A 288,358-nucleotide genomic window follows, 5' to 3' on the forward strand; every position below is an offset into this window, starting at 1 on the left:
CATCTACATCTAAATGCATATAATTACCTTTTTCCCTGCAGGAATAGAATTTTTAAAGGGGAGCTGATTCAGATAATGTTTTAAGATCTCTTTAAAATGGAAATGCCTCTTTGGAAATGTTCCACACATTTGGCATCAGAAGTTTCCTGTGTTCGAGCTGCACTAATTAGAGGCATGCACAGGGAGGTTGGGATGTAAAGTGAAGGGAGAGGAACATTAATGACCCAGGCTGTGATATCATGTGTGAGAACTTCTTACCACCGATCTGACACCCACTGAAGTTCAGCTTTCGATTCTGTCTTTGAAGCCCAGATCAAGCAGTACCACAGACATGTGTCTTTTATGTTACACACTGATGTTTTTTCCCTAAATTGCTATGGACTACTTGTGAAAGAAGGCATCCACTCCAATGCTGACAGTGGACACCATTTCCAACCACTTTTCCGTTTGACATAAAGTCTACTGTGGCAACTTGTGTGTCTTTTTAGTAGCTGTGGACAAGGCCACATCATAAGAGGAAAATATTGCGTTGCAAATGATAAACTAGAATATTCATTGTTATCCAACCTTCCTTTCCTCCCCAGACTCATGGTCTGCTTTGGAATCTCCTAATACATCTGCCCAAGATTGGTAGGCTCTGCTCAGCAACCTGTAGGATTCTGATGCAACAGGTCATTAGAAAATTTCTTTGGGACATTAAGCTATTGCTTTTCCTTTCACTACAGAAAAAAAAGGCATTGGTCAGTCTTAGAAAAACAAGTGTTGGTCACTGGCAATGCCCTGCCTTCTTGGTTGTCATCATTTTTCTCCATTTCAACATCCACCTGATGCCCAGACCTCCTTTACAGCCCACGTTGCCTGTTCCTATTTACTTCAGTAAATGACTTTTGATGTAGAGCAGACATTCCCAAACTCCACAGATAAGAGCTTACAAATAACATTGCCTGGGCATCAGTCTTTTTAAAAGATGTCTCCAGGGGATTCTAATGTCCAAAGAAAATTTAAGAACCATTGGAATCTTGCTACTCAAAGTATAGCCCGCAGACCCAAACACTAACATGAGAGCTTGTTAGAAATGCAGAGTGTTGGACAGCTCCCAGACCTACTGAATCTGAGTCTTCATTTTCACAAGAAGTACTGCTCTAGAGCAAAGGAGCTTATTAACTAAGTTACAAGCAAGACTTCAAAGAAACCTGTGATCAGAATATTATGTTTGTATTCTTCATGTCCAGTGGTTTTCACAATATTCTTCAAAGGCTCTGTGACCCAAATAAAGTAGGAAAAAACCATCCCAGAGCCTAAACCAAGAATAAACTCAAGTACTTACAGGAGACAGCCAAAAGGACTAAGAGGGAAGTGGGTGGGGAATTGTCAAATAAATATGTAGAAATATTTGGCACAAAAACACCATGCTTTTTCTAGTTTTTTTAAATACATTGTCCTTTCTCGCCATCTTTAATTTTACCACTTTTGGTAGAAACATGAGTTCAAAACAATAACTTTCTACTCTAAGGCAGAAAACGCACCTGTGTGGTGGTACATGGTAATTGACACAAACTTGGAAGGAAACAGGACAAGATGAGATTGTGGAGACCAGAAGAGCACATGCCTGGCATGAGTGGAGGCAGCACAACTGCTCCAGCCAACTGCTGGAATGGAGCGAGGTGTTGGATCTTATGACTTTTAACATGTTGATCACCAGGTCACTCAAATCAGGGTGACAGCTGTGTTTCCTCAGGGGCACCTGATCCACAGTGGACAATCTATGGACTGTCTACAGACAGTCCAGAACTCCAGGTTCTTATAGGAAATGAAACCTTTCAATGGTGCCTCAGTATTTTTTGATGCTGAGACTCACTTAAGTATATCTAGATAGTTAACCTTCACTGATACAGACCCATCTCTTATCTGTTACTTCCAAGGAAACATCTTTCTAGAGCACATTCCAGCTAGAATCAAAATGCTATCAATGAGATCCTGCAACCCCATCGTCTCACTTTCAGAATGAGAAGCCAGACAGTGCAGGTGTCTTGACAAAGGTCATAGGGAATTCATCTTGGTTAATTGACTCTGTCAGCTTCAGAGTAGCAGTGAGAATTTGGTCAGGAAATCCTAAAGTAATTGAGAGTTTTCAAGAAAGGAAAGATTTAATACAGGGAAATGAGTGATGAAAAGAGTGAAACAGTGAGTATCTGGAGAAACTTCTTCCAGTTCTCAGGTTGCTGCTAGTTTTCAGAATTAGGGAACTGCAAGAAACTTTAGTCATCCATCCATACCCACAGGGCATACATTCCAGGATCCCCACAGATATAAAAACCCATGGATGCTCAAGTTCCTTAAATAAATTGTTGTCTTACAGTCTGCTTTCCCTATCCATGGATGCAGAACCAGGGATGCAGGACCTAAGGTTACAGAACCCAAGGATATGGGACCCAAGGATACGGAGGGCCAATTATCCTAGCAAGAGTTAACTTCCTGCAGCAATACAGTAAGCAATTCATAGGGAAATGTCCACAGGCATTTTCTGAATCCTACTTGCCAGTCCTCTGCCACCTAAGGAGCAATGGGATATTTTCTGCCTCTCTCCCACCTTTAAAAATCTTTCACTAGAGTCTCATTTGCAAAATCTAACCCAGAACCCTATGGGCAAGGGTTTCTGAAAAATATTAATTCACTGGCTTTCAAGGCTGGCCATGGAGAGTAGAGCACAAAAGAGGAACAGAGATAGTGCTGAGTTGACAACTAATAACCGAGCACAGCTAACTAATCTGATTTTTAGTCTGTATTGATGTCTAACTGGCTACAAATTCATTGCAATATAGGTCTTTTAGAGAAAAAAGCTCTGGTCATATTCATGGGAGGATAAACAAATCTATCATCCAGAATAAACTTTATTCTACTGGCTGGATGGTTCAGAAAGCAAATAAAAACTTTGTTCTATTGGAAAGGTATCTGGAGATTTAAGAAATAGGATGGGTCAATTGAGAAATAGATGGCAAAAATAAAATTTATCTATATGAGAAAAATCTAAGAATGCATAATCATCTCCATCTTAATTTTAACCTCGTTACTAAGCTGCACCTTACTGACAGCATGTATTTTATGTCAAGGGAATAAACATAGATGCATATTAATGTCAAGGAGATACAAGTAAGAGCACAAGTGAAGTAGATACAATGAGTAGATACAAGTCAAGCTCAAGACAGTCAAAATACAGAGCAGAATGTGTATTTAATGAGTTTTCTCTCTCTTTATAACTTATATCCCTTATATTACACACACACACACACACAAATTGCATTCCTACACAAAAGTGAAAAAATAGTTTTGATTGATTGATTAAGTAAAATGGATATATTATTAACTCTCCCAAAAGATGTTCAACCTGATTATATTGAAAAGCACCAAAAATAACAGGAAAAGAGGAAGGGTGAAGATTGCCATCCCTTTAAGGCCAACATGCTGAAAAGATGTCTGAACTCCAAGTCAAAGTTCTTTTCCCACTTCTGGCACCAATTCACTTTGTGTATCAAACTTCAGTTCCCCTCAGGGAAAATGGGCACTTACCACAGCCTGGTTATGGAATTATTGTAAAAACTGCCTGGATAATGAAGAGATAACAGGAATAGAGACATTCATAAGAGTCCCAGTGGGCAGAAGCCAGTAGTAAAATAACTGAAATCAATGCTGTCGGGAGAGGTGCATTTTGTCTTATGCCAAATAAGAGCTTTGCTGAGCTGTACACATTTGGGAGAAGGCAACACAGTGACTGCTTCAGAAAGGCAATGTGGTACGTAAATGACTTCTCAGTCTTCTGGTAGATTTGGCCCTTTTCTACTGAAGAAGGAGACAAAGAGTGATAAAGGGTATCTGACCCCAAATCAAGTAGGCATAGGATAATTGTGCCATTGAATAACAGTAGCTAACAATTTTCTGCTGATTACCAAGTTCTAGGCATTGTCCATTTACGTATTAATTCATTTAAACTTCACTCACACACACTTATGAAGGAGAGTCTATTATGACTTCCATTTTATAGCTGAAGGCACTAAGGCATCAAAAGGTTAAGTAAACTTCCCAAGTGACACAGCAAGACAGTGACAGAGCCAGATTTTGAACCAAATCTATGTGTGTTCTTGACCACTCAGCCATTCTGTCACTGAATATAGCTCTCAATGGAGTTGTACTAGTGTGATCATTAGTGCAATTTTCCCGAAGGTTTTGGCAATTGTAAATCTTAGTTCTTAATTTGGATTCTAATGGTCTGTATAGCTACTTTAATAGAAATTTTAGAAAAATCACTAGCCAGGAACCATTTTAAACAAGAAACTAATATTGAAACATCATACATTTTATTCTAGGCCAAACCTCTAGCATCCCCTGAGTTTCTAACTTCCATCCAGGGATTGTGACACCCTTATAACCATGAATATCTTACAAAGACTAATAGCTGCTGATTCAATCAAACATGGAATGAAATATGTAAAAGATAATTCTTAGGAATTTTACTAGGTCCCCACTCTCCAGATGCAAATGTCTCTTTGTTTGCAGAAACAAAGAATTAGTTGTCATACAAATCCCAGCAGAAGAACATAATGAACAATTTGGGAGCCTATGTTCCATCGTCAGTACAGAAGACAAAAGAATGCACAGAAAAAATGAAAACATGCACATGATTGGAAATACCACTGGAAACATCAATTCCGAGTATATAGATCAACTTAACCGCAAACATTTTCAAGGGGGGGAAGATAAGGGCTCTCGACTATTTTTCAATCTCTTTCTGAGGTAAAGTCATCCTGATTTTCAGACTGTGCTACAAACATGAAAATGCTTTAAATCAAAGTTCTTCATCAGAGATATTTGACTACTTGCTCACTCAAAATTAATTTTTAGAATAATATATGTGTATACATATATATGTTAACAGTATATTTTGAAGGTATTGAGCATGCATTTTAAAGGAAATGCATTTATTCATATAGAAGAAAATTCAGCATTCTGAACTTCAGAAGATTGCTGCTTTCAACCATCGCTTTCAGGCACTGCATGTGTTTTCCAAAAGCTTTAGCTGAGGTTTTCAAGAATCTCTGGTGCTCACAGCAAACCACTCTTTTGGTCTATGAAGTGGGAATATTTTAAATCAGGGGTAAATCACAAATAAGAGATGCAGTTTCTACCCACACGCCATCTATGTTCCAGAAAACTCTTTACCGGGTCAACTGTTATCTGCGTGACCCCTCTGATCAGCACACAATTCACATTCAGAGGAAGAAAGAGAATTGTGTTTGAAAGACACTCTACCCCAAATCACACAAGGAGAAAGCCACTTCAATCTTTTCACTTGCTTTCAAATCCTTCTTGCTAAAAGTCATTAGGAAAGGCTAAGAGATAACATAACACAAAATCAACATTTCCAGTTGAAAGAGCCCTACTTTTAGGAACAATATTTTCGGTTTGAGCTTCCAAGATCAGTAATTCAAAGAACAGAGAAACTGGTCCTGAGCGAAAAAGACTGAATTTAAATTATAAAGTTTAAAATACACTAAACCTTGTGGATATCAGCCCTGATCATACTGAAAGCAAACAGAAAAGCAGTTATATAAAGACTATTTTGGTAATATTGCTGCCAAAGAATTTACTATTTTAACTTTCATAAGTTGAAGTAAGAGATTATTTTTATTTAGTAAAAAAAAGTATAGAACACCTCCAAATTATATAAATGAATGGGTAACAAAATAACCATAATTTCAAAAGAGGAGTTTTCCAATGATATAGTTCTAAGGGAAACATATTTTAAAGAGAAAAATTAGTAAACATTTATTAAATAATCTCAAATAATAAACATTTTAAAAATGAGATTTTCCTACCATTCTGATTTTGAATGATTTTTTGTAAACATTTTAAGAATTCAATACCTATTTTCAACTTATCAGGGTAATCTAGATAGCCCTTTTTGTAAAAAAAAAAAAAGGGGGGGGTGGAGATATAGAAATTTCATTTTCCTTAAACTACTGTATAAATGGTAATTTAAGGGAAATAATGTTACCAAACCAAGGGTGTATTCACTTACACAGGCACAGTAAAGCCAATCTACTGACACCAGGCTGTTGTGAAGAAAAGTGCAGTGTTTATCATAAAGGTGCCAATTCAAGGAGAATGGGTGGCTCATTCTCTAAAACCCTGAACTCCACCAAGGGTTTCAGCAAAGAATTTTTAATGGCCAGGTTGGGGGAGGGAGGCATGCAGGACACATGATCACCTAATGCACAATTCTCTGACTGACTGATGGTGAGGCAACATGGTGGTGTCACAGGGGTTAATATTATCAGTCCTTAGGCTCCAGAAGGCCTGGGGGCTCTGTGCTCCTGTCATCAAGTAGTCAACATCTTCCATTCGGTAGGGGTTTTGGCATCTGTAAAACAACTCAGGAAATGTGCATCAGATACTACTATCCAAGTACTTCAGAGAGGAGTGAAATCAGAGGATATGGGGGAGGTCTGCCCTGGGAAGGCCCCGTAGGTTCCTCCTCCGTTACATTAAAAGCAAAGCAAACAAAACAAAAATCTGTTTGCCTAAACCATCCCCCATCTCTAACACTGCATCTTTGTCATCCAGAGAAAAGGAGAAGTTTGTTAGCCACCTAATTTATTTAAGCTATGTTAACAGCCCAACCAAAAATTTCAGTTACAAAACTAAACACCCCTCAAAATTTATTTGGAGCAGAATTATTTGGGATTCGCTATCAAATAACAAAATGACTAAACCTCATCATCACATTCTATTTGCAAAACGTGCTAGAGGAGAGGAATTCATTGGGAAAAAAAAAATCTGAGAAACTCAATTTGACACACTACAAATTTAAAACTCTACTTTTGTGCTTGCAAAAGCATAGAGATAAAAGTGTTATATTCTCCAGGGAAAACCACAGCCAACTCTGTAGCCATGAAGTGAATCGTCAATCTGGCCACTCTCTAGGGCAATGCCAAAAATATGATGTTGCTCTCCATAACCGATTTTGGGGAGAACCAAGATTTTTTTACCTCATTTTTCTGGATCAGTATCTAAAACTTCTGCTCTGGTCTGCCTTTGTAGACCTCAAATTTGGGGTGGTGGAGCAGGGAGACAGCCTTAAAGTCACATAAAACTATTCTGCTGGAATGTGTTATGTTTGAAGGTGGCTGAACTTGTTGGCAAAGGGCTCTATTCTTCTGGAGAGTTAGAAAATGTTTATTTTTCTTGTTTTTATGTCTCAGCTCTAGTTGAAAAAATAGGAAAAATAGCTTATTGATCAATTGTTAATGATATTCATCATAGGCTGAACATACCAGCAGAATGATTAAAATCCTACTCTCTATTTGGTTCTGATTCCTTTGTTTAGACCTACTCTTTTGATTAGATCTACTGGCTTCTTCCTGAAAGCAGTTTTTGTTTTGTTTTGTTTTTGTTTTGTTTTGTTTTGTTTTAAGAGAGAGAGAGAAACATGCCCTGTATTCTTCTGGGGAAGGTTTACATATTTACATAGTGGTCTGTTCTATTACCCACAATGTAATGTCTCAAATGTATCACCAAAGCATCCATTTATTTCCAAACTGTAGCCATTCATTGACACACAATTCCAAGCCTGGTTGCCTCCCAATATTATTTGAATGATTTCTATTGCTCCCAACAACACAAAATTAATCCCATAAAAAAGGATTTCACAAATAATGAAAAACCGTCTTCTCCATTGCCTCAGCCTCAAGGTTGCTACCTGTATAAAGATGCCCTAGCTGCCCAGGCAAGCCCAAAACAATGCTCATTACATCCTGTTAGCCGGGAAACACCTTGTTCTCATCACTGCTTTCCAGGGAGGGGGATTTTTCCCAAGATATCTGCCCTTTTTATTCTCTTCACCAATGGTGGAGATAGAAGGACCCACGTGTTAAATCCAGGAGAAATCACAGGCTTGCTCAGCTGGTTTCCACATTCTTCCTCTGGGGGGCTTCAAACTTAGAGGGAGCAGACTTCCACAGCCCCTCCAGAGGCTCCATCCTATCAGAGCAGGGAGCTGCCCTGGGCCAGTGTGCTGTGACTGGATGGCTGAGTCCACCTGACTCCATTCACTAACTCATTTGGCAAACAGACCTAGAGCCACATCCTCTAGCTTCTACCAACAGTAGAGTGATATTTTAGCTCCTACCTGCCACTCCTAGAGTTACGGCTCCATTTGTTCATGGGGAGATGAAGGTTCTACTTTGTCAGAGCCCCTCTGAAGAACTCTCCCGACACCATGCCTACAGCTGGTAGTTGCTCTTCCTACATCTGGAGCACGCAGAGCACGTGGGCACCTCTCACGTGTGGTACTGCCTGACTCCTGCATTGCATCACAAGCACCGCCTCACAGTGGTTTATAAACTCAGGCTCTGGGGCCAGCCTGCTGTCCTCTCATGCTCCCTTGCAAATTGGACATGTTCCACTTTCCATAAGTCTGTTTCCTTCTGTATAAAATAAGGAACATAATTTCTTATTCACTGCTATTATGTAGGTTAAATAAATTAATCTATACAAAACACTTAGCACCAGGCCCAATACACGGGAAGCCTTAAATATTTATTATAATCATTGCTATGGTCTGAACTGTGCCCCGCCCCCAAATTCATATGTTGAAGCCTCAACCTCCAATGTGACTGTATTTGGAGACTTTAAAGAGGCAATTCAGGTTAAATGAGATCACAAGGGTGGGGCCCTAATCCAATAGGACTGGTGTCCTTATAAGAAGAATAGGAGACATCAGGGAGTAGGGCACAGAAAGAAGGCCATGTGAAGACATAGCAAGAAGGGGGCCAATTACAAGCCAGGAAGAGAGGCCTCAGGAAAAGCAAACCTGCCAGTACTTTGATCCTGGACTTCCACCTCCAGAACTGTGAGAAATCAATTTCTGTTGTTTAAGCCATACAGTCTGTGCTATTTTGTTATGCAGCCCTAGCAGACTAATACACTCAATGTTGGCCATTGCTATTAATATAACTCTGCATTCACCATCAAAACAACCAGGCAAAATACAGTTAAACTAATTCTTTCATTCAAATCATCCAGATTACTTCTGTGAACACGGTCAATATCTAAAGTTTCATGAAGAAGATCAACTTTACTATCAAATGAAAACATAGTAATTTCAGGGTCCTTAAATAGTTAATATAATTCTATTCTACTTAATTCTACCCTTTCTACCTTTTCTCCCACTTACAGATCCTGATGGATGAAACTTTTACAATGCAGAGGCAATGAGTTGCCAGGACTTCAATTTTTCCTGTCATTCATAGTAATAGAACCACTGTTTTTTTGTTAGACATATGGTCACCTGTATCAGTGTTTTAGTCTCTCAATGTGTTGTAGCAGAATATGGCCGTGTAACTGAGTTCTGGCTGATGAGATTTAGATGGAAATATTTTGTTTTATTTTCAGACTATCTCCTTAAAAGAGAAAGACAGGCCTTCTTTGTCCCTTCTTAAATTCTACCACCTGGGATATGGAGACGATTACTGAAGATTTAGCAGTCATTTTGGATTTTTGAAGATGATCCCACCTTAGAGATGGCAAAACAGTGAACTGAGAAGAACCTGGATATCTGAGGATTGTGAAGAGTCTGAAATAAGTCCTGGACTGTCTGCTTCTGGACTTCTTTTATGTGAAAGAAGTAGACCTCAGCTCTTTCAAAACAATGTTATTTTCTAGCTCACTGTAGCCAATACCTTTGGTGCCCTCCCCCATATTCTCAAGTGAATTCTCTGAGTTCACCTACAGCCTTGGTAGATAGTTTCCCACCTAAAACCCTGTGTCTCTGTTTCTCTTTCTACGGTCTTTCTCTGGCCCCATGGAAACCTGCTCAGCTGGCCATAGGTACAATTCAGTACTTGTGAGGCCGTTAGCACCCCACTAATAAGGAACATTAGTGTCTCCTTCCAGGGGAAAATTTAGAGACTGTTCCTTTTGGTTTCTTGAAGGTCTCTAGGGGACTTGAGTTCTAGCTGTCCAAAGAGGTAACCCACTCTTTAACATATCCTTTATTGGCTTTTCTGTCTTCCCTGTCTTATTCTCTTTACCACTTCATTTATGCTTCTCAGAATCACTAAAGACTTGATCCTGGGAACTACTCTTGGAGCGAACTAGCTGACGCACTATGACTTGTCTTCTAACCAAATTCTAACTGATACAACTTGGCCAAGAATAGCCCAGATATGGCTGTACACATACAGACCTAACTTGGTAGAATGTAAGCATCCCAGCTAAGGAATAATTAGAAATAAATGCAAATGTTTGGTTATTAAAGGCTTAGTCTAAGAGCCAAAGGGAATAGATGATGTGTATGGGAGACAAACATCACCCTTGATTAAATTTGATCTTGGTCCCTGGCTACTTCTTGATAATATATAACCAAGGAAGAAGGCTCCTCTTCTGTGGGAACTATCACATCTCCTCAAATGGATTCAATTCATTCTCACCCAGACAACATGGCCAAGAACAACATTTTTATTTGCCCACCAAGCAGAAATGGGACTATGACTCTCAGGAAGTCCTAAAGAGATATTCTACACAAGGGGAACTATTCAGACAGAAACTGAGGACAATTATACAGCTTTTCCAAACAAAGGAAACTTAATTAAATGATTTTATGGTGAAGCATTGTGATGCATTTCAATAATCAAACTCCCATTCTCAGTAATAAATTTTCCTTAACAATAAGACTCACTTTTTTATATCCTGGCTGATAGTTTTTACGTAGGCAAGAGGTTTTCAGAGAAAAATGCCATTATGAATCCAGTGATTCATTGGAACATCATTCAAAGAATTCATTCTTTCAAAATTGGGTCTTTCAAGGAAATGTATGTTTTCAAAATAATTGTCCTTGGATCACTAAATCTGGGTATGTAACATCCTCCCTGCCACAAGGCTGAGAGATTTTAATGTTGTGGAAGGAACTGGTGACAGCGGTAAAGTTAACAGGGTCCGACTCGAGAAATAACTGGACATTTCTCTTGTTTTATGAGGCCATAATTTTACTCCTTAGTGAATAAAGACTGGAAAAAAATTGAATCACTGCCAAAAATATAACCTACACTATATCAAATAGCGCCATTACATTTCTCTTAACTGCCTCCTGGAGGTCATATGGTTGCTTACAGGGGAAGCTCTTCTGATAACTTTTTCTGAAAATCACATTAAACAAATACCAGCCTAACAATGCAAAGATGTCCTTCTCCATCTTCCACAGATGACTTATGTAGCTGACTTTCCAGCTTCCAAAATTTATTGCCTTTTTTACTGCACCACTGTATCACTGCCTCATATGTAAATAATCCAGGAAGCATTTAAGTCATTTATACCAGTGTTTGTAAACAGCAACAGAGGAAATCAGCAGGGGAGTCTCTGGATTTCTGGCCTGAAAAGGGAGATGCCTCAGTTGAAAGAAGGGGATTACTGTACATTTGTTTTGTGTTACTCAAAATAAATAGGCATGAAAAGAAGTATTTCAAAAGACAATGAAACAAGCGTATTAGCAAATACTTTTCCCACCCAAATGCAAAATCTAAGAGAATCCTTCTAGGAAATCAGCTATTGGATTGGTTTGTATTTATCTAATTTAAACATTAACCTGTTCACATTTTTTTAAAAAAAAAAGTTGATAATAAAGAAACAGGCTTTTAAAAGTATATAATAAAGCCCATGGCCAAGTCAGTCCCCAGAAGAGTGTTTTTTGCAATCTCCCTTAATAAGTTGTACCTATAAGACCTTGTCCCCAAGTCACTCCCAACTTTTCTGATTTGATTTGTTGACTATGACCTTAGGAAGATCATTACCAAGTTTCTAAAGTAGCAGAAAATTCCATCAGTAAAGGAAGTTTACCTTATATGTAAGTAACCCATCTTACTCAGAATAGATAAATCAACTCATTTGAACCAGGCTATATCTGGGATGAAAATAACTGCTAAAAATGTTCAATATGCATTAATTTTGCCCACAAGGATATTCTACGAGTAATCATGAGTTTCTAATATATATTATATTCAGAGCTTTGCTTTGAATTTGCTGACTGACATAAATTTAAAACCATATCACAGTTTTAACTCATTTGCCCTATTAAGTAGGTTGGGGGTTGATATTATTACCCTCCTACATGTCTAAATACTAAGTGCAATTGAAAGGTTAAGTAACTTCCCCACCAACTCTTTTGTTTCATTCAAGCCCATTCTCCTTCCGCACCTGGAGAATAAATTTCACTCTCTTCCACGTAGCAACTGTGTCTCCAATGCCCACCCTCAGTCTGGTCTCAGAGAGAACCTTGGGCCCTGCGCATATGACTATACTGAAGAAAAATACAGGCCTTTCTTGGGCCAATTTGTAGCAGGAAAGTCCTCAAACACTGTGCATTGAGACAGCCCAGCCTTTTTCTGCTCTCCCTCCCACTCACCATTTCCATTACTACTATAAACTCACATAGACACCTAGCGTGAGGCCAAAGGTTATGGCATCATCTTTGGGATGCTCTTACTTCTTCTGCTGCCCCTACTTCACCCAAGCAACATAAAACCTCCTTTTCTTTCTCTTACTCAAAAAGGCACCCTATTCTGTTCCCAAAACTTCTTGCTGTCTATGTTTATTAAATGGATTTAGTGAGCTCCCAAAACTGAGATGGGTGGGAACAGATCCCTGGGTTCCTAAAGGAGCCCTGTTCTCTTTTGCATGCAGGAAAGGAGGAACATGAAAGGAAGGTATGATGGTTAATTTCACGTGTCAACTTGGCAAGGCTGTGGTGCTCACCTATTTGGTCAAACACTAGTCTAGATGTTACTGTAAGTTATTTGGTAGATGTGATTAACATCCCAAATCAGTTGACTGTCAGTAAAAAGGGATTACCTTGAATGATATGGTTGAGCCTCATCTAATTAGCTGAAGACCTTATGGACAAAAACTAGGTGTCCTGGTGGAGAAGGAATTCTGCCTCAAGACTGTAACCCAGAAATCCTGTCTGAGTTTCCATCTAATGCCTGCCCTACAGATTTTGGACTCAGGAGTGTAACATCAACTGACTTGAGTTTCTAGCCTGGTGACCTGTCCCAAACTTGCTAGCCCCAACAATCCTAAGCCAGTTCCCAGTTCTTTAAAATACGTCTCTTTACATTTATGTGTGTGTGTGGAGTGGGGCGGGGAGGGGGGTATCCACTTGGTTCTATTTTTCTAGACAACTCTGATTCACAGAGAATACAACTAATATTTTGGGGAGTATCTAGTATGTGTCAGGAACTGTGTTCATCAAGTTATGTATATTAACTCACTTGTGGAGGCAAAAAGTTCTACAACAACCAAGCAAAAGAACCAGATATATATTTCTTTCAATTGCCACTCACAACGGATTATTCCAAACATCCCCCAGTCACCTCCCAGCCCTCCTCACTGAAGGCTCCATGAGGTGATGACCAATCAGAAATGCTGCTTCGGCTGCAGGGGAAGAGTTCAAATGCAGCAGCGGGCAGATGAGTAAACACAAGCCCACCATAAAAGGCCTACTATAAAAATGAAAAAGGAAACCCCATGATAGTCTTCTATAAAACACAATATTCAGGCATGAAACATAAAAAGTAAACACTATGTACTGCTAAATATTTAAAAAGATAAAAAATCTGCTACACAGATTCCATTTTAGGAAGTGTCATTTTGTACTTTCTAGAGGGAAAGCAAGGAATCACGTAAAATGCTAGATTGAAAAAGGAGGCACTTTGCAATTTATGTATTCTCTGAGGTCAATTCCCATCATTTCCAAGAAAAGAAACAGCCTCAGTGCCTAGTTTGAGAAGAAACTAAAGACGAGGAGTGGTTTGCATGCCGTTATATATGTGCCTGAGGCATAAATCACATTTGACTTTATTCCAGGGAGAAAAGAGCCTGGTGGAAGGATGCAGATGAAAGACTGTAAAATCAACAGCATAATTGGGATATGTTTTGGTGAATTTTTCCCAGTGAAATAGAGGCATTTTTCCTAGCACGGGCTATTTGACCCCAGGCAGCATTCCCTTTATAATCTTTTCCTAAGTCTAAGACATCTAGCAGCAGACACAATAATACCAAGGACCACAAGAAAACAGGGACAATATCAGTAATAATAACAACACCTACCGTGTATTAAGGGATTGTTTTGTGGGCTCTATTTCATTGTCTTAAAATGTCTACAAAACAGTAAAATATAAACTCCAATAAAAAAGTAGGGAAAGGATGTTAAAAATGTATAAAGAAAATACAATTGCCAATAAAATTAGGGGAAAAAAAGCTCAGCCTTGCTAATGAACAAAGTAATGTCAGTTAAGACAAGACTCCATTTCCACTGTATTTGTTAATGAAAATATCCATTGTGGATGAGGGTGCAGGAAATAGGCGGTTTCATCCGTGACTGAGGATTGGAAACTGGTAAGACCTCTCTAGGGGACCCTTTGGCAACTGAGATTACGCCGTTCAATAATGTGTACATCCCTTGATCCAGAAATCCCTTTTCTTGAAACTGATCCTAAGGAGTGATAAATATGTGCACAAAGATTTATGTGTAAGGATACTTATCACAGGATTTATAGAAGTGAATATAAGAATATAAATTAATGCACCAAATAGATATTCAGTTTAATTAGGGCACATCCATATGATGGAATACTCTACAGGCTGAAACAATGTGCTTCAGCAAAATACTTGGCAAAACAGAAAAATATTAAAACATATTCGATCAATAGATTTTAAAAGCTAAGTTATTCCAATGAGTACAGCTTTGCACAGCACACTTAATGTTCTCTGGGCCTCTATTTCATTACCTTTGCTATAAAAAAGTTGAATGGAATGGTAATTGGATCTCTTTTCTAATGTGATAACTGGATCTGTAATACTAAGATTCAAAATTTTTCCATTTTGACATGGAAAGTTTTTCCCTGTATTATGAGATAGCCAATAGTTTTTGGCACTTTCAGCTCTAAATCAGATGTATGGTTACTCCAATGAGTCCATCAATAGATGCCACTAATTCTAATTGTGCAAATTTCACTCCAGGTGAGAGTCAGTTTGAACAGGCGGTGTTAGGCAGCACCATCTTTGAGCTACACCATGAAGGCAAAGTTAAGTTACTCTTCAAAAATGGGAACCCTTGTACACTGTTGACAGGAATGTAAACTGGCACACCCACTTTGGAAAACAGTATGGAGGTTCCTCAAGAAACTAAAAGTAAAACTGTCCTATAATCTATCAATCTCACATCTGTGTATACATTCAAAAGAAATCAAATCATATCTCAAAGGGAGATCTGTACTCCCAAGTTCATAACTGCATTATTCACAATAGCCAAAGTGTGAAAACAATGTAAATGTCTTTCAATGGATGAATGGATAAAGAAAATAGGTAAAGAAAATGTAAATGGATAAAGTATAATGAAACATTATGCAGCCTTAAAAAAAAAAAAGAAAAAGGAAATCCTGTCATTTGCTGCAACGACAAAAGGAAATTTTGCCAAGTGAATTAAGCCAGACAGAGAAAGACAAATACCATATGATCTTACTTGCTGTGGAATCTAATGGGGAAAAGGGCTAACTCATAGAAACAAAGACTAGAAAAGTGGTTTCCAGGGCCTGGAGGTGGGGGAAATAGGAAGAGGTGGCAAAAGGGTCCACACTTCCATATATAAGACTAATAATTCCGAGTGTCTAATGTATAACATGGTGACTATAGCTGATGACAGTTTGGTACAATTGAAATTTGCTAAGACAGTAGAACTTAAATGTTCTCACCAAAAAGAAGAAAGAAATCAGAAACATTTTCTTTGATCCACCTAAATATTATGTTAAATCTCCACTCTTCCCAAATCATGAGAGATAAACACCAAAATAGTGTAAAGTATCATTGGCAACATTTGAAATATAAAGTAGAAGATAAGGAAATGAGAAAAGAAGAAAAATAGTTATTTCTTGTGGTATAAGTTTCCCATCACATATCCTGAAAACTTTATGCTGAATAAATTAATAAATGAAAATACAAAACTAAAACTCTTTGTTATAAAGAATTCCATGCCCAATAGAAGCAAAAGCAGATGTTCACATAAAAAAAAAAATACAACCTGGATGATTTTCCAGAAATTTAAATTAATTTAACAATGAGATACATTGATAAAGAGATATCAAAAGAGATAGATTTTCTCAACTGGAAATGAAACATTAACAGAGAAGATTCCCAGTTAATAAACATGGCCACTCAGAAAGGAGAACACATTCAGGTGATCAATTTAATGATGAAATAGAAATCATGGAACCTACTTTCTTGAGATGTTACTAGCATAACTTGCCTTGCAAATGATTATTAGTATTATTTCAGCCCGCTCACTTCTTTGGACCTCAGAATTTGCATTGATTGGTCTTGCTCTTATTGACATGACAAGAATATAGCATCTTCTTACAATAACTATTGAGTCCCTCCCGTGAACAGTTTCCTGGTGGACAGACTGTGTTGGGCCTTCTAAGCTCATGCCCATCTCTCATTAGGTCCATTCTAAATAACTTAGATGCTGGACTCAAGGTTTACTTGCACGGGTAATTTGGGATATACCTTCACATATTAGGTGTTTTCAAACTGAATTGTATTGAGAAGGTTTCTCATCACTCCTTTTTAATTTTTATTCATTTAAAGACAAGGGTAATGTCTTGTTTTAATTTTTTTTTTAATAGAGGTATTGTGGATTGAACCCATGACCTCATGTATGATAAGCAGGTGCTCTATCACTGAGCTATAACCCCTCCTCTGACAAGGGTAATGTCTAACACGATTTAAAGTAGACTGTGAGTTGCAGTGACTAAGTGACCAATTAATAGACTGTCACATAAAGCTTTTCCTTCAATGGAGCAAAAGCTCCCTAGAATAAAACTATTTCTCCCCATTGCCCCTGGCAATATAGATGGGAAAAGTGACGTAGTGGATACACGAAACATTTAGTTGATTGATGCTCTGATGAAGGTTATCAACTTGTCTGCAAAAACTAGGGGGATCCCATGCCCTCAAGGCAAGCTTATTCTTTCATATAGACACAAATTCTTCCCTTCACGACTTTACCTCTGTCTGACATATAAACTCACCCAAGCTCTCCCCGGACCCCATTTCCCACTCTTTCCATCACTGGATGTTGCTCCACTTCAAACAAATACTTACTTTATTTGTAGGACATCTTAATATAGTGCCACAAACACCCAAAAGATGGAACCATAGTTCAGGTCAGTTAGGATCTCAGCTTTGCCTGGATGTACTTCAAATGTGTGTTTCTAATGCATCCTCCTCTGCAACTGCAAGTATACAAATATTCTACAGACTTTTTCTTCTCCTCATTATGTCTATTTCTTCACAAGTGCCAAATAACAAGCACACTTTTCCTAAAGTTTCCCCACTTAGCTCCGTGTATTTCTACCAGCAGTGTCTGATCATTCCCACTCACCCATCACGACAGCTTTCCTTGTTTCATCCATATCGACAGTCACTGCTTGCAAACATAGCAATTAATACACTAGTTCCCAAATAAAATACCATTCTGGAAATGTTAACATGTGTTCTGGGGGAGGGAGGGAAGGCTCGATTTTGCAGAAGTTTACAAAGTGCTGGGTTAAAGACTTTTTAAATGTCTTTATTGCAGGTCTTTTCAGTTTTTAAGCTGTAATGTGCACTGTAAAATCCTTAAAGTGGGAGAGAGAATCTGTAATTCCAGATACAATATGACCTGGTTCCTCTCCCTAACTTGGTTCACCATCACAGAAGCACCGCATATAGCAAACAGAGTACTAAGTTTAGCAGATTAATTCAGGATTACTAAGTAACACTTCCTAAAATAACTTCATTAATGACCTGCGTGACAGCTTTTTGCTATAGTTACTGTATTTTTTCACTATGCCTTCTACTAAAAGAGATTTATTATGACTTCAAAAATACTTTAAAATACCATACAATATAAATTAAGTGAAAAGAGAGATACCAGCATGAAAAAATAATGGGAAGGATGCTAAATAAAGCCAGAGTAAAATGGCGGGTCTCAAACCCAGCTACATATTAATAATCAGCTGGGAAGATTTGTAAAATACATCTTCCTAGTCCCCACCACAAAGTTACTGAATTAGTAGTTTGTTTTGTTTTTAGAGGAGATACTGGGGATTGAACTGAGGACCTCATGCGTGCTAAGCATGTGCCCTACTGCTGAACTATTACCCTCTCCCCGAATTAATGTTTTTAATAAGGTCCCTAGGAGATTCTTCAGCCAATCTGGAAGATCAGAAATCAGAAATTCCTGTTTTGATAAGCAATATCCTTAACAATGTTCTTGTTAAAGTTATTTGAGCAGCTGCTTTAGCTCAAGATTTCTCCTTCACAGGGAAATAGATACCTGGTCAATTACTTAAAGATATTTCCTTAATGTATTTCAGTTGTCTCCCTATTCAATGACAGAGGAATTCCTATAAATAAATATTATATTCGTGCCCCACGTCTCTGAAAGCCTGTGATTCTATTACCCAATTGAAGTGTTCAGTGAAGTCAGCGAAAATTCATTTGGAAAACACTCAGCTACAATAAAACACAACTTAAAAACAAAAACTTTCATTTATAAGCCTACTCTCTTCTCTCTAACTCAAACCATCAACATTAATTGGCGACAGAATTCTCCACTTCTGAAAGCTATATAAACAAACACAGATGTCAAACAAGAAACACATTGATAGGATACACAAAATTATCTCAGTTGCCTTACAAGGTGACACTGAATATATTAAACAAAAGTTGGAAAGAAAATTTAATTTACAAATCTCACAGGAATATTGGTTTCATATGATAACAGTTAGTTCTTATACTATGAATTTTCCCTCAAGGAGGGAACACCAGTGGAGAGTAATCTTTAGAAATTTTCACACTCTAGTACAACACAATAAAACAGATCAGAAATTATCTAATCAATGTTGGAAGAGATGTCAAAATAAAAGTACAGATTTGCATTCCTTCTGGGGTTGCTTACCATTGCTTAGTTTTGTAAGAGGAAGAGTTGAGGTTTTTTAAGCATGTGCTTGACTGACAGGAGTAAGATAAGGATGGCTTCAGAGAATGACAGGGGCTCTATCAGCTTGGGGTCAGGAGGGCTAGTCATCACAATTTGCTGATGTTTATTGAAAATGCTAAGGACCACAAGGACACTGTTTTTCTCAGTCATCTTGGGTCCAAAAAGAGAAAGGCAAGGAAAAAACAACAATGGTAAAAGGGACAGGAAAATAAAATGTGGCTCAGTGAAAGGAAGAACTCTAAGACAATTAGAGGCAAAAGTGAATTACTTAACGGCAGATCAGTACAGAAAGAAGGCATCAGATCATTAGACTGTATCGACTGAAAACCTAAAAGCTGAAAATTCTGTTTTATTTGGTGTACTTACTGAGAATTTAATCCCGAGGTACAGCCTCCCAGATATCTCTGATGGACTCAAAGAGGTAAGGGAGGGGCCAGGATAGATAGGAATTTTTACAAAAACTAAAAAGCAGGTAGTCGAACATCAAAAAATTACTGCTAACTAAAGAAAATTAAACACCTCAAGTTAGTGAATTTAGCACTTTTCTATCTATGGGAAGATGCAAGAGTCTGGGCTTACAGAAATTATTCCTTCGATGTGCACCTTAACTATCTAGGGCCAGTATCCTATTTTTCTCCATCCTCAGGGTGTACCCTTGGGGGTGGCTGCAGTGGCTGATGGCTTGAATGACCACAACACCCTTTGTTTACTGAAATGGCAGGTGACATTCTTTGTCCATGACTGGCATATTGTAGAGCAGTGGATCTCAAACTCTAGGGTATATTCAAATCCCCAAGAAGTCTTAATGTAAGTCTGCTGGGCCTTAGCTCCTGAGTTTCTGATTCATTAGGTCTGGAATGAGGCCCTAAAATTTACATTTCTAACAAATTCCCAAGTGATGCAAATTCAGCCCATCCTGGGCCACACTTTGAGAGTCTCCGTTGTAGAATATGGGTGACAAATTCACTTGCCTATAAGATCTAGATAAGATTATTCAGTTGGAGATGATTGCTATCCTGAGGGTACACAAGTTAAGTATTTTGGTTTCTCAATCTAAATAAGAATGTTAAATTTTGATAAGAAATCTCTTTATTTTTAAATATTGGCAATTGATTTTTTAAAATTTTTTTCTGATAATTAAGTGAGTTAAACAACAGGTGTCCATGGACCTGATGAAGCCTGTGTACTTAGAGTTTGAAGTCTGTTGTAGAGGGATTCCTGCAGCAGATAAGAAATTTTGTTTAAAAAACATACAGATTTAGAATGACTCTTCAGAACTAAAAGTGAAAAACTCAAAAGACTCAAGTTGTCTAAGATAAGAAAAATAAGAAAGAGTCAAATATTTTCAAAAAATACACCAATAATAACCTTACAATTTTTCAGTGTATTGTGTACTTTTATGTATTACCTCATTTTATCCTTAAATTTATAAAAGAAGTGAGGAATTTATTGTTGTCTCCATTTTTCCAGGTTGAGAACCTGAGACTCAGAGAGGTTGAATATCTGTATTATGAAACACTTGTACTATTTTCTTATAGCAATAGCTTGATGCTTTAAAAAGTTATTCACAGCCATGCCTACTTACAGCTTTTGGGGAAACAACTCTTTTAAAAAATCTACAAATGTAGATTGGAATTGGGATCCGTGTTGGCCCAAGAGCAGGTAGGATGGGCAACCACCAAGGTGATCATCATCAACAAGATGTAATTATGAAGTAGGACTACATTTAAAGTATTGTGTTTATGAAAATAAAATCTGTGGTACATATAGAAAACATAAATGCCCAGTCCCTAGTCCTAAGGACTCTGTTTTAGAATGTCAGAGGTCATTGAGAAGGAATGATTTTCCATTATCATTTTCCATTTAGTGCTTAATTGTTCCCAAAGAGGCTGGATTTTAACTGAAAATTTTTTACCCCACTCTTTTTTTTTTATTAAAAAAAAAAATGTGACCATAAACAGGAAAACTAATTCACTATAAGGCCATTCATGGAATAAAGTACTAAATTGTTCCAATGAGTGAAAATCTATTTTCTTCTTCAAGATAGCCAGAGAAAAAGGTGATCTAGTTCTTTTGATAAGACATTTTATGTCCAATAACTTTCAGTTCAGGAACTTATTTTTACCTGGCTTAAGTCCTCAGTCTGGAGTATCTGTCATCTCTGTGTTTTTAGCTCATGACCAATGTCACACTGTCCTTTGTCAAGACACTTTCTGTAATAGATCACATACCATAACCCAAGGTCTATGTGATTAGTGAAGTTTCTTAAGTATGATTTTTAAGAAAATAGAAAAGGAGGAATGGCCATATTTTTCCAAATAAAGCATCAGGACAGAAATAAAAGACTTCCAAGTACTTAAAGTTAAAACCACCCCAGAAGTGCATAGTCATCTGGTTATTTGATATAAATATGAACACCCTATGTATAAATCTAGTAATAAAACTTATCAGTCCAGCTTCCATTCTTTCCAGTCTGAGATCTCAGTGAACTACAGTAGTCACCCTTTATCTGTGGTTTCACTTTCCAGTTTCAATCGCCTGAGGTCAAGTGCAGTCCAATAATATTAAATGAAAAATTCCAGAAATAAACAATCCATAAGTTTGAAATTTCATGTGGTTCTGAGTAACGTGATGAAATCTCTTGCCCTCCTGCTCTACCCCACCAGGATCATGAATCAATCCACATATCCATACACGACCCTCCTGTTAGAACAGGAAGAACACAGGATAGATAGGACTCAGTACTATCCACAGTTTCAGGCATCCACTGTGGGTCTTGGGACGTGTTCCTGCGGATAAGGGGGAACTATTGTAATTACCTCCCTGCTCCTAATGAGGGGAAAGAGGAAAATCATGGGCTTTAGAACCATATTTGGGGAGTCGAGTGACTTAATGCATATCATATAACTTCTGTAGATCTTAGAGTCCTCCTTTGACAGAAGAAAAAAATAAAAGCAAGAACAATTATACTTATTTACTGGCAGTTTTAGGAGGAGTCAGTGAAAGAGATGACGTACATGAAGAGGGATATGGGGCCTGAGGTAATTCCCCAATTTATTTTTATTTCCCTCCTGTCTTCTCTTCGACATCACCCACCTTCATCAGTGGCTTCTGAGTCTGGTTAGTGTAAATCAGGCCCTCTTGACCTCAGCACCAATGACCTTGGGACCCAGATGATTCTTTACTGTGGGAACCATACCGTACACTGTAAGCTGTTAAGTAACCTCTCCATTCTCCACCAGCGAGGTGCCAGTAACAGCCCCCGCACACACTGTGACAACCAAAAACGTCACCAGACACCACCAAAGACCCTTCGAGAGTCAGAGGGAATTGGGCCCAGATGAGAATCGCTGGTGTCCGCAAGGAACAGCTGTAAGAAATAGACTCGACTTTTGCTTGCCCTTCTGACCACGCCTCTGAGAGGGAAGAAAGAAGTGAGCAGCCTTAAATCTACCTTTAAGCTTTAGCGTGAGAGGATACAAAGTGGCATCATCAAAGTGATAGATGGCTTCTTCACTGGGGCAGTGTGCAAGCAAGCAAGATAAAGACAGAAACGAAAGAGCAAATCTCATCTCTGAAACGCCTCTGTCTTTTGGCAGACTTTTACATTGTAACCCCATTAAAAAGTAATCTCTCTCTCTCTCTTTCTCTCTTTCTCCCTCTGCCCCCATCGCTACCTTCCTGCCCCTCAACTACAAGTTTGGCCTCAATAAATTAGTGTAATACAAACAATACTAAAATATATAGTATTATTGAGGATATTTCCAAGGTATAGGATTGGAGAGAGAGTATCTTGAGTAAGTAGACTGTCATTTTAAACTGAATTCACAGTACTATTAAGTTTTCAACTTCACAGTCTGGAGAGGAGCATTTCCAAGATAAACTATCTTGATATTTTCATTTCAGAAAAAGGTAATAAGTGGAATACAACCATTTCCAGAGTCTTCCAGACAGGCAGAATCTACTTTATGCAACCCGTCACCATGCTGAGATTTCTCAAAGAGGTTTACTTTATAGGCAGTCGGAGAAGCGGCACTGCTCACGTGGTCACGATGGATTACGTGATGAATAAATTCAGAGAGAAGGGGATCAGAGGGAAGGACAGAGTGAGGCTCAGAACTAAAATAAAAAAAATAAGACAGGTGAGGTAAAACACAGCCAAGGGAGGAGAGAAGAGGGGGAAAAAGCAGATAGAATGCTCCCTTTTCCTGTACTGAATACTTGGATACATTGTATCTCTAAGAAAATGTGATGGTGGAAAGATAAAATATTTGCTTCTACCCAGAATATATTCCTCCTCCCTCTCATATCTTATTTTATAGGTAACAAATGTCCTCAAAGATATACTACCCTGATCTCCTGACTACCGTTTATGAGACTCACGCCTTTTCCGAGCCAGCAAGAGGAAGTGTCTCCTGTGCCAGGGGAGCCCGATGTAATAGGAAGGGAGAAAATTGTTTCTATCACTCCTGTATGAATAAGAAAATTGAAGATTAAGCAGGGTACTGCTTGTGCTCTGAAACTTGTGGTTAATTTAATCAGACACCCTTGTGGTTCAGGGTCTTAATAACAAAAAAGCAGTTTCCCTTGATAACTGATCTTCCTTTTTTTTTTTTTTTAAGTTAGAGAATTGACGGCTGGAAAAAATGCAGAAGAAAATGCACCTCGCAGGGGAAAAGAATGCTATGTGAAAGGTAGCAGCAGCACCTGGAGATTAGATAAGAGCTTCAGAGCGTTGATGAAAATTGTGCAGCATCTTGGGTTGGAAAACATGCACGCAGAGCTCTGGCGTGGAGGACTGCGGGACAAGGACAAGAGGGACTGGGGGGGGGGCTCTTCCTAGCACTGGCCTTTGAGACAGAAAAAGTCCCTTGCACCCAGTGCTCCTCTGTGATTTAGAAAAGGAGCAGTCAATGAGACAGTGTGTGGATTCACGGACCTTGAGGTCTAGGGCTTGAGCACAGAGATAAGGGAAGTGAGTCAGCAGCACTGGGGCTGCCCCTGTCCGGGCAGCAGCTCCCTCTTGCAGTGTGTTTCTGTCTCCCCTGTAGACCCTGTCAATCAAGCCCTCTCCATCACTGACCCCTCACCTCTTGTCATGTACACAAGTGAGAGCATCTAAGTTCAAGTACAGTCTGAGGTGCAAAGAGCAAGTGTCTCAATCACAGCTCTGTGCTCCTGCAAAACCCGCAGGGCTCCTGACCACTGTTCCCATCTGGGACTCTCACTGCCCTTGACCCTCCAGTTAGGCCTTATGGAAAAGTACTGTTAGCAACCAAGTTCACCAGTGCAACACCTTCATGACCACAAAAAAAAAAAAAAAAAAAATCACAGATTTGATATTTGAAACAAATCAAGGCACCTAAAGTTAAGTCTCTTGAATGAGTGCCCTTTGCTTAGCTTCCTGGTCTCTCTGTTTCTTTGCTGAGGCATAAAATGCAGATTCCTGCTGCCCTGACACTCCCCCCTCGACAAGCCAGGGTGGGCAGATCTGCCTTGCCTTGCTGGGTACTGAAGCCCACAGCAAAGACAGGTTTTCCTTAAATCACTAATCAACTTAGAGATTGAAAACCCCCTCTGTATCTTCAACTACAGATTACACGATGTAATTGTCCTTTCCAAAATGATGGTTTCTCAAACTTCCTCTATGGAAGTTACCATTTACTTCCTGCCTTAGAAATGAAGGCATGAGGCATTGAGACAGAGGAGAGTAAAATGTGAAATGCCAAGAAGTAGCCAAAGGAGTTACAGCCTAAACAAGTATCTCCTGAATACCTGTTCCAGTGGCTGAGCAAGGCAGGAAGACGTTGCCCCATCAAATCGTAGCTCCTGAGACTCTGAAGAGTCTTACCAGAAGTCTGCTCTAACTCCCATCCTATTTCTTATAAAATATATGGAATAACAGACCCACAGTGAACAGGTGCATTGGCCAAGATCACGCAAGTTGTGTTGTGTTTATCTTCTCATTAGCAAGGACTTTGAAGAAGCTGAGATTTTTACCCTACTTGCGAGCTCACAGGTTAGCCTGTCCCTGTGTCATGGATGCTGGCAGAAGACACGAGACTCCCGGTTCAGAGACAAAGGTCTTCATTACTCACAGCAGTAACAGCATCCAGAGTATCAGCATTTCCTTGCGCCAGTTCCCCGAGCCCTGGGTCCAGTGGGGAGATTTGAAGAAGACAAGATGGCAGCTGCATGTGCAGGAGAGAAACCCTGAGCTTAGGGAATCGAATTCTTTTATAATGGACAATAGGCACGACTCCCCTTTGCTCCAGGGAGATAGTTGTGATGTTCAGGAAACTATAGTCAAGATAAGTCAGAACAAAGGCTGTCAGTACCTCTGCTTACAGGTTGTGCAGAAATGTCAAAGACTCATAGAGTTAATTCCAACATCATCCTTTCTACATTATTTTGGCTTTTGGCAAATTTTTCCAAGTACATCACTCAGTCAGTCACTCTGATCAATCTAACCAATGGAGACTGGGATCAAATCTGTCAGTTTGCCTCCTACAGCATCGTATGAAGGCTATTATCAACAGGACTGTAAGCAGTAGGATGAGGCCAACCTGCAGTGTTGCCCTCAGCCATGCCTCCTCACCTCCAGGCCCAAGACTAACCAACTGAACAAACCTCACAAACCATCAGGATCTCCCTTAGGAAGCAAGGTTGATTACTCCTTATGTTTTGCTATGACCGTCCTTTTGGTCCAAGGTATTCGTTCAGGGATAGCACAATGTATTAGTGAGTGCACACACTCCACCTTGGTCCACGAGGAGGAAATCTAAGGCAATTTTATTATCCGTAGTAATCCAGGCCAGAGGGTGGAGGCTGACCTGCAAGTTTTCCAGGGTAAAGGGCTAAAGATAACCACTACTATGAGTGACTTCCATTGTAAGGGTAACTGCCCATAGAGTGTGCTTAAAGAACAAGTCAGTTAGCCCTCTCGGAAGAGTGGAAATGGTTTGTGCCAATTCCAACCTAGAGCTTTCAGAAGGGAGTGAATGTGCCTTCCCCATGTTTTCCCACTTCCCCCAGCTGCCTGCATCCGTTCAGAGCCCAGAGGGTTCTGGCTACACAGTTGGGAGGAGGTTGAGTCCCTGAGTTCCTTCACAGAGGAGAACATCCACTGACAGAAGCACCTACTCTGGGCTGTTCTAGGAGCCAGAAATGATCTCCTATCCTGCATTTCTTTTTCTTTTCTTTTTTTTTTTTTTTTTTTTTTTTTTTTTTTTTTTTTTTTTGCAGGGGGAAGTAGGTTTATTTATTTATTTGGTTTTTCAATGGAGGTACTGGAGATTGAACCCAGGACCTTGTGCATGCTAAGCATGCACTCTACCACTTGAGCTATACCCTCTCTGCCAATCTCCTATCTTGGAGTTATCACAAACCTGTTGACCTTCAGCAGCAAACACTGAATCATGATGTAACAACTCCACTTTGAGGCATTCTCCCCAAAGAAGCGTGCACATGTGCCAAAGGAACCTTGGTGATAAGAAAACAAATGGAAAGAGCCTAAATAAACCATGACTGACTCAGACAATGAAATACTATACAGCAATTCAAGGGAGTATACTAGATTTAGACACATCATGATAGTCTCAAAAACATGATGGCTGACTGCAAAAGCAAGGTGACATACACTTTTGTGACTTATGCAAAATCATACACCACTTAAATCACAGCATGTTTGTTTCTCAATATCTATGTAGATGTTAAAAATAGAAGTATTCATGGAAAGGATACAGTTCAATTTCAGAATAGCAATTACTTCTGGAGACAGGAAGGAGGAAGGGATGCAGGGGGAAGGATCAGTTGTATTGATAATTATTTTCATTAAAAGGAAAGCAATAGCTGAAGAAAAAAGTATGGTAAAATGTTAACATCTGTTAAATCTAGGTAAAGGGTGCATGGACTTTATTAGATTATTTTCTATGCTTTTCTGCATGTTTGAAATATTCCCTAATTAAGAATCATCTTTAAAGCAATATAGGAATATTTCTGTATCCCCAGAGGTCTGTCACTATGAACTCCTACAGTTTATCTAATCTATCTGCATATGAGAATCTTTGGGGAGAAAGAGGCATAATTTGACTAAAAGCAGTATGTTATAGAATTCTTCCTCTTTAGGGAAATAAGCAACGCACAGTAGCTGCTTTAGATGCACATTCAACAGGGAGTCATCCAATTTAACTCTTCTTTGGCAAATGCAAAGAATCAAATGCAAAATTTAACAGTCTGGGGTAGTGTTGTGAAGCCATGGCATTCCCCAGAGGTCTTCAGGTACATGAAATAATTAATGGGCTATGCTCTCCCATAACTAATTTTTTTTTAATCTCTAAAAGACTTTATGGGAAATTGCCTTCACGTAATAACTAATTGGGGGGAAGTGAATAGCTCAGTGGTAGAGCACATGCTTTGCATGCACGAGGTCCTGGGTTCTATCCCCAGTACCTCCATTAAAAATAAATAAATAAATAAATCTAACTACCTCCCCACTTCCGAAAAAAAAAGTTAAGAAAACTTTAAATAAACCTAATTACCTCCCCTTCTCAAAAATTTTTTTAAGTTAAGAAATAACTAATCAGAGTATATCTCAGTACAAATAAAAATATTTCTGATGTTTTTTTAACAAGCTCAGATCACTGTTCAAACCATAGTTTAAATGGATTGAAATGGTTTAAGGTGAAGGCACGGGAGTGAACGGGTAGATATCATGTCAACCTGGCCACGTTCTACCACGTCCTTCACAGGCATTCCCTGATCAGTCAAGTCCATAGACAGCTCCCCTCTTCCATGCTCCTAAATACCACGTTATGTTTCTACGTATATGATTAATGAACATTTACTGCACTTTTTTTCATTGAATTGTATATGCTTTGTTTGATGTCTGTATCCTCCACAGCACCTAGTACTAAACTTCATATGAATTAGATGGGAAAAATGCTTATTGATGAGCTGAGGGCTGCAATGCACAGCCCAAGTTTGACTTTAAGATCCAATTACATGTCCCTTGGATTGAACCTGACGATCCCTCCTCACCTTGTCTTCCACCACCTAGCATATGGTAGATGGCAAAGGTTTTCCTCTCTATAAACCAATCAAATGAATCAATAAATAAATCCAAACGTTCTACACAGTACAGAGTGAGGAGACATATCCCTTCTAATTTCAAATGATGAGGCTAGAGGTAGAAATCGATCATTTTCGGATTTAATCTCTTCTTCCTTTTCCCTCTGCTGCTTCTACAGTGAAAACAGATTGACCATCTGTAACCATGCTCTAGAACAAAGGGACTGTCCCTGAGCTGTACACTTAATGTGACAAAAGACTGTGCAAAGTCTTGCCTGGAAGAGCAAATTAAGAGTTAACAGAATGTGTTCCATTCTTTACCTCAGGGGAAAAAAAAATGTAGTCAAAGACCAGAACTTCCTAACAAGCTTCGGCTTCACAAGAAAGGTGTATATCATCTCAAAAATTATGTCACTATATTCTCCGGCAGGTAATCATTTCTTAGGCAGTTGAGATATATTTACTCTGACACATCCATTATTATCCAATGACAAAATAACAAAACGCTTATAAAAGAAACTGAAGAACTAACACCTCGGGACTAATGAGCACGGCGTCCCCAGGGAACATCTAACCAGGCATCAGTCAGGATCTGTACTTCATCTCAGCCTCACATCCACAAGTTAACTTTTTTTTTTTTTTTTTTTTTTGTCCATGGTAATTGAGAACAAGAACAATGTGGATAATGGACTCTAACATACAAATAATTATAATGGCGACCTTTAACCGAAGACTGACACTTCCTTCTCTCCTTCTACAAATGACCTGCCAAAATTACCACATTTGTTAATTTCTGGTTGAAAACCCCCCTTAGAAGTCATTGGTGGTTTCCTACGACCTAGGACTAAGGTTCATACTTCTTAGCAAGACATTAAAAGTCCCTCATGTTCAGATCCCAATTTATATTCAGAGGACTGTATCCTACTACAGGGCTCCATTCCCTCTGTGATTAGACACGCCAGTCTATTCACCAACCTAATACCAGGAATAGACCACATCTTTCTACTTGGTGTCTCTGCATAAGCAATACCTTGAGGTTGGAAAGCTTCTCCCGTTTCTTACTCGCACATACCAAGTTTGGCACATTCTCTAAGACCCAATTCTGACGTTGCCTCTTCTGGGAAGCCTTCCCTGATTCTCCCCTGGCAAACTAAATATTCTTCTGTGGAACCACAGCACATTTCTTGCACTTTGATTTAAATCTATTAACAATGTGTTTTGTGTAGAAAAAGCTATATGTCTTTATCCCTTCCTGTATTGCACATCCCCCATGGTCAGGGTCCATGTCCTAGGGTCATAGTGCTTAGCACTCTGCTTTGCACTTGATGGGCCAATGAATATCTGGTCCATGAATAAATGAACAGATGAAGATGTACAGCTGTTTTTAACTTACGATTTCATAATGCAGAGCATCCAATAAGCTATAAAATCATTATAACCAAAGGGAGGAGTCAGATGAGTAATCTACAGAGGAGAATTTAAAGAGGGCAGAAGAGTAGAACCAGAGGTTAGAGCCAAACTTCAGTGCAAAATCATGCTTAACTCATCTCAGTCCACTTTCTCATCTATATAATGGAAGCAGAAATCTCTACCTGCCAGTGCTATTGTGAGGATCAAATGAGATAATGTGTGGGTACTAGGGGGCAGGGGAAAGACTATTATGAGATCTTAACCCATGATTTTTCCCTATAGTCACTGCAAACCGTTGTCCACTGGATGTTCATTGCCTCAAGGAAGGCATGAGACAGCAGAGCAAGAGTAAAGAGATGTCAGCACTTGGGTTTTGAGTTTCAGGAGCCTAAAGTTCAGCAGGAAAGGAAAAGAAGTCGTGTGTATCTGTCATCAATGTAGAAAAATATGTGATGAGTAGGAGAAAACTCCTTTTTCTCACCCCCAGAACTCAACTCCTGATTAGACAAAATTCTTCAGGTTGGACCATGATGGACAGGGAGGAAGGGATCACAGATGGCTGGATGTTTCAGTTCTCGGAAAGGAGAAGCTGCCCTGGGGACCCACCCCAGGCTGAACTCAGTGGAGACATTTATGGGATTGGAGACCAATGGAGGCCTGAGTTCCATTTCTCAAGAAGCAACAAGATGTCTGCAGAGAAATGGCTGAGAATGGTGCAGAAAGGGCCTTGCTCAGCTTCACGGAGCTCCTGTGACTCCAAGTGGCAAAGAAGCATCACATGTACCTACAGTGACGTGGAGGCATGGAAAGCTCCCACAGTCTCTCAGAGGTCCTGTAACCCCAGCACCAGGTAAGAGATTGATCCCATTTTCTGTAAATCCCAGAGCACCAGAGAAGATGCAAAGAAAGGTGTATCCAAAGGGACCTCCAGAATGGGAAAAAGAAACAATTGTAACAACTTTGTAAGTGAGTGACAATTACCTGGCAGGAGTGAGGTTGATGTTGGGGACCAAATGCAGTTCAGCCCACTCCACATCTTGGCCCTCCTCACTTCACCCCACCCAGTGCACAGATAAAAGTCCCAGGGAAGGAAGGGGAGAAGACTGAATTGACTGAGATTAAGTTTCTGGTGTCCAAAGGATGGGATTTCATAACAAAAATTACATTAAGTTTTAGACAAAAGGAGGGAAGTTATATGTCCTCCTCCCCTGGGTTTATAGTCCTGGTTTTTCCGTGCACAAAGTGCTTAGCCCACAGTTTGCATGAGATGCTCAACAAATGAACAAATGTTAGTTCTTTCCTCTCCTCCTCTTGCCTTCTAGGGCAACATAATTGGATTATGTTTTTTTTACATATACTGCATTACAATTTTGAATGGATGTTTTGCATTTTCTACTAGACACAGGAATTGGAAAACTTTTTTCTGAAGGACAGGTAGTAAATGTATTATGCGTTGTAGGCCATCCTGTCTGTTGCAACTACTCTACTCTGCCCTTGTAACATAAAATCAGCCCCGGACAGTACATAAATAGATGACTTCAGCTAGGTTTCAATAAATCTTTATTTATAAAAACAGGCAATGGCCCAGATTTGGTCTGCAGGCCATAGTTTGCTGATCCTGGGACTAGAAGAAAGGGAAAGTGACTTAAAGAGCTGTTGAAATAATTATGAGAGAGTAGAGGGACGCATGAGTGAAGAGGAGGCAAGAAGCCACAGAAGGAGGGCAAGGGGAACAATTCAAAATGGTCTCTACCTACATAGACAGAAAGAATGAGGTGTTACTGATGAAAATGGAGCCACTGGAAAAAGTTTGGAACCTAAAAAGAGAGGAGAATATAAATGCCTCCCTCATCACAAAGGGTCTTGATGCCTCCACATGTAAAATTCAAAGAAAGAGCATAGAAAAATGAAAGTTCAAGGTTCAAGCTTCAACATCTCGATAGTCACAAAGGTGGAATATAATATTTCGTAAGTGCTGTCTTGACTCAGTGTTAAATTCATGGCTAAAATTCTCAATGTCTTTTTTTTTTTTTTTTTAATAGTTTGCCAAGTCCCACTCCAACCACTTCCATTATGGAACTCCCCTTCTCCAGGACCACTAGGCCTACACCTCAACCTCCCCAAGGGCCAAGTGTACCAAATAGCTAGGGACAGCATGTGTGTCCCAGGCTCAGCAGAATATTCAAACTGGCCAGGAATCCCGGAAAACCCAGCTACGTCCTCACCACCTGCTGTACATAAACCACCTCTTACATTTCCAACTTGCTGTGACCATGTCCACAGGTGCAACCCCTCGTGCGGTAGACTCCTTTCCTCCGGAGCTTAGATACCAGAGTTCTGCTCTTCACTGATGACTGTCAGTGTGCTGTATCCCACCATGAAAAGAATCTGTACATCTTATAAAGCAGATAGTTACCTTCAAATTTTGATGTGAATAGTGGTAAGAGGAGAAAACTTCAAATCTGATTTGCCTCCAAGTCCTATTTCAGACAAACAGTGGGTACCCAACCCTGCACGCATGACACAGTGCCTGCCCAAACATTTCCAAATGGCTCTCCAAAGCAGACACAAACATTTGGAGAGAAAATTGAGAAGAGGAATTTGCCATGAGATTATCACAGTACATCTGTTTTTTTCCAAAGTCATTGCCACAGTGTTCCTATCAGGAGGCTGGTGTGCTTCCCCTAAAATGCAATCAGCAAATCATGCCAAACGAGTTAGCTCTCCTTGCTGGAAACTGGAGGGAACTTTGTTAGCGGGTACTTTCTGCCTGTGACTGTCACATGTAAATCACTGATGAGGGTTGCAAAGTCCCCTGGAAGTAAATTTGAGTGCTGTCCCCGCAGGATGTCCATTCCACAGGCATTTGTGATTTGCTCTCTGTAAAACTTCTTGCCATCTGTTCTGAATTTGTCACCCTTAGTTTACATTACCTAAAACTGTAAGCTAGATTGACATTAAGCATGCAATTTAAGATTTTACTTCCATCAATAAATTCCCTCGTAACCACCAATCTAGACTTTATGTAGCTTCCGCCTGCCCTCCATCATTGGTCTCCTTAAATAACAGCGTCTGGAGTCGTTTACTTCTTATTCCATAAGCATTTCTTGAAATCTTCTTCATACACTGTTCTGTCCTGTTCCCATGAACATGCTGCTGTCCTCTGTTTCTCTGGCCTTTACTTCCGGTTCGTTTTCTGACCTTTTCCTTGACTGCCGCCATCTTGGTATTTTTTTCCTTCCATATTGAATATATTCAAATGCACATCTCATTGTTTAATCTCTTCACTAAAATCACTCCTCAAATGCTCAGACCTGGGGCCTCCTCACATCCTAGTGGTTCTCTAAAAATGGAAGGTATTATCTTAAGAACTAACAGAAAGAGCATGAACATTAACCCTATTCTTTATCAGCTTAATAGCCTTGGCCAAGTCACTCTAATGCTCTAAGACTCAGTTTCCTCATCTATAAAATGGGAATAAGAAACATTACCTACTATATAAGATTAATGAAAGGAGTAAGTGAGATGTAAAGCAACTAACATAATGTCAGATGCATAATTACTGCCCAATTAATGTTATTTATTGTTTCAATAATTATTTATAATCTAACCTATGTTCTAATTTAGTTTAAATTATAACTTACTTATCATCTACAGAAATGATCCTCAATACTATTATTTTTTCCAAAGAATTATTTTATTATTCCACCATATTATTTTATATCCACATGTGTGTTTTGAATGTATGTTGAGAATCATTGTAACTATAAGGCTAGGGGTAGAAAAAAAGAAGCAGGATCTTTACTGCGAAGAGACCACCCACAAGTTGGACCACAAATGGGGGTCTTTATTTTAGGAACCACCAGTTGAAAGCTAATTTGGAAATCTTGATAAATTATATCGTACTATGACTCTCCTTGGAGAACTTCAGTCTGAGCTCAGAAGCTTCTGATTTAGCTGTAGTGAACGTATTAATTTACATTCAGTTTGGAGAGTAGAAAAGACCTCCATCTTTGGGATTGTTTGTGTTATATGAAGCCATGTGGACTCAATACTGTTTAATCTGGATTAGTTCATTCCTTTTGCCCTTTCCCTATAGTATGATCTCAAGGCACTGCCCCAGATGGGAGGAGCCATCACTAAGGACCCACAGGTGGCTACAGCCAGGGCTGCCTTGCCCTTCACCCAAGACAGCCTGCTCACAGCCTGTGAAAGTGATCCATGAGTCTTGGGACCCAGCAGGAGAAAATTTATTTCTTTCTGTCCCAAGGCCTATAGACTGCCTAGGTTCACTCAGGACTGAAGCTTTGATTTAAAAAAAAAAAAAAATCACAGTCATTTGCTTTTAAAAAAATCTATATCTTACAACACCAAGATTTAACCCTAAACCCCAATGTAAACTAGGGACTTTGAGTGATAGTGATGTGCCAACAAAGTTTATCAATTTTACCAAATGTACCACTCTAGTGGGAGATACTGATAAGGAAGAAGCCTCCATGAGTGGGTTCAGGGGTATAGAGGAAACCTCTGTACCTTCCACCCAGTTTTCCTGTGAACCTAAAACTGCTCTAAAAAGTAAATATCAGTCCATAGCAGAGCCCTAATGCAATAACTGATTCAGGTAAGGACCCTCAACAAATCAGCATCACTGAATGAAAGGTTGTTAAGAAAGCAGCTATTCGCACAATCTCAAAAGATTCTCTACAAATGGCTTAACATTTACAAAACAGAAAACATCTCTTCATAATAAAGAAATTTGTCGATCGTTACCTGCACTACGTGATTAAACTGAGCACCACCAATTGTGAGAAGCCTGATACCATGTCATGTGAAAAGGAATCAGAAAGGAGCGGCCACAGCAAGATGGCAGAGCAGACAGCCTCCAGCCTTTCTCCCTCTGACAAGGCAAGATTTAAGAATACCTGGATCAATTTCCTTCGTGAGAAATCCGGAAACCACGTAAGAGGCTCCTACACCCTAGGCAAGCGTGGACAGCTACATCAGAGCCGACAGGAAAATCACAGCGTAGTTACCTGGTCTCTCCCGCCAGTACAGCTGGTGCAATCCAAGAAAGCGTCCAGCTTCTCCCCAGGGAAAGAAAGAAAAGACTGAAACATATGTCCAATGTTCAGACTTTTCAGGGGGCTTCCAAGGGACTGGTTTCTTTCTTGCCTGAATCTAAGTGCTAACAGTAAAGGGTTCCAGGTTGGGTGCCACTGAGAACCAAGGCAACGCTGTGGACTAACACACAGTGACTCAGCATGGCCCTCCCTTTGGCTCATTATGGAACAAGCTGATAAAAATTCCCAACACTTGGCTGCTCCCTGGTGAGGGAAAGAGTGGGAGCTTGCATCCAACATTCTGACTTTTTGGCCGGGCTGCCCAAAGGTCTTTTTTCTGTCTCACTAGTCTCAGGATGCTGATGAAACCCAGCACACTCTACAACCTGGGGGCCATGGAGAATAAAAGAGAACTGAAGATCTTGCTCCAGCTCCAAAGGCTGCAACAGAGCAGACAGACCTACACAGCTCTCCATGGGGAGAAAGAGAAAGAAATGTGGTCCTTGTGCCTAATGTTCCGGCTTTTCACGGGGCTGTCCAAGGGACAAGTTTCTGTCTCAATGGGCTTAGAGTACTGACATGATCTGGCTTACTGTCGAAGCCCGGGGGCCCCTGAGAACAGGAGAGAACTGGGCAGCTTATAGCAGCTCCAGAAAACCTGCAGTATCATATCACAGAGAGACACCAGAAGGAGGCAAGAGATGACCAACTCCTACAAAAGAAATAATGGCAAAATCCTCTCTAACTGGTTTATAGCAGTAAATAATTGCTTTTAAAAAGAAGAAACAATCTCAAATAACTTAATTTTATACCTCAAAGAACTATAAACAGAGTATCATACTAAGCCGAAGGTCATGACAGGAAAGGAAATAATAAAGACTGGAACAGAAATAAGTAGAAAATAAAAAATAGAAATAATTGATGGAATGAAGAGTTTATGTTTTGAAAAGATCAATAACATTGTCCAACTAGACTAACTAGGAAAAAAGAGAGGACTCAAATAAATAAAATCAGAAATGGAGGAATCGACATCACAACTGATGCCACCAAAGTAAAAAGGATAAGAGACTACAATGAAAAATTACACACCGATAAATCAAATAATCCAGAAGAAATGGATAAACTCTTAGAAACATAACCTACTGAGACTGGCTCGTGAAGAAATAGAAAATATGGGAACAGACCTATAACTAGTAAGAAAATGGAATCAGTAATTAAAAACCTGTCAACAGAGAAAAGCCCAGGACCATATGTCTCCAAGAGTGAATTCTACTAAACATTTAAAGAAGAATTGTTGCCAATTCTTCTCAAACTCTTCCCCAAATTTGAAAAATAAGGAACAGTTTCAAACTTAGTGTATGAGTCCAGCATTACCCTGATACCAAAGCCAGACAAGAAAACTACAGACCAATATACCCAATGAATATAGATGCAAAATTCTTTAACAAAATACTAGCAACTTGAATTCAGCGGTATACTAAAAGGATCATATATCATGACCAAATAAGATCTATTCCTGGGATAGTTCAACACACAAAAATCAATGTGATACATCACATCAATGGCGTGAAGGATAAAAATCACATGATCATCTCAATAGATGCATAAAAAGCATTTTAATAATTCAACACACTTTCATGATAAATACATTCAACAAACTAAGAATAGAAGGAAATTACTTCAACATGATAAAGGCCATATGTGAAAACCCCATAGCTAACATCAAACTCAATGGTTAAAAAAAAAAAACTGAAAGCTTTCCATCTAAGATCAGGAGTCTAAGATTAGGAACAAGGCAAGGATACCCATTCTTACCACTTCTATTCATCATTGCACTGGGAGTCCTAGCTAGGAGCAATTAGACAAGATAGAGAAAAAAAAAAAAAGGCATCCAACTCGGAAAGTTAAATTATTTCTAGTCACATGATCTCATATGTAGAAAACCTAAAGATTGTGCACACAAACACACACAAACTGCTAGAACTAATAAATAAATTCATCAAAGTTACAGGATACAAATTAACACACAAAAATCAGTTTGTGTTTCTATACACTAACAATGAACAATTCAAAAAGGAAATTAAGAAAGCAATCCCATTACAGTAGCATCAAAAATAATAAAATACTTAGGAATAAACTTAATAAAGGAGAAACACTTGTACACTGAAAACGACAAAACATTGCTGACAGAAATTAAAGACATACATAAATGGGAAGACAACCCATATTCATGAATTAGAAGACTTAATACTGTGAAAATGTCCATACTACCCAAAGCAATCTACAGATTCAGTGCAAACCTTATCAAAATCGCAATGGTATTTTTTGCAGACACATAAAAAACAATCCCAGAATTTATATACCTTCATATGGAACCACAAAGGACTTCTGACAGCCAAAACAATTTTGAGAAAGAATGAGCTGGAGGCCTCACACTTTTTGACTTTAACATGTATCACAAAGCTATAGTAATAAAAAGAGTATGGTGATGAAATAAAGATAGACATACAAGCCAGAAGAATAGAACAGAAAGCCAGATATAACCCTACGCATGTACAGTCAAATGATCTTGGACAAGGGTGCCCAGACTACACAATGGGGATAGGATAATCTCTTTAAAAAATTGAATGTTCACATGCAAAAGAATAAAATTGGACCCTAACTTACAGTATACATAAAAATCAACTTAAAATGAATTAAAGACTTAAGCATAAAACCTGAAACTACAAAACTCCTAGAAGAAAACATAGGTGAAATGCTTCATAACATTGGTCTTGGCAATGATTTCTTGGCTATGATACCAAAAGACTGGCAACAAAAGCGAAAATAGACAAATGATGCTACATGAAACTAAAAACACAGAAAAGGACACAATCAATAGAATGAAAAGGCAACCTATGAAATGGGATATTTGGGAACCATACATACAATAAGGAGTTAATAGCCAAAATGTATAAAGAACTCCTACAACTCAATAGCAAACAAAAACCCGTAATTAAAAAATGGGCAAAGGACTTGAGAGACATTTCTCCAAAGAAGACTGACATATGGTACCAGGTATAGGAAAAGACACTCAATAACACTAATCACCAGCGAAATGCAAATCAAAATCACAGTAAGATACCACCTCATACCTGTTAGGATAGCCATTATCAAACAAAACAAAACAAAACAAAACAAAACAAAACAAAGTAACAAGTGTTTGTGAGACTATAAAGAAACTGGAACCCTTGTGCACTTTTTGTGGGAATGTAAATGGTACGACTTCTATGAGAAACAGTACAGAGTTTCCTGAAAAAAAATTTTAAAAATAAATATCCTATGATCCAGCAATCCCACTTCTGGGTATTATCCAAAAGAATTGGAAACAAGATCTGGAAGAGATATTTGCACTGCCGTGTTTATTGTAGCATTATTCACAATAGCCAAGATGTAGAAACAAACCAACGTCCATCAGTAGATGGATGGATAAAGATCATGTGGTATATACTTACAATGGAATATTATTCAGCCTTGGAAAAAGGAAACCCTTTCATATGCTACAACATGGATGAACCTTGAGGAAACCATACTAAGTGAAACACACCAGTCATCAAAGGACAAATACTGCATGATTCCACTTACATGAAAAATCTAAAGTGGTCAAACTCATAGAAGCAGAAAGTAGAAGGGTGGTTGCCAGGGGCAGGGGGAGGGAGAAATGAGAAGTTACTGTTCAATGGATTCAATGACTTTTCAAAGAGTTTCAATTATGCAAGACAAAAAAGTTCTAGAGATCTGCTCTACACCCATGTGAACAGTTAACAATATTATACTGTACACTTTAAATTTAAACAGGTAAATCCCATGTCATGTGTCTTTTACCACACACACACACACACACACAAGTAGGCACAATTACTCTCTCATTTAGCTCTTTCATGTAACATTTAACCATAAAATTTCAGTGACAAGCAACAAACATACATTTTGCTTACACATCTGCAGATTGGCTTGGATTCTGCTGATCTAGTCAACGCCTGGCAAGATGTGGTTTTCACGCAGGTTAGATCTACAGATCAGTCCATTTTATGAGACCCAGGAAATATTCTTCTCATGTTAATGTCAAAAGCACAAGAGGACAAGCCCAATTGCTCATGAAATATCTGCTAACACCTCATTTCCTCAACAAATTACGGAGACAAACTCTTTAAGACTTGGGTAGGAAATACACTCCGTTAGCTAAGGAGTGTTAGTAAGGGGGAGAGGAGTAGTGAAATTCTTCTGGACAATAAATTAATTTACCACACTCATCTTTTGCAATATTTCTGCCAAACTGAGGTCTAACTTGATTCTGATCATAAGCAAACAACAAGACAAATTCATTATAAACAACATTCTACAAGACATCTCACTTGGATTCTAAAAAAAAAAGTCTTTCTCACAGAAAACTAACAAAATAAAAAGACGAGGGAATTTTTTCTAAATTAAAAAAGGCAAAATGCAACACCTGAAATTTGACTGGATCCTGGAATTTAAAAGAAAAAAACTAGGAAAAGCATTTTTAGGACAACTAGGGTAATTTGAAAACGGAATATGTATTAAATAATAATATGTAAATCTTATTAAATTCTTTGAGTGTGATCATGATATGGTGGTTCACACCAAAACATCTTTATCCTTAGGAAATCAATACTGAATGTTTATGACTGAAATGTCATAATATCTGCAATTTATTTTTAAGTAGTTCATCAAAAAATTTATTTACGTATAGGTAGAAAAAGGCAAATAAAAGTATCTTAACAGTTGATTCATATTAACAATTGATTAATCCAGGCAAAAGATGTAGATAATCATTGTGCTATTCTTTCACCTTTGTTGTAGTTTACTAATATTATATATGTATATATGTTTTTAATATTAAAAGAAAAACAAAGAGAGGGTTGAATTAATCACTTCAAGAATTTATGGAAAATTTAAACTTTGAGAAAAAAAACAGGGTTGCTTCACTGAATTAAGCAGATCAGGGGCTATAAGGATTATATTTGCTAGAGGACTGCTTGGTGGACCAGTTTGTCCCATGCTGGTTGTAAGGTGCATGATAAACCTGGAAGAGTGAGGCTTGACACAGAATTTGACCAATTAGAACATTTATTTAGTGATAGGATTAACTTGATTTGGAGGACTAATTACTAAGATAGAGATAACTAAATATGAGAGAAATAATTGTCACTAGAAATGCTTGTCCAGAATTTTTGCAAATGAAACTGACAAAGGCTTGATCTCCAGAATATATAAGCAGCTTATACGACTTCATAAGAAACAACCAAACAACCCAATCCAAAAATGGGCAAAAGACCTAAACAAGCAATTCTCCAAGGAAGACATACAAATGATCAATAGGCACATGAAAAAAATGCTCAATATCACTAATTATCAAAGAAAAGCAAATCAAAACTACCATGAGGTATCACCTCACACCAGTCAGAATGGCCATCATTCAAAAATCCACAAATGACAAATGCTGGAGAGGTTGTGGAGAAAGGGGAACCCTCCTACACTGCTGGCGGGAATGCAGTTTGGTGCAGCCACTGTGAAAAACAGTGTGGAGATTCCTCAAAAGACTAGGGATAGACTTACCGTATGACCCAGGAATCCCACTCCTGGGCATATATCCAGAAAGAACCCTACTTCAGGATGACACCTGCACCCCAATGTTCATAGCAGCACTATTTACAATAGACAAGACATGGAAACAGACTAAATGTCCATCAACGGATGACTGGATAAAGAAGAGGTGGTATATTCCTCTCTCTACTCAGCCATAAAAACGGACAACATAACGCCATTTGCAGCAACATGGATGTTCCTGGAGAATGTCATTCTAAGTGAAGTAAGCCAGAAAGAGAAAGAAAAACACCATATGAGATCACTCATATGTGGAATTTAAAAAAAAAACAAAAAACAAACAAAGCATAAATACAAAACAGAAAGAGACTCATAGACATAGAATACAAACTTGTGGTTGCCAAGGGGGTGGAGGGTGGGAAGGGATAGACTGGGATTTCAAAATTGTAGAATAGATAAACAAGATTATACTGTATAGCACAGGGAAATATACACAAGATCTTAAGGTAGCTCACAGAGGAAAAAATGCGACAATGAATATATATATATGTTCATGTATAACTGAAAAATTGTGCTGAACACTGGAATTTGACACAACATTGTAAAATGATTATAACTCAATAAAAAATATTATATTGTTAAAAAATAAAGAAAAGAAAAAAGCAAAAAAAGAAATATTTGTCCAAGAATCCCAACAAAGGGGATAGAAGGCAGAATTTTGGGGACCATGGTGCTTCCACACCTCCTGGTAATTGTGACACCTGGTAAAACCCAAGGAGTCGTTTATACGGTCATCCCTCCACCTCACGTTATCCTGCATGGAAATAAAATCTCCTGGTTTCTGTGAGTTACTCCTCTCAGCAAAGGCACCCTCGAGTCAACTCGAGTTCTTCACCAAGTCCCCAAGAAACACAGCTCATGTTTCTTGTAAATAAGTTTGATAAGGCTCATTAAGAATTTGATCCTGTTCGAGCATCAAATTCTCACTTTGCTTCCTATCCCAGAAGAATTTATCTCGTGGCCCTAGGTCCCTGTTCAGGGAGGAGCAGGTGTAAAAACAAGAGCAAACTAGAGCAAATGCAAACTCGGCTGTGAGCATGCACATCCCTGGAGTGACTGTTTTCTAATCCACATCCAATAAATTCAGCAAGTGTTTTCTGTTCTGCCTTCTCTTTTGGGAACTGCAGTCTGTCCTGATGAGGCGTCTGCTCATTAATAGGAAGGAGAGTTTAAAGACTTTGTATTGTTTAATTCCCATTTTTCTACAAAAAGGAGAAAGCCACTATTCTAAAGAAGGATAATGTCAAGCAGAGAATATATTTTACCTCTCAAGCCTGTGGGTTCAAAATCTCAGGCGCTTCAGGGATGAAATTTGAGACGGGTCCCCAGGACACAGAGGGCAAGGAGAAACCGAAGGAAGAGGCAGGTCACACCAGGTTGGTAGGTGGCAGTTTTCCTAAGCTTTTTCACAGAGGCTTTACCTGGGTTTGGCCATGTATACCATCTAGTTGATCTTAACAACAAATTACTCTCTGGAAGCTGTACCCTCGAAACGGCACCCACCGTGTGTACGGTGCGCTGAACATACATTCTAAGGACACGGGTTGGGGAGGGAGCGTCCCCTCCCGCCCCGCCCTCATGCTCTGATTGGTTGGTGCAGCTCTCAGCTGTCAGGTCAACAGGTCACGTCCTCCCGATGACCTCCTCCCCCACAACCCGGTTCGTGACCCGCTCTGACCGTCTTACACGCCCCTTTCTTCTGAAACGAGTCCGAGTGGTCAGCAAAAATTCGCCTGGAGGTGGCTAATTTGGCCGCTCTTTGGCGGCGGCACTGAAGGCAGACGTCACGGATCCAATACAGGCCTGAAAACACAGATTAAGACAAGGATTCCCAAAATAAATAACAACTTTTCCCACTGAGAGCTGCGCAGTGCGAACTCCTGATTTATGAAGTCCCCGAGGCTCAGGGTGTTCACTTGTGTCCTCAGGTGATTTAATCGAGATGACACCTTAGCAGAATCATCAGATAGGACCACGCAACACTGTGTGTGGATGATGGCCCGGGGGCCTCCCTGTGAAGCAGTAATGGCATCTGCGGCCATCCTATTTTGGAGGACAACTTTTCTCCTTAGAGATTTCAGTGTTCACTGAAGACAGGCTTTGCTGGCTATTAAAGGCTTGCTGGGCGAACGCAGTAAGGGCTGCTGTGTGTGCTGTGAGGACCTCCAGGCGGACGGAGGAGACAAAGGCAGCCCCCAAATGATCCTACCAAGTGCCCATTGGGCCTCTCATGAGGAGAGGGAGGGTGCCGTGGGGCAGCTTCTCCCCTGTGCCTAGGGAAAACTCAGCGTGCAGTAGCCCAAGTAGGTAGACGCCATGGCCAAAGATTTGTGCCACATCGCCAATGGGTCCCACTCAGGGCTACCCAATAGATACCTGGGTGGTGGGAACAGTCAGTGCCACACTGGCTGCCATCCTTTAATGTGAGAGAATGACAGTACAGATCTGGTGTTACCCATCCCAAACTCCTGGTGCAATTGGTTTGGTTCTGTGTAGGGGTACTCCTCTGTTCCAAGTAGACACGCCACTTAGTCAAAGTGGGAGTTTGAGCCATGATAGAGCCTTCATAGGAAGGGGTATTCTTATCATGACCTGCTATTGCTTTGTGAGAGGTTCTACTTGAAGGAGCGCCGTGTGCACTGCTAGGAACTGTTGCTCTCCGGGGGTGTATCAAATTCCTGCTCCCTTCCATAATGGGACCGAATTCCTAGGGGTACTATCTCCTTCTCTTGTCTCTGCCTGAGTGCCTCACCTGAACCTCCTGGAGTCCCAGACACATCAAAGTCAAATGGCAGCCCTGCTTGGGAGAGATGCTCAGAGCTTTCATCTGCTTCAGGAGTGTTTTTGCTTCTCAAGGCTGCTTGCTGCTTTGATCCCCAGTCCTCACATGTTCACATTAGATCATCAGTGTAGTGCATCCATGTCCCTCACGTGGGGAAGGGACAGATCTCAGGGTACTATCCCATGATGTATTATAGGGCTGTGTAGGTCGCCTTGGGGAAGCACTTGAAAGGTACATTGTTGCCCCTCCCATGTGAAGGTAAATCAGTCTTGAGGGAATGTACTAAAAAAAAAGTACCTGCTAAGTCCAGCACAACATGGTATATACCAAGGTATCACACTGGGCACAGCCACACAGATGGAGGGCACCACCTTGTTGAGTTCTCATAGCCCACGGCCACCTGCCGTGAGCCCTCCACCTTTCTTACCAGCCATTCCGGGCTGTTGAAAGTACTTTGGGCAAGGTGTACAATATCGATTTGGTGTAATCCTTGGATAGATTCTCCTATTTCCTCATGCCCCCCAGACGATATTATTTGACACTTAACATTCTTTGTGGTGATGGCAGACGTAATAGTTCCTGGCTGGCATTTGCCCTCAGCACTGTTTTGATGACGCTAAGCCCAGGTGAAATTCACCAACACGGATTTGCAGAGGTTGACCTTGTAAGATATCAATGCCCAATATGTTCTCTGGTATTAGAGGAGTAAGAAGCTCACATTCTCGTGGAGAAGAACACCTGATTTGTAGTTTCAAAGGGACCTCCATGATCATAATCATTTGTCCTCTGTGACCATCAGTAATGCTGAAGGGGCCAGAAAACCTCTGATGGTCACCATGTATGAAAGCTCCATTGTCAACCAGAGACACCCCCTGTTGTTTATTTTGGGGGGGCAGTGAAGAGTGAGCTCAATGTGAGGCCTCCCACCATCTCCAAGGCCCTCACCTGGAGGAATCTCAGCCTGCATGTTATATCTGGGACATGAGAGGCACCCACTCCAAGTAGGACTGTGTCCCCGAGGCTTCTGCCAGAGCAGTAGGAGCAGGTGGGGCAGGTCTGAACTTCTGTCTAGGTTTTAAGGCTCTGCACAGGCCAAACAACATGGTGCCAGGTTGTAGCTCTATCTTTTCAGGTGAGGTCCAGCAGCAATGAGGTTAAACTACACTGGCTTCCAGGTTACATTTACCAGACCCTTTCCAGCCAATTAAGATAGACTTCGGCTTCTCAAGTTTCCTGTCTTGGGTCCTCTCCACAGCCTGTACCATTCCTGAGTTTTGTCAGGTTCCCCCAGATCCACAATGGGTTACCCAGCATCACATGTGTTTTGCCCTCCACTGGGCTCAGGATGGGTATCAGCATCCCACACCAGGTGCTGGGACAGACTGGAGTATCTTGGCTTTCATTCCTGCAGTGAATGTGGCCCAGTCACGGCTTCAGAGACAGGGTCACAGATGACCTGTCCCATTCCCAACTCCCTAAGGAGTTGTCGCACCTCTTCTATAGGTTTCCATGGCCCCACATAACCCCCAAGCCCACGCAGGCGCTGCATGTGGGCAAGGTGGTGATGTTGCTAGTGTCCTCTGCCTCCTGCCTGGTTACAGAAATAGCATCACCCTTCTATCCCATAGCCACATCAGCCATGCCTCGATCCTTTCCCTGGGCTTTTGCTGGCACTTGGCAGCCAGCTCAACAAGCTCAGGTGGAATACATTCTCTCATCATGAACACTTCCTGAATTGGGGGTTGCCCGCTGGCTGGGGTTGCTGTTCCTGGGCTTTTGAATTCCTTTGTGTTATGGGCCAGATCGCATGGGGAGTTTTGTCTGTTTTACTGTCAGTCACCGCAACATCTTCCTCTTCCCTCTCCTCGCTTTCCCGGGTATTCCACCTGCCCTTCCCATCCCAGATGCCCTGCCTGCTCCAGGGAGACTGTTCTCTTCTGGGTGGGTGCCTCCCACGCTCCAGGTACAGGATGCCAGCCAGGCAGGACCGCTGGAGGTCATGGGAGGTCTCACACTGAGCTCACTATCTGCTGGTCCCCCAGAAATAAACAAATGGTGACAGCTCTGGTTGACACTGGAGCCAAATGTACTGTAGCGCATGGTGGCCTCAGAGGTTTTCTGGTCTCCTCAGCCATCAATGACCTCCTCTCTGAAAAACTCACCATTTTTTGGTTAATTTAAGCTCTGGCAGTAAAATTGCTTTAAAGTCATTTGTTAGTGCTTACCTAACATAAACTTTGGATTCAAAGGCACTTGAACTGTACAACCAACTTATGAGAAATATCCACTTGGTCAAAGATAGCTTTATCTGTAAAGTGAAGTTGGACCACTTCTGGCTTTCTCATTTCTTGATTCTTTTAGTCCCTTATGCATACATCCATTTATTGCACACCCTTCTGTCCTAAACATTTTTATTAGTTTCAGGGAGTCTCTGATGTTGATTCTAAAAACCATAGCTTCAAAAAAAATTGCTTCTCAAAGAGGGCTAGAACCAACAAAATCCTCCTTTCTCCCCCCTCTCCCTCATCAGATACACATACACACACCTTCAAAGGGATTCCTTGATTGACAGGCCATTCAAGTCTCTCTAAAGCAAGCATCATGTTCTTCCAGACCAATGCCAACCCTGATCCCAAACTTCAAGGTCTTAAAGCCTTTACCACTACTTGTGGTCCAAGGAAACAGGACTAGGAAATCTCACTTGGTGTATAGGAAACACTTAACCTGGCAATTTTTAACTTCAGTTGAGAAATCTAAAGTCCCCTATGGAAACCCAAGTGCCATTCTACACCTTAGAAAAGTGTAGCGGGTCTGCTTCATGGACAACATAAGTCTTACTTCTCAAGACCAGGAGCAGACATATAAAATTGTGGTGGACCCAGAAGGGGCATGGAAATACAAATGGACTTGCCTCCATCAAGGGCACTCCTATGCTCCATTGAGAAGGATCCTGAGCAAAGGAACTGTGTATAAAATGACCGGAAGAAAACTGTCTTTGGGCTCAATCATTCTTAAGTTATAAAGGAGAAAGGCCAAAAGGCTTAGGATCATAAAATCACTGGAGAGCAGGGTTGAGATTAGAATTGACAGCTTATTTTCTCAGTCCATCATTTTATTTTTTTAGACTTTATCCTCCATTTTAAGTATATCTATGGCAAAATCAAAAAGAAATCGAGCATCAATCCATATATAAGAGTTTGACCCTCTGCTCCCATCCATTCCTTTTCATTCTTTAACAATTATTTCTTCAAATCTTGAACACTGTTTTAAACATCTATAAGTAAAGAGCTTGAGGCGGAGGAGGGTATAGCTTAGTGGTAGAGTGCGTGCTTAGCATGCACAAGGTCCTGGGTTCAATCCCTGGTACCTGCATTAAAATAAATAAACCTAATTACCTCTCCCCAGTAAATAAATAAAAATAATTTTTTTAAAAAATCTTGATTTGGATTGTTTTGATTTCTAGAATAAACTTCTATTGCCATCTGCCTCTAAATCAAACATTCTTCAGAACAAATATTGATATTTTGTTCCTTATTTAATACCATCAACACCGTCAATCATTTTTTTCAATAAAGAAAGGAGACAGGCAAGAAAATATTTTCCTTAGCTCTTCAATGTTAGGAATATCAGATTTCACATGATCAAACTGCCTTGTTTCTATAATACTATTAAAAATTCTTCTTAATAGACATGATAAAAGAGAGGGCACTTTCCGTAAATGTCAGTGTAGACAGTACAGGCACATAATATACACATATACAGGTACAGCCACTGTGGAAAACAGTATGGAGATTCCTCAAAAGACTAGGGATAGACTTACCGTATGACCCAGGAATCCCACTCCTGGGCATATATCCAGAAGGAACCCTACTTCAGGATGACACCTGCACCCCAATGTTCATAGCAGCATTATTTACAATAGCCAAGACATGGAAACAGCCTAAATGTCCATCAACAGGTAACTGGATAAAGAAGAGGTGGTATATTTATACAGTGGAATACTACTCAGCCATAAAAACCGACAACATAACGCCATTTGCAGCAACATGGATGCTCCTGGAGAATGTCATTCTAAGTGAAGTAAGCTAGAAAGAGAAAGAAAAATACCATATGAGATCGCTCATATGTGGAATCAAACAAACAAACAAAGCATAAATACAGAACAGAAATAGACTCGTAGACATAGAATACAGACTTGTGGTTGCCATGGGGGTGAGGGGTGGGAAGAGATAGACTGGGATTTCAGAATTGCAGAATAGATAAACAAGATTATACTGTATAGCACAGGGAAATATATACAAGATCTTATGGTAGCTCACAGAGAAAGGAATGTGACGATGACTACATATATGTTCATGTATAACTGAAAAATTGTGCTCTACACTGGAATTTGACACAACGTTGTAAAATGATTATAAATCAATAAAAAAAGTTAAAAAAACACAAAAAACATACACATATACATGCTATATGAAAAAACATACTTTATAAGATGTATGGGTAAAAATAAACAATAAAAAGCAAACAGGATATCATGGCACTGCCACTTTCTTACAATGTTTACCACACAAGATGTCAAGAATAAATAAATGAGCATTGGATAAAAATATTAAGAGTTTTAAATTCTGCTAATTACTCTTTAGTACCACACATTTATAAAGTATCTGTGTATATAAGAAACTTTTTAATCTACAAAATATACTGTAATTCATAAAACTGCAGCCTACCAAGAAATATTATTCTGAGATCCTGAGTTTTCTGACTAAAAACTGTAGTTAGTTGAAGCCACAGATGCTTCGAGTCTCCTGCAAAGTGACTACATTGGTGAAAAGAGAACAAAGGAGTGTTTTCAAAAACAAAAGGACCCCCTGAAAAATAACTCTCTAAAAGTCTATGAAAAGCACTCCAGGCTTATGCACAATGGAATGCTGATTTGGAAAAGAGTATAAGAAAGGACAATAACAGATTAAAACTCATTAAAATTAAATCAGTTCAGTGTGTGTCCTTAGCTAAAAGGAAAATGATTCTTTTGTAAAAACATGTATGCTCCTTTTTTTAAGCCCCTTCATATGCAGTAGTCCAACAAGATACATCTCAGGTATATTAATGTCTATTCCTAGTTCTACAGTGTTGGATTCTACCAAAAAAAAAAAAAAAATATATATATATATATATATATATATATATATATATATATATATATATATATACACCAAGGCATCCAGCCATCCAGGACATATGAAAAGCTTTGTAGGAGAGACTTTGACCATGAGCCACTGGGCTGAAACAAAAAAGCAGGCAATACTGTCATGATGGTCTCTGTGGGGTTTTATGTGGAATTCTAATTAACCAACCCTCATTTTCTTTTCAGATATCGGGGGGGGGGGGAGAAAAAACAATCTGACTAACATTTCCTAAGGAATTTGGAAGGAAACTATGAATTTATATGGGGCATACATTAGAGGGACCTCCCTGCAGACTCTTCGGGAGACAATTCGAGCATCTGTTTAAAACACTTTAAGTCTTGAAATTGAAATGCCACTCATGAGAAACTGAAAAATCTGGAAAAAAGCAACTTACAAAACAGAAAACTGTAGCATTTCAGAGTCTTGGGGTGGATCACGAATAAGTCTAGATGATAAATGTTTGAAACGCAGACCCCTTTGTAAGTCCCTATTTAATGGCCATTGCCTCGCAAACTGTCAGCTCCAGGAAGGACCAGTTAGTGTTGACTTGTTCACTCCTCTTTCCCAAGGGTTAGCTCGGTGGCCAGCACTCAGGAGGGGCCAATAAATATTTGTTAAGTTTTTCCTAGTAACTTCTTTCTCGTTTTAGCAAGAAATGGAGGAAATGAACAAGATCAGCAAACCTCAGTGGAAGACTAGAAGGCTTTTGAGCAGAAAAAGAAAGCAGAGAAGTAAATCCTCATGCCTCTGTTACTGCTGCTTGGAGTTTTCTCCCTTCTGTTTGCAAAAGCCAAAAACAAACCAAACAAAAAACCCCAAACAAAGGGGAAAAAACCCTCATGATAATAACAGTAGTAATAGTGGCAAAAGATGAGAGAACACACAGATGCATTACCCAGATTCCTCAGATTTTTAATAAAGCATCACCTTTGTGTGATTTGGTTTAGAAGCCAATAATCTGCTGGGGAATCTGTGAATCACTTGCCTGTGTATTTTATAAAAAGTTGTAGGCAATCAATCAACACAATGATGGGCATCAGAATGCCATGTTTATTGCTATTGTTGTTTGTCAGTACTCATGTATTAAAACCTATAAAGTCTGCTTAAAAATTTGAAACCGGGAATGATGTCTGCACACAGGACGAGAAGGCTGCAATGTAAAACCCAACACGGCCCTATAGGATGTTTCAATTTTAGGCACCTGTTCATTTGAAAAACATCTGGGGCAACCAACATGCTTGAAACACAGAAGCCCCAAAGACTCCCAGAGAGGCTGGTGACTGTGTCTGCCTGTGAGTTATTCCAAGCCAGTATCTTGATGTTAACATGCTTTCTCTGGCTTTGGTAATTATTCCACTAGGCTGAGTAAAGCCTGTTTTCACATGGGAACACAATTACCATAGGTAATTGTGTGTAAGCAAATATCTACCCTTCCATTGGGTAGTCACATCATCACCCACGTTCCAAAGCACCAAACTCTGTTTGCAGGGATACACTTGACATGTTATCGTTGACATAATTAGCATGCTTAGGGTTTTTTAAAAATGTATAAATGCATCAAATTTTCACTAGAGACTTCTGTTCTCGTCAAAGTCTCTACCATAACAACCTGTGAATTACAATAGAAGGTAATTGGAACACAGCGTTCAATAGGAGCCTGTTGAAATACAGAGCTACCTCGCTAGAGCATTAACTAGGGAGACAGGTGCAGATTTCCAAGCTCTCTCTGTCATCTTCCTGAGTTTCTGTTCACACTGTAACTAAAGAAGTTCAAGTGCATGAGCCTGAGGTAGTCACAGTGCATGACGGCACAAACACATTAAAAGCAAGGAGCGTTCCACATAATTCAGACAAAGCAATTCAAAGCACAATACAGAATTCAGAGACTTTCAGTGCTCACTTGTCTGCACTGAAAGCAGCAAGAGCAATATTGAATTTATTTATTTGCATCTTGATCCAAACACTGTAAATGCACCTCCCAAAGTGCAATAATACAACGGGATTTTTAAAAAGCAACTTCAGAACTCCGGGGAAAAAAAAAGAAGAAAAAGAAAATGAAGTCAGAGGTGAAATTAACACACGAAATGCATACCACGAAGTCTGAATGTGGCACCGAGCTTAGCAGTTAACACACAGATAATGCACAATGTCCTCGTTCAGCAGAAGTGCAGTTTCTGGTGAGAAGACTGATATTACCAAATTAATTGTATCTGGTTTAGAAAGGTACCTTGTGATTCATATTCTCCACTGGATTTCCACTAACAGTAGCTAGTGTTAGTCAAATTTTGAATTACCCAATAACATGTTAACAAGAGGAAATTTTTGGTCATGACCAACAACTGTTCCTAGAATAGAAATTATTAAAATGCATTACACATGAACTGTTGTTTCATGAAATTCTTGTTTAAATATATATATATATACATACAGGGTTACAGGGTTGTGAATTTTTAAAATTTCTTTCTTTATTACAGGTTATGGTCTTTTTTAAAGGTTGAAAGCCCCTGAGCTAGTCTGCTGAAGTCTCTCCTTCCTTTCACTGGGCAGCAACAGGAAAGCAGACATGAAAATTGCAGAGAATTGAGAAGAGAAAGAGAGAGGTCTAGGGGATGGGTATAGCTCAAGTGGTAGAGTGCTTGCTTAGCATGCAAGAGGTCCTGGGTTCAATTCCCATGACCTCCTCCAAGAATAAATAAATAAACCTAATTACCTCCCCCTCCAAAAAAAATTAAAAAAAAAAAAAAAAGACTTAAAAAGAGAGAGAGAGGTCTGTGCTGCTGCGCCTTGCTCAGTGAGGAAGGCAGCTGTACGTAGATGAGGCGGGCTCTCTGGAGGGTTCTGAGTGAGGTTTTATAGCTGCAGCAAGTCCCCAAAGAAAATCATCTTCAACTGCTCTCCTGCTATTACTTTTGATGAATTTTAATTAGTAGTATTAAGAAGAGAAGATAATAGATATTAAAGTTATTTTTAAATCACAAGTCAGTAGTAATACGGACACCTGCTTCACAGCCCAGCTCAGGTGAACTGGAACCGGGTAACTGTTCAGGCACAAGCGACTCCCCCAACCCATTCCACATGCCTCCGCTGGGGCCCTGACAACATTCTTCTATGCGCATCCATCTCCTTCACTAGACAGAGAACCTTCAAAGATAGAGGCTGTGACTTTCGAGCAGCAATCACGCTCCCTGGCACTTTGCAAATACTCAAAGCACATTCGTGGGGGGGAATGAATACATGAATGAGTAACTGAATAGTCAGTGTCACTCCTTTATTTCTCTGATGCAATCAAAATTTGTTTTCAGAATGAGGAATCCCTGTTATTCCAAGATTCTACAATACTTTCAGAATTGAGAGAGAAAGGGGTTATTTATGTTAACTTCATCTATTCAAATTTTTAAAATTTGTCATTTACACTCATCAAGGACAGCAGATCAGTTTCAACTCACGTGCTGACACTTAGGGACTGGCGGCAGCTCCCTGGAGCACCATGTGATGAAAGATTCCGAGGCTGGCTCAGGGACAAGCTGGCAGAAGTGAACACCAGGGTTGTGGAGCACATGAAGAGATGACAATGGCCCACATAGCACCTATCTGCCGTTCAAAGACCCAAATACTCATCTGTAACAGATAATGAAAACTGGTTTTGTTTAAGTTGTGCTCCCCATCTTCCCAGCTCCTCTGAGAAACCAGATGACTATAAGGAGTTTCGGAATAAGCAAGGTAACCTCATGATTACTTCACTCCCACTTTATCATTTACAGTAACAGATGGTACAACCATTAGTTCCAAAGTGGGAGAGATGACAATGGAATTCATTATATATACAACCTCTTCTCCCCAGAATGGAACAGAGGAAGAGAAAGAGCAGTTACATCAAGAGTGTAACTCCTAAAACAGGTATTTCTTAATTGCTACTTAACAGCAATTTTAAAAAATGAAGTGAGCAGCAGTGGTAATTAGAGTCGACTTGTCAAAACTCTGCAGTGTTTGTTATTTCTTGATAGGCGGCCATCCCTCTATTTCCTCCAGGATCTGCAGGGTTGAAACAGGGTAACCTGCAGTCTTAAACGCTACAAGAGATATACATTTCAAAGAGGGTCTTTTGTTTTGCTTCGTTTTTCTTAGATCCATGTTTATATCCAAGATATTTGTGAAGTAGAAAGCAATGCACTCAGGAGGAAATTGTTTGCAAACCAAAGAGGGAATTCAAAATTATGGGTCAGAGCCATTTGCTTGCAGTTATAATGAAAATTCATGGTTAGATTTCAGAAAACTGCTTGATCATTAAAGCATTCTTTGTGGTGCCTTACCTGAGAAATTAGATAATGGACTCTTAATCTCACTCATACCTCCAAGTCATTCTGAAAAAAGGTAAGTTGGCGACATTCGGAGAAGTCGTGCTAATGTCCTCCGATGGTGCAGAGACACTTCCCGAGAGAAAGCGGGCAACAGTGGAAGCTGCTACAGCCAAGTCCAAACTCATTCTGCTCACTGCTCAACAGGCCAATAAACCAGGAGATGAGGTGGTGGGGCAAGGAATAACGACTTTATTCTGAAAGCCAGCAGACCAAGAAGATGGGGGACTAATGTCCTAGAGAATCATCTTCCCCAAGTCAGAATTTAGGCTTCTTTTATACTAAAAGGGGAGGGCGTGTGGTTGGTTGTTGCAAACTTCTTGGTGTCAGAATCTTTTGTTCTTGCAGCTGTTCACATGGGTCAGGTCAGGATGTTCCTGTAAACCTCCAGCATAACAAATGCTGTTTTCTATTCTGTAACTTTTTATCTCTGTATGAACGGTAAAGTGTTATACCCTTAAAGGTCAGAACCTTGAGAATAGGCTATCCTGTATATTTCAAGCTATAGGCACCATTCTTTTACCAACGGTGCAGAACCAGCCTGATTAAGCACAGGTTAACAGAGCACAAGGTTAAAGCCAAAGGAACAGATCTAATATGGAGCCAGAATTGTTCTTTCCTGTTACATGTCCCACTCTGGAAAGAGAGGACCTTTGTATAGAACATTTAATGAAATCTTAAAAAAAAAAAAAATTGCAAAGCCCATTCAGGATTTCGCTTAATTCTACAAGAGCTCTCCCCTTGTCCCACCCCCACGGCCTCAGACTGCAAGGAATGTGTAGAAAGCAACACTCAGGCACCGAACTATAGCTGAGAGAAGGAAGGCCACTGATTTGGGGAAGGAGATGATGGATAAATAAAAGATCTGGGTGGAGCCCAGCAGGTTAAACACGGGCAGGGTTGGAAGGAACAGATGATAACAATGCAAACCTACTACAGTCAAAAGGAAAGAAAGAAAGAGGGAGAGGAAGAGAAGAGACCGTAAGATGCAAAGACAAGGTCAGAACTGAGCCTGGAAGGAAAAAAAAATAAAAGCACTAAAAACAGGAGCTGTTGGAAAAAATGCATTATTAAAAAAGTAATGAGAACACAGCTTCCATGAACCAAGAGCCCAAACAAAGGTGACAAACAGCAACAGCAAAATGAAATTAAAAGAACCATAATAAATAAATTAAAAACAAGAAAAAAGAAAAGTGTACATGATTAAAAATCAAATTCATCACTCAGTGGAGGAGTCTTCAAATTTTCCTGTAAAGAGTGCGATAGTAAATACTTTAAGCTTTGCAGACCACACATCTTCGGTCACAGCTGTTCATCTCTGCTGTAATGAATTATATTTGTAATATATTAACATTCATGAAGTGTTTAGAACAGGGCCTTGACCTAGTAATTGGCTGTTACTATCAGCACTATCAGGGCACATCCAAATTAAGTCACATAACTAAAGATAAAGAGAGAAAAAAAATCATTGCGGTACTGAGGCAGAAAAAGTTATCCAGAGTGGGGGAAATCATCCTGATCCCACGCTTTTTCACAGCAATATTTAATACCAAAAGTCGACAGAATGGTGTCTGCAACATACGAAGGCACGTGTGTAACCAAGAATAGTATCCCCAGCCCAGCTGCTCACACAGAAAGGCAATAAGTGGTATTCTCAAATATGAAAGAACTCTTGAGCATGAGGAATTTATAATCCCTTGGCTAAAAAAACAAAGTCAATAAAAATTTTAAGACAAATGCCAGTAAAATCCAACCAACCAAGTGATAAATTAAAAAGCAAACTCAGTAATGGAAAAGTCATGCTAAAAGAACTGGTCCTGAGCATTGCTTCCAGTTAAATAGAGAACTCGGAATGATCAACAGAGGAAATCATGTTTGCAGGACACAGTGTTAGTGCTACAATGCTGACAAAGAAAGATAATTCAAAACAAAAGTCAGGAGGCAGAAGGTGGGAAGGAAAGGAGAAGTGACGAGAAAGAGAAGTTTTATCATTTCATCTTTCCTATCAGGTTGCCTGTCAAACACTATTTAAAGTTGAAATACGTAATTTAAGAAAACTATGATTCCAATCTTGTAAGAGCTTTTATACATTAATGGGATGACAGAAGACTTATTCTTTCTTTTTTTTTCCTTAGGGGGGAGGTAATTAGGTTTATCTATTTATTTATTACTTTGGGTGGAGGTACCAGCGATTGAACCCAGGACCTTGTGCATGATACACACACACTTTACCACTGAGCTATACCGTCCTCCCCCGCCTGTTTATTTCTTATTGATTAGAAACATTGGCGATTCCTCAAGTTTCACTTTAGCTTCTTTTTCTTTTAAAATTTAAATAAAATTAAATGTGCTATTTTATACAGAGGATGATTGCATTATTTCAAAATCATGTTTTGTTTAGCCATTCAACCATCTGTCTATTCACCCCGTATATGACCAGAAAAAGATGCACAGAATGATATTCACCAAATTATTTTTAGGTGGTTCAATTTAAGGTGATTCTTGATTTCTTCTTGGTACCTTGCTTGGTTATGGTTTTTATAAGCAATATGTGGAATTCCCAGGTGCCCACCAAAATTTTTTCATATGTCTTGTCTGCACCCATGGCTAAGCCATGTTTCCCAACCTCTCTCTCACAGTTACATGTAACCATGAGCCTAAGTTCTCTTCAGTAGATTGTGTGCAAAAGTAAAGTTCAACTTCCACCTGGCATGCCCTTTGATGTCTTCCTCCTTCCTGCCTGGTGAGCGGAGCCAACTTAGAAAGCACGTACTGTAGATCGCAGATGTGCCGGCCCGGGAGTCTGAGAAAGTCTATGGAACAGAGGCACAAAACAGCCAGAAATGCCCACCTTGGTTGTGTTACATGGGAGAAGAACAATGGTTGTGTTCATTAAGCCATGTTATTACAACTTCCATAACAGAGCATCCTATTTTTTTGGTAAAATTAATGTCAGTATGCATTATTATAGTCAAAATAAATAAATAAATAAATAAATCATAAGCCAATAATCTAAAAATAGAATCAAACTAATCTAACAAGTAAATAAAATCCAGGTGAAACTCCTGGCACATAGTCACAGATTCCAATTAGTCTGGCAACAGTGTGAGGATGAATGTAGCTGCCACCATCATGACGGAGGACAGTGGAGGATGGATGGACTTCACCAGCTGAGACACCGAGTGGTAAAGGCACTTAGTGGTCTCATGGAGTTTCTGAATTGAATTCATCTTTGAGACGTGTTTGTTTTTTAGAGGTAGTCTGGGTTATGGTGTTTGAGATTAAATTTTAAAAATGTTTTCTCTAAATTCAGAAGAATACTGGCCTCTAATATCATGATCCTTGCTACTCAATCAGATATTTCACTTGGTTCTAACTAAGCTGTTGGATCTAGACCAACCTATGTTCTCTAAACACTGTTCCACAGCATTTTGAAAATTAATTTTGATGTAGATCCTTTTTACATAGATTAATTAAACACCTATGTCCAGAACATGGTCTGGGATACAACACCAACATCATAAGCCAATAATCTAAAAATAGAATCACCCCATTTATTGTGCTTTTGATGTGTAATAAGAGACTACAGCTCCATGTCAGGGTACAGGGCTACTGAAGGCCAGTGAAATGATTCAGACCATTTAGCTACTAATCCTGGAATCAAAGTGTCTATACAGAAAGACTACGTGAAAACTGAAGGGGGGCTCAAGAGGCCATTTGGTCCAGGCTCTTTCAAATAAGGTATCAAATACTTTTTGTAAACTTTTTAATGAAGCTGCAGGATGATAGGTTTCCAGCTTTTATTTATCACCAGAGATAAATGGTTTTCAAAGAATCACTGAGGAGAGGAACATGAGAGGTTAAACTAAAATCTCTCATTTAGTTCTCTTCACATACAGGCCCCTGAAAAATATTTTTTGAACTCCAAAAGTTTTTTTTTTAATTTTATGAAAGAACAAATTGGAATATGAAAGGCATGAGAACCCTAAATGTCTGGCTCACTTCCTCTTAAGAAATAAAAATCTTTCGACAACATGTTTATAAATTACAAGCCAGACACAAATACTAATTTCTCAGTCCAGAGATATCCAATTTCCATTATAATGCATTTAAATCTCTGCAAACAAGAGTGGTTTTAGAAATCATGCCAGTCTCAGATGTCTAAAACAATGTCGCCTGATTCTTTTCCAAAGTTAACTTTATACCAATTAGCTATTATTTCTGGTGAGTACTCAGCCTCCTCAAAGATAACCATTCCACTCCCTTTATTCCTGACTGTCTTATTAATTTTGACATTTTTCCTTTTATGCACTAAGGTAGCAATAGCAGCACAATCAAATTCATCAAGTCGAGAAAGATACTTCCAATTCGAAATCTAATTAATTTTTCATGTTCATTATCTTTTAAGAGTGTTTCCTGCAAAAGGACATTATCTGCTCCTCTTTTCATGATAATTGATACGGTTCTTTCCCCACTCTTTTATTTTTTTCTAATAGGTGAGGAAAGACCTTTTAACACTTATACTTACAATCTTGCCAATAACTTTTTAAAGGATATGTATTAAATATGCCATTCAAGAAGCATAATGTGTTACAAAAATCAGATCCATTAGAATAAGAAACTCATTAAGGGGTAAGTTTAAAGAGTTTACAGAAGTACACTGTTCTTTTATAAAGCACTGAATTATTAATGTGAAACATGGTGACATCCATTACCCTTGTATTTTTAAGCAATCATATAAACAAGAACATTATTTTAGTAAAAAATATAATAAACAATACACTCAATATTTTTAAACATTGACTCCCAGTAGGATATAATAAACTAGTTTAAAGAAAAAATAAATGTTAGAAGAAAACCATGAGGGTGTGTCTGTGTGTCCATGTGTCTGTGTTTTAGCAAAGAAAGGGAAATATTCTGAACAGTCAAAGCTACTTCATGTACCTAAAGATTCAGCTGTGCACTAAAAAGAAATAAATAGTAAACAAAAACAGTCTTCCTCGATCTACAATGAGGTTACATCCCGATAAACCATTGTAAATTGAAACTATCGTAAAATCGAAAATGCACTGAATAAACCTAACCTACTGAACATCATAGCCTAGCCTACCTTACACGTGCTCAGACACTTACATTAGCCTACAGTTGGGAAAATCATCTAATGCAAAGCCTATTTTATAACAAAGTGTTGACTATCTCATGTACTTTATTGAATACTGTACTAAAAGTGAAGAAAAGAATTGGTTGTCTGGGTAGAGAATGGTTGTAAATGTATCACCCTCGGGATCACGTGGCTGACTGGGAACTGCTGTCGCTGTCCAGCGTCCTGAAGGAGTCTCATACCACATATCACTAGCCTGTGGAGAGATCAAAATTCAAAGTATGGTTTCTACTGAAGTTATATCACTTGTACACTGCCATAAAGTTGAAAAATCGTAAGTCGGGGACGGTGTCTTATATAAAATTGTAACAACTTTTAATGTTGGCATTAAAAAGATAGAAGTGGGTGAAAGTTTGCCATTTGGTATTGGAAAACAATTCTTTATAATATATATGCCTACTACGTATGTCTGCTTAAGGTATGCCTGAGGTTATGTAAGTGTCCCAGCATCCATCCTCAGCCCACCTACCCTGATGGGCCAGAAAGCTACATATAACTAAGAGTGAGAGGACAGTCATGTTGTCAATGAAAAGAAAAGAGACTTCTATATATCCAGAGGGAAGGGAGTACAGTGGAAATAAGTCAGCTGAAATGAACGGAATCCCAGCTACTGGGCCAGCAGGTCCTGTAAAACAATGCTTGGGCCAAAAAGAAAACAGAGGTGGTGAGAGTGGGAGAGGGAAGAGCATGTGCCAGAGGAGGCAACTGCTTTTCAAACTTGAACTCAGGACAGTTGCTTTTCTCTTCAGGGTATGGGTATGCTGAGTCCCCAAGAAATGATTAGTTTAGGTCAACCTGGGTTGCCTCACAAGTCAGAAATGAAGAGAACGTCCAAATGGAAGCTTGGTAAGGCTGGCTAAATGTAAACTACAGTTTTCTTCACTTTTCATGCTCACTATTTTTTAATGAACTGTTGTGGTGGATACTAATCCTTTCCTTCCTTCAGTAGAACTTGTCGCCTTCAGTTGTCTTCTCAGCAGTGGAAACACATTTGCTTACACTTGGGAATCAACAGAACAGATTAGCAAATTGAAACCATAGCGTTTGTCTCATGAGTGGTATTTTTCTCTGTGAAAATCTAGCTACTTCATTAACTAGGAGCGAATCCCTATACTCAGCTTCACTAAGCATACGTCTCTTCAACAGAAATCTCCAGCCCCAAAGACACTGAAATGCATGTGAAATTGGCAGAACAATACTGAGGATTCATGGAAACATACACATTTGTCTCTCTGCTCAGGTAGAGATTTTTAACATAGTAAAGAGGACATTCAAGGGAACAAGATTACAGTTAACAGTAAGAAAAAGGAAAAATGGCAAAAGGAAATTAGAGAATTTGAAAGTTTTACCTGAATTCATCCAAGTCTCACCATTGAAGATCAGGGTGTCGGCAGTTTCCCAAAGAATTTACACGGCAAAACCCCTGCTGGAAAAGCCACAGTCCCACACCTGAGCATTCACATCAAAAACAAAACAGGCTCTCAGCAGGCATAACTACATTCTGAAGCTGATTTAGGACATAAAGTTAATGCTTTCTGAAACTACAGGGGTTTGTTTTTTTTTTAATACATTTGTCTTATCTCTAGCTACTTATATCTCAAATCTTTTTCTCTATTGTAGGAGAAAAAAATGTAAGCCAAATTTGAAGAAGGAAACTAAAAGGTGAGCGGTGTTGCGGAAATAAATAAGCTAACATTTCCCTGGCCGTGACTTCCTGCACTGTACAATCTGAGGAGAGAATAAAATGAGTCTTATTTTCCACAGATGAGTCTCCAATTGCACTCTGAATAAACCCAATCATGACACCATCATCTTCTCCATTTAGTCTTCAATTAGATACTCAGGGCTTAAATGATCACCTTTCCAAAGATGCATACTCTCTCTCCGCAAGAAATACTATTTCCTGTCTATGCTGTGTTGCTTCCTTCTTCAGGGGAGCTCATTTCTGTGTCCTACAAAAGCGATTCTGCTTGCCTGATCGTTATCATCATTAAGCATTTATGAAGCACTTTAGACTTACTTACTAGAGCTCATGATATCCGTATAAAATAGGTTGGTATAATGGTCTTCTCATAAATGAGAAAATAGAGGTTAAGTAACTAACCAAGGTCACACAGATAATTTAGATAAAAGACACAAAGTCCCTGACTTACTGTTTAATAATACCGAAGGGAACTCTAAAATGGCATAAAAAGTTATCTGTTTCAAAACTTTATACCTCAACAGTTACTCAACATGAGTAACAAGAGAGCTTGTTTGTTTGTTTGTTTATTTGTTTTTTGGCTCTAACCTGTTGACTGATGGCATTATTTTGGTAGCTTCGAGATGCCAGGGCCAGTGTCTCTGTAGTTTTCTTGATCTTTCCTTCTTGGTCCCAACATTACAGCTCCAGCTCCAGGTAATATGTCTGCATTCAAGGCAGTAGGAAGAGGAGAAAGGATTTCACTAGCCTTGTCTACTCTCGGCAGGAAAGAAAAAGTTTTCTCAGAAAATCCCCAGAACAGTTCTACTTTATAAGACTATGTCAAGGGAGGTTGATATGAACATTTAGTGTTCTGTCATCTTTAGTGAAAGACAATAAAAAGGAAGGGCAATTGCACCAGCCAACCAATGGTGTCTGCCACAGTTTGCATAATTTTCCATTGAAAATTCATTTGTTAAGCATCGTTTGGTTCCATTACATGCTAGCATTTGTTAACAGAGCAGTGGGAACCAGTCCTTAAGGTTTTTTTAAAAACTGAGATAAAAATGTGGAAATTGAGAAAATGTTATCTATGGACTTACTTTGGTGAGGGGTGGGGGATGGAGGGAATTTTACAAGAACAGGCAAACATTGATTTGGTTGGCTTAACTCTATAGTCTAGCTTATTGTTCTAAAATTGCTATTTTAGTACAGCTGGGCATGCACTTTCCAGAATCCTGCCTCTCCTTTGTTAGTGTTAATCCCCAACAGATGTGCCTCCTTCATTCTCTTTTCTATTTATCCAAACCCTATTACTTAATGTAAGGCTCCATCACTTATTTGGCAAACTACAAAACTTTGCCTTGCTGGGACGTTCACCACCTACCATGGGAGTATTTACTGCCTATGAAGAGTCATGATGTAATTTTTCATTTGTTTGTCTCATGTCCCAAGGAGTGTGGTCTCTCTTCTGTTATATATACATATATACTGTGAAATATATAGAACCATAGCCAACACTATTGAGTGTTCTGTATGTGTCAGTTAAATAATTTATACATATCATCTTATTTAATTCTTATAACAATCCTATGGAACCAATACTATCATTATCCCCCTTTCACAGATGAGATCATCAAGTTTAAGAGGTTCAGCAACTCACTCAAAGATACACAGGTAGTAAGTGATGTAGCTGAGATGCAAATCCAGGCAATCGTTCTTAATCATTCTGATTTTGTTTCTTTTCCCCCGGCTTTATTGAGATTCTATTGGCACATCAGATGTATAAGTTTAAGGTGTACAATGTGATGACTGGATATACATTTATATTACAAATGATTACCACAATAATGTTAGTTGACACCTCTATCCCCTCACATGACTACCGTGTGTGTATGTATATGGTGATAACATTTAATATCTGCTCTCTTAACAACTATCAAGTATATAGTGGCTGGATGGAGAAGGAGTCCTGAATGAGTCAGACCCGAGGAATAACCATTTTCCAGCAGAAGGCGGGGCAAACAGAATCAAGATAACTGAGAATGAGATGCCAGCTGCATTTTACTAGGTTTGTCCAAATGATAAGAATATTAATTTCTTATGTCAACTGAGTGTGTGTCATGGACCAGATGTTAGGCTGAGCACTTTACAAACATAATTGCATTTCACATTCACAACACTTGGAAGCAGGTATAAATGTTATTTCCATTTTACAATTTGAGAAAATTCAGACCTAGGAAAGTTAAGAAACACACCCAAGGGTCATGGAGATGGTGATTGGTGGAGTTTTTATGGTGGTCTTTCCAAAAACAAAGTTCAGGTTTGTTAAAACTACATCCTAGTACATACTATTAAACAAAGGCTCAACTCTAACTCAAATTAGAAGCAAATAACCTCCGTTTGCAACTTTGCTCACTTTAAGCTGCAGACAGGATGTTATTTTCATTTTCCTGCTTTTTGTTTTCACCCGCATACATCTGTGTCTGCAAAGAAGGCAATTCACTGCCTCACTCCCTCGAGTAGAAAACACTGCAACAGTCTATTCTGAATCCTTCTTTCTTTCAGGTTTATTGTTAGAAAGGAGCATCCAGATCTTGGTACCAATTTCCTAAATTAATGCTCCAGCCAAAAACTGGAGTCAACTCTGGACCATATTTTGCACCCCATTCTCAAAGGGTAACGAGCTTGAGTTCCATCAACAAACACCGCAGCACATTTCAAGCATTGCCTAGAACTCATGTCTCAAGTCATTCATTATAGACAACGCCTCTCTATGCAGCCTGGAGATAACTGTGTGGTTTTAAATCTCAGTGTCTCTAGCTTACTGCATCTATACACATAAAAAATAGCTAAGGCCCTAATTTTCATTAGGAACTAATGGCCCACAAAATTTCTTGTCTTAGCTTAAAACTGTGCTTGAGTTAGAAGCCACTAGATTTCTCTTTACTCTTCTATAACTTAAATTATCCAAAATTGACATCATATCATTTTGACCATACATGATGTAGATTATCCCCCAAGCAAAAAATATTAACAAATTTTAACTTTAAAAGAAACTTAACAAACCTGGACAAATTATAAACTCTTGAAGCAGAGAGTTCTTCTCCAACATTCTGGTGAATTCTAACCTAATTATTATGGCCATTTAGAATATATTTGAGATTGTATCCAATGGTGCGTGTATTTCCTAACATATGAGTAACAAGTTGCAAAGCGGGGCTCGTATGTTATTTGAAACATTAACACTGTTGGAGCTCATGTGAAGGGTGTAAATTGTAAAGGCTCCAGATCTGGGACAAAGCATGCTAGAGCAGTGAGTGTGTGTCCTGAAGGAAGAGCAGTGGTCGCTGGGTGGTCTTGGCTCTCTGAGAAAATGGAAGCATTTTAGGTCCTTTGGCTTGAAATCAAATAGTTCTTATGTTGATCTTGAGTAGGCTACTCAACCTCTGTGAATTTCTGCTCCTTATCTGTAAAATGGAGATCATGATGTCTGTGTCCACTGTCAACTGAGCACCAGACATGCTCTGTATAAAGCAGAGACATGGATTATCCTGTGGGGCATCTCTTCTTGAATGTTCCCCGGGCATTTAAAACCCAATATATCCCCAAAATGAACTCATCGACTCCTTCCTCCACCACCACTTCTGCCCCATTCCAATTACGCAAATCAAAATCATAGCTGGCTCCCTCTTCTCCTTCATCTTCCGTATTTAATTGGACCTGCAAATGCTGTCAAAACTGCCTCCTTGATATATCTAGTCTCATACCAAAATGAAACAAGTTTTCATATGATTCCAAGGCCTTCCTAGAAAAAAATGTTAACATCAGTCCCATCTCTTGGCCCTTTTTTCTCACTCTTTAAAAGCTCAGGAATCTCTACAGTCCAAGGTCTGCCACTTCCACTGATACCCCAGGACAAAATTTCACTTATAGCATTATTACCTTAAAGTGTTCTCTTACTGACAGTGTAAGAAAATGATAAGGCAACTTTCAAGGCTATTTAAAGCCATCAAGACAGTCTTCCACAGAGCACTGCCAGCCTCCTCACATCATCCTGGCACACAAATACAATGTGGTGGGATAACAGGACTATACTGAAATGTTTACCAATCGTATTTCCCTCCTTGGTAACTGTTCTGGGTTGAATTGTGCTACCCACTTCCCCACCAATTCACTTGTTGACGTCCTAATCCCTAGAGCTTCAGGGTGTGACCTTATTTGGAGACTGAGTCTTTCTTTACAGGAGCAATCAAGTTAAAATGAGGTCATGAGGGTGGGCCCTAATCCAATATGTCTGGTGTCCTGATAAGAAGAGGAAATTTGGACACTGACACACTCAGAGGAAAGATGATGTAAAGACACAGGGAGAAGACAGCCATTTGTAAGCCAAAGAGGGAGACCCGAAACACATTCTCCCTCACAGCCTTCAAAAGGAACCCAACCCTGCCAACACCTTGATTTCAGACATCTGGCCTCTAGAAGTGTGTGATGGTGCATTTCTGTTGTTGAAGCCTCCCAATCTGCAGTTCTTTGTTCCAGCAGTGCTGGCACATTAAGACAGTGATCCAGAGTCTTTCCCAACAGCCCTTTCACCTGCAGCCAGGGAAGGGGTAGCTGAGGACTTCTGAGGGAAGGAAGAGGATGTGGTTGAGGAGTGACTCTTGTCAGGCTGAAAGGGAGTCACTCAGGACCCATCCAGAGTCATGGGAAAGAGCTGATTTGGACTGGAGAGGCAGGGAGGAAGAGGAAGAAGGAAAAGAGAGAAGACTAAACTATGAAAGGAGAGAAGAATCAAGACTGTCTTACATTTCTACCATCCCTAACTCCAGAGTTGAACTTCGGTGAAGGGATGCAGTTGGAAACACGCCTTACAAGGGTTATTCCTCACGCCTCTGGAAATGTGCAAGCCCCTTAGAGAAGTTTTGAGTTGCTCATGATACCACAGCTCCATGGTCCCAACTGTGATGGGAGTGGAAGTGGAATTGACCAGGGTGCCCATCCAGGTGGATGGATGGAGCCAGCACTCCTGATTCTGCACAGTCCGTTATCCAGAAGCCCCCATGTGCTCCAGGGGTGGGGGAATATGTGAATGCTTGGCAGAATTGTGAACCAGGAGAAGCCCAGGTCAGAACAGAGCCCTCAGGGTGGGGAAACTCAACCACAGGCAATCTCCCCTGACTTGGGCAGCAGCTGCCAGTACAAAGCCCGCAGCGCGAGACAGTAAACCTACCAGCTTTGGGGCACCCACTTGCTCGCTCAGAGATCAGATGGAATGAGACATCTCTGGGAATGCAGACAAAATCCCAGAGGACAATAAGGGAAACAAAGGGTCCCTCCCCTACTCCCATGTGGACACTTAAGAATCAGCTGGCCCCCGTATGGCCTCTTGTGAAGGACAAAGGCAGGAAAGGGCCCCTGTGTTGAGAGGAACAGACAGGAAGTTTGAACTTTGGACTATGTGTTTACAACATGAACCCTAGCAAACTAGTACAGTAATCGGGATTCTTTCTCTGCAGAAGATACCAAGCTGCCTGTAACCCTCAAATTAAAGGTTTTGCAGCCACCACTAGAACAGAGGTCCCAGGTAAGGCAAATTTAATTATGATAGTTACTGTTTTTATCTTGTATATCCAAACTGTAGTGAGTAAATTTCTACCCCCACCCCACCTGGCATGAGAGTCAGGTAGCTTACATGTAAAAAAAATCAAAATTAAAATTAAAAATAAAACATCATGCTAGAATGAGTGACTCTATTCATTCATTCAATGCAGTGCTGCAAGGAGATGCCACACTGGGCTCTAGAGGAGATTAAATGATGTCTAAAGAAGCAGACCTGGAAGACCAGACAAGCCACTAGGGATAAGTCCTCCAAAGAGATAATCTCCAATTTCAGAATCGATGAAGCTTACGGTTTACAACACTGTCTTAGCTCTCTGTGCAGCAAGCCCGCACCTCCTAATCTATATTCAGGTAGTGATTGTGAGTATTATGTAGCTTGAAAACTTGAAGTGAATTTTCTGGGTGGTTAATAAGCTATCTGTATGAGTATTAATGAACAGTGACCTTGCACTGAAACAGACGCTCCCTAAGTGTTTGTCTCTTCATTACTCCTCTAGTATCAGAGTGTTTTGCCTCCTTAGTTTCCAAGCTGATTATTTTAGCCAATGTTTCTACCTTACACACTCAGGCATGCTGTGGAGGGGGGGGTTCCCCAATGTGTACCCACACATCCTCCAGAAGCCACCCTCAAGGATGGAAACAAACCTCTGAGATGATTTCTTTAACTTCTGTCACAGCCCAATATGCACTCATACCGTCTGGAATATTTGAGTAGGTGTGAAGATTTTAAATAGATGAATCTGATTGTTCTATGTACCATGCATAGTCCTAAATGCCAACAAAATGAAAAACGATGGAGAATCATGTAGTGCCTCTTCTTAAAAACTATTTACTGAAAATTCTGAATGTGCTGTGTTTCTAAGGGATTGACATTTAATAAAATCCTTTAGAATATGCAGTGTAAATCTATAACATGAACATAAACATTCAAACACTATTAATAATAATAGCTAACTTTTATTAAGTGCCCTACTCCTTGGTTTGATTGCTCTGTATTCATTTTAACAATTGATCTCCACAGCAATCCTATGCACTACATAGTAGTATTAACTCCCTCTTACAGGTGAGGCTGTAAGAAAATTGCTTAAAGTCAGGTTGCAGCTTAAATGTGGTGAATCTACTATTAAAACCCAGGACTGCCTATCCAAAATCAAAAGGAACACTCCTATACCCCTGTACATTTCTGGTTTCAAAAATACTGCACAGGAGATTCTAATATAGTATAATATAGGCTTTAAGTCGGCTAATTATGAGAAGTATCTGAAAAGCATTGTGAACACACATATACCAACTTGATAGACTTGCGCTAGGCTTGTCAATCTCTATTTTTATGAAGTCATCCACCCAATTCCACTGACCATTCAGGTTCAGAAACCATTGCTTTTAGAGCTAGAGAGACAGGGTCCTCACAGACCAACGGGTGGAAGTGCTAGAAAGCTTCCACATTATTTAGGGTCTTTTAAATTAATTCAGAACAAACACACACACACAAAAAGCCTAGAATCCTAAGACATCTTGATTAGTCGAAATTGTTAAGAAAAAAAAGTCACCTAGACAGTGGGCTATGTGTTCACCAGAATGTCGCTGAAAAGACTCTGGCTCTGGGGCTACAAACATAGCTGAGCTTTTGAGCCTTAAACAGTAAAAGGCACGGGCTCATCAAATAGGAGTTTTCCCAACTGGGTGTCCCCTGAGCTTCTCCTGCTGAGTTTGGGTGCCCATGGACTGAAATTAACTTTAAGCCAGTCAAGAAGGGCAAGACTGTACACAGGTGCCTGTGCTATTGCGCCAGCCTACAAGGAGAGAAAGGGGTGCCTTTTACATACTTTTACTTTCCCCCAAATGCCTCAGGTCATGCCCTGAGTACTAAAAAAAAATCTGTGCATTTAGAGCTTCACCCTCTCTTGCTTCTCTTGAAATTCATCCTCCTGAATCTGTAACTTCTCCCATCAAAGACTTAAGTTAGTCTATGCAGATGGATGATAGATTACCCAAGATTAAAACAATGTGATTCTTTCTTAGTCATGATGCCTGAGTCTCTGGTTTATTAACTATGTCCAGTCCCCACTCACAGCCTTGCCCTGAAATCCCAGGATAACTTAGCATGAGTTCAAATAATTTCAGGAGTGGGAGGCAGTCTCCAGTTGCTTAATTACATACATGGAAAAGAAAAGATATCAAAAGTTCTCAGTGTTGTCTATCATATGCATAAAAGTAAGAAAATGAAATGAGTTTGTTGTCATAGACACTGCCACAAGGAACAGATTTCTCTTCATCTGTCTCTGGAAGACATGAGAAAAACAAAAAGGTATAAAAGTATTTTGAGTCTTTAGTTGAACTTAACTTGAACGCTTTTGTTTCTCCACTCAAACATCTCATTAACTAAAGCACCGTAAACCTCAAATGTCAACTTTGAGAACTGTTACACAAGCACCAGTCATCATTATTTTAACTTTACTTTTGCTTGTCAAACTCAGATACTCTCTTGCTATTTTCTCTCTGCTTCATTTGTAATTTCTTGGCTGAGGTAGACGATCGGCTCTGATGAAGTAAACTCCCAAGTGTCAGAAGGAGGCCAGAAAGAAAGCTATCACGCACACACAAATCATTTCTAGGCAATGCAACCTGTCACAGTAAAGGACCTCTCTTCCATTTATAGAATGCCTCTGTCCCTCTCTCCCCTCCACACACACTGCCTTTCAATCCTGCCCCAGTGAGCACGCAGAGGTCAGGGAGAGAGAACACACAGACCCCACCGCAACAGAAAGTGAACTGCTGAGATGAGACAGCTCAGAAGATAGGTAACAGGTTGTAGAAGCAGCTACCCCTGAGTCAGTCACCAGATCTGTTCAGGAGTATCTGGCAATGTCTACACAGCATCACCTAATATGAAGCCAGGGTTAAAGTAATTTTCTGGATAACATAGTTGCCCTTTAGAGAAATAAAAAATCTTTTTATATGAGAGAAAAATATCACATTTGGGTTAAGTGGATTACGATCCCAGTTTTCTATTTCACATGGCAAGAATCTGTATTGACAGCATTACCTTTGGGTGACTGTGCTGACTTGACTGCTCTTGTTCAGACACGCTATACATACGCATATAATGGACCGAGTCCCTCATCAAGCATTATGTGGCTGGTTGGAAAGGAGGCAATGGATTCAACAGGTATAATCCACTGCAAAAGAAAAGATCTACAACTATTATCTCTGGCCCTAAGACTATATTAAGATTCATACCAGCATTGATCATTCAACAAATATTTATTGAGAGCCTAAGATGGCTGAGAAATGTGCTGGGTCCTGGGACTACAGCAATAATTAACATCAAATAAACACCATCCTTGGCCATCTGGGGTGCATAGTCTAGCCATGGAGATGGACAACTGTGTAAATAACCAAGATCAAATGTGACATCACAACAGGCGTTGTGATGGAAGGTTTAGGGACCTCCAGATACAAATGGCGAGATATGCTGACCAAGACATGGAGTGAGTGGAGTCTCCCAGCAGGAATGACACCCTACTGGGATTTGACATAGGAGTTTCTTGGGCAGAAAGTGGCTGTGAAGGTCCAGAATACAGAAAGCCTGATGTATCTGAGGACCGAGAGAAACCCAGCATAGCTAGACTAGGAGCCTGAGGGGAGGGCAGACCACCAACAAGCTGGTGAGGTCCCTGGGGTCAGCTGGTGAGGGTGATGCCACCAGAGGAGGGGCAGTCCTACTGCTGGTCAATCCTTCCATGATCATTGGTTCAAATCCTTCCCCATTGCCCATCTCAGATGTTCCTCATCTTTCCCCCATGTCCCAATCTCCCTTTCATTCTCAGAGAAGAGTCTTGCCTCTTCCTTTACTGGGATGGTTCCCTCGGGGACAGCTCAGAATGGTTCCGTGTGTTCATTCAACTGGTCTTCCTGGTCTCCCATCTCAGAGGAGGAAGAGCTGGTCCACATGAGAAGCGGGCGCATGTGAGCATCTATAGGGTTCAGACTTTGCGATAGGAACCGAGTGGGTACAGTTGTGGGAGAAAAAGTCAACCATTAACTATTAACATGAGCTCTCTGTTCCCTGGGGTCTCAGCCGACTGAGATGGAGGCACAGAAAGGAGAGAGTTGGGAGGAACATGTGAGTGGAGCCATGACTGCATCTTCTCTGTCTAAGCTGAAAACTGGAAACCTGATGGCTTGGGTAGCCCCTATTTCCAACTGCCTTGATGTTCCAGCCACATCTCAAACTCTACGTGTTGAAAGTCAAACCATCCTCTTTGTCTCAGACCTATTTCTCCTCCCAGGATTTTCATATTTGCTGGTGACACACCATTTTCTAGTTGTCCTGCCATGAACACCTTGAACTTAATAACTTCTCTCTCTCTCCTTCACCCACCAAATTCATTCAAATGGTTTTTATTTTTATCCCTCTCCTGCAATATCTCTCACATCTATTCCTAATTCCATTCTAGGCAAACTACAGCTCAGAGGCTGTTGAAATAATCACTGAACAGAACACATTAACCAAATCTCTAATAGCAAATATTTCCTGGTGGCTGATGCGATGGAGTCAGTAACTTGAATAATATAGGGTGTTGGGTATGGGGGCCCAAATGCATGGAAACACAGCATTAAGGTTATAGTGATTTGTACAGCTATAAAAGCATTTAAACATTTATATATAATTATATAGTTATATAATTTATAGTTTATTTATAATATACGTATAATTATTACATATATCATGTTTATTGAAGAAGTGGAAAAAATTAAAAACCTTTTTAAAAAAAAAGGCCCTTAGGGGTTAGGGATTAACAGGCCCATATTACTACATATAAAATAAACAACAATGACCTACTGTATAGCACAGGGAACTATATTCAATTTCTTGTAATAACATACAATGGAAAATAATCTGAAAAGAAAAAAATATATATATGTATGTATATGTATAACTGAATCACTTTGCTGCACACCTGAAACTAACACTGGAAATCAACTACACTTCAACACTTCAATTTAAAAACCTGAGAAGGGATAGCTCAGTGGTAGAGTGCATGCTTAGCATGCACATTGAACCCAGGACCTTCAAAAAAAGAGTAAAGTGAAAGAAAAAAAAGAAGTCTCAACTTCTCACCTTCCTGAAGTGGTTCCCATTGCCATCTGAGCCTCAGAAGACCCAGGCCTGACAGCGGTCCCCCATGCCTCAGCCCAGCCTGCTTAAAGGTGCTGAGGGGACTGGAGACAGCAGATGGGCCCCTCCCGACCCCTTTCTCTGCCAGGGTTAGTGCCCTCCCCAGTGGCAACGGTTGTATGGTTTCCTTAACCATACATACAACCCTGGGCTTGAGTCAGGTTTGAATTAACCCCCTTGGTCGTGCCACAGGGGCACCCTGGGTATCTTCTGGTTTCTGTTTGTGCTGTAGAACTCTGAGAATTAGGCCCCTTGCTGTGGCAGAGGCAGCAGAGCAGGGCAGCAGAAGATAGCTGGGCCCAAAACCCAGAAATTGGTGGATAGAAACTGTCCTCTGGGAAAGCTCTGCCTTTTCTTGCAGTGCTGGCTTCCCTCACTCCCTTCTCTCTGCGTACAAATCCTCTCCGAGCATTTTAGATTTCTAGCTGCATCAGGTCGCAGCTTTCAGTTTCTGTCTCCATCCAATCACTCACAGCGTGGACCTTCTGGCCTCCTCAGGAACCAGTCACTTAGCAAGGAGCAGTTTATGAAAGCTGACTGGAGGCCCTCAACTGTGGCTGGGCCATTCTGCTTCTGAAATCAGGTGTGCTGATCGTCTCCTAGTCTCTCCACTGGTGAGGATGGATCCTTTGCCTTAAATAGTGAGAGCTGGTCAGACACAGGACATCCAGCTGGACAGATGAAGTGGGCAGCAGTTTCTTAGTTGTCTATACTCAGCATCCCAGGGAAAGATAACATCTGCCATGCAGGCCCACAGAGGGGCTACCCTCAGGGACAGAATGAACAAGCAAGGGTTGTGGGTGACAGGCTTGCAGTAACACGAGGGTGCATTGGATCCCAGTTCCAGTGGGAGGATGTGATTGGCTTGTTTGAGGAATTTCACAAGCTGGCAGGGAAATGAAACCTGTTAAGCTGAGGACCAGGTGGAAAATCCCTGGTCCAATGGATGCAGGAACTTGCCAGGTGGGGAGACTTTGCTGCTGGAAGGGAGGGGGTTATCTGGCAATAGCAATGAAACTCACACATCAGCCTTTGGGGCCCTGTGAAGCTTAAAGACGTCAAGATAGCAACTGCACCTTACTTTCAGGCCTTATCCCATATGTCTGTCCCCCAAACCCATCCTGAACATCCTCCCCTTCCATCTCTTCCATCTTCACCACCTGAGTGACAGCCATCATCACCCCTCACCTGTTCAACTCCAATAGATGCCTGCGCAGCCTCCCTGTCTCCACCCATTCCCACTCCCCACACCACCACAGCCCATAACTTACCCAGTATCTGCAATAAGCGTGCATTTCCTACTCCGAAGGCATCAATACAGTCCCATCACACTTAAAATAAAACAAAATCGCTCCTCATGGCCTACAGATCCTGCAAGATCTGGGTTCTACTTCCCTTCCTGACTTCATTCCCTGCCTTCTCTTCCCCTGTTACGTCGACACAGCCACAGTGGGCTTCTTTATTTCCCTCCAATGTGGCAAGGTTATGCCCCTCTAAGGGCCTCTATACTTGCTGTTCTGAAATCATCTTCCCCCAAATATTTGCAAAGCGGCTGCTTCTCCTGATGCAGGTCTCCGCTTCAGTGTCACCAGACCTGCCCTGAGCATGCTTCTCTTGCTTTATCGTCCTTTGTACAACTTATCCATACTTAAGTACATTACATATTTGTTTCACTTGTGTTCTTTGTACTAGAATATATAGTACAAGGAGAGAGGGATCTCTTCTATCTAATTTTCCACCATATCCTTAGCATCTAGAACTATGTCTAATATATAATAGAAGCCCAATGAATGTCTAAGTGGAATAACAAATGAATAAAGGAAGAATGAGAAAAACAAATGAAATTGGCTGTACCATGCTTAGCACACAGTAGAGAAATGCCATCTACCTCATCAGTAGTATTAGCACTATAAGCTGACCTTTCTCTAATTAGTAGTATGCACTAGGGTTACATTCTGACTACATGTGTGTATATATACACAGAGAGAGAGAATGAGAGAGAGAGAGAGAGTCCTAGGAATTGGCTTACCCAATTATGGGGTCTGGCTGAGCAGTCTGAAACCTGTAAGGCAGACCAGCCCCAGGCTGGGAACTCTCAGGCAGGTGGTGATGCTGGAGTCCACAGGCAGAATTTCTTCTTCCTCAGGGAAATCTCAGTTGTGCTCTTAACACTTTCCACTGATTAGATGAAACCCACCCAGATGATCAAGGATAATCTCCTTCATGGAAAGCCAATTGATTGTTGATGTCAACCACATCTATGAAATACCTTCCCAGCAACATCTTGATTCATGTGTGATTGAGTAACCTGAACTAGCCAAACAGACACAAAGAATGAACCATCCCAGCAGGTAAGCCAGCCAGGATTTAAACCAAGCCTTCTGACTCCAAGCCTAAATTCTAAAGCATTGCATCACACTGCCTTGCAACTAGTTATTTGTTGAATGAATAAAAATGGAAGACTGACTCTGCTATGAAGGCACATGACCGATGTTCTTCCCCAAAAAAACTGCCTACCCTTCCTTGCACCTGTCCCCAGCCTTGTTGAATACCTCAATTTATAACTTGTTTTCAGGATCTTTTGAGTGGAGTTGTTTAAAATATATTTGAAGAGATTTGATGTGTGAAGTTTACTAGTTTTTTTAGCCAGAGGTCTCTTTATACGTTAGGGATTTGTGGCAGAAAAACCCCAAATGGAATTTCATCACATCTGAATTCAAATGTCCTGGTTGCCTGACAATAGGATTGGCAGCCTAACAACTTGCAAGCTGACACGTCTTGCTTTCCCTGGGAGAGTGACTAAAAGCAATTTGCACATTACAGAGGGCTGAGAGTGTCTTTTCTTTACCTGCTCTGGGGAGCAATGTAACCAATACCACTGTAGAGATTTAGAAATTTCTTTCTATAGCCTCCCTAGTCTGACTCGAAAGTTGAATTCTGAACATCAGTCTTCTTTTTATCATTCTTTTTTTTCCTGCTGGTTCCTTTTGCCTCTGCTTAAAGACACCTATCTTTCTTCCTAACACCTCCAACCCACATCTTGCCTACACATGGTCAGGAACTCAAGACACACAGCAGATATTGATACAAGCTTTGAAGACATGAGCTTTTTCCTTTGTTCACCTGTTGGCCAGTTCTGCTTCTCTTCCTCTTGAACCAATCAACTGTTAGCAGGTCCTGTAGAGTGAGCTCCTGAATAGGGAAATCAGGAAATAAAGCACACCGGGGAGAATTAATACCTGAAAATGAACATACTGTGCAGTGACTGTTGGAGGCTGTTACTAATTGTTTCCATTTCTCTCCCATACTACAGAGTGCTACTTAAATTTGTTACTCAATTTCCTTTAACAACAAAAAGCATATAATTGAATTCGGTAAATATATACAGGGCCTTGAAAAGCTTCAACTCTCACAGGAGAAAAAAATACCTAAGTGCAAGGTAGGTGTCGTAAGAGGAGCTAAGACCATGGGCATTCATGAAGGAAGTAGCATTTTAGACATCTTCTCTCAGGCAGCCAGCATTTATATGCTGGCCTTGATCTGGGCACGGGGGATGCCAAGAGTGGTTAGTAGGAATAATACTCCTCTTTGTTTGGGGGAAGCTTGACAATAAGCAAATAATTATAAACAAGAATGTCAGTGAAAAGAAAACAGACTAATAGGATATAGAGTGACTGGGTGGAAGGGATTATTTTATGCATGGTGATTGAGGACACCCCCTCTGAGGAGCTGACATTTGAGCTTAGACTTGAACTTGAAGAAGCAGAGATTTGGGGCTAAATAGATTCTGCGCAGGTGGAACAACAAATGTCAAGTCCCAGAGGAGAAGACGCTTCCATTGTTCAGGAATGGAAAGAAGGTCTGTGAAGTCAGAATATAATGAGCAAGAGAAGTAGGAGGGCAAGTTGGGAGGCACCCGAGACCAGGTACCCAGAGCCAGTGGAAGCCGCTGTGGGGTTTTAAGCAGGGGATGCTACGATCTGATTGATACTTTTAAAAGGTCACCTTGGCTGATGAGCGGAGAATGTTTCCTACGGGTCATTCTCAGAAACAGGAAGACCGTCAGGGGTCAGCTGTGGCCTTCCAGGACAGGCGGTGACTTGGAGAGAGTGGTCATCATCAGGAAGATGGTGAGAGGTCCTTAGAAGGTAGAGACTATATTTGGTAACAGAATTGATAGGTGCTGCTGATGGGTAGACGTTGGCAGGAGAGGAAAGAAGGAATCAAGACTTGCCTCAAGTGTTTTTGTCCCAGGCAACATGGAGGACAGTAATGCCATTCACTGAAGTGGGAAGCCTCTCAGACGTACTGATCATCACAGGTTCAGTGGAAGGTAGGATCACATTCTGGATTAAGGGGAGGAACGTGGACAAGGCCTGGCACAGAGAGTGCTCAGAAACCATCAAGACCTACCAACGCCTCATCAGAACCCTTGAAGGTGGTGCCTAGGATGTCCTCATCTCCTCAGAATGTCACTTTGCACAACAGGAAGATGAGGGCCCCCTTATTTAAGACTGACAGAGTAAAGGTCCCTTCCTGACAACGGTATTTGTGATTCAGAATTTTAGTGCCCACCCATGACAACAAAGATGGCTGTAAAACATAAGCTATTTGAAATTCTCCATAACTTTACAGAATGCACCTGAAATATTTCAGTTTCAAGAGAACTTAGGGGTTTGCTAATCCCCTCCCCAACACATGCTATGGAAATACCTTCTCCAGCCAAACCAGGGCTGTGATTTTCAAGAGGAGAAGGAGACCCACACCTGATACACAAGGCTGTATCAAAACGACCTGTGGAGCCATTCAAACCACACAACTACCTCCCAGAAGTGGTGAAATGTTGGCCTGCCCCAGCCCCCACTTACGGGGTGCAACTCATCACCCTGCGAAGCATCCATATAGAAAGAGAAAGCTGGGCACCTCTGAGTTGGGGGTTCCTATCAGCATTTGCTTTTTGTCCATTTCAGTCACCAATAGGCAATTTTGTATCAGTAGTCAGAGTCTAAGGAAAAGAAAAAAGATCAGACAGGTTTTTGAAACCAAATTATTGCTTTTCTGACAGATACCACTGCACTGCTTACAAGTATTTTTCCCATTAAGTTTTAGTGAGTGCAAGGGCTATAGTAAATAACCTTTCATCTGCAGAAGCTTTTCAAGGAACAAATAAGGAGTAATGCAAAGTCATCCTGGGAGAAGTTTAGAGATTGTATCGCCTGAATTTAAAGTAATAGAATAGAAGGAAAGGTAGGAAACCATATCCAATTGCTTTTGGGGGCAAGCCTGAGTTCTAATATATAATTTAGATGCAAATATTTATGTTATTATAAGAATAATTAAGCCTACTTGAGTTGGAAAAATATATATGAGATTACATTGAAGGCAGCAAAAAAAAAAAAAGTCTAAGATATAGCAACAATACCTCGAGACATTTAGAAAGGTTCTGATATCCAATAGTTAATGGATAATTCACACTTCCATTTCTAATTTTGCATTTTTCTTTTTTTTTCCTGAGCTAGATGAGAGACAGTGATAATTCCTCTGGCAAACGATGGTAGGCTTGTTGTGAGGTCGTATTTACATTTTTTTAGAAAGCTCAACTGGAGTTTTTCATGCCATAAGCATCACATTTCCAGGCGAAGTTAGAAAATCTCCTCATACTGCACATGAAGTAGAAACAAGACCAGGAGATGCTAGAGTTTGCACTGGTTTGAAACAAGACATGCATAGCTAATGAGTTAGAAAAACCTGGATGACAACCAAACCATAACAGAAGAATATAAATGAACAGAGGGCATGTGAATGATTCTTGCTGGGGAAGAAAAAAAAGAAAAACTTGAATTATCAAGTGGTTTTCTGAAAACTGAAAAATAGAAGACATTCAATTATTGACAGTCCGCATCCTCGATTAGGCAAATCTGTGTGTCAGTCAAGCAGAATATACAATAGAATAATTTAGGTTCGTTCTCTCTCAATCTACAAACATAATCATTTTCACTTGGAAACTTGGCAATGTCACACTTAATTTCTCAGCTGGCTTAAGAACCGTGTGCAATTCTCAAGGTGTTTTGGATCACCTTTCCAAAATGAACCCCAGTACGTCTCCACTCCCCTTACAGATTGTTATCACGTACCATTAAAGCTAAACTGTATTTGTCAAAACAAAATAACAAATCGCTCGTTCGGGCGCAGGAGTCCTAGATTTCTTTTTAATCATCCTCTGTCACCTGCTCACAAAATTTACCAACTGAACCATTTGCAATGCAACCCCGATCCTATTAGTGAGTTAGTCAGAGTTACTGCCATAATTATAACTTTGAAAACTTTAACAAATAATTAATACTTAACAGCTTTATATGGTGATGTTTAATGAAGCACTAATCATTTACTAGAAATAAAAATGTGAGAATGTTACAAATTTTTTGGTCTGTTTTGGGACTCTGTGATGATAAAATAAAACCAGTACAATAATTTTGAGTTTGCTGTGTTTGGGGGAAGACTATAGATTTACATATGCATCTGCAGAATGCATGACTTTGCTCTTTTCTCATATACCAGTCAGGATAGGCTAGGCTCACAAATCTCAGTGGCTTAACAAAGATTATTCGTCATTCAAGCTAATGTGTAATGTAAGGTACCAGATGGGGCTCAGCCCAACGAATGCAGTCAGAGACTCAAGGGAGTAGAGTCCACATCTCAACATAAGCTTCCAAAGCAGAAAAAGGAAAGTCACACATGATCACTTCCGTTCACATATCATTGGCAAAAGCAAGTTCCAGGGCAGCCTGCTTTCAAAAGGAGGGTGGAGAAGTGCAGTCCTACCATGCGCCTGGAAGATGGGAAACCAGAATATTCGTGAGCAGCTCTGTGACCACCACATCCAAGTACGCAGAAAGATGGCTAAGTGGTCACTGAAGAGCAGGCACCTTGACAATCTCAAGAGGAAACATGAAGTTGCTGGGATCATGTTTTGTTCTATATCTCACCCCTCTACAGAGGCTACTTATTTCCACTACCGGAGTGATAGTTTTATAAAAAGTTCAGTATTCCATACAGAGAATATCTGAAATCACCAATAACAAAATAAGCAAATGAATCCCTACCCCCCACAAAGTCTTATATTTGTATCCATAGAAGTAGGGTCTCCTACTTACATACCAATTGATGGACCACTAGGGTAAGCAACAGAGGTGGAGTCTCACCTTGCCAGGTCTGTGGGGGAGATGCTGGCAGCCAGAAATCACATCTGGGAGCCCAGAAATTAGATGCGTTACTGCCTGTTGTACCGTTCAAGTGAGCCTGGCCATGATGTTCACAAGCAGAAAGTTTTGTCTCTGACCATTTGACGCAACCATTCCGACGCAGTTGTTTTAGCCAGGGAGACACAGACAGCTATTTTGACACAAAAATTTAGTGTCAAAATTGCAAAGGCAAAATGTAATAACATTCTTGTATTGTCAGCAATGTATGTAACAGACATCCCCACCCTTCCTGAGCCTCACCTCATTACCAGTCTACATTTTAGAGGACTGTATCAAAATGAGAACACTCTTTGCGTGGGTGTTATTTTTATTATGTAATAATGTATACAATTATTATCCTTGACCTTCATCCCGTTCAGATATTCTCCTCATCTTTAAGAGTCCACTCTTCTCTTGTGTGTTTGCTACTGTAACAGGGAAGAAGAAATCTGACTCCATATTAGATCTGTTCCTTTAGATCTCACCCTGTGCTCTGTTTCCTGTGCTTAGTCATGCTGGTTCCACACCTTTGGTAAAAGAATGGTGCCTATAGCCTGAAATATACAGGACAGCCCATTGTCAAGGCTCTGACCTTTAAGGGTATAACACTTTTTCATTCATACAGAGATAAAAAGTTGCAGAACAGAGAACAACATTTGTCTTGTTAAGAGATTTACAGGAACATCATGATGCCTTCAGCTAGGAGATCATTCCTTATTATTCATTGACTTACTATGAAATGAAATATGACATGAAAATAATGAAGCTTGACAGTGTCCTTGATCATTTATGTATGTGTGTGTGGGGAGTGTGTATATAGGCATGTAACAGATGGATAGATATATAGATAGGTAGAAACTTCCAACCAATTTTAAATTGAATGCAGTTGTTCCATTTTATTGTCTTCTAAGACTTTGAGTGTGCATTTCAGTTGACACTAAAAATATAGTATTTTTATTTTTTAAAAAAGTCCTAAGAGGATATTGCATATGGGGTGATGCTCAGAGGTAAGTATCAGAGATAAACATTTCAAAACATTACCTAGTAATAAACAACAGAGTTAAAAATAAGGGAAAAACTTAACAATGAAACAAAGGCCAGGAATGGAATATACATCGCTTTTGTGCACTTTACTCATTAGGTACATAAATAAGTTTAGTGGTTCTGTTCTTTTTTGTACATCAAAATATTGCCAAGTCAAAATTTCTGGTGCAAAATATCAAAATGTGGTTTATATTTCCTGTCTAAGACTCTATATCTGAATAACAATTCTTTCATTTATTTCAAATGACCTGAATATAGCCTCAGTGTACTTAAGTATTTGGGAGGATAGTAGAAAACAACACCGATGCTGACCATCAATTCAAGAGGGAGGCAAGTACCATACAAGAAGGAGAGTCCCTAGGCTAAGATGACAGTTCTTTGACTTCAAAGAAGAAGGCTAATTTAACAGTGATCTAGAAATCTACAGTCTCAAAAAAAAAAAAAAGTATATCCTTTCTTATATATGACCATTTGAGGTGGGACTTGGGTTTATCATTCAGAAAAATTTGAAAGCTGAGTCTACCAGGCAAGTTTAGGTGTGAATTCCTCCAAGTTCATTTTCTGAGCATACAAAATTTTGATCTTCAAAATATCAAGTTTTCACAGGAGTCACTCTTTGCTGAGTTGCAGGCACATGTAGAAGAGAAAACAGGTCTGGTCAGAGGAAGGATCACTGCCTGGGACCACAGGCATCCATGGGGAGATTTCAGCCTCCAAGGTTATTTGACTTAAAATGTGGATGGCAAGAGAAGCCTGATCTTTATCCTGTGCCTTCAGCATCTATGCTGTTTCCTAAATGGTCAGTGGGCACCCTGCACCAGCCCAAGATCTTGTTCTTCAACAGGAATATAAACAATCAGCAAGCCGAATAACTGCCTCATTGCGCCCGCCAATCAGAGGGTGGTTCACATATGCTGTCAGACAAACTTCCTTCTCAACTCATGGGCCTGAACAGAGTGCTCTACTCTGCTAGGTAGACAGATAGGAGTCAATGCTTCAGTTAACTCTAACTAGCTTGCCCTTTTTCATCAGCATCTGAAATACATAATTAATCAGTATATGTTGCATCAGTAAAGGGTGCATTATGGGAAAAGGGAGTATCAAGAAGGCCCTATAAGTAGTTTTTCACCTACAGCTACAAGCACGCACTGCACAATTAAGAATGCGTGATCATTACCTGTTGCAAACTCTACTACTGAAATGTGTCGAAGCCCACCACTTGAATGTTGGGCGTGCCTCCTGGAAAATGTGTGTAAATAAAGTTGTTTGAAACATACTGACTCAAAGCAAAATTGTAAAGTAGGTTCATGTTTTATTTTCAGCGACATCTTCCTTTCCCAAATTTCCTTTCTCTGTTAGTTTCTGATTTTTCTGGGTTCCTGCTCCAGAGAGCTGACTAGTGTCTCCCGAGACCCTGCCCCTCTGGTCACAGAAGAAAGCTGCTCTGATACATTCCCACCTTCCACAGAGCCTATTTGGAATGTCGTCTGTCCTAAGAATTGAGAACACAAAGGATTGCTGAGAACACAAAGAATTGCTGCTCTCTAGCTGGCTGCAGTCTAGTGAGGGTGATGGAAATGTACACTCTACAGTTACAACCCATAATAATCAGTCTTCCAATAGAAGGATGCCCAGGCTGTAGTGGGAAAGCACATGGGGCATCAGTTATCCAACTGTGTGGAAAGTTTCCTGCAACTGGTGACAATGGGCTTAGCCTTGAGGGAAAAATGGGTGATATCCAAACAAAAATGGCACATACGCACACTCACAATCACAGGGATGAGAAAGATGATGGCAGCCATGTGTATATCCCCTCTCAAGATAAGAGAGCTCACCCAAAGCTAGGCAGAGAGAGCTGGAGTCAAGGCCCTGTGTTCTGGGCTGGGGTGTGAAGTCCACACAGACCTCAGGATATACGTAATGGATCTGAAATGCCACCGTGATCAGTACTCAGTGGACGTACACTACTATTTCCTCCTGTTATGACCTCTGTTGCTCCTTTTGTTCAAAGCTGATATGATAGAAAGACAGCAGAGGCTAGAGGGGAAGGTCACAGGCTACAGATGGACCAGAAGCCCAGGCCTGACCTCAGTCACCCTGACGTCCCAGTGGGTCACTCATCCTTCTGGAGAAGCCCCAATCTCTCCATGCTCTACCCCACTGATTAAAGTTGAGCCCACTGTTCCCAGTCATTTGAATTCTTTGAATAAGCATCATACTAGAACTAGAAAATGTAGTCATTATAAATAATAATAAACATTCCCGAGTACTGTTATCAGACAGTGTTCATAAAGCTTTACATGTGTTACGTCTGAACCTTCACAGCTGTTGTGTGCTGATTATGCCATTCCACCACGCACAGAGAGGTGGCGCTAGCGAGAGGAGTTATTAGCATTCTGAGTCCTCTGCTAGCCTTCCTCCACCCCTGAAACCATCGCTTTAAGCTGAGGTTTCCAGGATCACCTGCTTGGATGTGGCTCACTACGTGACCACAAACTCCCAAGTCTAGCCTTGCTAATAGCAACAGAAGGAGAAAGTATGGACTTTAAAGAACATTTATTTTTCATTCCTACTTTTTAGGAATTAACTATGTAATTCTCACGATGTCCCTAGAGATATATATTATTTTTCCCTCTTAGAAATGGAATGACTGATTTTGATGCACATTAAAGTTTGAAGACCCCAGGGCTAGGGGCCTGGGAGTCGTGAAGGTGAGGGATAGATTCTTGGGGTGACAGAAAAAAAGAATGTGTAAAGGCACTGAGGCAGGGAGAAACATAATTACACATTCAGGAAGTGGGCAGAGGCCCTCCTGTGGCTGGAGTCCAGAGAGGCAGCTGAGGCTGGGGAGGAGGCCGGGGCCAAGCCAATGCAGGCTTCGGTCAGGGAAGGACTCGGACTTTATCCCACGGGCGGTGGGCAGCCACTGTGGGTTTCTAAGCTGAAGTGGCACTAAACTGGGCTTGCACTGTGCAAGGATCACTCCAGCTGCAGTGTGGACAACAGATTAAATGGAGAAGGGTGGACTGAAGAGACGGGTCAAGAGGCTGTTGCCCTAGTGAGGTGAGAGGTGCCGGTGGCCGTGGAGAGGAGCCCCTTAGGAGGCGGGGCTCTCTGTCCACCCTCCAGGCAGCAGCAAGATTTGAAAAGTGAATCAGCTCCTGTTAGCCCCTCCCCCCGCCGCCCCCGCTCTCTTTGGCCTTAAGAGATTTTCACTGGCTGTTTCTTCTGTCTGAATCACTCTTCCAGCAACTTCCACAGGGTGGACTTCTTGGTTTTTAAGCCTCAGCTTAAACGTCCCCTCCTCAAAGCAGACTTCCTAAAACCACCCAATGGAGGTAGGGACCCACCGTCTTACCTACGTCAGCACCCCTTCCCCAGGCCTTAGAGCAACCTGTCGTTTCCTTTGTCTGTGGTTCATTTTAATGCCTTGTGTTTGTCTCTTCACGAGGAGGGTAAGAGCCATGGGAGTGGGGACCCTGTCTGTCTTGTTTATGCAGCACAGGGCCTGCCCTGGCATATGGGAACCTCTCAGCAATCCCTCACCACCTTTGCAAATAAATTCACGGGACAGCTCAGGAAGGTTCAGGCAGGCACAGAGGCTGGGTGGTGGTGATCTTCTCCAAGGACCAGATTTGGTGGAAAATAATCATATTTTAGGTACAGAAGCTGTATGTCAGCCTTACCTTTATTTCTCCTTTCTTTCTTACGGCTTCCCTGAATTTTGTCTTTTTTTTTTTTTTTCCCAAGAAGGTAGTAAATTCAGAACCACTGGCCTAGAAACTCCCAGATCGTGCATAAATTTTGCCAAATTGTCTTTTTCCGGTGACTTCTGTTATATCCATATTTCATTTCATTCCCTTAAAAGTTGCCAGGACAATGAAAAGTCCACCTCATTTAACCAGCCAACCAAAACAGCCAAAGGTCAAATTCAGCTGCAGTTTCATTTGTGAAGAGGTGTTCAGATTACTAAGGAAGGGACCCTTTTCTGTATGCATGGTTTTAATTAGTATTATTTCCCTTCGTGTTCTGAAGCCCCTTCTATTTGCAACCTCACTTCCAATGAGTAATCCTTATCATTCTCCATAGAAGCCGAGGTTTAGAAAATTGTATAATCCCTATATTCTAACTCAGGAACTTGAAGCAGAGAGAGATTACCTTTGCCAAGAAAGAGAGTGGTTTTGTGCCTGAGTCAGCTTCAGATTCACAGTGTTTCCCAGGCTTTCAACACTCTGCTAATGAACTGTGCACTATTTTCATCTCTGTTTGCTTACGTGAGTATTCACCAAGCCACTGGCATCACATAAGATCAGTATCCAGGCTACAAAGACTTTTTCAGATTGCTAAAACCAGACATAGTTCAGGCTCTAAGTAACAGGAAGCAACTGGGAACAGCTGCTTTTGAATTACACATAAATCTAAGCAATGCTCCAATACAGCAAAAGGAGGGGAAAGACCTTGTCTCATTAAATAGCTAACAGGAGAGTGTATCCGATAGTAAAATCTTGGCAGAACATAAAATACCTGCTTCCTGCCAAATTCTAGTCACACAACATTAAGGTTACCTATCTGAGCACAGAGCACGGCCTTCTCATCATATATAATTCTATCAAGGAATCTCCCCGGTGAATCTTAGTTGCGTTTAGAGTGAGGAGAAACACTATTGCCAAGATAACCAGGGCCCAACCTTACAGGGATTTGTAGATAAAAATTAATCCCTTGAATTGTGCCCAGAAGCAAATCAGTGACTAATGGAAACTAGCAAGCAGAGGCATAACTAACCTCTTGGCGCCTCTAACAGCCAAAGCTTTTGAATAATTTTCCAGGTTAGCTCCTTAGTGGAGCACACAGACAAAAATCCCAGCTGAGCATTAGAAATGAGCGCAATGCAGTCTTGGTCTGTTTAATTTTCCTTTATCCTTTGTCGTGGCTCTCCTCCATGACTGTGTTGGAGGGTCTTGAGTTTGTTAGAGGGTGACCAACTTATGCCCCGTAGAAAGGTAATTTTTTTGCTTTTACTTTTATGTAGTCAAAAGGTAATTTTAAGAAAAATCCTGGGGTAAAAACATCCCATGGGAATATTTTAATCAAGTAGCACAACATTTCCCATATAAATGCTGCTCAGGGGCCGCCATGAAAATAATCCATTAAGTAAAATATTCCAGAATCAAATCTAATAAAGCTGGACAGGAAAATCCATCCTTCTGCTTTGGAATAGAAAGTCTCATAAAACTAGGCAAAGGTGTGCATGGCATTAAACTCTACCAGCTTTGTGTAATTCAGAGCATTTGCAAAAAAGCAAGAGAGTTAAGAAATGGGAAAATAAAGGGGTGATAAGATTCTAGCACGGCCACAAATGAATAGATGTAACTTCAAATAAAAGGAAAAGAAAATCAATTCAGTTAGAGAGATGTCAGGATGGAACAATTACTCATGACTAATTACCTTTTCAAAGATGGTGACGATGGGTTAGTTTTCTGTGATATTGATGAAGGAAAACCTTTGGGGAAATCATTTGCAAAGGTTAGCAAGGATATGAATTATTCTCTGGTATGTTGGAAGGCAAAGAATAAGTAAAACCCTAGTCCAGTCTAGTGAAGGTCACCAAGACAACCAAGCTGATACTATAAATTACCATTTTCTAAAATCCAAACCTGTCATCCATATGTCTCCCAGTGAATTATTTCCTCGAAAAGATGATTTGTTATGAAATGTTCAGTAACTCACCAAATGACTTTAAATAATTTTGTTCAGGAGTACGCTGTGAAAGGCAAGATTAGATGTAGTCACTCTACCTATAAATTAAGAATCCTTTCGGAACAATTACAGGAGGACTGTTTTAATGTCTGCTCTTGGCTTTGGCCTTAGAAAAGTTGGTGGTGTGTAGTGACACCTGCTCAGAGAGTGTACCTGAAAAAGCAAAACCACCTTGGTGGTTTTCACTGGCAGTCTTTGAATATAGGTTAATTATAGATTACAGCCTAGAGCTCTGATCAAAGATCATGCACATTTGTAAGAAATGAACAGACCGTGGCTTGGTTGGTCTATTTATTTTCATCATCAAAGATGCCTGTAAGTAACAAGAGGAGATGCATATCAAAGAAACCCTTCGCCTGGGTATGATGAGGTCAGGGCTATTTACAATATACCAGGATGTTCAGCAACCCCTATTTAAACTCTTTGTTTAAAATACACATGAATGCATACAACGGATCTGTGTATGTGTGTGTGTGTATCTCTCTGGCCTTATAGGTAAGGCCGTGTGCTTCCCCTGTACACAAAGGGGTCCCCCTGAGAACCTTCACATTGGCTGATGGTTAGACTCAGTTTGAACAGAAAATACATGGTGTTTTGGGCTCTTGTCAAAAGCATGGTGAACCAAATAAAGCGCATTAGCAGTACTGTTTAGACATCCAGTCTTGATGCTGAAACTTGAAGCAATTACCGAGACAACAGGGTTAATTCCCACTTGGACAGGAATTTATTTATCCTGACTTGCAGAAGTCACAGCTGAAAAATCCTCGTTTGAATGACATTTAAATGAGTTCACTGGGCATTTTAGCAATGTCTCCTGTCTGGTCTGCCTCTCCTCTGGGTTGACTGACCAGTTCACCATCCTTCTCACTCAAACCCCAACACTCCTTGCAACGTTCTGCTGATGGATCCCAACACTCTTTGCAATGTTCTGCTGATGCATTTTTAGCCGTGCCAGTCCCTCCACCTGCAGCACACTCTCTCCCTCCCCACTTTCCTAAGTACATCTCTTACAGACCTATACATACCTCCACCTTGCAGGTACCATTGCTTACTTATACCTCATTTATCACAGGCAAGCCAGGAAGCCTTCTCAGAACACAGCATCCGCAGAGGATGGTGAGCTCTCCATCCTCTGGCAGCTCAGACTGTCAGACTTGACATCATCTTCCTATCTTTCATGATTACTTGTCTTTAATAATTACATTAGCTCTAAACGGCTTAAAAGCAGACCAGTGAGTAACATGTCTCTGTGTCCTTAAAAATGAGAGCCTCCTACCTTCCTTATAGTAGGTAGCTAACAGTGTTTTGATTCACGAATGGATTGAGTTTAAATGGCCCTACATGTTTCTCCAGATTTTATGTGGGCAAACTTGCCTGTAAGTAGATGGCATTCATGGAAGCAAACTAGATGAATTTGTTAACCATAACATACATGCCAGAATTCTACATCATGATAACACTAGATACAAGAATTATTTCATCAAGTGAACAATGTTTTTTAAAAATATAGAAAACAATTTTCATCATCTTAGTTAAAAACTTTCCTCATTAAGGCCATTATTTTCAATTTGGAAATTTCATGGTCGAGACAATGGTAACTGCACATGAATTTTCCTTTTGTTGTTCTAGTTAAGAATTTTCAGTCACTGCCTCCTAGGAAAGCTGTTGAGAAAGAGGAGAATTTGAAGACAGAAGATGAATAAAGTCTTTCTATGAATGAGAAAAAACCACAGTGAAACCACTCTTGCTTGCCTACATTTTAAAAACACGTTTGGAAATGGGAAGAAAAGAAAAGGAAGAAACAGGACGAAGAGGTATCAGACTTTAAGATTCCCAAACATGAGTAAGTGTAGAGTACAGTGAAATAACTAACTTCAATTGCTAAGTCTCAGAAGATATTTCTGGAAACATCCATTAGCCTCTTCTCTCCTTGAATATTGGCTGTGCTACCAAAGTGTGGCTTCATGGACGGATGTTCCAAGTCTCCTTCTGCCATCCTAACAGAATCAAGGCATTAATGGGATTAAAACTGCCAGCGTCCAGAGAGATTTCAAACACTGATGTTCTGTTGTCAACACCATAGAAGAAGTCACCATTCTGTTTGTTAATGAGTATTATGAGTACTTTCAATGACTTCTGTGAAAATGCCGTGTAACCAGCTAAGGGCATTTTTTCCCCCAAATCTTTGGAAGTGTTGAGAAGAGCCTGGGCATCCTCTCTTCTGAACAAAGGAACAATTACTCTGATTATTCTTCATAAAGAATATTTTAAGGTTATGAATGCATTGTAGCATGTGTATCTTAACTCGCCTCTCTCTATGGGCATCTAGAGAGCTCTTAAAAATACAATAAAACTTGAACTAAAATTCCATGAAAACTCAGATAAGAGAAAATTACCTATCTCTGAATCCTCTTTGGAGAGCATCTTAGAGAGTTTGAAAAAGGACATTGATGGATTCCTGCAGACGAAAGTTTAAGAAGTAATAACATCTGAGCTGGGTGGAAAAAAAAAAAAAAAGATGCTAAAGTGCTCCCAGTGTATTCTGCTGATGCTTTAAGTTCTACACTGTAATAATTGGAATGGGATTTCATTACGAGAAGTTTTTACCCACTCACACCAACTGCATCCTTATAAGAGTGATGGAGACTAAGTGTACCTGTTCTGACCATTACCATTGTGGTCTCCAGGGAAACAGCCCAAGGAAGTTATGAAAGCTGTAAAAGTAGAGGAGGAGGGCAGAAGTCACTTCCAACAAGCTCAACACTTCGAATACTCGAAGCTTTAAAATCAATAAATAACAAATTCACACAATTTGACTTAAATATTCATGAGGGAGAAAAAAAAATCTTCATTTCCTCTTTATTTCAAAGATCCTAACACTAAAAAGCAGCCCATTTCCCTTGAAAAGTATTATTTGCATTCCATATTTCTTCAAAGAATACAGAGCCTCCATAAGATTGTCAATTATGGTAGATTTTAAGGTGTAGGTAAAGTTAAAATTAGCCATGAACATGAATACTTCATCTAAGTTCTTTAAATACAATAATTATTTATGTCTCTTTCACAGTTCTATTTTAGCTTTCCAAAGTACGTGGCTAAATCACACATAGGCATGATATTGTCTAAGAAACTCTTACATGTGATGGCAAAACCCCCATCCCCAATCTCCACACCTAGGATATACATTTTCCTTCTTGACCAGAGCTGTCTTCGAAATTCATGGGCCCTCACTGTAATGTGATGAGTAGTTACAGCCGGTGGATTTTGCCCTGGATTTCTTAGTCCTCAGCCTAACTTCACTTGAGACAGTTAGTCTCCAGTGTTACGATCCCTGTTTAGTGAGGAAAGAGAGAGCTCTTGAAATCTGTACTACAGAAGTCAAGAGGTAGCACGGGGAAGGAGAGCTGTCTCGAGTTTACATCCTCCAGATCCAGTATTTTCCAACATCTGCTATGTTGCTCTGCTGGCTTCATGGAGGTGGCCAAGCCTAGACAATTGGCCTAAACAGTTTGCCCTAAGTTGACCAATGGCACCGGGTTTATACACCCTAAGTTGACTTTCTAAGTGAGGTAAGAAAACCCAGCTTAACAAACATGAGCAGAGCCACAAGACTGTGGAGCGAAGCAAGATGGCAGGTATGTTTTCAAAATTCCAAGTCACATGTGGTTCTGGGTATTTATTACATAACCCGTACAATCTGAGATACGATCCAGCAGACTCCCATCTGCTTCCCAGCCCCTGTCTGATCCAGACAGAGTGAAGCTCTAATCTTCTGTGAGGGGCAGGGAAAGCAACGCCCCTCTTGCCTCCCTGAAGATAGAGGAGAACCCTGCCTAGGGGAGGGGGTGGATGAGGACAGGACTGCATCCCTGGAACTCCCTGAGAGCAGAGCTCATTCCTTCTATATTTTACAGAGGATTCTTCCTCTTTAAATAGCCATGTTCTCAGATGCTACCCTCAGCCCCATTCTCTTTTCACTCCACTAACTCTCCTTCGATACAAATCCAGACCCTTGGCTCCAAATCCTAGGGAGGATACAGGTATTGTGAGGGCAGAAATTTATACAGTTAAGAAAAAAAAAAAAGAATACACAACTTCAGATACAAAATTAGGTATGGAAGTGAATGTTTACTAAGAATAAGAAAAAAAAAAAACCCAGCATATTAACAGATAGGTCACAGATAGTCCTAGGTGCTACCCATTACGTCCCTTCCACTGTCACAGCATGCCAAGCTGCTGCCGTCACTGCAAACAAACTGCGACCCCTACCCTCACTCCCACTTCTGTCAATTTCCATTTTCACGTACTTGTGTCTTAGAAAATTACCTCTCTCACATAAGGCACCTGGCTGGTTGAGAGAGTTCACTGATGCTTGTGAGTCTTTCGTGCAGTATTTTAAGTTTCTGCATATTCTGGTTGATAACTAAGAGGGGAAATGAACCCAGTTATATCTAGTTATTACAACTGAAAAAAAATATTTAAAAACTAAAAATCCTTTAGAAAAATCTTGTTTCTTCTTTCCAAGAGCTTTGTTTTGTTTTACATACATTTCTTAACCAAAACCATATGTAAAAAAAAAATTTTTTTTATTTTAACAGCCCTACCACTGCTTTTTAAAATGCACATGGATTTGCAAGGTAGACAAAATATAGACTAGAAATTACTCTCAGTAGTTAAAATTCAATTGCACTGATGAAATTACAGGAAAAGAGTTCATTTTCTGGTGCTGTCTTTGGGTGTTTCTGAAATCCTGGTTGCTGGCTTACTCACTAATTTGGTAATTTGCAATAGGCTTCCCAGTCATTAGTGCAAATTAGTGAGGTTTAGCTATAATGTGAATATTAATATCTTCATTTAGATCGATTTCACGTGCCCTCTCCTAGTTTCTAAGGCCAAGTTTTTTTTTTAAACCTTGGAGAGGGGCGATATGAAATGCATGAATATGTTTACGAAAAGGCATTTGATAACCAATGCATTATTTTTCATTGTCTATGAAGAAAGTGTCAGTGACTTTGGTAATATTGTATTTCAAAAGCCCAAAAGACTGGCAGACAGCCCCATGCAGACAGCTCTGTATTAAAGGAATATTGGTCCTTGGCTGGAAAGGATTTTCTAGCCCAGCCTGAGCAATAACCACATGATCACATCTCACCAGCATCTAAGCTCCTGATGACAGAACGTGTGCCTCTCATTGGCTGGCTCCGAGCCCTCCATTCAGCCTTCTGCCCAGTCACCGGGGCCGTGTGCCTTCAGCTGCACAACCTCTGGGGCACACTGGAGAAGTGACGCCTTCTGTCCATAACCCTTTTAAGACCCTTTAATGTCTTCCAAAGTTGTCACCATGGCACTCACTTGCTTTTAAAATTCTCCCTGACAACCAATCCTCTTGGACGCCTGCCTTCACCATGGTGCTCCAGTTTCGTGCATGCTGGAGACTGCCACTGTCAGGGTCCTTTTTCCTAACAGAAGCAACATTGGAGTTTATCCTGTGAATACACTGAAACTACCGGCTTACTAGTTCCTTCAGGATAACCCTCTAAGCCTGGCATCCAGTCTGCTATTTTCGCCCGACCGGGGCCTCTGAGAATTCCGACACTTTCTCTCCCGTTCTTTCCTAAACGTGGCCTTATTTAAATTGAACGCTTGTCATCAATCAGCTCTGAGGCAAGAATAATCGCATGAAACTGTCTCCTCATGGAAAAGAAAGATACATTTACCAGCTGAGACCTCAAAATAAGACCACAAAACGGATGGCAGGATGGGAGGTCAGAATTCCTTGTTTTTCTGTGTTATATCACCTCCCACTTATGGTTCTAATATTCCTGAAAGAATCTTGAGCTTTGCATTTGAATCTGTGCTCTGACACATCTCAGAGACTCGGTTTCCTTATTTACAAAATGTGGATAGTAACACTACCTCACAAAGCTGCAGTACGCACTAAAAAATAACACACGTAAAATGCCTAGCCTGGAGCCTGGCCGAAACAGACAGTGATGTGATTACTGTAATTGGAGTCATTAGTAAAATGGCATGTGTTGGAACATCCACCCCGGTCCTTGCTGGGACCCTGGAGGTAATCACCGGTGAAATAGTCATTGGCACAATTGGGGGTCCAAATCCAAGAGGGGTTCTGACCAGAAGCACCATGATGTATGAAGAACCAAAGAGCTAAGCCAACTCTGCGTTCTTTCAGAAAAGATAAGACTCAAAAAACAAAAGGGGATGATCATCCAATACTGCAGCCAAAAGTCCAGCACAAGAAATTCTAGGGCCAAGATGTCAGAATTGAGATGGAGACAGCGCCAGAACAAGAACAAGTGGGAAGCAGGTGGCTGCCATCTTGGACCTCAAATGCAGGTGTGCGTTTCCAGCTGACCCCACTGAGCTAGTGGACACGTGGTGCTTGGGAAGGTGAAGTGGGTGGAAAGGGCCTGCAAGAGGACAGAGAGCCTAGGATGGAAGAGAGAGGAATGCTCTTGGCCCACTTGAGCTGTTTTTGAAATGCTGCATAGAGACTATTCAAATAATACCACCTTTGGAAAACACCTGTGTTCAGAGCCTGTCTACCTGAAAGATCACATTTTCCGAGCAGCAGACCTATTTCCTGAAAATCAGACACCTGCTACCTGAAGTCACTCCCTGCTGTGCAGAAACAGCCATCAGTTGCAACAGCTGTGTTCCCTTGAACTTTGCAGTGAAATGACCCTGCGTGGGCAGCAGGGCTCTGTAGAGTGTCCCACTGAGTGGCTTTGGTGGCCCTCTCCAGCTGCAGTCAATCTGTCAGCAGCCTTTATTGGACTCTTGTCCTCAGGGCTGTGGGCAGTGCTGGGAACAGATGCTCGGCTCTTTCCAGAAGAGAACAAGAACTTATCACTTCTCCAGCAGCATGCGTGGGCTCTCCCCTCTCAAAGTCCCTTCTCCTCACCCAAACTCTTCCTAGGACATTTCACAACTTCCCTACAGCCACTGTCAGGGTGCATCTGTAAGTTTTTAAAACTCTAGTGTAACATGCCTTCTCTTTAGACTCTTCTTGCCTGCTCTTGGAATTCACTGAACCCTTTCCCCGCAAGTTAACACACGCTTTCTGCTAGTGTGCCCCCACTTCAAAAGTTCGTTTCCAGGGGAGTGTTTGAGAGCTTAGTCTAAGGAAGGGGAAAAAAAAAGGAAAAAGAGAGAGAGAAGTGAAGGTGGGAGCCTCGCGAAAAGGGAAAATCAGAACAGATTGTAATGAAGCTAAACTGTCTATTCACTTGAATCAAATGCTATAAATTTCTGAGCACAGTGTTTGACAGTAAACTGTCATCAAAGCAACAGAGTCATTATAAAAATGCTAAGGGTATATAAATCTCATTGACTGCTTATCATTAACAGCACGGGGTGCTGATAGGAGAAGCCTGGCTCTAATTTATGTTTCACTAATAAGGTCCATTTTTGAGCATAGCTGTCAACTCTCTTACTCACCTTTCCCCAGTTTTCTAGTTGTTCTGGACAGCACCGAAATGAAATGTTAAAAGTCTGGTTTCAAGCATTATCTTTCACTCTAATATCTCATCCCTGCATATTGAAGCCTGTCTCACCTCTAATCAGAACTCTATAGCCAGATTGTTTTTCAGAAAGTAAACCAAAATGAGAGAGAGAGAGAGAGAGAGTCTTTGAAAAAAAGAAAGATTCAACAAAATATCATTTGCCCACTTTCAAAATGTAAAAGGCACAATGCACTGAAAATATTGGCCATCTCAATTATTCCATTCTTCTAACATGGTATCAGCTATTAATAATGTTCCTTTTTGTTTTGTTTTGGTCATGATGAAAAAACCTGCCCATAAGCTCCTAGAACACAGCCGGTGAGAGACTGGGTTCTTCTACCTAGATTGTCACATTTGTCTTCAGGCAAAGATTCAAGGAACTCAGAGCAGTTTACCCAAGTATTGGGCCACGTCCTCATGATCTCACAGATCAGAAAAAGCATCGCTGGTCCTTAACAGACGCCATCTAAGGCAGGGAACGTGTCCAAGGAAAATACTAACACAAATACCAAACAAAGCAGCACGTGGTTTAACCTCCACTACACCTTAGGGCTTGTCTTCTTGACATGCCAACACTCAAGAAAAAAAAAAGAAAAGAAAAGAAAAGAAAAAATTCAGTAAACTTGGAGAGAAAAAGCTTTCCTCCTTTTGGCATGTGATAAATGGAGTGGTATGTTGTATCTCCAAGCCCCAGCTTATTAGAGGCTTCTGGGGTTTCAAGGAATAGAAAGAATTTTCTAGAATGTGTCAAGCTGATATGTTGGACGGGGATTAAAAACTGAAGGCCACAGTGGGAGCTGAGCTTTGCCAAAATATTATAGCAATGAAGAGTAGATTTGTCAGCAATCAAATCACAGACCTCCTGGGTCATAACTGGTTCTGAATTAAAGAGGCGAAGATAAAGCCCGGGGGGGCAATGAGTTGCAGTCCCCCAGCCAGTTGTTTCTGACTGTGAAATGCCTCCTCTTTTGTGGCCATGGCCTCTGTGTATTTTAAAGCAGCATTTCTTATGAATTACAAAGGACTGTGCCTCAAAGTGAGAGAGATAACCAGGTTGCAGCGTGTCTACACTGAAGCACCATTAACCGAGTTGCAACACATCTACACGGCAGCGCAATTCTCACAGTCTGTGCCCCCGGGATGTCTCAGGTTTCTCATAACTGATGAGGCCAGTGTTTGGAGGACAACTCGGAACTGTGTGAGACTGAATTCTGCTACAACAGGTCTGGGTTCCCACTCCCCCAGCCAGATCATTCAGTTCAAGATCAACCAGCTAGGCTAGTGGTTAGTGCCATGGGTGAGCTGTTAGGGCCCTACCACCACTCCTTTCTGAATTTTGCTGTAACTCTCCAGAAACTTCCCCAGGTTCTTTCACCAGAAATCTAAGGACTTCACCATCTCCTATTTTCTCTAGCCTTCTGAGGGTTCACCCAATCCCCTTCAAATCTGCCCAGCGGTCTCCTTCCATCCCACACAACCACCCAGCACTCCGCTGGCTTGTCACTCCTCGGTCTGTGCTCTAAATCCTTTCCACCTTCTCCCTCTTTTTTTCTTTTTTTTTAATTGAAATACAGTCAGTTTACAATGTTGTGTCAATTTCTGGTGCACAACACAATGTCCCAGTCATACATATACATACATAAATTCCTTTTCCTATTTTTTTTTTCATTACAGGTTACTACAAGTTATTGAATATAATTCCCTGTGCTAAAATAGATAAACATGTTGTTTATCTATTTTATATATATATATATAAGTTAGTATTTACAAATCTTAAACCACTTTCTCCTCTCTTCAGCCTGTAGTTCCATGAAAGCAGCACCAGCCATTTAGTCAACCTGGATGGAATCCTGCCTCCAACATCACTAGATCCGTCCCCTGGCAGAAAGTCAAAACCTCTCTGAGGTTGGAAAAATGAGCATGGAAATCCAATTCAGACCCCTTCTCAAATATATTTAACCACTCACAGCTGCCAAGAGGGTAATCTCAGCTCTCTGCCATTTGGATCTGATGTATTCCCAAGAGTACATGGTGCTTTTTAGAGTCGCTCTGGGGAGGTGGCAGCTAGACTGTTGGTGATGGATAATTGATACCCCATCACCACCATTTGTCACCACCTATGCCTTGATTTAGAAAAAAGGTCTTGTATAGTATAAAAACTAAGTTCCTTTGCTTGGTACCCCAGACCCTTTGTGATGAGCCTGACCCTGACTCTCTGTTGTCCCACCAAACACAGCCCCCTTCACACACACACAAACACATTTTAATCCCCAGCCATACTGAACAACCCAGCTCTCTTCTGCCTACAGACTTTAGGACATCACCCCCGACCCTTGCAGTGCTCTTATTTTGTTTTTCGTCTAAGGTTCTAATCATCCTTCAAGTCTGAATTCAAATTTTGTCCCCATCAAGAAAACTCCCCGAGACCCCCCAGGCCAACTGTGGCTCTTCTGCACCCATTCTCTCTCCACAGCTTAGACTCAGTTCCAGCAGCCGTCATGGGTGAGTGTTTATTTGTAAGTCTGGCAGCCCCTTAGATTTAAGCTCCTTCAGGAACTGTGTCTCTTGATCTCATCACCAGGACGTACACAGTACCCAGTACACTGCAGATGCTCAAGGAATGTTAGAAGGATAAATGAACATTACCAATCTCTTCTACGGAACCTCTCCCAAAACTTCAAATAGAATCAACTCTGATTCAGTTTGTGGCTCCATAAATAAGGCATTGGTCTCGCCCACTCTTCCAGCATTGTCTCTAATGAGGGCTGAATGACAGTTTGCTCAAATCATCCTCCGCCAAATGTGACTTCATCTAGAAACTTACCAAAATTGCCCACCTATGTGAAGTCCACGTACCTTGAGAGACTTGTAGAGGATCAGACTGCAACCATCTAACTCACAGTCACTGCAATAACTAACTCCACCAGTAGGGAGTAGGGGTTTAAAAAAAAAAAAAAAAAAAAGATGAAAACAGCAATTCTGAGACCTTCCGATTTAATGAGCTTCAGAGAGGGAACACCTCTGCTCTTCCGTGTCTGGTCACACTCCTAGTTTTAGCCAGATGTCTCACTAAGGTGCGAAGCACATACCAACAGTCCATCTCCATGGCTGGAAAAAGAATTCAGTGCATATATATCATGAATGGAGGAGCGATGATTTGATTTTGTTAACAGAAGCAAATGCATATATAAACGACACAACTAAATGCTTATAGGTGATCCAGTCTACCCAACAATACAGTCAGAATCACACCCAGATGTGACAAGCAGTGCAAACAGAAGAAATAAGACAACCTTCCTCCTAATTCAAGCTCGGCTCGGTATTATCGTAAACTAGTAAGAGTATGCAGTTCAGCTGTAAATGCTGAGATGACAACAGCCCCACAAAGCACTCCTGAATCTCCAGGCATGCTAAGCAAAGAAAAGCAATTTTTATTTTTTGCTGATAAATGGTTTAATCAAACCTAACAGATGAGGCAATATATTTTGAGAACATTTTGTTGTTCAGATCATGGGGTCAGTAATTTTCTTTGGTGCAGACACATTACAGTGTAACCAAGCGTGTGTTGGGGGAGGAAGTGGTGGGAAGGGATGACATAGATTTTCTGCAAAAGGTAGGATAAGATGCTCTAAAACGCCTTTTATATTCTTATACTTAAAAAATTCTATAAAAAGAGATAGGTATCAGAATTGAGTTTTCCTGTGATTTGGCCAAAAAAAGACAAAAGAGCAATGCAACATCACATTCTCCAAAAACAAAACAAAACAAAACAAACAAACAAAAAAACACCAAAAAAAAAAAAAAGCATTAAAGTAGTAATAAGGTGGCTGTTAAATTTCAATACAGCTTCCAAAACTCAACTCAACTTACGTATGGTCTGAGGCCGACTTGGGCAAATATCACTAAAAATTAATGATCAGTTCACCTGAGTACTGCTGTGTAATTTGTGCAATTCAGTTCCGTAAAAGAGATGATCTCAGGCTGAGCCACAGGAAGACGTTGTTTTGGGGGACCGCTCAGCCCTGCACCACAGTCCAGGGCTTCCAACATTTGCAGCTGCGCACCAGGCACTTGCAGATTTCCTTCATGTTTTTGTGCAGGTCTTTTTATATGCTTGAGAGCAGACACTTCCAGAACCACACCAACTATAACTTAGTGGAAAAACTCAGCCTGCATTCACATAACGTTGTTACCAGATAATGGTAGTCAGCCATACTGGCAGACCAGTCGTGGCTTTCAAATGATTCTCACACACTAGCCTTCTGAACCGCCGACAACTCTGAGATGATGTGTATAGGAGAAGCACTGTCTCGTTTTACAGCTGAAGGCACTGAAGCTTGGAGAGATTAAACATCTAACAGTCAGCTAGTTTCGGGAAGTTACTAAGAGCCTATAGGTCTTCCAACCCCCCAGTTTAGGACTCCACCTCTGCTCACAGCTGCCAAGAGAGGGAGCTTTACAGAAGCTCAGTCCCAAGTCTGAATTTCTGCTCCACCAGCTACCTCCCAGGGCTCTTGTGAGGAAATTGCTAAGTCCTCTAGCTTCCCAGCTTACAGAAAGCTGACACAATCTCAGAAACCCTCAGCTCACATTTAACCTTTTGCAATTTTCCCATACAGCTGCATCCCCTGGAAGTGCTGGAGGTTCTGGAGCTAAGTAGGGCAGAAGTCCTAGAAAGACCACCTCCAAGGCATGAGACTTCAAAGGTAAGTAACTGTCCCAGTGTGCCTGGTTAACCCGGGGCCTGGGGTTGGCTTCCCAGCTTATGAGACTTTCAACACTGAAGCCAGGAATGAGGGCTCTCCTGGGAGTAGGTCTTTAATTATAAAAACCAGGACAGTCTCAGGCAAACCCAGGCATTTGGTCCTCCTAGTTTGCAAAATTTTAATGAAGTATCAGAAACAAGGACTTAACTCACCAAAGATGTTTGGAATGTTCTGCCCTTTATTTCCCATTTGCCCATCAATAAAAATTTATCAAGAATTCACATGAAAGAAGCCCAGTTTAAAAAAAAAAAAACCGAGTATGGACAAAAATTGGAACTAAACTGATCTTTCATGGGGGAGGGAGCATATGAAGCCTGTAAGGGAATGTTGGCACATGAGGGCTTCTGCCAGAGACAGTGCCCACCGACCCTCTACAGGCTTCTCTTAGAGAGTGTGTTGTGTATTTCTAGTTCACTCCATCTCCCACTTCTGGTGAGTTCTTTATAGAGAAAGGCTGTGTCTTATTTATTATACAACCTTGCAGAGTAGATGCTCAAGATGGGTAGGTGGATAGATGGGTGGGTGGATGGATGGACGGGTGGGTGGATGGATGGATGGGTGGGTGGATGGATGGTGAATGAAATGAGTGAAGGAATTAAATGAATAGTGACCTGACCTCAAACTACTGGGGAAGAATGGCCATCAATTCATGGAAATTACCAGGCAAATAGTGCTTTTTGTTGAAAGGAGATTTATTGAGAAGGTACTGGATTAAATGGGCTGTCGGTTCAGTTTTGTTTTGTGGCGTCTGACCTTTATCAGTTGATTCTTGTTGTTTAGTATTTATTGAGCAAGATTTGCTCTGTGCTTAAGCTACTCCCTGGGAGAAGGTTAGACACTTCTGGAAACTGCATTAACTCTTTCAAGCCACTAGGGTACTATTCAGTGAATTACTTTTCAGTAATTAAAGATGCTGCAACACAGAAACACAATGTGCTGGGAAATGGAGCGCTAATCTCTCTGCCTGCCTCCTCCTGCTGCGACTTCTGATTACCGAGGAGATAGGGTGCAAAGACTTGGGGATTACCCAATGACGGTCAGCCCTGGTTTCATATAAGAACCTCCAGTAGTCTCTTGCTAAAGCCTGTGGAATTTTCACATTAGAGAACAAAGATTAGCAGGATCAAGTGACTAAAGCACTTAACAGTGCTAATCCTCATTCCTGCACAAATTCACTCTGTGGTTTATACTTATCTCCTTCAAACTTTTTACTTTCTTTGCCCCTCTCTGTGCATCTGTAGGATGATAAGCACCATTGTAGGCTCTGGACAACCAATATCTCTCATCTTTTTACCTTCTACTATAAAAAAAAAAAAAAGCACTAGGTTTGAATGACTGCCTGTCTTTTTTCATACCCATATATACGCCTGAAACCTATTCACTGAGCAATAACGGTCTGCCCTCCCCAGCCCGTGTCACCTCGCCCCTTTAAAGCCAGTGAGATTCACTTTCCATTTTCAAACATCTCATGCTTTTAGTTTGCATCTTTAATTACCCAGGGCACTGGTCTTGTTTTATATGACTTACAACATGCAGTTTTGCCCTGAGTTCATTTAAGCAAAATCATCCCTGGTTTGAGCCAAGACATATTCAATATACAATTACCTGGTGGGTCAGAGCGCTGCCGTTTTGTCATTTTTGCTGGCATTTTCTCCATTATTGCTAAGTACTGAGCAGGAGAAGCTGTCAGAGCCACATGGCCGGCCTGAAAGTTAATTTTCCTAAATCGCACAATTCTTCAGAAACAGTTTACCCCCCCAAGCACAGTTCCCTTGAAAAGGGGCAAATAGGGTTAAGCTTCAAACTGAGTTATAGAGAACTTATCAAATGCAATGGTAGGAGGAAGCAATTAAGCAGAAGTTGGGTTTGCAAGGCTGCATGAGACTTTTAAAGACAATACAGAATTCGGTGTCGAAGCAGCTACTCAGAAACCTTTGAGGAGCAAGAGGTCTCACAGAACAGGATGTGCTGGGGTCACAGGAAGCAGGTACGACCAGGGAAGGATGTTTACTGAACACCCACTGCTCAAAGACAGGGTGCTAGACCTTTTATATGCATCAGTTCCTTCATTCTGATAATAACCTTTTAAGGTAGATATTTTTAGCCCCATTTTACAGATGAGAAAACAGAAGCAGAAATGTTAGGGGACAGACCAGAATACACAGCCCAGATGGGAAGTGAGGCAGCCTTGTTCAAACCTAGCTCTTCCGAATCCATGCACAAGGTTTGTGGCATTAAGTCACCCCCGAGATGGTTTGAAAGCAGCTCCTTTGTAACAGAAGACTAGTAGTCTAGTATCACGGTCTCTCCGACTGTAAGTCCTGAGAAGTACCAGAGGAACACAAAATGCCCAGAGTTTCCTGTCTTTACCCTACTCTCCTCAGCTCTACGCATTCTTACCTTGCCTCCAGGTGATCTGAGAGAAGTGTCACCTTGGTCTTTTCCTATTCTGGGGATCTCTTAACTCCCTGCACTTACTTCTCATGAAGAAAAGCTCTTTGAAGTCCAGTAAGTCACCCGGTTCCCAGCACCTGGGGAGTCTGAAAAGCATGAGTCAGCTTAGCCTCTTGCTTTGCCTTCATCTCAAAGACAAACGGCCTGTTCCAGTTTCCAAGGAAGAACAGAACCAGACAGCTGGCTGTTCCCTAAATCAGAGTGGCTTAGGGAGCAAACGCAAACCTCAGAGCTCATCAAAACACCAATGCTAATTATTTGGAGATAATTTTTCCGAACCCATCCTCTCTTAATCTTACTGTAAAGAACTCAAGAGTTTTGAGAGTCAATTTTAACAAATAGTTTCTCAGCTTGACACCTTTAGGTATTTCTGTTTCCAGCTGCATGAGGCTGGAAACTCAGACTGTGGATCACAGCCACTGGTGACCTACTTGGAAGGTAAAACTAGGTCGAGCCCAGAGATTTGGACTGTTTTAACCAAACATGTCAGTAGCTTTCATTTCCACTCAAATGGCATCTCCACCTGGGTTCATGGTGGACACAGCCCAGCACGTGTAGTTCCGGGACATGGAGGGTGAATGAGGGTCTCCTGATGGCGATGTGGCCCCACTACGCACCTCTCTCCATGCCCCACCCTTCCAGAACCTGACAAGTTTACACATACATGTGCTTCAAGTCACCCCTCACTGCCAAGCTGTGTAATAAAGAATTCACTTTACCCAAGGAGAGGTCTGGCCTTTAATCCAGCTCCAGCTGACCCCTGGGGAGGGACTGAGTTCAACCACATGGGCAACAACTCAATCAATCATGCCTTCAATGGGAACTCCAGACACCAGAGTTACAGCGAGCTTGCTGGGCAGACGAAATCATCACACAATGATGCCAGGAGGGTACTATGTCCCTGAGGACATGGTAGCTTCATGTTTGGAACCTTTACAGTCCCAGATTTCATCCTAAGCATCTATTCTTTTGGCTAGTTTTGATTTGTATCCTCTTGCTATAATAAAACTGTAACTGTAAGTATAGACACCCCTTGGAATCCCTGGGGGGTTGGGTCCAAGAACCCACCACAGATACCAAAATCCCAGGATGCTCAAGTCCCAGAGTAGGCCCTCCATATCCTTGGATTCTGCATCCTTGAATTCAACCAACCACAGATCATAAACTTAGTACAAGATCTGAGGTTGGCTCATTGATGAAGAACCTACAGATACAGAGGGTTAACTGTATACTTACTGAAAAAAAAAAAAAAACCCCACACATAAGCAGACCTGTGCAGCTCTAACCCATGTTATTCTTTCTCAGTTTCTAATTCAGCCTCATCGTAACCCTTCATATCATGACCTGAGATGTGTCTTTCCCAGGCTCACCCTAAAAGTCAAAGATAAAGACCTTGAATTTATGATCGCTACTCCCTCTGTCAAAAGAAAATTGTTTGGACAACTCAAATAGAGATTAAACTGCTATATTCATTCCATTCACATCAGGAAGCATTCAAAGACCAGGGAGTCTCCAAGTGGAAGAGAAACAGGATTGGAGTTCCATAGGGCAAGGAGAAGAGAAGACTGTGTGTCTTTGTGGTCTCGCTCAGGTAGCAGTTTTCACCTTTAACTGCTCTGAAACTCAAAATCAGAACGTGGTTCAGGATCACTGACATCGTCCCATCCCAGCAACTGTGGGAACAGAGCTCCTACAAGGCACTTTTGCAAGCCTTGCATTTTGTAGGTCAGTTAGGGTTTGGGGTAGGAGAGGTAGCAAAAAGAAGGAAAGTGAGAGAAAGGAAAGACAAGGGTCAAAGTTAAGGGAAACCGTGGCCCCTCTTATCTGCCGGGACTTTCATCTTCTTAAACTTCCTACTCGTAGGTGCTCGGCATCTAGACATTTAGAAGTGAGGTCTTTCCCACCAGTCACCTAACTCCTGCCTCCTCCAAGAGGCATGTACGCATCGGTGTTACCGTGCTGGCTAGACCTCCCTGCCGTGAGACTGGAGCCACAGCGCCCGTGGGTCTGTGTGGAACAGAAAGCGATGCGAGGCTTGTCTCTGGGATCTCTGTTGTGACATGCAGCATCTTGTTGACATTTTACTTGGAGGCTTAGAAATGAGTCTTGCTGGCTGCCTGGCTCTCTGAGCTTCAGAGATGGTGATTCTGCATTTTTATACTTTTGGGAAAAATAGACCTATCACAGCCCCATGAATATTTCTCACTGACTCACTGCAACACTGCTCTTCCTCTGGTTCCCAGCCCTCTGAACAGTGTCTTCCTATACCCTCCGCTCCCTTGATGATCAGGACAAGCATGTTTACTGAGCTGTTGGATGCTTGGAACACTAAGAGCCCTTGACTGTCCCTAAGTACGTGTGCTACTTGCTTCTCACTGTGTATTTTACAGGAAACAGTTTGTCGGTTCTCTGCACAAGATGTCAGGTTGGCCTTTCATGTGAAGAAGTGGGAGAACTGGGAAAATGTAAACAAACAAATAAACATCTTTGTACAACAAGAGAGAAAAACTTGAAGGAAGGTCTCTCTATCATAAAATACAGTGTGGAATCTTCCCTGCTTCTACTGCCCCTGCGCCTTTTCGAGCCTGATAGAAGAGTCTCTGGTGTGGAAGTCAGAAGACCCGGAGTTCAAGTCCAGCCCTCGGCCAACCAGCTGCGTGACCTCAGGCAGGTCACATGACCTCTCCAGGCCTCAGCGGCCTCACCTGTCAGCTTACAAATGATCTCTGAGGTCCCCTTCAGCTCCACGTTTTTACAATAAAGAGCAGGCAGAGGAACACGTGCTTCCCCTGGGACCAGAAGTGGGACAGGAGAGGGAAAGCAAGGGAAGGGAAGCCTTTGCCACGTGACTGGCTTGAGAAGGAGTCATGCTTCCCTTCTTTCCCTAAGGGACTACTTTGCCCAGAGTGGCCCTGAGCTCCTCAGCTCTGAGGAATATATTAAACATCCAAGAACTGCTGTTATTTTAAGTGATGAAAGGTACCTCTGAGACTGGACTGGCACTGAAGGCAGCCTGAGGGTTATGTCGTCCTAACTAACGGGCTGTCAACCCCCCGAGAAGGCATGATGGGCGCCGACAAAGAAGAGATGATTCCCACTTAACAATGAAATAAACTACCAGGAACCTACAGACATCATGTTAATACTGGGAGGGAAGGTACTGAGACGATTCTCTTAAATATCCCTCATTTCCATGTTAAGTGCAGTCATCAGATATTAATATTTACATGAAATATGTAATAATTTGATGTCCCAGTTGCAAATGCTTTACGGTCAGGCACTGAACAGCCCAAAACGATGTTTGGAAGTTTTCTCGGTAGCATCCTGGCTGCAGTTAAGTTCTGTTGTAAGTCTCATAGCCACTAAAGCTCTTCTAGTTTGCATCTGTGTTTCTGAGCATCCTGACAAGCAAAGAGAATATCGCTCTTCAGAATACACAGGATAAAGCAAATTAAAAGCAATTGGTATTTTCCACCAAAGATGCTGAAAAGTTTTAAATTTGAAAGGAGCATTCAGATCCACCCGACTTCCTCGCTGATGGACGGAGAAGCAGCAGTGGGCAGGCGTTTACACTCTGGGAAGAGAAGCATAAGAGTCTTTCTTATTTGGGGTTGAAGTAAAGTTTTCTTTACTTTTCTAAGAAAATAAACACTACTCCTGAATTCCTTCCCACCTGAGCATCAGATGGACTTGTCTAAGCCCCAGGTTCACATCAGCAAATAGTCCATGTTTGAGATTTTGTCAGATTTTGCCAGATGCTAACCCTCAGCCTCCAGGTGTGTGTATTGGCAGGTATTCAACAAATAGAACCACCGACTGTGTGCCCACCTCTACGCTCGACACTGGGAGGGAAGCAAAGATGGCAGAGATTCCTGCCCTAGTCAAGAAAACAAACATGCATACGGAGAGAGAAATTCAGAAGAACAGGGGGACAGAGACAGAAATGACCAAGTCTGCTCGGAGGACCTGGAGAAGGCTTCTTCTACAGAACTCTCTATTTCTACAGAACAGCCCGTGCACTCAGTTCCTAAGCAAGGCAGAGCTATGAAAAGCCCCCTTAGGAGATGCAGTGCCTCTCCGTGTGGCACAAAGCCCTCGTGAGCACTTGGAGTGAGCACGCTGGAAATTCAGGGAAACCTTCCACTCTGTAGGGCGATCTGCATGAGAATACAAGGCATGAGGGCACATGACCATCACATACCTACCCATCTTCCTGCCAATTAATTCTCACGCAAAAGTAAAACACATCAAGAACCTCCACTTTGGAAACACATTTCTCCCCACCTCCCAGGGGTGACACCTGCCAGACATCAAAGGCCCTACCTGCTCTTCGGGCTGTCCTGCCAATAACAGAGGCACAGCCAGACCCAAAGGGAAGAAAACAAAGGGTGAACATAAAACAGGATGTTTCTGTCAGCCAGAGAGCACGGCTTTTGCTGGAATCCACACGACTGCTGAGAGGTACCGGAGAACTTGAAAAATCAAGTTGACACTTGCTATTTAGGATTGCAATAGAAAGTCCGTTATAGTAGTTGTTAACATTCTGAATAATACTTAAAAACAGTCATCTATTTATAATTTATCTTCTAATATAGCACTATTATTTCGGGAAAGCTTGCAGCAAGACTCAAATGGCCTCATTCCAACCACCAAAATCAATTCTTTTGTACAAATTTGATATAGGCAGCCTGGGTACCATTTGAAAAAGCTCACTGACCTGTGAAGCCTGGCATTTGCACCATAAAATGCAGGCTTTATTTGATGAAGTTATTGAACACTGTGCTTACCTCATCTAGAGTTGAAAAGCAGTCAGACATTCTTTCAGTTTTTCTCTTTAGGAAGAAGTTTGGTATAAGTGGCAAATCAATTTGTTTGTGCTCTGGATTTGGGTAAAGACACAGACAGTCTAGATGCACTTAATGAAAACTATAAGTTAATTTTGAGTGTGATGTTGGAGGTTCATTGTCAAGTAAAAATGATGGAGATTATTTTCAAAAAGCAATAGAAATGGTGGGAAAAGACAATGCAATGTCTGAATGGGGGTCTATTTTCTTCACTAGATTGCTAATGAAAAGTTTATTTTCGTATACTTTAATCATAGAATTCAGGGGAAATGAATGATGCACAAAATCTATCTGCTATGTTAAATGGGGGATAATTAAGAATAAAAATATTCACCTTCTTAATATTTGGCTTTCCAACACTCCATACATGAATTAACCTCCTGATTTCTCACTGCCACACTGCAGCCAATCAGACATTGACTTTTAATAGTAAAACAAAAGCAGTCCAAAAATACCTGGAACCACTTCATAAAAGGAGCAAGCTTAGTTGTAACCATTCACCACTATTTTACAAGATTGTAAAAATATCAGTAAAATTTAGCAGGCTGAACCATAGGGGAGAATTGTCTAATTTCACACAGGTTCATATCACTGATGAGGGCTTCCAGCATCTAATTCCGGCAGCTGTATACAATACGATCTATAACCATGAGTCCAAAAAGGTCCAAACACTGGCTGGAGTGTGGCAAAAAGTCAAACTTTTCAGGATTATTCTGAGATTCCTTGTTTGATGGGCATGATTTTCTTTAAACTCAATCCGTTTCTTCAGAAACTTGACAGAATTGATCAAGCAGACACTTGATAATCTGGATCAATCCTAAGGTTACAATTCAATAGGCAATGGCAGAAATTTAATTGCACTCAATAAAACCCATCCATCATTTCTGAGATTGTGATTCTGTTTCTGCAGATCTTCAAATTTAGTGATTCTCTTAAGCATGGGTTGTTTGCTAAAAGAAATCTTATTCTTCACTGTTCAATTCTCAGATAGACTCTGAGTTTGGACACATGCGTATCTCATAGGTGTGTGCATCATGGGGCTCAAGAGGAAGATGATGTGTGTGAGAATGGAAGTAAGGATGTCAGCTGAGAGATGCACTCTAGAATTAGCAGAGGATCAGAACATAGTATATACAGTCACCATAAAGAGACAGACCATCTCCAAAGACAGCAACTCCTGCCCTTGACCTACTGGAAGCTGTTGGCCCAGTGGCTCCCATGAACTTGACAGGGACGGTCTCTCCTCCCTCATTCGAAGGGCACTGAAATGGATGCATCATGGGGTCACAGGCTGGTGCTATGGAGTACACAAATGGAACTAACTCCTTCTAGTGCCACGATTACGAGGCAACTGCTGATAATTTGGCTTCCTCTGTAGCCTGCCTACAGGGTGAAATAAGCTAATCAAGCCAATTTGAATACATAGTCCACTTGACATTGCATTTATCAACGTAAATCATGATAGCTAACCATTATCCGGTGCTTACTGCACATCAGACAACATTCTAAGCAATTTATGTCCATTATCTTGTTCAGTCCTCTCAACAGGACCACAAGCTAAGTCACCTATCCAAGGTCACACAGCGAGTTAATAGAGAAGCCAGGACTGGAATCTAGGAAGCCTGCATCGAGAATGTGTACTCTTCACCTCGGTGTTGCCAATAGTCTGATTTTAATCAACAGGGTTGTTGTGGTATCATTAATTAGCATATTAACACCTGTCATTTGGGAAGCATTACTAAAATCCTATTTCCAGTGCTAATGGGCGACAGCTAACCCAGGACCATAGAGAATTCCCCAAGGACACAACACCCTCTTGGGTGAGCTGCCAGCCCACGGTTGCCAGAAAACATCTCCGTCCACTGCCATCCCAGGATATCTTCCCTTTTAAATTCCTCACTTGAAAAAAATGAACTACTTCTTATTTTCTTTGTTGTCGTTTCAATTTGACTAGTGTTCACATTGTCACTTCAGTAAAACAGTGTAATCCCCTTTATTACTGGGAATCCAAGGAGTTGGATTTCTTGTGTGGATTAATTCAGAAAGTCGGTAACCTCGCCTCCTATTTGTCTAAACCAAATCTCCAGGCTCTGCTTTGAGGTTTTTGAAATATCACCCAAATCATAGACAGTTAAGGACACGGGCAGGAACATCATGTGATTCACAGCACCGTCCCTGGCTCCAACGTATCACGCACGGAAACTGGGTTCAGTGTCCTATTTTCATCATGAATAAACAGCCAAACTCTTCCTCCCCACTGATTTTTATTTTGTATCCCTTAACTGAAATAAAATTAAGTTATCCTTACCTGGATTAACTCTCTCAAATACCTTGAAGGTACATGAGATGATATTACTAGTTTTCATATTCTAGTTAAATCACTAAAACATACATTTCTGAACATGGAATACAGCATCATGTTAGAGTGTGGTATTTGCCTACCGACTCCATTTATAGTACATTTTTACAATATATTATTGTGCTTTTTAAAATATAAAATGCTTTACAAATACTGCTCATCATAATTCAACATTTCCCAAAATGTGTACTGTAGAACATAGGTTACATAGAATACTAGTAGTGGTAACCCCAAAAGGAAAAAATACGGGTTCTAAAGCCTTGTAAATACTGGACACAGTGAGTCAAATAGGTCTCTTTCCTGCATGACTTCTCAGAGCCTTTCATTTATTACATATTATATACTGTGAATCTTGAAGGGCAGGCAACAGTACAAATCAGTGTTTCTCTTACTATCTGTAGTAAAGGATCAGTTTCAGGTTTTTTCCCCCAACTCACAGAAGAGCATTACTTTACTAAAGTATAATAAAAAGTGACTTACTAGAAAACAAATAAACAATAAATACAAAATACAATCAATTTTTTATTGTTAGATTTAACAGATGTAAAATCGTGAAGTCAAATTTCCACTCAGGTTTCTAAACGTCTATTCTCAGCTTTCGTACACATCACATAATGGGCAGGAAAGAAGCTGTGAGCCAGCATAAGGGGATGGATCACAGTTTGAGCAGCAGTGGATCTAGCACTGACCACACATATCTAATCACTGATCTCTGATGCAGATGATATAATGAGTCTGGCGTTCAAGGAACTAGGGGTTGAAAAATTCTGCTTTACTTTCAAAATCTTTTTTACTGCTTATCCCAGTTTAATTGCCATCAGAGGAAAATCCTCTGATTAAGAATAGAGTAAGTTTGAATTCTGTTCTTTTACAACTCAGAGGTAAACACAGTCAAAGTGAGTGAAACGTTGGGCATCTGAAGGTGTGGAAGATGGGGCCTGGTCATTGTTCTCTGCTGATACCTGCAAAGTCCAACCAAAGCAAAAGCTAGTTGGAAAAAGAGGAGGGAAAAATGTGCGACACCTGCTTGCATTTGAGTTTATTTAAATAAATTTCCACTGTAAGGAAGCAGATTCCCCCATCCTAGAGGTACCAGCATTCTGTACAAACCCACAGTGATCATGTGAATTTCAACTAGGCTGATCCTAGATTCTCATCACTTTGGATCAATCAATCACATTTTGAGTTGACTTCTTTGTACCAAGCAATGTGTCAGATTCTCTGTCTTTTCAGATTTGGAGCCTGGTTTGTAATATAAAAGTCAAATAAAAGGTTTCCTAAGAGCTACTGGTATTTCGCCTAAGCTTTTCTTCCTTGTCAGAAATAATAAATTATAAAATCACAAAATGCAGTTTTAAGAAATGTGCCCTTGTCTAGGAAAAAAAAAAAAAGATTAATTGTAAAATTCGACTCCAAGTTTGGAAGAGTTCTAAAAACCAAAGCAAATAAATTCTGTTGATATTGGGCTTTTGACACTGTTGTTGAAACTGAAACCAAATTACTTGAATGTAGTTTCAGGTGATAAAAATGAACACTTCTTCCAGCAAAATGTTTTAACCAGAACTGAAACACACAGGAAAGGTGTTTCTGCTTGTCAGTCTTCACAATGGTTTTTAAGAAAGGTGAAAGTTGGTGTTATACATACATGCAAAAGGCGCCTGGTTAATAATAATTATAATTGAAATGTGAATAATCACAATAGATGAAATGAATTATTCAGCTTTAGAATCCTTTTAAAAAGAGAAGACATTCTTGAAAACTAAATGAATGACTCCGTGACGGGGAGAGCACTGTCAATATTTGAGGTCAGAATTATCATTCATTACCCTTTTGCCGAAGACTACCTTGGTAGGCTGGAAATCCAGAGCCAACAGTAGAAACAGAAAAAAAAAAAAAAATTCTACTATTGAGAGTATTTCCACTGGCCCAGAAACCTAGGAAACTCGTAAGTAAAATGTTGTTGGTTTCAGGTGACCTTTTCTCTCCTGTAGTCTTCTTACTTTTGCTAAAACCCCATTTGAACACCTGAAAAGGTCATTGTCTTAGTGCAGGCACCAGAGCATTGATAATGATGATGGAAATTTCGCTTTCCCCATCGAGTCAACCTATGCCACAAGCTGCTTGACATTAGGGTGTGGGCAGGGTGAGCCCTATAGAAAGGTATCAGATGGGGTGTCACTTGAGAAGTGGCAACATCTCCACTTTGTCCTCCAAATTTCTCTCCCCTTGAATGCTATTAACTGAAATTTTCAGCCTTGAAATTACTATTTGAATTAAGAAAGAAAGTCCTCATAATCTCAGTATCCTTTGTGAATACCTTATTAGGGCTGGCATTTTTAAATAGAGGAGCCTGACTCACAGCATGGTGTGAAGGCATAGGATACAAATGTGGGGATGGCAAGGAGAAAGTGAAACGTCTTGCATCCATTGATCACTGAGTGGTGAGAAAGGACAAAAGCCAAAGAACCACCTAGGCGCTCTGTGGGCATCATAGGGGGAAGGTAGGCACCAGGGATGAGATGTACTCACGTAGAGCTTAGCCTGGAGCTCACTCGTGTGAAGTACCTACAACACACTGGTACACGTCATGTGCTCAACAGTCTTCCCTCTCTCTCCTCTTCTCCTAGGGAAGAGCCTGATCTAGGGGATGGGTTCACATCACAATAAACCTGAGCTGGACTTCCCTGTTTTGCAGTTTGAGATTAACATCCTATAAATCTTACCCTCTAAGTCTCAAAATTGTAAGGAGAGAGTAGAGATTTTAGACAATTTAATACATTTCAGTTGCTTTCTTATTTCATCTGTTTATTCACATTTTCCAAAAGAGCACACTGACAGTGCTACTTTAAACCTGGATATAATAGGTTGCTTACCTGGGCCTTTACCCACTCAACATAGTGCTCAAGTAGGAAAAGGTAGTTGGCATAATTTGCATTTAGGATGGGAGGAAACCCAGATGTAAAATGAGTAAGAAAAATCAGAGTTCAGAGTTAGATTAAGGACCCCTGGTCTCCATCGGTCTACCCGATGTTCTACAGAACTACAATTTCAAGCCTTAAACATTACATGCAATGTACTGAAGCCATTTATATAGCATTGGGTTGGGACCTGATGAAGTTCAATGAAGGGCAAGAACTGGGTCTTATTACTGCTCTACCACAGGACCCACTGACAAAATGTCACATGCATTAGATGCTCAATATTTATTTGTTAAATCTTTGAGTATGTAGAAGAGAAGCTACTGAGGAAGAGTTAGGGAAGAACACAAAAAGCATGGAACTTAGGAAGACATTTTAAAAATTTCATTTAAGAAAACCAGGTTCGTAGGACCAGTAAATTGTTGTAACAGGTAGCTCTGGTGCCCATATCAAATTTCTTCCTGGCACCTGGAATTCTGGCTACAATTACAGTGGACAGTCCTGTGCAAGTGTAGATTCACACCTCGTGGATGTGCCTTCCTCTTGTACATCCTGTACCTTTCTGCTTCTGCCCCAGGACCTTTTCTCATGCTGCCAAGTCTCTTCTATCCACACACACATGCAAACAGGAAGTGCAAGTAAGTTAATGTTTACAGTAGACATCCTCAACCCAAGGAGGATGTGAGCCTGGAGATAAAGTTTCCAGCATCCCCTTCCTTAAGGAGACAGTTTTAAGAGGAATTCTGTTTGCCACCGAGGAGGTGAGGCCAAATTAAGCCCTCATTGCCTATGGCAGAGACTTAGAAATACACCCCTAGCACGGGCTTCTCTTCCCTCTCCCCTCACTCTCCGGACTCCTCACTCCTGGTCCCCAGGAGCAATTCCCAAAGAAACTGGCTGCATTGAGCCCTCGACTCAGACCCCACTTTCAGGGGAAATCAACCTAAGACAATCATTTGAAGGGTATGTTGACTAAGACTCAAAGTGTGGCAGGAAATATGTACAAGAAATAGACAAACAGAATTAGTATGGGGAGTGTTTTGATAGAGGAGGTAAGATGGGCCATAGTCAACACTGGTGTTTGGCTCTTAAGAACCACCATGGGGCCCAGCTGTTAACACAATTTCTGTACCACCTGGAAGACAGCTCCTGCTCCCCACATTAACCTGCTTCCCCAGCCCCTCTCCTGGATGCCCAAGAGTGCCTCACAGCCCAGCAACTAAAGGAACGATGCCGGGAGCTCCCGAGACCTCGCTCCAGTGCCATGGCTAGTATAAGGTTCATGCCCTGCAACACTCATTATTGCATAGTCTGAATGTCATCTTTGGCTATCACAATTCCTAGGAAATACACCTAATTTTAGAGATGGGGGAAGTGGTTATCATGGAAGATATTCCTGAAGAACTGACAGTGAAGTTGGAAAGGTGCTGCACATGGAGAAAATAGCTCACGTCACAACCTAGAAGTGAGGGAAAGTACAGCACTTTCTAGGAAGCAAGAGGTATTCAACACAGCTAGACAGGAAAATAAACAGAGGCCACATCAAACAGGTTCCCTCAGATCCAGTTAAGAGCTGACACTCTTCCAAAGCCATTGAAAGAGAAAGGCTCCCATCAGAGAGGTCATGATGGTCCCTCACATCTAACTCAGGGTCTGAGTCTCTGTCCGGAACGGATGGACAAGCTCCCTAAATGAGCTTCTTTCCAATGGCTTTCCCTGAATAATAGCCTCAAATATGCACTGTATTGTCTGCTTGCTTCCCACCTGCCAGCCATAATTAGCGTGTTTATATTAAGTTATTCAGTCCTCACAATCAACGTGTGAATTGGGTGCTATTATTATTCCCACTTCACAGGTGAGGAAGCCAAGTCAGAAAGAGGTAGAATAATCTGGCTGAAGTTACAGTGCCAGCAGGTCATTGAGCTGGCTCCCAAAGTCTCATGTTCTACACTTTAGAGAGACAAATGCAATTTCAAATTAAGGACATGAAATTCAGAAGCTGTTCTACACAGTGTTTTTCTCAGAGCCAGAGCTGGGTTTCAGAAAAGTGTATCTATCCAGATTAATAATGAGTGAACAGAAACCCAAGGATCAATTATAGGAGTTTTGAGTCTAAAAACACATCGTGTTGGGTCAGCATATCCCAAAGCCAGTGATGAGTTTCACCACATCATAAATATATAATGTACAGAAAACAGAAGAAAACTCAATGGCTCGTCAATGATTGACATTCTAAAGAACATATTTGGGATTTGGAGAGTAAGTGGAGATGAAAAAGGTGAAATATTTATAGATCTCAACTTCTCATTTACCAGGGAACGCAAATGTGAGTGATTCAAACGTCCTTAGTGGGTAACCACAATTTTGGAAGATACGAAGAAGTAGGAATTATGCTCCCCAAATATGGGAAGTGTGCTTCCCAATCTCCAGGAGTTTATGATCTTGAACAGAAAGCCAAGATACATGCATAAACAACTACGACATAAAACAGGACGCAATAAATGCTCCGAGACTGTCTGAATGCAGTACCAGGGACCCTTAGAGGGCAGATCCGGGAAGGCAGTACACAGAATATAGACTTACAGGTGGGTCTTGAAGGCAGACATGGGGAGGATGGGAAAATTCCAAAGAGAAAGAGGAGCAGTCAAAATGAGGAGGTAGTAAACAATACCATTTTGTAAGTGAGGAAACAGTAAATAATTCAGATTGATTCAGTGTATCATTATTCCGTTACAAAATGGAGTGAAGACATTCATTCATTCAGCATGTTTTCGTCCCATGCCTCCTATGTCTCAGACGTTGTGCTAGGCACTGCGGATGGAGACTTCAGTGGGCAAAATAAGCACAATGGGGATTATTTCCAGTGGGATCGGCAGATAGTAAGGAAGAAAAGCAAATAACCAAAGTGATTAAGTTGAGATAAGTAGCCTGAGGACTCCAAAGGGACATTGGTTTTGCAGCCAAAGGCGTTTGGAGTTCTTCGATAGGCAATGAGGCATCACTGAGGGTTTCTGGTCAGTAGTGTGGCGGGGGTGGGGGGGCGGTGACAATAAGTGGATTTGTGAGACCCTTGATCTCAGGACAGAATGGAGGAGGAAAGACTGGAGCAAGGGGACCAGTCGGGAGGCTTCTGCTCTAGTCCCGGCGGGAGCTGATGTGGGGCTGAATTTAGGTAGTGGATGTGGAACTTGGAAAGCATACATGGGAGAAAATACATGGAAAGTAATCACAGGCCTTGGTAGACAGTTGGATGTAGCAGATGAAGGACAGTCAGGAGCCATAGCCAAGGATGATGATGGTGCCACTAGCATCCTACGGAACCAGAAGAAGATGGCTTTGAGGTTAAAACAAACGTAACATTCTAATCTAACATCTATTTGGAAATGTCTACTGGTCCATCAAGATTGCTATCTGAGCACCTGTATTTTGTACTAGGTACTGTCAGGGATGTTTCCAATAAGTAGATTAAAAGCCTGCAATTTGGGTAGCAAATCTGAGCTGAAAAGAGAGCTATATGAGAATTATCCATCTAGACATGACAGCTGAAACCAAGGAAAGAGAGAAATACTGAGACACATCTGACACCACGTGTGTCACTGGGATCTCTTTTTATTTTCAGGTAGAATTATTTTTTCTAGACTGAAGACAAAGAAGAATGCTAGTTCCCTTCAGAAATATTTTCTGTCCGGGCCACTCTTGGCTTTTCATGTAATTCCCCAACACATTTAAAGAAACATGGGCTTGCGGATTCCTCAAGCCTCTTCCGTGCTCCCTCGTGCACGCAGTGCCAGCAGCCCAGGGGGAAATGACAGTTGTACTGCCGCAGTGTGAGAAGCAGCTTCCTGCAGGTCTTTAAAGCCATTATATTCTACTTAACTGCTTTTGGTATTTATAAATATTAATTGAATAACTTAGCCTTTCATTAAAAAAAATTAAAATTGAGGGAAAAAAAATCCATTCTCCGCTACGCGTGCTGTTGCTTGTGTCTCTCTAGGTCAAGGGGGGGAGCCCAGACGTCAGTGGCCTCAGGAGGTGGCTCACCTAACAGCAGACGGGACTCAGGAAAGGCAAAAGGAGCCTCTGAAGTCTGGCTTGAAAATCTACTCCCATAGTGCTAGTTTTTATTCTGAGGTGACGTCTAGAAGATTTGCTTGAAAGTAATTTCATGCAGGGACTAGGGTGGATAAAGGTGAAGAAGAAACGAGATTGCTTGTGAGATATTTGCTGAAGCCAGGTAATGACCAAATGGGGGTTCATCTGACTGTTCTCTCTATTTTCGTATGTGTTCATGTTTTCCATAACAAAAGAGTATATTGCTTACTTTAAATGTGTTCTGAGAAGTATCTGGGCTTTGATGCTGCTCCCCTCTGAAAGAAGCAGGAATAAACTGTAGAAAAGCCAGAGTTCCCAAGAGCAGCAGCCTGAGATGGTCATAAATTGTGACTACCTCCCAGGGAACTTCCAGGGTAGACTGAGCACACGCCTTTATCCCCACGTTCTCAAAAAGAATCATAATGAAATAGCGTGACTACTGCACAAAAGGGAAACTGATGCAAAGGTGCATTGTGAACAGGAGGTTGATCTTCATTAGTTGGGGGGTGCTGCTGAATTTCTGAAAGATAGAAACAATCATATGGCAGTTTAATCTGAGCAGAAGAAGGCTTAGCAGAGGGCTGCAGGGGGTGTGGAAGCCACTTTTCATCACAGAAACTTGGAGAGGCCCAGACTCTGAAAGCATGAAAAGGACAAGTACATTTGAAAGAGCATGAAACTAACAGAATGGCTTCCCTGACACTAAAGCTGCTTGCGGATTCATTCTGACTTAAAATTCTTGCAACTTGCTTTACTCATTTCTCTGGCAAACCTCCGTCTCTGCTTCACCTGCTCAGTTGCTTTTGTGCAAAACAGCCCCCAACCTTTCCATTACACTCTCCACTCTCTATACATTCTTTACCCAGAACAGCTTATCCTTTAACCCAGAAGCTGTGTTCTAGGAAGGTGGTCATGGGCTGAGAGCCTCAGAAGAATGAACAGACTCTGGAGTTTCTCCGTGACACCAGGTGAATTCATCAAGATTAAGAAGAACACAGCACCCAGGAAAATGCTCTGATTATTGTCACCTTTCTGTTCCATCCAGTTTTTCTATAAAACCTCAGGACACCAACCCTAAGAGGGGTTCGCAGTCTCTAAGGCATTAGCCTGCCATGACTCCCCTTTGCCTGGCAAAGCAATAAAGCTGTTCTTTTCTGATTCTCCCCAAACTCTGTCTCTGAGCCTCAATTCAGCTACTGGGGCACAGAGACCAGTTTTTCAGCCACACAAGTCTGCCCAGCACACTTGTCCCCAAATCGCTCTGTGCAGAGATGCCAGCAGTAGTGGTGTTGGCCCCCCAAGGGTAGCAGGAGATCAGCTCTCAGAAGAACCTGAGTAAGTCACCTGGGAAGGACTGAGGCTGACATACCTGGCTCACAGATGCTAAATTCACAGCCACCGCTTTGTCAGAACAGCCTTCTTGGGGAAGCGCACCCACACGATGCCAGAAGAAACCCTGGCCATCCACCTAGTACTGAAGACAGTAATGTTAACAGTCAGGAAACTCCAGACATTGCAGAAAAAGATAAAGGTAAACACGCCAGAAAAATCATCCCAGAGGAAATAGAGATAATTTAGGAAAGAAAAGATAACTTTTTAAATATAACTAGTAAACTTAGAGAGATTGGAAAAGATAATCTAACCACAAATTAGAAGAGGATACTGTTAACAATAGACATCTGAGAGAACTGTAAATGAAAATTTGGATCATCAGAATGAACAATTTAGTGGAAGACATGGAAGATAAAGGTGAGGCCATCTCCCCAAACCTTCAAGATATCAAATATTCATCTCATCAAAGTGCCAGAAAGAGAAACTAGAAAACATGGAAGAGTGATAATAATTTTCAGAAAATAAAATAAAATTTCCCAACACTGGAGGGGGACAAAGTCTAATTTGAAAGAACTCACTAAGCTTAAAAAAAAAAAATCTATGCCTAAAATAAAGCCTCATAAAGTTGAAAGGTAAAACTCTATAATGTAAAAATAATTAATACAATCTAGCCATTAGAAGTTGTGGAAAGAAAAATATAAATCCTGTCTTATGTAAAAAGGAATCAAGAGATATCACTGACATTGGATATATCAAGAAATAGAGGTTCAATTTATTACTTGAAATCATTAAGGTAGCCAGTAGAAGATCTAAAAATAATAAATGAGTAACAAACTAATAGGTGTAAAAGGAGAGAAAGACACAGGCTTCTGTAAGGATGCGCTATTCCTCCTCTTTCACAACATGGTGGCAATAGATACTGTCTGAATTCAGTCAATCAAGGAATTGAGATATAAAAGCATAGCGTTCAGAGTTTTACAGATAACTGCATGAAGAAAGAGAAATTGCCAGAAGAATTACTAATAGAAATGGGAACAGTGGGCACGTCAGCTTCGGTCCTCCCCAGTGGTGGGTTTAGTTTCTTCAGAGAGCTGATCTCTTTTTCAAAAAAAAAAAGTATTTTTTTTTATTGAAGGATAGTCAGTTTACAATGTTGTGTCAATTTCTGGTGCACAGCATAATGTTTCCATCATCTGTATACGTACATATGTGGGGCAACACCACAACAGTTAGTACCTCTGCCCAGAGTTGTGGGGAAATGGCTGGAGGCAGTTACTTCTGAGGGAGTAAACTTAGGGGCTGAGGAGCCTGAGAAGAGGTGGAAAGGCACAAGAAGGTTTCATTTTATAACCAGATTTTATGTGCCTGAAATATAATACATATGTTTAATTTATATTAAAAAGCTCTCCCTGCTGGATCAAAAAAAAAATCTGAACTTATGAAGCTTTTTCAAATAGGTGAACATACCACTGATACAAGTTGTGCCAAGCAGAGGCAGAATATCACCATGATTAAAACAAGTTCTAAGCCCATGACAGCAACCAAGTCATTCTAGGCAAGAATTCTCACGATGGAGACTAGTGTTGCCAATGGCTGTGGACAAGGCAGTTCAGCTGGATATTTGCTAGTGCTTTTTGGTTGTTTGTTTCATAAATAATTTTTATATAAGAAATGCATAAAAATACACTATGCTCTGAAGATAAAATGTATACATTTTAACTAACAGCAAATATCACCATAAAACAAATACATATAGACATATACATACAGTGGCAGCCTACTAGTGAGCAGAGAAAAATATACATATGCAAACACAAAAAGATTAATATATTAAAATATACTGACCTCCTATTACTAAGAAATAATAATATATGCATGTGCAAGCAAACACAGACTCTAATGAAATTATATAACATATCCAGGAGATAATAATTAACAGCTTATATAACACGAATGCTGAATTACTAAGACACATCAGAAATAAGATTGCTAACCTTGAACAATAAAAGCTTTAGAGGGACAACCTAAAACGTTAGTGGGAAGAGGAAAAAATAGTAATATTAATGTCAACATATTTGATTTTCCAGCACTGATGCTATTGATCACCTCCTGAGGCACTTTGGTTGGAAACAACCATTTGTCTGATGTAATTTTATTTCAGTTATTATTCCCAACAGCTACTTTTTCAAATGGAAAGTGCAAAATAAAACCAGATTTGAAAAGTTGGGAAGGTGCTTTGTTTTTTTTCTTTTTCCAGTGGGTTGTAGTAGACAAAACCTCTAAACAGAAACACAGAAAGAAAGATCCGTTTGGTCAAGCAAGGCTACTGATTTCAGAAAATCATACTTTAAATTTGGGTCAGCATTTATTTAAGCATCCCTGAGTCCATCTCAGACTGGCAACCCAAAGTCCACAAAAACAGCTCCTGCCAACCGTAAAAGGGTTGCACACAGAGAATTATGGCAAGCCCCTGAGAAGGCATTCCATTTGTCTGGGTCCACTAAGTTTCACTGTAGTCCAGCAGTCTTTTGGAAGATAAATGCCTTATTTGAGATAGGGAGGCTGGCTGATGGAGGCTGATAGAGATGACAGATCTGGACCAGCTATCATTCTGGTGTTAGGAAAGCATCAAAGCCTCACTAATCCCGACAGCTTTGAGCTACCCAGTATCTGCCTCTCTCCCTCCCTCAGCAGAGTGGAGTTTCCAGCAGCCAACATCCTGCCATATAATCCGCAGGCTGTCTTCTCAGCGGCTCTCTCTCACGTATGGGGAGTTGTGCAACACAACTTTCTATTTGCATATTCTTGAGAGCGTGTTATTTTAGAGCTATCTAAAGGTTAATATTCTTTTTACCTATTAAAAAGAGTGCTGGTCTCAGTAATGTAGGCTTACCGCCAGGCAGCCCACACTGCTTATTTGCTGCCTATTTGAATAACAGAATCATGCCATAATGAAACCTTTTTAACATATGGTAATTTAATTGCGGAAACCCTGTCTATTTCAACAAAAGCCTTCCAATAAGTAGCTTTAAAGATTAAGTTATGGGAGGCGACTCTCATGCCATCTCCCAGTGGATGGGTATTACACTGCATTACACCCCTGCCATTCTATGCCAGCACAATGGCAGGCTTGGATCTCCTTAACTCAGCTCTGAAATTAACACTTGGGTTTATAAACCATATAAACCAATGAATCACTCTGCACGGTTGAGGGAGTCCGCTTTCAACCAACATCAGAACTCGATATTCTGTGTTGAGAATTACAGAAGAGGGAATGGGTAGGATCCTGCAGATCTACAGATATGACAGGCTTGCACTTGCTTACATTCTGAGGTCTGCTCTAGAGATACACTGTTTCCTGCTTACACTTTGGCCCTACCAATGCCAAATGAAGGAAGTCCTTATAGCTCTGAGTGATCCAGCCCGACTCACCAGGAGACTACAGTCTTCATGAAGTAGTCACCAGAGTCTGTTCCCTTGAAACAGGTCCAAATATGTAGCTGGTCAAAGATTCTGGGAGTCCCAGCTCGGTTCTAGTAGATATCAACTCCCTCATGTGCTATCCCCAGCATGGGTCATGACCTAACATGATAGATCATTCATGTGAGATTATTCTAGGTATCAGCAGAGTATGTCCCAGGGGGTTCCTTGTGATGACAGCGTTGTTCTGAGAGTTCCTTAAGACCCAACACCAACTACAAAGTGTAGCATACAAGCGGAACCACAGAGACGAGACTGAGGATTAGAAAGCAGATGTAGGTCAGCGGGAGACATTAGAAAGAGAAGAGATGGAACCTATAAGGAATCAGAAATATAACGTATTCATTGCCTCTCCCCCTTAAGACAATCATTCCATGACTGCACTCTCCTTACAAACTGTGATACCTTGCTTTTCACTCATTTGCAGAGATCTGAAATGGAATCAGCCTTCTCACTGCACGCAAGTTTGGATGGGTATCTTCTGCGGCCAGCAACCTCTGGAGCACATTTTACAGTTTATTAACATCATTACTGAGTCTCAATACAGAAATGTTAGAATCAAACAACAATCCTCACAGCCTTTTTTCCTGGACTGAAGGACAGCCCCTGGATGTTTTAAGGAAACAGAAAACTCAAGCCTTGCCATTACCTACAACGCGTCAGTGGGAGGGCTTCACAACAAAACAGCTTTTGTCTAGGGCTACCTTATGCAATCTTGGTTCCTAACCAAGACTTGTTAAGGAACATATTTTAAGAAGATAGCTTCATTTCCCTATAATTATTGGTCACTGTTCTGCTCAATGAGTATGCCATTTGGAAGTCTTTCCCCAGCACCATCAAAAGGAAAATTATCAGCATTTAATGGGACTATTTCAGAAACGGTGAGATAAGAGTCCTCCTGACTCAGCATGCCTAAATGATTTGCCTGAGATCATCCAAAACACTGTGGTCCTTGGAAAGGCTCAGTCATTAATTCCCAGGCCACTGCTGGAAACATTCGTACATGCACTCCATCACCCGTCAGGACCCCGCACGCCTGCCTTCGGTCCGGAGGTATGCCTTCCCATGGCACTCACTGAGTTCAGTCCTTCTTGCTATTCTTTGAGGATGAATTGTTTAAATGGTTCCTACCTTATGATTATAATTCGGCAGGGCACTGTTACCTTATTAATTAGGTGAGCACTCTGTAATTTATTAGTGCAGGAGCACTGGGTGTTTTCTTTACTTATAATTGCTCTGAGCACACCCAGGGAATCTAAAATTGGAGGGGCTGGGGAATTACGAGCACTGCCTGAGGGGAAAGAATGTAATCATCCCTTCTTGCTTATTCAAAGCAATCCTCTGGGTGAACAGGAGACTGAGGAAGGGCAGGAGCTGGGAAAGCAGCCAGTCCTCCCTGCCTGCCCACTCTCCTCCCCCCGCCCTGCCCCAACAGACACAGGGAACTCAAGGAAGCTGGGCTGTTTAAGAAGTAATTGCCTTTGGTGGCTCTAATTGACTTTTGAGCATCCCTCAGAGGTTGAGGTAAAGTGAGGTGCCTTGCAATCTGCACAATTTATCTTACTTGGGAAGAAGAGCTGAATGGATTCAGATCCTGAAAATCAAGCAAGTCCTATAAAAACTTCAACCACTGTAATTGAAGGAGAGACTGCTGATGGCAAAAGCTCTTCTTCCCCAAGGACTTGAGTGGGAGACAGCATGATCACCTTCCCCATCTGGTCTTGGACTTGTGGTCAAAGAGGATAGGAGATGGATGGCAGGAAGGAAGGCTGGGAGGAGAAAGAAGACAGGGATCCTGAAGGATCAATGGATGGGAGAGCAGAGAGGGAGGCATGGGAGCAACATGATGCTGGGTGCCTGGAGAACTCCCAGGTGGCTCACGGCTTGCTTGTATAGAGATGTTTTTTAACTTGACTGAATTTGGATTTCTTCCCCACACTAACAACTTTACCCACAATTCTGGTTTCCAGACCAATTAACATGAGAGAATACCGACTTTTGACTCTAGGAAATGAATTCAGGCCATACCAATATCTGTTAGGTCTGAAACACTTTTCCAGCTTCCATATTTGTGGCTGCTCTCTAGAAGGCTGGTGAACATCTACGTGGAAGGCTCTGAATGCATGGGCCAGTTTTATTTACATAATAAAAAATACTCCCCCCTTGATATTTTTAAGAACCTGCCATGGACCAAACCCTGTACAAATTGCTCTTATTTTTATCTACCCCCAAACAAAGATCTGTATAAGATAGAGGTTAAATGCTTAGGTTTTGTAACCAGACCAGACCAAGCTCACATCCCAGGTCTGCATCTTACTATCTATTGAACTTGAGCAGGTAGAACTGGCATCATGTGATTTGTAGTTTCTGGAATTTGGGAAGAATTAAGTAAGTGAGCAAAGCAGATAGCACAATGCTTAACACACAGTATCGAATCCTCAAGTAGTACCTGGGGGTGACCTCTTTGTCAGAAGCCAAAGGGTAGATGGACAAAGGACAAGACAGACTGAAGGTACAGAGATGGTACCTATGTACCTAGAAAGCTGAGCTTGTCTGTAAACCTACTTCTTTGTTCAACCTGGAAATATAAACGAGCCCCAATGATTAAAATGAAGCAACAGGTCTCCCCCTATCACTGGGTCAATGGCAAGGGGTGGGAGGGAGGCTCCAGCTCCTGTAAATCTTTCCCAGCCAGTTTCTGAAGCTCTCTGTCCTTCTTGTCATGACCACACAGCTCCCGGGTTACAGCACTGACATTTCCCAATAATTCCAGTGCTGGTCTTATCCTAATTACTCTCCCAAAAGGCTGCACTGAAGTGTGATACCCCGTTACCTCCTCCACACTCATTCCATCGCCCCATGCCCTGGAGCCACACTGCCACCTACTACAAAGCAGTGGGCAGATATAAACTGTATCCTCGATCCTTCCAGCTGCTATAAACTGACTCATTTCTGATTACTGCCTCTCTCCTTATGAGCCTGGCAACCATTTCTGAGGAGCCAAGATTGGAGACAATTTGAGAGATGATCCTTGTTATACTCAAAATCAACCACACACAGTCTACAGAGCAACCTCTCTCTACTATATGTAAATTCCTTCTTCCTCAGAAGCTCCACCCAGGAGGTTAGACAGTGGTACTTCTTTTCCAAATGCTTAGAAATCATAGTCCTGGGAAACAAGTTACCAACCTCAATAAAATACCTATGAGATCCCAAAAAAAAAGACCTCAACTGGTCTATCCACCTGCTCTCTCTGTCTTAATTCATCTCTTTCTTTTTGTTGTTTCATTGTTGTTGTTGTCAGATTCTTTCTTTTCCTGAGTTCCCGTTAAGGGTTCCTGAGTTCCCAATTAAGACACCCTTTTGGATGTCTTAATTTAAAATCTAAAGAATTCAAGTTAGAGTATCAGTGTGGTCCCTGAGGCCAGGTTCTGGCTGGTGAAATCCCCGTGCTCTAAATCCTGCAACAACCAAAGAGGGCGGAGAGATGGGGAGGAGAATCAGGAATCAAGGAACATAGGAACAACTTGGATCTCTTCCCACCAGGGATTCTTTCCCAACCTTGTCCTGACATACTTGTCAGAAATGACTGATGCAAAGGGGGTACCCTATTGCAAATTAGGTACTATGTTTTCTAGCCATTACAGACTGGCTCTCCAAAGCCAATAGAGAATTTATGAATTCGAAGCTTATTTGATAGTTTATAAGTTAATAACAGTTCACAAGATGTCAGGACTTTTCAGATCCTTTATCTATGATTTCACTGTGTCACTGTCTCATACCTCCAGAACGGCTCTGCTCTTGGATACATCGATGTACACTGTGGTAGAGCTACAGTCCCCAGGGGGATCAAAGATTAAGAAGCAAGAGAGAAACAATGAGATTTCAGGGGAGACTGGAACTTAGATGGAAAGCTGGTGAGAGAAAGTTGGTGAAAGGAAGCCAGGGGCCAGCGAAGGAGGTCCAGCAAGATGGAGGCCGGTTGGGAAACAAAACTGCAGCAAGGGCAAGAAACAGAAAAAGCAAAATTTATTCAGCGTCATACCTTAAATTGCTTTCCAGCTTTATGATTCTCAAAGCAAGTCAATATGCAAACCCTCCTGTCTTTTCATTTATTCAACAAGTTTATAGTGAATGCCTGCCGTGCACCAGTCACAGTTCTCAGCACTGGGAACACAGCAGTGAAGGAAACACAGATCATATCCTCACGGTGCTTGAATTCTGGAGGGAAGGCAGACAATAATAAGTAAACATAAAAGACCACTAATGACAAGCACTGTGATGGAAAACAAAGCAGGGTAGGAGGTTACAAAGTGGTAAGTGATGACAATTTATATAGGATGGTCAAGGAAGTCTTTGGGGGGGGGGGGGACTGACAACTAGGGAGAGACCTTTTGGGGGAAAAGCCTTTTGGGCAGAAGGAACAGCAAGTGCAAAAGCCCTGAGGCTGAAACACGATTGCCTGTTGGAATTGCACCCCAGAGGCCTCATGATGAGAATCAGGCAGGAGGGAGAGGGGAAGACAGGATTAGAGGTAGCCAGAGGCATGTCACACAAGACCTGTTAGGTCTGGGAAAGACTTTGGATTTCATTCATAGTTAATGTTGAGAATGCTCCAATGAAGCAAGTAGAGGGAGCTGCTGTACCATCTTTTAGAGCTGAGGAAATAGAAGTTCATCTTGAATTCAGGGCTCCTTTACTACAAATTTGGAGAGTTAGCAGGTAGGCCAAAAAGAGGTGATAGTTAGGGATGCTACCAAATGAACTTGAAAGGAAATGTAAACTTTAGGAAGGTACTGTAATTTGGGAGGGAAAAGTGGGACCATTTCTGTCTTCTCCATGGCCATTTTCATGCATGAAATTCCACCATTAGTAATTTATTCCTTTGTTACGATTTTTTTTCCATAAACACAGTATGTAATATTGATTCTCAGCAAACTGAGAAAGTCTCTGCTAAAATGGAGCACAAAATAGTAAGATGTCAGGAAGGGACAGGACAGTATTGAAAATAAAATGGACAAGAGCAAACATCCCCGAACAGGATATCCTGAGCATTCACTGTTGTAGGTCACGGGCTTGCTTAGGCAATAATTACCAAGTTGGTTCTTTCCCCTCTACTAACTATAGTTATAAATCCCCCTACTAACTACAATGATGACAAACTGTTATTAATAATAACCATGGCTAATACACATATGATGCCAACTATAATGCTGTGAGTATTTACATTCATAAACTCATTTAACCCCCTTTAGGACTTAGCTCTGTTTTATAGACGAGGAAACTGAGGCACAGAGAGGCTACTAGCAAGCTGAGTTGTCATCCAGCTAGCAGATGGCAAAGATACCTTTCAAAGCCAAGCTGAGTACCTGGTTCCACCACCCACTCTATTAACAATCATGCTATGCCACTTTCTTCTATTTCTTAAATTGTATTGATTGATAAGTAAATAAATAAAAATTTTCCCTTAGAAAGAGGACACTGTATTAATGCAGTTTGACCTACTGGGGGTATAAACCAAGGGCTGGCGGCGTTTTTCTGTAAAGGATCATATATAATCAATGTTTTAAGCTTTGAGGGCCATACCACCTTATCGCAACTACTAAACTCTGCCAGAGACATGTGAAAATAGCTACAGACGGTACAAAAATGCGTAAACATGGCAGCGAGTCAGTAAAACTTCACTGACAAAACAGGCAGGGGCTGTGATGGCCCACGTGTCTTACTTTGCCAACCTCTGACATCAGCAGTTTCAAAAGGGAAGGACAAATCTCCCAACCATATTACAGTTAGGGGTGTGCTGTCCCTAAGTCAGAAAGTTCAGAAAGGAAGTGTCAGAGATATCTGTGGATTGAAAGTCAGATTACACCTGACTGGCCTGTGTCTCAGATGAGAATCACGTGAACATCCACTCGAAATCCTAGTAGAATCTCTGCAAACAGTTTAGCAGAGGAACACAGGCATGCTGATCGCAAAGGCACTGGAGAAAAGGTATATTTTAAAAATTAAACGCTTGTGTATTCCCCCAACAAGACAGCAAAATTCTACAGTCTCTAAACATCTTAAATGTTTTCCAAAGTTTCCATCCAGTCCTCTGAAAGTAATCTCAACCTCTAGAACCATCATCTCGACTCACCTCCACTCCGAGACCTGGCTGTGCCTCACTCTCTTGGCCTCACACAGGACCTCCCTTGGCATAAAAGAAACATTTCCCTGCACCTGTGCTAAAAACCCCAAGAAGATTTGACTTGAGACCATTACTATTGGAGTCAAAACTACTGAAATAAGAGAGTGAGACTGAACTCAACTCCCCTGAAACAAAAGGTGGGAGGATTTTTAAACACCAGGGCAAGCTAGTGGAAAAGTACTGGGGGGCTTAGCGAGGAGGTTGCTAACTATCCCTGACGGAAACTGGATTCCTACCTCCCATAGAGACTGGGGACAGGGCCCTCTCTTTCCTGATGATGACATTCCCAAGGGATGGCTTCCAGGTCCTTGAGAAAGACATCCCTGGACTGTAGGAGACTCACATTTCAGAGGGCAAAGAAATTTACAATGGCAAGTTTCCTATAAAATAAATGCAATAAGAAAAGGGAGGTCATGGGCCTAGAGTTAGGAAGAAACCTGCCTAAAGTTTAGTCAAGATGAGGGGAACATGGACTGGTCACCGGATGCCTAGGGAACCGCAAGGAAGCCTCAGAATCTGTCAGTAAGCTTCCTACCCTCAAAAACAGACACACACTCAGAAGTCCTTTCTTTAAGATCTGAGCATCCCTTCAAGATGGCAGCACAAAGGCCAACCACCAAGGCATCTTGGCATCGCACCTCACAACTACCTCCAGCTCTCAGAGAGAAGGCTGAACTCAGACTCTTCTCCTCTAATCATATTACAAATCAATGATTGGACTAAATAATGTGAAAGAAACCCTTGTATTTAGTTTTCTGACGTGCAGTAGGCAGACAATGTATTCTACCTCCCTCTCTCCCTGCCCACACCACCTCATTTCTTTTTTTTTTTAACACCTCTATTGTGATATGGTTCCTGTACCATATACCACACATATTCCAGATGTACAATTGGATGAATTGTGATCAATGTATACACCTATGAAACCACCACCACAGTCAGGACAGCTAACATCCCCACCACTCCCCAAGGGGCCCCACCACCTCACTTCTAACTGAACCTGACTATTTCTGCCTTTCACGCTTTGGTTCCTCTGATCTATTCTTATATTTTTTAAATAATCTTTTTATTTTAGAATAGTTTTCAATTAATAGAAAAGTTGTGAAGACAGTACAGAGAGTTCTCATATAAATCTCCCACCCCACACTGCTTCCCCATTGTTTTCCTACATGAGTATAATATATAATACAGCTGTCTAGTATTGACACATCATTGTTTCAGATTTTTTAAATTTTTATCTAAAGTCCTTTCCTGTTTTAGGATCGCATCCAAGACACTTCATTACCTTTTTTCAACATTTCTCCTTTTCTTTTCTTTTCTTTATGGTTTTACAGATCAAAGGAATTTCAAAAACAATTTTTTTTAAAGCCCAGGGGATGAGAAACAACCAGTATATGTTTGGGAAGCATCTATGTATTCTACTTTCTAGTCACTGGATTGGCTGGAGCCTGGGGTTGATATAGTGAATAGTGACAGACTGAGACTAGAAATGAAAGCTTTAGAGATCTTCCAATGCCAGGTTCCATAGTTTGAAATTTCAGTCTGTAGAAAATTAGAAGCCACTGAAGACTTTAAAGCAGAAGACTGACATAAAGTGATGCTGTAATAAAATTAATCTGTCCATGATGTACAAAATGGATTGAATGAGGGAAATTCTGGGAGCAGGAAGATGACTGGATGGGCCAGGGTAATAATCTATGTGTAAAGTCATCCCAGCCTAATCTTGGCAGCTGTCCAAAGGGATAGAAAGAACAGATAGAAATACAATTTTAAAAGAGCAAATTTCTAGGAACTGCCACGTGATTAGAGGTGAAGAGTAAAGAAGAAAAGAGAAGATACTGAAGATCTACTCAATGTTTCACGCCTCAAAAATAGGGGGAAAAGTTGTCCTAGCTTCAGAAATAGTGAAATCAAGAGGAAAAATTGATTTCTGGGCTACAACAGTAGCTGTGTACTTGTAACTCTTAAGATTGAGAAGTGGGTAAGCCTGATTTGGCACGTTAATAATAAAACCATCTCTCTCCCCACAGTGGCAGGGCTACAAATGCATCTTTTAAGTGGCAAAATGCTATGTAACTTAACTCTTCCATCCTAACTTTGGTTTGATTGTCCTGCTCTAAAGTTCTCTAAAGATTGCCACATCAATCAGCTGAAGGGGCAATCCTCTTTCTTACGGTGAAATTGGAGATCTGCACCAATGTGTCAGACTGTTCCTGTTTTAATGGCCTTGGATTTCAGCATTGTCACCAAGAGCTCATATCAAAGACTAAAGACAAAAAAATCCTACATTACCTTTGACTCTTTCACATGAAGCTGAACTACTGTAAATATTTTCCAGCTTGGTGCTATGAGAGGATGCATTTCTCAATGACAATCTTTATGAGACACAAATCCACCACCCATGAACCAGAATATTCTTAATTCTCTGGTCAGAATCACAAAGATACTATAGGTAAGCTGTCTATCAGTATCATGATTTTCGAAGTAAAGATAACTGCTTTTGTTTACACTAGGAGAAATTCCAATTTTAAGAAACATGAGCACCTCTGAAAATAATAAATTTGGAAATCAAGGGCCAAAGGCTAAGTGATATGACAGCTCAGGTGCTTCGCAGTGCACAGGTAATGCTGAATCACTTCTTTCTGGGGCTTTATTCAAGCATTCACTATAATCTCTAAAACAAGATGCTGTATCTAAAAATGCAATTGCCTGAAGCCACAGTCTGGCAAACTTTTGCCAAGTGCCTTGCCTATATTTCCTTTCTCATCACAGCTGATTACCTAGACACATATGTGTGTGGATGGAAGCACTCTCGTTTGTAATTATCATGCTCCTTCTGCTTAATTCAGTTGGATGCATCAATTCAAATTTCGTGACATCACAATTTTACCAGAATGAAAGGAAATGTCATCTCTCAAGCTGTGGGCTGTAACATCAGTGAATGAATCAGACAGCAGGGGAAGGCTTAATTTTAAAAAGGAATTTTTATTTACACCAAAAGATCCTGTGTAATCAAACAGAAAAGAAAAGACACAAGCTGTTCTGAAAGGATTTGGGATGGGTACAAAGTCTAACCATTGTTGTTTACTTGAACAGTATGGAAATTCAGTTTCCCCAGGAGCTGTTTTATATTTCTATTTTGAGAATTACAAACTAATGAAATCACTGAACCAGAACAGATCCTACAGGTTATCCAGCCTAACCCTCTGATTTTATACTTGAGAAAGTGGAGACCCACAGAAGTTAAGTGACTGCCCCCAAAGGCCCACAGTGAACAGAGCCAGACCAAAGCCCAGGGCTCCCACTCACCCATTCCAGGAGCATTTGCAAATTTCCACTTCACCTGGATGTGCAAGTCCCTTGAGCAAGAATTCAGAAACCCTTTGTATCAGAGACTCTGGACCAACTTGGTAGCTTACCAGAAGGGCTGAAAAATACACACTAAGAGAAGACAAATAATTATCTTTGTATTTTTAAAGGTAAAGATGTTTCATACATGTTTTCTCCACATGTTCTATCTCAGTGGTTATAAACTTACATTTCTGTGTGATAGCCATTCATAGAAAACTTTAACATGTCTGGGAGTGATTTGGATTATTTTCTCAAAGGGATCACTTATCTAACTCAACCCACGTTTCCCGGAATTACTGCTCCACCACTGAGCTAGATTTTATTGGGCATATTCTAACGCCTAAGGCATTGCTTCTAATGATTGTAATGGTGTTCTCTGCAAAATACTGAGCTCTTCAAGTGCAAAGAGGAGGCTTTTGTGGTAGTTCCTTAATGCTTAGTGTTTTTCTTAAGAGAGGGGAAAGGACTACAAAATTGGATAACACTCTGTCCTCTGATAGATTCCTTTTTCCTCTATCCAGATGAATCAGACTCTCTTGGCATCCTTATCATTATGCTCCTGATGTGTGCAAGTGTCAGCAACTCTGATTTGAAAACGGAACCCACAGATTAATCTTCAGCTCCTGTCTTTCCTTCACTTTCACGATGAATTAATAGCCGAATCCCGCTTTACCTCAAAGTAAAGCATCCCTCTCACAGAGCTCTTTCTGCAGCCTCCTGCACTGATCAACAGAATAGAGTCTTCTGGGTGCAATATTCAGGATCCAAGAAGGCCACTATGATCCCAGCATCTCCACTCCTCTGCTCCCCCACGCAGACACCACTGTCTAGAGTCAACAGGCACAGAAGTGGAAGCTCCAAGAGGCCACCAGCCTCTAAAGGTTCATGACTCGGACAAGCATCTGGCTGTCCCAGGACCTCCAATTCAAGGCCTATACCATGCTCCCCTCTAACTTCCGTTGTCTTCTCTGAACATGGCTTTGAGAAGTCCCAAGGTCAAGGCTTTTAACCAAGGCTCAAAACCCTTTGCCCACTCCCCCTCTCTTTCCTTTTAGCATCTATCTTGGCCTGTTCAGTCAATCCTTCTCCAAAGTGATTCATTTTTATCCCTCAACCTGACAATCTACTTTCCACATGCATAACTAGTAAAACCTTGCCTCGGTCCTTAGACCTCATTGGCCCATTTAATATTTCAGCTCCTTGTGTGCATGTGATTCATGCTGTAATATGGCACTGTAATACCTCAGAGAAGATTTTTCTCAAAGACTAGATCACACAAGTTATCAGGAAGGTATAGAAAAAAATAAGGGTAATATTGAGAGTTTTTCATCAAGGTAGATGAATCTGCAGAACTAACCTTTGGTGACTATGGAGAATTTTATGAATTCTCACTGTATTACAATTCCAGAATTTTCTTTCATAAAACAATGGTGATGATCAATAGCTCACAATATAAGAGACAGGCAACCCTATGTAAAGCAACTCCCTCCCCAATTAAAAGAATTGTCTGTCTATGAAGTCTAAAAGCTTGGGAATATTATGTTAGAAGATCTAGAACACATTAATTAATTTTCTTTTGGCTGTGACCAGAACAGAGTTACTGTGAATATTCAGGAATAAAATTAGATAATTTAAAAAAGCCTTGGTAGTCACTGCCCCTTAACAAATGTGCCTATTCTCGTCCTGGGCACGTGGTAGGATTGCCTCTTCCTACCCTTTCGGTTTATACGTGCCCATGTGGTTTTCTTTGGCTAATAAAATGCTAATGGAAGGAATGCATTTCCACTTCTGAGTGGAAGTACCGAGAGCCAGGCATCATTTCACCACTTCCTCCTTCCTTCTTCCTTGAGGGTGAGCCACATTCTGGAGAGTGGCCCCCAGTAAGGATGACAGAGACCAGATATTCCAGCCAACCCATGCAGTGTCAGCAAGAAATCAACCTTGTTGGTTAATGCTACTTAGAGCCTGATTAAGTACAAATGCACTTTGAATATGTTGGAAAAAGCATATCAATGCAAGGTATTACTATTCTTTTCTTCAAAATTGACAGCTAGAAAATAGACCCCAGAAAGAAGTAAAGAGTTCATCTTCAGTGAGAGCCTGCATTTCCCGCATTTCCCCACGAAGGAGATCTGAGTGACTATTGGCAGATCAATTAACACTACTGCAGGGGTGGACACCGTGGAGGCACAGGACGGCTTTACACCATCCATATCAGGGCTGTTTGATCTATTCAAAACGAGATGTTATCTGGAGCTCCCTCTTTCAGGGAGCCTAAGAAAACTAAATCAGGAGAAAAATAGCTGTATCTGCTCCAGTGGCTAAGGCTTAAGAGGCATACAACACAGAATTGTTGGTACAAAGATCTGCACTGCCCTTGATTTCCATCTAAACAGAAAAATCCTGAATTTATACCCTCATCTACAGGCCATGATGCCAAAACATATTCCCCTTACTTGACAGCAGCATGAAAACATTTTTGCAGAATTTTAGGTGCCTTTATACTCCAAGCTCATGGCAGACCAGAGACAGTAACTGTGGGGCAGGTGAGGGCAAAGAAGGGCAGAGAAATCTCTCCAACCTTCGTATGCTTCAGGGGGCCACGCTCCCTACTGGTTGTGCAGTCAAAAATACCGGCTCCCTCCCACATTTCATGACAGCAGTTTGCTGAGCAAACAGATTCTTATCTTTTACAGCCAGCAGCTTCAAAGACTGCACTAACCAGGCTGCTGCCCAAGGAATCCCCCCAAAAGGTGAGTGTCTAAATGCAGGAGGCCACTGGCCACGGCTGCTACGTTTGTTTTCACTCTGACATCTCGGACCCTGGTGCTTTTGAGTATTCATGACTACCTAACCCTGATTTGGTTGAAACGTTAACAATGATTTCCTCATTAGGAACTGCTCGGAAATCCTCAGGCACTTTTCACCAGAATGAGCAGAGCACAATTATGAGATGAGTGGATTGCCAGAGCCCAACCACACAGTTAATGAAACTGTTATCGGGGTGGGCAGTGAGTGGCAGCTTCATCTTGTACTTCATGGTTCGCATGCAAAGGGCAAGAGCAAAGGCAGCCTGTTGCATTTTAAGTGCCGAGCAATGGCACACCCAGCCTGAGTAGGTTCATCAGTCCAGGCTACCAGGGAGATAAATGGAAATTCAGGCAAGAATAAAGCATCACGAGGAAGCCTGACCTTGTAACATGAGTGGCACAGGAGGCCTGGTTCCAGGTGTGGCTCTGTTCCCGAGCAGCCGTGTGACCTTGAGAAGGTCATGTGATTTCTCTGAGTCACCTTCCTTGTCAGGAAAATAAGGAGACTGGGCCAGATAATTCCTCAGGGCCCTTCCCTTTCTAACGTTCTATGGTTCTCTGTGAACACTTACTGGAGAAGCTGCCAAATAGCTACTACTCTGGATTAACGGACAGCCCCATCCTGATGGAGCGAGCACGTTCACATAAACAGAGTCCTCACCCCTCACACCCTGTGAAGGCTGTGGTTGAAGGGTGTACAGAGTTAGAATGAATGGCTAGTGTGATAACTCAAAAGTCATTTGACTTGGCTGGGTCTCTTGGCTTCAGGCATTATTCTTTTTTTCCCCTTTTTTCCAGGGGAGGTAATTAGGTTTATTTATTTATTTTAATGGAGGTACTGGGGTTTGAACCCAGGACCTAGTGCATGCTAAGCATGCCCTCTACCACTAAGCTATACTCTCCGACTCTGGGTATTATTCTTGATCTAAAAGAATTACCCACAGTCCCCTCAATCCTTCCCAGGGTCAGGATCCCCCATCCTATATCTCTGGATCAACAGCATTACCAGCCCTTCACCTAAGCCTAGTCCCGAGATGATCAGAGTCATTAGCATGATCCTCAAAGTTCCAGAAGTTCTGCCATAGCCTTGTCACCACAACCAGCTCACTCTCCACCTCCCTCTGGTCCTAGCTCTTCTGACCTCAAGTGATAAACTCTCCCCTGGGACGTGACACTTTTTTTGTAGGTCCCAGAGACCACTGTTAATAGCTCTTTCTGGTAGCCAGAGAAGACTTCTCTCTAGTATCAGCAAGATTACAGACTAGATCCAGATCTAGAACCAGACCTCGGGAGCTAACCTGCTAACCTCTAAGCTGATTACTATCTCTCTTCAAAATGCCCTTGGCCCCAGTTATCCCTCGAAGTGGAGTTTTTGTCTTTAGTTCTCCCCTATATGCACTTTCCCCCAAGGTTCCTCCTTGACCATTCCAGAGAACCTTCTCTGAAATTCAAGGGTAGCTTTTCTCTCCCATCTTTGGTGTAAAACCCTTCAACCCAATATCCAGGTCCTGTCTAGATTGCATGCAATTATAGTTTCTGGTAGCCTGAAGTACATATCAGAGATCTTGGGTTTCATTTGCCAATTACACATCACCAGAGCCTTAGGTTAGAAACACACACATGCCAAGAGACGGACAACTAACAACACAATTTAGACGATACAAAGATCCAAGTGTGAGGCATAGATTATAAATCTTATTATCGTTTCTGCAGATAAGAAATAAACTGAAAGCTAAAGTAGCCTGTGTTATTCCCAACTATATTGTTGAATAAGAAGAAAATGTGTTTATAGTCTTTCTAGAATGTTCTAGGAGCTGTTCAAATTTGGGGCTCCATTAATCCCTATAGCAATACCATGAGAGAGACACCACTGTTGTAATTTTACAGATGAAGAAATAAAGGTTGAGAAATGTATGTATCTTGCTCTAAGTCACTTGTCTAACATGTAGCAGGCAGGTTTTAAACTCTAACTAATGAAGTCAGGTCCATCCTGCCGGTGTCTCTCAGAGCCTCGGCCATGGACTGCCTGAATCAGGTGTATCTGGTTTACCTCTTAAAATGTAGATTCCAGGGCGTCTTCCGAGACCTACAGAATCAGAATCTCCAGGCATGGTTTGACAATCTCTGCAGGAGACTCGGATCCACTAAAGTTTATTTACCAGCATGCTATAGCGTGCTGGCACCCTCTAAAGTCAAAGGCTGAATCTCATCAATCTTCCCTATCCATGGCTGCCTCGAGCACAGAATTGAGCACCTGGTAGGTGCCTAATTAAATCCATGTAGAAACAAATTTGTTCAGATGCAGCCTTTTTCTTCAACTGAGCAACAGTGTCTGAGCAGAGGTTAAGGTGACAAGAGCCTTCCTTAAGCAAACACACTGCTATGAACCAAATACAAAACGAGCCGCCTGGAAGGAAAAAAGTCCAGGAAAGTTCCAGGGCTTCCTCACTTTGAGTCCTTCTACCATGCCCATGGCGGTCCCTGGGGAGGGGGGATCCGGAAAAGGGAGGTTGCTTCCTGACCGCCAGTTTGGATCAAAGCCTCTCTCCTTAGTACTTCTGTGCTCCTGAAACTCACTCCAAAATTCAAGAAATAACTTGGCCAGGGGCTACACAGGACTACAAAGAAAATACGTACAGAAAATACAAGCAAAATGAAAACAGGCCCATATCTCGGATACAAATGGGACAACCCTGTTGGCCTTGAGATTTCATGAGGCAGAGTGACAGTGACGAGCTTACTGAGCCCAAAGCCCCTTCTGAAGAGGAGCTACACTTCCGTGCCGAGGGACCGGCACAACATCAAAGGAACCCTCCTCCTCTCGCAGTTCTTTGTTTCTACATGAGTTTTATTTAACTAACTTTTTTTCCAAAGTAAACACTTACTCCCTTATACAGACAAGAGAAGGATAGGAAAGTGGTTTAACGTGGGCCTCCTGTGCACACAAGGAAGCCCAGAAGGTGGCATCTGCTAAGGAAGGAACACAGAAGCCAGTCTCCGCGCATCTCCAGAAACCCGAGTATCCCTAAGGGGGAAAGCACTGATTTTCTCTAGTGAGTAGTTTTGAAATTTGCATGTCAGCAGGGCTTTCGTAATATATTCAATTAAAATTCAGCCTGATTATTTATTGATTTTACATTTTCCTGCCCTGTTACTGTCCAGGCAATTTTCTAGCCACTCTCAAAATACCTCTCATGCTTCCTGGGAAAAGGCTGATACAAACCCAGAATTCCCAAACAAGAGCTGAAATACAGAGCTAATTATTTCAGGCATGCCTCTGCTACTCCAGCAGGTCTTTATGGGTTCAAGAGAAGTCTTAGGTCTGCTACAAAGGCCAGATTTCAATTTGGGTAATTAGACTTTGCCCTACCCCCGAGAGTTCCTCTGACACAGTTTCCTTCCGTTGCTTCCTGAGTCTCCACACATCTGTTTTTTTTTTTGTGTGTGTGTGTGTGTTTTCTTAATAAGCTTGGTTCCTCCACACTCTACTAGTCTTTTTTGAGTAGATGGCTCTGACTCAAAAAATTCCTGGATATTTCTCATCAGCAAGATCAGAAGCAACTGTTTTGAATCCTTCGGGACCTTTGTTAACGTCACCTGCCTCCAAAAGCCTTCCCATGCCACTTCCCAGCAGAATCAATCATACCTGTGTCTCCTGGGTCCTTTGATCTCTCTCTTATTAACACACTTACTTCATTTAGCCCCACATGATCGTCAGCTGTGTGCGTGTCTCTCTTCCCCAATGGAACATGAACGCTTTAAGTTCACAAACACCTCTGACTTCTCTTAACAACTCCCACAGCCCCTAAGTAGGGGAAGGGGGGAAAAGCTAATGTTTACTGAAGCATTCTAGGTACTAGGCACCCGAAATACTCCTAAATACATGCTAAATCCTCCAAACAACAATTGATCTTAATTTTACAGGTGAAAATAAAAATAGGTGCTAAACAAAATGGTATATCCTACTCAAGGTGGGGGTGCTAGTAAATGCTAGAGCGAGGCTGGGTTTCCAGGAGCGCTGGACCCACAGCTTATTTCACTGCGCAGCATCACTTCCCTCACCTTACCCAGGGGCCTGACCGACCATGGGCACTCAAAGTTGTTGATGAGCTTTTATCTAATAGCTTTCTGAATCTAATACCTACTTCTGTGCTGATGACCCAGTCCACTAGCCATTTATGGGGCTTGAGGGTCACTCTTCATAAGCTATTAAGTCCCCTCCTGCATGCCTGTTAAGGCTTTGCTAGAATCCTATCTATCTCCACCCACAGTCATTCGAAGGATCTCTAAACAATGCTATAACCTTTCTACCGTTACTGCCTCCTTCCTGCTACGTGGATTGATTCTGATATAAGGTATCAGATCAATTTCCCCCACTTGTAGATTACATAGATTGATCTTTCCCTTGCTTTTAGAGTCTCCAAAGCAAAAATCACAATCTCAGGATAAACAATAGAGAATTAATTATGTGTACAATAATGGAAATCCTTCCAATGGGAATGACATACATCCTGCTCAGCCATAAATATGAATAAACTTCCCAAACATACCTTCTGCCACCACTGTTGCACCTCAGGTCTCCAAAGTCCAGCCCAAGGTGTGAAAGCAGATGCCAAGCTTCTACCAACAGGGAGCTTCACTCTCAGCCTTGGCAACTCTGAAGATGGCCTCTGCTCCAACGAGGCTCTCTGTCCCTCCCAGATGAGTGAATGTCAGCCAAAACCACTGCTCTCCCTCCTCTGCAACCATCCAGCACGTGGGGAGTTGATGGACAGACTACGAGCCACACAAAAATGCATAAAACGCAAGAGATTTTTGCCATTTGTCTCACCCACAAGACACATACACAAAATGGTATAAGAAACACCAAGAGGCAGGAGCGAGCCCTCTTTTGGCTAGACTCTTCTCCAAAGCCATTAAGTCATTTAGTTGATGAAAAGGTAATTTGGAGTTTTTATTTCAAGTTGTACAAAGATCAGAGATGTGAATAAAATCTCTTTTTTTTTTTTTATAAAGACCCTCCCCCTATTGTCTGAATTCTATATTGAATATTATTTATATTCATAAGATTCTCAAGTATTATTCCTGGGGTCTTTTCTCTAGTAACTATGGAATCTACTCCCTTACTGAGTGAGAAGTCAAGGGGTCTCTCTGTTTAGGACAAGCAACGAAATGAGAGATACTCTTATCATGTCCCAGGTGCTGGTATTTAATTTAGCTTCCTCTCCAGCATTACACAGGAGAGCTCCCCCTTGGTGGCAGAAAGATGAGAATGACAATTTCAACCCACTTTTTAGGAGAGGAAAACTGTGCTTTAAAAAATTTACAGACTCACATACATAGAAAACATACTTATGGTTACCAGGGGGAAAAGTGGTAGGAGGGATAAATTGGGAGTTAGGGATTAGCAGACACTAACTACTATATATAAAACAGATAAACAACAAGGTCCTACCGTACGGCACAGGGAACTATATTCAATATCTTGTAATAACCTATAATAGAAAAGAATATGAAAAAGAATATTCTTATAATATAAAGGAATATGTATAACTGAATCACTATGCTGTACACTGAAAACTAACACAACATTGTAAATCAACTATACTTCAATAATTTTTTTTTAATTTAACAGAGTTATTCAGTATAATGAAATACACAGGTCAGAGATGACAGCAGGGGTCCTGGATTTGGACCATCATAGGGTTTGCTCTCTTCAGACGTTATTTCGGTTGAAATTATTTTTTGACTCCCAGGATTCAGTTTTTCTGTTTCTGGAAACACGACCAGGAGAAGGTCCTTGGTCTATATTAATTCGGAGGCATTAATTAAGCAATAACCCAAGTCTAGTGGTTCTGAAATTTCTTTGCTTGATTCTCTTTTTATTGTTCTGGGAGGCGTGAGGTTTTGAAGTCCTTTTTTGGACACCATCAGCAGTGTAAGAGAAATACGTTAGAGGAGTGGAGCGGAGGGAGGAGTTACAGGACAATTCCCTGTTGGCTGAGATGGGCAGACGAAAGGCGGAGGAAGCAGCAAGAAACAAGATTACAGGTCAGAAAACAGAGACCCAATCTCCTTCTCATCTGGGAAGAGCCTACCTCCCTCTGTCTCTGGTGTTGGTGACTGGGTAGAGTTCTCTGGTTAGACTTGGTATCTTCCTGGGAGAAACAGTGTTTTATATCCCATAGTAAACATTCCAAAAAGGGGAAAGAGCGTCACTTTATCAACTATAGCTGCATCTCTGAAAGCAAATTAACAGGCAGGCTCTGCCCTCCTAAGGAAAGACTGGTGTTGATGATCAGCATATTAATAATGGCACGAATGCTCAGTTATAAATATACGGCAGACACCATAATAATGGTCTGGATAGAGTTTCAAATTAATTGTTCTATAAATTGCACATGTCTGTGTGTTTATTCCATAATAAATCTCAAATGAGTTGACTAATTTTGACAAAATATGGTTCATTTATCAAGGGAATAAATTTACATCACATGAAACCAATGAGTCAATGCATCAGCTGACAGCCCATAAAAGCTTTCAATGGGCTCTATTTTCTGTCTTTTGTAATGACTTTCAGAGCCTTCATTCTCTTACCTCTGTAACCCACCTGCAAAATACAAGGTAAATCTCCCCATTTCCACTGATTTCACCATATTCTACATGTCACATTCCTGCTTAAGAACTTAACCCATAAAGCCTCAGTTCCTCTACCTGGCTTTTGATTGACTGATTGACAGGTCAATGCAGAGGAAGACCTACAATTCACAGAATCACAAGTAACCAGGCATTTTTCACAGGGGAGAGGGCAGGAAAGGTTATGATATGTACATTTTGGAGATCAGAGAAGGGATCGCCTCTCTCAAGTTAGACTAGGAAACTCCACAGAGACTTATAGGAGTCTGAGATGTGTTTGAAAAGCAAGAGTTGAAGGTGTCCCGGGCATATGTTTCTGTCTGGGACAAAAGTTCTGATGCAGTCAGGAAAGGTATTTAGAAAGCCATCTTAAAAAGGAGAAAGGTCATCAGCTCTGTGCACTCGAGATAGTAATCTTCAAACTTTCGGGCACATATGGATCACTGAGGGCCTTGCTGGAATGCAGATTCTGAAACAGCAGACCAGAGGTCGGGCCAAGTTCCTACATTTCAAACAAGCTACTGGTGAGGCCCAGGATGCTGGTCTGTGGACCATGCTTTAAGTAGCCATCTCCGAGCTCTAAGGAAGAGTTTTGTTCTGTTTTAACAAAAGGAGGGGGAATCTCTCAAGGGCATCAATACGTTTCTCAGGAAATGCTGTATGCGGCATGTGGATGAAGATCTCTAGTTTCACTCCAACTCTATCATTTAGTGTCTCCCGTCTCATCATTTAATTAACCTCTTCAGCTCAATTCCCTCATCTTTAAAATGGGGATAATGAAAGTCAACTTGTAGGGATGGTGAGAAAAATGAAAGGAGCTGAGGGGCATAAAGCACCTATCGCAGCCTCTGCACAAAGCACATTGTTCAGTATAGTAAGTCTCCTTCCCCTCACCTCAATTACCTCCTTTGTCACTTGAGACGTTCAAGCAGAGTGTCCACTGACACCCATGAAGGAAGCTATAAAGAGCATGCTCACCTCAGGGTGAGGGCTTTGATGACCCCTCAGTGCCATCTACAATGCCTGGCACTGATCAATGGAACTCGAGGGCAGTGGTTTTGGGGAGGTGAGCCCCAGACACACTGGTATTATTCAGACCCGCCATTGTTGTGAACACATCTATTATGCTCATATGACAGATCAACAGTCTGGAATCAGAAGCTAATCACAGCTAATAACTGAATAAACAGTTCAATAATGAAGTGCACAGGTGCATAAAGATATTTCCACCAATACTCTTTAATACAAATACCTTCCACTTATACTGCCTTCTGGATGCCTGCAGTTCTGTTATCTCATCTGAGCCTTAAAAGAACTTCTAGGAGAGAGGCTTTCTGCAAATAGAGAAGCCTCTTAGTGACTTGCCCGAGGTCCCCACACCCACAAGGCCTAGGACCAACCCCAAACCTGGTGCCCAGTTTGCTCCTCTGCGCTCCGCTGCCCCTTGGAACAAGTCTTTAACTCTGCGGATTCCAACAATATGTAAGTGCCCTTTGGGAGGTAAGTCCTGAACAAGGAGAAAAAAAAAAAAGCTTAATTAAAGACTGTAGAATATACAGAAGCATTTGCTTGCAGCTACTTCAACTCACTTTATAGATCAGGTCACTAAAGTTCAAAGAGCGAGTTGCCTAAATTCTCACCTAAAAATGGAAAGCACATGTGTAAACATCCCATTAATCCTGCATAGTAGCTTTTAATATTCCACACTCCAGGCCACCCCGGGTTCTCACTTCTGTTCCAGAAGCTTTCTGACTTGCTATAATTACCAATTCATCTGGGGCCATAATGTACTTATTTTAACAAATATGCAAAACCTTGGGATTTCGATTTAGGAGAGAGAGCAATCCTCCAGTTATCTTTGTCCTCTTAAAGTCAAATACTCTTAGGAGATTCTGCGTTCATCTTTAAGGGTAAGACACACGGCTAACACGTGGAATCCCTCCAGGACTGGCGTTAATAGGTTTCAACTCCGAATGGGTGGGAAGAGTCACACCCACCATCTTCTCAGTAATGAATTAACCAAGGACCGGCCATTCTCCATCTCATTTCCACTACCGCTTTAATCAAAGCTGAACAGAATGAATTGCAAATAAAAAGGAAAAACATTAAATATGAAAGGCCAACCTGCTCACCTATATTTTTAGTTCAAGTGACAGGTTTTAAAATTACAAAGGTAAAAACCCCTTGCTAAATCGGGTTTTAAGTGTGCCATTTGTCAAGCGGGTACATTTTTACAATTTTTAAAACTACTGTTTTATCATGAAAGGTAAAAATACAAAGTGGTGGTATCAGTCTTCATTTCTGCCACCACCTCCCCATTTGCACTTGTGGGGAGAAGAGGGTGTTGTCTTTCTAGGCGGGAAACTGGGCTGTTCTCAGCAAAATGCTTAGACACATTTTCATTCATGGAGCAATGCTGTTAGATCACTTTCCTACCCCAAAGCTGTTACTGTTTCACAGAAACAGAGAAAATGATCGCTGCAGCAATCACAGGGTTTCACAGCTGAAAGCAACCTGAGTGGTCATTGCGAGCAGCGCCCTCCCTTCGCAGATGAGAAGGCTGGGGCCAGAGAGGTGAACAGACTTGCCTGGGTTGCTCCAGCCCATCCGTGGCAGAGCCTGGTCTACATACCAATTCTCTCCAAGCCTCACAAGTTGTCTGGCATCATGTTGCAATGCCCTTTCTGACACCGCCTCCCCAAAACCACCAGTTCTGACTGGCTTTGCCCCCAGGTCCCTTCTCTTTTTCCAGCCAGACTTAGTAGCTTGACTTACAGAATGACCCTAACCTGAGGACTTGTACAGTCTTCGTAGAAATGGCCAAGAGAAAAACACCTTTTCTGCAAGGTCAAGATAAGGACCAAATCTTTATTTCATCATAAACGGGATGTGGGCATCTGGGAATGACAGATGAGAAAGTACCAACATCTCAGACAGAAGAAGTTGGGAACAAGAGAACCCTCCTCCACCCTTCAATGAGTTCTGCCTTTTCTCCATGATTATCTTCCACAACAACTTTGTGAATCTTCCCTGCGAGAAAGGGAGAAGGAATTGACTTCAGAGGCACTCAGAGGCACTCTGTACAGCTGTGGAATCTGGGACTCTGAGTATAAATAGCCGTGGCTGATGGGAAGTGGGCTGAAACTGTCACCAAGAGAAGCAAACAGTATGCAAGAGGATCCCTGGACCAGGTTCTGCCTCGGGTCTTGCGTGGATCTTTGACCAAAGCCCCGTTTCTCCAGTCCTCCGTGCTTGCTTCTCAAATGGAAGCCCCAGTAACACAGTTGTAGATGGTTTTATTTAATGCCTAGGACCCACTCAGGTTGTCCATTTCCAACATGCCCTGTGCTGACAGCCCTCCTGAGGATCAGACCAGCCTCGATCTGGGCACGAGGAGACACCAGCCGATGAACAAGCATGTCCTAAATATAATGTGCCACATAATGGAATTGCAGCTCTCAGTATGAAATTAAAATTTCTATTTTGCTAAAAATGGATTATCACCATATGATTCATTATTAATGAAAGAAAAAGCATGTATTCACATTTGCTAATTATTTTTTACTCACTTATGGCAAAAAAAAAAAGTGCTTTCAACCCTATAATTTGGTCACCAATTAGTCTTTGATTTACCCTGATGTACTTGGAGAGCTTTTTTTTTATATTAAAAAAGGCTTGCAGCTGAAAATTTACATTTAAAAAGTAATTAATGCCAATTCAAAGAAGAAATCCTCAGTTTCCTGCAGAATTACATTGAACCCCAAGCCCTTTTTAAGGACAGAAAGAACTGATCGTCAGGAAGAGATGCTTCCTTGGTGCTCTGCTGGGCAAAATTCACAGGATGCCTTTCTCCAGGTGCACGGATATCAGACCCCTTCCCACTTCTCTCCACTTCGTCTCCCTCACTCTTCGTACCTACTTGTGTTGTTACTCAGAAGAGAGCATTTGACGAACGGTTTCCGTCAAGTTCCATTCCTTCCTGTTCCAGCCGAGTGCCTCTCAGACACAGAGCAGCTCCGCTGCTTAGGAACCAGGACAGTGATTCAGGCAAAGCCGCTCTCATCTGCTGTCAGCTGAATTTCCTCCCTCCCGTCTCCTTTCTCCCCTCCCAGTTTCCGGAGGCCTCATATACATAGTCTTCTCCTTAGTGTGAACTTATTACAGCCTTCATTTCCTTCTATCACCTCCCTCCAAAGCAAAAGCTCCTCTTTGGCATGGGAGGGTGCAGTGACCAGAAGCCGCTGCTATCCACAGAGCAGTGGTCCAGCTCACAATCATCATTCTGCCATTAGATGAACTGTAATTGTTAAAAAATTAACCTCTGCGAGGTTTTCTGAGTTATCTTAGATAAAAGAGGGTATGTGGCAGTCTTTTTACCATTGGACCAAGGAGACGTTCCATCTTTTGAACGCACTGCTTCTGGCTTTTGTGTTGGCATAAACTCGAGCAAAATGCAATTTATTGAATTTTTCCCTTAGAAATAAAAAATAAAGAGCTACAGTATCTCTGGGTGTTTCCAGCAGGTGCCATGCGTATCAGTGATTTTGAACCTTTCATTCTACCTCTGTACTATTCAGATATGAACACTCGGCTCTCACTGACACCCATGATCCCAAATGGAGGCGAGGGGCAGGATGCAGGGGAGGAATCACAGCTGCATTCAGCCTGTAAAGTATTTAAAAGTAAATGACATGGGAAGGGTAAAGCTCAGTGGCAGAGTGTGTGCTTAGCATTCACAAGGTCCTGGGTTCAATCCCCAGTACCTCCATTAATAAATAAATAAACCTAATTACCTCCCCCCCAAAAAACAAACAAAAATAAAATAAAATAAAATAAAATAAACTGAAATGCCAGATCTATAATGGAACATTGCCATGTGGTTTCTGATCGACAGCAAAATGCCAAAAAGAATAAAATCATTTGATCGTTGTTTCTGACATCCTCAATTCATGGCAAGTTTCGCCCTGGCTTCCTGAGTACCCGTCCACACATGCACTCCAGCTACTCAGCAGCGACTCTGTGCCAGGCATCCCGCGTTACATCATCTTGAAAACTCCACAAAGACAATGTTCGAATTCCCATGTTATTGTTGAGGAACCTGGGATTCTCAAAGAAAGCATTTGCCCAGTATTGTTCAGCTCGTAAGTGGCAAAGCTAAACTTCTAACCAGTTCTGTCAAGCTCCAGACACTACGCTCTAGAGAGACCTGAATGTCACAGGATACAGCGGGTCAGTGAGTGGGCGGTAAAAGAATTTACCAAAGACAAAGAGTGAAGATAGAAAAGGAGTTTATTAGGTACGCTGTCACAGACGAGCGGTGCCTGTGTGGGCACCGATGATGAAAGCTTAGGGCCTTTTACGGGGAAGGGGTTGGTAAACACAGTGGGTTGGGGGCTGTGTGGATTAGCTAGTGCACAAGTTTCTGATTGATCATTAAGTTAGGGTCCGTGAAGGGGCAGTGGGATTTATGACTCCAATAAGGAAGAGATATGGGTTGAAACAAACCCAGCCTGAGCTTAGGCATTACCTAAGGCTGTTAATTCTGCTAGGGCAGAACACAGGTCAGAAAAGAAAGTATTTTATTTTTTGAGGGACTGCAGGTAGACATCTGGGAGCCCAGCGATGGGGGTTGTTGGACTTCAAGGGGCACCAGTTGGTCCCACACTGAAAACAGGATCTATTCAGAGTTACAAAGTTCACATCCGGAATTGGGTCACATGGCCAGTAACCTCTGTATGACTTCTTTATGCAGCTGACCCTTGTACAGCATGGGGTCGAGCTGCACAGGTCCACTTACGCCCAGGTTTTTCCACTAAATGTGTACTAGAACTGTACACGGTCAGCAATTGGTTGAATCCACCAACTCGAACCCCTGGGCCTAGAGGGATGACTATCAAGTTATATGTGGGTTTTCCACTGCTGGGAGTCAGCGCCCCAGACCCTGCACTGTTCAGGGGTCCTCTGTATTTCAAAAATATGAATGTTTTCTAGGCTGTGATTCTCTAAAGACTTCAGGGATGTAAAGGGTTCAGGTGTTGCTTTTGGCATCTTGATCTGGCAGCTGTTTCCTGGGGATCTTGATGGCGGTCAAGGCCCTGGCCAGTGGAAAGAGTGGGCTTTGTGGGACGTGGAGGCACTGTTCTTAGTAACTGGGCAGTGGTCCTCTCTCTGCCCATCTCTGTCTTCCCCAGTTCACAGCAGCCTGAGTTTCTGGAAAGGCCCACCTTCTGGTCCAGATTCCCCTGCAGAGTAACAGCCTCCATTCTGCTGGCTCTCCGTGCTTCAAATCAAAGCCTGGGTTCCAGCCCTGAGATCTGAGGAGTCTACACAGTTTCTGGGTTCCCACATTGCCCTCTCAACAAACGTCTGTCAAATCTGGCAGTCTCGGGGTGTAGAGTGCCCCAGGGAGCCCTGGGTGTCCAGGTCACTCCATTCCAGAGTCCTCTCAGCTCCTCCCATGCTGGTCCCACCCACAAGACACTTTCCTCATTAATTCCCTCTGTCAGGTATCGATCACACCAACTTCCAAGCCTAGGTCTGCAGACTTGCTCTGAACCCTGGCGTGATCAAGGCCTCAGGGGCCGCCTTGCTCCCCGAGCCCTCTTCCCTGGAAGCTGGAGTTACTTTCTTGTACTCAGGGGAGGTGGAGCTTGGCCATGTGTGAAAAGATCTCTGGCCCCAGCTGCCTCCCACTCAGCTCTCAGATGTCCAACCACTGCATCTCGGGACCCCGCCTCTACAAATGGCCAGCTCAGACCCACTGATTGTTGTAGGACATCAGATGCAGTCCTTGGTTAGTCCAGCAGCTCTCACTAGACGGCTCCTGGCTAATCCCTCATTCCCAGACCTAATGAAAGGTCCTTTCCCAGGGCCAGCTCACTCGCACCCCTCAGGCCTTGAGTCGCTGCCCATGCAACCCCAAACACTTGGCTGCGGGGTTCACTCAATTTTTGACTGTTCCATCTGAACAGGCCTTGGTGCCCCTCCCACCACTCAAGTTGCCCTTCCCCTCAGCATCACTGGGAGAGTGGAGGGAAACAATCGTGTGCCATCCCCCAGGCAGCCTGTCCTAAATCAAACACCCCATTATTAGCGCCCTGTAAAGTGACCCTATAGTAACAAGGTCAGTTCCACCTGGTCACTCTAGATAAACACTGGATGGGGCCCTAGTTCAGGTAGTTGGAGACATATTTGGAAATATCTCTGTAATGACTAATTTCTCCATGGTTTAATTTCAGTGACTGCCTCCACAGAAACCCAGCGAGAGGCCCAGCCGAGACCACTCAGATGTGGAGGTCTGGCATGGGTCTACTCAAGCCACCAGACTCTGCACCCCAGACACTGCAGAAGGTACCGGAGGGCATCCACCCAGCCTGCACTGGGATGCACAGAGAGGAGCAGCCCCAGCAGCTCAGCTTTTGATGCTAAGGAAAACATGAATTGTAGAAATGACATTATTTCTCTAGCAATTTCATTCTCTGCTGGAACAAAATCCAGCACCACCAAAAAGTAGATTTTTCAACCTCTGTAAGCCTCAAAGACAGGAACCTGATTGCTTACAAGCCTCTCTGTGGCTGACTTGCAGATATGTGGTGGCACTCGATTCTAACAGCCTCTTTCCCAAGTCAAAGGCTGCCTCCCACGCAGCCAACCTAATGAGTGATACTAAGTGCACTGTTAACTGTATCACTCCGTTAATTGCTCAATCTAAATTAATCAGATATTCAGAAATTTCTCTTGTTTTTCCAAAGGCTCTTGTTAGAGCAGACTTAAAAGAACCGGGGTCCCTCTTAATGAGGCAATAACAATATTCCATTTTTATGTACTGCCCTACCGCCCACTAACTCAAAAGCTTACTGCGTCTGCACAGGCAAAGGGAAGTGCAGGGCCAAGCAACTGCCTGTAAATATAATTGCTGTAGTGATTTAACCTGGTTCAACTGGCTAAAGGAACATTTTCCACAAATAGCAATTTAAAATTGGAATTATACTCATAATGACCTTGGCTCTCAATGCTCTCCTTGTTTCATTAGATCTCAGCACCCCAGAATAATAATGCCAAAGAACCATATGCTTCTTTTTAAAAGTCCCATTGCTGCTTCTATGCCAGCCGAACTCATATTTCTAGGAAAATTCCTTCTCCCAAAAGGAGCCAAAAGGAACCATCTGAACTCAAGGGATAGTCTTCCAGATCTAGGCAATGCCTGGGGTTGGATTTACAGACAGGTCAGACAGGTGACCCTTAGCTCTGCATGATGTGGAGGCGGCCAGAGGAGAACACCCAACCAAAATATCACTTTCCTTAATTTCATCTGCTCCTAAAATTATATAATTATTTGAAGATGTTTTAGTCTCCAGGACAGAGTACAAAGGCGAGGAATCAAAAAACTTGATTCAAGTCTCATCTCTGTCCCTTACTAGCTGTGTGACATCAGCAAGCTGCTTCGCCATGCTGGGTCTTCATTTCTCATACGTAGACAGTAAGAGCAGCAACTCCATGTCAATGCTGTTATGAGTGTTAAAAGAAACTGCATTTATAAAGCCCTTAGGGAAGTTCACGGAATGTCAGAAGCAACCCATAAATGTTAACTCTTTTGTTTTCGATGGTGCTGGCATCAATATTGTTAATACAAATTAGTCAAGGCAGGGTGAGAGACTGCTCACTCATAGGTGAGGAGATTAGGAGTAAGGAACAAGACCCACATAATTCTATAAGCTCAGTACCCTGGACAGCTGCCTCGGGGGCAGAAGGGTCAGGTCCAAAGAATGAAGAACGCTGTCTCGAAACATCTCCCATCCCTAAGGGTTTGCCTAAGGCTTGAACTCTTACCACCATTTCGGGGACAGAGATGAACTATTTCTACATCAGGTCACGTCCGATCTTCCCGCGGCCTGCTCCAAGGCAACAAGGAAACACATTCAACAGGGGGGAGGCTCTGGCAGTTGGGGGATCAGAGCGCAGGGGACAGTGGGGGAGGCAGTAATCCAGGGGGACGGTGGACCCTGTGCAGCAGAGGAAAGCACCACAGCTTCGGAGGAGCTTGTAGTGACCCCCCAGGGGGGACCAAGGTGTGACCGGTCCCCCCACCCTGGTGGTGGAACAACAGTATGTTATCTTGGCTGCTGAACTTCTCCCATCAGTACTCTCTCATTTGGGCCAACTTAGAGAACAGAGACACAGAGTGGGGAAAAGGAGCAGAACAGAAGTGAGAGAAATCCAGAGTCCATATTCATTAAGCACTCAGTTCTATCATTCACGGTATTTTCTAAATACAGCATTTCTTCCTAGTCGTACACTGGAACAAAATGGTAAAGATACAAGAAAACATCACATAGAGAGACAGACCAGGAAAAGCAATTACAATACAATGTTTAAACACTGATGAGATAACCCAAAGTTCTTGGGAGCATAAAGAAGGGGCAGTCAAAAAGAAATCAAGGAAGATGTCCCTATAGAAGTGACGTCTCAGGCAGCACCAAAATGACGGTAGGAGACAGTAGGAGAAGCTGGAGGCTCAGAGGGCACCAGGCAAACAGAAGATATATGAAGGACCAAGGAAGTTCTCCTTGTCAGAAGAACTAAGAGAATTTCATTATTCAAAGGCAGAGGGAAAAAAAAGTCTAAAAAACTAATGAAAACCACCTGGCGTTGAACCTTATAAAGTGGAAGGACATCACTGCTTCCTCAGCCTGCGGGAGAGAAACCAGAATGCAATTCCCATGTATCAGTCAAAAGAGTCCAGGTTCTGCAGTCATAACAAATAACCCCCCAAGCTCAGTAGCTTGGCACACAAATGTTTACTTCCACCAAATGCCCACCTTGGAGTGACAGACACATACATGACTGGGGAGGGGCTTTCTCATTGTGATCTCTTCAGGGACTCAGGCTGATGCATGCCCCAGCTCCAGAAATTCTTAGGTAAGGGGAACAGAACAAAGCCATTCAGGTCAGGTTCTTAAAGCTTCAGCCTAAGAGTAACATTCATGTTTCTTTGGTCAGCGCAAATCCTATGACCACATCTAGCTGGAAGAGGGCAGAAAAGAGCACCCTCCCAAGGGCTGAAAGGGAAAAGAACCAGATACATGTGCTGCATAATGACATCTGTACCCCCTTGCTCCTTCCTCATGGGTAATTATCAACTAATACTTCCTTACATTGGGTGTAGGAAGTAGTTCTTGCCAAAATGCTCTCATGAACTTACCTGAACCACCCAAGTATGATTCCCTAAAGCAGAACTTCACTAGTGAACACCACAGGGTAACTGAAATATTTCCCATGCAATTCAGGGGAACTCACAGAACACCAATTCCAAAGGATTCGTCTGGCTGTGTTGGGGCTTATAGGATTATTAGGACCAATGCCGATAATGGAGTTCACGCTTCACAAGTTAGTAGCCACCGAAGCACTTTCTGAGCCCTTTTTCTCTTCTTTAGTCATAGAGCCTCTTTGCGGGGAAGCAGTTCCAAATACTGTAAAGGAGGACCATGCAATAACTCAATGCAGAATACCGTACGTTGTAGAATGTGCCACTTTCTCTTGGGCACCAAAGTTCATTCTCATCATTCTATTATTATGACTCCAAACTACTAAAAGCCTGCTGCAGTGATGACTAATTTAAAAAAGAGAAATAAGTAACCCAAAAGACTGTGTTGGGTCAGTACATACACTCACGCATACATAAGTAGTAGGCATTTGCCATGTCTGAAAAAGAAATGAATGTTTTCACATGGTTCCCCCAGGAACAAATTAGGGATGACGAATGCCAAAACTTCCCCTCTGCTTCTTCCAAAGATTTCAGACAGTAAATCCAAGATCACGTCCAGCAATTCTTCCTGAATAAAACCAGAATCCAGAATCTTAGCCTAGACCCAAACACTTCATTGAGGTTTCCAGGTACCATCTGGTCCTGAACTCAAGGTGAGAGCTGGAAAAAAAGAAGAAAAAATGTGCTCAGCCAGTGGCCAGCCCCCTGAAATTTCCCGGGTGGCTTGGAGCAGTCTTCAAGTCCTGCTTTCTCCCCCGGGTGATTTAGTCTTAGGTATTTCTAAAGGCTTGGGAACAGAGATAAAGATCATCTCTCTTCCTGCCCATTTCTCCATCAGTTCGGAGCCATATATCTGGGGTCCAAGACATATGTGTCCTCACCCTCGATATTGAATTCTGGGTTCGCCTTATAAATCACTCACTTGCTGCATTTCTTCACCATCTTTTTTCTTTCTCTCTTCCTTCCCCCCTTTTCTTCTCCCTCCATTTGAGAAAGGCTGCCAGGCCCTTTTAGAGCATGAAGATGAAAATGAATCTAACTTGAGTACGGAGGCTACTCTCCCTGGAATATTTAAATGAGATCAATGATGCCAGTCGCAACAGCGGTTCCCTGACATATTGGAGTGCCAAGAGCCATGTAGAGCTGTCACTCAGAAGAATGACTTCCCAGCCGCCACCCTGCCATCCTGCCATCCCGCCACCCCCCCATACCTTCTCATGAATGTGTATTTCTGCAGGAGGTGAAAAGACAAGCCCATCTATACTGCTTGGGGCCAAAATCGACTAAGAAACAGGTATTCCCTTAGAAGAAGCTGGCAGGCTCTAACCCAATGTTCCAGGTGAGGAATTGAAATTGTAGCAGTGTCGTCTTCCACAAAATGGATGTGGCTTTGTATTTATTGCAAATGTCCCCAACAGCCGGCAAAGCTGCCTCGGGTGCACAGTCTCTCTAAATTGGACTATTGTATTCAAGCTGTCATTTTTCATTTTTAAAACCAGGATCCCTTCAGGTCATCAGTAACCTTGAAAAGAACTGAACTCTAAAGCACAGGTCTGCCAAATGTCCTCCGGGAGCCTGGAAAAGTTGGTGAAAAATATAAACATCGGTGCCCGCCCGGCGCCCTTCCGCCTCCTCCCATCTCCCTGGCGAGCCCCTTCTATCTTCGCCTTGAATGTTTCACAAAGTTTAGACAGGTTTAGGTTATCACTCAAACGCTATGACTCAAACTCGGGGAAATTGTTCCTGTAATGGAGTTCTCAATTTATTGGTCAATTTCACCTTGATTTTGTGTCACTGTTGGCTTTGCTAGCCCTTCAGCTTGTATTACATACTCTAAAAATGTGAAACATTTTCAAATATTTTAAATATCACAGATAATTTTATTCAGTTCATAATCTCCTTCTGGAAAGATAAATAAAAATAATTTTTTCTAAAAGGCAACATTGTCTTCTGTACTTGTCATCTCATAAATAGCTAAAATCTGCCACCTTCTGGATTTTCTATGATGGCTTCGACATAAACTGGCCTTATTTTCTGGATCGCCTGCTCAGATGGTCTTCAGCTATGCAGTGACACTGCCATCTAGCGGTCATTCTCCAGACTAGTCACTCAGCAGAAACGTATAAAAAAGAACATGGGATTTTTAGGGGGAAGCAAATATTCATTTAGTGTAATTTACTCAAATTACAATTACTAAAAGAAAATGAACCTCATACAGAGTATTGATATTTGAAGCTAAAAGTCATCATTAATTAAATAAATTTGCAAAATGAAAATAAAAGGATATGTATGCTCAAATTAATGCAGCCTCCTATGAAAAATGCATTTTTATTTCAAATTTAACAATACACACACATTAGAACTTCATTCATCCTCCACAGTAACTTGAAAGAAGATGGAGAAATTGAGCTCTCAGTCTTTTTTATCTCCTTTGTGTGAGGAATAGATTAAAACACAATGGTTGTCTAATTCTCAGCCTTAATACTGCAAAGAAAGTAAGATACACACTCCTGCATTTTTAACAGTTTCTGAGCTCTGCACTTTAAGCTCTTCCTGGAATTTCCTCCCTGCCGGAGGAGAATCCAATCTGCAGAACATGGGAGACCATGACTTGACAACGTGTTCATTACCCAGTCTCATCCCCAGGAATCCGGCCGCTGTGAGAGCAGAATGTAGGATCAGATGGGTCCTTGCTTGTGACGTTGCAAGGATGTAATTTCATTGCTCTCTCCTCTCATGTGTTCTGAAATTTCCCCAGAGTCCTCCTGGGGGAAGATGAAAGGGTTTGGGGAGATTTTTTTCCCCCTCAGTGTCAGAAACCGTCTCTGCAGCTGTGAGCTCTGTTTGGGGGGTTGTCAGGGATTTGACAAACTATCTCAGCTGCTGTAAATCTACTTTGTGCTGAAACACAGTGAAGTGTCTACTGTAGACTTCCAACGTGGTACCAAATTTAGTCTCAGAAAATCAAAATTGGTTTAAAGTTTTTACTGACTGAAGTGACCCTCCACTCAAGGCATCTTCCCTGCCCCCTCTTCCCACGGGATCCAGTCCTAAACAATGCCCCAGAAGCTCTGGTCTCCCCGGGGACCGTTTGACGCTGGAGGTGAGCACTGACGGGCTTGCGCTTTGTGATGTACAGGGAACCTCGCTCATTGGTCAACCCCATAAAGACAACCCCAGAAAAGGCTTTCCCCTTGGTGCCATGGATCTCAGCAATCCTTATTTGTTGTCTGTTTGTTGTTTCTTGGGCAGGAAGCGGGGGAGGAAAAGGACTACTGAGGCTGAACATAGAAAGTAAATTGATCTGATCACCCCAGGGAAAGATGTTCCGCATCTGAAGCCAGTCTCGAACCTCCCAGCACTTTAATAAAATTTGGCACTCCAAGCAGCAGAGACCTGGCCTGGCCCAACTCCCAAGCTGTTTGATGCTTCTGGCTCAGATATGATTATCAAGACCATCTCCAGACTGACATTGATCACAAAGGGATGACTAGAGGGTACTCATTCCTCTTTCCTTCCTCTCCCTCCACGGCAGATGATCTGCCCCCCAGCCATCCCCAGGTCAGACCTGAAGGGAGATCAAAGTGCCAGCAGACTGGGGTGAGGGGATGAGGAAGGGGGGAGGGGGCCCCGGGGCTGGACAAGCAGCCCCAGGCTTTGGTAACATTCTGACTGCGCATAAACAGGGTTTTAGTGTTTTAGCTTCTGCCTGCTGCGGTCTTCCCTGAAATGGCTTGAGCTTTCTGATCTCTGGGGCCAACATCCTCACACCTCGGCTTATCTCATCACCCCCGCCAAATAGAAAAATAAAAGCAAGGTCAGACCATGATTTCAGTTCGCTAAATCTTGGGCAGATAAATCAGCTGTTGTAACAAAGATGAGACACAAGCTGGAGGCCAGACTCTGTTCTGAGGACAAGGAACACATCACAGCTGCCCACAGTGGGCTGAGCTGGCAGGAAGGAGAGAGGTAGGGGCTTAGTGGTTTTGCTGGAGAGTACATGGTGGTATAGAAGTACACGTTTCTAACGTGTAATGTAAACACGCCCTGATCAGCCTTCTATGCCACACTGTGCTAAACGCCAAAGATTCAAAACACCCAGGAAGGTTCAAAGGGCTCTCGGGCTGGAGAGCACAGCACTTACACAAGGTGCACAGGAAGAGCAGACTATGGGAGTGAAAAAAGTCATACATTTTCCTGGGAAGGTCCAGGGAAAATCTCACAGAGAAGGTGACAGCTATCGGGGTTTGAGTAACAAGGAAGAGAGAGGAAAAGGACGGGTAATGGCGATGAGGGAAAAGGACCCGAGCAGAGGTGGGGCAGCCAGGGCGGCCATGCAGACCCAGGGAACGGAGCAGAGGCCACGTGGTGGGGGTCAGATGGTCGGTACTGGTTGGAAACTGTCTTGCCAAGAAGTTGGCAATGGGGAGCTGATGGAATTCTTTAAGAAAGTACTGTCGGGATGAACGTTGGCTGTAGTGATGAGAAAGATGGAAGAGGGAGAAGGAAGCAAGAGACGGGCAGACCAGATAAGAGGCTACTGCAGTGGTCCAGGTGAGAGATGGTGAGATCCTTAACTGTGAACAGAGAAGTAGAACTGAAAGGGAAGACAGATTTGGGAGAGAAATCTGAAGCAGAATTGAAAGAATCTATTGGAAATGAGGGAAAAGGACAAGATGGGTAGGACTAACTTGGGCAGAACTGGGGGTGGGTGGTGTCATACCTTAAGATGAACAGAGAAGAGCCTGGGGTTTGGGTCATAACGAATTTGGGTTCAGATGTGTTGCGTCTGTGAGGCATGTGGGACATTCATTGGGAAACTGAATTATAACTCTGGAGCTCAAGTGAGGCGCCAGTTGCACAGATTTGATCCCAGAAAAACAAAATCTAGCTAAGGGCATGAATCTTTTGAGTGTTTAGTTCATCATACATCCTACACCTCGAGCAGTGCTTGTCAATATCTGTTGAACAAGTGAATAAACTTGATCATCAATCTGTGGGGTGAACTGAGTGCACTGGAGGTGGGTGAGACGTCTCAGAGAGGGCAGGGCAAGGATGAGGGGCCATCAAGAAGGATATCCGAGGTACATACAGGATACTTTCAGGAAGCCTGCTGTGAAAAGAAGGAGAAAGGGCTGTGTCTTGAGGTTTCTTTAAGATCGGCACTGTGGAGCATTCGTCAGTCACTGTCCCAGCAACAAAGAATTCCATTCAGATGGTTCGAATAAGAGACTTAATGACAAGGCTGTCGGCAGAGGTCTGGCATGGTTAAGGGGGCCACAAAGAGTGGTGTAGCAGCAGGAACCGAAGCAGCAGGAAGCCACTGCCATCCCCAGGTCTGAAGGGGCAATGGGAGCTGGAGCCTATATGCAGGGAGCATCAGGTGGACCTGTCGCGGAGGAATAGAGCCATCCTGGACAGCAGTGCCGGAGCCGGGAGTCAGCGGGGAAGGAAAACCCTGATCTCCTGCCAGCACCTCCCACTGGCAGAACCCAACTGGAAACCAAAGGGCAAGAGAGCAGGGGGATACCACGTGCGGGGTCAGTCTCCTGGGGCGCAGAGCGGGGCAGGGGGGGAGGAAGTGGGACCTGGTGGGGTGGAGCAAATGGAGAATCACCAATACAGAGCCTGAAGAAAACTGGCCAGGAAAGATGGAGAGCTTGCAGGTGCCAGAATGAGTGGAGATGCTTGCCGGAGTTAGGGGACCTTACTAGGAGGTGGCAGAATAAAGATCACAGAAACAGGTAGTTCAAGAGAAGGTAGATCTGGATGACCCCAAGCCCATGACCTCCTCAGTGCCCTCCAGACTCCAGAAATAAGTGCTCCACTAAGATCTCCCTCCATGTGTCCCAGAGGTGTCCTGAGGCTGTGACGTGCAGACATCTGGTTCAACCGGCTCATTCCAGGGTCCCCTCTGGGCGTATCCTGAGAGCCCCTCCTTCCCCGCTACCTGCTGTCTCTCTAGAGCCCACACATGCTGACCCTTCAGAGGGAGACAAGGGAGACGCAGAAACTTCCAGAAGCACTCCTGCCACTGCAGATCTTGAAGCAGAGGTTCTATGAGCAAATCCGCAGCAAGCATCCATCTGTGAGTCCCAGAACCCCGGACGGAAATCGGGGCCATGCTTCAGATGCCGTGGGTGTCCCTACAAGAAGGCTCCATTCCTCATTCCACAAGGCAGGAGCCAATGCTGAACGTTGCGAAGAAACTTGTCCAAGGCCACACCTGAACAGCCTGGCTGCAGAGCCCTGCTGGGACCCCTCGCTTCCAAGTGACTCACACTCACTGAGCACCTACTATGCGCCAGGTGTGGCTGTGATCGCTGGGACGTGAGCAATGAGCAGGGCAGACCCCCTCCCTCCCGGAGCTCACATGCTGGCGGGGGCAGATGGGCGGGCAGCAAGCACCAAAGCAAGTGTGAGTCAACGTGACCTTCTCCCAGCGTCCCCAGGCCCTTCCCCCAGCAGCGCCTCGCCGGACAGCACCTGGGCACCCTCCAACGCCGCCGAGCTCCAAAACTCCGCGCGCACAACACAAAACCCCGATGGTGACATAGAAGGCGACCCCCCCCCCCGCCACCACCCCCGACACCGCAGGTCCGTTGTCTGTGTCTGTGCTGCGCCCTCCCGCCCTGCACTTGAAACGGGGTAAATCATCCTTGCCGATCCCCAGCCAGCGCCTTTCTCTTTTATTTTAATCCTATTATAGAATTTTTTGATGGCAACCTGCTGCTAGAGTACATCTAACTATGTTACAGCTCTCCAGGCCCTGAGCATGAAAGAACCTCTTCAGAACACACGCTAGGAGGGGTCTGCCTTGTTAGCATGGAAATGAAAATAAAAAGGGCTGCTCTGGGGCAGAGAGGAGGAGGCGGGGGTTCTAATACCAACACTTAGGAGACCGGCTCTCCTTTGCTCTCATCTTCCTGCTTCGGGTGGTAGAGGCTGGACGGCAAGGATATTTTCCTGTATTCTGCCTAGTGCCCAGTGCTCAGTTTTGAGCCTTGATGACTAGCAATGTAACTTGCAACCCTGCAGCTAAAGTTCATCTCTGTTGCTTTTATGCTCCAGTTGCTTTTTGGTGCGAGGGAATCAGTACTCAGGATAATCTAGAGGTTCCCTCCTGAACTTGGGTGATGTTCCATTAAAGAAATGGAAATATGTATCATTTAAATATGCCACTGAACATACTTTTCTCCATCTGCAATTATGCAAATGGAGAGCAGCCCTGGTGGGGCCCGAGTAACAGCTTCAGAGAGAGTATCGAACTCATAGCTCTTACACCAAGTTCCACGTGCAGGTTGCCACCAGAGTGCGTATTTCGATGAATTATTTCACTCCAGAGAATAGCAATATGCAGGGAATCCTTTCTTGGCAGTTCAAATTAAAAAATACCCAAGGCCCAGGAGAATATATAATGGATGCTGTCAATAAAATCAGTCATTGAAGTCCATCTGAATAAAAGATGGACAGACTTGTCTGTTCTTGGTGGTGGCGGTGGAGGTGGAGGTGATGACCATTTCCATCCTTCGCGGGTTCTGAAAGGCCCATCCCTGGGGAAACTGTAGGTAACGATCAAGTTCTCCTGGGAGAATGACGCCTTTGTATGACCTTGGGGCCCACGGTCCAATGTTCTCCTGGGAGAATGACGCCTTTGTATGACCTTGGGGCCCACGGTCCAATGTTCTCCTGGGAGAATGACGCCTTTGTATGACCTTGGGGCCCACGGTCCAATGTTCTCCTGGGAGAATGACGCCTTTGTATGACCTTGGGGCCCATGGTCCAATGTTAGGTCTCAACGTTTGTTCAGGAGTCACTGTAAAGAGTTAGAACCATTAGCATCCTCCAAATATTGCTTACAGATTCTTTTTATACTAACAGCCAAAAAGTTGCACCGAGGAGATAAAATTGGATCGTTTTAAGGAGAGTTTGGCCAAGTTATTTCCATATAAATGTGGGTGGGTATGTGTGTATGCATGCAGTCACAGGAGTCCTCACCCACGGGGGAGAGTGATATATAACTCATCCCTTTGTATAAAAACATACTGAGTCCATCCCTCAGCTCGGGGGGTTAAGTTATATGTGAAATATTTAACACCCAGCCACGCTCGAGGCATTGAGAATGGATCCTGGTGTCACCAATACATTTGTCATGAACACAGGTCCGTCATCAGCCCATTCAAGGCTCTCCCGCAGATGGGCACATCTATTTAACTAAGCGCACCCTATGGACGTCAGGGACCCTGGCTAAGCGTTAGTGACCCGTAGAATAAAAAGATACGGCCCTTGCCCCCAAGGAGCCCAGAATCTAACAGAGGAAACAAAATCCATACAAAAACGTAAGATGCTAGAGAAAGCATGACTTCCCTAACAGGCTTACAGACAAAGAGTTACAGGAGTTGAGGAGACAGAAAATTACTCATAGTTGGAGGAAGCCAAGCAGGGAACTCTTCATGGAGGAGGCTGTATTTTAAATGCAGCTTGAAGGATAGATGGGATTTAGGCATTGTTACAGACTGTGTCCCCCCAAAATTCATATGTTGAAGTCCTAACCCGCGACATGACAGTATTTGGAGGTGAGATCTTTGGTACATAATTAGGTTCAGATGAGGTCACGAGGGTGGGGCTGTCATGATGGGATTAGTGTCCTTATAAGAACAGGAAGAGACCAGAGCTCTCTTTCCCCACCTCACAAGGACACACAGCAAGAAGACAGCTAGCTGTCTGCAAGGCACAGCGTGACCCTTATCGGGGAACCAAATCTGCAGGCACCTTGATCTTGGACTTCCCAGCCTCCGGAAGTGCAGAAAGTAAATGTCTGTTGCTGAAGGCACTCAGTTGATGGTATTTTGTTACAGCAGCCTGAGCAGACTCAGACAGACATGGGAAGTTGGGAAAATGAACATCCTGGGGAAAGGGACAACGGAAGCAGTGACACAGAGGTGGGCAACTTGGGGGCAGATTCCGAGAGCAGTTCAGCTTGTCCGCATCTCAGGACTCGTGAAGCCTGGTAATCAGAGATACAGCTGGGAAGGCAGATTGGGGTCAGATCGTGACAAGCCATGAATGCTAGGGGAAGGCATCTGACCTGATCCCGGAGGACTCAGAACAGAGTCAAAAATTATTTCAGCGGGAGAGTAACATGATCAGAGCTTCAGCATCCATCCACTCAACCAGATTTTAACCTCAACAGGTAAGGTGGCAGGAAGCTAGCCCCAGACTGGCAGGCTCAGCTGCGTAAGGTCAGGTAGGGGGCTGCACATGCCCCACCGCCCGGGCCTGAGCTGGGAGAAATAACCGCTTATTTAGCCTGTCAGTCACCGAGTCGCTCGAAGCACCCTCCGCGCAGGAACGACAATGCACATTTCTCCTGCTTAGTACTTAGCAGCAGGCTCTGCCCTGCCCCACAGCTGTCAGCCGGGACCAGGACAAAGAAGGAGCTTAAGAGGATGGGAGAGAGGAGTCTGCAGTAGCTCCTGTTTTTACTGGTGGTTTCCATGCACTCGGCTGACACTGCTGGTCAATGTTGATTTTTTTTTTTTCCTGCGTGAAGTAGAAAAGCAGAACTCTGTTGATTTTGTGTTTTATGACTGATCGATGGGGTCAGAGTGAGGGTTTTGAGACCTGCTGAGGGGGAGGAACCGTGCTGCTTTTGATGGCCTCATTTCTGTCCTGCCTTCTTCTGGGGAAGAGGAAGGTCAAGGTGAATCCCTCTTTCAGACTCAGATGACTCAGGCGACGTCACCCCTGGGCAGAAGAGGCAATGGTGGGGGCGTTCCCAGCCGAGCCGGGCAAGGCAGGGTGACATCTCAGGGCTTTGAAGAAACACAGCACTTTTGGCAGAGGGTCCCCAAACTGCACCTGCGTTTCTGCAGGCTCTTCACTTGCTTTTTATATTCGTGCAGGCTGTCTCTGGAATTGCTGAAAGGTGGAAAATCTGCACATCCCTTAGGCGTTTGGAAAGACGGCCAGGGCAGGGAAGAAAGTGGTAAGAATTCAGGAGACGAGGCTCTGCGCGAACCTGGCATCTGTAACTCTAACCCTCCCCGCGGTGCCCTCGGCCAAGCCTCATTGTCTCCATTACTGTAACATCACCACTAAAAACAACAGCCACCAACCATTCAACATCCTCTGCCCTAAATGCGTAACTTACAAGGATCGCATTTAATCCCCGCAACAACATCTGAGGAAGTGATGACTGTTCCCATTTGACAGAAGAAATTGAAGCCCTGACAGCTTAAGTGGTCAGTCCAAGGTCACAGAGACGTAAGCAACAGAATGGACTTGAGCCTAAAGTCCCCGCTGTTAGTAACTGTCCATGCCGTCTCCACCACCTTCCTCTTCTCACCTGTGTTATGGGGATAACTGCCATTAGGATCAAAACCAAACTAAGCCAACTGTGTATAGACAGGCCTTGCAAACCAAGGCTGGTGAATATACAACATCACTGCCCTCGGGTCCACGCTGCCTCCTTCTCATTAGGTAGAATCCAGAGGTGAGTGTGCTTCCAAAAGCCAAAAGGAGGTACAAACTGAAGGGTTAATATCGTGAACATTTCCAAGCACTGGTGAGCAGGAGTCAGAGAAGCGGAGAAGCAGGCGGGGCTACCCTGGGATCCCCAGAAAACATCCGACTAGGTAAGGAGGTTGAGTGGCCCCTTGAACAAAAGCAAGAGGGAAGAGACCCACGCAGAGATACATCTGCTGCATCCGACAGACGGAGCAGAGACTGCTGTGTCCCTAACCCAGCACCCGCCGCCCTTCCCTTCCGCCGACTGTGGCCTCTTCCATTGTTCTGCCCCAACGAGGTTTGCAGGGAAAAGCAGCGCAGTGTGGACATCATTAAAACTATCTTGACTGGAGGCTGAAATGAGACCCCGATCATCCTACTGAGCAACAGATTTTGTAAACAAATGCAAGTCACTCCGCCTGCAGCCTGACTCGGCTGTCGGAGAAGTGCTGCTGAAAATTCTATGTCTGCTGGTGCCCTGCTTAAGGTTTCAGATGCCGGAGAGCCCTACTAAGTCACAGAGAAAGAGGTCTGCAGACAGCCTGCTGCAGCCTCACGGCCATGGATGAGCCCTGGTCCCACGCAGCCACCCCCTCCCTACCCCCAGAAAGCCTCCGGGTGTCCCAGTTGCTGTTGAACTGCCACGGCTACAAAGCCACTGGTGCAGCCAACCGGAGCAACTGCCTCCCGAGAAATGACAGATTTAAAGGAAGAAATACCATGCGCTTGCTGGAGGCGAGTTATTCTAATATCATGTCGAGATGACAGCTCTCCACATTTAATCATCAGACTCCAGATTTTTTTTTTTTTTTTGCCATAACATTAGAATTTCTCACAACTGGGGAGAAGGCTTCTTTTCCACTCATGCCTGACAGTGGCATGTTGGCAAGAAATGTCTGTAAACACCTCCAATTATTTTTAATAACATGTAAATGATTGCCTCCATAAGCCCTCTTTCTCCCCGCAGCCCCTGCCCACAGCCAAGGGTAGCTGTTGGCCGTGCCTTCCGGGCATGATCTCTGCAGCTTTGTCATTGTCCTCCTGGTACTAACTTGCCACTCAGAAGGCTCACCTCTCTCTTTGTCACCTGCCACTGTGACCATTTCTTTTTTAACGGTGTCTGTGATCAGCAGCTGTCGGAGAGACTGAGCATTTGATGATCTGTTCCTAAGTGGGCTGAAGTGGCCCGGCTGCCTTCCAATCACGAGCTCGGCCACGTCTCAAGGTCTGGCAGCCATTAAAATGGACATTTGTGTAAGTCCCGAGTTGTGTAATTCACACTAGGTCCCCTAAGGTAGGTCTGTCCTATTCTCATGCCCGATTCTTCTTAACAGACGAGAAGCTGAAAGGAACGCAAGTTATATCTTAATTAAAGATACAGAGCATGACAAGATTACAGCCAGGACCTGCACCCAGTGTACAAGCGACTCTGTTTGTTCCTTCTTTCCCAAATCTTTCAGTGAGCATCTAGCCCCTGGAGGTCCTGAGGATACAAAAATAAATAAGATATGGGTCCTTCGCTAAGGAGTTAACAAGGTAATAGAGCAGACAAATGAATAAACAATGTGAGTGCATGTGAAAGGCAACACAATCCAGGTAAACTCAAAGTGCCACAGAAACACTCCCACGACTGAGGGTGCCCGTGGAGCCGGGGAGGGGCTCGCACAGATGACAGCGGAGCCAAGCCCTGCAGGATGGTCAGTCAGGTAGGGAAGCGAGGAGGGCTGCTGGCTGCTGACAGACAGAACCACCCCCACCCCCACCCCCACCAAACAAAGGCAGGAGGCGTAAGAGAGCACAGAGTGGTTCCAACGCAGGATGTCTTCAGGGAAGAAAGAGTACAGGCCTCTGAATGCAGGGAGCATCCGGGAATTCAGCTGGAAAGGAGGATGGCGGTCAGAGGATGGCTGACTTCAGTGGTTCTCTAATTACTGATGATCTAATTAGTGATGGTCCGGAAGCAGGCTGGCCTGGGATAAGTTCTTGTATGTCAGCCACCGTTCTCCTCCTGCCCCAAGGAAGGGCAACCCAGCCCGCAGGGTGAAGTGGCTACTATCCCGTGTGATCAACCACCAGTGTGCCTCCAGAGGACAAAACAGCCACTGAGACTACGGAACCCACTTCTGACACTTGGGTACACGAGAGAACGCCGCTTTCCCCAGAGGAGCCTGCAGAAGCTCAGCCCCTCCCCGGACTCCGCCCCTGCCCATCAGGGCTTATAGTTCACCTCACTCAGAGCCTCATCTGTGAACTGGCATGTGGGCCTCTCAGAGAGAATGAGGCCGCCATTAGTATGCCTTCCCTGTGCCGTGAAAGAGAAGCACTGATACGCCATCCCCTGGAGTGGGATGCGTGGTGGCCAGACGACCAGCACCGGGAGCTCCCAGAGCCACCACCTCCTTATGTCATTTTCACCTCCTTCTAAGAGCAAAGCTGGGACTTGAGCAGCGCCGCTCTGCATGGTAACAGGAGGCATTCTGCAGATCTGAGCTCGCTCCTGGATTGTATTCGGGGTAAATAATTAGTGCTTCTGTCCAGCGATCTGGGTCCAAAGCTCCACTCCCCAGAGATAAGTTGGGGATGGTGGAGTCCTACTGAGGATGTCCCCAGAGACGAGTGACATTCCTGCTCTGTCACCAGCTACCTTGCCCAGCACCCCCCACTCACCGGCAGTGCTCACAGGATAATTCATGGACGTGGCCCTCTCAGGATGCCTGCACAGGCGCCTGCTTTGCAAATGCAAGATAATGTTCCCAACAAGGCACGCGCCTGCTTCTGGGCGATGGAGGAAATCCACTCTGCAGCACCTGTGTCATTTGCGACTTCTCTTCCTTCTCTTTCAACGGGTTCAGCCAGGATACAAATGAGGCTGAAAGAACCCAAATCTTTTACACGCTCTACACGGCAAAGGAAACACGCGCTCTCTGGAGGTGACTGTATTTATTCCGCCACGGCTCAGTGTCACCACCATACCGCTTCACCGCAGGTTCCAAATGACAAATTGTGAGGGCTGTTGAACACGCTGCAAGTTTTCAGAGTAGATCCGCGGAAATTTACTTAGCACAGTGGTTTCAGTAATTGTGAGACATTAGAAGGGTGTGTGGTGTTCAGCAGCCCCAGGCCTCACACTCGCCTGGGCGGTGGGACCACCCGGGGTGGGGATTTGGTACTGCAGTCCACGAACACCAGCAGGGGTTCGGCTCCCCGACAAGCATCCCGAGCCAGGCTCTGCAGCTTAATCCTATTTGGTTTAATGGATTTGTCTCCCATATCAGAAGGTTACAAATAGAGTGGGGATAAAACCAGTGCTGTGGTGATGCCTTTGAACTGGCCCAGCATGCCTATCAAGTGGGCTGCCTCCCCTTATAGCCACGCGTCTGGAGCACCGAATGCAGGGCGTGTGCACACTCCAGGGCCCTTCTTAGCCTGGAAGCAACTAGGGCGTGTCCCCTCTGCCACCCTCACGGCTCCTACCCCCATGCCCGCCCGTGCCCTGCACACTGGCTTCGTTATCCAGCTCACCAGCCAAGCTCCTACGCATAAAAGGGATTCAGCATTCTAACAGACAACTTTTTTCTTTAGTTCTTCATTCATCTATGCGTGTGTGAATGCCCTAGTGCCCCCTGAGCTACTGAGGGAAGAGCCTGGCATGGAATAACAATACAAATCAAAAGTTATCACCTAGTCCATGCTAAGTAATGACGGGCCAGGCAGACACAAAGTGCATAACTTGTCACTGCTCTTTGATTCATAACAACCCTGTGATGGAGCTATGGCTACTCTCCCCATTTTGCAGATAAGCAAACTGAGGCTGGAAGAGGAAATTTTTAAGTAGACATTATTGACTGCAAGACAGTGTGTATTATTATAACAATACAATAATAGTGGTGGTAGTTGTCAAAGGCCTGGAAATTCTCTTCTGGAGCAAAAGAAAGAACTCACATTTCAAAATCGGACTGACCTAGAAATCCCAACTGCACTACTTACTAGCTCTGAAATTTTATACCATGTTCTTAACGTATCTGGATTACACCCAGTTTGCTATGTTATGTACGTTTGCTCAAAATTTGATCAGAAGCTGTAAGTATTTTGCTTAAGAATGAAGCTTCTGAATTCTCATCTGGTCCTTCTGCTGCAATTATGAAATCCTGGATTGAAAGAGCCCTTCCAAATGCACGCAGTTTGGTAACTTTGAAAAGGTAAGTGCTTTGGAATCAGAAAACCCAAAGTCTGAGTTTTAGCATCAGTACTTAACATAATGTAGGGACAGTTGTTACTAACACTACAGAAAATCCAGTTTCCTCTTCCATAAAAATGAAAATGCTGTTCCCCACTTTCAACACCATAGTGATAACCAGATGCGACGGGGTCAACAGTTTTCAGAAGAGTCTGGCACAGAGCAGCTTCTCAATAAATGTTTGGTGTTTTCTCCCAACCTTGTTTTTACTAGTTAACCAAAGAATTCCCAACTAACAGTTGTACAAAAGTTCCGTGGCCCCCAAGTAAAACAGCCTGGGAAGTGGCATTCCTTAAGAAATGAGTTACACCTCTTCCCAGTTAAATGTGTCCCTGACAGACAATCCCTTAACGTCCACAATGAACCTCTGAAGGTAGCTCGAGAACTTTCAGAAACAAAAGACTTCAAGTCGCCTTTTCCTGTTATTTACTGAAATGGCAAAGTGGACCCCAGGATGTTTAGACAGAATTCCAACAAGACCCTCTGGGCAGCAGACAGTAGGAGAGAGTAGGAATGCTAGAGGTTTAACTGGGGAACTGTACCTGCGAGAGATCAGAGGAGGGGGAAGCATGTAAGGACAAGGAAAGGTTTCAGTCTCTGATGCAGAGCTGACCCCTGAGAAAGGAAAGGGGAGAAGTAGCAGGACTGGGTAGGGAGGGCCTCAGACCACGATGCGGTCCTGACAAAGTCTTGACCCACAGGAACGCCAAAGCAAGCATCTCTTGGGAGAGGACATTTCCTGGTGGAGGTGGCCTGCAGTAGGCAGAATTAGGCCCTGGTGGTCCCACCATATTCGGTCCTTGTTTGGGGGCTTCCCAGGAAAAGCTGATGCTTTTTCAAGCAGAGGAGGACCCTGATGGCACTAATGATGGAAGCCAGTGAGCTCAGTGCACCCCTCGCAGCTCAAGGGCAAGTTCTTTCTTGAAGGGAGACCCAGGTGGCCCACCTCCATCACTGCCACGATTTCAAAGTAACTGAAAGCTAATTCTTTAAACACCATCATGGACAAATACTAGCATATTCAAACACTGTCATGTAAGAACTGAAGGTTTACCATCATTAGAAGTTGTTCCTTTCCTCCCTCAATAAATATCACAATGACAAAATATGGTTATCAAAGAGAAAAGGGATTGGGACGGGGATAAATTAGGAGTTTGGGATTAACATACACACATTACTATATGTAAAATAGATAAACAACAAGCATCTACTGTACAGCACAGGGAACTATATTTAATATCTTATAATAACCTATAATGGAAAAGAATCTGAATATATATGTATGTATATGTATAACTGAAATACTTTGCTGTACACCTGAAATGAACACAACAATGTAAGTCAACTATACTTCAATTAAAAAAAATACATTGTAATGAGTATTACTCTGGGCCAGGCTCCAGTCTAGACACTGGGGTTGTGACAAGGACTAAGAATGAAACCGCTGCTCTCGAGAAGCTTACATGTTTGTGAGGAAGAGACAGAAACGCAAACAATGCTATATACCAGCAGTGACTGTGTGGATACTTTTGATTAGATAACTTTAAACTGGGTGGTGAGGGAAGGCTTCCTGAAGGAGGTGGTATCTGAGTAACAAAAAGATGCCAGCCACACCAAGCTTTTGGTAAGCTTACGCCAGCCAAGGTAACAGCTGGCATCTCAGACAGGGGGACCATGTCAATCCCAGGGCTGCTGAACCCCAGGCAGCCTCTACGGCCATGAGGCAAAACTGGTAGCAGGCTCAAACGTCAGCCACAGCTTTTTCCTCACAGAAAAGCATCGTATGCCCAGCTCAGAAGACTCATGAGTCATATCCCTTCCCATTGCCACCCATGCGTAACCAAGCAGTGCGCCAGGGGGCCGTCTGCCTAACCCTGAGATCATGGTGCAGAGACATCCCATTAATAGGTGAGCCCAGACTTGTCACTCGGAACATGGGAACTGCCTGTGAGATGGCCAAGGGATATGTCTTTCTGCCTGAGAAAAAAAATCTGTTGTTTTAGGTATTTGGAGAGATACATATATTTGAAGCTTTGGGGTATTCCCAGAACCCCCTTCTCTTTATGCTCATTTTCATGATGTGAGTCCATATGAATGGAGAGCCATTACAGAACCCACAGATGGGTGAAGATTGGTGCTTCTAAGGGGCACCTTCTCCAAGAAGGTCTGAATTAAACAGGGAGGAAAATACTGTGCTCACTCCATTCGAAGAGAACAGATTGACCAGCCTGTTGAAATTCATAAACCCCACTCATGTGACAGTTGCAGACATGTATCTTCCTTCATGGGGCTCTGTCAGAGGTCCATTTGAAGTTATTTATCAAACCAAATCAACCCAGCTGATGACCAGACTACTCCTTTCACCAGCAATATTTCAGGTTTCTTTTCCACTCTTTTCCAAGACGTGAGTTTCTTAAACTTCTAAGTGATCAGGTTCCCCATGACAGAGGATTATTAATTCTGATCCCTTTACCATTTAGAACTTCAGTGAAATCTTCCCATTTGTCACCTCTTTAACCCAACACAGATTTGACGCCTCTCAGATTAATTTTGGTGATGAATCCGATTTCAAAGAACATTCATCCAAAGTTGAACCCATGCACCTACTAATGTATTTCAGTACTTTTACTAATAGCTTTAGAGAGCTTTTTAATTTATATTTCACTGTGTATTAAGATAGCCTCCTTCAGTTCACCTGCCTCTCCATGAAAACATTTTTCATACTTCTGATTAGGACCCCAAACGCTAGAACTAAATGGATGAGATAATTTTAAATAGTATGCAGATACCCACGCAGGTCAGGTATTTTAATATTTTTTCATCTCTAATTTATTTCTGTACTTGTTGAATGTGGCATCTTATGTGTCCTTTTAAGGATCTTCTTAATTTTAATGACATTTGAGAAAATTATTTGAGTATATTCTGTATGTAGAAGTTGTTATGAAATGGGAAAAGGCCGTGGGGGTAATGAAGTAGAAACTATTCTGGGTTGGAGTTTTTAGCACAATAAGGACCACATAATGCTGCTATCAGTGTGTTCCCTGACGTTGAGCAAATCTCTTAACCTCTATGTGAAATGGGGTGATTGATGCTCAGCTTATCACTGTCCACCCAACTCTCCCAAGACAAATCATCTATTCTGTACTCATGTCCACCACATCTTGTCCGTCTCCAAGTTCTCCTGTCCCCATGCTTTCCAGTTTTGTTCACATTACTTCCTCCCTATGGTCCCTTTCCTGGTTCAAGCCCAGGTCACCCTGAAGGCTGCCTCAGCTTCCTGCTCGGTCTTCCTGCCACCACTCTCTTCTCCTAAAACCATCAGGTTCCTCTAAGACTCAAATCTGATCAGACCACTCACCTGCCAACAAACAAACCCTCCCTAAGTGGCCTCCTTCCCCACAGGAGAGTCAGTTCAGTTCAACAGTAGTTTCTTGAATACCTCCCAAATGCTAGGAACGCCTCAGCCAGACACTGAAAGACCTTCAAAAGCTGCTCGCTGGACCAAAGTTGAGATCAGATGCACAGACACAAGGCAGATACCCTCTGACCAAACTTCTGTTTTCATGAATTTTTATGTATTCAGGGTTTTTTTTTTTTCATTGACAAAAGAAAGGGGAAGAAAATGGTGCATTAATAATGGTGCCTGTGTAATACTGGGAGAGATAAAGTCAGAGGAGAGAATGAGATGGCAAATGTTTTCCCTTTTGACTTGGGATGACTCTGAGTCCTAATGAGGGAAGAGTTTAGGATATAAGGGGAAGTGTGTTCAGGGGAGTCTATGAGATTTGAGTCTTGAGAAATATAGCCCTGTGGACAGCACATGCGCACGCTCTCGCTCTCTCACTCTCTCGCTCTCTCTCTCACACACACACACACACACACACACACACACACACACACACTCATGTGAAATGGAAAAGAAAGCCTGACCTATCTACCCCCACTCCCACTCCCAGTCACAGACCACAGGACAGATTTTGGGTCCCTGAGTGTTGAGGGATTTTCTCAAGTTTTTTGGTTTTTTGTTTGTTTGTTTGTTTAATTTAGAGTTAATCAGTTACTCTGCTACCTGCAATCTGGGGAAAAAAAGTTAGTTGGTTCAGGAACTAGGTTTTCCTTCTACTTTACTATTTTTCGCAGTAAATAACTAGATGTGTAATCCTGAGCAAGCCACTTAACCTCTCCGGATCTCCATTTCTTTATGTAAAATAGGAGAGAAGAGGACATGACGGCATTTAATTTTCCTCCCAGCCATAAAAATCCTGATTCTATGACAAATTATTCAGTTTCCACTCCCCTCCCACCACCTAACCAGCCACACACAAAATATAATTTAACTTATCTTTCTTCCTTTCTATATTTCAAATTTTCCTCAAGCAAATTATCTCATTAAATGGAAAATATTTTTCTACATCATGAGGGGTGTGATTTGGGGGGGGCCAGAAACGCATTCTTTTCATTAATACAGCCCCATACTTTGTTTCAATTTAAATGATAAAGGGAAACAGCAAATTATCTCCTTGCTCCCATCCCTCTTCCCCAAAAGTCACCAACTATTTCAGCACCCTGGAGACTTCCTCCAAGAAAACACAGAGAAGTGTGATAAGATGAAATGTTTTTCTTTCTAAATCCTCTGGTAACTTGAAAGGAAATAAATTGTACTAGGACAGGCTTTCACGTGTGGCAGTTTCTGTTTTAAGCATCTTGTAACAGAAAAAAATAAAACTTTGAAGACAAAGAAAAATGCAGTCTGTTCCATAATAATATGATGTAGTAGGCAACAGACCACAGGAGTAGGAGAATTGCATTTCAGCTTCTGACTTTCTCACTCTGTCCAAAAAAAATAATAATAATAAATGGCAGCCAGAACCAGACTTGGTGTTCAGCTCCTCTTCCAGGAACAGCTGCATCTTGCTCATGTCTGGTCCCTTTTCTGATTGATCAGCCAGCTGTTCGGATGGATTGGTACCCATGCCACCCAGTTCTCAGATAGTTCATTATTGCCCCTGCCTGTAACTCAATAACAGAAATACTGTGGTTGCTGACTTGTGAGTTTGGAACAAGTAACAGAATGATACACAATGAGTAAAGGAAATGTAGAGAAGGAGAAAGAAAGGGAGGGAGGAGGGGAATTAGGGCTGGCAGTACTTTGTTATTTCACACTGATCGCATACCGGTTCCAAGAATCAGATTTTGAAATTAACATGATCTGTAAGCTACTCTGCTCCTTAGACAAACAAACTGAATTAAACAACACCTTGCTCTCATTCTGTTTACACTATGGTTGACTGTATTTGAACTAGCACCACCCAGCTGTCAAAAAAACCACCCAAACAGTAGAGTGTTAGGGACAGCATAAACCTGCCTTCTGTCAGCAGATTAAGTGTTTGTCTGTGATATTTAAATACCATTTTCCAGGGCATCTGTGAACTCTTCAGTGTCTGGGAGGAAGTAATTTATTACCTGGAAATCCACATTTATTCCCCTCCCATGGATGAATACTTTGCACTTAGGAAGTAAAGTAGGTCATTAATCAAAAGATTTGACCAATGTCACCCTCACTTTGTTGAAAAGATTTCTCATAATGATGTAAACATCAACTTTGACACCTTGGTTAATCTGTAAGAAGGAATCCTCTGTAGTTGCTAAGCTTCTACAGACTTCTGCAACTTCCAAGTGGAAAAATTTATCCTTATTTCTTAAATCACACACTACCTCATTTCCAAATAGATTCCTGAAAGATTACAAAATAAAGTATACTGAGTGAGTAAATAAGAAAGGCCATATATGAGGCCATCCCTACCTGCCAAGAAAAAAATGTACTTAATAAAATCCCACATATTTGTTAGAAATAAAGCAGAAATGGAAAGAAGGGAACATAATCAGCCACATAGTTCATTCTGTCTGTTTGATAAAAATGCACTGGCCGATTAGCAGAAGCACTCTTCTTGGGACTGAGGCTGGAGAGGAAGTCGTCTTTGGATCCCTTGAAAGACATCACAGTGTAAGGGTACCACATTCTCAAAAAGCATCCTCATGAAAGACTTGGCTTTCTTGGACCATGATACAGTAGTTTGCATCAGACTAATCTTCCTACTAAGAACAACTGTAAAATGCAAAAAACATCTATTTGCAGGCATCAGAAGCATCTGAAACAGCCCCAACAAGATCTCAGAGAAAAGAGAAGTATAAGGAAGTAAGCCAACACTTTGCCACGTTCCCCCTAAAATATGTGCAGATTCCTAAATGTCCCATGATGAGAAGCCAGGCATACAGCACTACGTGAATCAGTCCCAAATGTAGACAAGGCTTGGCAAGTGCAAATCCTCAGGTGCAACCCCTTGAGTACAGCTACTCTTGATCTGAAGACCCGGAAACTGAAGACACAAATTACTGGCCCCCCACGCCCAACATACAAGGATAATACCAGGGTATTCTAACTGTGATAGACACTGTCACTCAAAAGTAGGGGGTCAGAGGGCCAGGGTCGGGGACATAAGGGAACATGAGTCATGCAGCAGCCACTAGTCCAAAGCGATTCTGAAATTCACTTGGGCATATGTTACCTGTTCCTTGATCAGGGCTCAGTTTTGGGAGTTGTTTCCCAAAACTCTCGGCTCCTCTCTCTGGAATTTGGTCTCCTCCCTCTTGGGTACTGATGGTAAACTTCCTTTTCCATAAGAAACGGTCCATATTTGCAGGCAGGCAAATATGGCAAATATGTTGTCTCAGCCCGCCTCCTCCCCATAGAAGATTATGGTTCTTTGCATGTTTAACTACCTCCATCCATTTCAGTCCAGGAGTGTGATGTTTCTGTCAATACGACTCTCTTCGAGACCTTCCAGCTCCCTGTGACAGTGGAGGAATTCGCTCCACTAGACAAAACTCCACTCAGAAATCTTGATACAGGCCCCAGGCTGCTTTGTGCTGGAAGTCACGGAGCTGAGGAACAACACCCTTGAGGTTCTAAGAAAATTTTTGTCTAATTCTAATGGTCTATGAGGCACACCCTTAAATCTTTCTGTCATCTTAACAACGTGCCTTACAGCTGAGCCAACAAGATCATCTTTATCCTAAGATCAGGTCTCATATTGAGAGCCTTTGTTATATGCAGAGGCTGGAAATAAGATACAGTTTGATTTGTACCTTTAATAAGCCCTGGATCCTTTATATTTTCTCTAATTTCTGCTTGAAACAGAAAAAGTTCCTCCTTTGCACCTAGCATCTTTCTCTCTTTGGTATATTTTATCAAACATGGCTAAAAATGACCAGTTAGCACCTTGGGCATTCTTTCTGGAAGTCTCCTTACACAGGTTCACTATTTCATTAGGTACATTTCCTATTGTCCACGTCACACCAGGCGACAGTTACCCTACATTTCCTGTCTATCCTACATAACGCAGGTTGCCCTTCGTCCAGCCTCTAGGAATAGCCTCTTCCCTGTCCTTCCAGCTCCAACAATTCCTTTGATGATCTTCCAGCCTCCTCCTACCTCCTGATCCCAAAGCAGATGCCACGTGTTTCACGGTTTTATTTAAACTATATCCTACTTCTAGGATTATTTTCTGTTTCATTTGTCTATTATTGTGTAACCACATGTATTGTGTAACCACATGTGTAACCACCCCATGACTTAACACCTTAAAATAATTAATCCTTGGCTTTAACAGTTGTGTAGATTGACCAACTTCAGCTACACGGGTCTTGCTCGGGGGCCCCTCGCAGTAGCAGATAAACAGCGGCAGGGCTGTAGTCATCTGAAAGCTTGACTGGGCTAGATCCCCAAATGGCCTCTTCACTATTGTGTCAGGCAGCTCGGATACTCATTCTCTTTCTCCCTGTCCCTTTCCCCTCTTCCCCACGTCTTCTCTCTCTCCTGGAATTTATCTTCCATGTGGCTTGATTCTCCTTTAACACAGCGGTCTCAGAGGAGGTGCACTTCTTAATAGTGAGCTTCTCAAAGGGAACATCCCAAGATTGAGTGTTTCAAGAGGGCAGATAAGCAGCAAAGCTTACGCTGGAGCCTCAGAAGTCACACAGTGTCAAAGGTGATGTGCTCTATTGGTCAAAAGTGAGTCACAAGTCTATCTGAGATTAAAGGGGAGGAACAATATAAAGGCGAAATACTAGGAGGCATGATTCATTTGAGGGTCATCTCTAAAGACTAATATAATAAAACCACTGAAAAACAAAGGCAAAGAGAAAACTCTGAACGGCAGTCAAATAAAATATGACACATCACCTTCAAAGAAACAACAGGAGTGATGCTGATGTTTCAAAAATAAAATGATGGCATCCAGAAGATAATAGAATGGCATTTTTTATTTAAATCCAGTTATTTGCTGAAAGAAAATAACTGCCAACTTGGAATTATATCTCTAACTTGCAAAAATGAAATAACTTTCAAAAACGAAAAATGTAAAAAGATATATTTTACAATTGCATCAGAGAACATCAAATTCCTAGAACTAAATCTAAAGAAATATGTGCAAGACTTCAACACTGAGTAAGAGACATTTTTAAGACTTCCAGATTCAGTACCATCAAAATTAAAATTCAAGCCAATGCTTTTACAAAATTCCCCACTGCTTCTTGAGGAAATGAAAAAAGTTAAAAATACATGAAGTAATCTGGAAGAACAGAGCTGGGATCTTATTCTATGATATGTCAACACATATTATAGAGTCAGGGTGCTAATGACACAGGGATAGACAAACTGACCAAAGGAACGTAAGAGATGTCAGACCCACACATCCACGGTCACCTGATTAATAGCAATAGCAAAGCTGCAATTCAATATGAAAAGATTTATCTTTTCAATAAATGGTGCTAGGTCCACTGGATATCCATGTGGGGGAAAAAAAAATGTGACCTGGTTTCTCCTTATTGCTTATAGTGAAATGTGAGAGGAGACAGATAAATGAAAGGGATTGTTAAGCAAAACAGAACCAGAAATTAAAGGTATGGAAAACTATCAGTCCGTCTATGCTGCAAAAAAATGGGAAAGCATGTCCTGAAGAGACCCACCACAGGTGTGGCTGGACACATGCTCCTTAAACAGATTTTTCCAGCAGCCAGTTCAGTAGAAGCCAAGAACAGAGATAGGATGATACCAGGAGAAACACTGCCATTGTGGACTAAAGGAAACAGATAATGGGCAAAATGATGGAAGGCTTTTGGGCTTCCAGGATTCTACACGATGGAACAATAGAGCTGCTTGGCTTTGAACATGCCTTATTCCTTCAAGAAAAGCAGGGGGAGCGTATAGCTCAGTGGGAGAATGTGTATCTTGCATGCATGAGGTCCTGCGTTCAATTCCCAGCACTTCTGTTAAATAAATAAACCCCCATTCAAAAAAACACTTAAAAGAAAAAAAAAAAAAAAAAGAAAAGGATGAATACTCCTGAAGGTGATTTAGAGATGGGCAGGGCTGTCACTGTCACCGCAGGCCCAAGGGCTCAGGCCCAGAGGACAAGGCTGTCCTCTCCTTGGCTTCAGAGGGCCAGGCTGCTGCCGCTACTGCCTCAGGGACCAGGCTGCCACCTAGAACCTTGGATGTGGGGCCCCAGCCAAAGCCTCAGAGGCAGAGCTGCTGCCAAGGGCCATGGAAGGAACCCTGCTGCCCCAGTGGGCTCATGGAGCAAACAATCAAGGCAAAAAGATTGTTCTTGAGCCTTAAGATCCAACGTAAGTTGCCTTGCTAGGTTTTGGACTTGCTTAGGACCCATCGTCTTTTTCTTCTTTCCAATTTCCCCCTTTTGGAAAAGGAATGTCTGTCCTATTCCTGCACACCACTGCATTTTGGAAGCACATAACTCATCTGGTTTCACAAGTTTAGAGTTATTAAGGAATTTTGCTTCAAGATGTGTTGTACCTTGAGTCTCACCCATATCTGATTCGGATGATAGTTGGATGAGACTTTGGACTTGATGAAATGAGTAAGGACTTTTGGAGCTGTTGGGATGGAGTGAGGAGTGAATATATTTTGCATGTGAGAATGACATGAATTTTGCACTGAAATATTCATAGCTGCACTATCTGTAACCCACCAAAATGGGCAACTACTCAAACGTCTATTAATAGTAATATGATAACTGAATATCGGTATATCCACACAACAGAATGCTACACAGGTCAGCATCCACCCTCTACGACTAAATGTAACAATATGAGTGACTCTCACAAATAAAACCAAGTGTAACAAGTCAATCACAAAAGAGCATCTAATATATGATTCCAGATACAAAATGCAAAACCAGTCCAATGTAATCTATGATGTCAGAGTCAGGAGAGTGGACACACTTTGATGGGAACAGTGAGGAGCATGTGGGCTCCTAGAATGCTGGTCATGGTCAGTTCTATTTCTTGAGCTAAGCGCGGGTTACACAAATGTATTCAGTTTGTAAAAATCCATGGAGCTGTATGCTTATTATGGGTGCACTTTTCTGTATGTATATTATACTTTGATAAAGTCTTTTAATGAAGAAGAAATAAAGTTTTTTTTTAGATTAATGAAATACAGAGGATTCAGAGCCAGCAGGTCCAGAGTAAAAGAATTATTACTGTGAGTTCTTCAGGCAGAAGAAAATGATCCCAGATGGAAGCACAGAAATGAGATAAAGCACAAAGAATAGGATGTTAATGGATATGTCAAACTAAATAAATATTGACTATATAAAACAATAAGACGATTATCTTATGAAGTATAAAGTAGACATAGGATTAAAATACCTGACAGGATCACAAAAGGTAAGAATGGAATCAATGCACAGTGTTCTACATTCTTACATTTTCCAAGAAATGGTAAAAAGTACTAATTCACAGTCGAGTCTTGCCAAGTCTAGTTTGTCTGTTGTAATCCCTGAACTCTGAAAAAAACAGTAATAATAATTTATAACCAAAGGCAAGTAAATAAAGGAGGAAAATGGAATCGTCATTTTAAAAATAGTTGATGCATTCAAAAGAAACCATGAAAGGAGAAAAACAAAGAAAACAAATAGTAAAGAAGTAGACTTATGTACATGAAATAATAACTATATCAATATGCATGAACCAAATATTCTAAAACTAAAACTGCCAGACTAGGTTTTTTTTTTTAAACTACGCTGCTTGTAACAGATACTCTAACATGGGCACAAAAAATGATGAAAGTAAAAACAATAAACAGAAACAGATATGCCATACAAACTCTAAGCAAAAGAAAATGCATGTTATATGAACATCAGGCAAGGTATATTTTAAGAAACAGCATTCCTAGAGCACAGAGATGTTAATGAATATACTTCACACTATTGAACTGTATGCTCACAAATGGTTAAGATGGTAAGTTTTATGTTACATGTTTTTTACCACAGTTAAAATTTTTAAAAATTAAAAATAGAAGTGTTGCCAGAGATAAACTGAGATTTTATAATGATAAAAGGGTCAATCCACAAGGAAGATAAAACAGTTCTCAGTTTGCACTTACATAGCATCGCCTCAAAATACATAAAGCGAACACTGAAAAAACTAACAGGAGAAATGGATGAAAACATCCTTATGATATATATAATTGAGTTTCATAACTTTGCCTCTCGCAATGTTCTCCCCACATCAGCCTCAGAAGTAAACCCAAAGCCTAGTTTGGTCAGAGGAAGCCCTTAGGAGGGCAGAAAAATTAATTTCAGGTATGCAGATCAATAACAGCTTGGCTCATCTGCAGGCACTTTTTAGGGTAGCTAGAAAGATGCACAGCCTGCATAGCCATCAGATAATCAAAATCCCCTAAAAGGACCAAAGAATATTACAATGAATCACATCTTGCTTGCCTGAGAAACTACTGACATATAAGCTCCTTTTTTTTTTTTTTTTTTGACACCTGACCTTTTGAAACACAACTGGCCATGATCCAAAATGAGACCCTTAGTCACTGGAGGTGCACTGTGTTTAGCGAACTATGTGTGAAAAACTGTGCTCAGTGACTCACAGTTAGCATCACTGTGTTTAGTGACATGTGCATGAAACACTTTGCTTAACAGTGCGTGGTGCACTTACTGCCTGTTTGTTGACGTGTGTCTGAAACACCACCAGGTCCAAAGAGCCCGACCGGCAGCTTTACCAAAAAGGGAAAAAGGGGTGGTGAAAAATGTTTGGGCTTCAAATCCCACGTGCACAGATTAAAATCCCAGTTTGACAACTTCATGACTTAGACCCTTAGAGGAGTCACTTAAGTTCACTGAGTATGTTTCCTTGTCTTAAAATGGGGTAATGCTGTCTCCTTTCAGACGTCTGCAAGGATGAGAGGTAAGAGACTTGGAGTACCAGGCCTGGGCCCGGCGCACATACTGACATCACAGCCCAAAGTCACTTCTCCTTGTGGAAGATCTCAAGGCATCCAAACCAAGTTCATCCCATCCAAGTTCAAGCACAGTTCCCAACACAAGCTCCACTGGCTTTCAGAACAACGTCTTATCCACAGAAATCAATTTATGCCTAAGTTTTTGCAACACAAGCAATAAACTTAAAACCTACTTATATTCAAAGAGTAATCTAGCTAATACATGACGTCATTAAATTCTACCTTATCCTTTGGTGATGAAATGGTGAAGCCTGACTCCTCCTTTCACCTGGAATTAGTAAAGGAAGAAGCATCATCTTGACCTTTAGCATGCTGACATGCTCATACTGCTTTCAGAAGAAAATAAAGATATAAAAGTGTGCTAAGTCTATTGAAATGAAATTTTCATTTATGAAACATGTTTCTCTGATAAATCATCTCAATTTAACAAGCATTTCCTGAAAGTCCACTATTCTCAAACAAGATGTGCGCTAAGCCCCATATAAACGGGGAAGGAAAAAGTTGCTCTGCTTTCTCATTAGATTGGCCACTTAAGGACCAGACTTTTGATATCCTCTAAATTTCACCAGCTCTGAACTACAAAAAGACAAAGGAGAGGAAAGTATGAGTGGAAAAAGATCATAGTGTATATTTTCCATTTCCCAAACCACCCCAGCCCAGGTCCCGACAAAACTAGGGGTGAGAAGTTATCTCAACCAGCAGCGCCAACCACCTCCACTAACAGCAACACTGGGAGACCCGCCATCTGTCCCGGCTGCTATCGGGGAGAACCAGCAGGTGGCTATCAGTGACGGCTTCTGACAGACACCTGGGCCCCCACCTGTCCCCAGGCTCAGCTGTCTCCTTCCCCTCAGGGCAGAACAGATGCTTGGCAAGAAGGAAAGCTCTGTAAAGGGGTTTCCAAGTCCAATCAAACGTGGGCAAGCTTCAAGGCTGACAGAACTTCTATTTTATGACCATGTTTACAGAATTTTTAGTAACTAAAACTATGAAACATTTTTTTTTTCACTAAATCGTCCTTTGGTTTGCTTTAGAAAGCACGGGTTCCAGCTAAGGTGGCTGTTTTAAAAACAGTAACAAAGACAACAAGAACTCATGCCATAAAACTGGATTCTTTCAGTTTTCTGTGTCCTTATGGTTAAACTGAGTCTATAAATGGAACTCTTGTAGCCAATAATCTTGAAGCTTTTTAAAAACACAAACTTGGACATCTAGCACAATCATTTCGCCCTGTATCTTAGTCTTTATGAAGGAGCTGTGGCAGGATTGCATGATATTGTAAGTCTGATGGTTGGGATCCCAAGAAAAATAAATAGTGGCCTTAAGGGAAGAAGTTCACATTAGGAGGTGAAAAGTTAATACTGCTACCTATGCCCTACCCCAGTTGACTCCCAATCTTCAGGAAAAAAAAAAAACTAGTAGAAACTGCAGCTCCAAATTTTGAATTGGTTGCTTGATTTATTTGACCACTTTGCTAAAACACTGGTTTGATCAAATCACAAAGAAATCAAATCTCTCTATTTGACTTTTCCCACCTCCTATCCTAGTTCCAAAGTGCCAATGAGTTGGGGGAAAAAATGAACAATATTCAGGTGGCCAAAAAAGAGAGAGAGAGAAGGAAAAGATGCAGATGCTCCACAAATCTGCAATAAGTCTCAGAATTAATGAATGTCAGTTACATCCACGTTGAGCTGGGGGAGACTGGGGCTCTGAGATGCAGGTATTGACAAGGGCCCACCGTCAGTGGAGGTGTTATAAAGCTGCTCAGGTATACAACGCGCTGTCTTAACTTTAATTATCAGGCACTGAGCATTTTCAAAATACACGTGCATAGTTTCTCTGCTTACAGAGGTTTTGTTACCTTTAGGGAACATTATAAAAATAAGTCAAATGGTATTAACATAACCAGAGAGAGGAGGGCTAAAGAAGGCTAAATACCTTGGGGGCTTTATAGTTTTAAAAGTAGTTCTCTTGCACACTGGAAAGCCAGTGGTTTGTGGATTCCAGGAGGGGGAATAGGTTGCAAAAGGGTTAGTCACCTCAAAGAACCACTGAATTACAAGCATAACCCCTGACCAGGCCACTAACTGTTTTCTAGGGTTTTATGTAAAACTCAAAATTGAATTTGCCAACAGACATGGAAAATGAAATTCCCTTGAGGAAGTCGCAAGGGCCTACATTTTGCTACAGGAGAAACAGAACATTAATGGAAGTTGCACAATATCTGTCTTTTCTAATCAAAATCTCAACAGGGCCCTGAACAGCAGCACGCCTCAAAGGATGCAGCACTGAGACAGGAAGAGAAGCTCCCTTTGCACCAGGCTGCCATGTCTTTTCAGAGCATGCATGATGGATGAGGGGCACTCAGCCAGAGGACAGATCACATCTTGGAGTGGCTGAACATGCATTTAGATTGTTCATCGGCTCCTGGTGATTTGAGCAAAGAAACTGAAGAAATGGGTTTTTAAGTACTTTGATCTCTAGACCTAGAGACCTAATAAAATGAAGAACTAACAAGCTTAAAGGGGAGGCAGTAAGGTAAGGTGGAACAGGCCCGGAACCCGGAAGATGCAGTCTGGCGCTGAAGGTCTGCCAGTCACTAGTTCTGGGGCTTGCCTAAGTCGTTTAACCTCGGTTTTCTTAGGTGTAGAAGAAAGGCAGGATCACAGCATCACTACACCATCAGGCCTGACGCAGACACTTACTTAGGAAAGCTCTGGTATGGCCAATGCGGGGACGGGGTGGTATACTGCCTGGGGATGGACCAGCAGACTGTCCCCAGGGAGACCTCAGGGACTTGCATTGATCATCTTTGTCCATTTAGCATCATACAGGCTCCAGCCCTCAGACAGGGGATTCCAGTCCCTGGTTTTTCTGCCCTCTGAAAATTGATCCTTTTTTGAATAGCAGAATCATGTCAACCAACCTCATAGTGCTAATGTCTAACACCAAAATCACAATTTAATTGACAATGCAAATTCTAATCTGCACAGGGTTGGAATTCATACATCTAGACATGCAGCCCATTCTCTCTCCCTGACAACAAACCCACATGGAAAACCAAGTCACAGGCAGAAGGCTGGTTGGAGGCAAGTACTCAGGTGAGTAGGTAATTGGCGCATTTCAGGCGTCCATCTGTCCACAGGCCCTCAGGTGTAACATGGCCTCAGGGCTAACCGAGAGGTGGGCCGGGCTCCTGTGACCAGGGCTTGGGGTATTGTCTACATGGCTGTCCCATCTCCATCTCAGGGGAACTGAGACTGGGGGCAGGGGATACAAGCAAGAAGGTGGCAGGAGACAGAACTAAAAACTCAACTCAGCAGGACTAGAGCCTATGCCTGCTGTAAAAGACATCTACCAACATAGCTATGAATGTCTGTGAACACCTTCTGGGCCTTATGTGGAGGAGTTTTATAGGTTTTCCTGGCTCCAGGTTGGAAAGAAAAATACCTTTCAGGCCATGTCCTTTCTGGAAGACTCTCCCCCATTATTTGGAAATGCCTCATTATCTATCATCTTCCCAGCTACAGTGGCCTGAGCCAGAAGTTGACCGCTCACTGTTGTATTAAATCATGCCTCTTGCAGGCATTGCAATAGCACCATGGGCTGACAGGAGGGCACCGGGTGCAAAGAAGGTGGGCTACAGGCTCAGTCAAATGGCACATTAACATTCACCAACGCAGATTAAAGTAGGATGCTAAGTTCTTATGAGTTTTCCAAAGGATTCTTGAACTAAAGAACCAGTGCATCCATTATTACTGGACTCTAAACTTTGCATTAAAATGTCCTCAGATGTCTGTCAAGTTCACTGCTGGTTTGAAATAGAGCCATAAGAGAAAATGATCGGCTAACCTAACTTTACAAGAACTACTGTAAAAAAATGTTTCTACCAAAGGATTTTTTTTTTTAACAGAGGCTCATATCACTGTCAAAAAATATTGCAGTCCTCAGGGAACTTTATTATTGTTCACCTACTTGAAAAGTTAGTTTAAAATAAAATAATAATAGCCAACCAAAAGAGATGGAAAAAAATACTAGTTACACCAAACAGAAAGGAAAAAAAGAGAAAAATTCAGGACTCTTTGTGATAGCAAACTACATCAACTTAAACAAGGCAAGAGGAAAATCAAAAATGTTTCTGATAGTAATAAATATTTATTAAGCAATCACTATGAGCAAAGTATTTTCTCTAAGCATTTCATATGTACTATCTCAGTTAGCTATCACAAAATCTCTACAAAGTAGGTACTATTACCCCTATTTTAGGCGAGGAAATAATAACCAAGGAGGTTATGGTATTTCTTCTGAGAAAGAAGACATTATTTTCACTTTTACTTCCGGTCACTATTTTTACATGAATAGGAGCATTTGAGCACAGCGCAAGATTACACATTCTGTGTCATGCCAGGTCAGAAGGTATCACAACTTGTCAAATCTTATACAAATTCTGTCTGGATTACTCTTTAAGAAAACCAGGAACCCGGTGGAAACCTGCTCTGTAGCGCACAGGTCAAGTCATTCCCCTAAAATGTAAAGCTGCGTTGTCAAGAGTTCAAGAAGGCTTGGGAGAATTCAGTTAGCCTGCAAAGTCAGTTTCAGCCCCATCTTCCAACACCACATTATAAAAGGGCTCTGCTGTACAACATCCAACAATAAGAATCAATGGACATTAAATTGAAATGAGTCAGAGTCTGAAAGAGGGTGATAGAACAGAGAGCTGGCTGAAGGTTTTTCCTTCCACTTCAGCTAAATACTTCAACTTCCTCAAGTGAGTGAAGTGACCAGCCCACACCTAATTAAACCACACAGTGACTGTGCTGCACTACCTTTAAAGAATGACAGACACATGGCCTCGCCAGTGGTAATCCGCAGAAATCAACAGCTGACATTTACTCAATGAAATACAAATTGAGATTAGCTAGCTTCACCTTTGATTCAGCAAATTCAAGTCTGCAGTCAATTCCTGTGCATGTTGTAGGCTATTGAAATTGGGTTGAAATTGATTTGTTTCTTCCTTAGCTAATTACAGCACACAAGTAAATTAATAATCGATGGCTAGCTCTATTTTTACTGTATGCATTTCAATGAGCAAGAGAAGTCTGTCAAAGCTGGATATTATTATGGTCTTAACAGAGAGAAGCTACAAAGTGTTCCACATTCATTGTAATACATCAGCTATTTAACGATAATTTAAAAGACTGTATTATTTGTTGAACAAATAGAAAACTTTCCCTGTGGTTATTAGCTAAATGTGTAGAAAGTTTTCAATTTTATCAAGAGCTTACTTAGGAAAACAGAGCTTAGTAGAGTGTCCAGGACACAGAAAACTCTCAGATAATGTCACTGTTATGAATGTGGTGGGTGGGGCACAATGGGTAATACTGAGGTCAGAAAATGTGAGGTTCAAATCCTGGATCCATCACCGTTTGACCCAACTGTTCTACTCCCATGTATATGGCCAACAGAAGCAAGTGTTACACCCACCAAAGAACGTGTGAATTAATTCACTAGAGTCAAAAGCTTGAAATCACCCTAATGTCCATCAACTGTAAAGTAGATAAACAAATTGTGGCACATTCGTAAATGAAACACTAGGCAGCCATGACAAAGAACGAACAGCACGGGTGAAGCTCAGAGACATAACGGTGAGCCAGGCACCAAAGAGGATATGCTGCGCCACCCATTCTGTTTATGTGATGTTCAGGCACAGGGAAAAATCTGAGATGATGAAGGGGGTTTGATTATGGTTACTTTGGGAAGAGATATTGCCAGGGAAGGTACATGAAAGTGCCTTCAAGGGGGCTGGAAATGTTCTGTTCCTTGATCTGGTTAGTGTGTTTATGTGTACATATAAAATTTCATCCAGCTATAAAGCTAAAAATTCATGTACTTCATGTTATATCATGATTCCTTCCCCTACCATATGACCTCAGACAAATTATCCTCTCGGAACCTCTACTTCCTCACCTACAGAATGGGGATGACAGTGTGACTACTTTCTGGGATAATTATAAGGTATAAATACAATAACTTCTGTAAAGCATTTAGCAGAGAGCTTTGTATACAGTGAGCATTTGATGAATGTTGCCTATTATGATTTCTCACTAAGAATGCAGTCATAAACAGGCAGGATTCAGGAGTTATGAACTGCTGGAGGAATTGTAATTAAGGTAGAAGCTGACATCACAAATGCATGTGAACCTGGTTTTAAGAAAATACAGCTAATCCTATGTTTATAAATTTGAGGGAAAACTTTAGATCCTCGGCTTCTAAATAATGTTTCCCACAGAATTCATTTACATGATAAATTACTCTAATGAAGCTGAAATATTATTCAACGTAGACCAAAAGACAGGCGTACATTTTACTTTCAAGGTATGTCTCACATGAAGTTCATTCATATTCGCTTGATCTCTCTGGGGCTTAGACCACCCGCTGTAGAAAGCTGACGCTTGGGACCCCATCCTGACTCTGAAACACCACGGGACCTGGAAACCAATTTGTACAGCAGTGATTTTCTATGGGAGGCCAACGGCCAAAGGAGTTTTAAGGTACTTATTGGCTTCTTGCCTGCATGTGGCTAAAGAATAAATTACTGGTCTTTAAAACAGCTGAATTATTTTTTGGAAAAGGTTAGGAGTAAGAGTAAGTTTTATAATAACTATTACTGCAAAATCTAAGATTATAGGACTAAATATGGGACTACAAATTTAAGGTGCTAGCTAGAAGAGCAGAGGAACTGTTAGAAATTCCCCAGGCCTGCAGGAGCCATCTTTTACCATTGGGAATTCTTTCTTTAAACATTTTTCAAATTTTTTTATAATAAACAGTATAATGTGTCACTCCATTTGGTGCCTGGTTCACCATTATGTCTCTGAGCTTCACCCATGCTGTTCATTCTTTTTCATGGCTGAGTAGTGTTTCATTTACGAATGTGCTACAATTTGTCTAACCACTTTACAGTTGATGGACATCAGGCTGAACCGATAAAAGACTCACGAATGAGGGAAGTGTGGAGGACAGAAGAGAACAGTCACCCTGTGAGTGCTGAGCAAGGACAGAAGGACATTATCAACACCTGCCCAGCCTGTGGATCCTTCTAGATTCACGAGAACTGTGATGATGGAAATGTTGTGTAGCTTCACTGTCCACGCCAGCCACACGTGGCTAATGGGACCAGGAACCGGATTCCTCATCATCTTGAATTTTAATTCATTTAAATTTAAGCAGCCACATGTGGTGAGTGATTATTATACTGGCCGGACAGCTCTTGCCTCTCAGATCTCGATGAGCCCAGACTCTCCCAGTTGGGAGGATACTAGTGTCCTGCACTTGCAGACTCAGTCCTTCCCACAGTCTGAGACCATCTTGAAGCAAACAAGGCACAATCCAGATGCTTCCATCCTGTCTCCTAGCCTGGCTGCCCCTGGATCTGGCCAGTTGCTCACACAGCCTGCAGGTCACAGCACCAGGGGTGCGAGCTCTCCTCTTACCGTGGTCTTCTGCCTTCGAGTCTGCCGAACCTGCTATTCACAGCGAGGGGAGGATTCCACTGGCAGCGCTGACCCAGATGACTGAGGCCTCAAGACTCCCACCAGCTCCCCCACCCCTGCTCGCTGCAGCCCTGCATCTGATGGAGCTGCTGCTATGATTAGCTAAGTGCCCAAAAGCACAACACCACTGCTACCTGTATTTGATTTTCACCCATTGCCCTAATCTGCCACTGCTCTACCCGCTAAGTGCCAGGTAACCCTCCTGGATGTCAGGGGAGAGAAATGATTTGGGTTTCCACACCCCAGTGGTGCCTGTCCACAGCATCCTTTCTCCTCACTGGGCCTATGGTTGCAGTTGGGGCCCAGATTCTGTATCCAGTCTAAAGTTATTCCAAGTGAAATCGCGTTCCCAGTAGAACTGTAAATGCTCAAATGTAAACGAACAGCTAGATGAATATTTTATTTGCATTCATCAATGATACGAGAAGATAAAATATATATATTCACTTACTGTATTTGTGGCCAGAAAGACTACGTCTAGAACTCTGGTAAAAGAGCCTGGATTATATAAAGTCATCATATGCTCTGACATTGACTGTTAACATAATTTAGGGAAACGTCTATCAAAACGAAGAAGCTCATGTGTGCATTTCAGCTTATAAATATTTGACAGAAACATAAATGTGTCTATTCCCCAAACATAACCATCTGTATGAGCTGCAGCATTTCAGAAAGAAGTGGCTATTTCTGAGGCATTTGGAGATGATCTATCCACTGAAGGAGGCTCTAATTCATCATTCTGTCTCGGGAAGGCACTGCTGGCCTGCGGTTCTGAACTCTGTCACACACACTGGGCAGCCTCTCACTTTGGGAGGCATGGGCTGGAAAAAATCACAGCCTCTGAGTTCTGAGTGTTCTGGCTGGAAACTCGTATTTCTCAGCTGAGAAACAGGAGGGCAACGGGTACCTGAACAGCACAATCCTGGAGCTGTTTTCACGATGTGATGAAAGAGTCTCGCTGCCCTGAGATTCCTGGATTAATCTTTCAGGATCCTGAAATGTCTTTTGTTCTGACCGATCTGAAACAACTTGGAAAGAAAAGGAAATAGTTTTAAATGTTTTTAAATGATCAGAATGCTAGGCAGCAATATACTTAGAAATGCAAACAACGTTCCGTTGACCAGGGACTGATTTTCTAGCTGTTTCTTTTTTTCTTCCTATGGATTTTCTACCAATGACTCATACCTCCACCTGCTGGTGCAGTGAGGAAAAGAAATGGAATAAAATTCAAGCAAGTGAATTAAATGATTTGTTGGAATCGAATCGGTGATAGAGGTTGGGTGGGAGGAATGGTTGAAATTACAGTTTAAAATGAAGTTTCTGAAGGTTATCAGGTTGATCCACTCATTCTCTGTTAACTATTAAAAGTGAGATGCAAAAGTAATAAAAATACCTTCACCAATCTTCTGATCTCCAGCTCTCAACATCTAATTCAATTATCTTGCCATCGCCCAAGTGACAGCCTTTTAATTCTCCCACTAAAAGTTTTACAAGAAAAGGCAGCAGAGACGTGGAGCATAAACCAAGCCATAAATCAGGCCATCTCACTTAAAGTCAAAGACAGAAACATCCTCAGGAATGTAAATCGGTCCTAAATCTTCAGCAGACCCATAAAAGAAGAGTTTAAAACCCTACTGAAAACACGCTACAGCAGAACATTGAAAGCGTAGCTCCAGAGCCAGACTTCAAGAGTTGAAACCCAGCTCGACCCCCTTACCAAGCTGAGTGGCTTGGATCAAATTACTCTGATAACTCTACGCCTCAGTTTTCCCATGTGTGAAATGGGGTTAAATAACAGTACCTACTTCGTAGCATTATCATGAGGATGAAGTGAGTTAATATTCACAAAGCACCTAGAACAGTTCCAGGCACATAGTTAAGTGCTGTGTAAGTGTTTAATAAATAAATAAAATGTAGCTGTTGAATACTGGTGAGAGGAGAGGCTGTTGGAGTTATTCCTGAGAAACTCTGTCTTCTCAGACTGCACGCAGTGCCTTGATCACATTGTTTGCCAAAACTGCACCTTGACCTATCATGGATTCAGAGATCTGCCTATTATTATGAAGAGGAAACTATGTAAAGGCAAGAATAAACTGGTAATGCCCTAAATAGAGAATAAACAGTAGGTGTTCCAGGAACATGATTTTTTCTTTGAAAAGGCTAATTTAACATTAAATGATCAGGAAAGATAAATTTACTGTAAAACCCTCAAGATGACGTTAAAATTTTCCACAAAATAAAGCGGCACGATGGAATTTATAAAAACATCAACATTCTTTTATACTAATCTAAACTGTGATCTTATCATAGGAAATAGGCAAACAGTTGCCACGTATATGCTGGTGAGACCACTACTTTATTACTACATATTTGATGCTGGTGATTCAACATGGAACAGGGAAAGAATAATAAACAAACAAATATATAAAATAATATCAGGCAGTGGTAAATGCTATAAGGGAACATAAAGCAGGGCAGAGAGGGACAGTGGCGTTGGGGAGAAGCAATCTGCAGTCTGTCCTCTTTGAGAAGATGGATATTCGAGCAAAGAACTAAATGAAGGCAGAAAGCAAACAATATGGATAAATCTCGAGAAAAAGTGTACCAGGCAGAGGGAACAGCAAGATCCTGAGGTTTGAAATAAAGGTATGCTTGGTCAATTCACAAAAACAAGAAAGCCAATCAAATGACTTAAATTATCAAGGGGAAGAGTGGTAAGAAATCAGGTGGGGGAAGGAGCCAGGTGCCAGGTAATAGAGGACTTGGTGGCCCATGCGTGTTTACAAACACAGTCCAGAAATTCTTTGATAATTTTCCAGTGTAGAGGTGGGGTCTTTGTCCCATCTCTTTGAATCTGGTTGGGCTCAAGGCTTTTGGGGCCAGTAGAATATGATGGCAATGGCTACAGGTCCCGGAGGCTGGGTCATAAAAGAAGATGCAACTTTGCCTTGTTGGGTGGAACATTCATGCTTGCAGCCAAGAGCTTGCATGTGACTATCCTGAGGCTGCCATGCTGAGGGAAAATCAAGCCACATGTTAACGGTACACATAGCCCCATTTCTTGCCTCCAAATCTGCAGTCCTAGACTTTCCGTCATCCTAGTGCACATGCTAGACATACGACTGAATAAGCCTTCAGATGATTCCAGCTCCCAGTGATCACATCTTCCCAGCTAAAGCCTCAGACACTGAAGCAGACATGAGCCATCCCTGCTATGTCCTGTCCAAAATGGCCATAGATAATCCATGAGCATAATAAAATGATTGTTGTCAACTGCTACATTTGGGGCTAGCTTGTTACACGGCAGTTGTAACTGGGACACCGTGGCAGGGATTTTGTATAAGTGAGAAATCTTTGGAGAACTGAGTAATGTGACCTGATTTGTGAAGTAAGAGGATCGTGCTAGTTCCTATATGGAGAACAGACAGCAAGAGGACAAGAGTGGAAGCAGACAGGCCAGTTTTAAGGCCACTGTAGTTGTCTGAGCAAGAGATGATAGAGGCTGGGGGAGGGTAACAGCAGTGAAGACAGTGAGAAGAGCTTTGATTGACCATATATTATCAAAGTAATTCCAATAGGATGTGCTGATGGATTGGAAGTTGAATGTGGGAAAGATACAAATCAAGAATGACACAATGGATTTTGGCCTGAGCAAGCAACTAAGTGAACAGAGGTGTCATGTAATGAGATACAAACGTTAGAGGAAGAATGGGTTTGGCCAGAGAATGTTCAGAAGAACAACACTAGAATGCAGATGCTTTTTGAAGTCATCTCATTAAAAACAAATTGTGAAGGAACTAAACACAGGATGGACAAAAATATCCATGATCGTGAAGAGACACTTGAATCAACGGGACACACCATTAGGACGCATCTTTGAGAGTAAGGTATCTTCTTTGAGGGGCTGAAAATCTAATGCCTACTTTTATAAAGATTAACTCAAAACACCTCAAAGCTGACTACGCCTCTCCCAACAGGAGCTACCACTCCAGAACCAGATACCTGTAATGACAGAGTTCTTGACCTAAAACAAACCCCTCCCCAAACACTACAAGAGACAGACTGAATAGTATGAGGTTGTGTTGGCCAGATTCTCTAAGCAGAGAAAAACCAAACAAAACCACATCCTCATAGGTTCCCAGCAAACGATGCCCTGGCCTATATGAAATTTACCTATTCCTGTGCTGTTCCCTTGCAGAACGCCCAAACAGGGGAAGTTATCCTTAGTAGCACTACATTATTTTAGTATTAATAACCAAAATATTCTAATTTTTTCAGTATTTTAATCTTTTTTGCATTAATAGCAGCAGTTTAGTAGGGTAATTAAGAGCAGGAGCTCTAAAGCCAGAATTCCTGGGCTAAGATCTTAACTCCAACACTTGAGCAAGCTACTTAAACTCTCTGTGCCTCAATTTCCTATCTCATTGGGTTTATTGTGGGGAATAAATAAATCAGTAAGTGTAAACTATTTAAAAGACATAGAAACAGCTAAATAGTCAGTGATCAAAAATATCAGCTCTGTTTAGCACCACTCAGCATACTTCCATCTGTGAACATACAGTTGAGACCCCTTGTTTAGTTTTCTTCATTACTCATTCGGGCATATAGTATTACGACCTTGAGAGGAAGAGGTTCAAAGTCGCAGGTGTGAACTTACCCTCTTGCTTTGCATCACTGGAGGCAATGTTTTCCTGGAGCCCTCTCTACTGATACCATAACTGCTGTCATTCAGTTGTCTGTCTCCTTTTCTGCCATCTTTCACACTAAATTCATCTGGATTTGAATGTGTCCTGCAAGTGAAAAGGAAAGAATTACTCCATCATCCATAGAAATGTACAAATCGTCAAACACATGGCTTAGAGATAATGATGAATACTCTGCAATTACCCCAAACTTGGAGCAGATTTATCCTCTCCCCACAGGGATGGGGAGTGAAAAGGACCTGAGACTGAATCCTGTTTAAAACGAGGGCTGAGTGCAGCAATTAACATCTCACCCTTAGATATCAGAACTGACAGAGAAGGCACAGCATCCCTCACCCAGAGCCCTGCAGGAAGACAGCATCTAAACCCTTTGGGAAAGGGACTGGAGCTGGACCCATAAGGAAGTTACCAGGGACCAAAACAGCACAAACAGGAGAGGCCCATGTGAACAGCAGGCTTCCTTCTGCTTTCATCTGTGAAAGTTTCTTCTCAGGTAAAAAAAAAAAAAAAAAAAAAAAAAAGACCCAGAAAATTAGCCACTTTAAGTCCCCAACCTGATCAGGCACAGAATTTTCGTAACGCTCCCAGCATGAAAATGTACTAATTAACGAGGATACGGAGAGCTGGCGGGTCTCTATCTGAGCCCACGAAACCCCTGGGCCTCCAGCAGCCGGTAGGTGACCTGGCCGTTGCAGCCCAGGCCTGGGTCCCTGGCGGCCACCGTGGCCAAGTAGGCCCCAGGTGGGTTGTTCTCACGGACTGACACCTCATAGACCTGCCGCGTGAAGAGCGGCGCGTTGTCGTTCTCGTCGCTCACGCACACCGTGTAGGGCCACACGGTGCGTAGTAGGGGCGAGCCTCGGTCCTCGGCCACCAGCGTCAGGTTGTACTGAGCGATGTACTCGCAGTCCAGGGACGCCGTGGTCAGCACCGGGTAGCTGCCGGCCTAGGCCGGCTGCAGCCAGAAGCGCTCGTGCCCCTAGAGGGCGCAGCGCACCTGCCCGTGGGAGACCGAGTCCCGGTCCGAAGTGAGGACGAGCGCCACCAGGCTCTCGCGCGCCGCCCGCTCTGGCACCAGTGAGATGGCTCTGGCCTCTGGCGTCCCGGGCCCGGTCGACATTCGGCCCCACCCAGACCACCCCCACTCTCTCCCCCATCCCCGTCCTCCGAGAGCAGCGGCGGCGAAGGGAGAGGCGGCAGGGGCGCCTGGGGCGGCCAGCGGGGTGATGGCGATGTCAGGCGCGTTGTCATTGACGTCGCGGATGCGCACGATGACCTTGCAAGTGGCTGCGCGGGACCCGGAGCCGCGGAACTGCGCCTGCACATCCAGTTCCTAAGTGTCCTGGCGCTCGTAGTCCACGGGCCCGGCCAGGGTGAGACGGCCCGAGCGCGGGTCGAGGCGGAAGAGGCGGCGAGCCTCGGGCGGGGTGCGGGCCCCGAAGGCGAACACCACGTCGCCGTTGGGGCCTTCGTCGGGGTCGGCTGCGTCCCAGGTCGAGTAGCAGAGAGCCCACCGGCGCGTCCTCTGCCAGCTCCACCTCGGCCACAGCGCCCTGCGGGAAGGCCGGACTGTGGTCGTTGGCGTCCAGCACGCGCACGCTGAGGGCAGCCGTGGCGGAGCGCGGCGGGCGGCCCCCGTCCTGGGCCACCAACTCCAGGCTGTAAGCGGCCTGGCTCTCGCGGTCCAGCTCCTGCAGCAGCACCAGGTCCGCGCATTGGGCGCGGTCCGCTCGCGTCTGCAGCTCCACGCGGAAGGGGCTGTGCGGCTCGGCCAGATGCACGCTCTGCAGCCCGTTGGCGCCCACGTCCTCGTCCACCGGCACCTCCAGCGGGATGCGCGTGCCCACGGCCGCATCCTCCGACACCTCCACGGGGATCTGGGCCCGCGGCGCGTGGTCGTTGATGGCCCTCACCTCCACCTCCAAGTGCACCGGCCCGAACTGCTCCTGCGGGAAGCTGACCACGTTGAAGGCCAGCACGCATTGCGGTGCCTGGCCGCACAGTGCTGTCAGTACAGACCCGCGTCTCCGACCATCAGCTGCCGGTCGTCCTGACCCACTTGGATCAGCGAGCTGTTGAACTTTATCCAGCAGAACTGTCCTGGCACCTCACGTTGGGAATTAAGCAGTATGTGGTTAGACAGAACACCGATGATGGTGCCGGGGGCTTCTTTCTCATAGGTGAGTAAATTAACAGTTTCAGTGCAAGACCCTGACACCAGCAGTAGCCACAGAAGCAGCAGGGACTCCAGTCCAGCCCTGCATAAAGTGTCAGAGGGGAATCTGAGCCTCCAGTGAGACATTTTTGTTCCTCAAAGGAAAAAAAATCCGAGTCTCTGCACCCAGACTTCCAGCCTTCTCAAGCCCTCCTGAGTGCAGTCAGGAGACACTCGCCCTCTTAAATACTTCTGATCACTAAACCCTCTCTGCTGTGTAATAGCTTTTCTCTGCCCCAGGCCCAAGCATGCTTTTCTCAACCCTGCAGGGAAGGTTGCATAGAGAAGAATGTGCAGAGACGTATTCATCTGGGCCAAGCTGCAGTGTCCTGGCCTTGGGGTCATGTTGTTCCCTTCAAAGAGCTCACAGAAGGGCCTGGAGAGCTTAAACAGCGGCCAGGGCAGTGCAGGGGGTCATTAAGATCCCTATAGAAGTTTACACTATAAAAATGTACCCCGCTTGCTTTGCTAGTGTGCTGGATTTTCACTTAGTATAAGAAGGGGATCTACTGCCTCTTTAGTCCTTTCTGAGCGCAGGGTCCTCGGACAGAGGCACAACTGCTCTTCTTTTCTGCCATTTGGAAACAAACGCCTTGCCACCCCCAGTTATCCATCTATATTGGGTCATCGTTTCCTGTAGTGAAAGATTCTGGGGAACAGCTTCTCCAGAGTCAGGCAATGTCCAATCAGAGAGGAACTGTTTTCCAAAGTAATCATTTCTGAATAGTTTTTCCGAAGCAAAGAAACCATTAACGATGAAATTCAGCCCCTTCATCTCCTTTTATGTCAGTAATTACTTATACATGAAGACTCAGTGTCAGCCAGGGAGGTTTGTCACCCACAAACCACTGTAAGGGATAGTTAAGGCGAAGAAAAAGATTTAGGGAAATATATTGCAGTCAGTCTTGTTAGAAAATGGCTATAGACCAATTATTTTTAAAAAGCCCTTGGCTGAAGTAAACCACGGGTGGCCTGATAGACTGAAGGCTAGAGAAACATTAAACCATCTGTCTCAAGCACAATAAATAGTCCTGTGTTAAGTTCTCTTTATATGCAAGGGGTTCTAAATGCTAAACAGTCCCCCATGTTAATGGTGACATTGTTCCTCACACCATGGAGTTGTCATCAGTGCAGAGCATTCTTTAACCAGTGCTCTTGAATAAAATCAGTGAGCAGGCAGAGTTATTAATATGCCCAGGCTATTCTTGGCTCCTCCATGATCTGTAATGTTATTGATTCCTGCAGAGACATGACAGTAAGTGACTGTTTTTCCTTCTTTCATTCTTAAGAGGAAGTTGCACTTATTTTAGTACCAGGATCTGTGAACCCAGCTCCGAAACGGAGCCACCTTTGATAAGATAATTAATTTCCAGGGGTTTTAATTTAGTGGAGGATTTGGCAATGACTCTAGTTATAAGGACCAGAAACCGACAGAGAGGTGCAGCAGGGAGCAAGGGTTGATTTGGTCGGGTACTCTGACATCCTAAAAAGAAAAAGAGCTTCATTTTGTTTACTTTAGATTTTTTAAATTTTGCTGGATGAAGCATTCCTCTGAGGAAGGAAACAAGTCTATTCAGTTTAGTGAGAAGAGATTCCTTGTAAGCCAGTGTCCTCACTGGTATAAAGACAGTTTGCTTTCTTTTTTAGAACTGGGTCCCCCAAGGAAGCATCTGGGTATTCAGCCCTTGGGTCTCAGGGAAAACAAGAGTATCTGATCCCTTTACCCAACTTAATTCCTAGATGCCCCTTAACTGCAGGCTGAAAGCTGATTGAGCCAAAGCCTTTTAAAAGGCACTTGCTTTCATGCACAATAGCCAGGAGAGGGACCCATTTAACCACAGTCCAACTCTTGGTCCTTCCTCCTCTCCCTCATCACACACAATCCCTACCAGGCTTGGCTTTTGCCAGTCTTCAGGTTTATTGTTGCCATTCTCAATCAGAAAAACTGCTCAGCATCCTAAAAATGAAGACTGGTCCACCATTCTATCTACAGAACACCAAACGATCGAGATAAAATACTAAAAAGTGGTCAGGCCATCATACCCACTGCCTCCACGATGCTAAACATCTGGACACTTAATGTTTGGAAACATCCAGGGTATGATGCTTAAACGCTTGATTGCATTTCCCCCCACTTCTCCTCCAGCTGTCTGGCAGCAAGGAGACCATCTCTGATAAGGAACGTCCTCTTATTGTCAGTGATTCATGATTAGCATTCGCTTCGTTTCCTAGTAAACAAACCACCTTATTAAAACTCCGCTTTATGAATGAAGGACAGCTGGAGTTTCCAGAAAGAGACATTTTCTGAGGCAAAAATCAGTTCTGTGCCAGTAGAGTGACAAGCTAAATAATATAGAAACTGTACGATCTGTCCCCCTAGGGATGTGTCATCGGGAAGCCGTGTTTACAGCCCTGAGCTCCGGGTGCTCTCCCGTTCCATCCTGTCAGCTCTGTTAGATAGAAATCTGTCCCAATATTAAAAGCATTGTGGCAGAAATTTGCTTTATGTTGCTTGTTTTCCCATTTGCTAGCATATTGCCAAACTATAAGTCCATAAAATGTAGTTTTCATCTCTGTTGGAGTCAAACATGGAGCAAAAGAAGCAGTGGGGTGGGGGTGGGGGGAGGGGTGGCTAAGGCCACCGCAGGAAGACCGAAATGGAAACAAAGCAGCAGTTTGGGCCTCTTGCTCAGGGGGAGGGGGAAGGATTTGGGTGAACCCCCTACAGTGTTTACTTTTGTTCCTAAAACAAAAGCACCAGACATGCTGGTGTCCCATCCCCACCCCTGAATGCCAGGAAACTAGACCTGTAAAACAGGATTTGCATTCCAATCATTTCAATAAAAGACTTTCTCTTTTGCAGAACAAGTTAACACCCGTGTGTCACTTCACACACTAAAGCACGCTGTTCATAAACTAAGGTAACTTTCACCATAAATTGGGGAAAATGGTCCCCTAATTCAGAATAGTGCCTTAGCATATTCCGTGTTTCTTATTACATAAAACTAGTAACATATGTTTAGGGGACAAAAAATGAAGCCACTGGAAAGTTCCTAATGTGAAAATTTGGCCAGATTATGGTGTCCACATGTCAGTAAGCATCAACTTTTACAGAACCTTGAACTGATACTTCCCTGGCCCGGAAACAGTTTTTGTGCCATTAGAACAAATCGCTCCATGTGCTATACTGAGACCCATTTTCATTTCTCAGCTGAACGAACAATTCTGGAGACAAATGAGAAAAATATTATCCAGTACAGTGTTGCTCTCTTCAAGGAGCAAGTTCTAGAAATTGAAGCTATTAAGACTGTTGGAAAGAAAACAAATCAACGTAACAGCTGGGTTTTTTTTTTCCATTTTTTTTAAATCATACCTTGAAAAAACTAAAATCATTCTTCAGCAGTTTAGCTCCCTCCAAAATGAGAGTAACTGTTTTAAGTAATCTCGTAAGAAATGTCATTATCTCCCATTCCTGTTACCCCACTGCATAATCAGTCTGTTATTAGGTCTTGGCTGCGCAGTCATTTATAGGAAAATTTACCAGTAAATTGCTGGTCCTATTTGTAAAACGATTTCAGGGAAAATAATTCAGCCCTGAAGTCAGCCAAAATACTGTCTACAAGCATAGCCTAGAAACAAATGGTATTTATCAACTACTTAAGTGCTTCAACCGAGAGAACATCACAGGGAACCACGACAGAGGATCAACACTAAGTGCAGATTCCCCTTAACATAAAAAACAAGGATTTAAATGGTATAACCTTCACTTAGAAAAAGTTTCCTGGAGGATCATTGCATTAATATTAGCAAAACTAAATAATCTTAAAATACTACATAAAATTAGTCTTTAAACTGCTGATTTTATTAGTCTAGCTGTATGAAGGAAATTAAATCAATGAATAATGAAAAATACTTTATCTTTTTGGTTCAGGGATGCCTCAAACCCCAAAGGAGCCAGAGGAATCGACTGTGGTACTTGACTTCACGGCTCAAGGACCATACTTTGTATTCTTACCACCTTGTAGGAAGGAAAGCCACTCCCTCTCCTCCACCGAAGAACGCTGCAAAGCAAGAGAAGAATACAGGAATACCGACTGAGAAGCAGCTTTTCATCTATGCCTCATCATCGCTCTTCCTCTTAGCTGAACTTCTTTATTCCTCTCTACACAAAAGCTTGTGACCAAGTAATCAGAGCACTTCAGGGCCCTTTATCAATGGATATTTGATCAACTGTTGGTAACACAATAAAGCTCACAGCCTTGTAGAAGAAAATACTTAAATGTTAAAAAAAAAAAAAAAGCCATCAGAATTCAGAAAAGGCGCAGTGCCAAATGACATGGAGAAAGTCACATCAAGTGCAAACAAGAAGTGATCTTGGAATTTACAGGTAGAATCACAGTCGGCCAGAACTGCCAGGGATGAAGAGAACCTGGGAGTGATGGGGACAAGCTGTGGAGAAAGGCAAGGACAGAGCCTTTTATTGGAACTGAGTAGACCAGTTGGTTGGAGGAGATGGTTTTTTAGAACACTGTGAGGTTGCTTGAATGGGTGGCACAGCTGAGAAAGACCGTGATGCCAAGCTAAAGAGTTGAGACACTTAAGGCAGCATGAGAAAGCACTTAAGCATGGAGCAAGGGGGTGATAATGTGTATTCTATTACAGTAGTGCCCCCTTATCCAAGGGGGAACTGTTCCAAGACCCACAGTGGATGCCTGAAACCACAGATAGTACTGAACCCTGCTACACATACTATATTTTTTCTATACATATATACCTATGATAAAGTTTAATTTAAAAATTATACATAGTAAGAGATTAACAATAACTAATAATAAAATAGAACATTATAAAAATATACTGCAATAAAATTTATACAAATGTGATTTCTCTCTTTCCCCCTTTCTCTAGCAAAATATCTTATTGTACAAATTTAATACCTTTTCCATCCTAACTAAGCAGTTCTCATGCACTGTGGCCATAGCTTTTACAGTTTGAGATGCAGCAACGAAACTAGCACACATTTCTTTTTTCTTCCTCACAATTTCGTGGATAGAACGTGCATACCATAGATCTTAGCAACCTCAACATACAGTTTTTTTTCTTTCCTCATTGTGGGGCAACTTTCACCTCTTCATTTAAAGGAAATGCTTTATGGCTTCTCTGTTGCATATTCGAATTGCCAGCATCAGTACTCTGGCACTTTGGGGACATTGTTAAGTAAAATAAGAGTTAAGTGAACAGAAGCACTGTGGTGCAGTCAATGTGATAACCAAGATGGCTACTAGGTAACTAGGAGGCGGGATACACTGGACAAGGGATGATTCTGTACCGAGTGGGATGGAGCAGGACACGTGAGATTCCATCACCCATCATTCCAACAGCATGCAGTTTAAAAACTTAGGAATTGTTTATTTCCGGAATTTCCTATGTAGTATTTTCAGACCCTGATTGACCACAGGTAACTGAAACCAGGGAAAGTGAAACCACAGATAAGGGAGGTGGGGGGAGCCACTGTATGAAAAGTAATGTAGACAATTGCTTTTCCTGAGCACTGGTGAAATCCTCAGAGAGGACTGTGTTTTATTGGAAGCTTTAAACCATGATCCAGTACAATGACCAGCTTATCATAAATATTTGCCAAATAAATGATCCAGGCAGTGTGTATGCTATATAGCTTCTGCCTACCTCAAAACCCACCTGGTGGCAGAATGAAAGAAAGGCAGGAAGCAAGAAGAAGACCAGTTCAGGTGCCCCTGCAATCTACGTACCAAAGGTTGATGGCCTGGACGATGACTTGGAAGAAGCATAGGGTGAGAACATGAAGAACATTGCAAAGGAAGAATCGGGACGATTCATGGCAGGTGAGCTCTAGAGGGTGGACAAGAGGGAACAAATAAGTGACTCCACAGCTGTTGGATGGGTCAGACTTTCTCAGTATTCCCAAATACTGAGGAATATAGTATTCCCAAGCAGAATTCCCAAAGGCTCCTGCTGTCTACCAGCTGAAAGACCAAACACAAAAGGCTTTATCTCTACAAACCTCAATGTCTTTAGAAAAGAATCCTACTTTGAGGGGTTGCTTTGAGGTTTAGGTAAGAAAATGTGGGAAGAGCAAGAAGCCCGGTGCCTGCCATTGTGTGGGGTCTCAGAAGACAACTAGATCCTTTGTTACAGGCCTTTTGCATATCACATGGTGATTGATTTATGTAAAGGTATATTTTGTAGCCCCATTATGAGTCCTTCTAGGTATTAATTATGTCTTCATCAGATCTGCGTCCCGGTGCCTAGTATGTTGTCTGCTACATGAAAGGCTCATTAATATTTTGGAATAGTTGCGAGGGTCCCACCACCCAATCACCCAAGGCCACCTCTACGTAATTACATCACCTGAATTCCAAACTAGAAAACTGGCTAAAGGATCATAAGCTTAGTCTATGGAACTTGTCGATTATGTTAGACTTCCGCAAATAAGTGAGGCTTATTGGATAATATGCAAGACTTGGCCCAGCCACATGTAACTAGATTTTTAAGTCTCAACACTGCCTATCGCAGTACATTGGACACTTGTTCCTGCTCAGCATCCAATTTTCTTTTGAGAAACTACCTCTTCACTAAATCAGTCCATGTGAGTAGGGTATGATAGACACCCCCACCCTTGGGGCTAGGATGGCCACATGACCCAGGCTTAGCCAAACTAAAATATCCCATCCTCCCAGCTACAGTGATTAACTCAGGTAGGTGCATGTTTCCCAGCTCAGGCCAGTCAGGGCCATTGAGCATCAGCTCCAGGATTACTGGTACAGTTACTAAGAAAGGGGTATTTTTCCCTCTGGAGTTACTGAGCTAAGAAGATGTAAGCTGGATGTGCACCACCAGGTTAGGAGTGCTTGCCTGAATATAAAGTCAACATTTTTCAAAGAAAAGCTCAGATGACTCTGAGCACTTAGATCCAACCATGCCTGATTTCCCACTAAACTTTTCACTTGAGTGTAACTGCAAGTTCCCCTTTTATGTTCAAGACAGGTAGCAGCTGGATTTGTTATTTGTCTCCTAAACAAACATAACAAATTCCAACATTGAGAAAGGAATTTTAAGTAACAGACTTGAAAATGGGTAATTAGCTGAGGGGACCCAAGGAGGAGGTCCACGGAGACCTATCTCTATATTAAGTCAAGAAGTTGCCCTATACCAGGGGAGGGTATAGCTCAAGTGGTAGAGTACACACTCAGTATGCACAAGGTCTTGGGTTCGACCCCCAGTACCTCCTCTAAAAATAAATAAACCTAATTATCTCCTCTCCTCAAAATTAAAAAAAAAAAGAAATTGCCCTGCATTCTTACTATCTTATTTGCACAGCCGCTAGTAAACCGTTACTCCTATGTGGGGATTCAGAACATGCGCCTATTAAAACCAGAGAGTAGGGGGTCAGGGATTGGAAAGGCTTGGCTACATTTATTTAAAAAAAAAAAAAAAAAAAGATAATCTCCAGTTGAAGACAGTCCCTCTGAGAGCAGAAAAGGAAGAAAATATAATGTCACTAAAACAGCCCCTTTTTGACTGAGGCCAATAATCCAAGAAGGCTGAAAGTTAGCAATCTTGGCAAGTCTTCATGGTTAAAAAAGCAAAATTGTCTCCACCAAACTAAAGTTAAGGCAAAAAAAAAAAAAAAAGTGGCAAAAATAATCAGGAAGATAACACGAAGGTCTCACAGAGCCTTGAGCCCCCCGGCCCTCTCAAACTCCCTTTAAGTCTGGAATAATCCAAGTTAAGAAAATTAAAATCACCTCACGGCAAAAAAATATCCCTTGAGATGCAACTTGAGAGCAGAGGGGCATATATTAGCTGTGACTCCCACCCCAAGAAGTTGTTCTGAATGACCCTGGAGACACCCAGGTGGAAGTCATTTAAACTGAGGGCTAAGGGCATGAACAGATTCCAGGGCTGTTGCTAGGAGATGGAAATCCCTGGGCTGGGAGTAAATTTGAGCACTGTCTCCATCTTTGATTGTGGAGCTGATCAAATGCAAATAAATACTAACCTATTACCTGGCAAACAAAGGACTGAGATTCCTGAACCCCCAATAAAAAAAAATGGCCTGTTGTACCTTGATAAAGGCCCTGGAATCTCACCCCTCCCAGTGCCCAGCTCAGATGTGGTCACAAAGGACAAAGACTAAGAAAAATCATCCTTGTGACGAGAATCCAGGGAGCAGCCTGGCCAATCCAGGAGCACATACCTCGGTCAGCATAGGGGATCCTTGCATTTTCTGGCAGATAGGATATGCTTAGATGCTATGGACAGTGGCCACTGTGTGTGGTTTTCCCTTTTCCAGATGAGTTGTTTAAATTGTAGTTATTTGTCATTGATCTGTTGGGGAATGTTTAGTGTATCAGATAAGTTGTCAGATCATGAGTAGTTGTTACAGCCAACCCTGATTGAAAGCAAGGCCAATCTTCCCAACATCTGACTTGTTAGAGGACCCAGAAATTATATCTTATTTTGATCTTCAAGCTTCCTTAGGGGAACTGATTAAGTCACCAGCTGGTGGTTTAAAGTAATTTTTCTGTGTGGTATAGAACGGGAGCCGACGTTTATTTTTTCCTTATTATTTTATCATACGTGGGAAGACAGACGGTATTTGGAATTTCCTCGTTTCTAGTCTTTGTGGAGTTTAATAGGAGTGCAGCAGGACTTCAGTCCCACTTCATGGTTTAGGGGTGGGTGGGAATGAGGAAAAGAACATTACGACGAGCATAGATACAAAACCTGCTTCTGAATTTTCTCTCACCCATTATTGCAGCAAAAGCATCTCTAAGCCCTGAGTCCACCAATCAGCCCTGACACCAAGGAATTCCTGCACCTCCTTTATTGCTTTTAACATGGCAGTCATCCTCAGAAACGTTTTTATTCTGATGCAGTTACCAATTAATGTGTGCTCCAGAACCACTTCAGTCTCAGCACGTTAGGATCTGGGATGTTTTTCTCCCAAAAGCAATCACTCAAAGCAGGTTTGAACTGCCCTCTGAAAGAAGAATCAAATTGTGCTCTGTAGTAGGCTAAAGGGCGGAACACGGACGATAGAACTGTCTTTGCATCTTATAAAATCCAAGTGAGTCGTTCAGAACAAACAAAGGAGCCCAGAACAGGAAAAGGTCAAAAACCTGGGGCTGTTTGGGGCCATTCAGACTTCAAGACCTTAGAATTTCACGTGGTCTTGCCTACTCACCAATTTTACAGCCGCAAAGGCATGAGAACTCTATGCAACTGCAAATCACTAGTAAGTCTGTACAAGGAGACATTGAAAATCCCAATTCATCTTTACCAAGTGAAGGCTGTGCTAACAGGGGGAAATATAAACAGCACATGGAGAGAGATACATAAGAAAGGTACTAACACGCCAATTCAAACCCTTGTCAGACGTCTCTTTAGAGCTCCTGACAGCAGGAAGCCAATTACTTGGGAAAGAATGAAGTTTGTTTTATGAGCACAATATTACAAACGCAGCCCCTTCATCTGAACATCAAGGAGGAATTTTGCATTTCCGATGGAAGCCAGCAGTGTTTTGCAGCTGATGGGCTGCTCGTTTGTCTTGGAGGTTAAAGCAATGGGAGGACTCAACAGCTTCTTAACTCCCTGATTTAGCTCTAGGTGATTAATCCATGACACTTAATTTGCAATAACCTGCAACAGAAAACCGCGATCCTCAGCGCAAAGTAACTAATGCTGAGCACAACTTTTGGCCTCGTGGCCTTCTAAAGGTCTCTCTAATGTGACAAGTCTTTATATGCTTTTGAATTTGGAAGCCTGTGGTCTTCATCAAAGAGGTCGAAAGAGGAACAGGGAGCAGCATCTTTCCTTTCATAACGCAGGGACATAATAATTGTTATTTAATCATGTAACATCCCCAAAGAAGAAACAATTTTTGGAGAGTTTGCACATAAGAAAATGTTTTCATTAAAAGACCACCTTTGACCTTATTCTGAACACAAAAATATCTAATTTGTCTAGTTTTGTGACTATAGTCCTTCCCTTCATATTTGAGCAAACAGCAGGATTCTTAATGACTCTGCACAGTATGTTTGGCTAAATAACGGTATCAAGGGCTTCTCTGTGCCCCTGCCCGTCTGCCAGATTTTTTTCCAGTGAAGAAGTAACATTGTACATGAATGAGAAAAGGAAAGGACTCTGGCCATCCAACAGATCTTGTGGATGACAGAAATATCACTTCTATGTCTGGGCACAGAGTGCCGTGTCCCTAATATTGCCATCATTATTGTCCAGAAAGCCACCCTACATTGACCGTTTCACCTGTAAGATTCATACAAACTACAAACCAGGCACTTAAAAAGCCTTACCAAGCCATTTCTGTGTCACAGATACAAAATTCCTTGAAACATTAAGAGAAGGAGAGTGAAAAAGAAAGAACCCATTCCAGCTCCTTCGGGCTTGCGTCTTGACTGCTGCAGTTACGAGTTTAGCGTGATGGTGTTAGTTCTCCTTCTAAAGCCTAAATAAGTTCCAATTTCCTTGTGATTTCTTCTCTGATCTATGGTTTAATGAAAAGTATACGATTGGTTTTCTGTATCTGCATGTTCCACACCTGTGGATTCAACCAACCACGGATGGAAAATACTCAACAACAACCAAAAATCCCAGAAAGTTCCAAAAAGCAAAACTTGAATTTGCTGCACACTATTTACTTACATAGCATTTACATCATACTCACAACTATTTACATAGAATTTACACTGTATTACGTACTGTAGGTAATCTAGAGGTGATTTAGGTATACAGGAGGTTGTACAGAGGTTACGCGCAAATACGCCATTTTCATATAAGGGACTTGAACATCTGGGGATTTTGGTATCTTCAGGGATCCTGGAACCAGTCTCCCCCAGATAACAAGGGATGACTACATTGCTTAATTTCCAAATATTTGAGGATGTTCTAGTTATCTTTTCATGACAGCTTTTTAGTGTAATTCCACTGTGTTCAGAATGAATTTAATTCTGTGTGCATTTAATACCTGGAAACTTGTTGAGACTTGTTTTAGGCTCCTCTGCAGTTGCTGGGTATCGTGTTCTATGTATGTCAATCAGGTCAAGTATGTATTCTCATTAATTATTTTCCTCTGTTTACTCTCCATCACTGAAAGAGACGTATTAGAATTACCAAAAACTAGTATGGATTGCCTTTTTCTTGTTTTGGTTCCATGAATTTTTACTTTATAAATTTTGAGACTCTATTCTTATATCCATGCAAAGTTGTCAGTGTTACCGGAAGATTAATTATTTTATCATTGTGAACAATCTCTCTAGACATTCTTCTTGCCTTAATGTCTACTTGGCCTGTTATTAGTTTAGTGAAACCATTTTTCTATGATTAATGTTAATAAGGAATCATCCTTTTACTGTCGACCTTTCTGCATTCTTATTTTTAAGTTGTTTACTCTAAGCAGCATAAAGGTCTTTTTAAAATCTAGTTTGACCATGTTTGTCTTTTAATTGGAGTATTTAGACTTTCATTTAATGCACTTACTGACATGCCTGTGGGTTTAAATCTACTGTCTTACTATGTGTTTTCTCTTCTCACACATTCCATATTCCTTTTGCTCTCATTTCTAACTTATTTTGTTTTAATTAAAGATTCTTATTATTCCATTTCCCCCTTTATTACCTTGTTTATTATACTTTTGCACTTCTTTTAAGGGTGTTCCTAGAATAAAACACACATCCTTGACTTTTACTGCAGTATAATACAATAGAATAGAGCTCCGTTTATCCACTTTTGTTCTATTTTTGTCATATGTCATATGTCTATCCCATAGATATTTAAACCCCACAAAACAGTGTTATTATTATTATGTTCTTTCAATATTCATCTAGTTCACCCATATATTTACCTTTCACTTTGCTTTTCATTCTCCCTGCTTCTGTCTGTAATCATCTTTCAGCAGAATTCACTCTAGTATTTACTATCATGTTGGTCAGCTAGTGATAAAATTATCTCAGCTTTTGTCTTTTTTGGTCTAAAATTATTTGATTTATTTTTAAAGGACGTTTTTACAGTATAGAATTCTAAGCTAACTTTGAGTATATAATTTAAAGCAATTTTTCAAAACTTTGAATAAATAATTTCATTGCCAGCTGATTTCCATTGTTGCTTTGAAGAAGTCATATGACAGTTTTATTTGGGCTTCTGCCTGCTTTTAAGACTCTTTTTCTTTGGTGTGCAACAGTTTTACCATGATATGGCTACTTATGGTATTTTACTATATTTATCTCACTAGGGATTTGTAGTACTCCTTGACACTTGGTATCTTTTGTTATTTTTGGAGAATTCTTGGCCATCATCGCTTCAAATGTGGCTTCTGTTCCAATTCCTCCTTCCATTGAAGGGTTGTAAATGTACCCCTCAATGAAAAGTGCGTTCAAAATATGTTTGATCTGTTTACTAAGGTCCCATATTTCTCTAATGTTGAGATTTTCTTCTGGCTTATCTTCCAGTTCACTAATTCTCTCTTAAGCATTTTTTTTTATCTTCTATTAAACATAACATTGAGTTATTAGTTTCAGTTATTATTTTTCACTTCTAGATTTTGTGATTGATTATTTTTTTAAGTAATCATCTGCTTAAATTATCTAACTTACCTTTAATTTTAATTATGCTTATTAAGTTTATCTCAGATAACTTCAACATCTGGGTCTCCTCCAAGTCTGTTTCTATTGTGCTTTTTCTTATGGTTTTCAGAAACATGTTTTATCTCCTGACATTGCCCAGTAATTTTGTGTTGAATTATAGATAGCACATATGAAAATTTGAAGAAATAGTCTGAGACTTTGGATAATATCAACTTCTTCAAAACAGCATTTAGTTTTGCTTCTGACAGAATAGGAAAAGATTATCTTCATCTGATCAGGGAATAAGGTGATTTGTATCTGGGCTCATCTTTGTGGGACTGGTCTATTTTGTCTCACCTTCACTCCTAGGATATATACTATCCAAAAGCCTAATTAAAACCCTGTAGAGTTTGCCAAGTTCTCCCTCCTCCAGCTGACGCTGAATCCAGTTTGTGTCCCCTAGCCCAGGAGACCACCAGAAGCTTAATTTGGCTTTTCTACCTTTCAGCCATCAATGTCTGCTCAATTTCTCAGCCTCTCTACTGCTTCGTTGGAATTGGCAAAGGCCTTGAAGGGAAGAGCATCCCTGAGAATCAGATTTACCTATTTGCACTTTTCTCTCCAAGATCTTAGCCCTTCAAGTTATAGTTGCTTTAGTAGCTCTCCAGTGCTTCGAACGGACTTCTTATAAAATACATTTTGTCTAGATTTTTTTTTTAGTTCAGTATGGCTAGGAATAGATATCCTTCCAAAGCAGGTCTAACATTTTAAACATGCAATCCCAGCAGCAGCAGAAATTTTACCATTTCTGTAAAATACTAGATGTCTTGGGTTTAGCTAAGGGGAGATTCACAGCGTCCAGAGCGAGGTGGCTCCTGCTTGGCCAAGGGCAAGTTTCAGCAGCACAGAGCAGCTGTGAGCTATTAGCAGCCACTATTCACAGCAGCTGGCAGGTTGATGCACTAGGTGAAAAGCAAACCTAGGAGGGCATCAGTAGCACTGAGTGTAACAGATATCCTGATCATTTCTGTCATGCAGGTATTTTTGTTTCTTGTTTTTTGTGTTTTACTTTTTCAGTTTTTATCTAGGTCTTCCTTATTCCCTTGCTTTCTCCATTGCAAACATTTTTTTCTGGACCCACATGACTGGAGTGGGGATGGGAGCTGAGAATGGAATTAGGGGGAAAGAACCCACCCCAAAACACACACATACAGTATCTCCAACACCATTCCTAGACCACCACTCACCTCACTGCTGCCCCAGTGGTGTACCCCATTCAGCCTCTTTACTGGGGATGCCTTGCCCTGAAAAGCAGACCTCTTAGGCAGAGTCCTTTCCGATTCCTCTGAACTTGCTACTTAGCAGAGAATGTCCAGTTAGCCGATGAGAAAGCTTGCACCTCTGTCTTTCCAGAATCTAGATGTATAGGGCTCTCCTCCTGTAGCCTCTTCCACTGGTCTAATCATTGGAAGCATCTCCACATAACCTCTTACCTTTAGGATTTTCTACGCTAGAATCAGGGCCCAATCTCCAGCTTCAGAGTGCAAAATGCCTAAGTTGATCTGTCTAGAACTCTCTCTGCACTCGGCTCTTTTCCCCTGGTGACACAGAGATGGATAAGATTCTTCAGCTGAGCCAGTAGTCATCCAGGATGAGATATCAGGAATATGAAAACGAATATATGTACATATGTATGGACATTATGCTGTACACCAGAAATGGACACATTGTAACTGACTATACTTTGATTTAACAGCAAGAAAAGGGAGATGTCAAGATCTCCTTCTGGCAAACACCACACTTTCTTAAGTCCCTCTTACATGGCATAGAGTAGAGGGAGGCATTCCCTTGCCTTTAACCCATGAGGGAAGGGTTCTAATTCATTTGAAAAGTACAGAAAACCTAACTACAATGGCTTTAAAAGACGCCTGATAGGTGAAGGACTAAGATGGGCATTTTTGAACTGCTTTACCAGTAGCCCTAATTTTAAGTGTTTCTGCCTTAAAGACAATGGACAGATTACTGGTGGACTTGTCCTTTATGCTTCTGCCAGAACTCATGAAGCCTCAGGAATTCTGTACTTCTGTCTAACATGATTTGCCACAAGATACTATGAATTATTAATTACTTGACTCTAAAACATTACTTTTAAAACCTAAATGTTTAACTTGATAGATTTTCCCCCTCTAGGGAGTAGGATTTCCAAGTTTAGAAAGAACATGTAGAATATAGGCTAATTCCTACATGACTGCCATCTCCTTCCTACTGAGTGACATAGAATCAGCATTAAGGTCTGACTTTAAAAATAGCTTCATGTTAGCAGAACACACTGGACAGAGCTTTCTTCCCTTTACACTTCAAGGACTGTGAAATCAGAACACGTCAAGCCACTATCACTATATCTGAATTTTGGGAAGCTACATATAACGTAAGTTCTTTGAAGACCCCTAAGTTCTCTTCTTGATTCCTTAGCATCTACCGAGTGTCTGACTCTGGGCTCGGTGCTGAGATACAAAACCAAGTAAGAAATGATCACTTCCCTCAAGGAGCTTGCCAACTAATAAAGGGAACCAGAAAAATAAATAGGTTATTAATATATGGCTGAGCAATGATGGTGATATGAACCGAGCACTGTGGGAGCCCAGAGGAGAGCAAGCAGTAGTCAGGAGGGGCTTTCCAGAAGCAAGTGCTATTTGAGTTATCTTAAAGGACAAGTAAAAATTCACCAAATGATTCTCAGTCTTCTATCCTGGATGGCCAAGTGAATGTCGGTCACATCAACAAAGATGGAAAATAGGTAAGCATGATTTAGAATGGAAGACTGTGAATTTAATCTTGGAATTAGTAAGTTTGTACTGTTGGCCCAAAGAAGCAAAGATACGTGGTAAACATTAGGATGTATAGGAATAAAACTCAGAGGAGATTTGGGCTAGAAATACAGGGTTTAGAGGCATCAACATTTAGCTGGTATTAAAATACTGAGAGTGGGTAAAATCACGAAGGGAAAACACATAGTAGTTTTACATTGTCTGGTTCATAGATCCTTTTGAGAATCTGATGACAAGAATGGACTCTCTTCCAAGAAAAATGTACACAAAGGAATTTTTGCATACATTTGCAGTGAGTGCAGATTCCCTGAAGCTCATTCCTGAGTAAGAAAAACACAGTGGGTAATAATAGCAAGGGAACTGAATGGATGATCGAAACTTCCTGAGCCACAATCAAAAGCACTGATGTTCAAGACTGCATGCAAGATAAAGCTATCCGGACAACAGAGACTTGAAACGATTGGGTTTCTGTATCTAAATACTTTCATTTTTATATCTGTTTAACTATGGACTACCTGCCTTTGGAACCAGTTCAGTCTGTAAAACACAGCGCCACAAAATTCCAAAACCAGAGGCAATTTTGAAATATACATGTGAAATGGAGTTGGATCTATTCATATCACAGCTCCAGAGAATATATCAAGCTGCAAGTAATGAGTTCCAGTTTATAAGGATTTTTACAGCTCAAGAGAAATTGGCTTTTCTAAAGCTTTCCCTTCTCTCGGTTGCCAGAACATTGTGTTTATGTTACCACTATAAAACTCATTTCATTCCTTCTTGTTCACAGGTCAACCTCCCCCCTTCAAAATTTTAGGGTCTTTGTGGAAAAGGACTAATTCATGTTTATCTTTGCCCACAATGCTGCCCCCTCAACCCCTCCAATCACGCCCCCTCATGCCAAAAGGACACCTCAAATACAAAGACTGGCATACACATATGATGAATATTTTGGAACAACCAGAATTGTCAACTCAATCACAGAATCTTCTGACACCAGCAAAGCAGAAATGAAAAATGTGGAAGATAACGGAAACCAGAGGTTCCAATTGCCTCTTTCCAGGGCAGGTCTGCTGGCTCGCATTTCTGCAGCAGTCGACCAGAAGCCTCACACTAAATACTATTAACCAGCCCAGGGTCTCCACATCACATTTGTCATGCCTGTATTACACTGCAAGGTGTGGAATTAGAGAAAATGGAGGGGGGGAAGATGTAAAATCCCAGGGGTAAAAACAGAGAATTCTCTTCTCATACCATATAGCAATCATCTCCGAGACCAAAGGAGACTATCATTTATGCAAAGCAAAGGACCAAACAGGCGTTAGTACAAAAATAGATGATGATCTCCGGGGTCATAAGCCAAATCCTTTACATTAATCAAGACAGAAATCAAGAACACACGTGCAAGAATTAAATCTCAGTTTAGCCTTGTTTGCTGTGAAACATTGTAACTAAGATTAGTGCAAACTGACATTCTTAAACACTTCATATGGGCCTGAAGGGAAGCCATTTTCTGACCTTGGTAGATTTACAGTCCCACCTAGAATGAAATGGAGAATGTCTCTGATGTTTCAGGAGAATCTTCACCCCAGCCACTTGCTGATGCCTTCATTACCTTACGCCAGTAAATCTTCACTTTCTGTTTATCAGTGGAGCACTTATGGCATCCATTCATATACAGAAAAAGTCTGAGTTTGTTACAATATCAGACCAGGTGTTTTTTTGCCTTTTGCTTTGTATTGGTTTTGGTTTTGGTTTTGGTTTTGGTTTAGTTTGGTTTTATTGGTCTGTCCATCTTCAACTACCTAAAGGGCACTTAAGCCCCAATGCCTCACAATTTTCAAAAACATGAAATAAAATAAAAAAGCAGATGGAGACCAATTTCAGACTAGCCTTGACTCCACGTGAGCCTCTTGAGGTAACGCATAGCCTAAAATAAGCTCTGGCGAGAACTATGGTTTGCCCAAACGATTTGTCTTTTCTATGGGAATGTAGGGTTTGTTCTTTTTCCAGGGTGATTGGGTAGAGGCTGTGGTAGCTCTGGAGAATACAAGGTATTATTTCGGTCTCTAATAACAACAACAAAAATTCTAAACCAAGAAATCAGTTTGTCCTAGACAAGGAAGGCAGCGTAATAAACACAGCACAGAATGGACTTACTCTTTGTTAGGCTGGGTGTCATAATTTTTATACTGAGTGAAGTGCTTGATTCGGAAGATTTTTGAGAGAAAATCAGGTACGAGACAAGAGGGAAAATGGCCAGACTGAAATAGCGAATGAGAAAGGAGAAAAATGATAAACAGGTCTCGAGTGGTGGCTGCTTTCGCTGAGGATGGGAATTCAACAGTTGGGTTCATTTTTGTAAATTCAGACCTTTGCCTGGAACGATTCCCCACTCCCCCAACGATACTCTGTCACGTGACAAATCTATACCCATTATTCAAGCCTTACCTCATACATCACCTCTGCTATAAAGCTTCCCCAGCACCATGAAAAGGATTCCTTCCTCCCTCCTTTGTCCTCCCGTCCCTCTCAATCAGTCCCCTCCTTAGAGGGAGTCTCTGCCTCCGCTCTGAGAGCACCTTGAGGGCCCTGGGTTATTATTCATCATTTTCTCCCCAGGGCTTGTCATTACAGTTAATGCAGAAATGTGCTTAATAAATGTATGTTGAATAAATCTAAGTGACTAACATAAAAAAAAAAAAATCAAGCTTCCAGATCCTTAAATTAGACCGACAACTAATAAAGCTCCACTCACTGTATGTCAAGAAGACCCAGTCTGAAATTAGAGAAACACACCAGAGCACCGCAGTTATGAAATCAGCCTTGGAGGTGACAACCTCTAAAGGAGTTAGAATTGAGACAATGCAGAGAAGAATTTTTACGGGAAAAATAATTCTTTTATATTTGGTCTATTTTCCAAAGGAATTTTAACAATCGGCACTTTTTTTTCCATCAGGCCAAAAATGAAAATATTTACCCTGAAATATCTCCACGTGCTGTATCATTATATCCTGGGCAGAAATGTTATACACCCACGTCAGTTTTACAGAGCACCAGGGTAAGGATCCGAGGAATCTCCTCCCACTCAGAAATTGCTCAGTCCCATTTATGAGCACTTAATGCTACGCTTAAAAGTACCCTTACATTTAAAATGAACACTGCATGGACCACTGCACAGATTACCATGGACACTGTCCAAATGTTGCCTCCTAGTACAGTAGGAACCTAAAGCTTATTGAAAAGGACTGTTCCTTTTCCATAACCCCTTTGCAAAAATTTATTTAGGTATCTACTGACTTGCTGGCGTTACTCAACTGCTGTATAATGTGAATAACTTTCTCCATAGGAGCCTCTTAATTCTCTGCAGGGCACGAAAAAGCATAAATAATGAACACACACATCACACACACAGACATACACCCTCGCACGCACTCACACATATGTGCATTCACACCCAGGTGTGCAAACGCTTTCACATACATGTTCATACATGCACCCACATACATATTCTCTCTCTCTCTCTCTCTCTCTCTCACACACACACGCACACACACACACACACATCCAAGTAACCAGTGGGAGCAGCTCAGTGAAGAGACTGTTTCCAGAACAGCTATTACCTAACTCTCACGTGATGTAAGGGAGGTCTCTAGTAGATATCAGACAGTTGCCATTCGTATTTTATAGTGGCCATCAGTAGCGACCCAAGTCCCAGAAGTGAAAGTCTTGTTCATTAGCAAGTTCTCCCACACCCATCCAGACTTCTGCTAAACATTAAAGATAGCTGGCAGGTCTTGACCCTATCAGAGATAATCTTGATATTTTGAAATCTCAGGAAAGTAAGCTGCAATCACAAAATCAGGACAAATAAGAGCAGCATTTCTTAGGTCTAAAAGTATCTTGGTGTTGCTTCTTTAACTCCAGTTAGTGAGTAAATCTCTTTTGTTCTTCCCACAGGATTCTCCTTAGCCAGACTCAAAACCCCACAGAAACAGGTCCTTGTGTGCCCTGCTCACCACTGGAACCCACAGTCAGCACCGTGGTGAGGGAAAAAGTGACCCAGTAGATGTGGTAAAACTCTCTAGTTAACACTCTAGCTTATTTTGGGGCATTTGCCATGACATACCGTTACCGAGTCTAAACTCTGCTTGCTGCATGACAGGGCAATAAATGGGGAGACACGGTGTTGGGGCAAGGAATAATAACTTTATCCAGAAAGCAAGCAGACCAGGGAGATGGTGGACTAATGTCCTGGAGAACCATCTTACCCAAGTCAGAATTCAGGCTCCCTTTGTACTAAAAAGGGGAGGGGATGTGGTTGATTGTTGCAAATTCTTGGTATCAGAATCCTTTGTTCTCATAGCTGTCTACGTAGGTCAGGTCATGATATTTCTGTAAACCTCCAACAAGACAAATGTTATTCTGTGTTCTGCAAGTTTTTATCTTTATATGAGTGGAAAAGTGTTATACCCTTAAAGGTCAGAGCCTTAAGAATGAGCTACCCTATTTCAGGCTACAAGCAACACTCTTTTATAAAGGGTGCAGAACCAGCATAACCAAGTACAGAAAACAGAGCACAAGGTTAGAGCTAAAGGAACAGACCTAATATGGGGTTAGAGTTATTTGTCCCTATTACAATATTAGGATCCTCTCCTCTAGAGAAACAAAGGGACAATTAGAAGCATGTCCCCAAAACCCAGGCTTTCCCAGGTGTTTCCACAGCTCAGAAATGCATTTCTCAGCATCCTCTCTCTCCAGGTGCTTGGCTTCATTGTGGCAACTTCCTCTGTTTAGAAAAGAGACTGAAACCATGCACACACTTTTCATATAAATGATCTTTGTTCCTTCCCATAGCAACTGGAGAGCAATGACTCAGCTTATACCTACAAACAAAGGGGAAGAGCGGAGGATTTGTTCAAAGACGCTAATCAGAACAGCAGCAAATACATTTTATTCATAGCACACCTTTCCCTTGGTGAAATGTTTTGACCAGAAAATCAGATAATTATTGCCAATTTACACCTCATTTGTCTTATGTAAGCATCATTTCCAGGATGCTAAAGAGAAGGGAGTTAACCTAACGGTTTTTGTCCAACCATTTGCACTAAATAAATGAAGCCCTAGAGTAGATTTCTAACAAAAGTTTGAATAAATATATGCAGAATGGTGTTACATGGAGGTCCCATGCAGTATGTTTATATGATACCTTTTAATCATATTGCAGTTGAGAGAATAGAGAAATACTTACAGTGTTCAAACGAGAAATCAGATCAGATTGGTTTGGAAAACTGACTTTGTACATTCTGCATCTATTATATCTTATTTATATATATAGTATTTTTATACAGGTGAAAAGAAAATACCATATGATATCACTTATATGTAGAATCTTAAAAATTGGCACAGATGAACTTATTTACAAAACAGAAACAGACTCATAGAAGTAGAAGACAAATTTTGGTTACTAGAGGGAAAAGGGGATGTCGAGAGATAAACTGGAAGTTTGGAATTTGCAGATCCTAAGTACTATACACAAAATAGATTAAAAAAAAAAAAAACAAGTTCCTACTGTATAGCAGAGGGAACTGTATTCAATACCTTAATAACCTATAGTGAAAAAGAACAGAAAGAATATATATACACATATAATTGAATCACTGTGCTATACACCAGAAATTAACACAACATTGTAAATTGACTATACTTCAAAAAAAATTTTTTTAAAGATACGTACAAATCTATCTATACAGAGTTATCCCAGCCCAATCACACTTCCTGCATTTTTAGGAACTGTAGCATCTGCAAAGCTACAATATAAATTAAAAGACAGAAAAAAGACAACAAATGTGTCTTTGAAAACTGTGCCAAGGAAGAGCCCTTTTAGCTTGAATTAGTGCTCAGTTTGTCCCTGCCCCAGACGAAACAGTACCCATTTGGAATGCTACATGAAGATGTTTTGCTTTTGTGGAGATAATTGGCTCTAAACGGGCATCGTAATTAGCAGCATCAGGTAGCTCAGACAGCATTTGGTCGCCCATTGCCTATTATATGTGAGCAAATGGGAGGGTGTAGGGGTGACAGGAACAGATGGGGAAGAGATACAAGTACTTCACAGGCACCTTGCATGGATGCCTCACATTGTCTTTCTCCCTCTGGCACCATCATTAGTGCCTCTGGCTTCTGAGCCGGGTCTGAAGAGCCCATGGGCAAGTGCAGATGCCACCAGCTGTTCTGACCGCCCTTCCCCATCGCCTGCTCCTTGCCTTCCACTGACCTGGCCCGAAGAGGGAATTTCTGTGCTGATACCTTTCATCTCTGCACACTTTGGTTTCACGGTCGAGGAATTTTTTTCTTTTTTTTTTTTTTTTGCAACAATAACAAGCCAATAGGGCTATAGTTAGGGATTAATTGGGCATAAGGACAAAATGTGAAAAGACCCAGCTGTTCCTCTCAGGGAGGGTTCTAGAAAGTTATTATAACTGATGGCTAACTTTCAACAATGACTCTCTAGTTGGGTGGCAGCATCAGGAACCAAGACGTGACCAAAGTCCTGGGGGAAGGAATACCACATAGAAATGTCCGTAAAAAGTTGGGTGGGGCTGGGTGTAGGGAGCCATGAAAAGGGGCAAGTACAGAAAAGTAAATAACTATAAAATTATTTTATAGAAATATAAAATAATGGAGATATTTGGATAAACATAGAGTAGCTAATGTTCACTGAGCAATTACTACCTGCCAGACACCATGGTAAGCAATCTACGTGGACACTACATTATAACTTGGTATCTGTATTACCCCCGTTGTACAAAAGAGAAAGCATAGGCTTAAAATAAAGGTTTTAAAGGTGGTTGGCTGCTACTCAGCCTACAAGTACAGGACTGCGATTCAGACCAAGAAGTCCCTTTCTAAGGCTCTCCTGGGAGTCCAGGAGACTGGAGTTCTGCTTCTGGGTCAGTTCCTGTGTCACTACACTTCAATATCTATCTCTGTCTCTACAGACAAGAGTGGCAATTCCAAGTATGGTGGACAGCCTTCTGCATCAGAACTATCTGACAAGCTTATTTAAAATGTGGATTTCAGAGTCTTTTCTTAAATCTAATAAATCAGACTCTATAGCAAGGTGCCAAAATTGCAACATAAATAATCCTTAGGATTTTTAGTTTCCATAAAGTTTAAGGACTGCTGGACAATTTGATCTTTAGGGTATCTTCAAAATCAAAAATGATATGACTCTGGTGGTTAACATGACACCCAAGTAATGTGTTACATTGTTTATACTCAGATTTTGCTTACTTAAAAGAAAACTCTAGCTTTATTCAGTATATATTATTTGACTCAAAGAGGTGATTTTTTAATGACTTTTTTTTTTAATTTCCAAAATTCAAACCTATTGTCAAAGGGTAAAGATGGTTTTCCAAGCGTTGAGGACATGAGAACCCTGAGGTTTAGGACTATTCTACAATTGCCCTAAGCCAGGCAGCATTTTTGGAATCCGACTTCTATGGGGATGGTTTTAAAGGGGTCAATACTCTTCTGAATGTCTGAACTCTTGTTTTGTTTGTTTGTTAATAAAGCTTGATTACCTTATAATCATACTTCCCAAACAGAAAACTGTATTTGGTTGAACCATATGAAATTGCCTTTTACTTGCAAAAACAGTGATTTCATATGGTTCAACCGTGTGTGTGTGTGTGTGTGTGTGTGTGTGTGTGTGTGTGTGTGTGTGCACATGCCCGCGTGGGCTGAATATAATTTCTGTGACTAGAATATTTAAATTTCAGCTTGCTTGGTCCTTGTAATGCAGTGCTGCCCTCTCAGTGCATTCTCAAGCGATGTTAGATATTGATGGTGCAATTTCCCATTTGACTTCCCAGACTTTGTCCTAAATCCTTAGATCTTAATAAAAAGGTGAATATTCACAACTACAGAAGACAAATCAGTAATCATACTGAAAATCTAATAACTTCTTTTTCCTATCCATTCCCACACAAAATCTAACACACAAATACGGGCCTCCAACCCCTTTCCCTCAGTTACTCCTGCGTGTGTTAATTTCCTGTGTCTTTTGAAAGATGGCTTAATAATCTAACAATTTTTTGTCAGCTGCTTGTTTTCCCACTATTCAGGCCATTTTCCTCAAACTAAATAGTCGATGTCATTAAAAACATATCAATAGGAGAAAGAAATCTGAATGTTAAAAATTAGGTGAAATGACATGGATTTGCATGGATTGAATGCTTGGGGAAGAAATAAAAGCGATTGAACTCGCTCAGCCACATGAAATACTTGTTGCTCTCTCCCCTCTGTATCTCCCTCCTCTGCACCCACCTCCAGTGCCAGCGGGACTGTTGGGCAGCAGTGAGCTCCAACTAAAGCTTCTAGAAGCTCTCATTCATCCCTGAAATCGTTGTCTTCCTCTGATCCTCAGATTTTGGAGATGAGGGGATGAATGTACAGCACTAAGATTTCCTACCGAGATAGCTTTTCACTCTTTTCAGTAAGAAAAAGATCAAAAGGAAGCTGGCTAATTAGCATACCAAAGGAGACAAAAACCCCTAGAGCTTTACTGTTGTTGCAATCCAATAATAAACACCCGAGTACAAAAAAGATTATTTGATAATGACACACAGAATTGAAAGCCTTTGAAATGGCAGCTTCTAGGAAAAAAATATTTTTGGATGGGAAAATATCCACAATTATACAGAATAATGCTTACCCGTTGGGGAGCGGCTCTTCATTCCTGGGAGAGCTGCTTGCAGACCTACTTTGCCTAAGAACGGTGGTGGTGTGGATTGCCTTTATCTGAAAAACTCAAAAAGCCTACAAAAGGTTTCAAATCCTTTCCCAAGTAAACATTCTGTGCTTTCATATTCCCCAAAATTAGACACAGAATTCTTGTCTTAAAAATAAGTGTCCCCTTTTCCCAGGCCAGCACCCAACCAAAGGCTGGAGCTCAAAACTAAAGGAATTTGCAACTCTTTGGGGCTCATTATTCTTCTCGACAGCCCTTTTCTGGTTTTAGAAACTCTGGAAGTCCTCTCAAACATGGGCTTTTTTCAAAGGAGAACAAAATAATTGTTCAGTTGTAAACAACTTACTCTGAGACACAAGTAGAGGAACCCACAGGACTATGGAGAGAGACAGCCTTGAAAGAAAACCAGACCCTTACTCCTTGGGTTAATATTAATATTGTAGTGCTTTTTTCAGACATTGAGGGGACAGTAATCAGCAGAATGGATTTTTCATAGTCACAGTGGGTTTGACTAAGTTATGAGCGAAGTTAGCCTCTTCCTCCATCAGTCAACATTGTGCACGTAGCCAAGCCTGGCTTCCTCTTGAGAAGCTGACCACATCCAGGTCAACTCCAGGACCTTTCTAGGACAGGAGATGGTTGGACTCAGAATTTGGGGGGCAGGAACAGAGGTTGCCAAGGCTTAGTTTCCCTTAGTTCCCATTTAAAATGCCTACTAACCACAGAGAAGGTATTATTTTGCCTGGAGATCACCCAGGTAATTATAACGGACTTGCTTGCAACCTTGGCCCTAAGCCATTTGAATTAAAAAGCCCAGAGGCCCGGGTTATTAATACTTTATCCTGTTTCTAAGCAAAGAATCATCGTTAATGAGTCAAATGGTAATGACTCTACAAATCTGATTTTAAATGAATAATGCCTCTCCTACTTTACAGGTTTTTTTTTTTTTTTTGAAAAATAATAAATGGATGAGAAATATACCTTTGGCCATCAAGTAGCCTACCTTTCATTTTGGAACATTTAGTTCTTCTCAGATTTGACAAGATCGCTTAAGGATCTTATTTTGTTAGTTTCCTACAGAATTATTTGTTTCTTTTTGTACATTGTCCATTTGCAGTGAAACAAGCCCCAAATCAGAGTTTTACTTAGAAAATGTGTCTAGAAGAGTAAAATAAATGCGATTTACCCACCACTCCAAAGTATTAATTAGACTTAGCTGTTTGCCAGCTAAGTACCAGGGGCGCCCATGGTGATTAGCTGCACTAATTGGAAATTCGAGTGGCTCTGATAACCGCACAAAGATAATAGGATTATACCTTCCCTCCCTGAAAAAAAAGAAGTAGCTTTGTCATAACTGTTTAGATGACAGTTTTAAGCTGTTTCACACCTAACTACCCTGGAGAAAGGGAACATTTTTAGATTCTATTTTTATGCCTACAAAAAAAAAAAAAAAAGAGAGAGACAGAGAGAAAGAGAAATAGAATTCTTCCAGGTAGCAACAAAAGTATAAAGGAATGTCCCTCCCTGTTTCTGGATCTCAACTTGCTCTCCAAGAAGCACAGAAAAGCAACATTATGTGACCACCAGCAGCAAGTCAAGCTGAGTCAGAAAGTCGGCTAGACCTGCCCCTCTCTGCAGGAACATATTTTTGTTTTGGTTTGCAGAAACTCTTGCAGAAATTTATGAACACCTCCATTCCCAGGATGGCCAGAGCTATAAATATAACTTATATTTGAGAAGGCTGGGCAGATGTTTTTATCTGTCTTTTATACATTAAGAATCTATCATTTGAAGAGGTTGACACTTCCCCAGAATTCTCTTTACCTGAGAACATTCCACATTTATAGAAACATAGCCATTTCCAAAGCTGTCAAGTCCCACAGGCATTAAAGGGCAGAGCAGGTCTCCACAGCTTCTGTCCTCCATCTGCTCACAGGGAGCCAGGCTCTGGCTCCCCTTGCTGAATGGCCTCTCCGGGGTTCAGAGACCTCTATTTAATGCCCACAGATAAAAATCCAATGTGGATGCGGAGCTACCAACCCGGTGAGTGGATCACGTTAGCTGTCTTCCCTTCCCCTCTGATGTTCAGGCCCGCTGTTGCAGACCATGGCATCAACAGTCATCAAAGAAAATTGCACAAGGGAAAAAAGAGGATGGGGTTGGAAATCTTTCTCAGGTGTTAAATATTCAAAAGAGGTAAATTAACATAGACATTTCAAGTAAATATGAAGAGCAAATGCCGGTCACAAAGTTCCTTGCACTTGCAGGCAAAGTTCTGGTGGCCACGAGGTAGAGATTCTACCACTCAATTGATCAGGTCCCTTCGGCAATTTGAGGGGTCACAAGGTGTTTTCCAAAATAAAGATGGGAAGCCAGACTTACATTTCAAACCTCTATAGCTTGGGACGGGGGGGAAGGATAAATTTAACTGCACAGCCATTGGTTCTACCCACACTTGAAGGTACACAGCCTGGCTCACCTGGAAAATCTCAGGAGGTACAGAAGCCATACAGGGTTGCCATAGCGACTTAAGTAAGCTTAAAAGGCCAACTTACCCCTACACATCTCCATCAGAAGCCCAGGGATAGATAATATTAGACACTCCTTGGGTTGGGGCATTACAGCTTTAGGAAATTCCTGTCTAAGTGTTAGTATTTCATCCAGGAAAGCAATGATGACTGAATATCATATTACTGAAAATGAGTTTGGGGGGTCAAAAAGAAGGCCATGGAGGAATCAAAGAAAGTAGAGAGAGATGTATTAGCATAAAGAAAGGCAGGAAAACTATGGGTAGATTCCGGGGGCAACCAAGCAGAGGACAAAGGCTTCCTAAGAAAAATGTGAGAATGGTCAGCTCCAGGGAGAGGATTTCCAAAGGTAGGGAAGAGTTCACTAACAGGTGAAGAGAAGTGAATCAAAGATGAACTGCTCTCACTTTGAAATTTTCACTTGGATTATCTAATAACCAAAATGGGTTCTTTGGTTCATTTGATTTTTAGAATAACTGAAGAGCTAGTTCCTCCCTAGAATATAAGCTTCATGCAAGCAAACAAATTGTCTTATTCTTGCACTCTAATGACAAATACTGTGTACCTAACTCATAGGAGTACTCAGTAAATATTTTATGAATGAATGTGTGAGTGAGGAAAGAAAGAGAGAAAGGAGGAAAGAAAAGAGAACCATTGAATGCAACTTTTTCTAAGTGTAAGAAAACTGAATCTTTGGCAGTTGAGAAATTCCAATAACTGCAATTATGGCTATTCAGTGCTATAACTGTTGATTCAGAAGATATAGGAGATCAAATTAAATGTGTACTTATTGCCCTAAGGAAATAACTTGGAAGAGATTTTTGTTTGTATTTCTGTGTTAGTTGAGAATGCAAGGGCAGTGAAGAGATAGCTATTGGATGTGGGAGAAAAGGGCTCCTGAGTGATGCGCTGGTTGAACAATTAGTAAAACAGCCCCTTAAGGTAATTGGAAAATTTGAAATTGGTACCCAGAAGTGAAGTAATGCTGTAACAAAAATCTAAAATATGTGGTATTTGGAATCGTGCAGTGGGCAGAGGCCTGACAAACCTCAAGAAGACTGTTAGTGATAGTCAGAAGGGCAGTGAGGAATTGCTTTTGGAAACTGGAGGAAAGGAAACCCATGTTGTATATGTGCAGACTAATTAGCAAAACTGCCATCTGCAGTAACATGGAAAAGAGAAAGGATCCCTAATTAACTTGTGGATCCAGGGAAACATCCATACAAAATGTTGAAAGTAGCACCTGACGTCTTTTAGTTGCTTAAGATAAGTTGTGGAAGGAATAAGATGCTCAGTTTCCAAGCAAAATTTTGAGAAAATGTAAAGGACTTTGGGGTTCAAAAATAAAAACTAATTCTCACCCCCAGTGTGTCTGGGAGAAATATCTGTCAAAGTAAGAAATTGTCTCAGGGAAGATATCAAATTCAAGGCACTACCAGTAAAATGAACCCTTAAAACAGAGATTGAATCTAAGATGTTGTTTATGAGAACTCAGAAAAATTTAGGGCACTGCCTCATAAACTGTTGGCTAGACAAAAGGGCTTCTAATAATCCTCAGGACTCGTAGAATCTCTCAGCTAGGAGAGGGGGAAAGCCTTCTAGGAATGCTAAGGGCATTGCCCAACATCACCCTGACTTGCAGGCAAAATTAGAGGGGAGATGGTCTTGAAGAACTTTTTGGGCATGACGAAGCTAATGTCTAGTGAGGTGAACCCAAAATAAGATTTAGAAGAAACTCACAATGTTCTTAAGAGAATTATACAATATCAACATCACCAGATTCAACTAAAAGAGACCGGAATATTTCAAGATAAAATTTGAATTTCAAAATGAAAAGATGACTTTATCCCCCCAAACCTCTGTGAGCAGGAAGAAGCCTTGAAAAGTGACTCACTTGCAACCATGGAGAACCAAGAAACTGGCGTTACGTACCCGACTAGATTTCAGATTTGCTAAGGACTAGTGATTGTTGTATGTCCCCCACTTCCCCTTTGTGAATAGGTGATTTTTTTGCAGTTTTTCTATCCTTGCTCCACCATTATATGGTGGTGGTGGTGGGCAGTAGGGGGAAAGATAACTTACCTATTTGTATTCAGACTGAAAGCAGCCACATGTAAGAAGCCTTATGCTCCCTGGACCTAATTTAGCCAAGGAGATTCTAGACTTCAAGCCTGACCTGATGCTGTAACGGAACGAGACTTCAGAGACTCAGAAAGGGTAGAGTGTATTATCTGTACAGAAGGAATGAGAATTATTAGAGTCTAGAGAGTTGATGATGATAGGCAGATAATTTGTTAGCTCCCAGTGAATCATGCCCTTGTTTAGTTGCCTCTCTGATTGACTCTGGGCTTGACCATGGGACACGTTTTGGTTTTAATGGGGCATAAGCAAGTGAAATGCAAGAAAAGGCACCTATGTATTGGCCTTCTTCTTTTGGAATGTTCCATCTTGGAACCCAACTGCCATACTGTGAGGTAGCCCAAGCTAGAGAGATAGAGGAGAGACCACCGAGAGATAGAGACACCTGGATAGCCTCAGCAGTCACAATCATCCAAGGCATTAACGAAGAATGAAGAGGACATCTTGGACACTCCAGACCAACAGACATGGAGCACAGATGAGCTTTCCCCACCAAGTCTGGGCCAAACTGCAGAATCATGAGTGAATATATAAAATCGCTGGAATTTTAAACCTCATAAGTTTTGAGATGGTTTATTATATAGCAGTAGGTAACTGAAACAGCCTCCGTGTTTCTATTTTTTTTAATTTTGTCTTATAAATATTCTGTGTGATTTAGTCTTCTCATTACTTGACTTTAAGACCTAAAGATGTGTTGGTGGGTTCTGAATTCCAGAAATTTGAAGGTTCTGTTCAGTTGGGTTTCGGTTAATATAAGAATGGTTATATGACATTTTGAATTATACGAGAAAGCAAAAATAAGCACAAACCTTTCAATAAAAGACTAAGATTCTTGGAACATGCTGGTGTTGAGATCAGAGGGACATTATCCTTCACCATATTATCCTGTTCTATGTTCTTGTAGCACTTATCATAGTACAGTATGCAAATATCTCATTTATTTATTGTCACCCCTTTGTCATCCTTGCCCCACACTGGAACGTAGCCTCTAATCTGTGTTGTGTATGTGGAGCCACCAGCATTGAGAACATTGCCTGGCACACAGTAAGGTCTCCATAAATGCTGTATAAAACACAGTGAGAATATAAAATACACTTTCTAGGGAAAAAAAGTTCCTGAGGTAGAAATTACCAGTTTTCGGCAGCATTTCTAGTCCTCCTCCCCTTCCTGACACGTGAAAGACAATGTTTCTTAACCCCAGTGCTGTCAGATCCTGAGGCTCATGAGACTAGTTCTGGCCAACAGGCTGGGAGCAGAGTGACAGGTGTCACTTTTCAGCTGAAGCATCTAACATGCGGTGCTGGCTTGTGCACGATCTCATCCCCAGCCACCGGAAACCCCAAAGCTTCATGCTGAGTTGCCTGAGATGCTTTGCTCCCACAACTGAACATGACAACCTTGGAGAACGGTCTGTACCTGCAGAAGATTTTGCCTAAGCAAGAAATAAACTTTGCTGTATAGAGTCACTGAGAGTTAGGCGTAGTCTGAGCCTGCAGCACGACCTAACCTGTTCTGACTGATATAGTGCCTGACAGTGAGTTTGCATACTTTTTGAACTCTGTAACTATAAAGCTTGCATAGATTTATAGATTCAATGACAATTTATTCGGTATCTGTTATGTCCAAGGCACTCTGCTGGGTCAAGGACTAGAAATAAATATGAGTTAGATACTATTTTCAAGGAGTTTATAGTTTCATAGGAGAGATGAATTGGGTGCATAAGGAACTGTAGTACAGGATAGAAAATTGTGAGGGTCATAAGACAGGTATGGGTAAAGTGCTGTGGAAATCTACCTGAGATGGATGTGATACAGGTTTTTTTTTTTTAATTGAAGTTTAGTCAGTTTACAATGTTGTGTCAATTGCTGGTGTACAGCATAATGTTCCAGTCATACATATACATATATGTATTCATTTACATACCCTTTTTCATTATAGGTTATTACAAGACCTTGAATGTAGTTCCCTATGATACAGATTTCTTGGCCCAGAGCCTTTTAAGTATGGCGATTTATGAAAGCGAGCGGAATGACTTCCTGTTCATATATGTCGTACAAAAGGTCAAGCTGTGAGACTGGCTGTCTCCCCACGTTCCTATTTCTCTGTACACCCGCCTCTAGGCTTGTTATGGGTTGAATTGTGTCCCCCCACCTCAGTTTTCTATGTGGAAACCCTAACCCCCAGTACCTCAGAATGTGATTTTATTTAGAGACATGTTCTGAACAAAGCTAATTAAGTTAAAATGAGTCGGTAGAGTGCACCCCGATCCAAAACGACTGGTGTATTTATAATCATGCCAGCAAACCCCCAGAAACTAGGAGAAAGGCATGGAGCAGATCCTTCTTCCCAGCCCTCACCAGGAATCGGCCCTGCTAACACTTTGATCTTGGACTTCTAGCCTCCAGAACTGTGAGACAATGTTTCTATGGCTCAAGCCACCCAGTTCATGGTACTTTATTACAGAAACCTTAGCAAAACCAATAGAAGCTTTAAATAGATGCATGAGACAGGGAAAGGAATAAAAGCCTGAAAAGATTCAGCCAACCCCATGTTCCAGCTGCCCATGAGCTATTTCTCTTTCCTCCTCTTTACTGGCAACAAATTAGGTTGATGAGAAAAAGGTGGAAAGAAGCCAAAAATTTCTGGCTATCATTGCGGACAGAAGTCTGAGGGGTCCTGAGTTGGTTTCTCAGAGTATCAGATCACTCTAGTGGAAAAAGAAAGGAGAGGGTAGGGGGGGGGGTGTGTGATGTTATTCTTTCTGTTTGCCTTCTTTCCTTCAGTGAATGTCTTTTTTTTTAAATTCAAGACTAGGTGATTTACGATATTGAGTCAGTCTCTGGCATATAGCAAAGTGATTCAGTTATACATATATATAGTCCTTTTCTTATTTTTTATTATTGGTTATTACAAGCTATTGAATATAGTTCTCTGTGCTGTGCAGTAGGATCTTTTTGTTTATCTATTTTATATATAGTAGTTTGTATCTGCTAATCTTAAACTCTTAATTCATCCCTCCCTACCTTTCCCCTTTGGTAACTATAAGTTTATTTTCTATGGCTGTGAGTCTCTTTCTGCTTTATAAATAAGTTCATTTGTATCATTTTTTAAGTTCCACGTATAAGTGATATCATATATTATTTGTCTTTCTCTGACTTACTTCACTTAGTATGATTATCTCTAGATCCATCCATGTTGCTGCAAATGGCATTATATCATTTTTTCTGGTATTCCATTGTATATATAGACCACAATTTCTTTATTCAATCTTCTATTAATAGAAATTTAAGTTGCTTCCATGCCTTGGCTATTGTAAATAGTGCCGCTGTGAACATTGGGGTGCATGTGTCTTTTCGAATTAAAGTTCCCTCCAGATATATGCCCAAGAGTGGGATTGCTGGATCGTATGGTAAGTTTATTTTTAGTTTTTTAAGGAATCTCCATACTATTTTCCATAGTGGCTGCACTAATTTACATTCCTACCAACAGTGTAGGAGGGTTCCCTTTTCTCCACCCCCTTCCCAGCATTTATCGTGGACTTTTTAATGAGGGCCCATTGTAGGTTTGATTTGCATTCAGTGAATGTCTTTTAAGCATGGTTTTGATTTTTATCCCAAGCAACCAAGTTTAACAGAAAATCTAAATTTTAAAATGCTCTAAGCCTTTCGGTATTTGTGTTTGAAATTTTCTCAGGCTTATACCAGTGGGTAAAGCATTGGGATGATTTGCTTCATATTATTATAATGGGTTTCTAACTCATTAACTCTCTGAGCCTTACACACAGCAATACAGAGAGGTCCCTTTGGGTCTGTTTTCCACTTTTTGATCTCTCATGCTCTTTTCATACATAAGATGTGACATGAAGTAATGACACTAGCTTTTAACATGGTTTGTAAAAGTGCTTCTGAAAGCAATTCCAAATGAAGAGATCCAAAATATTTGGAGTAATGTCAGCATCTCTGGTAGAGTAGACTCTACAGTTTCCCTTGGTGATCACTTTAAAATGCAAATCTCTTTAGTTACTTAAATTCTGACTTTTTTTTTTTTTAACTTACTAGTTTGTAGTCACAGCGAGGATTCTAAACATACATTTTGCTTCTCTTAAAGGTAAACCAGCCACTGCCAATCCACTTATAGAGTGACAAAATGTGCATTGCACTGCTAGGCACCTTACAAAATAGATAAATGACACAATCTCTGCCCTCTTGAGAGGACAAAAGAATGGAAGAAATGGTATTTTCATAAATGTGTATTTGACTTCATTAAAAAAATGCTCATCTAAAGGAAAATGATTTCCCTTGAAGTTAAGAAGTTTTATGATAGATCTAACAGCAAAGGGAAAACGAAAAAGGTCATAGGGCTAATAATAATAATTAGCACTTATATTGGCTCTTTCTGTCTTCAAAGCATTTTGTGAAATATTAACTTGTTAATCTTCCCAACGTCCTTGTCAACTTTATAAAGCTTTAGACTGTTCTGATGTTCCCTCCAGTATAATTCCATGTAATATGTGAACATTTGATTTTGGCACACAAACACTACTGGAGTTCTGATCAGCCCACACGGCGTCCCCTACCTATCAGTTCACAAATTTTAGTATGAAGAAGAGATGATACTTCCTGGCTCATTAGTGCAAAGTTTCATTCAAAATTGAAGGGTCTGCCTAGAAAAAGAATTATTACTTTAAGCACCTAACCATGTTGTTGTTGTTGTTTTTTAATCAAAATGGACTCTTTCTGTGTTTTTCTCCCTTTAAAATATAAACTCCTCAAGGAAAAAAAATGTGTTTTTCATATTGGCTCCAAGGATCACATAGGCTTGTCTAGGGTCAGAGTGATGCTTCTTAATAAGCATTCATTGAACAATAAAAATGAAGTCATTATTGAGAACCTATTATTAAAAGGTGAAGAATAAATTACATGTGGACTCTTCCCTGCCTTCTAGGAACTTAGAAGATGAAGCAGGACTTATACACAGAAAATAATTAGACACAAAATGCAAACTGCAACCAAGGGCCATGATGTTTGGCACAAGAAATAAATGCTAGGGGAGGATTACAATTTTTTTATCTTCACCTTTGAGTTTATATATGTTTGTCTAACCAACTTTTGACCTGCAATAAATCATTATAATAAAATATTACATTTCCTAGATACTTAATATAGAAACTTCACTCATTTGAGAATTATATACATATAAAAAGTTTCTTTCTATGCAAAGCAACAAAGACATACAGACACACACACACACACACACACACACACACACACACACACACACACGACTTAAATGCTGACCCTTAGTCTAAATTAAAACTTTAGGATGTTTTGAAGAAAAAGTAATACAGCTCCAAGCTTTAATTGAAATTTGTAGGATTTTTATGAATTTGAAGAAAGTTTTTTTCTGAAAGAGAATTTTTACTTAAATTCTTCTTAATTTGAAAATTTATTTTTCATTCCTTTTCTCTTCACGTGTGAATTTTGTAGCAGTTGTGGAAATCCATATCCCCGCCATACATTTGAATCCACTGTGCTTTTTCCGGGAACTTCTGAATCTTCTCATTTATTCTACAGCTATCATAAATTAACATTCCTAACAGAATTCATTATCTTCCCGTCAAGCCCAAAGCTGTTCTTTCTCCCAGCTATGAAGTCCACTAAACCTGGGGGGGGGGGGGGTCCCTGATGCTTCCCTCTCCTGCATATCCATCTCATCCGTAAGGAGGTCCTATCTATCCCACCTCATCAGTACCACTCTAATGCCCCCTCCCCGGATCCCCATTCTCTCAGCCATGTTTCAGGACCAAGGTCAGTGCACCCTCCTAGGAATCTCAACTTACCTAACCTCCCACCCCATCCACTCCAGCCTCCAGACTCTCCTCTTCAAGCTAATCTTTTCTTCACTGTCTATTCCAATTATCCACTTATTGTCTCTAAGCCCTAAACATACCCTTGTTTGTCCGGCTTGTAGACGCTGGAGCTGAATCCAATACACATTTCTCTTGTGAGGGCCTGCAGCACCAGGTCTTGTCAGTAGAGGGCGCTAGAGGGAGACCACAAGAGGAAAGGGCTTCTTTTCCCGGTTCCAGGGCTTTTCTTCTTACAAAGCGTTGAGCATAATTTCTCGCCCATACACAGCTCCCTTGTCAGTCGTGCACAGGAGACACAGTGACACAAACCCTCTTACGAGTTCCTTCCACACTCCAGCAGGTGGCTTCCTGCTCACCAGCCCGGCGTGCATCACCTCGGTGAACTACTCTGCCATCTACTGGACCACACTGTTGAATCGCATCCTTGGAATGTTTCATCAGTGAATTGGAAGGGACCGTCTCCCAACTTTGCTCCTTAAATACTCTCTCTCCGCTCCATTACTGATGACTGTTTCCTACATCTTATTCCTGTATTTGTAAGCATTCTCTTTAGACTTCTTGATGGTAATAACCTTTAACTAGGTAGTAGTTTGTATGCAGCATTTATTTTTCCCTGCTCAAATTACTATTGTAGGGTTCAGTCTCCTGGCGGGTCCACCACTTCTGTTCTAAGTATAAATCCGATCATATCAACTGCTGCTCAAAACCTGCAGTGACTTCCCACCGTATATAACATTAAATTATCTTTGGGTCCAAAACAAAAGTCTATGTGGGATCTATAATCATACAGTTGGCTGATTCCGCAGATCACGGGATGACCCAAGACGATTAAACTGATACTTGCCTTGGTTGTTGGTGGACATGGCATTTGGCCACAGATACCAGGGGTTACTCAGACAAATCCTACTTGCCCTTGTTTACTGCTGGACTGATTGGACCACAACACAGAAGCACTCATGTGACTGCCCACAAAGCATCATGGTACCCAGAGGGAAACAAAACCACCCAGAAGAGTATGCAGTTTTCCCCATCATTTCAGCTCAGCCCAAAGGCCTTCAACACATTCCCTGAAGTGAGAAAGTTCACTGAAATAATTCCAGGCACGTTTGAGACAAACTTTCTCCTTGCTGAAGTCCCAGAAGTGGCCGGCTCTACCTGTTCCACTCTGAAAGGCCGGTGGTCACATGGCGATCACCGTAGTCCCAGGCTGCTGTATCTTTCCCCCTTACCCACTGCCATCGCCAGAAGCCCAGTTCATCACATCCTTAACTGCACTCTTCAGATTTATCGGTCAGGGAAAAGGATCCAGATTAAAACTGAAACAGCCATTTCACTTGCTTGACAAATTTCCATCCCTATCACTGGGGAACAGGACTTCAGGAAATAAATAATAAATGCTTGCTGACTTGGGGCCACCTCGCCTGAAATAGTTGGGGGCTTCTTATCTTAGTGCGACAATTATTCCAGTTAATAGGTTAAGGGATATATATATATATTCGATTACTGGTAATCCTTTCACACTCTTGTTCGGTACTTATTTGAGATGCAGGGCACACATATTTGAGGATGAGCTCCCCCCTCTCCTTACTCATATCCTTCGAGTGACACCACTTCCTGCTATCTTCTCTTGCAGAATAGAAATGAAGAATCGTTACACTAGGGGAGTTATTACAATCAGGCTCTTTTATATCTTTAAGGCAATTACAGGCAAAGACAAGAGAGCCTAATGCACAGCGTTTTCAGAATTTGTAATTTCGACATCTCCTCTTGCCAAGCCATGATAACATCCAGATGTTGCCCTATTGAAAGGTGTTAAATAGAATAAGCCTGGAGCCAAGAGCCAGTCTGTGTTTTATTTGGGGGGCTTCCAAAATGTAAAGTAGATTTTTTTTCTTGACATTATCAGAAATTCAGTGGTTTAGGGAATAATGTTCTGGTCTGCATAATGTCTTGGTCTCTAATAGTAAGAGCAGCAGTAATATTTATTTAACAAGCCTTTCTCCAGTGTCGTGTGATTTTCAAGTATTCATTCATTGAATTCCCTCTGTGTTCTCTCCTGATACAACCAACTTCACCACAAATTTCTCCAAACTGTTCTCTAATTCCAGTTGGACGGCATAAAAGGCCACGTCTTCAGGGTTGTTTGCAAGTAATGAGAAGGAAACTGACCCTCACTGAGGACTTTGCCAGGAGTTAGCATAGGCACTCCTCATAAATCCAAGAGGAGAACAGAAGGCACTGTGCTCAGTCACAGAGTTTGCCAAAGAATTTGGCAGAAGAAAATTAAATCCTAAAGTCAACACTCACAAGTCACATTCTGGGCAAGAGTAACCTGGGAGCCATTGGGGGTGGCGGGGTATTTTACAGATGAATGATGCACCCTAGGAACAGGTTACCTTCTCTGCTTACCCTGCACGTCCTTTCTCAGTGCCTGGAATGTCTCTGTAAGCCCTGCACTCAGTGCTCCTACGGTGCCACAGACAAGAGCTTTGCAGTGGGCAGGGTGCTGTCAGAAAGGATGGCATTGTGTGCTAAGGGGGCACTTAGGAGGGACACATAACTCAGCCTTCAGATATCAAGGTTGGCTTCCCAAAGTCTAAGCCGCAACCTGAAAAAATGAAAAGGCATAGCCAGGCCCCGAGAGCCTTAATTCCCCCTATCTTTGCCCTGGGGACTGTCCATTCTCTTGGGTTAAAGGTCTGAGGGTGGAGGGAATAACTTTAACAAGCCAGTGTCATATGCATCTCTTTAGATCTGTCCTGTTCTAAAGCTTTTTAATGAGGCTAGCATTCTCACTAGTTTCCCAAGAAGGTTCTCGATGGACTCCCCAGCTCCTTTTGGGAGTCAGCATGATCTTTCTGGCTGTCTTGAGCAGAGGTGCAAATAGAACCCACAGATCTCTTAGCCCTAAGCAACTAGATGACGGTCGGGCCAGCTGAGTGCCCTCTGAGTGAGGAAGAGAGATGCTTGTCTTATATTCACCCCCAATCTCCCCCTATCACTCAGAAAGCTGAAACCAGTCTGAACAAAACCCTGTCCTGGGGAACTAGCGTCCTTCTCCCTGGATAGAGCACAAGGTCAAGGGGTCTGGACTGCTGCGTCCCATGGACCAGAAATGAGGGCAGGGTGAGATGTCAAGAAAAAAAAAAGATATGAGTTGTTCATAGAAGTACTGAGAATTTTCAGGTCAGTCAAAAAGCAGATATTCCAAGAATCAGGCTACCACATCTAAACCAGGCAAGAAGAGAACAGTAAAACAAAGGGAGAAGCCTAAAGAGGTGGGAACCATGAGGAAGTCGTGTGAAGGGAGATTCAGAGTAGACAGAAGGGAGGAGAGGTCTGAAGGGGCTTCACGGAGCCAGGGAACAAGTGACTACAGGGCATAGGTGGAGCTCTGCACCCAGGAGGGGGGCGTGCTCTGAAGGTTTAGGGGAAGCCAACACCTTCTCTTCCCTGGCAGGAGAAGAGAAGAAATTGCTTAGTCAACTGATGCTAAGTAGTGGCCTCTGTAGAAATGCTTCAGTGCAGAACACCCAGACCAGAAACACGTTGCCACATTTGTTCAGGGATGTGTTCAGGCTGCCACCTCCCACCCTCCAAACCACTTCTTTTTCAAGCTACTCAGATCCACTGGGATCCACACTTCATATGACCTCACAACGACCTTACGTCCAGTGTATCTGGAATAAAGACAAGGAGAAAAAAAGAAAACAGCATGAAATTGAATGTAATTTAAAGAAGTTTTGAGAGCACATATGGTTTGGGAATACAAAGATGAGAGAGGCATGGCCTTCCCTCCATGGAAAAGCTCATAGAGCCCAAAGTAAAAGACAGATTGATAACAATAATCAAAAAACAATCCAAGCCCCCATTCATTCATTCAGCAAACATCCTCTACTCACACTTTGGAAATAAAAGCATATGCAAAGTCATACACGAGTACAGAGACGTTGCTGCTCTCCCAAGGAGATCCCAAAAGAAGCAGGAAAAAACTGACCAATCTAAGCTAAGGAAGGATCCTATTTACTTATTATACTAATTAATTATTTTATTTTGGGGAGGTGGAGGTAATTATCTTACTTATTTTTATAGGAGGTACTGGGGATTGAACCCATGGCCCTCATGCATGCTAAGCATGCACTCTGCCACTTGAGCTATACCCTCCCCTCTTTAAGGAAGGATTCCAGTGTGTACTTGGCCACCCTGCTTAGGAAGTCCTTACATCAGGGTGAAGGTCAGAGTTGGGACGTAATTAGCAGGGAAGAGAAGTGACTTTTTTTCCAGTATTTTCCTTATAAAATCCCCAGGAAGTCTCTGAAGACTGTAAGCTTTCTGAGGGCAAGAATCACATCCTACTCACCCCAGGATTCCAGTACTTGATGAATAATAGTTAATATATTTTTAACTGAACCGACCAGAGGTACTCCGATTCTTGGTGTTTTTTGTTTTTTTGTTTTTTTTTTTTCTAGTCTTACAGGCGGCACTAAGGGCTGAAAAACAATAAAAAGTAAATACATTCTTAAGAAATAATAAATCTACTAATAGCCTGACTTTAAAGGTATTTTTAACTCCTTTTCTCTAGTCTTTGTAAAGGGGGAAGGCTGAAACCTGGGTTTAGGTTTTATTTTTTAAAAAAATCAATTAGTTGAACTGTCTTGCAAGGTCTGTAAAACAAGGTCTGTGAGGTTGCAGAGGGAGAAAGAATCAGAAATCAGGATGCAGTACTTGGTCCGTGGGCGTTTGCTATTCGTTTGTTCTGGATGTTATCACGAGCTCAGAACGGGGAACGTCAAGGTTGCCAAATCAATAAGGTTTCGCTCATGTTTCATCTCTTTGGATTTACAGAATGATTTAGTAATTCTGCCTCTCAAGCCTACGCATCCTGAGCAAATGAGGGTGATCATTGGTGTCTTAGCCCATTAGATTCTCTATCGGAAAGCAGTCGGTCTCCTGGAAGTCAGCTTTCTTCCCAAGTGTAGGAGGGGTTAAAGGGGAAACATGCCGTTGGTGCCTCCTCAAGACAAAGGAACGTTCAAGTTGCATCCGCATCCTCCTGAGGCTCCTCTTCCTCTCCAGCCAGGTCAGCTGGCAGGGCTCACCGCGGGCTCCACCGGGTCCGCGGGGACCAAGGGTGGTGCCAAGAGGTAACTCTGTGAGCATCACCCACTTCCTGCTGCAGCCTGGGAAGCCCCTTTCCAGCAGACAAGAAATCAGTGCATTTCTCAATGATGAAAAGTCTTCAGATGCACTGCTCAAGTAGCCCAGGCTGACCCTGGGGAGCTGCCGTTACTCATTCATCACAGTTCCTGAGCCTTGCCGGTTAATAGAAGACACTTTCCAGAGACATGCGCCATCACTCCTCATTTGACTTCAAGGATCTTGATTGCAACTCAGAGACTCAGAATCTAAGAGGAGGGGAGGGTGGAGGGGAGAGGGAGCCCGCAGAGAGGAAGGCCAGGAGGAGCGGATGTGAGGGAGAGGAAACGGGATGGACCACCGGAGGAGGGATGGACAGATCCACAGAGAGACACAGAATCAAAGAAAGAGATGAGGAGACAGAAGGACCAGGGAAGACAAAATAGAGAAAGGGAGAGAAGGAAAGTCTAGTGGCAACAATGTTTTCTAAGTGGAGCTGATTATTCTCTTTTTCAGACATACTGCAGGTTTCTAACGTAACTGATGTGGCTTGCCTCATAGTCTAAGGGCTGACAATGGTTATTTCCTGAAGGACCTGCTGAGTGGAGGAGAGCCTGGTTAGGCCAGCAGATGTACTGAAAGGAGAGGCGAGATGCTTTTCAATTTGGAGAATGATTTTCAGGAAGGAGGGCGGTTATCCAGGGAGAAAGACGTTCAGCCACAGAGAAGCCTCCAGCTCAAGTGCAGAATCTTGCCTCCTCACGAAGGCAGCACACGTTTAGAGCTGACTCCCAAGAAGAACTGTCAGATAAAATGTTTGTGGAAAATAATTTGAGGGTAATGGAGAGAAAATAAAGGCTTATCTTGCTCATTAAGTCTTCTTTTCTCCTATTTCCCTCATTCTTGTTTGTGCCTCTATTCTTTGCATAGGGAAAAAAAAAATAAACATAAGGGCTCACTATGTTTCCAGCAAAAAAGAAAAAGAAAACATGAATACTTTCCATAATATATTATTACATCAGGAAAATTTAAATTTAGTGTTATAAATCTTTTTTGTTCACCAACTATGCTGTCAACTTGAAGAACAACTGTTTGGTTCTTTCTACTTTATCATGTGTGAGCTTAATTAATCACAATGGAATCCTATTCAAACTATTTTCCAGCCCGAGAGGCAATTGTTTCCTCTAGCACGTTGTTTCCTTCTAACTAAGGATGGTACGAAGCTGGAGAAAACATTAAAACCCTGATGCGCATCGTAATGAACTCCACGCAAAGTAGTTATATTAATGTAATGGAGTTGAGATCTTAATTGCACTTGTGTTTATATTTGCATCCTACTTTTTTTAAAGCCTTTTTATTCTACTAAATGATTTGAACGATGAGGTAGGGGAGGTTACATGGCCTGCTAAATAGAGATGGGTTTCACCATGCGAACAGAGGAAAAATGAATCTGGGAGGGGAGCCGGGCTAATTTCATTTCCTAAAGTAGGTTTTATTCGCAGCTGATAATGGCTAAAATTGCTCTGTGAAAGCAATCTTTCCAGAGCCAGAAAATGTTCCCTGGGTGCTTAAAAAGAAGCCTGTCCAGGAGCCCTTTTTGTTCCTTCCTAGGATAACCATTAACTGCCACAGAGAAACCTCCAGCTCAAGTGCAGAATCTTGTACAAAGCGATTTAGGCAGATGCATCCTCTGGCCTCTGATTGATAATATACCTTCCAGCCAAACAGGATGGGAGAGATTGCACAGTAGGGGGTGGAGGAGAAATCTCCCACAAGGCTTTATATACAATAGACATTCAATTAAGAGTTATTGCCTGATGAATGAAAGGATGGATGGATGAATGAATGAGAGAAACTGCCTGGACTCTGGGATGGGGGCATTACCCTCTCCACCCTTTCCTGCCCCTGTTCATCAGACACAGACCAAGAGGAAACAGACTCGCATTTTCCTAATTAAAACTCACTAATGTGGACACTGGGCAAATATTACCTCCTCTCCCAGAGCTCAGCCAGGAATCATCCTGCTGCATGCAGGCTATTTTATCCGAGGGGAGAGGATGGTAGTATTCTCCAGCTGCATGGTGCCCTTGTGAGAAATTTATCTTGGGTCTTGAGACTTAGAGTTACTGTTCTTTCTCAGAGAAAGGTTTCATTATATGGGCACTAATAACGGTGTAAAGAGATCTTGTAGTCTTTCTTTGGGCTGCTGGCAAGCTCAGAACAAGTCCTGAAGCCCGAAGTACCTGTATTGCCTCAGGCAGGTGGACAATGTCCTGACCCCATCCTTGACTTAATCCCAAAGGTGACTTTTTTTAACCTCAGCTTATTTGTGTGTGTGTATATATAATTTATTTATTTATTTATAAATATTTATTTATATATATATATATTTATGGCTTACATAATGCGGATTTTGATAAACCATCAGATCCTTCTCTATGGAGACAAAGAAAGTAAGAAAGACGGGAAAGATTAAAAAAAGACATAGGGTTGAGTTACATGTTATGAAGCTCTCCATCATTCAAAAACATCTGTGGCTTTCCCGTGGGATACCCAGCCCTGTCCTAACTGCTAGGGAGTTCACAGTCTGATGGAGGAGACAAATGAGGACACACAGATTGTCATAAAGCTCAGAGCCGTGCTGTACAACCATGAACAAAGTACACGGGGCAGGAGGAGGGAGAGCCACCAACTCGGCCTGGGGAATTACTCTCGGCTTCACTAAGGTGAGAAGGAATTTGTTTGGTAAAGAAGGAAAGAAAGGGCACCCCAAGCAAGGGAAACAGCACGTGCAGAAGTACCAAGGCAGGAGAGGGTGTGTTGTCTCCAAGACATGATGAGAAGCCCCATTATGCAGAAGTTTGGCACGCTTGGGGTGGGGAGACTGCTGAGAGACAGCTTGAGGGATGAGAAGCAGGTCGTAGTCAGATTTGTGAAGGCTTAGAATATCAACCTACAGAGTTTAGAGGTTTATCCTAGGCAGTGCGAAGCCAGCAACAATTTCAAAACAAGACACCCCCATGGTCAACTTCACTCTTTCGAAAGGATCTATTTGGATTGGAAGACAGAGACACTGGAGGGAAAGGTGGGCTAAAGGGGGCTCCAGCTCAGTGAGAAATGCTGGGGACAAAAGTCAACAGAAGACAGACACACTGATTGGTACAGAGCCAGGGATGAGGGAGGTGGAGGACTTCACTCCAGTTGACATCAAAATTCAGACCACAAGAGGAAGGGATGGGGCACACTTAAGTATGAGGTGCCAGGTGGGTAGCAGAGAGCTGAAAATATAGATCTGGAGCGTGGGAAGAGTACCAAGATGAGGGAATTCAGTTTAACATCTTCCAGCATATAAACAGTCCCTAAAAAGTTATCAACACAATTAGATCACTCCAGAAATGAGTAGGTATAATTCAGACAGAAGAAAATGGGCCCTGAAATGGGGGGAAGTTTTTAATTTTATCAAGGGAGTAACTCAGTCCCTTTTTCTGCAGGGTTTTTTTTGTTTTGTTTTGTTTTGTTTTGTTTTGTTTTTTAAGGCTAGATTATATCTTCCTAGTGTAGTTTGAGGTAGCCATTCTAATAAGAAAACCTATCAGCCCAGCACTCTTCCATATAAGTTCACGTAGCTCCCCCAGGGAGGGCACTGAGCTCATCAGAGAGCAGCCAGACGTCTACACCTTAAATTTTGTTGAAAAAGCACCACACAATAACATTAGCAGGAGGCCACCTCTCCGTGCTGGGGACAGAACACACACTGTCCCCCAGGGGACCAATGTCGTGTCTGGAAGAATCAGCAGAGGTAGAGAAACGGGCTGTGTTCCAGTACGAAGTGACGTCCTCAGGCTGTTTAAAATACATCAGAAGCTATGAGTGTTGCTTTGAAAAAAAAAAAAACAGAGGAGTGTCAAGAAGTGGTAAAGAACTGTGTTGATGTCCAGAACCTATAAACGTAAAGGCTAGAGACTGCCTGCTAAATTTAGGTGTGGATGGATGCCGGCAGGTGTCGGATGCTGCAGTGTTTAAAGAAATAAGAGAACAAAGAGAGTGAGACAGAAAGGAGAAGGGCAGGGAAGAGATAAATCCTTGAAAGGAAACAGAACAGAAAGGCAAGTGAGAAATTCGCCACTAGGAGCCAATATTGCTGGTCTGTAAGCGCAGAGGCCAAAGTCATTGAAATAGACAAAGACAGGGAATGACTGGAGACTGTTGAAGGAGAGAAGAGATCAAAGGCAGTGTGATTTCTTAGCGTCAAGGGTAGAGAGATCCAGCTGAATAGAAAGTAAAGCTGTCCCTGAGTCAATGCAGTTTTGACCTGATCCAGTAAACTCGAAGTCAGAAGCCCTCAGCTCAAACGCTGAGCTCTGACACTTCCTGCGAGAAGATGGGCAAGGGACTTAATTCATTTGGGTTTCGTTTTCTGTTTTTGTAAAATGAAAATAATGTTACTGATCTTTCTAGGATGTTTGAAAATTCAACAAGATGATAGATATGAAAGTTCTAGGTCAGGTACATGGTAAGTGCTAAATAGATACTTTTATGAATGAACAAATGAATAAAGGCCAGACTATGATGGGCTTTGTTGTTTTGGTTGAAATGGAGATAAAAAAATCAAAAGGATTGACTCGAGCCCCAAGGAGGAAAATATAAGAAGTAATTTATGTATGTGATAGGCTGGATTGTTTTAACCCCTCCCACCAAAAAAATACAGGAAGTCCTAACCCTAACTCAGAAGGTGACCTTATTTGGAAATGGGGTCTTTATAGATGTAATCAATTCAAGATAAGGTCATTAGGGTGGGACCTAATCCAATATGAATGATATCCTTATAAAGAGGGGAAATTTGGACACAGACATGCTCAGAAGGAAGATGATTTAAATACACAGGGAGAAGGCCACATGATGGCAGAAGCAGAGGTTGGAATTACACAAGCCAAGGGTCACAAGAGTCGACAACCACCGCCACTGGCTGCAAGAGGCTGGGGCGGATTCTCTTCTGCAGACTTGGGTGGAAGCACGGCCATGGCAACACCTTGATTTGGGACATGTGGCTTCCAGAACTGTGAAACAAGAGATTTCTGATATTATGAGCCACTCAGCTTTTGGAACTTTGGTAAGCAGCCCTAGGAAAGGAATATAACATCTAAGTTCAGAAAGAAATCAAGAGGGAGATGGGAATAAGTTCATTTGTGTTCTCTTTTTAGATTCCACAAATAAGTGATATCATAGGGTATTTTCCTTTCTCTTTCTGACTTATTTCACTTAGTATGATGATCTCCAGGTCCATACATGTTGCCGCAAATGGCATTATTTTATTCTTTTCTATGGCTGAGTAGAATTCCATTGTGTGTGTGTGTGTGTGTGTGTGTGTGGGCACGCATATATATATGTGTGTGTGTATATATATATATGAAAATACATACCACATATTCTTTACTTCTGTATGTAAAATAGATAAACAGCAGGTGCTACTGTATAGCACAGTACTGAATATAATTATATAATGAAAAAGAATGTGAAAAGGAATATATATATGTATAACTGAATCACTATGCTGTACACCAGAAATCACACAATGTTGTAAATCGATTATACTTCAATATAAGAAAAAAAGGAAATGGAAACCCACGGAGTGTGCAGAAACCTGCCACTGAGAGTTTCAGCGACAGGACAACAGAGCCTTGTAGTCCTACATGTTGGCTCTGCCGGGAGTCTCCTGACAGCACTCAGTAAAGTGCCAACAGCCTAAGTGGCTGTGGGGGGCTGACGAGAGGGGAGGAGGGAAGGGAGCAGGAGAGGAGCAAGAAAGTGAAATTGTAGCACACGTGACAGGCAGGCAGAGGCTGGGCTGCACGAGGTGATTTTCTATGAGGGAAAAAACCATTCTATTTGTCCAGCCCACCGCGAAACAGCAACATAGGTCCAAGAGGAACAAGACAAACAGGGAATCTGGTGCCAGTTGCATCCGTTAAAAAAAAAAATCATAGCATTCACGTGACTCTGTCAGAAAACTCAAAAGAGGAACATTTGTCACGTTTACGAACCCAGTTACTAATCAGACACACAGCAAATTAGGAAATCAGGCAACACAGAGGAACATTTCTAACAGAGAGGTATTTGAAAATGCAATGAGGAAATTTAATTTTTACATGATCTGAGAATGGGTTCAGAATCAGGAAAGGAGAGGAAGCGGTGTCATCTATTGTGTGCTGGCTGGTGCCACGCTAAGCCTGGAGTACAGGCAGCTCGTTCACTCTTCTCAAAGGCTCTGTTTACACGTGAGGAGAGGAGGCTCAGAGAGGCCCAGAAATATGCCTGAGCCCGTGAGAGATCCAGGGCTGGGATCCACACCCCGATATGCAATTCCATGTCCAGCCCCAACTCCAAGAGGAGACTCACTTCCCCCTCACCTTGTGGACCTAGGATACAAGTTAGAATTAAATTTCTGGGGAATCTGAGAAGTCAGCTCCAGAAACGGACTCAGGTAAAGTAAAAGCAGACCGTGAAGGGGTCATGCAGCACCCTGTCCCGCTCAGAGCCTGGAGCCCAGCCTGTGCGCTGGCTCGGCTCCTGGCCTCTCCTGAAGGTCGTCTGATGTGTGTGTGCCTTTCTCTCCTGGAGAGAAAGGGCCTGCGCACAGCTGGGTGACTTTCAGGGGCCACCTGGGCTCCACTGGAATTGTCCCATGGCAGAGAGATAAAAGCCCAAGGACCCAGCTCCGCTCCCCGGAGACCCCCGGCCCCGGCCCAGAGCCAGGTGGCTGTGCCCCACATCCTGAAGTAGCTCATTACAATCAGAGGCTGAATAGGAAAACAGAAATTAAATTGACACTACGAAGCATTAATCTAAGCACAAATTAATATTCATCAACATCTGCTATTTGTTCAGGTGAATGTTCAGCTTAAACAACACAAAGCCAAAGAAATAGCATTCTTCCTACCCAGAGGGAGGGCGAACCAAAGGAAACGGTGGCGGGGCGCAGGTCCTCCGTGTCTCTGCTCCCGGCAGAGACGACATCCGTGATGGTCCTCCCAGAGGGACCCTGAATATTTCTCAATCAATTATTTTTATTTGGCCACTTGTTTCTTCCTGACTTTTAAGATCTTGTTATTCTTTCTCGGAGGAGAAAGACTGGGAAGCCGGGTGGCATTTATTCCAGCTCAGTACTTGGCTACAGATGCTACCTCTACTGTCTACCATTTGATCATCATCCTCTGGGCAGGAGAAATTTCTCTGCTGGAAAATTAAGGCTAAATCTCAAAATGTGCCTGGAGAGAAGTCTGCAGTGGGGGCAAGCTGGGGTAGTGGAAGCATCGGGCTAGGTGCAGCTCCTCGTGGATGGAGAACTGAACAGTCAGATGGTAAGAGCCTGTACAGTGACAGCCAAGGAGAGCGGTGGCTGGGGTAGCACGGGAAGTACCGTTGACTCGATAGCATCTTTGGAGCAAGGGAGAATTTCTTCCCTTGCTAATAGTCGTTCTCTTCCTGCCAAAAAAGCCAGAGAAGCTCCTGAAAGCCTTCCCACGACTGTAGGCCGGGGCAGAGCTGAGAGATATTTAGAGACATACTCTGTTCCTTGGGTAACACAGTGGCTTCAAAGAGCACTTTGGAGAATGTCTCTCCTTCCACCTCAACATTTCTCCTCTCTCTGTCCCAGATAGTTGAAATGCAGTCACTAAAATGGTAGAAAGACAGTTAATGAAGACAGGAAACAAATCAAGAGGCTGCAAGTTCTGCACACCTTTGAAAGAAATACCTGTGAGGGCTGCATGAATCTCGTAACCGGCCCATTCCTCTGTGGAGTAGTGATGGGTTTTGCAGAAGTTGCTACACTCTGAGTGGCAGGAGAATGTACTAGTTCAGAGCAAGGACTCTAAAGTTAGGCCATGAGGTCAGATTCCAGCCTTGCCACTTACCACCTGTGTAACCTTGGGCAACTTAGCCTTTACGTGCCTTACTTTGCTCATCTGTAGGATGGGAGCGTTGTGATGTTTAAATGAGTTTAAACATGGTGAGTATCATACAGCTGTTTGCTATTGTTATAAACTTAATCATGGAAATTGTGTATTAGAAAGATCCCTGGTAATTCTATTACTAGAGATTGATATTACTGAAGCTGTAGTGTGAATGAGGCAAGGCTGGAAAGGGTCGAATATAGTTAATCCAATCTATTAATATGCTGAACTGCTAAAGCCATTTCCATGTGGTGTCTGGACATTAGACGTGGAGATTATTCAAAAGTGAATCCCACGAAGGTAATACAGTGACATCCTGCCCCGTAATGCCTGGGTCCTCAGCTGGGCTGTTGGCTAGAGCACCAGGCATGAGCTCTATAGAAGTCTGGGCTTCCTCCCAGTGTGACCTCTTCAGTCCCAGCAGTTCACACTTCCAAAGACCAATGGTCCGGGGGAACCACGTGGAAGCTTCACGGCCTTTTCAGACCTACACTGTGGTGCTCGGAATCTTCTCTCCCACTACATTACAAATGAATCACTAGTTCAACCCAGATGCAACAGCAGGAGACACAGACCCCACCTCTGGAAGGGAGGAGGGTCAAGGAATTTGCAGGCGTGTTTTAAGACTGCCACAAAGGGTTAATACAGAATCAGAAGAGAAGGGAAGACTAAGGAAATCCCTAGGGCACTTCAACGTTTAGAAATTGAGCAGCAGAGGAAGAACTGTCGAAAGAGACTTAGATGAAGCTCGGTGCACGAGCCAGTATGAGGTCAGGGAAGCCAAGAGAAGGAGAGAGCAGGAGTTGTCACTGTGTGTGCTAAATGCTTCTAAAAAGTTCAGGGGCAGAGAAGATTAAGTCTGATGACTGAGGGGTCCTGATGACTTGACAGAGGCCATCTCCAGAGAGGTGGTGGGGACAGAAGCCAGCTTAGATTGGGTTGAAAAGAGACTGTGAAGAAAGGAAGGAGGCATCAATCATAAGCTGACAGCTGTGCACACACTTATATAAACAGGTCACCTGCAAGACACTAGGAAATCATAAATGCACAGAATCTTTGTTTAGAATGGCATCAGATGCATATACATGAATGTTTCTGATTTTAACGGGCTCACTACTTCTCACAGCAGCCCATTTCATCATTGTTAGAAAAGTTATTTCTTCCATAGAACTCACTTCTGGTACCCATTTGTCTTTATCTGTCTGGAACAGCCTACAATCAGTCTTACTCCAGGAGTCACATGCCAAGCTCTTTTCTTTAAATGAATGCAGCATCCTCAGTCCACGAGATTTTCAGGCACTTTCTGGTCCTCATTGCTCTCCTCTGAATGTGCTCAAATCTGTTCCTGTCACTTCCATCAAGTGGCTTTCAAAACCAAACTCAACATCCCGGATGCTGTCTCAAGATGCCAAGTTCTGGGCCAAACATCACCCCTCTAGCTGTTTTAGGTTTTTGTCATGCTTCCATCTTATTCTGTCTCAGACACCAACAGCCATCAGCCGTCATCCACATTGAATTTTAATCGCCATCAAGATTCGGAGACGTTCAACAACATTTGATGCAATCATCTCAACAGGTTGTCCTTTTATAGCAAAGCTAGGTGCTACCAAGACTGGTACCCTGAAGGAGAAGCCTTCAGCCCCACCACATGCACCTTGCTGCTGTAGCTTTTTCTTTTGCACTAAGATGAAATACAAAAGGAGAGGAAAAGACTCCTGAGGATACTGGTGACCGAGGGCCTCAGAAGGCGTGATATGGGGGTTGTGTCTGAGAGAAGCCAAGAAATCCTGGACTAGTGCCGTGATTTACCAGCCTGAATGCCCACTGGGCTTTTCCTTCTCTCCTTCCTAGGTTGGTAAAGTTTATAAGAAATCAAATCAAAGTTCTCTTTCCAGAATCCATTCACAATACCTTGGAGCTAGCTTTTTTTATTTTTAGATGTACACCATAATGATTTGGTGTATGTATATATTGTGAAATAATCACCACAATAAGCTTAATTAACAGGCATCACCACACATGGTTACAATTTTTTTTTCCTTGGGTTGAGAACATTTAAGATCTACTCTCTTAGTAGCGTTCAAAATACAATACAGTATTGTCAACTATAGTCACCGGGCTGTACATTTCACCCCCAGAACTAATTTATCTTATAACTGGGTAACTTATAACTATACCTTTTGATCACCTTCACCATGTCCCTCACCCATCCCCACCTCCACCTCTGATAACCACCAGTCTGTTCTCTGTATCTATGAGTTCTGTTTTTGAGGGGTTTGTTTGTTTGCTTTTAGATTCTGCGTATAAGGGAGAACATATGATATTTGTCATTTGTCTAAGTAAAATCAGATGTACTTTACTTAGCATAAAGCCCTCAAGGTACATCTTTGGTATCATAAATGACAGGATTTTCTTCTTTTTATTGCTGAATAATATTCCATATCTATATAGATATATCATTATTTCTTTATCCATTCCAATGGACACATATATGTATATAGATATAGATATATCACTACTTCATTCATTCCAGTGGACTCAGGTTGTTTCCCTGTCTTGGCCATTGTAAATAACACTGAAGCTAACTTGTTAAAACTTCATATTTCTCCTGCTTTTCTTCTGAAACTGTTTGAAAGTACTTCTAAGTCATTTAAGTGAATAGTCATCTATGCAGACCATTTTTCTATTTAAACAAGGATTGGGAAATCTTGCCTGGCACCAGAGAGGCCAAACCCAGGAGACTGAGATAAAAAGTCTCACGGCTCAATCAGGACAGCACATGTATGTGCACACCCACTCATGCGTATGCACTGGCAAGCAGCACAGAGGAGGCCCCGTCACCAGACAACTCCCAAAACCACTGCCTTTGGTTCTCTGCCGGGACCCATCAGGATGGGACGTCTGGGCCAACTGGATGGATGAAGTGTTCTGAGCAAGTTGGAGTAGGAGAATCCTCGTTACCCTGGTCATGACTTGCCTTTCTTTTCTTCCTTCCTGTCAGAGCTTGAGAGACTCTATTTGAGTAGGAAGAAATAAAACATAAAACTTAACCGATAAAATATTCGTGTGAGAATCTTTGTTCCAGCTGTTCTGGTTCAGGGTCTAATAGACCAATTTAGGATTAAAGGAAGATTTAGCCCCTTCTCCAAGTCTTATCAAATTCTCTGCAATTTGAAAGAGTCTGGGTGGAGACTGCACTCTGAAAAGAATGTGCTTTTTCTTTTTTTTATCAAAGAATATGAATCTGTCTTTAGTTCAGTAACATCAAATCCCTACTCTTCAAGTTATTAGATTAGATCATAAGAATATCAGCTTGAATTCTCTGCAAATTCTTTTTTTTAACACCTTTATTATGGTATGGTTCCTGTACAGTAAACTACATGTGTTTGAGATGAACATTTTGATGAGTTTTGATAGCTGTATACTCCAATGAAACCACCACCACAAACAAAATAGCTAACATTTCCATCACTCCCCAAGAGGTGCAAATATCGAATTCCCAATTTATCCCCACCCTCTTTAACCCCTGGTAACCATAAGTTTGTTCTCTACTTCTGTGAGTCTATTTCTGTTTTGTAGATAAGTTCATTTGTGTCCCTTCTTTTTTTTTTTTTTTTAGATTCCACATATAAGAAATATATGGTATTTTCTTTCTCTTTCTGACTTTGCTTAGAATAACAATCTCCAGGTCCATCCATGTTGCTGCAAATGGAATTATTTTATTCTTTTTTATAGCTGAGTAGTATTCCATTGTGAGTGTGTGTGTGTGTGTGTGTGTGTGTGTGTGTGTGTGTGTGTGTGTACATCTTCTTTCCAGTCATCTGTTGGTGGACATTTTGATTATTTTCATGTCTTGGCTATTGTAAATAGTGCTGCTGTGAACACTGGGGTCCATGTGTCTTTTTGAATTATATTTCCTCCAGATATATGCCCAGAAGTGGGATTGCTGGATCATATGGTAAGTCTATTTTTGTTTTTTGTTTTTTGTTTTTTGTGGAATCTCCATACTGTCCTTTATCATGGCTGCACCAATTTACATTCCCACCAACAGTGTGGGAGGGTTCCTTTTTCTCCACACCCTCTCCAGCATTTATCATTTGTGGACTTTTTAATGATGGCTATTCTGACTGATATGAGGTGATACCTTATTGTAGTTTTGATTTGCATTTCTCAAATAATTAGTGATGTTGAACATCTTTTCATATTTGGCTTGTTGGCCATCTGGATGTCTTCTTTGGAGAAATGTCTATTTAGATCTTCTGCGCATTTTTTGATTGGGTTGCTTGATTTTTTTTGTTTGTTTGTTTGTTTGTTTTGATATTAAGCTGTATGAGCTGTTTGTATATTTTGAAATTACTCCTCTGTCAGTCGCATCATTTGCAAATATTTTCTTCCATTCTCTAACTTGTCTTTTTGTTTTGTTGATGGTATCCTTAGCTGTACAAAAGCTTTTAAGTTTAACTAGATCCCATTTGTTTATTTTTGCTTTTATTTCCATTACTCTAGGAGCTGGTTTGAAAAAAAATACAGATTGTGCATTTTTATGTCTTCAGTATCTTGGCACATTCAATGCCAGCATGATAATCATCATGAGCTCTCTATGATGCCAGTCCCTCTTCATGTGATGGAGAAAGGAGGTCAAACCATGTTCCTTAAAGTCAGACAGTCAGGAGCAATTCCAGATTCTTTCACATGCTAGATGTGGAAACATGGTCGAGTTTCCTAAAACCTTTGAATCTCAGCCTCCTTAGCCTCAAAATGGAAATAAAAGTGCCTCCTTGTGGGTATATTCCTGCAGACTGAAGTGTGATAACTTTACAGAGCTTGGTAGCTAACAGGTGTTGCATACATCTTAGTTCTGTTGTGTTTCTCTTCTTTCAATCCACCCTGCTTGGGGATAGTGTCCAATCCACCAAAACCCTTGCTTCAATCATGTCACTCCCCTCATTGCAACCTATAGCCACTTCCCAGTGAACAAAGGCTAAAACCCAAATCTTTGCATTACCGGTCTCATCCTAACTTACCTTTCAACTACCATATCTTTCCCAATGACCAAAAATGAGCCCTCAGTTCCCACAATCCATGTGACTTGCCCTGCCCAGTTTCTTTCCTTTCCTTCCCATCTCTGTGCTACAGTTTGTTGTGGCCATGCCTCCCCTGAGAATACTATCTTCACCATCTCTGCCAATCAGAAGGCTGCAATTCCTTGAAGAACCAGTTCAAGTATTTCTCCTCCCTGAAGACCCCAAGATGGGATCGCTCTTTCCTTCCTAAGTCATGTTCAAGGACTAATTGTATTTCTCATCAACTACTTGACAGATGCTATTTCTTGTTGTTGTTGTTGTTGTTGTTTACATACACGTATGAGGCACATGGCACGTGATACAGTTACTATTTGTCCATGTGTTTATCTTCCCCACTGGCCTGTGAACTCCTTAAGGGAAGAGACTTTATCATTGTCTTTCTACCTCTAGCATCTGACACAGTGCCAAACACCAGGTGCTCCACAAGTGATTAGTCAAATGAATGAATGACTCATTTTACCACTAAATTATAAATCTTAGAAAATAAAAAAGTGTGTCACATATTTATGTCTTTTACTAGGATTTGCAAGATTCCTTATAATGATGGAATACTCAATAATATTTGGTGGTAAACAAATGGCTCCCCAAAATGGGAGTCCTGGGGATGAACCAATTAGTATAAACCATGGAGATTAGTAACTCTGAGCAACTCTGACTCTATACCTTCTCATCTGACACTTAAATTATATTCAAGTTGTTTGAATTTTTTCCAGTCAAAAGAAATGTACCCTCTGGTCAAAGATAGCATAGTCAGGGTCATTTGATACCATTGTCAATGCAAAACCCACAGACAACCAAAAATCATAATAAAAAATATTGGTGAAAACCAATAACCTTTCTTGTCTTTAATGAAACCAGGAACCTGTCTTGTCTTTAATGAAACCAGGAAATGGGAGTCATAGCAGGCCTTAAACCATGCATTCTAAATAGGAGCAATGTCATCCCAATGAGATGCCTGGTTTATGTTTGCAATTATTAACGATGGTTATTTCTATGTGATGGGATTTGGAGTGACTTTTTTTTCTTTCTTCTGTGCACCTTTTTTGGTTGCTTGGTTTCCTTATAATGAGCTCTATTGTTTTTATAAGTTCAATAGAGTTATTATTCTCTTTAAAAATGTATATATATTTGAGAGAAGCTTAATACATGCCATCTCTCATTTTTAAAAAGTTACATGTGCCATTTCTTATTTCTGCTGTTTACCTAAACCCCTTCTTCCCACTGAATTTCAAGCTCAGTGACCTGAGAGGGTAAACATTACACTGTTTAAACCTACAGGGAACCATTAGAAAAACCATTCTACCTTTCCAAATTCCTTACCCTCCTGGGGCTGATGCACTTAATCAATTCTCAGGAAAATTGCATGAGCCGGAGAACCTTCCTTCCTTTTCACCCTCTAGAGAAAGGCCTTTTACATAATGTTAAATGGGTTGTTAATATTCTTCCAACACTAGGCAGCATCATTCATAATGCAAATAATTGTGGTAAATGGGAAGTTGCACTGCTGTGCATACACAGCTTTTCCATATGTTTGAAAAGTCTTGAGACCAACCGCCCCCATCCCAAAATGATGCCAAAAAGGAAAATGGAAATGACTTTCTACCTAAATTTTTACCTACTCTAAAGTTTTCTAAACCAATCTGACCTTTTACAGAAGTCTCAAAATGATTACATGGGGGAGGTTCACAGTCATTAATGGTACACTGAACCCATGTGCTCTGGCAGCAAATGCCAGGGCCCACATATGGAGACCATTTGAGGGGCAAGGGTAGAGAGAAAGCAGACAGGCTGGAAATAAGCCAGGGGCCTCCTGAGCAAGAGTATGTCCAGAAGCAGCAGGCAAAACCCAAAATCTGTGAACTCAAGGCAACGTGAGCACATGTGCAGAAAAGGAGTCAGGAGGCTGGAACTATGGAACCAACAAAAAGGCAAGTTGGACTAGCTGAACTGGCCAATGCAAGAGATAGGACAAGAATTATATCCAGCAAAGCTGAGACAGGGCAAACACAAGAACAGGGCTCTGGCACCCAGAAATGGGTTCAAGTCAGAAGGACCACAGCAGAAACAAGAGAGGCAAAGATGTGGGTGTGCCTGGGCCCAGGTGGAGTTCTCTTGATGACTAGTTACTGCTTCAGGGGGTCTTCAGTTGGTTCAGTCCAAGGAGCGCCTCCTTAATAAGCACTCTACGATTTATCAGACTGATTTAGGAGCCCCACTGTACTACTACAGTACTCTGGGTGTGACTCTGCCAAAGCACTTGATACAATATGCTGTGAAGTTGATTTACTTGCCTGTCTCCACCAAGAGACTGTGAATCCCCGAACAGTGCATAACGTATCTTATTTGACACTTATCAACAGCGTTGAGAATGGTACTTGGCATAGAGTTTTAAAAAATGGTAGTTGAATGAATGAAAGAATAAATGAATTCTTGCATCTGGGATTTAAATGCAGAAAATATGGCTACCAACAAATAGGAGTCAATGCCCCAAAGCAAAACCCCTGACAGCATAACTCCCTTTCTCCTGTCACAAAAAGCCTCAACTTTTCAGTCTGTTATACTATATCAACAAATGCTTTCAGCCACCAGGAACAGAAATCTCAATTCAAAATGTCTAGAACAATGAAGAAAAGTTCATATCTCATGTAACAAAATGTTCTAAGAGAAAGTGACTCCAAGTCCCAGGCACCTCACGTGCTTCTGGTTTAATATCCTCAGCAAGGTAGCTTGTCTTCAAGCCAGCTGTCATCATGGGCACAAGAGGGCTGCCACACATGTAGACTTTTCTTTTTGTATGAATCTCAACAGACACACAGCTCCTCACATCCATGGCCAGATGTTTGTCTCAGTTCAAATCTTAACCCCCAGACCAGAGAAATTAGACCATTGTGACTGGCTCAAAGAAGTCCCTGGCTTTGTGGAGGAGAATGGATCACCTGAACAAAATCAGCAAAGTGGGAGAAGGAGTTGGGTTAGGTACCCAGCAGTGATTACTGTAATTGCGCACAACGCCACTCACAGTCTGTCTCTTGCTTCTTGCCTCCAGCCTCCTATCCTACCATTCTTTCTACCTCAAACCCTGCATTCCAACCATACCTGCTGTTCCCGAAATGTACCGTGAAGTCTCTACTCAGCAGATCACTTCATGTCTTTGTGTTTTCCTTTAAGTTCTTGACTCTTCCTGAAGTACTCTTCCCTCCTGTCCAGCTGGCAAATGCTTACTCATCCTCCAACTCTCCACTGAAGCGTCTCCTCCTCTGCGAAGCTTTTCTTGACCTCACATTGTTGGTTAATAATGTCCCTCTCCTATACCCTGTCTGCTACTGCTGTTACAGCATCTGTCACACTGAAAGGTGCTTCTTTGCTTACATCTCTTCCACTAGACTGAGTCACTAGGAAGCAGGACTGTGCCTTATTCATCTTTGTACCCCCCACCTCTAGTACAGTGTCACATATTTATAGAAACTCCACATAGGCTTGAGAAATTGAGTGAAACTGAATGGGCTGAACTGAGTCTGGCTGTGCGTAATGTTTCTAGCAGTGTCTCTAATGTAACTTCGCTGTGGGAGGATCTTTGAGATAGCAATCACTGGACAGTTCAGATGGGACCACACTTTCAGCCGCCCTCCAATGATGATGCTGGGGGAGGAATTCGGAGCTGTCCAGAGCCCAGAAGCCACAGGTACGTTTGCTTGGAGAGCTCCCTATGCCCCTACTACAGTGAACAGCCATTCCAGCTTTAGCGCTGAAATTCCTTCATCCCAAGAAACTTCTTGGTCCTGAGTAAACCAGGACAGATGTCATCAAACCTCCAATGGTCCTGCCATGATGGATCTCCTCTGCACTGTATTAACAGAATCCCCCTCAAGATGAAGAGGATAGGTCCCCACCAAGTGTTTAATGCCTGAGGAAATGAGAAAGGTTGTTTGTTATCTTTCTCACTGGAGAGAGAGATTCAGATTTCCCACCTGGGGTTAAAGGTTTAAAAACCATGGGTAGAAGCAAGCAAATTATAGAGACCCTAAATGGTTGTCCAGGGAAGAGAGTTACACGACATTAGTTGTTTCTAAGGCAACAACTTCCCAGATTTATGCCAGAGATTTGGAACCATTTCCCACTAGAGCAGACGATTATATGCTCATTTATCTCCAGAGAAGCCCTTTAAACCTCTTCTTTCTCAGAAAATCCATTTGGCTAAAAAACACAGTGTTTAAGATGGAGGGTTACTCTAAACATTCCCAAACCTCCAGAGGAATGCTTGTGGAGACTGCCATGCCATCCTAACATTTGGCTATGATTCCACGTGGCTTCAGTTCAGCAGTTTCACTGCTTTGTATGATCTGTTGCTTTGGAAGGAAATTCTAAGGAAGGATCCAAATGGTTATTTATATGGTGAGGTCTCCTCAGAACCATTTTTAACAGGCAGTAAGTCCACACCACAAAATGGAATTGTGCAGTTAGAGTCACTGATGATCATGAACAAGAATAAAAGGAGAATTCCTCAGGGAAAGACCAGCCTCTATATACAGTGGATCCTCCTAGTCACTTCTGAAGGACGATGCCCAATAGTGCCCGCTGCAGGACGTTTCATCAGTCAATGGAGAGCTCAGCCTCTCTTCCTGGTGTATGCTCTCAACGCTGGTCTCAGCTATGGCCTTGTCCACCAGTGTTCCAGCCCAGAACATATTCTGCATCTGTTGTTGGTTACATCCAGTTCTGTGGAATGTGTCTGGGATTCTATGAATGGAAGAGAATCATATTCCCCCTTTTGTCAGAACCCTCACACTGTAAATACTTGAAGGCTAAAGGACAATGTCTTATTTTCCTTTGAGCCATACGGCCTTGGTTCATATCCCAGCTCTGTCACCTATGAAACTTGTGTAACCTCATGAGTGGCTTAACCTCACAATGCCTTGCTTCTCTGAAAACCAAATGGAGACAGTAGTAGTACTGGTATAGGCTGGGATCTAGGACCCTTTACTGTAGTGCTTGCTCCTGGACAAACAACTCCTCAAGCAACAGAATACAAAGAAACTATAAGGAACTAAAAATAACTGCATGCATATACAGTTGGGGCAAAGTATTAACAGCAAGATACAAAAAGACCGAAACCCAACTACCACTTCAGAGATAACCCAGAGCAAAAGCAGGGTTCTGCACATGATCCCTGTACACAGCACCACCAAGGGGATGGGCAGACCACCTAAGCTATACCTCCTGCCCAATGCACTGATCCACCCCCACCCTCACCCAATTTAAGAAAGTAGCTCCCCCCACTCCCCCATCCCCCCATCTCAGGGAGGGAGAAAGGGAACATGTCATTTGTTTTTGCTTCCTCATGCTGCAGCATGAGTCCTAGTAAAGCCCTACTTGAATTTCTCATCTGGCCTCTTATCAATTTCTATTGATTAAAAAGTCCAAGGACCTGGGTCAGTAACAGTACCAACCTCACAGTATTGCAGTGAGGATTAATTGACTAATAATTGCAAAGTGCTTAGAACAGGGCCTGGTACATCATAAGCATTATATAAATATTAGCTATTATTATTCTTTGTACCCTTTGTGTCTAGCAGGAACCTTGGCACATGGGAAACATTGAATTTAAAAAAAAATACTGAAGTAATCACTAACAAGGCACAGATAAGGATAACTCACCAATGCTTATCATTATAGACTGTCATTCTTGTTTGGGTTTTGTTTCTTTGTTGGCTAACTGGAGATGTGTCCCATTCTCCTTGATCAGCCACTGGCCACAACCTTTAGAAGGGATTAGAGGAAAGAGCCCAAGTGAGAGCTCTGGTCTCTGCACAAGTTCTAGTCCCTGTGGCTCCACTAAATGTTAGCACCTTGAAAGTTCAGAGAAGAACACACAGCTGTTGGGGAGCTCAGGAAAGGCCTCGTGAAGGAGCTGTCATCTTAATCTTAAAGAGATTTCAATGGAAGTAGAAAAGGAGCACATTTCTAAAAGAGAAGACAGCATGTGATGCTGGAAAATCATAAAGTATGTTCAAGAAATACTGATTAGGCCACATAGGCATGAGCCATGGAGGAATCCAGCACTCTGCTATTCTGTCACCACATTCCTACCTCTTTAGAGCCCCAGGGATGGCAGAATGGCTGAGCTTAACCCAAAGTTCATGTCAAGAAAGAATCTGTTTTCCTTTTCCAGTTCCTAGGAGGATTATGTGGCTTGAAAGCCCAAAGAATTAACAAAGTAGCTTTTAAAAACCAAGGAGAGTTAGTCTGTTTGAATTTGAGATTGAAAGGTGAGAACTTTCAAATGGCATAGCACACCTGCGTTCTGGCACAGAGCAGATAGTAGGTAGGGGAATACTCCCAGTGTGCTGACTGGAATCACAAAAGGTGACTACACGTGGGAAAGGCAATGTATTTCCAACAAAAACTAGCTGGCCACAGTGGCTGGAGGAGAGTGGTCTGTACAGAAGAAAAAGCATGAAGTCCAAGCTCAGAGACTATGGCCCCTGAGTCAGGGTGAGTTTCTTAAAGAACAGAAATATGATCAATGAGGTCATTGGCAAGGCAGCCATTCTGCATGACTGTCATGTAAGATTCTCTACATAAGAAGTTTCCTTTGAACAGTGGTTCTCAACCTTCCATGTCATGTGGCTGAAACTCTTCTCTCTTGTCCCATCAATCACTCAGTCATCTGGGTCCCACCATGATAGATGACATTAACATGCTCCCAGACACAACATTACACACTTCCATGTGACCTCTAAGTTAGCCAGAACATCTTAATAAGACCTGAAGAAAGAGCTCATCCAAATTCTGCCCTGACTCCTAAGGAAAAATGACCCAGTTTCTTCAAAAACTAAACGGCATGAAAATAGGCTGTAGAGAAGGAAGAACTGTTGTAATTAGAGAGTTTTATGAGAACTAACAATCAAATGCAATCTGTAGACCTTGATTAGATTCTGATTTGAACAAACCAGTGGATTTTTTAAACAATCAGGAACATTTAAACATGGAATAGATATTAGATGATATTAAGGAATTACTACTAATTTTGTTGAATATGAATGGTACTGTGATTATGTTATTTTTTTGTCCTTATCTTTTGGAGATATCTACTGAAGGATTTAGAAAATTTCTTCTCTGAGATTTGCTTTAGGATATTGTAGTTACAAGGGAGACATGGAAGGTAAGTGGTAAGTCAAAAGATGAAACAAAATGGGCAAAATGTTGAAAACTGATGAAGTTGTGTGGTGGGTCATGGGTTCATTAAACTAGTCTCTCTAATCTTGCATGTGTTTGAAAATTTCCATTATAAAAAATTTTTTTTTTTAATCTTCCCAGGCCCATTCACATTAGCCAACTCCCTGGAGCATTCTGTTACACCAGGCATTTGGACAAGGAAATAGCTCTATTTAGTGACTGCAACAAGCAAAGAAAGAAAAGAAAAGGCAGTGCAACTGACCTCCCCTTCCTCACCTCTTGACCCACTGCTGAACCCAAGACTCAACACTCCCTCGATGTAAACAAGGTGCACAACAGATGTACTGCTGTATATGATAGCTCCGCATCCATGACTTCACAGTTTCTAGGCAGATACCTCCATCCTGCTTGTCCCAGGGAAAGTCACAAGAGTCCAGTCTGAAGCAAGGGATATGTGTCCAAATGCAGCCCTAGTCCTTGAGGGAGGGTTCAGTCTTCTTATGCTGTTTCCCTGCTCATGATCATCAAAACAAAACCTCATCTCCCACTTCCTCTCCCGAAAGGTTGTTCTGACAGTAGGGACCTCCTTCTTTTAGCCCTTAGATCCCTCTCTCAGATAAGACAGACCTTCATTGTTATCAGCTCAACTCTTTGTTGTCTTACTTAAAGACAGTAGGATATAGTGACATTTGGGAATCAAAACATGCCACTGTCAGGTTGTTTTGATCTGTTCAAAATATCTCCCATCTGAATACATCCTAAAATAAAATACAATCAGCACTCTAACCTAAACATACTCAGCACTGCTTTGCCTTAATGCAGGTTTTCCTATCCTGATGGAAACCCTTATTCCTTACTTCATCTGTCAAGAAAAAATTTTAAGAAATATGGATTTTTGAATGACATATTCAATTTTAGTATTATATGGGGAGCAACTCAAGGATCTGTGCAATTTAGCTTTCAGAAGATTTATAAATAATTTTAATAGTGTACACTAATAATGGATCAAAGTAGTAAAACAGATTGAAGTTTATGGACAGACAATCAGAAGACTATATGACATGAACACTCAGTATGGCTGGTAGAGAGTAGTATATCAAGGACATTAGGGAATGGCCAGAGGTGGAAAGAGGTAGAGGAATGGCTGTGGTTGCATGTGTAGTGGATGTGGTTACATCCATTATTTCCAATAAAGACATATATCAGTAGGCATAGGAAGCAGAAAATTAGGATCAACACTGTGTGGCCAAGGCTACTCAGAGGATATCCAAAGGTTGTAAGTGTCCGTACACTCCTAGCAGGTAGAATCATCAAGAAAAGCACATTGCACTTACTCAGCAACACAAGGAATGAGAAGGAGTGAGTTTTTGCTAATGGTTGTGAAGCCAAGGTCCTGTCTCAAGGCTGAATGGGTAACAGTGATGACACAAGGAACTATGAGTTAGGAACACTGCCTTCCAGCCTCAAGAGGGCTGAGGTTTGGAGAGCAGAACAGCAAAGACTAATGAAAGCTTTTGGAATGGTTGTAATAGAACTAGTATGGAAGGGAGACTGGGGGCAGCTGAGCCCAGTAAAAGATGGAGGAGGGTGCTAATATGGCAGAGGTATGAAAAGGAGGGAAGGAAGGAAGGACGAAGGGAAGGAAGGAAGGAAGAGAAAGAAAGAAAGAAAGAAAGAAAGAAAGAAAGAAAGAAAGAAAGAAAGAAAGAAAGAAAGAAAGAAAGAAAGAAAGAAAGAAAGAAAGAAAGAAAGAAAGAAAGAAAGAAAGAAAGAAAGAAAGAAAGAAAGAAAGAAAGAAAGGGAAAGAAAGAAAGAAAGAAAGAAAGAAAGAAAGAAAGAAAGAAAGAAAGAAAGAAAGAAAGAAAGAAAGGAAGGAAGAAAGAAAGAAAGAAAGGAAGGAAGGAAGGAAGGAAGGAAGGAAGGAAGGAAGGAAGGAAGGAAGGAAAGAAAGAAAGAAAGAAAGAAAGAAAGAAAGAAAGAAAGAAAGAAAGAGAGAAAGAAAGAGAGAAAGAAAGAGAGAAAGAAAGAGAGAAAGAGAGAAAGAGAGAAAGAGAGAAAGAGAGAAAGAAAGAAAGAAAGAAAGAAAGAAAGAAAGAAAGAAAGAAAGAAAGAAAGAAAGAAAGAAAGAAAGAAAAGAGACAGAGAAAGAAAGAGAGAGAGAGAGAAAGAAAGGAAGGAAGGAAGGAAGGAAGGAAGGAAGAAGGAAAGGAGGAAAGAAAGAGAGAGGGAAGGAAGGAAGATTGTAATAGCTGATACCTATTAAACACTTACTATGTACCAAGCCCTTTACACGCACTATCTCTATCCTCACACCACCCTGCAAATTGGATGCTATTATCTTCGATTTGCAGAACACTTGAGATTTGCATCACTCAGGTGGTAAGTAGCAGACTAGAATTCTGTCTACTGTTGGTTCTGACTTCAAAGTGTAGACTCTTCACTATTGCTTATGGGAATGGATAGGGGAGCAGACCCAAGAAGATCTTCAAAATGTATGCAGAAAATTTTTTGTAAAATATACTACTATTGTATTGAAAAAGAGCTAAAGGGATATATTCCACTAACTGGTGATTCTCTCTCATTAGCAGGATTATTACATAGACTATTCTTTTTGCTTCTCTGCACTTCTTAAGTTTTCTATCATAAGCATATATTGCTTTTACAATAAGGAGAAAGTTATATTTAATTCTTATAAGTGTGGAGGAGGTTTAGAATCCTAAACTCTCTGCCTATGTTTCCAATAATTATCTGTCTTCTCTGAAAATCCTGTGAAAATGGAAAGCCCTTGGCTGACTTGGCAATGCAGTATTTACTCCCAGCCAGCAAGACCCAGAGGACTGTAGACAACGTCCTGGGGATCTATCAGTCCAAGACTTAGGGCAAGAGAGCAACATGCCCATAAGCAAAAAACGATCAGTCTCAGAGCTGCTTGGCTGTTATCTCCCTCCTGTGACTGCTCATCCTGTGAATCATTCCAGGGCTTGTATATATTTATGTTTTAAGCACGCAACAGAGGAGTTATACTCCAAGTCTCTATCAGCTGAAGTATTAACAGCTTCCAGCTGAGAAAATATCTTTTCACTTTGCTTAAGCCTAATCATTATTTTTTCCCTCCTACAGGAGCTTCCGTTATCATACAAAGGATCACAATACAAAAGGCCATGTGGGTGATTTTTAAAATAATGTTGCTTGTAGACTTACAGTGTATCATTTGGATGTAAATCTATTTACAAATGGCAGGAATTTGCACTTTCTTTCTAGAAAGAAACACTTTGCCCCCTTCATTCTTTGAAACCCTAAGTATAAATGTGCCCAAACTAAGGAGCAGAAAAGAATAAAAAGGCTTCTTTTTAAATTTTTCAACTTATTTTTTAAAGTCTTTCTTTGAAAAATAAAATTATAGGGAGGTGGAACTTTGTATTTAAAACTTTAAATTGTCTACAAAGTAAACTGTGTCCCACCACCTGTGCAAGAAAGTGCTCCCTCCCATATGGGAAAGTCTTCTGAATAGAAATAAGGAATATTCAAAGCAACCAACTCTTCCCCCTACCTGGGATCCTTATTAGAAGTGGATTCCTCTCCAATATTGTGTTTTCTTATGTCAGTTTCACGTACCATTTATGAGTCCGCACTAGCCACCTCACCGGCCTACAGCTTCTTGTTAATGAAAAGCGTCAGAAATATATTCTCTTTATGAATTTCCTTTGCTCCAAGGCACAGAAACAGCCTGTGCCTGCATCCGGCAGCCCAAATGATTATGTTGCAAATATCTGTCTTTTGCTTTTCAGAGATTCAAGGGGAACCCACTTGAGACACCAACAGTTAGTAAGGAGTCACCCCAGCCCCCTACTTCTATGTCTAGGGGGCACTCCTTTTGGTCCTTCGTTGGCACCCAATAATCTTCTGATCTCCTCTGCTTCATTTTGCTTTTTCTTAATTAAAAGAGTTCCAGAAAGTAATATGAAATGTAGCCTTGTTTTCAATGTGAATGACTGATGCCCCAAAGAGTTTTTCATCCCCCAAGAGCTCTCTCCTACCCACTCGACCCTAAGATATCACTTACTATGAAATGCAGTAGGGCCCCCTTATACCCGGGAGACACGTAGCCCCAGTGGATGCCCCAAACTCCATGTGGTATCAAAAACATATACTATGTTTTTTTTTTTCCTATATTAACAGACAGGTAGCGAGTACAGTGTTGAAACCCTGGACAAAGGGATGATTCACGTCCAGGGAGAGACAGAGCAGGAAGGCACTAGAGTTCATCACGCTACTCAGAAAGGCATGCAATTTCAAATGTAAGAATTGTTTACTTCTGGAACTTTCCATGTAAGATTTTTGGACGGCAGTTAACCGAGGGGAACTGAAACCACAGAAAGTGAAACTGTGGATAAAGCGGAATTACTGGACTCAGAAAAGCCACATCGAAAAAGGAATATCACAAACTGTGGAATTTCATGAATCTGCCTGAAAGAAGACTGTGGAAAGCTAACAGCACATAAGGAAATAAGTGACAATCTCAGGTCAGTGCCAGCATCTTCCTACGGGGAAGGCAGAAAAGTGTTCATGTGTCCGTGGTATACATTCAGTTTCCTCCACTGTAAAATGGTAATAATAATTATATGGGCCTCATATGGTTGCCATGAGAATTAAATGAAATAATGAAAGGGAAGCCCCTGGCAAAAAGAAAATAATCAATAAATGTTAGCTTGTTAGCTCTCTTCTTTCTCTTCCCTTCATTTATTCACCCATTCGATTAATAGTCAATGAACCAGCTTCTTCCCAGATTTGAATCACTTCCCAGCGGTGATATGAGTTAGAGCTGAGGGATGTGCCTGGTCCCCTCCAGGCTAGTAGGAGACAATTTACTACGCCTTAGCATAATGCACTAATTGGTCCCTTAGTGACCTGAAAGAGTTAATGCACTATTGCAGGGTTTAATCTACCACTTCCTGACAAAATGAGTTTTAGTATATTTTGTACATAAATTCCCTAAAATTATGGTACACAAACTCCCTTTCTCCCTTCCTCCCTTTCCTTCTTTTTCTTTCTTTCTCTCTGTCATTACCACACACACACACAGTACAACTTTCCAAAAGCAGAAAGTTAGATTAGATGATGAGATTAAATAATCTATTTAGATTTTACTGAGTACATTTTTCTGATCACAAAAGCAACATACTTTAGAAAACTCAAGAAGTTCACAAATCTAAACAAGACACAGATTTTTCATAATCTTACAACCCTCCCCCAAGAAAAGATAGTTTTCAGGAAACACTACATTTTATTGTTTTCTCCCAAACTTTTTTATTCTTATATAATATTTATTCCAGAATTCATATACTATCATATAGAATTTATGCACTAGGTGTTGCTTTTATAATTAAAATTGTATCATGAACATTTTTCATGTCACTGAAATTCATTAAAATATTATTAAAACAACCAAGTATTCCATCAAATGGACACTCCATGATTTGTTTGGCTATGAATCTATTGTGAAACATTTAGGTAATTTCCTTTTTGTTTCCATTATAAATGATATTGAGACACTTCATACATGTGTTTTTAAATTGATTTATTTCCTTAGACTAGATTCTTATAAGTAAAATTATCAGATTTTTTAAAAAGTACAAATCTGTTGAAGGCTTGATGAAGATTGTCAAGTTGCTTTTCATAGACCAGCAGTATTAGACAATCCCCTATCACCACATTCCAGCCAGGTCTGAGTATTTATACTAAACAATCTGTGTTGGTCTCATAGGTAAACATTAAATTTAATTTTTGTTTTAATTTGCATCATTATGATTCCTAATGAGGTTGACCATTTATTCCTGTTCACTAGCCATTTGCTCTAACTGTTCTGTGAATTGGAGGTTTATGCTTTTGCCCATCTTACTGAGAGTATAGAGGTTTTATTATCAGTTACATTAACTCATTATATATTAATATTCTTCTCACTGTTTTATTTTTAATCTGAAATATCTGCTCCATAGAAAATGGCCATAGACGTCAAGCAAAGCTAAGGAATTTTTCTTCTTAATAAATATATCCTATCAAAATATCAATAATGCATAATTTCCTTGTTTGCATTTAAATTTTTATGATGTTTTTGAACCAGAGTTTGTAATTTTAAATATTAAAGTTAATTTTTTCCCTTGCTATTTAATCTATTGCCTATATATTTAGACAGTCCTTCCTCATCTGGGAGAAGGTAAATATTATCCAAAATTTCCTCTAGTTTCTTAAAGTGGTTTCATTTTTCATGTTTCATCTTCTAATTCATCTAGAATTTACTCTGTCAAGTGGAAGTGAATCTCAAACATATTTTCTAATGCCATTTATGAAATAATTTAGCCCTTTCAATGATAACTTTCTATACATTAGCATCCATGTATGTGCTATACCTTGTTTTCTACTCATACGCCCATATGTTGGTTCATCTTGTATTTTGAAGCCTAATAGGCGTGATCATTCCCCCGCTCACCCTTAAAAAGCCTTATTTTTCAAAATTTTATATCTACTCTAAATTATCCATTTCTTCAGATAAATTCTAGAATTATTTGGTCAAATTCTCAAAACTTCATTGCATACAAATTCATGAACCAGTTGCCTTCCCAATATTCTTTTCCCCTTTGTTCCTGATAGTAGAACCCCTGCTTTGTTCAAGGGAAGAATGGGCATAGCCTTGGATGATAGATTTATTTCCCGGATCCTACTGTAGTCAGATTGTAATTAAACTGTATTTAGGTTTTGGTTAGTGAGGCAGTAGTGGTTTATAAATATGTCCACAAATTCTTTGGTACTCCTCTTTCCAAAAGGTGGAAATGACAGTGTTAGTCTTGCAAGGCTAGTTCATAAAATAATGTGATTTCCACCTTGCTCTCTCTTAGATCGTTTGTTCTAGGGGAAGCCAGCTAACATGTTGTGGGTATACAACATGGACACTGTGAAGAGGCCCATGTGGTGGGCATGAGGCTTCCCGCCAACTGCTCTCTTGGCAGTAAGCCATTTCAGAAGTGGATCCTCAAGCCCTGTCATGCCTTCATATGATTGCAGCCCCTACCAACATCCTAACTGGAACTTCATGAAGAGACCTTGAACCAGGCTCACCTAGCTGACCCTCTATGTCACTTCCAATCCAAGAAACTCTAAAATAATAATTGTTTAATATTTGTTTTCATTTGATTTATTTCCTGAAGTGTTGCTGTTGTTGTTTTATCCCTAATTTAGGGGGTTATTTGTTCCACAGCAATAGATAACTAATACAGAGGTATAAGCAGAAGTCCTCTGGAGTCTCTTTGCTCTTCCAGATAAATGGGAAAGATACATGGGATTACCCTCTCTCTTCCTCTTTCACTCCTTCAATGTACATGTGATGCCTGAAATATAGCAGTCATCTTGCAATCATGAGGTAACAAGCATGAGCATGAAAGGTGGTGCATTAAGGATGATGGAACAGAATGAATGAAAGCTGGATACTGAAAGACACTGCTGAGAAGCTGGAACAGTGACAACAACTAGCTGGTAAATGTCTTAAAACCACCAAATATGTCTGTCTCACTATATGAGGAAAATAAACACCTTATTTGAACTACACTTGGCCTGTTAATTTGTTTTTGCCACCAAATGCATTTCTAACAGTTGGGATCAGATATTGCTGCATGGTCAGCACAAAAATAGGCATTTGTGCCTACATTCTGTGTGATTTTACAGTAATGAATGACAAGTTTTAACAGCTCTAATGCAATAAGAAACACATGCAGACTTCCTCCAAAACTCTGAGTTTGGAGAAATAATGGAAAGTGAATTAATAAATGACAGCAGAATCCAGATTACCTCAGGGAAAAATGCTTCCAAGTGTTTAGCATATGAACAGACTCCCTTTTGCAGCACTTTTTTTGTGCTGATGCAGATTAAGCAGTGGTCAAATTGCCTGCAATCAGGTATTGATCACAATTCTTCAAAATGCCTGTGAAACACAAACTCGAGTGAAAAATGTTTTATTTTTATTTAAATGCTAAGATCCTACATTTTAAAACAACTCTGCACATCTTTTCCAAAATAATTATCACCAGCTATTTTCAAAACATTGTTCATACGTAAGTGATCTTTCCACTGTGTTCCCCAGTCAGACCATCCACATACTTGTCTCTCTCAGGACATTATTTAATCTTCAAATTGTGAAAATATATGTCATTTTATTTTTAACCTAACTATTTTGCTCTACAATGTATAGTCTCAGAAAAGGAGCCATTCACATAGCTACCAGAATAGCTCAAACGTAAAAGAAACAGTATCAAGTAATGATAAGAATGTAAGGCAACACAAACTCTCAAACCAGAGTGTTAATTGCCATTATCACATTGGAAAACTGTTAGTATTTACTAATACTGAACATATGCACACTTTTTGGCCCATCAATTCCACTCCTAAGTATATAACCAACAGAAATGGCACATATGTTCAGCAAAAGATATGTACAAGAATACACATAACATTATTCATAACAGGCGAAAACTGTAAACCACCCAAATGTTCATCCAAAGTAGAAAGGATAAATGAACTGTGGCAATGTTCGCCCAGTGAGATTTGAGAGCAATGAAAATGAATGAACTATTGCTACACCAACAACACTGGCTCTTTGAACCACTACGTTGAATGAACGAAGCCTGATGGAAAAGAATACATACTGTTTGATTCCATTTATTTAAAGTAAATTTAAAAAGGAAAAACCTGATCTATCAAAACAGCGATGATAGAAATCAAAAGGGTGATTAATCTTGTTAGGATAAGAATTGGAACGGAGCGCAGGCAGCTTCTAGGGTTCTGGGCATCTTCTCTGTCTTCACCTGGATGGGGTTTTCATGGGAATGTTCAGTTGGTGGTTTGTAGAAATTCATCAAAGTGCATGTTTTTCTATAGCTGATATGTTATACTTCACCTAAAAATTGTGCCCTTTCTTCCCATTTAGTTTTTTGAAGTGTAATTAAATGTTCATCTAAAGGATGTCAGGTTTGTGACTCATAGCAACGTTTGCTTCAACAAACTGAAAGCAGGGGGAAAAAATGATACCACAGTTCTAAAACAAAAGAAAACAAAAACAGTTGGGTCAATTGGTCCAAAAAAGATGTAAAGCTGGGTCAGTATGTTCCTGGGTAGGACAAAATAAATATTATCAGCAGTCTCCCTTTTCTTACCCACCACAGACTAAACTGGGCTTCCAAGGAAAGGTGATGACAGAAGAGACAGAAGAGTTCCTTCCCTCACCCCACCTTCCTACTTCTTATATAATGTGGAGTTGAGGAGAGAATAGCATAGCGAGCTGGCAGTCAGCCACGTCTGGGTTTTCCGTCTACCTTAATTGGGACACAGTTGGCGCGGATGGCTCTGCTGCTTCCCAATATTAACACCCCCACAGGCTGCACATTAGAAGTGTGGGTGATGGAGGAGCATCTAGGCCAACATTTGCTTTTGGATGCCTATCAAAATTCACCTCCATATCCAGGACTCTGACTCAGGTAGAAAGAGGTAAGTCTCTGTCTAGTTCTGCCCTGCCTCTCACACTAGCCTGTGGGCATCTTCTCTCTGAAGGCAGGATGAAGAATGCATGTTAAAGATGACTTTTCTAGCTCTTAGGGATCTTTTTGAAGGATTTGTCTGGACTTCGGGTGTTCCAAGATGGCGGTATTCTGTCTTAGGGATTTATTCTGAAAATAAGATGTCTCCCCAGAGTCCAGGAACTCTACCTCACATTTGATTTTTTTCCCCTATGAAAACATAACCAGAATTTGGTCAGGAAAAAAAAAATTCAGGAAACAACTTAAATATTTTTAGAATAAAAAAAAGTATCCAAATCGAGAGAACTCCATGCAGAATATGTGATGTAAAAGTGTTATATATTTATAACAGTTTTCACAATTTATATATGGCAAAGCTGTTTATCCCCAAGAGGGAAAATGCCATGCACCTTTATTTCTTCAGGTGCCCTGAATTTGGAGGTTTAAAATAGTTCTTTGTAGCACCTCCCTGGGATTTTGACAGATGCTTTGGGCTATTGGAAAACATTAAAGTCATTTAATAAGAAACTGCATTGCACCATTTTCTTTTAATCTGTGTACACAGTTGTCTAGTTATGGCCTGCTTTAAACCATCCAAAAGCTGGGAGCATTTTAAATCCTATTTGTTCCTTGAGTGGACTATTCATTAATGAGCTTATCTGCTTGCTTGCTCCTAAAGTTAAATCTTTTTTCCACATCTACTTTTCCTAATGATTTATATTTTCACTTAGATTTGTTGGGCAAAATATTATGTGTCTGTTTTTTAACTGTATGCTGCCCAGACTTTGGAGTTTGTTTTCAAAACAGGTTAAACGTTCAAGGTTCAAGATACCCTTAACTTGCCTCTTTTATAAGGAAGATGTCCCAAGCTTAGAGTTACTTTTCTTCAAGACACTGGTAAGGGCTAACAGGACATATCCTACCCTACCCTGACCTCTCCTTACCACTCCTGCCCACAAAAATATCCCATTCTTAATATTCTTACTAAAGACTCAAATCCCAGCCGACCTATGGACTGGGAGAAAATATTTCCAAGGGATGCAACTGACAAGGGCTTCATTTCCAGCATTTAATACAAATAGCTCATACAACTCAGTAACAAAAAAAACAAAGAATCCGAACAAAAACTGGGCAGAAGACCTAAACAGACGTCTCTTTAATGAAGACATACAGATGGGCAACAGGCACATGAAAAGATGCTCAATATCATTAATTATCAGAGAAATACAAATTAAAACTACAATGAGGTATCACGTCATACTGACCAGAATGGTCATCATTAAAAAGTCCACAAGTGATAAATGCTGGAGAGGGTGTGGAGAAAAGGAAAGCCTCCTACACTGTTGATAGGAATGAAATTTGGTGCAGCCATGATGGAAAACAATATGGAAATTCCTAAAAAAACTAAAAATAGAGTTACCATATGATCCAGCAATCCCAATCCTGGACATATATCTGGAGAAAACTCTAATTCGAAAAGATGTATGCACCCCAATGTTCACAGCAGCACTATTTACAATAGCCAAGACATGAAAGCAACCTAAATGTCTATCGACAGATGACTGGATAAAGAAGTTGTGGTATATTTATACAATGGAATACTACTCAGCCATAAATAAGAATGAAATAATGCCATTTGCAGCAACATGGATGGACCTAGAGATGATCATACTAAGTGAAGTAAGTCAGACAGAGAAAGACAAATACTATATGATGTCATTATATGTGGAATCAAGGAAAATGACACAAATGAACTTATTTACAAAACATAAACAGACTCATAGACATAGAAAACAAATTTATAGTTACCAAAAAGGAAAGCAGGGGGTGGGAGGGAGGAATAAATTAGGAGCTTGGAATTAGCAGATACAAACTACTATATCTAAAATAGATAAACAAGGTCCTACTGTATAGCACAGGGAACTATATTCAATAGCTTGTAATAACCTATAATGAAAAAGAATATATATATGTAAAACTGAATTACTCACTATGCTGTACACCAGAAACTAACACAACATTGTAAATCAACTATATTTCAAAAAAATAAAGAAGACTCAGTTCCTACTTTAAGAGTACTTTCATTAGAACATTCCTCACCAAGAATTCTTCTAATATGCCTTTTCTTGAAAGTGCATATTCCAGACGGCCCCATAAGCATCTGTGGATTTTGAGGGCAGAACCCATTCTTAGCTCACAGTACAGACTCTGCCTCCATGTGGACGGGGCCTCTTCATGCATCTCCAGGGAGCTTTCATCTAAACCCAAGAGCCCAAGCCTTCTCTGTCCTCTCTTTGGGCTCTCTCTCAATTCTACTTTCTGGTTCCTCTTCGGACCAACCTCCCAGAAGTCGTCAACCTGCCCTTACATCCATGGATGAAGAGGTGAGCAAGTCTAACAGTCAAACTCTTTCTTAGTCATGCGCCCACATCTAAGAATGATAGACACGCAGTAATGGCATTGGGAGTGGAAGATGGGGGAGCAGGGGTTACATATTCACTGACAGCAGCATAACCCCACACTAATGTATTTACTCACCCTCTAGATGGGTTTCCAAAAAGGCTTGAGATGGCTGTATAACCCCATTTCAAAGAGCAAAGTAATTGATACTTTCAGGTCATAATGATTTGAGGAGGGGGTAATTAGACCATCAAAATCCTTCTGTCCTTGTAATGACCTACATCTCAAGTGGAGATTAATGTTATTCAGCCTTTGAAGAGAAGCTTTTTGTTTGGGGATTTTCAAGTATGCCTGTCAGGTACATACCCATCACTGGCAACATCTTCAGAATATACTTGTCGTCTCCCTGACATCAGTAAATCCATTCGTTCCCAGCTGTAATTTATCTCTTGATAAATCATGCTATCAAGTTGAAGTGTGAAAGCAATGCCCTTAGGACATAAAATACCACTGAATCTGCTGTTTGGTTAATTTATTACTATTATTAGGGAACTGACAGGATTACTTTAAAAATCGAGTGCCCAGAGGCCTCAGATTTTTATCAGGTCTTCGATAGCAGAACAGTGTTCAATCACACTTGGCTGACCCGGCCACTTCCTCCAGCCTCTTTCTGCCACCAGTCCCTTCGGAGAATTCTTGTCGGAAGGGAAGAGTGGCTGAGCCAGGCACAGCCTCCTCTGAAACGTTCAGACAGATCGGTAGGTCTGACAATCAAGAGATAAAGCCTTGGGGCTTCTTTCTCAAGGAAGTTGTTTGCGTTCCTGGGACGACTGTCTCTCTATTCAGTCCATGACAGCGCGGCATTATGTATGTTGAGGTGTCACACTAAATACTGACATGGCACAGTGACAGGAGTTCCAAGCAAGAGGCAGTGGACGTGACTTGAAATCCAGATGTTGGCACTTACTAGTTGTGTGACCTTGGACAAGTTATTTAATGCTTCTGAACCCTGGTTTCTACAACTGCAAGATGGTGTTAATAAGAGAGTTGTTGAAAGCATTAATCAAGACAGGTGGAAATGCTCACCTCGTTAAGAGGTGGCCAAGAATGTGTGCTGCTTCCTCTTGAGACTCTGTTTTTAAAAGGCAGAATTTATAAGGTTGTATTGATGACCTTAACATTTCAGCCACGAGAGACTACCTGTTTATCAGTTATGCTCAGATTCGTTGTAATATGAGATTCAACCTAGCACTGGGCATTAAGATAGATGGTAAATAAAGACACCTTTGTAAGATTTTTTTCACACCTTAGAATCTAATGAGATGTAGATTAAACCCCATTACAACCAATAACATGACTCATCCCAACCTTCCAAAAAAGGAAAGAGAGGAGAAAAGGCTAAGAAAGAGGATCTACGCTACAGCCAACCAAATAATATTTCAGACAGTATTTAACTCTTTCAACATTCTAGCACGAACCCAGTTGTAAGAGGAGGTGTCCAGTGTAAATTACCAGGGAGCTGGTTCAGGCGCGTGTTGGTGGCACATCAGGAACCTACTTACTTTAAGCTTCTACTATTGGTCTTTCTACTCTTTTCCAGTCTTTTTAACAAGCCACTTCCATTGCCACTTCCGAGACCTTTTTTACTTGCCAGTCTCTCCACCTAGGATACCTGTCCCTGATCTCAGCTAACCTCTCTCCATGCAGATCTGAACTTAAATGTCACCTCTCTAGAGGGATCTTTTCTAAACACCTCAGCTGAAATAGTTCCCATACTCCATGCCCATCCGTTACCCTGTTTTTTCTTTATAGCAGCTAACTCTACCTGACATATTATGTTTTGTCTCCCACTAGAACGGTACCGTCAGGAGCACAACAGATATCCGTCCGTCATATTCACCACTACTACAGAGCCTAAAATTACCCCTCGCATATAGTAGAGAGGAGGAGAAAGAAAGATTGGTGTCCTCCACCATCACATAGGAATAAAGTGCCCTTCTGCATCCTACAGGAGTTCAGTTCCTAAAAGGACATGTCTCAGAACAGAAGCAGAGCAAAGCTGAGTGGGCACCACTACCCAGCTTCATTCAGACTCTCATAATCTCTCGCAGGTTTTCTACCATAGCCTCCTAACTGGTTGCCCTTCCCTGAATTTATGTTCCAATTTTTTATCCACCCCACACACTTCTTCTCTTGTTTATTTGGATTTTGTTTTCCTTTTTTAGTTGCAGGATAATTGCTTGGCTTTTTATTGAGGTATAAGTAACATACAGTGAAATGCCTGCACTTAAAGTGAACAATCTGATGAATTTTGACATCTATGTACATCCATGAAACCATGCACACGATCAAGATAATGAACAACCATATCCTCTCCAAACGTTTCTTCATGCCGCTTTGCAGTCTCTCTCTCCCACTCATACCCCACCTGCCCCAAGCCTTCATCCCCAGAGTAGCTTGTATTTCCTGTAGAATTTTATATAAACAGAATCACACAATATGTACTTTTTCGGGGGCCTGGATTCTCTCACTCAGTGTAATTATTTTGAGATTTATCCATACTTTGAGTACCAATAGTTCTTTCCTTCTTATTACTAAGTGAGATTGTATTGAATGGATATACCACAATTTGTTTAGCCATTCACCTGTGGAAAGACGTTTGGATTGTTTCCAGTTTTTGGCAATTATGAATAAAGCTGCTATTAGCATCCATGTACAAATCATTGTCTAGACATGCTTTCATTTCTTTTGGGTAAATACCTAGGAGAGAATGCTGGGTCATATGGAAGATGCATGGGTAACCTTGTAAGAAACTATCAGATTGTTTTCCAAAATAGTTGTTCCATTTTATAGTCCCACCTGCTGTGTGTGAGAGTTCCAGATGTTCCACAGCCTTACTGACACTTGACAATCTGACAGCAACATCTAAATAAAAGACAAACCTGATTATGCCACACTGCTGCTTAAAATTACCCATGATTCTCTATACCCTGCAGAATAAAACCCACCTTTCTCAGGGCTGTTTATAAGCCCCTGCCTCCCAGCACAGACACATCTTCCACCACTATTCTTTTTCCCCATCCTCAGCCCCTAGACATTCTTCACATAGCTCACAAAACTTCCTTGGTCTTCCCCCACCACAGCACACTTGCCTGACTCTGAGCCTTTATACAACCATTTCTCTGTTATTTCACTGGTATGGGCTGAATATGAACCCTTAAAATTCATATATTCAATTTTTTTTCACTTTAGGGAGGTATAACTGACAAATAAAATTGAGATATATTTAAAGTGTACCATGTTTTGATTTGATGTACTTATACACTGTGAACGAATTTGTCATTCATCGCCTCACATATTTATCTTTTTTTTTTTTTTTTGGTGTGACATTTAAGTTCTACTCTCTTAGCAAATTCAATTATCCAACCCAGTATTGTCAACTACCATCACCATGTTATACTTTAGATCCTCAGACCTGATTCATCTTGTACCTAAAATTTGTATTCTTTTACCAACCTTTCACTCTTTCTCCCACCATTCTACTCTCCATTTCTATGAGTTCAGTGATTGTTTTTTCTTTTTAGATTCCACATATAAGTGATACCATGGAGTATTTGTCTGGCTTATTCCACTTAGCATAATGCCCTCCAGGTTCATTTTTGTGTGACAAATGGCAGGATTTCCTTCTTTTTAAAGACTGAATAATAAATAGCCAGTGTCTGTGTATGTGTGTATGTGTGTGTATGTGTATCATTTTTTTTTAATCCATTCACTTGTTGACGACACACACTTAGGTTGTTTCCATGCCTTGGTTATTGTGAATAATGCTGCAACAAACATAGGAGTGAGGCTATCTCTTTGTATTACTGATTTCATATTCTTTGGATAATATATATTCAGCTCTCAACACCCAGTACCTCAGAATGTGACTGTATTTGGAGATAGGTTCTTTAAAGAGGGAATTAAGTTAGAATGAGCTCTTTAAGGCAGGTGCTAACCTAACATGGCTGGTGTCCTTATAAGAAGAGGAAATTTGGACACAACAGAGGGAAGATGATGTGAAAACATTAAGATAAGACAGCCAGATAGGAGAAAGGCCCGGAACAGATCCTACCCTCATGACCCTCAGAAGGAACCAACCCTGCAGACACCTTGACCTTGGACTTCCAACCTCCAGACCCCGAGAAGACAGATTTCTGTTTCTTAAGGCACATAGTCTGTGGTGTTTTGTTACGGGATTCCTAGCAAACTAAATACACTTCTGTCTGTAACTCCTTCTCAATCACATAACTTGTTTCTCTGTTAAATCTTGACCAGGTAACTCTTTTTTTTTTTTTTTTTAACCTTCCTGTGGTACTTGTTCACAGTTTGATTGGGAATTTGAACTTATTGTAGTAATTATTTTTACATAGGTCTATCTTCCCCGCTAGGCTGGAAGATTTTTTTTTTTAATCTTTGCATCCCAAACTGTCTAGTTCAGTCTCCTGATAGAGCATAGATTTCTATGCATATTTGTTGCATGAAGTCTCTGGAACTAGGCTGCTCACCCAGGTTTCTTGCCCCCAGGCCCTCCTATTGCCCTTTTTAAAAGACAGAATCTTAGCAATTTCTCCTTATGGGAATATATCCCAAGGAAATCTTTGGACAAGTACATAAAAATGGGTGTACAATTCTTCAGAGCATTGATTAAAATAACTAAAAATTGCAATAGGCATAATTGTTGTTCAATAGAATTAGTTAAATAATTATGGTATGTCTCACTGAGTAATATTCTGCAGTCAATAAAAATGATGATGTGGGTCTATATTTACTGACATGAAAAATAATAGCTACCACCTATTATCAAATGAAAAAGAAAACAGCATACAGAACTGTATGCATAGTATAATATGTATACAGAGTCAGGTATGGGCATAGCCCAAAGCACCTGTGCAGACAGAAATGCATGGAAGGACGTTTGCTAAAATGATGCAAGCGTTAAATCTGGGTGGTTAGATTTCAGGTGATTTTTTTTTTCTATATACACTATTCTCGAAATGCGTAATTTTTTTTTAAAAAGTAGCCATGTTTTCATTTTATAACCAGAATAAAATAATTTTTTAAATGGTTCATTAAAAAATATATAATAATAGACAGGCAAGTAGCCAGGCTCTCACTGTTCTGCTAGATCAACCCCTTCACCAGAGCATGGAAAGGAGGCAATGCTTCTCACCCTGCTAATTAAGCTTCCTGAAATCAGGTCAGCCCTGGGCATCTGCATGGCGTGATTAGGAGCTATTGAGCTGCTTCTGCCCACACTACCCTGGTCTCATCCAAAAATGAGTCCTGCAGTCAGGCTTTAAAAGCCGAAGTTTCTCATTATTTGTTATTCCATTTGGATACTTCAATTAGGCAGCTGTTAAAATTCATGGGCAAAAAAAAAAAAAAAAAAGGCTATTATTAGTTAAGGACATGATAACCCAATTAATTTCCCAGCAAAAGGCTGGACTATTAAATTATGATATGGGAAAGGGATGGGGGAAATCCAGCATGAACAAACTCAGTCCCTGGAGAAACTAGAGAAAGGGCAACAAACAAAAGGAATGGCTGGAGAGGTGATCGCGCCGATTTTGTGAACATGCCAGGGCAAACTTAGCTCCTCAGTGGGACACAAATAGCTGGAAAGGGCCTCTTACCCTAAAAAGAGAGAGATTTTGAAAACCAATCACACACAGTTTGATTCTCTGTCAACCCAAACTTTATTTCTTTTTGGCCATCCGTTGCAGACCAAATGCGACAAAATAATATTGTCAAGTATCACCCAGTGTTTGTCATTCCCCATATTTCCTGCAAACCCCCTGTGGCAGATTATGTTTTCCCTAGATAGGGCCACACCAATATACGTCTGACTCCATGTGTCACCATGTGGCATGATCAAACAAGCCTCTCCCTCCGGAGGAGGCTTCATCTCCTCTGGGGGTCACCCGTCCCTCCCCTTGAAGGCAGCTGGACCTTTGTAACTGCCCCAACCCATGAAATGATGCTTTGTGGCTTATGAGTCTTGTCATAAAGGGCAATATGGCTTCTGCCTGACTTACTTGCTTTCTCCTCTTGCCCTTGGAACCCAGCCACCATGTTGTGACCAAGCCCACCGCACATGGCATGGCCATATGAGGGTCTTCCAGCTGACTGCCCTAGCTAGGCCCCCAGCCAACAGCAACCTCCCGATGCGATATTTCCAAGCCTTATGATGATTCCAGCCCCCAGTGTGGATGACTTCCAGCTGAGGCTCAGACAGAGTGGAACAGAGATAACTTGTCCTCACTGTGCCCCATCTGAACGCCTGACCCACAGAAATCATGAGACTTCATAAATAAGAATTACCGTTTTGAGCAAGAACTAACCCATGCATCACTCTCCACTTACCACTGCTCTCAGGTTAGGTTGTTAAAAGAAAAAAGTGTCAATTATTTTTTTTCAGTTTCAAAGCGATTTTTCAAGAATCACCTCTATGACAGTGGCTTAAAGGGATTAACTTTGGAATCTAAACATCCCAGCCCTTGACTAGCACCTTGTCAAGAGACAAAGCCCTAAAGAAGTTAGGGGCATAATATTTATTACTTAAGCAACAAACCTACAAGAAGACAAGATGTGAGGCTGAGTTTTCCAATCTAAGAAGAGATTTAAAAAAATAAGAAAACACCTTTTTAAAAATGTTTGCTACAGAAAATAGAGAGGGTCTTGGGAGCATACCTGGAGGAGACTGGAACCCCAGACAATAGACTTCACTGCAGGAACCCAGGCAGTGTAGACCAGAGGCGTCGATGGGTATCTCAGTAGATACTAACAGGATTGATGAAGAAGGTCAAGGACTCAGGGCTGGGGAAAATCAGACATCTCTTGCCATCACTGGCAGACGATGACTTGGGACCAGAAGAGCCTCCTCAACAATCCATAAATTCCAGGGGAAACTTCCTATCAACTTGGGGGAGAAGAAAAAAGTGGGAAAACAACCAGTATGAACAGGATTCACCTGGAACTGATCAGGTTAAATATTCTACCCTCAAGAGTAAGTGGGGCTCGAAATACTGTGTAAATTTCCTTTTAAAAAAATTAAGCAACATTATTTACAAATCTGAATTCTGTCTTTGGGAATTTGTAGCAGCTTCCCAGTTTTGATATTTGCCTTCCCTGCTGAAGCTGTAACCTCCAAGGAGGGGAAGGACACTAATGGCCCAGAACGGGGAGGCACTCAATGAAGATGTGATCATGAGTAAACGAATGAATGAAAGAAGAATTCTAAACAGCTCTGTTGTGGAAATCAGAGACCACAGGTCATCTCACCTCTGTCTCCAACAAGCCAGGTTATGCTTAATAGAACCCTACTCCTCTCAGTGCCCAGTGTCCTTCTCTGCAAAATTAGATGATCTCTAATTGTATCTCCAACTCTAATATCCCACTGGACGGTAAGGACCACAGAACAAAGATCAAGACCCCATCATTTTTACAGCCTCAGGACCCAGCATAGTGCCTGGTAAATAGCAGGCGCTCAGTAAATATTTACTGAAAAATGAGATGGACGTGATGCTATGTTTCAAAACCTAACAAGGACGATGTGTAATTTGGTTGCCTTTTCAAGTATATAAACGTTAAATGGAAACTAAAGGGAAATAACAAACCAAGAATGTCATAATGTCATTTTCACGGTACAGCAGCATTTCCTAACTGCCCAGCATTTAAGGAGTAATGGCTTTATTGCCCAGGAGTCTGACACGGTGATTTGCTCTGACTTGCATCCCTGTTATTCTGACTGACAGCCTCTCTGAGCTCTTTTGGTGGGTAGCTGTTGCCCCTGGTGCATTTTTGATCAAAAGTACATACGTTCTGTCATCTTTTATAATCCTCAGAACTTGAAGATTGTCTTTTACTTAAGTTTTCTGAGCTGAAATTAGGTTTGAATAATAATCAGGATTGTGGATCTTCTAAAGCAAAGGGACTTTATGAGAAAATGCTATCTTATGATTCTTCCAGGCATAGAATTCAGAGTTGAAAGATTTTTCCATCCTAGGATTTTATCTTATTAATATTCTCCTTTGCAATTCAAGTACCAAGAGCTGGAAAAATCTCTGATTGTCCTGCAGCAATGGCATTAAAGGCTCCTCATAACATACAGCACCAGAATTGGGCCATAATTTAGTGAAATTGAACGTTGCTCTGTGACTGCTAATTTTCCATCGAGGTGATTCTGTCTCTAACTAAGAAAAGAAAAGGTAAAATCTTGATAGGAAAAAAGAATCCCTTTCTCTAATTTTTGTGAAGACTCTCAGATGCTTTAGGGTAAATATACCATTTTACCTTTGTCCTATTTTTACTGCAAAGTTCTGCTAAAAATTCTTATAGTTAGAATGTCATAACTAACAGTTTCTCTTTTAATCTTCCCCTTGGTAAACCCAGTTATAATTGTATCGTGATGGTACATTCTGTTCTAGGAGATTGCTGTATCAGCATATTCATTTTTAACCTTTATTTTCAATTATTTGCAGTTTGGGATTTAGTCCCCAAAGTCAATTTAGAAGAACTCTTCTCTTTTAATAAAGGAAGCTAATTTACCCATCCTGCAGTTACCAAAAAATCTCCTTTAAAAATATGAATACATGCATGTTATCTCTGAGTTTAGAAATATGCTTTTAAACTTTCCTAATATTTTAATCATTAATGCAAGGTCTCTATTATTTTTGCCACAGTCTATTAATTTTAATAAAATCTCACTATGTCTCTAACAGTAAGATTAGTACAATTTGACTACAGATCTTCTGGATGAAGGTTTTTTTCCTCCCCATAGTCATATATAATAATAATTGCATTTCTTTTCTTAAGTACCACTAGCTCCACTGAAGAAATTGTGCAGTTGTTTACTTCCCAATGTTGGTGATTCCAGTGATTTTAATCAGCATTACGACATAAGTCATGTCTCTACTGTAGCAACTCTTACTCAAGATTATCGTGTTGGGATGGAGAGCATCACCACCAACAGGATGTGATTTGAGAGACTTTCTCCTCCATCACATCTTTCCAACTGTGCAATATGGAATCTCCACACCACTCACCCTTTCAACTTCATAAGGTCTCTTTTAAAATTCAAGCATATCACCTATGGGTCATGATGTATCGTCACACCGTGGCATGTGAACACATAGGAATTAGTTTAAGACATTAGCGAATGAGTTGGGTGTTGAAGACTTGGACTTTGAATAGTGAAGCATTAAACAAGCAACGAAATAGAAGGAAAGAATAATACTTTTCAGCAAGCCTCCCCAGGAGTATTTTCAACAGGCCATTATTGTAATTTATTTAGCATTTGTTTACTTTTAGGTAATTATCTTTGCCCGGGTTCCCTAGAGATCAGAGTCTGAGGCAAAGATTGGAAGCCAAGGCTTTATAGTCAGGGAAACAACAGTGAGGGGGAAGGAGAATGGAGAAGGGAAAGGGGGCAAGCATAAATAGAGTGGAATTTTACCCAACTGGCTGCATCTTTCTAGAAAACACAGTCAATTGTTCAATCACAGGACCCTCACTCTAGTCAGCTGTGTGGAACCACTGAGAATAGTCTGTGTGGACAGGAAGGGAGGATGCCTCTGCCAGACTCCTCCAGCTCCTGTGTGTCATTGGTCAAAGGCCACCCATCAACTCCCCCATCCACTTCTAAGTTAGGATATCCTGTCCCTTAGGAAGCCGCTGGAGAAGCCAGTCCATAGTCAATGATGCAAAGCTTTCTCTGAGCACAGAAGAGGTAGGGAAGCCAGAACCTCTGTGAGGTTGGTCAAGTCAGGTCTGAGCCAAGAAGCCCCAAGGCACCTGCTTCAGTGGACAAAATGGAGCCCCTGCTGAAGCAAAGGTGGTGGTGGTGGCATTCAGACTATGGCAGCATTGGCCAGGCTGTCCACTGAGCCTCCTTCCAAGGCCTGGAGGGCAGGTGGGGCTGGGGAAATCTGAAAGACGACATAAAATGGTCTGGTACCAAAATGATGGCTGTGTCTGTCTTTGCCAGATTGACTATATGCTCCTTAACAGCAAGAATCCTGGCCTGTCATTATCTTTGTATCCCCAGAGGCCACGGGCTAGGTGTAGCCTACCAGACTGGACGAAGCCTCATTACAATAGGTTTTATAAATGCTCACCTAGTCTGGCCCGTCTTGCACACTAGAATGCTAACTCTAGTGGTCAAATGGGTTCCTACACCTCAAATGCTTACCTACCACACTTTTGGAATGTGATTCTTTCATTTCAGTTCATTATTTTGAAAACAGCCCCAAAAGCAAAACCAAAACACTCCCAGGACACTATAGTAGTTAAGACAGGCTTTGAAATCTAACCGACCTAGAGATAAAGCTGTGCAACCTCAAGCAAATCACATCACTGGATCCTGGTTTGGTTTCCTGAGAATTAAGGATAATCCTATCTGTTTCATCGCACTGTAGGGATATTGTTGGGTTGTGCCATGTCAACTTGATTAAGCTGGGAACTGTGTTTCCCAGACACCTGTTTGCTGTATGATTCATGGTTAAGATTGGCCAAAAGATTTCCTTGCCCCAAATTTGGGCGGCAGATGTGAAGCAGAGAGGAGGGGAGGGCAGAAGACCTCCCTTGCAGTCAGATACAGTGATGGCTGATGGCGACACGGTGGTACCTGGATCCCAGCTGTTACTCACTTCCCTCTGCTCCATGTCTACTTATCTCCCCCTCCCCGAATGCTGGCGCTCCTCATCAGCAGCAGCCCCAGGCCCGCCCTGGAGCTTGGCTGCAAATCCACAGAGGCAGCCGCTACACTGAGGCGACCGCTCCCTGTGGCCCCCACCGAGAGTGTCCCCTTCGTTATCCACCTCCCACCACTAGAAGTGCTTGGCTTCCAGATTCTTCTGCAAAGTCTCTGTTGTCCACCAGTGCTTCAGAACTGGTAAGTGACCTCTCACCCTCCAACTCCCTCTTCCAGACCTTCATCTCCGAGGTTCCTCCCACAATTATGTAATAAACCCACTAGAGCCTGATTGTAGCTTTTACTGATTTCTGTGAGGTAAATGCTCCCACTTTTCAAGCTACCAGCAGTAAGTCATTGCACATGGAATTGGGAAGAAAGCACTCAGTGCTCTCTGGAGCCGATGCAAGCTGCTCCCTGTGCACCCCTGAAAAAGCCCCTCTTCCCATACCACTTACAGTGGTTTTGCTTCCCTGACTGAACTTGAACTTGAACTTGAACAGGTTGATTAGTTGGCCGATGGGTATTACATTCAATATGGCACCTGACACACAGGAAGTGCTCAATGCATTAAAGTTCACGTGTCACAGAGACCCATCCTCATGTTGTGTTTGAGACTGAATCTGCTAGAGGCATGTATTTACTTGCAACCTGCAAAGAAAGAAAGAGGCCCAGAGATAGCAGGGTTTCCCAACTAATGCAAGCACAACTTTCACACAGATTAACACAAGGCTGTTGCATTTCTTTACAAATTAAGGAAACAAATTCCATTTCCTACACCACCAGTAAGGATTAAGTAAATAATAGAATATTTTGCATGTGCAGCAGTGGAAGCTTACATTCGATGAATATTAAGCAGCAATTTTGTAGTTAACATTAAATGACTATCCCAGGGCGAAATTTATAGTTACTGAATCTGTCCAGAAGATTCTAGCTCCTCTCCAAGAAACTTGGTAACAGACAAAGCTTGTGTAAATTTAAATTTAAATACTGCTTTTCCCCTCCTGTCTGTCCTTTTAACTGTACTCTTTACTGGCTTTGTCGCCGTGGCCACAGAATGTAAATATTCGTGTCTCATCAGTGAAGCAGTTTCAAAATTCAAAGCACTTGAGCTATAGAATTCTTTTCTTCCTGAGTTTATCAAATAGCATTATAACTTAGAGTTACTTTTAATTTTAACCAAAGCATTTAGGTTTATATTTTTTTATTTCTCTAGCTGAGAATGACTAAATCAGTGCTTACTTTGGAATTGATTGATACGGGTTATTCAAAGGTTAACTTAGGCATGAAAACACGAGGTTAACCCCAGAACTGGTGAAACCTTCCGCCAAATATTGCTAAGAGAAATGTCTCTCCACAGATACTCTGCAAATTCTCTTTTTTCTTTGCCCTGGAGCCACGTTATTTGCTGATCCTCTTCTTTGCTTTACAAAAGTCGACATCTGAAACCTCTGTGCTCTGCAGATGACGCTTCTCTGTACCAGGGCTTTCATTCACACGCCAGAGAATTTTCTGTTTCTCAGTGAACAATTGTTCAAAATTTATCTTTAAGTCATCGAGCTTATTTCTGAAGAGATTTGGTTTCCTCCAAAGAGCACTCTACAAATAGTGCCTGCCTCTCATAATCACCCAGAGGTGACTCTTTCGTTCTTTGTTCTGATCTCTCCTTCTGTCTCTTTGAACAGCATTTTAGCAACGGGGAGGACTGTATAAATCCTAGCTCGGATGGGAGGGGGCAGAGAAAGAAAACAACGTCTGGGTTAACTATAGCCTGAACAAAACGTCTCTTAGTGTGTACAGAACTCAGTACATCTCTGTTATTTCTTGTGTAAACCTATCAAAATGAAGAAGGGGAAGTCATTCCAGGCAAAAAAATAATAATAACAACATGTGCAAAAGTTTGGTGATAAGAGAAAAAAAGACTGTAGTTCAGTATCAGGAAATGAGCCACAGACAGAAGGGCAGGGCTTGATTTCACAACTCCACAAAACAAGGTACCGTTTCTGCTTTTGACCTCAGATCGGTAGTGTTTAAGCCATCCTTAGACTAAGAAAACATTAAGCAGGAGGAATGGAACAAGGCTGGACAATGGAGATATATTTCTTTGTACTTTGCACTTTGTATATGCAAAAAAAAGACATCAAAATGGCTGTCTCCCATCACACTGTTTAAACAGCTCTTGAATCCCAAGCTAAGGCTATGGGCTTTATCAGGCAGGAAATAGGAATCCATGACATGATTTTCAACCGGGAAGGACTGTGAGCAAATTTGAATTTGAGAGCAAGACTGAAGGCAAGGATCCAGTGAGAAGGATTGCCGTAACCCCTGCCAGAAGTGACAGAGGCTTGAAGTAAGGCAGTGACTCGGGGATGGAGACATGGGAAGGGCTTAATAAGAAACTGAATGTCTTAAGGCTTGCAGACTTCAGGACTCAAAGGTGACTCCACCAATCTGGCTTGGAAAGTGGGTAGATGTCTGCTTCAAAGAGAGAATCAACAAGGAAGTGACATCAGAAAGAGGAGGATGAGCTCAGCTTCTGACTTATTCATCTTGAGATGCCCGTGGGTTGACCTCATAGACTGACCACAAAGGCAGTAGTGTTTCCCAGATGCCTCCTTCCCGTCCGCCCGTGGTGCTGGAGGCTCCCTTAAGGACACCTGTATGTCTGCCCTTCCCCAGACACTCATTTGCCACTCTTCTCAAGAGATCTTACCAAATTGAGGAATTCAACCTCTCTCTAATGTAGTAACCATTCCCAGGTCTACATCTTCAGTTGAGACTTCTCTCCTGAGGTCCAGACCCTTAAATTTAGCTGCTTACAAAGCATCTTCCATCATCCATCTGTCAGGCACCTCAGCCCCATGTGACCAAAATCACATAGCTCACCTCCCAACCCACAGGTGCACGGGTTCCTCATGCCATACTCTCTCCTTTCATCACGATCCAAAGTCCCTTCAGCTGTAAACCTGGGGCGTCATCCTTGCTGCTGCCTCTCCTGTGGACACTAAGCTGTGTTGATTCTACTCCCTCTCCTCTGTCCACTTCATCTGTCCCCTGCCCCCCACCCCACCCCACCCCACCCCACCCCACCCCAGCCTCAGTGCACTCCTTCCTGAATTTCCTGTACTTTTCCAACGACCTCCTGCTGGCACCCACTGCTTCTCATCTGGCCCCCTTCCCAAATTGTCCAGGTTGCCAGAAGGTTTTCTAAAATGCAAATCTGATTGTGCAGCTTAAAATATGTTTATGAATCTATACGCCCCTGAGGATAAACCACAAACTTCTAGGCGGGGCACTGAGGTCACCGCCTTTCAGTTTTTGCCCGCCTTTCCGGCTTCATTTCTTAAGCCCCCCTCACACGCCTCTGTGGCTGCTTGGATGCTTCTGCCTTTTGGCCTTTGAGCTGCCCTCCACCTTGATACTGTCTAGCCCAGGAACTTTTACTTCGTTCACTGAGGAGAACTTCCCTGTCTCCAGGCAGAGCTGAGTGCTTCCTTCTTTACCCTTTTGCTGCACCGCATGCATCTCTCTACTCTGGCACTGCTTTCATTGGTAGGCTTATTTATCTATCTTGTCCCCCTCCTAGACCATAATCCTTTCCAGCCTAGGGATCGCGTTCTTCTCCCCAGCATCTAGCAGAGTGCCTGAAGCACAGTGGTCCTTTCACAAATGTCCTTTGCATCCATAAATGAACAGATACCAGGAAGATAAAGACAGATTATGCTCCTATGCTCCTCCTGGAACCTGCCTGTGATTTCTCACTCTCTCTTCTTCTAATTTAGCATGGACTTTCATTCTGAGCCTCCCAACAGCCAATGCACAAAGAGAAACAATCAAGGATATGGCCAGAAAAAAAAAAAAAAAGAATATGGCGTTTGTTGTCTGTCAAAGCAAAACGTTCACTTCTTCAATACAGACAAACTTTTTTTCCAATAGTTAATTTTAAAAGGACTCCATCACATGAGTTCTTATGCAGGAACACTGAACGTCATAATGGGCAGTATCTTTAAGCAGTTTTTACAGAAGCCACAGAAATATTCTTCACTTCAGTGTTTCCAATATGAATGCTAAAAAAAAAAAAAAAAAAAAAAAAAAGATAAAGACCTATCACTAAAACATGATTCATGAAAGAGTTTCCACTTGGGGAAGGAGCTAAGGAGATCACATTTAGAGCTTTCTAGTGAGCAAGGATACAGCTTAGCACCCGAAGAAGTATGCACATCTATAAACTCTATTTCTCAAATACCAATTGTCTCAGCCAGGCTTTGACATGAGCTAAATGACAGCCCCAAATTAGATTCTCTGAGAGCCTAGAAAACGCCCACTCATTCAAGGGTAGCTATTTGTAGGCTGTAAACTCTTGCCAGACTGAGAGAAGAATTTGGCCCAGCGAATAAAAATAGAGAAAATAAATGCTCAGAAACTGGAGGAGGAGGAGAGAAGTTCCAGGATGATTGTTCAACCACACCATTTGTTTTCACTGCAATGCATAGAGGCACTCAAAAAAAAAAAAAAAAAAAGTTACCAGGATGTGGGTTTATCACTGGCCCCCAAGTGCACCAAGACTATAAAAAAAACTCCTCTTTCTATGGCTTTGTGTCAGAAAGCACCAGTCACTTTTTCCTCCCGCCTCTACCTACCGAGATGAATAGGAATTCATTAAGAATTAAACCTCTAGAAATGAGACTTGAGGGATGGCGGTGGAATACATTGTCAAAGGAAGAGTAAGGTGCCTACATAGCGAACAATCCTTCAGAAACGTTAAACACAATAGAAGATTTCATTTGAGTCATCATTCTGCTTGCAAGTGGGAAGCAGAACAGCGGGTAAGAGTTCAAATCAGACAGGCGTCGGGAGGACCCTGCAGCTGCAGACGGCACCATCTCTGTTCCATCATCGCATTGTTCCAACAGAAACATCTGAGCGTGGCAGAGTCGAAATTCAGTTACAAGAATAATCATTAAAGCAATCATCAGAACCCAAAAAAGGCTTTCACAATGATAAAAAATAAAGTAAGCCAAAAACTTGTGTTGCAGTAATTATTTTCACATCTCAGTCAGCTAAGTATTAAGACCTCTGATATAAAGAAAATGAAAGAACTCTAACTTTTAAAATAAAGCCACTAGGAAAATACCAGCAAGGCAGTTTTCTAGAGCAAAGAAAGCGGATGTTGCTTCAGTACATTGATTGATACGTAATTCAAACATATTGACTTATATGTAATTAACAAAAGAGTTTAATTAATCTGCTGATTGAAAATGTCATCAATCTTATTCAAGTGAATTTTTATTCAAAGATAATATCATTATGAATATTACGCTCAAGTAATTTCATTTAATTAATCACAAAACTTGTTCTCACATATGCCTTTAGTCTCAATAAATCATAAAATAGCTGACAAATGTTCTTTCTGGGAGAAAATTAAAGATATCAATTTGAAGCACTTTATATTATTGCTTGGTGTGTTCTGAAATGAAAATGATATGTTTCAAAAGATATCCTCTTTCCTTTTCTCTCTACTTACATAGTCATAGAAGATGACAGTTCTTTTGTGAGCATTCCCATATCCATGAATAAAAAATTCTCTAAATTATTTTAAAGGAAAAGACGTGTCTTCTCAGGCTTGAGGAATATCTGAGTTTGTTTTTCTGAAAACTTGGCAGGAAAACAAGGACCAACTACTGAGTAATCATTCAAATGACAAGTCTTCATTAGGCTGAATTACTGAAATGAAACTATTTCAGTAAATGTCATTCTTCTCCCATCCCATATAGCAAGCTAAAATGAACAAAATACACTGAGGGTCTAGAAAGCAGATCCCCCAAAGCCAATTAATGCTCCCAAGCTAGTAGGATACTAATTAGCAATTATTTCTGCCCAGTGATGCCCAGGCATCCTGGGTAGCTGAATATTCCCCTTTTCCTTAACCACCAGAGTACACTCATTGAATAGTTTTAGTTCTTTCTAGGGTGGTTTAGAGAAGATGTGTCTGTACAATACTAGCTGTTCTCCTTCCTCATCCCTGAGAAAGATAAGGAAAAGCCAAAACAGGTATAGGCTTAAGAGAGAGAGATTTTCAACAAATGGAGCTAAGTTATAATTGAACCGCTGGAGAAGAGTGAAAAGCAGTCAGAAGAAAGGATGCAGGTAGAAAAGAGAGGTGGTTTAGAAAGAGATGTAGGAAGAGATGTGTAGAAGAAACAGGCAGAGAGGATGGAGAATTACTCTTTTCCTGCCCCCTTCTCCCCACCAGCATGAAACAAATTGCAGTTCGGACAGTGAGACCTAATTAAACAAAAACTCACTTTCTGGGAACCCTGAAGTCACTCAGAGATCCCGATGTTTTTAGTGATCAAAGTGCCAAGAGATCACTGTTGTTATCAAGTCCAGACTTGTTCTGCTCGCCACACAACAGGCCAATAAATCGAGAGATGAGTTTTGGGGGCAAGGAATAGCAAGGGAGAGCCAGCTCACCAGGAAGATGGTAAGAATAGTGCCCCAAAGGACCATCTCACCGGAGTTAGAATGCAGGCTTCTCTTATACTAAAAGGGGAGGGTGGTGTGGCTGGTTTTTGCAAACTTCTTCGTGTTAGAATCCTTTGTTCTTACAGCTGTCCACCTAGGTCAGGTCATGATATTCCCGTAAACCTCCAACAAGGCAAATGTTATTCTCTGCTCTGCAACTTTTTATCTTCATATCAACAGAAGCGTGTTATACCCTTCAAGTTCAGAGTCTTGAGAATGAGCTTTTCTGTATATCCCAGGCTCTAGGCAACATTCTTTTACAAAGGGTGCAGAACCAGTGTTACTAAGCACAGGAAACAGAGCACAGGGTTAGAGCTAAAGGAACACAACTAATATGGCGTCAGATTTGTTCTTCCTTATTACATTATTGGTCTGAAGAATGGTAAATTCAATACTGAGGAAATTCCAATGCATTTTCAGGATGCTTCAATTTTTGCTGTAACTCTCATTTCCTCCTTTAAGCACAATTTTCCTAAAATAAATAAATAAATTGGCATTTTTTTCCCCCTCCAAAGGAAAAACTTAAAATAGGAGATGGGGTAAAAAATATTCTTTTCATTTGTAGGTTACAAAGCCCTTTAAATTGATACATGAAAATTCTGGGAGATTCACTGGTAAACGATGATTCTCATGGCCAGCATTTTTCTCGTGAAGACAACATGATTTTTACCTTTATTGAATTAAATTTAACAAATATTTATTGAGCACCCATTAGATACAACAGAGTATGCTATGAGTTACAAGGTAGTCAGATATAAAATAATGCCAGCCTTCAAAATTTTTACCATTTGGAAGGATGAGAATGGAAATAAAGACAAGTAGACTTATTAACAAATGACTCTGAGACAAAATAATGTACGATCCATAAAAAGATACAAACAAAATGAGATAAGGTGTCAAGGAAGGTGTCTGTTCAGGCTGCTAAATCAAAGTACCAGAGACTGGGTGGCTTATAAACCACAAGACATTTATTTTCTCACAGCTCTGGAGGCAGGAAGTCTGAGATCACAGTCCGGTTCTGGTGAGAGCCTTCTTTCAAGTTGTAGATTGCCAACTTTGTTTTGTATTTTCATGTGGCAAAGAGCAGAGAGGAGAAGCAAGCCCTCTGGGGTCTCCTCTTAGAAGGACACTAATTTCACTCATGAGGGCTCCATCCTCATGAATTCATCCAGTCCTAATTACCTCCCAAAGGCCCCACCTCCTAGTACCATGACATTGAAGGGTAGAGTTTCAATGTCTGAATTTGGAAGGGTATGCAAACATTCAGTCCATAAACAGAGGGAGAGATGATATCAGGTTTCTTTCATTCATTCATTTAAAAATCATTTCATTCACCCTGCCTATGACCCACATCCTGTGTCAGGACTGGTACGCAGCGGTGAACAAAACAATCAAAAGAGAAAACTAATCAGTACCAGCTTTAATTTTAGGTATTTTTTTCTTTCAGTGGCTTAATACATATTTCTTTCCATATGCTCACCAATACATGAAAGTGTCAACTTTTATTTTTTTGACAAACCGAAGGTAGGACATGTTGTTCCCTGGTTTAATTTGCCTTTTGCAGATGACTAGTGAAATGCAGAACTTTTCGAATTTGTATTTATTGTTCACTCACATCTCTACTGTGACTTGCCTTTTTAACCTTTGACATTTCTGTTTTCTATTTGTGTCTTTCTTACTCATTCGCAAGGATTTTTTTATTTATTCCAGATACTAATCCTTCATCATGTACGTAGACAATACCTCTCCTAGTCTCTAGGTTGTTTGTAAACTTTTGTTTATAGAGTATTTTGCCTTGTGGAGTCAAATGCATCCATCTTTTCCTTACTAGATTGCACTTTTTGATCTTTTTAAAGATTTCCTTCCTTATCCCAAGTTCACATTTTGTTTCAGTATTTTCTATATTTTTATTCAACATATTTTCCCCAGTAGTGTTAGAATTTTATTTTTCACATTTTTGTCTGGAATTCATTTGTGTATGGTGTAAAATAGTCATCTAATTTTCATTTGCTATCCTTGTAGAAAATCAATTGTCTCAACACCATGTATTTTATAGGCTATCTTTTCAAACCCCACTGACTTTGATGTCCCTTCAGTAACAAACCAAGTTTGATGTTAATTTATTTTCTGGGGTCTCTGCTATTCCAAGGATCTACTGATAAACTCCTCTGGTGTTTTCTAGTTTCAGTACTTCACTCTACTTCATTTACTTTCTTGTCCTAGTTTCTGTTGATTAATCACATTTTCTTTATTTCCTTTATTTTCCTTTACCCATTTAGTGTTAAACAGTCTATGTTTGTTACTTTAGCAAATTATACCTAAAATTCTCACACATATATTGAAATTTAAATTTTTCTATCAAAGGCTAAAGTTGATACACATCTCTGTCTTTCATCCAAATTAAACAAGGACCTTTGCATACTTCAACTCCCTTTAGAATTCCCCCACCCAACTCCCGTGCTATCATGCTATTAGTTTTGTTTCTTTGTTTGATATTTCGGTTCATTTTGTTTTAAGCACATATTATGAACAATATTATTATTACCATTAATTTTAATGTCAATTCTCATTTAGATTTATTGCCATAACTTATTTGTTCCTTTTGCTACTTGCATCCCACTTCTTCCTCTGAATACATTTTTCTTCAAACTGAAGTGTATCATTTAGCAATCTTCTTAGTGAATGTAATCTATTTGAGTTACTGTGAACAGTAAACTTTCCAACTCCTAGTAGGTCTAAAATGTTTTCATCTTACTTCCACTCTTCTATTTAATTTTTTGAACAGATAAAACAAACACCTGATACAAATTCAAGAAGTACAAAAATTTCTCACTCTTAAATGATAGACTGGCTCATTTCTAAATCCCCAATTATTTGCCCTTGGGACTTTGGAAATATATTCCACTACTTTATCACAAGTATTGCTGCTGAGGAGAAGTATGCTGTCAATCTTACTATTGTGTGATTGTAGTTAAACTTTTCATTTTCCCCCTCCATCAGCTCTTAGGATTTCTCATTATACTTGATATTCTGTACTTGCAGTATTAAGAGTTTAGGTGTGGAATTTATCTATCTGTTTATCCATCTCTATTTTTTCTACTTCTTAGCCTCCTAATTGGCTTATTTTACAATTTCTCTGCTCAGGCTCTATGAGATTGAACAGCCCGAATCACTTTCTGAGTTAATGTTCTCAGGGCTCTTGCTCCACATGGGTCATATAAACTTGGACCCTATTTATCTGTACACGATGCAGCCCTGGAATTGTGACCTGGTAAGACAGTTTTTGCCCTTAGCTTGAGGCAGCAGCTTGTTTAAAGCTGTAGCCCCTGTTAGTGGGCAGTGATTTTTTTTTTCTTCTTTTGGACATACAAGGATGGGAAGCACATTTCTAGCCCAAAGCCTCACATGGGGCATTCAATTTCTGGGACCCTCACCCCAATCCAGGTCTGTGGACCTAACTCCATCCCCAAAATGATGTTTAAAACAACAGCCACTAAAGCCTCTGTCAGCTCCAGGCGTCTCTGAGCAAGGTGACTTTGCTTCCTACTTACCACTTTGGGTTCCCTTTTTGTTTTTAGCAATAGAAAACCTCCTTCTTGCTCTTAGATGTTCCTTCTTAAATTGATATTTTTTCACTGTTGTACCTAGCATTTTTATTAGGTTGGGAAGCATGTGTTATTGTGTTCAAGCTGTTCTCATGTTCAGGAAATTGTTTGGCACTTAATGTCAGCAAGGTTGGGAACCTGGGAGTCACAAAGGGTCCCTACCTTTCCCTCATTTGGTCAGTTACAAATCCCAATTTACTCTATTCTTTTCTGTTTTGGTTTTGCTTTGGGGAGGGGACAAAGTAATTAGGTTTATTTATTTAATTAGTTACTTTAATGGAGGTACTGGGGATTGAACCCAGGACCTTGAACATGCTAAGCATGTCCTCTAAGCACTGAGCTATACCCTCACCTCCAACAAATCCCTATTTGTTTTCTTCTTAAAGAGCTCTCAGTTTCATGCCCTCTTCTCTCAGTCACCTCTATTACTTTCAAAGACAATTTCTTAGTTGAAGCTCCCAGACTTCTTTACCTAAAAATTTTCTTTGTGGTAACAACCTTGGGGGAGTTATATTTTAACAACTAAGGTTGTATTCTTTTTCATCTTCTAATTGTTGTGCTACATCCCTCCAACCCTTCTTATACAATGGCACCAAATTTGTATATATATTCAAAATACTTTATTTCTGATTTTAATCATGTTTTATTATTCAATAAACAATATTGGGACATTGGTTAACTGCTTTGAATAAAAAGAATAGTTTAGATCCCAGCATCACACCATGTGCAAAAATAAACTTTGTTATAGTGTGAACCTATAAAAGTATCAAAAGAAAAACACAATTTTACAATCTTTCCTAAGCAAGATGCAACACCTAGAAGTCTTAGAAAAATAATCAGATCTTATTTTATAGAAATTTTAAACTTCCTTATAATAAAAGTCAAAATAAAAGTTTCTCTTCTAAGTGCCGAATTGGAAGAAAGTTTTAAATATTACATATTAAAATGACAGTGGAGTAATATCCAAATTATCTAGAAAGCTTCCACAAATTAATAAGATAAAGAGTCCCAATTTTTAAAATGGGCAAAAGATAAAAATTGACAATTTATAATGAATAAAAATAGGCAATATACATATGAAAAGATCCTCAGCCTTGTTAGTAATAAGGAAGATGAATATTTTTAATAAAATTTTTGGCCCCCAAATTGGAAGAAATTTAAAATACTGATAATTTCATTCACTGAAAAAAACATAGTAAAAAAGTAAATCACGAAGATCATTCTGAAAGTCAATTTTGGCAATATTTTTCAGTTTTAAATGCTATACTCTTTGACCCAACAATTCTGCTTCAAGGAGTCTTAAAGAAATACTTGCACATGTGCCCTAAAAATTATGTACAAAATACTCTTGAAGTACTACTAATATTAGCAATTTCCTTCAATGAGGGAGAGGCTAAGATTAATTGAATTACATCTATTCCATGGAATACTATGAAACCATAATATAGAATGAGATAAACCCATATGTGGAAAGAGTTCCAGAACATTGCAAATATGAAAAAAAATGCCACCAGATGCAAAATATGATTGTATTTATGTTTTTTAAGTAACAAATTTGAGTCATTTGTGTATATATGAATGTGTGCGTGTGTATACATATATGGACCTACAGATGTATGTGTGTGTGTATGTATACATACAAATGCATAGGAAGACTAATGAGGGATCAAAAAAATTAACCAAGATTATTGGGAGGGAGTATAAATTGATAGGGAGAGTGATAAGAAAACCTAGGACATTTTCTGTAAATGTCTGAATTTTTTAATCTTTTTAATAAGAGTATATTCATGCAACATATATGATATTTCTAAAAACCAAAACAAGCAGAGAATTTTGATAATACCAAAAAAAAAGACAAAGAAGAAAATTAAAATCACTTATAATCCCACAATGACCTTTGTTAAATGAAAACCTTATCTGTTTACAATCATCAATAGTTCCCCCTTCCCTACAAGATAAATGGCAAATGCCTTAGCATGTAAAATTTTTATCCCTGTCTCCTCCTAGCTTCTCATTCTATTCTCCCCCATCTAGTCACTTAACATCTGACCAGAACTTGGAATTTCCTGAATACATCTGCTATTCCTTCCGTCTAAAGTATACCTTATCACCTTTAGCTGGCAATCTCTGCTTCACTCTTTATTCCCTTTTCTGTTCACCATTAAACTATTTCCATGAATGCTTTTTCTCTCATAGTTTTAGCTTATGTCTTCTGCTTGACCATCAGCAATTGAGGGAAGGGGTTCATCACTGCCCTTGCTCACCTACCTCCTCAGTGACTAGCATAGGAATGGGCTTATCGTGGGCCACACACTAGATGAATGAGCGCAGGCATGAAGGAAGGCACACAAGCAACGGAGAAGCAATACTAGAAAAGAAGATGACTGAGAAGCAGTGGTGGCTCAGCTTGAGATGTTCTACATTTCACAGACCCAAATCCAAATTCTTCATTTAACTTGCCTTCATTGCTTTCTCAAGCCAACACCTGGCACCTGGAGAGCAGAAGTGGAGAAAACTGGGGAGCACTAGGGATGGTTGCCTAGGGATGCAGTGATAGCTAAGGGGCTGGTGCCATTCTGGATGGTGCCCAGCACACGGCTGGGTGACTGGTTGTGGCTGGTGATGTGAAGCAAGACGTGCCATGAAAGCCCTAAGCTGAAGTGATGGGGGTGATGTAAGCTAAGAGATGGGGTTAAAGGCAAAACGTTCCAGAGCATTCTTTCCCAACAGAGTTCTAAAGTATGTAAATAGGAGTGTATACAGGCAAGGAAGTCCTCCATGATCAGATGTTTGGGAAACACTGGATTAAATAAAGTTAGAGATCATTCTTATGGAAGGACTTCTCAGACTTGACTCTACTAAACTGTTTTATGAACTTCAAGAGCAGGATGCAGTATTTACCAAGTGTATTTGACATAGTGTACTGGTTTTCTAGGGCTGCTGTGGCAAAGTATCAAACAGGGTGGCTTTAACAGCAGAATTTTATTGTCTTGCAGTTTTGGAGGCTAGAAGTCCAAGATCAAGGTGTCAGCAGGGTTGGTTCCTTCTGACAGCTGTGAGGGAGGATCTGTTCCAGGCCTCTCCCCTGGCTTCTCATGGTTTGCTGGCTACCTTTGATGTTCCTTGGCTGGTAGAGTCACCCCCATCTCTGTTTTCATGTCCACATGGCCTTCCCACTGTGCGGGCATCCATCTGCACATTCCCCCTTTTATAAGGACACTAGTCCTATTGGAGTAGGGCACACCCTACTACAGCATGACCTCATCTCAACTTGACTAACGACATCTGCAATGATCCTATTTCCAAGTGAACTCACGTTCTGAGGTACTGGGGGTTAGGACTTCAGCAAGGGAATTTTAGGGGGACACAATCCAACCCAAAACACACAATAATCTATTGGCATGGGCCATGTCACAGAATGAGCATCCCAGTGAACTCAGTTTCGGTAAGACCTTGCTAGTAGATTCTGCACCGTGAGGTTCTTCCAAAAGAGGGATAAAGTGGGGGCCCTCATTCACTGAGACCTGGAAATAAACCAGACTTTCCAGGAAAGGCGATATTACAAAGACAATTTCACAAATGAGAAAACAGATTGTGAACCTTTACGCCACTCGCCCCAAGTAACTGAGCTGCGATTCCAACCAGATCTGCCTCACTACCAAACCCACTTCCCTCTCCACTCCAACTCGAAACTTCCCAAAAGAATACCAACATCATTCAAGCAAGCTGCTGGCTGTGGAAATAACAGGGTTATTTTTTCACCCCTCGCTAATGCCTCATCTGTACCGAACAGTGGATGAGATCTGAAACAAAGCAAAGGCAGTGAGGCTGCCTTCTCATTGCTGGAATAAATCTGTTTTAATACATGGGAAGCACTCCTGGTTAAATGTTTACCTTTTGAACCCTACACTGGAGGAAATGGTTTCCTGAAGCTTTGGTTAATCTTTTAGCAAACTGTCAGACTAAAAACTTGGGTGCTTCTTGATGAGGATTTTAACTGCACTATTGATTATAGTGCAGCTAGAAACATTTTCAGTCTTATCTTCATATGATTTAATTGACATTGAGAGGTATTTTAATTGAAACGTTAGACTTCCTTAGTAGAACTACCCTTTGTTTCTAGCAAGGCAATCTAGCTTTTATGCTTTTAATCGCCATCTGTTGTTCAATAAATGTCAAATCATTCCTAATGGTCTCTCTAAGCATAGGGTTGGGTTTTTTTAATTTGCTTTTGTACTCAGTGTTCGTTATGGGCAAATGAGTCCTCGCTGTAAAAGAGCGCCATTTCTCATGGTGCTTCAGTCCCGTTAGAAGGAAAAAGTGATTAGAAATAAAGAGACAGGAGAAATGCCTTTTTTTTTTTTTTAATTCTTCTCGGCAGTGGAGAGATTTAGAAAGTCTGTAAAATGGTTTCTTCTCAGCAGGGCTGGTGAGTTTAGTTCCATGCAAAGCGTAAAAGAAACAGAGACCTCCAAAAATCTTGGAGTTGCTTGAATTGCCTGAAATGATAGAGGCTAATGTATCACAGGAGGTAGGAGGGGAGAAAATCCACTGGACATGGCCAAGTTCAAGACATACCAAGGAGCTCTTGATTTCATAAACCAACAAAGACTTTATTCCTACAAAAATGAAGCAATAGTGTTGCAAGAACTCCATTACCCGGGACTCTCAATGGACTCTGAACTGAACGAGTCTTCTCTCTATTGGTGGAAGAAAAAGATGGCCAGTGACTTCAAATGATGCTCAGAAATGAGAGGGTAGGAAAGAACCTCCCCTGGGGAGATGCAATAAAAGATTGCTAAAGACAAGAAATTTTTGTTCTTCCTCATTAGCTTCCTGACACCCAGCCTCCTCCAGGAAAGGCCATCTTCCAAGGTTATGAAACCAAAAGACCAGCTCTTTGGAGCCCTGGAGAAAAGGATTATGTGGCTATTGGGAAAGAGGAGAGGGTTCTCATTGAGACTTGTGTGCATTGGGACACAGTCAGCTTGCTAACCAAGAAGTATACTTAACGGCTTGGATCAGGGTTTGAAATATTCTCCAAGGGCTGGGAGAAGTATATTCTAAGAGGTAATTAGAATTGGTTGAAATACAGGGCTATAAATGGGGGACCGGCACGACTTTACAAGAAACCAGATCATAACTCAACATTCTAATGACTTTTTCGTCGGAGAAGGTCAGCAAAGCCATTAACAAGGGAAGTGGGCCTGCAGAGTTCTCCATCCCAGACTGTGACTGAACTTTGAACAAAGTACCTCCGTCAGGATTCTGACTCTAATTACCTGAGCCGGCTGCCTTTGCTCAGGAACAAATGCTGAGAGGGGCTAAATGGGCAGCCAGGCTGCTTGCTGTCCTTCTACACGTCTCTTCCCCGAGAGGGATAAGAATAAAGATGCTGACAAGTTCATTTTTCCAAGCACTATTGCCAAAAACACAGCACATTATTATAAAGATTAAAGTCCCCCAGACCCAAATGGAATTTGCCACATGGGAAAAAGGAGGTGAGGCTTTTTCTCTCAACCTGTCCTCTGTCCTGATACAGGTAAATACGCCAACATGTGCTATGTGGCCACAGTGGGATTTAGATGGGAGACACATCCCAGTGCTCCAATCTGGAAACATAAGACTGAGTAATTTCAAAATAAGCCCACTTCTCCCATTGGTGCTTTATTTGTGTTCACATCTCTAAATTGCTCATTACACTTAAACTAAGGTCAGGGAATATATCTATTTTTGTTTCCCCACTCTCCATCCTTCAACACTCAAAATAGTGCCTAGAATCTCAACAAATATTTGTTAAATTAAAAAATTTAAATGACCACTATTTTACACCCTAGGCAAAAAATCAACTTAAAATGGATTAAAGACTTAAATGTAAGACCTGAAACCATAAAATTTCTAGGTGAAAACATAGGCAGTAACATCACTGACATGGGTCTTAGTGATGTTTTTGTGAATCTGACTCCAAAAGCAAGGGAAACAAAAGCAGAAGTAAACAAATGGGACCTTATCAAACTAAAAAGCTTCTGCACAGTGAAGAAAACCATCATCATAACAAAAAGTTCACCTACTGAATGGAAGAAGATACTTGCAAATCATATATCTGATAAGGGGTTCGTATCCAAAATATGTAAAGAACTCATACAACTCAACAACAATAAAAAACAAATAACCCAATTTAAAAATGAGCAGAGGCTCTGAATATAGACATTTTTCTAAAGGAGACATACATGTAGCCAACAGGCACATGAAACAAGGTTCAATATCACTAACTCTTAGGGAAATGCAAGTCAAAACCACAATGAGATATCACCTCACATCTATTAGAATGGATATCATGGAAAAAACAAGAAATAACAAATGTTGGAGAGGATATGTAGAAAAGGGAATACTTGTGCACTGTTGGTGGGAATGTTAATTGGTGCAGCCACTATGGCAGACAGTATTCTGATTTGAGAGTCCTCAAAAAATTAAGAATAGAACGACCATATGACCCAGCTATTCCAATCTGGGTATTTATCTGAAGAACAAGAAAACACGAATTCAAAGATATATATGCACCCCTATATTCATTG

The 288,358-nt window shown here is 41.6% G+C and overlaps 2 long non-coding RNA genes and 1 pseudogene across 2 annotated transcripts; 1 reads left to right on the plus strand and 2 right to left on the minus strand.

The window, feature by feature from the left end:
• Window positions 1-59,165: 59,165 nt before the first annotated feature.
• On the minus strand, window positions 59,166-213,139 carry LOC116157203 (uncharacterized). Its single transcript, XR_010383519.1, has 5 exons — window positions 213,042-213,139; window positions 186,617-186,749; window positions 182,867-182,987; window positions 60,068-60,184; window positions 59,166-59,226 (listed from the first exon to the last, which is right to left on the minus strand). It is a non-coding gene; the product is annotated as an uncharacterized LOC116157203 (long non-coding RNA).
• On the plus strand, window positions 81,372-118,859 carry LOC135322774 (uncharacterized). Its single transcript, XR_010383609.1, has 3 exons — window positions 81,372-81,610; window positions 96,450-96,536; window positions 118,503-118,859. It is a non-coding gene; the product is annotated as an uncharacterized LOC135322774 (long non-coding RNA).
• Window positions 187,297-188,964, minus strand: LOC116157282 (protocadherin-8-like; annotated as a pseudogene).
• Window positions 213,140-288,358: the final 75,219 nt, after the last annotated feature.

Source organism: Camelus dromedarius, chromosome 13, assembly GCF_036321535.1.
Source record: "Camelus dromedarius isolate mCamDro1 chromosome 13, mCamDro1.pat, whole genome shotgun sequence".
NCBI classification, from domain to species: domain Eukaryota; kingdom Metazoa; phylum Chordata; class Mammalia; order Artiodactyla; family Camelidae; genus Camelus; species Camelus dromedarius.